Source organism: Chrysemys picta, chromosome 4, assembly GCF_011386835.1.
Source record: "Chrysemys picta bellii isolate R12L10 chromosome 4, ASM1138683v2, whole genome shotgun sequence".
Lineage (NCBI taxonomy): Eukaryota > Metazoa > Chordata > Testudines > Emydidae > Chrysemys > Chrysemys picta.
In genome coordinates this window covers 139453054-139722865 of record NC_088794.1, presented here as the reverse complement: position 1 = coordinate 139722865, position 269812 = coordinate 139453054, and the positions used below count along the sequence as shown (strand labels likewise).

The 269812-nt window shown below is 42.0% G+C and overlaps 2 protein-coding genes across 7 annotated transcripts; one reads left to right on the top strand and one right to left on the bottom strand.

Moving 5' to 3' along the window:
• The first annotated feature begins 26819 nt into the window (after positions 1-26819).
• Positions 26820-257916, top strand: BRF1 (BRF1 RNA polymerase III transcription initiation factor subunit). 4 transcript variants are annotated; one of them, XR_010600800.1, is made up of 19 exons: positions 26820-27141; positions 48190-48270; positions 80752-80925; positions 103914-103945; positions 118963-119035; positions 129256-129405; positions 131374-131467; positions 146030-146156; positions 149113-149152; positions 149242-149334; positions 150134-150412; positions 192609-192670; positions 195620-195701; positions 195795-195850; positions 198859-199115; positions 241110-241161; positions 248730-248898; positions 252891-253381; positions 253876-257916. XR_010600800.1 is itself a non-coding variant. In XM_005285854.4 (18 exons), exons 1-18 carry the CDS (start codon positions 26955-26957, stop codon positions 253911-253913), a joined length of 2046 nt encoding a protein of 681 aa, XP_005285911.1. In that variant the 5' UTR covers positions 26820-26954; the 3' UTR covers positions 253914-257916. The 4 variants fall into 4 exon arrangements, 2 of the variants coding, with proteins under 2 accessions (XP_005285911.1, XP_065449824.1); XR_010600799.1 differs by lacking the exon at positions 103914-103945 and having other exon boundaries at positions 80752-80975; XM_005285854.4 differs by lacking the exon at positions 252891-253381.
• Positions 119594-126152, bottom strand: BTBD6 (BTB domain containing 6). Of its 3 annotated transcripts, XM_065593754.1 has the most exons (6): positions 125840-126152; positions 124414-124629; positions 123897-124203; positions 123331-123421; positions 122952-123070; positions 119594-122721 (listed from the first exon to the last, which is right to left on the bottom strand). In XM_065593754.1, the coding sequence occupies exons 3-6, from the start codon at positions 124112-124114 to the stop codon at positions 121689-121691; spliced, it is 1461 nt and encodes a 486-aa protein (XP_065449826.1). In that variant the 5' UTR covers positions 124115-124203; positions 124414-124629; positions 125840-126152; the 3' UTR covers positions 119594-121688. The 3 variants fall into 3 exon arrangements, with proteins under 3 accessions (XP_065449826.1, XP_023960934.1, XP_065449825.1); XM_024105166.3 differs by lacking the exon at positions 124414-124629 and having other exon boundaries at positions 125840-125977; XM_065593753.1 differs by lacking the exon at positions 125840-126152 and having other exon boundaries at positions 123897-125016.
• Positions 257917-269812: the final 11896 nt, after the last annotated feature.

Here is a 269812-nt window from a genome sequence, read left to right as displayed (position 1 = left end):
AAAGGTTAAAAAGACTGGGCATGTTTAGCCTGGAGAAAAGAAGACTGAGCGGGGATCTGACAGCAGTCTTCAAATATGTTAAGGGCTGTTATAAAGCGGTGTGTGATCAGTTGCTCTCCATGTCCCCTGAAGGCAGGACAAGACATAATGGGCTTAATCTGCAGCAAGGGAGTGTCACAGGGTAGCTGATTCCTGTAGCTAGACTGAGCCCAGCTCTCCTGGACTAGAGCTGGGGAGTCCAATCCAGTCAATTAAAGAGAGCTGGGCTACACCCGGGCCTATGAAGGGCTGCTGGTGGGTGAGATTAGCTGTGCCCTGGGGAGGGAAAGCCACACTGGAGTGGTGCGAACCCCTGTGGTGGGTCCCCTGGAGCAAGGGGGCCAGTTGCTCAGGGGGACAACCCTGAAGCTGCTGCCCCAGAGAGGGAGCAGGACTGGTACCTGGCCAGACCTGGGAACCTGCCTGAGGCTCCTGAGGGGGGTGGAGCTAAAACCTGAAAGTAAGAACTGAGTTATGACTGTCTTTCTGCTTGCTTATGTGCTTTTATTAAGAAAATAAGCCTCCTTGAAAGAGACTGGGCACGGCAGTGGATACTTTGGAGCTAGGGAGAAGCCTGGCCCAGTGACAGGGAGATTTAGGTTAGATATTGGGAAAATTTCCTAACTATAAGGGTAGTTAAGATCTGGCATAGGATTCCAAGGAAGGTTGTGGCATCCCCAGCACTTTTAAGAACAGGTTGGACAAACACCAGTCATGGATGGTCTAGGTTTACTTGGTCCTGCCACAGCGCAAGGGGATGGACTAGTTAACCTCTTGAGTTTCCTTCCAGCCCTACATTTCTATGAGTCTCAAAATCAATTGATGTATCTGCTACTGAATTGTAGAGGTGAGAGAGGTTCTCTTACAGCTATTAACACACATAGCAGGTGCCAGGCAATCCCTTTGGCCTGTGTGGGAGAACCAGCTTCATCAATCAAGCCAGTGGTGAATAATCTCTGGCCATGGAGTACTGAGAAATAAGTGGCCATTCCAGCAAGTGCTTTCCGAAGGCAAAGGGAGGATCTGGAACAGTCATACTCAGTTAATTCTGCCTGTGAGGCCTCTCCCATTGAACTCACGGCTTCTTTCAGATCGAATTGTGTGGCACTCCTGGGAAACAAACTGTTGCAGGAACTCACAGGGTGAAATCTGTGGTTTGCAAATCAGGCTAAATGGTCCTGAGGCTCCCTTCTGGCCGAAAACCCTAGGAAAACATAAATCCAGCCCTTACAGAGGGATTTGGGCCTGATATTTTATGGTAATCTCTTAAACAATCTGGTGCTTTCTGGAATGGACTGAGAAATCCCAACACTCAGATTCTTTAGTCAGCAGGATGCTTACCAGAGCCTGCAGGTAGACTGAAAGCTTGCTCAGTCAGAGGAGACTCATATTATCTTGGAGGAAGCGGAGTTCGATGTGTCTTACACAGGCAATCCAAGCTTGTTTAAGCATGTCAGCAGGCCCCTGCGGCCTGCCCCACATGACAGTGAATCAGACTTCCAACAGGAGAGAGTGAGTCAGAAAGGGCACTTGAGAAGCTTAATTCATCAAGCCCTTTCTGTTCTGCCCAGGAGAATTTCACTCAGAAATATCCACCCTTGATAATGATATGGTAGAGCCAGGAGTCATGAAACATTGCTCCTGGCTTTCCGCACAGACTCTGCGTGTAGTTTGCATCAGGGAATTACAGCAGGTTGGTGGCTTCCATGAATGTGTTTTTAAAAAAGCGAACCCCAAACTAGTTATGTGTCTTGGAATAAAAACCACATGAGCCAGATTTCCTGTATGAAGTACAAGAACAAATGTCCATAGATGGTAAAAACAGACAGACGTGTTCATTATAACCACAGGGTTCGGTGCCATGACTTCTATTGTGTTACCACGTGCTTCACTTCCTCATGGCTGCTTTGTACATTCCTGTTATTTAGCATGGCTAGCTGCATGGCCCAGCGTCTTGACAGGCTTTTTACAAAGACTCTTCCATTCATCTGCACCATATAGGGGATGTCAGCCATTCCACTGTAAGCAGCTATTTTTAGACATTTATAACTGTGCTGTATAAATTCATGCCAGGCAGAAACTTGGCAGAAACAGTCTCAGCTCCGAAGCCAGTTTGTAAGAGAGAGAAAGTAATCTGGCCATTGGTTAGGTCTCAACTCCAACCCTCAGCGGTTAGTGGCTTCCATTGGGAGGCAGGTGGGAATGGTGGGGTTATCATAGTCAGTAGCTTGTGTGAATCAAGAGGTAGAAAGAAGTGAGGGAGTCTGAGGCCTTGCTAGCCACTGGGGGCCAATCCTGCCCACCCTCCTTTCACAGATGAGGACTACAGTCATGGATTTGGGGAGCCAGCACAGGAGGCCTGCACCCTCTTCATGCTGAGGATCAGAGGTCCACGTGGATCGGCACCTCGAAACGTAGGAACTGCCATATTGGATCAGAGTGTGGTCCATCTTGTCTAATCGCCTGTCTCTGACAGTGCCTAGCACCAGCTGCATCAGAGGAAGGTGTAGAGACTCTGGATCAACTGGCCATTTCACTGTGCAAGAGGAAGCCCCGCAGCAGGAAAAACACAGCAGGAAGCACTGCTATTTGCAATCCAGAGGTTGTAGCAGCCGCTGCAGATAGGCAGAAAAATTCACCAGCTCCAGACTCAAGGATTTCCCCAGCACCCAGCTTGAAGCAATATTGATTGTTTGTGGCTGAATCCTCAGGAAAAAGGCCCCCTGGAAATGAGCCTAAGATAGAATGAGCACTTCAGAAGAGTTGCAGCTGTGTTGTTCCCAGGATATCAGAGACAAGGTGGGTCAGGTAATATCTTTTATTGGACTAATTTCACCTGGAATGTCTTGCAACATGCATTCACTCCTTATCTGTTCCACCCTTGTATTTATCTGTTTACCTGAATACCTTTCCCAGCCTTGGAGAAGAGTTCCGTGCAGCTCGAAAACTCATGTCTTTCACCATCAGACGTTGGTCCAATAAAAGACATGATCTCACCCACCTTGTGTGTCTACTTCAGAAGAGCAATTTTTTGACTTTTGAACACTCCAATGGCACAAAACATCTTGTAGCAAAAGGCTTTCTGGTATTTTAGGGGACAAAAAGCCCACCCCTAGACTTGCTCAGAGATTTTTCATCCTCTGCAAAATCAGAAATCCTAGAATTTTCTTTTGTTACTATCTGTGTGAATTTAGTGCAGGTAAAATGTGCCAGTTCCTCTATTTCCCCACAGATTAGCTACACCATAGGCAGCAGCAGCAGCGTTCCCACACGCTGCCCAGACAGTGTGCCTTGACCTGACCTGGAGGGACCTTCCTAGGGCAAGAAAATATTGGGTAATCTCCATGTCCATTCAGTTCTTGCCCTTTCTTGCTGATAGTACCACCCAGGGGCAGGTGCCAGCTGAGGGGTGGTGGTCTCTCTGATGTGGACACCTGTCTGCTGGGAGCTGGAGTGAGACCACCAATTGGATTTCACACTTTTTTGACTTTTTGTGATTACCAAATCAGGTGGGAATTTAACTGGTGACCTAAGGCAGAGGGTCTCAACCAGGGTTCTGGGGACCTGGGTGACCATGAGCAGGCTTCAGGGGGTCAACCGAGCGCTAGACTCACTGGGGCCCAGAGTGGAAAGCTGAAGCCCCACTGCATGGGTCTGAAGCCCAGGGCCCTGAACTCTGTCACTCGGGGTTGAAGCTGAAGCCTGAGCAAAGTAGCTTCGTGGGGCCCCCTGTGGCGTGAGGCTCCAGGCAACTGCCCTGTTTGCTACCCCCAAACGCTGACCCTGGCTTTTATATGCAGAAAAACAGTTGTTGTGGCACAGGTGGGCTGTGGAGTTTTTATAGCATGTTAAGGGGGGGCCTCAGAGAGAAAAAGGTTGAGAACCCCTGGCCTGAGGGGTGAAAGCTGCTGAATGCCTTTGTCTTTCCCTGGACCAGCTAGTGCCTTACTCACCCCTCGTTGGAGGCTATTTGCTCACCAAATGTTTTTGTTTCACTCCCCTTTTCCCTTGCTTGGAAAAGGAAGCAGCCTCTGCATCCCTGCTGAAGCTCTGAAGATCCTTTCAGTTCCTCCTGTTTGCCTTTCTCTCCCCATTTCCATGCTGCCTTTCCACAGTCGAGGCTAACACTGCACCTACCATCCTACCACCCAAGGAGAACGGATGGTGGCTCCCCTTAATCATTGGGAATGGGCACTATTGAATGACATGAGCTGCTTCCTCTCTATTGCATGATGTGCTTGCTGCTTCTGTAGTCCTCCTGACTCAAAGTACAGTGAGAAATTCAACCCAGGAGCAGCTTGAGGCAGGAATAGGGTTGCCAGGTGCCTGGTTTTCGACCGGAATGCCTAGTCAAAAAGGGACCCTGGCGGCTCCAGTCAGCACTGCTGACCAGGCCATTAAAAGTCCGGTCGGCAGTGCAGTGGGAGCCCGGGGCTAAGGCAGGCTCCCTGCCTTCCCTAGCTTTGCGCGGCTCCCAGAAGCAGACACCAGGTCTCTGCAGCCCCTAGATGTATTGGTGGCCAGGGAGGCTCCGAGTGCTGCCCCTGCCCCGAGGGCCGGCTCCACAGCTCCCATTGGCCAGGAAACGTGACCAATAGGGGGCAGCACCTGCAGGTGTGAGGGCCGCATGTGGAGCCTACCTGGCCACCCATGCATCTAGGGGCTGCAAGGACCTGGCCTCCTCTTCCCGGTCCCATGGCAAGTGCTGTCGGGACCCCCCATCCCGAACCCTCTACCCTAGCCCGGAATTCCCTCCCGCACCTCCTCCAACATCATTGCTTGAGATCTAGGCAGATCTTAGAGGATCTGCTAGTTTTGGGTGCTGAATCCATTTATTCCATGTGTGTATGAAACTCATCTCCCTGCAGGAACAGTCCAGTGGAAACTCCAGGGGGGAATCTCATGACCTTTCTAGTATCAGAGGGGTAGCCGTGTTAGTCTGAATCTGTAAAAAGTAACAGAGGGTCCTGTGGCACCTTTAAGACTAACAGAAGTATTGGGAGCATGGCCTTTCTAGTCTCCTCTGTGGGTATTCCCATTTACAGATAGGTCTGGGCCATAGGTAAGAGCTGATATGAACAGCAACCTGAGGGAGTTCCTGGCAGGGCACAATAAGAAATTCTGTTGGTCCTAATGAACCCAGGAAATATGCTGCATATTCTGGAGCATCATCGTCTGGTGCTGCATTTATTAAATAACCGTTTACACATATGAATAGAGAGTGTTCCTCTAAGAAGAATGTGCCATATGCTACATTAGTACAATCCTCTGTAGTGCAAAGGCAGCTGCCACAGTGTGAGAGGAGCAGAATCTGACCCCTTTCGGGGTTTCATTAAAGGCTGTGTCTCTGGCACATTTGGTTATACGATTCTCAGATTGCTCTTACCTGACAAAGGAAGACCGAGAGGAGGGACGAGGAATAACACAAATAGGGTGAGCAGCACAGGCATCTCCACAAGGAGTAGATGGTTTTGCCAAGACAGCCCATCCCAATCCACCAATTAGGCACAGATCTTCCTAATCAGGACTACTCCAGAACAACTATGTGCTGCATCAGTGGCTGTTTCCCAGCACTCTGTCACAAAGCCCTTTGAGTCTTCTCGAAAAAGAGGCAAATTAGTAGAAGGCAGATTAAATATCCCCAATATAAAGACCCAGGCCAATAAAGCAGTTGTCCCTTGGCTGGCTTCTGAATCAAGGTGATAATCCTTTGAGCAAGTACTTCTAATGCCTTTTAAAGTAAAGGACTATTTGTTAATATAATATCAAAGCACACCGAACCTAAGCTGTGAGCTGTCCAAGTATGTTTGCCCAGTTAGAGGGCGGAGTGTTTCCTGGCCCTGCTAAGCATTGTGCTTCAGTATTTTTGAGGATTAGGCATTAGGTCCATGTGTTGTCCCAGAGAAGTGCTGACAGTTAACCTTTCCTGTGTTCCTCCTGTGAAATGCGTGTTGCTCCACTGACCGCAAATTAAAGTAAATGAAGCTATGGCAATTTAGGCCTTATCTGCACTAGAAAGGGCTTGCCGGTATAGCTCCTAGTGGAGACGCCGCTTATACCAGCTAAAGAGCTGTTGTGCTGGTATCATTTATACCAGCTCCCTGAATAAAATAAGTTGCATCAGCAAAAGTACGTTTTTGCTAATATAAGTGCTTCTACATTGAGGCTTTGACCAGCATAACCATGTCAGTTAGGGGTATGATTTTTACCACACTCCTGACATAGAATCATAGAATATCAGGGTTGGAAGGGACCTCAGGAGGTCATCTAGTCCATCCCCTGCTCAAAGCAGGGCCAATCCCCAACTAAATCATCCCAGTCAGGGCTTTGTCAAGCCTAACCTTAAAAACCTCTAAGGAAGGAGATTCCACCACCTCCCTAGGTAACCCATTCCAGTGCTTCACCACCCTCCTAGTGAAAAAGTTTTCCCTAATATCCAACCTAAACCTCCCCCACTGCAACATGAGACCATTACTCTTGTTCTGACATCTGGTACCATAGCTATGCCAGCAAAACTTTTAAGTGTAGAGCAAGCCTTATACCAGCTGAGGAGTTGGTCAAATATTTAAATATTGATGGACTATTGTTATTTTTAAACCACTGTCCTTATTTCTCTCTCACTGAAGGATATGTGCACACATAACAATATAGCTGTATTTTTCCTGGAAAGGTCTTGTACAGAACTCTCCCATTCAGTCCACTTTCACCTCTCTGTCTTTCCTTTTCCTTACACTGGAGGTCTTGCCACACTCAACATTGTGAAAGCCGAACATCTAATCTTTCCTCCAAAACAGAATCTTCCTCCTCCCTATTCCAGTGCTGTTGACAATTCTCCCAGCCTTCCCTGTGCCTCTTCCTCTCTTTCTCTCCTCATACCCAGGGTCTTGCTAAATCTTCTCTCTCTCCAATGTACAAACAAATCTGACCCTTCTAAAATGTTAGTCCAGGGGTCGGCAACCTTTCAGAAGTGATGTGCCGAGTCTTCATTTATTCACTCTAATTTAAGGTTTCGCGTGCCAGTAATACATTTTAACGTTTTTAGAAGGTCTCTTTCTAGAAGTCTATAATATATAACTAAACTAATGTTGTATGTAAAGTAAATAAGGTTTTTAAAATGTTTAAGAAGCTTCATTTAAAATTAAATTAAAATGCAGAGCCCCCCGGACCGGTGGCCAGGATCCAGGCAGTGTGAGTGCCGCTGAAAATCAGCTTGCGTGCCACCTTCGGCACGCGTGCCATAGGTTGCCTACCTCTATGCTAGTCCATGGCTTGGTTATCTCCTGCCTTGACTATTGGGACCTTCCCCTCATCTGGCCTCCTTGATTTCCATCTCATTCCCCTCAGTCCAACCAGAATGCAGTATGCAGAATGCATCTCCATTTCCTGCTTCTTAGATCACGTCACTCTCCTCTTTAAGTATGTCCTTCATGCTTCTCATCCTCCCCTTCAAAGTAATGGATATCTCTGTCCTTGTTTACATCCCCACTTTCATTTTTTACAGCACTTTACCACTCCCTTTGTTCCCTTATTATTATAGTGGAGCTGGTAGCAATCTGTATATTTAGGCTGCCTAACATATTCCATTCTTTATTATTTAGATTATAGTTAAGGCCTTGCTTAACTTGCGATATTGTGGAAATTGTGGATTCTGCAATATTGAGGCTTCCACTGCAATTTCGACAACAGCAGGAGCCCTGCCATGTGCAGGGCTGACAGTAGGAGCCCCAGTCGCCCCAGGGCTGAGAGTGGGAGCCCCCACCCGTCAGCCTCAGACCCCCGCTCTCAGCCCTGGGCAGCCAACAGCAGAAAGTCATGGAAAAAATAATAATGGACTTTATTACCGCAAATAATAAGGTCCATTATTACTTTCCCGCAATTTTCCATGGCTTGTCCACAATTCAGACACTATTTTTTGACAATCATCCCACAATTCAAGTAAGCCCTTTATTGTAGTAGCACCTAGAGGCTTTAATCCAGACCAGGGCCCCATTGTGCTAGGTGCTGCACAAACACATAAGAGACTGCCCCTGTCCCCAAGAGTTTACAGTCTAATTAGACAAGACAAAGGGTGGGGGGAAATTAAATAGCATTATCCCCATTTTACACATGAGGAACTGAGACCCTGCCAGATTGCGTGACTAACCCAAGGTCACACAGGAAGTCTGTGTCAATGCCCACAATTTGGCCTAGATATCTTGGGTCCCTGTCCAATGCTGCTTTAACCATGAGACCACCCATTCCCTCTTTCTCCTATACTCTTTGAGCTTACTAATTAATGTATTTCCTTGTGTTAGGTGATCTCCATCCTGAATTCTTCATTTGTCACCACAGGCCAGACTGACAAGCTGTGTTTTCCCTTTTCCAAAGCAGTGGAAGCAGAAAAATCAGATTTGGCCTTAGTTGCATATGGAACAGCAACAGCTTCTCCTAATGACTTTCCCTAAATTCTTGAAATGTGGCTAATGCAGGCACATTAATCATAACATTTATTTACTGATGAGCTGGAAGCATGAAACAGATTTGTTCACTGCCGCTCAAACATAACATTCTCTAGTTCAGAGCTTTGGAGAAAGCCAGAGAGAGTTTATGGAATTGGTGGTGGCTTTTGCAGACATTGCCTATTGTTCAAATGCAGGAATATTTATCAGTGACTCACTCACTAAACAGCACAGTGAAGCACTCCAAGGAAAGTTGAGTGTTTCTGTGCTTTTTAAATCCTGTGGGAAGGAGAGAAGAGGGTGCAATGGGTTAGGACACTAGTCTTTGCTCTTGGAGACCAAATGCAAAACCCAGCACAGATCACAACTAACATGGGATTTGGTGGTCTTGTCCTTGTCCCTGTTGATTAAGGAAATACGTGAAACTCCCTCCCCCAGTTTTCAACTGTTAAGTGTGTTTGATCCTTGTTCTGGCTGTTTTTCAGGCTTTCCGAAGTGCTGAGAAACTAGACACTTACTTGTTCCAGCCTGCAGGGCTGACAGAGCTGAAGAGCAGTTTCTTGCTTTTGTGAAATTCTTCCTTCTGAGCTGGCATGGCCTTTCCAAAACTGTGCGAGAAAATTCCGCTTTGAAGCTATTAAGCCAAAATCTTCTAAGCTCTGTAGCTAACACATGGAGAAGTGCTGCTTTTCCAGAGCTCATTTTGAACTTGCTAATTTTTGTGATGGCTGTTCTAAGCCATACTGTCTGCCATAGGCCATGAGGTGCCACTGTGGCAGCATTGTCCCAGCCATGTCCCCTTTCACATGGCCAAATCCTTTACACATGCTGCACGGAGGGGTGGCATAAGAGTCCCCTGCACCAGGATGATATACTCATGGCCAGTTACCTGAGCTTTGCACCCAGACACCAGCCACGGTGCAGTTCAAAAAGGCCTCTTCTCAACCCAGGATGTGGGCCATATAGTGTTTGAAGTTCATGGGATTTTCATTCATGAAAAGGCAACAGCCCGTGAATCTTTGTATTAGAGTTGGATGAAAAGCTGTATGGAAAAAACCTAAACCGGCAGGTTTGGATATTCAGATCTAGACTGGAAAGAGAACATTTGGGTTTAGGTCACCTACATCCAGCCATCTGCATTAACTCTGTGGACACCCTTAGATTTTTCATATCTGATTTTGAAAGTTAATTGTGGGATCTACTGTTTTAAAAAAATAACCTTAACTTACATTGTTTAGGATACACATACTGAGCTAAGTCAGAGTGCCTAGCAGTTAGTTGCTCGTTCATTCCCTGAGAATGTGAGAAGAAAATTTCTCGTTCCGTGCTATATGCCAGAACTGACAGCAATCTTACTTTTCAGTCATTAATTCTGAGCCAGCTTGCACAGTATATTATAGCATCAATGAAAGGCAGCGTTAGAGGGAGTGTCTACAAGACTCTTGTATTGTACAGTGACTGTTAGTCATGTTATTTATAAGGAAAGGCTTTTCACACTCTGCAGTTTAAAACATATATATTTTAAATAGGCTTGTTTTTGCTGTGAGCTCCGTGAATAGCTCGTTCCAGGGCCGGCTCTGGCTTTTTTGCCACCCCAAGCAAAAAAACCAAACAAACCTGCAGCGCGGCCGGAGCGGCAAAGCAGGAAAAAGAAAAACCTGCGGCGCGGCCGGAGCCAGGGTGCAGGGGGACTCCCTGCACTGCAGACGTGCCCCGGCTAGCGCGGGGGAGAGGGAGGGAGCGGGGGGAGAGAGAGAAGGGGGGCGGGCAGGGCTTCAGCAGGGCGCTAACCATGTGGCCCCGACCGCTGCGCCGCCTGCTGGGAGGGCTCTACGCAGCTCTGGTCGGCAGGGAGGGAAGGACACGGGCTGCCCTGCTGGGCTTGCTACAGACCTGGCACTGGCTGGGGCAGACGGAGCGCGCAGCCCACTCCCAGCAGGGCACTCCCCTCCTCCGCCCCGCCACCCCCTACAGGGTGGCCAGATCAGCGAACCCAAAAAAAACAAAAAAAAAAGCGTCCGTGCTGCTCTAGGATTAGGTGGAATGCCACCCCAAGTATGAGCTTGCTCGGCTGGTGCCTGGAGCCAGCCCTGGCTCTTTCAGCTAGATTTTTGTTGCAGCTTGTTTGATTACATAATCAGACCACTCTGGTTATATGTGTAGTGTCTTCAGCAGCATGAATTGGAAGTCGGTAGTGATTCAAAGCTGTGTTAGGCAAAGTTCTCTATGGTTACTATCTAGTACAGTGGAGGAGATGGCTCGGCCATTGCTTGGAAATGCCACAGGCTGTCACTTTATTCTTTTTTGTGCAGAGCTGATTGCTAATGTCACTTATCAAAATCCTTTCACTAGGATTATATATGCGGGGGACTTCACAGGCAAAATAGGAATAGTCTCAGTCTTCCAACTTTGTTGTTGAACCAAATCACATAAGTAAGTCTGAATTTCATTAAATGTCACATACATGTAGATACTGCAGTAAAGATGCATAGGATACCCTGAAGTACCTGCCATAGTGTTGATGCTATAGAAATTAATAACGAACGATAATCACACTTTTTGTTCTCTAGTGTACTCATTCAAAAAAAGATTTGACGTGCAGTTTTCAGCAATCTGATACAAAACATGCCACATGGAAAGAAATCTATACTTAGGACCAATTTTTCTGGTGTGATAAATGGACCATTGGCATTTTCATTGACATCAGAGGAGTTTGACCCATTATCAGCCACAGAAAATCTGGCTCTTAGATTGTAAACTCTTTGGGTCATTGGCCACATCTTCATATGAAGAAAACTGGATTAAGGCAGTAGGCAGATTGGGGCCATGCCTAGGACCCCAGCTCCAGGAGTTATGTGATTACATTGCTCTACAGCCAAAATGCTTCTGAAATAAATGTAGTCAAACTTTACTAATTCTGGGTCACTGAGAACGAAAATGATGCTTAAAATTGTTGATTGGCTCTAGTTTTCAAGATATGCTATTGGGTCAGTATATACGACCCTTGACTTGGGAATGGCGGAGGATAAGTGAGTTATAAAGGGAAGGGATCTCAATTTAAAAAAGAAATGACTAAAATACATCTTTGACTGGATCTATGAATAAATCTATGACTGGGTTTGGACAGTACTTGCTTTTTAGGCAAAACAATGAATGATGCAATCTGAAGCTGGTATTGCGTCATACATGATATGAATTGCATCATGTTATTCCTAGAAGTCATGGATGATGCAATCATAACGAAGCTTACATCACTCTGCTGAACAAATTGCCCTATATCAGCTCTAGAAATCATACAGTGCCGTGCTCTCTTATTTGTCAGTGTTTGATTTTGCAAAGGGACACATTTCTGTTTAGCCAAAGTGAGCAGAGATGCCTCGTACTTGTGTGAACAGTGCAGATAACTTCTGCTATGTTTGTGGTGAAGTGACTTTTGCATCCCAAAAGCGCAGTATAACCACTATGGTTAAGAAAGCCTATCACCTTTATTTTGGCTGCAAAATTGGAGATCAGGACAAGAGGTGGGCCCCACACATATGCTGCAACACTTGTGCAACAACTCTTCGCCAGTGGTTGAACAGGAAAAGGAAATCTATGCCTTTTGCAGTGCCAATGATTTGGAGAGAGCCAACAGATCATACCAGCAATTGTTACTTCTGCATGGTGCCTGCAGTTGGGAAAGGTGTGTCAAAGAAGAAAAAGTGGACTGTGCATTATCCAAACATTCCATCAGCTATGCGCCCAGTACCCCACGGAGAAGACTGCTGGTTCCTGATGCACCAGAATCATTCTCACTTGAGTCAGACGAGGAAGAGGAAGAGGATGAAACTTCTGGTCCTGAACCATCAATGTCAAAGGACCCACATTTTCTCCCATCCTCCTCCTCTGAACCACCCCTCATAACACAAGGTGAACTGAATGACCTTGTCAGGGATTTGGAACTACCCAAGAGTAAGTCTGGAGCTGTTGGGCTCCAGACTACAGCAGTGGAATCTCCTTGAAGTTGATGTTAGGGTTTCCATATTCCGTGACCGTCAAAAGGATCTTGTCCCATTCTTCTTCACGGAAGGTGATCTTGTAGCCTGCAACAACATCGATGGTGTGATGGCAGTCCTCAACATCGTTCACGATCCAGATGAGTGGAGACTGTTCATTGATTCATCGAAGACGAGTCTTAAAGCTGTTTTACTGCATAATGGCAATGTTTTGCCATCAATTCCAGTTGGTCATGCAGTCCATATGAAGGAAACCTATGACAACATGAAACAACTTTTGAGGTGCATAAACTATGACCAACATCAGTGGCAGCTTTGTGGCGATTTGAAGGTTGTTGCTCTCTTGCTTGGTCTGCAGACTGGATACACAAAGTACTGCTGTTTTCTCTGCGAATGGGATAGTCGTGCAAGAGATTCCCACTACATCAAGGAAGATTGGGCACTCCAACAGTCATTGGAGCCTGGGAGGAAAAGTGTTCAGCATCCACCACTTGTTGAATCAAGGAAGATTTTGTTACCACCCTTACACAACAAGCTGGGTCTGATGAAGAACTTTGTCAAGGCCATTGACAAAACACAAGCAGCTTTCAAGTACCTCCATGGAAAATTTCCAAGGTTAAGTGAAGCTAAGATAAAGGAAGGTGTCTTTATTGGTCCTCAGATTCATGAACTTCTTTGAGATGATGCATTTGACCATGCACTGCGTGGCAAGGAAAAGACGGCAGGGAAAGCCTTCCGGTCAGTGGCAATAAATTTTCTCGGAAACAACAAGGCAGACAACTACAGGTTGTTGGTGGAAAACCTCCTCAAGGCATACAAAAGCCTTGGTTGCAACATGTCACTAAAGATACATTTTTTGCACTCTAGATTTTTTTCCACCGAACTGCGGAGCAGTGAGCGACGAGCATGGCGAGTGATTCACCAGGACATTGCAACAATGGAGAATCACTATCAGGGCAAATGGAGCCCATCAATGCTTGCAGACTATTGCTGGACAGTGACAAGAGATGCTCCATTTAATGATACAAGAGACAAGCCAAGAAGCGCCGAGTAGACACTGAATAGGACTAAACTATGTACATAATAGTTTTTTGCCTTTTGTTTCATAATAAATTTTATTTATATAACCCTTTTGCTGATTTTTAAAGTGTTACATAAACAGGACAGGTGAAATATTATCATGTAAAGCAACCATAAACACATGAAAAGACCTAGGTTTACAATTTATGATTAAAACTCTACTATCTACACAATATACATAGACATAAAATGTAAAAACTTAAATATCTTAGAAACAGTAGCCAATCAATTGTTTTAATTGTCATATTTGAATTCAGCACATCAAAATACATAATAAATAGCACATTTTATCTCTGAAGCAGACTTCTCAAAAATTGTTGACCAGTGTTATAGCAGAGTTTCAGATTTCATTTATATAAAAAAAACCATTTCTAGCCCTTGAGATTGTGTAGAAAAAGCACAAAAATATGACCTGAGTGTAACCAAAGCAGTGATGCCTGCCTGAGTCTGCAGACAGCCTGAAACTATAGTTAGGCATTTCCTTATCTCAACTGAGTATCCATATACACAAATGGCTACTTATGTAGGCAATTACCTGTTTTGAGCAGGTTCTCTGCCTGCAAGAGATGTGTGTTCTAAGAGCTGCATAAATGGCCCGGAGTGTACAAAAACTGCATAGAAGCATAGTTGTATTTACACTGGGATGTCCACCGGTGCTTAGATACCATGGTGATAGCTGTCTTAGACCACACAGTACATAATACATCTGTAGCTTCATTAAAAAGATTTCCTGGTGAATGATCTGGCCATCTGTGACATAGTGGGAAAGATCTGTATTATTTTTTATGAATATGGTATATGCCTCTCGGTGCTTGCTATGGCATCAGATCAAAAGGATTGTTTAAAAGAACCAAGTAGGATAGATAGGTAATACAATGTCACAGATAAGACTCCTTGAAGAAACATACTGGAGAATACTCGCAATCTGGCTCTAGCTAGGCTGAGAATGGTTTATTCTTCCTAAGAATAAGCTGAGGGTCAAGAGAAGGATACGAACATTACAGGAGCCTGGGCCTAGAAAAGGGTGGAGGTTGAGTGAGTGGCCCGAGGCTGCCCATCAGTGAGAAATGACAAGCTGGCAAAGAGAGAGAGAAGCAGCAGCAGCTAGGGTATTGACTTCTGACAGTCCAGAGATGGAGATAACTGGCTAGCTGAAACGTACAAAAGCCCGAAGGAAAGATTATGGGTTAGGGAAATATGCATAGACACCCTTACTGTTTTTACTCTTTGCTCGACGTGCTTTGTACCTGTGGTGAATGAATAAATAATGCTTTGTTTTGAAAAAGCTATTGTTGAGTTGCATTAACCACCTCACTGGTCACAGGTCCTTGGGGTTTGCAGGTGCCAAACTGAACTGGGCCAGTTGCATTAACATGGTTGGGAAGGGGGGGGGGGGCTGAGGCCCAGCCCCAGAGTGGTTGAGCTGTGTGGTTCCACCCAGAGTGAGGGGCGGGAAGCCAGTGCTGTCACCTAAGGGGTGCACTTGAGAGGAGTAATGGACACACCATGAACACACAAGTGCTTTCCCATTTCAAACTGACTTTTTTAGGGCTATGCTAGCTTGTCTCCCAGTAGTGCTGATTTTCTGTGATTATTTTACTAAAAGTCCCACCTAACAGCTACTTGTAAATCCTTTTGGTCTTGTGAAACAGACAGAAGGAAAACAAGAAATGTTACCACATTTGCCAGTGAGCCCTTGAAAGATTTTAGATGCCTCAGTGCTCCTCCGGATGCCGCAAGATTTTGAAAAGCTATTTCTAAGTGCTAGGAAAATGCTATTAGTAGTGTTGCACCTTTGAAGTTACAAAATTTCTCTGCTATGTGACTGAGCCATTAGCAATCTGAGGGCCCAATCCTGAGAGCAGGTGAATGTTCTCAGCTTCTCAAATGGAGGTGAAGCCACTCAGCACTTTATGCATTAAGCTGCAACTGCTACAAGTAGACTGGGGCTCATTAACATGAAAAAAGACTGTGAGCAGAACATACAGGAACTTAAAAATTCCCATATCAAAGCAGACTAGACGCCAGCTTGTCCAGTATCCTCTCTCTTTCTCCATTGTGTCCTGGGATATCAGGTCACTGGCTAGGACTGTGGGCAACTATGGACTTTGGGCAAACTATCTAACCTCTGTGAGTCTCCATTTCTTTGTTAGTGAACTGGGGCTAATAATGCTCACTCATCTGGCAGGGTTGTTGGGATGTTCTTTTAGTGTATGCTTTTGAAGCATGTGGGTCTCCTCTGCTGGAAGGTGCTATGGAAGGGCAGAGTGGTGTCTAAAGGCAAGGAGATATTTAATTCAGAAGGATCAAAAGGTGATGAAGCTGTAAAGCCAAGGAGAAAGGGAGGAGCTGCTGGAGAATAGCCAAAGTTCGGCTAGGACAAAGAGAAGAGGAAAGGATAGGGCTGATCAGGGCCGGCTCTGGCTTTTTTGCCGCCCCAAGCAAAAAAAAAAAAAAAAGTGGCTAGCGGGACTCCCTGCGCTGCAGATGTGCCCCGGGCAGCAGAGTGCGCACCCCGGCTAGCGGGAGGGAGGGGGGGGGAGGGAGCAGGTGGGAGAGAGAGAAGGGGGGCGGCCAGGGCTTCCTTCAGCTGGGGCGCTCGCCACTCGGCCCCTCCTGCCGCGCCACCTGCTGGGAGGGCTCCACGCCGCTCCCGCCTGCAGGTGAATTGAAGGTCGGCGGGGAGGGAAGGACGCAGGCTGCTGGGCTTGCTGCAGACCTGGCACCAGCTGGGGCAGACGGAGTGTGCAGCCCGCTCCCAGGAGGGCGCTCCCCTCCTCCATGCCGCCGCCCCCTACAGGGCGGCCGGAGCGGCGAACCAAAAAAAAAAAGGAAAAAAAAAAGCGGCCATGCCACCCAAGGATTGGATGGAATGCCGCCCCTTAGAATCTGCCGCCCCAAGCACGAGCTTGCTCGGCTGGTGCCTGGAACCGGCCCTGGGGCTGGTGAAGACAGGAAAAGTGATTCTCCGAAAGGGAACATCCAAGGAGGTCTACGAACCCCGAGGAAGACTTAGCCTCCATGCCACAGCAGACACAGCGACCCCTTACTTACCAGCAATGTCTTATGTGAGGGGAGCCAATGCTAAGGCAAACCCTCCTTCCTATCCCAGCGGCAGCATGCGGGACCCTACTCCCCATCTCTGTCTTCAGGGGAGAGCATTGCTTCCGTATGCCTCATGGCAAACATCTTCATGGAAGTGGGAGGCTTCCTTTCTCCACTCTTGCTCCCATTCAGCAATAAGGAAGGCACCAGCTCCCATGGCTGTTGGTACTCCACTGAACCCTACTGTAGACCAGAGTCTCAGGGTATCCAGACTGCAATACACTAGGACTAGGGTCCAGACCCTCAGCAATGCCTATGGTTGGATGTAGTGGAGAGTGGCAGCTGTGGGGAGATGGTTGTGGCTGCCTCATTCAAGACTGCATGGCTCTGGTGGAAATTAGAAAAGGAGGGACCCTGCTTGAATTTACACTGCTAGTATAAGATCCTCTACACTAGCAGAGGTGCAAGAGAAGCAGAACTCAGCTCCACTACACACCATCCCCACGGGCAGCCTTGCTTCTCCTCCCACCCACACCAGGAGTGGGAAGGGGCTGCCAGAAGCCTCCAAATCTCTAGATGGCTTAAGTTCCTTCAGTGAGAACCCAAACAGACAGATGTAACACAACCCTAACCACAGCTGCCTTACATATTGTCTAGGACAAAATAAAACATCCTCCCCAAACTGCCAGATTCCATACTTCCCTGCTGTCATCACATTCTACATTCTCGCTGTAGTTACAGAATCCCTCAGCCTTCTGTTGCCAAGGTCCCTGCTAGAGCACAAGTATAGAAAATAAGTGAGCAAGGGAGGAGTGACTAGAGGATGGAAGCTGCTCTATTGAAGGGGTTTTTCATAAAGCCGGCCTTGTTTTCTTCAGTTAAAAATCACACAAGAAGACACAGCTCCTGAGCCCTGGTATTTAATGTGGAGGTCAAAGTGGGGATGCCATGCAGTTTCTTAGCCACTTACTTAAGATTCAAGGTATGCTTGTTTCTAAACAGTAGTAGACAAATTGGTAATTGCGCTCAAGTCACATTCAGGCTTTCTGTTAACACTATCAGCTACCACAGAGCTTAATGGTTGCCAAAATACTTACCAGTAGGCCTTCCCAAATGGAAGTATATTAGATACAAAAACATTAAAAATTGGTGCTGAATGCAAAGAATAGAAAGATAGGTAAATAAGTCAAAAAAGGTACAGGTTAAGAAAATGAAACCAATAAAAGAAATGATAAACTTCTTAACCCCACTCAGCATTATCTCTCCTGGTGTGACTTTATAGCTATTTCCTTTTCCTTTAGTGCCCCCTAGTGTTCATTACTAGTATATCACTAAAAAGCAACAGAGGGTCCCGTGGCACCTTTAAGACTAAGGCTACATCTACACTACAGGGGGGAGTCGATTTAAGATACGCAAATTCAGCTACGTGAATAGCGTAGCTGAATTCGACATATCGCAGCCGACTTACCCCGCTGTGAGGACCGCGGCAAAATCGACCTCCGCGGCTTCCTGTCGACGGCGCTTACTCCCACCTCCGCTGGTGGAGTAAGAGCGTCGATTAGGGGATCGATTGTCGGGACGCGATAAATCGATCCCCGAGAGGTCGATTTCTACCCGCCGATTCAGGCGGGTAGTGTAGACCTAGCCTAACAGAAGTATTGGGAGCCTCACTTCTTCACGAAAGCTTATGCTCCCAATACTTCTGTTAGTCTTAAAGGTGCCACAGGACCCTCTGTTGCTTTTTACAGATTCAGACTAACACGGCCACCCCTCTGATAGTATATCACTATTTACTCAAAAAAATTCTGACAGTCAAATATCTTTTCAATTGCTATCACCTTATAAGGTTAATCCATTTCAAAATTCTGTGTCCCTCTGTCTATCTTACTTATACGACCCCATTACCATAGAAGTTGTGTGTTAATTTACAGACTGACTGGATAATCTATGCCTTATTTTTGTACAACCCCAAACCAAACAATTTCCTTTAATCTCTGTATTTTGTATCAGAGTTAGTGAGTATGCAGAAAGAAAAAGCAACCATGATTTCTAGCCTTTTGTAGGATAGGGTGTAATTCCCATTGGCTGATTTACTTGCATCCTGTGGAGCCCGATCCTCAGCAGGTGTAAATTGGTGTAGGTCCCTGGTCCCTGTGTTCTCACAGCTATTCATATGTGCTTGAGTGCATATGACACCTACTTTATAGACAGAGGAATTCATGGAAAAGGTCTGAAGAGATTGATCAATATGGCCAGTCAAGGCTTTCCATGACAAAGACTTTAAGATCTTACACAACACAGCTTCTTTGAATTACTTTTCAACTGATGCTTCCTTGTAATAGGACTTGCCTAGATTGCTCCGCTGGGTTGTACTAAGGTATGAATTTTCAGTACCATTCAATAAATCCAGGAATCGAATTCAACCTAATCATAAGCAACTTCTGGGAAGTTCTCTTGTTTGTCAGGTGTTCATGAGAACCTGTCCAAACAATGGCCCTGTCCAAACAATGGCTAGTTTTCCCCTCCTTTTTTTTTTCTTTGCGGTGCTTTAAATTTGCCGTTAGGTGTATTGTGACCACAGCACAGAACTAAGCATCACGAGAACTGGGTTCTGTTCCCAGCTCTGCTATCGACTTTATGCGTGACTGTAACCAAGGTACTTATGGGTTGATTCTAAGCGGTACTGAGCAAAACTTCTGATGAAATAACTGGGAAGTGAGGATGCTCACAGAAGCTCTGAAAATCAGGACATTAACATCTCTGTGTCTTAGTTTTTTTATCTGTAAATATGTCCCTACCTCACATGGGTATTGTGAGGCTAAATTTATCAGCTAAAATACAATGGTTATACAGCATCTGGAGAATATGTTTTCCCATTGTCTGAATCCTAACTATCTTCTCCGCCAGCTCCTTACATTTACAAAAGGAAACAAATCTCTCGTGGGAATACTTTAATATGTCATTGACTCACCTACGCTTATTCCCCAGAGTGCTTTGTAGCATCTGCATTCTTTACTGGGAGGAGGGCCTGTACTTTCTGAATTCCCTTATAACTCCCATCTGGTCTTGTGAGAGCGTAAGACATCTACATTCCTTCAACACTAGCATAAGCAGTGGAACCCACTCTCTCATTTATGAGCAGCTGAAAACAATTCCTCTCAACTAACATCAGGAAGGAAATAGGTTGGCCTGTGCTAGCAGGCAACCTCATTCACCAGTTTATTGTACTTAGGAAAGACAATAGGGTGTATGAAATATGAAATAGATTACATGAAAAGCAGCTTAATTTTCTTTTTTTTTTCCTTTCTTTCTTTCTTTATTAGAAGGACTAAGTGGCTCAGGGAAGCGGTTCTTACCGCTAGCTTTTTTTTTTTTCATCTGTAGGTTGCTAGTTTGAATCCAGTTTAAGCCAGTTTACTAACAACTGTTATTTTATTGCTAGTTAGGAGCCTACATGAACTGCATGATGGCTTCAGTCCAGGTCTTACTGGGCAAAAAGAGACTACTTAGCTCAGCAGAAAGACCAAAGATTTTATGGGTGTGAAGAATAAACTATATTCTCAGGAAATCCTTGTGGAAAAGAGTTGAGGTACCTTGGCTGTGTGGTTGGTATAAGAAAGCTTGCAGCGCAAACACCAATGCTGTACAGCATTGTTCAGTATAGAAAGAATTTCAGTCTTCAGGGCTTTACAATGCAAAAATTAAAACTCCTCCTCTCATTTAGTATTACATTAAATGAAAATTTTTCTAAGCTTGCTGCTGTACTTCCACGTCTCACTAGCACCCTCTAGTGGTCCCAGAAGTGGGCTGTAGTCCACGAAAGCTTATGCTCTAATAAATTTGTTAGTCTCTAAGGTGCCACAAGTCCTCCTGTTCTTCTTTTTGCGGATACAGACTAACACGGCTGCTACTCTGAAACCAGTTATTATGTATATCAGTACAGTATCTAGCCTGCACAAGCAAGACAATTCTGAGGTTGTTTTAAAGAGAAGATGAATGAGTAGATCCATAGATTCTAGGAGTGCAAGGGACCTCGAGAGGTCATCAAGTCCAGTTCCCTGCCCTCATGGCAGGACGAAATACTGTCTAGACCATCCCTGATAGACATTTATCTAATCTACTCTTTAATATCTCTAGAGATGGAGATTCCACAACCTCCCTAGGCAATTTATTCCAGTGTTTAACCACCCTGACAGTTAGGAACTTTTTACTAATGTCCAACCTAAATCTTCCTTGCTGCAGTTTAAGCCCATTGCTTCTTGTTCTATTCTTAGAGACTAAGGTGAACAAGTTTTCTCCTTCCTCTTTATGACACCCTTTTAGATACCTGAAAACTGCTATCATGTCCCCTCTCAGTCTTCTCTTTTCCAAACTAAACAAACCCAATTCTTTCAGCCTTCCTTCATAGGTCATGTTCTCAAGATACATGATTGAGCGCACAAAATAATGAATGGTATACAGAAGGAAGAATTGGAATGTCTGTACACCCTTTCTTATAATACAAGAACCAAGGGGACATGCAATGAAACAATGCAGTGAAAGGCAGCAAATTTAAAACTGATAGAATAAAATACCTGTGCACACAATACACACTTAGTCTGTGGAACTCATTGCAATACATTAAAATGAAGGCGAAGTAAGGTTACCAAGATTCAAAAAAGGATTGTACATTTGTACACACTAGATGGAATTTCTAGTAAAGAGCAAAAAAATCTGAACAATCATAAACAAACAAATCATATCAGGTTTTTTTAAAGAAGGAATATAAATCTTAAATCCTCATGTTTCAGGGCTAGGCCAACTACTAACTGAAGCGGTTACAATGAAACTTTCTCTATAGGAAGGTTATTCTATAATTGCCTGATGCAGGGTTTCTTGCACTTTCCTCTGAAGCAGGTGGTTCTGTCCACGGTCAGAGACAGGATACTTATGTGTATGATCCCCTGGTCTGATCTGGTTTGGCGATTGCTATCTTTCTGTGAATTAAAGTCTTGTTGATACCTTACTGTAAACTTTGAGAAGATATTCTATTTACACTTTAGAGACAAATTGTCTATTTTATTGTATGAGTTCCATATTTCTCTTCCTGTGTTTCTTATTGCTAAAGACATTTATATACAAAAAGGATCGTTTTTTCCCCTGCTGCTTATTCCCTACCCAAAGTCATAATGCTCTCTTTGTGACATCACATTTGGCTGCTGTGGGAATGATTATATCACAAACAGAAGGTTATAACTTCAGGAGAAGAATAAGGAGGAGCAAATGGACTTTTAAGAAACGAAAAGATCCTCTTTTCATGCAAATTGCCTTAATAATAAAGTATAAAGGAAGGGGGAAAAAAAGAAGCAATAAAAATACATAATCTCACACGATCCAATATTATTGTTCTGTTATAGAGGGTCAGAACCTGCCAATATTTATGTGAGTAACTTTACCCACGGGGATCCTCAATTTCCTGTAACAGTGCAAAGTAGCCTTAGTGTGGCCCAAGATCTGGCCCTAAATGTGTTTCTTATTATGCTGTTTTTAATAGTGCCTCTTATTTTAGGATTCTGTCACACTTTGTGAGGTTATTGCCACACTTGTAGCCTAGACAACCGTAGGTTGCATTGCCTTCCAGTGATGCTCTGGCCTGGAATAATTAATCAGAGAGTGACACAGTGTATTTGCCCAGTGTGTCATGTGGCACAGTGTGAGAGTGGAGTTGCCCTGGGAGTGGGGCAGACTCAAGGTCCTGAATAAAAGGTTACTTCTGACACACTGCCACTCAATCTCAGTGCCCTCACTTGCTCAGTGTCAGGGAAAGACAGAAGACTGACATGGCATTCAATGTTGGCAAGTTGAGGAGAGCTGCATCAGATGTTTGGCTACATGTTGACCACTCAGTGGGAAACAGATTTTGAAAGTGAGTCTATAGGATTTCCGCTTCTGCACTAAGTCAGATAATTCTAGTGATTCAAATGCTGGTAGATAAAGCAGACTGAACAAACATCCTGCTACTATATATTTCCCATTCCCTTTCCTTCCCAACTATGGAACTGGTAGAATGGCACAGTGTCTTTATTACAGATTGGATGGGTGCTAATGCAAACAAAGGCTTACTGGGATAAGAACTGACTGAGCTCCTTGCCTTCAGGGGTGGGGTGGGGCCAGGGATGAGGGGTTCAGGATGCGGGAGGGGGCTCAGGGCTGAGGCAGAGGGTTGGGATGAGGGGGTAGGAGGAGGGCTCTGGTTGGGGGTGCAGGCTCTGGGGTAGGGCCGGGGATGAGGAGTTGGGATGCAGGCAGGCTACCCCTGCCGACAGCAGCTAGCTCCGGGGAAGGGGCCTCTCTTTCCCTGCCTGCAGACAGCACGGAGCTCCGGGGAAAGGGGTTCTCTCTCTCCCCTGCCGGCAGACAGCATGGAGCTCCGGCAGTGGGGCCCCTCTCTCCCCTCCGGCAGCAGGGAGCTCCTGGGTCGGGGGAGAGGCCCACAACAGCCCTGCAAGCCCCAACTTGCTCCCAGTTCCTGCACACCTCCGACCTCTCTCCTCTCCAGGTCTCTGCTTCATGGCCCTTTAGAGCTGCTGCACGGCTATTTATAGCCTGCTGTGCAGCCGCGCAGCTTAGAGGGAACTTAGCGAGCCGCACTTAGGGTATGTCTATACTTACCTCCGGGTCCGGCAGTAAGCAATCGATCTTCTGGGATCGATTTATCGCGTCTTGTCTAGACGTGATAAATTGATCCCGGAAGTGCTCGCCGTCGACGCCGGTACTCCTGCTCCGCGAGAGGAGTACGCGGAGTCAACGGGAGAGCCTGCCTGCCGCGTCTGGACCCGCGGTAAGTTCGAACTAAGATACTTCGACTTCAGCTATGTTATTCACGTAGCTGAAGTTGCGTATCTTAGTTCGAAGTGGGGGGTTAGTGTGGACCAGCCCTTAGGGTCAAGGGGAGCTGCCACTGGCTTGCGGGCCTTGCAATGAAGAACACTGTGCTAATACATCCCAGAATGATCACTTTTTTTGCAACAATGTTACACTGTTGATTCATATTTAGCTTGTGATCCACTATGACCCCCAAATCCCTTTCCGCAGTTCTCCTTCCTAGGCAATTTCCCATTTGTATGTGTGCAACTGATTGTTCCTTCCTAAATGAAGTACTTTGCATTTGTCCTTATTGAATTTCATCCTATTTACTTCAGACCATTTCTCCAGTTTGTCCAGCTCATTTTGAATTTGAATCCTATCCTCCAAAGCACTTGCAACTCCCCCCAGCTTGGTATCGTCTGCAACCTTGGTACATGTACTCTCTATGCCATTATTTAAATCAGTGGTTTTCAACCAGGGGTATGAAACCCCAGGGGCACACAGAGGACTTCCCAGGGGTACATCAGCTCATCTAGATATTTGCCTAGTTTTACAACATGCTACATAAAAAGCACTAGGTTTTTAAAAAAATTCATACAGATGACTTGTTTATACTGCTCTATATACTATATGCTGAAATGTAAGTACAATATTTATAGTCCACATTTTCAAAATATTCCAGTAATTTTGAGTATTCAATGTTATTATTTGAATTATGGTGGCATCTAGAGCCTCCTGGGATCAGACCCCCGTTGTACTAGCTGCTATACAGATATACATAGATAGAGACACTCGCTACTCCATAGAGTTTACAATCTGAAGTGGTAAGGCAAAGCATGAGAGAAAAGAAGCATTATCATTCCAGTTTTACAAATGGGAAACTGAGGTACAGAAACATTAAATGACATGCTTAAGGTTAGATAGTATATCTGGGGCAGAACTAGGACTCAAACCCCAATCTTCTGAATCCAACTCTAGTGCCTTAACCATAAGACCATCATTTTTCTTTTGTAGCTCACAACTTGAGATAGCTGGATCCTGATTCTGCAGAGGTGTGATCACCTGCAGCTCCTATGAACTTAAGTTGGAGTTGTGGTTGCCCAGCACTTCTGAAAATCAGGACCAAGGTGTCTTAAGTTGAGCATTCTAAAATGGAGACATCCAAAATCTGCAGCCACTTTTGAAAATGTGGGTCGCAAATACCCAAACAGACAATCAGTGGCCAAGACTGAACTAGAGCTTAGGGTTTCCTGAATTTCTTACCATGTACACAGTCCTTCATACCACACTGACTGTCATTAATCAGAGTGGTCAGGAGCTGGACACTGGCACCTACTTGGTTAAAGCATGAACTCAATATATCGGCACTTTTTTGACTACTTCACTGGAACAAAAAATAGACAATCAAAGATAGAATAGGAATTTTGAAATAGACACGGTGGTATGATAGAGTGAAGCAGTAAGAATGAATTATTTTAGAGCACATTTGGACCACTTTACATTGCTTTTACTTTGTCACTTTAAATGGTTAGGCTGTGCCCCAGAGTTCAGTAAATGGACTGTCATACATTGGAAAATATCTCTGAGTGCTAGGTACTATATTTAGTTTAATATTATTTATTCTGTTAGTGCTTGTGCATGATCAATACAAATAGCAAGATAATTTAATTGGCTCTTATGATACTGTGAGATCTGATGGTCTGGAGCAGGACCAAAAACACCCAGGGTCTAATTTTATCTCTGGTAGTGCCTCCATCCATGACGTTGGACAAGTCTCTTAACCTTCATCTCTCATTTTCCACTTCTGTAAAAGAGAGAGAATAATTCCTATCTATCTCACAGAGGTGTTGTGAAGATTAACTAGTTAATATATGTAAAGCACTATATACATTCTACATATTATATTTAAGATCCTAAGGACTAGCCCTTAAAATGTGCCACTTTATCTATCAACATGTCCATATTTTTCTGTAGTAATTTGTGTAATTGACTCTATATAGTGAAAAGTTTTTTTAAATCCCTGTAACCCTTGGAGAACTACACATATCTCTGGCTTGTAACAAATGGAACCCACATCATAAAACTGTGCTAAGAAGGGCATGTGTGCATATACTTAGTAGGCCTTGAGAATTTTAGTGACTACAGAAAATGTTCCTATTAAGACATTAAATAGTTCATATGGTTAGTAACAGCTAGATGGCAAATTATTTTACATTCACGCTATGCTCTTAGGGACACCTGGAAGGAGGGTTGAGGATGAATTATTTGTACTACACTTAGAAAGTGTAAAACACTATACTATAAATACCAAGTACGAGATAATTAGTACCTAATGGTGTATATGTAACTCAGACCTGATAAAATTATTGGGACCTGTTATTCAGTGGCACAGAGAGAGGATTTAAGTTTAAATACCACAGGCAGCACAGCAAGTGCTAGAAGTTGGTGCTTTCAGGAGTCATGGGTTCTGGGTTCTAGTCCCACTGCTTGCGCGTAGCTAGTGCTAGGAAGCAAATGATGCAATGACAGATGCACTATGGATCCAGATGTGAAGAGTGTGGGGCAGCAGCATGCCAAACAACAGAGACTCCTAGGGGCTATAGAGGGTACAGTGGTGTGCCTGGAAGGGGCTATAGGAAGGAGACAGAGGGGATCTGAGGGCCGGGGGGTCAGTGGAGACTTTGGTGGAAGGAAGGGGGTCAGTGAGGTGGTGATTGGGGGTGGGTTATGGGCAGTGGTGGAGGGGAAGGGGGGCTGTGGTGGGAGGTAATTAAGAGGGTGTGGGGAGGTGCAGGGCCCGTAGATGAAGATGAGACACTGATACAGGCAGCTTTAGTCTGCTGTGGGTACTGCGGGGGCCTCTGGGTGTTGCGGTTTGGGGGGGTCTCTGGGTGGTGGCAGGCAGAAGAGTTATGGGGGGCTGTGGGTGGTGCTGGGGAGCTGTAGGGGTTGGTGAGAGGGGCTATGGGTGGTGATGGGCTGGGGAGCTGTAGTAGGGGGTGGTGAGGCGGTGACAGGCTGGGGAGCTGTAGTAGGGGGTGGTGGTTGCTGAGAGGGTGACGGAGGGCTATGGGCTGTAGGGGGTGGTGGTTGCTGAGAGGGTGACGGAGGGCTATGGGCTGTAGGGGGTGGTGGTTGCTGAGAGGGTGACGGAGGGCTATCGGCTGTAGGGGGTGGTGGTTGGTGACGGAGGCTGTGGGCGGTGACTCTAGACCAGACGCTGATACACAGGCATCCCCGCCCCAATCTGGGCGGAGGTACGGGGGGGGGGGGGGGGGGAGGCGCGAGCAGGGTCCGGCCGCGCAGCGGGCGAGCTCTCGCGAGAGGAGGCGGGCCCGGGCGCTGCTAGCGTTGGGCTCCTCCCCAGCCGGCCCGGGCGAGGCCTGCCCCGTGCGCTGACCGGTGCAGCGGCCGCGGAAGGGGCCGGACGCTGAGCGGCGCCCGGCCCGGGGAGGTGGAGGAGACGGTTGCGGCGGCGGCGCGGGCAGAGCCCCGGCTCCCGCGGGGCACCATGCCGGGCGGGCGGGTGTGCGCCGTGTGCGGCGGCTCGGAGATCGAGGTGGACGCGGCGCGGGGGGACGCGGTGTGTACGGGCTGCGGCTCGGTGCTCGAGGACAACATCATCGTCTCCGAGGTGCAGTTCGTGGAGAACAGCGGCGGCGGCTCCTCGGCCGTGGGGCAGTTCGTGTCTTTGGACGGTGAGCGGGGGAAGGGGGGGCTGTGTGGGGGCACGGGGTGGGGTGCCCCCAGGCTTTCTATGGCTGGGGGCTCCAGGACGGGCAACGCTTTCCCTATAGCGGTGGGGCAGCCCTCCCTATTCACCCACCGGCCTGGGGTATCGTCCAGCACTGCTCCCCCCATCAGCACACTGCTCGAGGGACAGCATGCAGGGGAGAGCTCGCTCGTTATCCTGCGCAAGAGGCATCTGACAGGTTTTCTGACAGGTGAACAGGTCAGTAATTGTGTCTGAATTGTGACCCCTCCTCCCCCCGGGTCTGGTTTGTATTGGGTGAGATTTTGTGTTTGGTGCGTTTACTTTCAAGAGTAGAACTTGGGCTGGGGAACTCTTGAGCAGCTGGAGACAAGTGAATATCTCTTTTCCAGTCTTTGTTGTCCGTCCCTTGATATAACTGAAGGGTGGCTTTCAAATATTTTATCAAGCAGTGATGCAAACAGAGGTCCCGATCCTGCAATTGGAGCCATGTGGGCAGACCCCTGTGTCCACGTGGATTCAGTTGCAGGATTTGGGGTCTAAGGGCTAGATGCACAAAGGACATAGGTACCTAACTGATACTTTTAGTGCCACTGAGCTTCTCAAAACCCCAGCTCGGCTGCCACCTAACTCTGTAGGTTCCTACATTTCCCCCTTTAAAGTCTCTTAGGTGCCTAAGGGTTTGTCTTCACTACAACGGTTAGTTTACATTTGAAGGTCGGATGATGCAGATAACTTGAGCTAACTCTGCTGTGAAGATGCACCCAAAGTTTCCAAAAGTGAGCATGCATACAGCCCTCAGTTTAAGGACCTGTCTGATAGGCATTCTCAGAGCATTCCTAAACGCACACAAAATGGAAGGAGGTGTGTGTCCCACCCCTTTTAAACTTTACATACACCTCTACGTCGATAAAACGTGACCTGCTATAACATGAATTCTGATATAACGCGGTAAAGCAGTGCTCCGGGGCGGTGGGGCTGCACACTCCTGCGGATCAAAGCAAGTTCGATATAACGTGGTTTCACATATAACGCGGTAAGATTTTTTGGCTCCTGAGGACAGCGTTATAGCGAGGTAGAGGTGTACTTATGAAAGTGTGGGGTATTATTGTGGGGAAGCATCGTGGAAGAGGTGGGTTTTGCATTTAAGCTCTAAATTTAGCAAACTAAGGCTTTGTCTACACAAGCACTTTTATCTGCAAAACTTTTGTTGGTCGGGGCTGTGAAAAAACACCCCCCCCCCCCCCCCCCGACAACATAAGTTTCACCACCAAAAGCGCTGGTGTGGACAGCTCTCTGTCAGCAGGAGAGTGTCTCCTGCTGATATAGTTACCGATGTTTGTTGGGGGTGGTTTAATTATGCCAGTGGGAGAGTTCTTATAGGAGACCTTACAGCAGTGCTATTGCAGCGGTACAGCTGTGCTGCTGTATGGTGCTTAGTGTAGATGTAACCTTAGTCATTTTCTATTTCACTGGCATTGAGTTCCATTGTCTTGGTCTGCCTCTTATGAAAATTGTCTCAGGCAGTTATGAGATCCCCTTATTTTGAATCTGAATCCTTGCACTGTCAAATGTTATTTAGAGAACATATGGCACACCTGTCATATCAGGTGCTTTTTCTTCATACTTAACACATCACAGATATTTCCCTCTTGTGTGGATAACACTGGTGATAAGGATTTATCGTATCCCTTATTGATTAACAGTTCTGTTTTTTCCATTGGAGTATAGCACATGTGGGAGGTCATGGTCACAGACAGAGAGAGGACCGTGAACTCAGGTAGTTAGGTCTAACTCCATTCAGGGCTTTAAAGATCAACACAGCAAACATGAACTGGACTCTGTTCAGTGGGGAACCAGTATAGAGAGCATTGAGTCAAGGTAACGTGTTCCCAGCCACCTGTGTGGTGGTATTTGCTACATTGTCTGCCTTGGAATTGACCATGATCTGCAGGGCTGCTGGATACATTTGCAAATGTTATCTCAATCTTACTCCTTTTAAGGGCAAGTCTACACTTAAAATGCTGCAGTGCTTCAGTGAAGACCTTAGTGTGCTGACAGGAGAGCCTTGCCTATTGGCATAGTTAATCACCTTCCACGAAAGGTGGTAGCTGTGTTGACGAGAGAAGCCCTCCCGTCAACATTGCTGTCTACACTGGCAGTTAGGTCGGTATAACTGCATTGCTACGAGTTGTGGATTTTTCACCCCCCTGAGCGATGTAGTTATACCAGTGTAAGTTTATAATGTAGATCTGGCCTAAGTCTGGCATGAGATTGTTGCAGAATGCTTCCAAGGGTAAACCCTTAAAGCAAAAGCCTGTGTCTGCTACAAATGCTGATCCCTCTGACTTGGTGCCAGTGTGTCAGTATAGATCTGGCCGGTGAAGCCGAGAGCTGTGCCACACATCAGCTCCATGATGCATTCAGGGACTTGGTGCTTGAAGTCAGAGAGCTCTGGTTCATCAGGAAGCTGGTCTTGTGGTGCTTAGATTTGCATAGGGTTAGGAAATTTGGTGTTTCAAAGGTAGTTGAGTTCCGTTGAGGAGAACTCATTTGTGTTTCTATTCTGTTTAGGTCCAGTAAAGAATAGAGACAACTGTCCATTATTTTTATTCTTGAGTCTGAAATAACCCCCAGACATAAATAAATTATGATGATTTGGACCTGTATGTGTGCATGTTTATTTGTTTTTCCTAAAGTTAATTAAGTATTTTAGAAAAAATTGTCAGAATGGCCACCAGCAAGAGTTGGTGGCCGCACTCTGAGGCCACCAAAATTTTTTTGTGAGAACGCTTGGTTTAGACAGTTTCAAACACTTGATTGTGGGCATGCTGAGAATGAGGCTGGTAGACTATTAGTTGGATTTGAGTGAGTTGTAGAACTTTTCTGAGGCTAAAGTATTTTTCTACTAGAAAGAAGCACCAAGGCAGTGATTCTGCAGAGAAGGGCCCTACTTTTCCCACTTTTTTACAGAGGCTGTTCAATTGCTTCAACCAATCTTGAATTTAAACCGGTCCTGGAATCCAGTGGAGTCAAATTGCAAGGTGCCCATGTCAGGACCTCCTGGGTATTAAAGTTGCTGTGTTCTTGCACCCTATTTTGGGGGAGCTGAGGGAAATATGGCAGACCCTTCATGCAGCTGTCCTTGTCTTGAAGGTGATCAAGAAAAAAAAATACATCTTCCACTGAGGTTGCCACTGGCTAAGTCCCAACAAGAGCTTGTTGGTGGAGGCAATTGTGATCAGAGAGAAGACTAGCTAGACCTTTGGTACTGTGCCCCATCATTTTGAGCTGCAATGCAGAGATGCAGATGGATGATGGTTTTACCAGTTTGCATCTGCAACATGCTGTAATGTGGTCTACCAAATCTTCCCCAAAGGTAGTTCAAACAAACAAACAAAGAGGCCACTGTTTATATAAATAAGCAGGGAGGCACCAGGTCATACTTCCTCTGTTGGGAAGCCTTGTGGGATGGACGTGAGGTCTGTCCAATAGCAATAGTGATAATATTTTTAGTTGCCATGGACTTGGTAGAAGAGGAGAATAAGATTGCAGACTAAATTAATCCATAATAGATTCTTTTGAGTGATCTCTGGATCAGGGAGTCACAGATTAGCTCTTCCTACAGTGGAAGATACTAGAGGTGGATATTTTCACCACTCATCTGACAAGCAGCTACTTGTCTTCTGTTCCTGGTACTGAGAAAAGACTGCTAGGGATGCCTTTCCATTCACTTGAAAATGAGGCTATGTCATGTCCCTTTCTTCCGGTCCTTTTGGTAGCAAAGATCTTGGCAAGGCTCTGGAACAAGGAAGATTAGATGGTCCTAATAGCTGCTTGCTGGCACATAATTGCGGTTCTCCATTCTGTTGCAAATGGCCAAGGTTAATCTCATCAGGCTGAGAGTCTCTGGTCTTAGAGCACATCTAGAGCCAGGGAGTCCTGTCTTGGACAAGTTGCCTGACCTGGTGTCTCTGAGCAGATAGGTCATTGCGGACATAAAGGAAGAGGGAGGCGTGCGTCAGGACCCTAATTGGGCCCTGGGTGATCACTACTTCCCACCACCCAACACAGATGTAATGAGGTTGAGTGGTGCCCTTATAAGAAAAATTAAAACTACTGATTATTCCTCAAAAAAGGTTTTTAATGACTTTCGACTATAAAGGCAACACAGACAAAATAAGAAAAGCAAGATTAAAGACCAGCACTGAATAAGGATTAATATAAATGGCAAGTTATACCGAAGCACAAGTACATGTAAAGTTATTATTCATTAGCTATTTACTACTATTCTTAACTCAATAGTATCGATAGAACTTGAGATCAGTTCTGCCCGAGCAACCAGACTTCTTTACTCCATGACCTTACCCTGCATTTGCCCTAAAATATGTTACCCTTCAGTTGGCCGTTTTCTGCGCTGGCCAGGTACAGATGGTCGTGAAGTGCACGTCCTTTCGGTTCAGGGGGTGTGGGTCAGGTTTCTCTTATGACCGAAACATACACACAGTCCCGTGCCTTCGTACTTTTTATCTGATCTGTCCGCCATGTCTTAAAACAGACCGACCAATTAGGGTCAGCCAAATCTTTATTGTGGTTAGCGTTGTCGCCTTGGCTGTATAATTTATGCTTGCTTATCTCCTTGTGTTGCTTTAACCATATAATTTATACTTACTTATTTTCTTGTAGCCAATTGTTTTAATTGTGGGTTAGACAAGCTGTGCCTGGGGGCACAACTTATTTCCTTTTATAGGAGTTGCAGTGCGTTTTGATCACAAGTCTTAGCTTACTTCTGCAAAGCTTGGCCTCCTTCACCTCTGCAAAGCGTGTCCTTTTTACCTTTGCAAAGCGGAAGTGTGAGGCCTAACACCGACAATACCTTTGTTCATTTTAAGCTTGGCAATACTTTTGCTCAGAGATTAATCACAGTCATGTTCTCCTGACATCCCAGAAGCCATTTTTCCGGAAAGATATACAACTCTGAGTGATTGTCATGTCATGCGATAGGGTCCAAGAAGACCCTATTACTTGTCCTGCATAAAAATTACTTGAGTACCTTCTTTATCTAACTGAGTGTAATTTAAAGATTAACTCCATCCAGGTACATTTGGCAGCCATTTCAGTCTTTCATCAACTAACCAAAGGTAGACTGTGGTCTCTGTAGCTTCTTGTCGTTGCGTTCACGTGGGGTGTGCAAGAGAGAAGTGAGACTTTGCATTTCCTATTACATCTGGAAGGGAATCCCATAGTCTTGTGGTAGTTGCTGGGAGAAACTGTCCGCTTTCATAAGTATGACCCTTGAGTTTGACAGAAAAAATAAATATGAAACTAAGGGAAAAAGATAGCTGAGCTCTGATAGTTCAGAGTGTTAGTAACTGGGATGTGGGCAGTCATGCCTAATGGTTGAAACCATGGAGATGGCCAGGTTGGAGATTAGAGCAGAGCCAAGCTAGAGTCAAGAATCAGGACCACGGGACTCCCAGGGGCCTGGTCAGGAGCAGAGCTGAGGGTCAAAGCCATGAATCAAAAGACAATGCCAGAGCCCATATGTGTGCCAAAGATATGGTCAGAGGCATCAAGAACGGAGAAGGGCAGGAACAGGCTGGGCAGGCACAGGAAGTAGGACCAAGCACTGCTGCAGGCATGGAACACAGTGAGCAGCCAATGAGCTCTGGTTACTGCTAGGTCAAGTGGTAGCTAGCTCCTCCCCTCCACCAATCAGGAAGTGCAATCAGTCAGGCAGCTCCTTCCAGGATCAGCTGTGTCCATTGTGTTGCTAGGAGACTGACCCTTCTGCAGCTGGGCTCCCAGACCACGTTCTTCTTGCAAAGAGAACAAGACTAGGTGGTCTCTTCCTTTTATTGATCCTCTTTCTGTAATCCATCTCTGTTCTCAATGGGCTTACCCAATTGGTCTTACCCAAATTGTTCACCTACCTTTTTCTGAACCTTGATCTTTTTCTGTGTTTGCAGTTCACGGATCTTAAGTGGGAGTTAAGATGACCACTAAAGTTGCCTCTTCTCAAAATTCAGTTGTTTTCAGAACAATTAGAATTCTGAATTATTTTGGATGTCCTAACACAGACACAGGATCATAATAAAATTAATTTCTTTTGAGAAAAAATATGTAGCAACCCTGACTACATTTGAAGGATTTTATATTTGGGTGAGATTTTGGTCCATTGTGTGTACAATTTTTTTAGTTAAAAAAGAAGCTGTGATGTGAAGCTTTAGTTTAGTTACTAACCAAAGGAAAAGAAAAGAATTTCAGCTAAGAAGAGTACTGTTAAGCTAAAGAATCAGCATAAGCAGGTTTGAAAACATAACTGAGAAAACAAGGCATGAGAGGACAGCAAAACAAGCAATACTAAGTTTGTGTATTGTCTTGGATCCTAGAAGGGCATTTTAAAATTCTCTCTATTTGCAAGCAAGAGCAAGGAGATCTTTTACTCTCTGTCTTGCCCACATTCTCACCCACCCACCAGTTAAAGCTCATTTGAAATACTTGTTCTGTATTGAGAGAACGAGAAGCAGCAGCATGACCGCAGTCTGTACAGAGTTCTATCAGGGAGTGAACCATGTGAAAGGAGGCTGGAAATTTATCACGGACTTTAGAAAGTTCACTGGATATGCTGTAATCCAGTTTGGTAGGAGAAAGGAAGGTTAAGTGCTCTACTTTGGTGTTTAGAAAAGATGATCAGGAAGTTTGCAGTTAGCTCTGTAGTGAAAACCTAAATATAATTTGATACTTTGAACTTGACCGAAGCCTTGTCTAATTTTGCACAGTTACTGAAGATTTTAATGATTTATAGAAAGATGCTCATTTTTATTAGTTTATATTCTTTCCCTCTGATTCCCCAAAGAGAGCCAACCCTTTTCCAAGTTCTGTAAAAGCTTTATCTGGGCTTGACAAAATGAATTCACTTGGGGTGAGTAGGAAATTTACTGAGCAAGTGACTGTTATCTTCTGGATAATCTAAGTTTTCATTTTAAAGAGTAGTAAATTTCTAGCCCTAATGGTTACAGAAATAACCTTCCAAGTGGAAATTATGGTTAAACCAATACAATGCTGCTTTATAGGGTGCAGCAGAGTGAAAATGAAGTGACTGTTATCATTGCTTCTTTTCAGTTTCTGTGACTGGTACTGAAACTAACAAGAATCAAGACATTTTCATTCTGCAGCAGTTTGGGAAGCATGTGTGAACCTCAGCAGAGACAGGTGCTAGAGAGAATCACAGGAGAAGGGTTCAAAAATACTGGCGTAGAGTAATGGAGATACACATCCATCACAGCTGCCAGAAGACTCAGAAAGGTGTACAGTAGCAGAGAATCCTTGCGTCATAGCAGCCAGGAGGCTTTGGGGTGTGTCATGGCATTCTGGATGAAATCAAGACCAGTAAGGGGTTGTGTCACCACTTGCCCTGCAACCCTGAGTGCCTTACAATGCTTTGCTGCTGTCGCTCGCATGCAGGTCACGCCCTGAGTGTCTGTGTGCTAGACAGCCCTGCTTAAGCGGCTCTGACTCCAGCAGCCTGTCTGCAGCCCCACTCTGGCTTCCACCTCGATTACAGCCAGGAACATACTTCCAGTCCTGAATTTCCCCAAAACTGCATGCCCTGAAGTGTCCAGCCCACACCTGAACTACTTAGAGAAATAATAAGGTTTATTGCTCCTTTAGGGGACAAAAGCACATTGCAGCTTATTAACTTAACTGGCGGAAATACACCCTTCCGTCCAAACACGGCACTGAGTTTGGCTTATAGTAAAAACAAAACAAATTTGTTAACAAAATATACATAGGATTAAGTGAGCTCAAGTATAAGGAATGAAGATAGAAAGAGTTACAAGTAAAACAAAGCAAAATATGCTTTCTAGTGGCTGAGACTTAAGAGGCTACCATCTTTGTTCAAGGTAGATTTTCTTACCAATCTTTCTTCTTTTCAGCCATGGCTGACTTTCTCTCAGTCAAGACCTTCCCCAAAAGCACAAGGAGCTGATTTTCCCTTGTCTTCCTAGGTGAAAGGTCTTTGCCTGAGCAGGTTTCTCACCTATATTCAGTTTCCAGAGACTTCAGTTCCCCCTTAATTGAAGGAGCCATCTTTCTTGGTCTGTAGGAGTTTCCTTCCCTTGTGTCTATCTAGCAATGGATTCCAAAGATGGTTTCTGTCTTTGCTTATATCTTTCAAAGTTCAATGACTTTGTTTCAAGAGACAGGATGACCTCATGCTGTTTTTCCCTTCCTGTGGTCTTCCCGTCCACCTGTATGTAAATGGGGCTTCCATTGCTTTGATTCCACCGTGCTTAATTAACATAGAAGACAGGTAAATAGTTGTGACGTTCCCTTCTGTTTGGAGGAGACCTGTTCTTCCTTTGTATGGACACAGACCACAAAGTGTAATATTAATGAGTATCCATAATTCCTTCTATAGTCACAGAGGGGTAGCCGTGTTAGTCTGAATCTGTAAAAAGCAACAGAGGGTCCTGTGGCACCTTTGAGACTAACAGAAGTACTGGGAGCATAAGCTTTCGTGGGTAAGAACCTCACTTCTTCAGATGCAAGTCATCTGAATAAGTGAGGTTCTTACCCACGAAAGCTTATGCTCCCAGTACTTCTGTTAGTCTCAAAGGTGCCACAGGACCCTCTGTTCCTTCTATAGTGTTAATACATTGATTTTATGATATTAATGTGCTTTGAGCAGGGGGTTGGACTAGATGACCTCTTGAGGTCCCTTCCAACTCTGATATTCTATGATTCTATGATTCTATGATTAATCACCAGTGTGTCATAGGCTTTTATAAAATATCTCACTCAATAAACTTATAATACAGTAAAAATTAAGGCTCTGATCCTGCAAGTGTGTAACTTTATTCACACGAATGGTGAGTTTATAACTTTGATTGAGAAAGGTAAGTGTATTCTAAATATACCGCACCTTCTGTGAGCTGTTTGATTTACTGTCACACAACATTTTGAATAAAAAAATTGAATAAAATTTAATAAGGTATTTCTAGTTGGGTCCTGGAATGATTGGTTCTGGACCCTACTCTATTTAACATTTTATTAATGATATGGAAGAAAACATAAAACCATCGTGAGTTTGCAGATGACCAAAAATTGTTGGAGTAGTAAATAATGACGAGGACAGGTCACTGCTACAGAGCAATCTGGATTGCTTTGTAGGTTGGGCATACCCAAATAAGATCTGTGTTTTAATATGAGCAAATATAAATGTACATACATTAGGAACAAAGAATGTAGACCGTACTTATAGGATGGGGGGCTCTATCTACCACAACCCTCCAAATCTTTTTCAGAGTCATTTCTTCCCAGGATAATCAGATGAACATGAGCTCCCAGTGCCACTGTGTGGCCAAAGAGCCTAATGTGATCCTTGGATGCATAAACAGGGGAATCTCAAGTAGGAGTAGAAAAGTTATTTTATCTTTGTATTTGGCACTGGTGCAGTCACTGCTGGAATACTGTGTTCAGTTCTGGTGCCCACAATTCAAGAAAGATGTTGATAAAATGGAGAGGGTTCAGAGAAGAGTCTTACAGTGAGAGATTCAAGAAGCGATATCTATTTAGTTTAACAGAAAGAAGGTTAAGGGGTGACTTGACCAGTCAGTGAGGATCAGATATTTGATAAAGGTCTCTCGTCAGTCTTGCAGAGAGAGGTATAACAAGCTCTAATGGCTGGAAGATGAAGCTAGACAAATTCACACTGGAAATGCATACATTTTTAACAGTGGGGGTAATTGACAATTTTCCAAGGGTCATGGTGGATTCCCTATCACTGGCAATTTTTAAATCAGAACTGGATGTTTTTCTAAAAGATGTGCTTAGTTTAAATAGGAATTATTTGGGGGAATTATTTCTATGGTCTGTGTTATACAGAGGAGGTCATACTAGATGATCCCAGTGGTCCCTTCTGGCCTTGGAAGCTATGAGTTGTTCCATTGACTTCAGTAGGACTATAACGTGCAGAAGTGCCTGCAGCATCAGGAACTAAAATTGTTTTTAATTAAAAATTTAGTGACATAATCAAAATGAAACTGATTTAGTGTTAAACAATGTGAAGTTATTTAGACTCTCAGTAGATTAACAAAGTTGTGAACTTTTTATGCATTCCCCCCCCCCCCCCCCCCCCCCCCCCCCCCAAAAATTGGAGCCTTGAAAGTAGGTTCCTAAACTCATAAATAGGTATTTAGGTGGCTTAGGAACACAAGTCCCCTGCAAAACCTGATTGAAGAAATATAGCCTGGTCAAAGCATTTCAGCTTTCTTGACTTGTGAAAGTTCAATATATTGGAAGGTGAGGTTGGTTGCAAGTGTAGTTTTGACTATTTGTTTATAAATATTTTGTTTTTGAATTTGGAGTGTTCACACAGTAAATATCAACAAAGAGTCCTGTGGCACCTTATAGACTAACAGACGTATTGGAACATAAGCTTTTGTGGGTGAATACCCACTTCGTCAGATGCATGTAACAGTAAATACGTTAATTATGCCTTGGACTTTGTCTTTTATTTTGGGATAGAAAATCATTTTAAGTGTGAAACTTCTTAGTAGAAGTAGTCTGTGTGTAAAATCTGAAATTCTAACTAGAAAACTAATTAAAGAAATACATAAAAAATCCATGTTAGCAATTTAAGACTAGAAAATGGGGGGGAAAGTAAAGAACTAGCAATATGCAAATTAATAAATCTGCTTTAAATTATCAAGCAGTTTTATTTAAATTATTTTTATCTTAAAAAAAATCACGATTTTTATCCACCATGATAAGTAGGCAAAATGCAGAAGTACATTGCTCGCTATTGAGACAATTATGATAATTGGCAGAATAAAATGTTTTGTATTGATATTAACTTTATTTTTGTCCAGGGCAAATTACCCCACAAATGTTGCTAAAGGTTTGTGTTGTGTTACTATGTTTATAGAAGTCAAGAATCAGTGTTATTAATTTAAGCCATTAATTGTTCACAAGTTTTCCCATCTCCCAATGCACCTCAATCCTGACCTCTCACTCTTGAGTCGATTCTACAGCTTTTTTATTTTTATTTTACCTGATGTGCAAAACGGTGTACAAGGATAGTACTACCAAAATTGCTGTTCTTTGTGATCCGGGTCCCCAGAGGTGAAAGGCTAGTACACAGACTGACACCATGTAATATTAACTTTGAGCCATAAAAGCGGTGAGGCCACAGTTAAGGTTCCAAAACAGAGGGAGATGTGGGTTAGGAGTGTACTGGATTGTAGAGTTGCAAGGTGTCCGGTTTTCAATCAGAACACCCGGTCAAAAAGGGACCCCGGCAGCCCCAGTCAGTACTGCTGACTGGGCTGTTAAAAGTCTGGTCAACAGCGCAGCGCGGGTCTGGGGCTATGGCAGGCTCCCTGCCTGCCCTAGCTCCATGTGGTTCCCAGAAGCAGCCGCCAGATCCTTGTGGACCCTAGGCGCATGGGCGGCCAGGGAGGCTCCGCACGCTGCCCCCCGCCCAAGTGTCGATTCCGCAGCTCCCATTGGCTGGGAACCATGATCAATGGGAGCTGCAGGGCACTTGTGGGCACGAGGATAGCACGCAGAGCCTCCGTGGCTGCCCATGCGCCTAGGGTCTGAAGGGACCTAGCGGCCGCTTCTTGGGAACGTATAGCACGGTAAGTGCTGCTGGGACCCTGCACCTCAACTTCCTGCCCCTGTCCTGAGCTGCCTTCTGCACCGCAACCCCCTGCCCAAGCCTGTAGTCCCCTCCCACACCCAAACTCCCTCCTGGAGCCCACACTCCCACCCCAACCCCCTGCCCCAGCTTGGAGCTTCCCTCCCTTCACCCCAGAGCCTGCACCCTCAACCGGAGTCCGCACCCCGTCCCCCACTCTGAACCCCTTGGCCCCAGTCTGGAGCCCCCTCCTGCACCCCAAACCCCTCATTTCTGGCCCCACCCAGAGCCTGCACCCCCAACTCAGAGCCCATACTCCCCTCCTGCACCCAAGTCCCCTTCCCCAGCTTGGTGAAAGTGAGTGAGGGTGGGGGAGAGCGAGCCAGGGCGGGAGGGAGGAAGGAGTGAGCGGGGGCGTGGCCTCGGGAAAGGGGTTTTTGGTTTTGTGCTATTAGAAAGTTTGCAACCCTACTGGATTGGCAGACCCTTATTGGGCAGTTTGAACAACACATGCCCATATTTTGCCTGGCTTTAGCCAGATCTGTTAGTTTTTCACTTTCCTGAGTACCAAATTCATCCAGAGATATAATGGTGGTGATAGAAGGAGAGAGCAAAGACTCTATTTATTCTTATGGTATCGAGGTATTTGTCTGGGACATAAGTAAAAAATGCAAGTTTTAGAAACTTATGAATAATTTTCCCCTTATGCTTATCTCCTGGATTCCTCAAGGTGGCAATCTTGCATCAGACTTAGTGGGTGATTCTTCCTGGCAGCGCATGTCTTCCTGTATGTCCTGTCTTTATGACAGCAACAAATGCTTGCTTGAAGTACTGCAGAGTATATTGTTGGCAGCTATGAAAATGCTGAATCCTTCACATTGTGTTAGATCCACATTGATTTTTGTATGATGATCAGACTGGAAAATTGTGGAAAGAGGGCAGTATATTTATCCCTGTGGTGGGGTGGTTTTGAAAGTGAGCTGATCTTTTTGAGGGGTCGGATGCAGCTAGAGTGGTCTAGACTGGAAAACATGTCTCTGCTGAGTTTATTCATCGTAAGCATTTTGGTAGATTACAGTGTGTGAAGATCTGTTCACTTGTCTGTAAAATTGGCCGATGGGAGAATATAAGAACAGAAGTCTTTCATTTATAGATTTTGATTAAAGATTTCTGTGCAGTCAAAACTATTAAATCCTCAGCTGTTGCAGACGTGAATTGCAATGGAACATTGACCTACACTGCTTTTGGGTTTCATGGTCTAACTTTAATGGAAAGCTCATTAATTTTTTATATTAAGTCTCCCAGTCTCGTTAGTAAAAGCCCTGGGTTATGACACACTTGATTTGGTACATTCTGTATTCTTCACAAGTTTTATTCTGTATCTGCAGAGAGAGGATATTAAAATATAGCTTTTTTCCCTAGTTTTTAGTAGAGTGTTTTCTTTCATAAACGTACAGTGCTGGCCAGGTGTTAACTATAGTGGTCTCATCAAGCAACAGCTACTCTGTAGTTAAAGCTGCAAGAAAGCCTCCATTATAACCCCCTCTTTTCACTAACTCATTAATTTTGAAAAATGAATGTTTTGGCTGAAACTGTGTAGACTGTGCGTGGTCCTTCTTTGACCACACATGGGTGGAGAGATAGGCAAGAAACACTGCTTGCTCCCACCCCCATTTTTGTCCTCCTTGGGTTGCCATGCTGAGCCACTCTCAATAGCCCCAGAATGCATAGACTGCTTGCTCCTGTTGCTCCTTGGGGAGCATGATGCTGAAAAGGTGGGAGGGAAGAATTAGAGGCAAGGCTATCTGTGGAGTAAGGGCAGGTGTCTTGGGGTATTCTGGGCCATCCCAACAGCATGTGCAAAATGTGCCTCTGATTACATGCAGGGAGTGGCCTGAGGAAAGATTTTTGCCTGCAGTACAATTCCTAAATGCTTTTGGGACGCTGCATCTCCACACACCTCCCTTTACCTAGCATTCGTAGCTAACCATCACAGACTAACCCTGAACCTGGGAAGAGAGGAAGGTTTTGATTTAATAAAGCTGAGAGTTTGAATGGTACTGGGAATATTTTAGTAGATGACTTCATAGAGTTGTGAAGTGCTCATTTCAGAAGAGATGTGTTGCACAGAGTGATGGAAGTACTCACAGGGGACTTGCCCAGGCTGCAGCCCTCTCTTGTGGAGTTCCTAAGTTCTGCAGGGCTGCATCTGCACTCCATAGATCAAGGAACATAACAGGCTCTGCTTGTAAGCCCCGAAATAGCTCTGGGTTATATTTCTGGTAAATCTTGGAAATTAAAATTTTAAAACAAACAAAGAAAAGAGTTTGTTAGTTCATTGTTAAAGCTGCATAGTTAAAAATTGAAAAGAGTCAAGAAATATAAAAATTAGAATTAAAATAGAATGTTAATTTGGCCTTGTGTAGTGGCTGCTATTTTTATGAGCTTAATATTATTGTTTGTCTTTAAGTGTATACCATAAACATACAGCATTTGCAGTATGGCTGAGTTTACTGACTTTTTGTGGAGTTTTTAACTATCCAGCTGCAACACTGCATTATTTTTGTTATTTAGTCTATGAAGATGGTTAGTGAAACTTTATGCAGTTTAGTTGATAGTAAAATTAGACTTTACATTTAAACCGTATGAGCACATAACTATTTTTCTACCTATGTTCAGAGCCAAATTCTTCATTCAGATACGTGTGGTGTTCCCATTTCAGCTCAGTAGGAGCTGGGCATATCATCACATATAAAAGAAGTGACCTTTATATACAATGTGTATATCTTGATGTGTAACACAAGATGGGGAAGCTTTAAAGGAAGAGAAAGAGGTGACATTTCTGCATAACTGGTAGTAACTGGGGAAATATAATTACCCAGAATCGACTGGAAAAGTAATCTGGCAAAACACAAAATTTCCAATAAGTTCTTGGGACAGCTTTTTGTTTCAGAAAGTGGAAGAACCAGGGGGACTGTCATTTTAGACTTGATTCTGACCAGCATGGAGGAATTGGTTGTGAAGCTGAGAGTGGGAAGGCAGTTGAGGTGACAGTGACAATGGATTCATAGATTTAATGATTCTAAGGAAAGGAAAGCGTGAGAGCAACCGAATGAGGAAAATGGACTTCAAAAAAGCAGAGTTTAACAAATTCAGAGACCTGGCAGGTAAAGTCTCATGGGAAGTAAATCTAAGGGAGAAAGAAGCTCAGGAGATCTGACAGTTTCTCAGGGAGACAATATTAACGCACAACAGCCAACTATTCCAATATAAAGGAAAGATAGGAAAAGTGGTAAGAGCAATATGGCTCCATGCATAGGCGCTGACTCCGTGAGTGCTCCGGGGCTGAAGCACCCATGGGGAAAAATTATTGGTTGCTCTGCACCCACTGGCAGCCAAGCTCCCCTCCTCCTCCTCCCCTGAGCGTGCCATGTCCCTGCTCCTCCACCTTCCTCCCAGCGCTTCCCGCCTGGCCGCTTGGTGGCGTTCGCACGCTCCGGGGAGGCGGGGAGGGCGGAGTGGGAATGTGGCGCACTCAGGGGAGGAGGTGGGGATTTGGGAAAGGAGTTGGAATAGGGGCAGGGAGGGGGAAGAGTTGGGGAAGGGGTTGGAATGGGGGCGGGGCCTCATGGAAGGGGTTGGAATGGGGGCGGGGGCGAGGGCAGAGGTGGGATCGCGCACCCAGGGGAAAGAGGGGAAGTTGGCGCCTATGGCTCCATGAAGAGCTTTTTAATTACCTGAAAATCAAAAAGGAGTCCTACAAAAAATGGAAACATTAACAAATTGCTAAGGAGTTCAGAAGAATAGCACAAGCATGTAGGGACAGAATCAGAAAGGCTTCGGGACAAAATGAGTTAGTCCTAGCAAGGGACACAAATTGTCTTTTTAAATACACTAGAAGCAAGAGAAAGGTGGAGGAAGGTGAAGGTCTTCTACTTAGTGGGGAAGGAGAGCTAATAACTGATGGCATCAGGAAGAATGAATTTTGGGGTCCTTTTTGAGTTCTTTATTGTAGGTGGTGTCCAGAGACTTGTCTGTTTGCGTCATTGACAGTCATCATAATTAAGGACTACAATAGCGCCCCCTTTGTGAGCTAGTTTGATCACTATCTGGTGTTTGGATTTCAGGGACTGTATAGCTGTCCTCTCAGTGGTAGAGCGATTGTAGTGGAAGTATTCTTTATTGAGGATTTCAGCGTCTATTTTTTAACCTCCTGAAACAATCAATGTAATCATCCAATGTGTGGTTTCATCCACTGAGGCATGTCCCGTCAGATGATTCTTTTTTCTTATGGCTGTCGGTGGGATATGGTAGTTGTGGATTGTGTCATCTTTGTTGTGAAAAATTCTTTGAGGTGGAGTCGGTGGAAGAATTTTTCTAGGTTTCTACATGTTAGTATGATACCTGGTTCTGTGATGGGACAGAAGTTTGGTTCCTTGGAAAGTACAGACCCTTCAGTTCTTGTTTGGGGTAGTCTTGATGGATTGATGATGATGTGGTGTCATGTGATAGCCATGTGGCAGGTCATGGTGTAGTTGTTTCTCCTGGAGGTGGTGGTCTATTGGTTGTAGAGTTGTTTCAATTGGTTCCGCTTTGTTGTTTTTTTTGCCAGAGGTGCATATTTTTTAGCACCACTCTAATTTTATTTTCGTGAAAACTTTCTTAGCAACAAGGAATGAGAAGGTAGAAAAAGCATAAAACGTGAGAAGCATAATTGTTTCTATGCTGTTAGTCCTAATAGGTGAAGTGTTCCACATATGTTAGTGGATAGGAAGATCATCTTTTATGTCTAAATTACAAGTTCGAATCCCAGTTGATGTTGGTAGTAACTGAAAGTCCTTATCTACCTGCTGTGCCTGTTTGGCTTATGCAAAACGGGACCATTTCCTAGTAGATGGGTTTCAATGTCAAGGGGATTATAATACTCCTTTTTTTTCTGATCTTTTGTCTGGTATATTTAGACAGTAAGATTTTGGGGGAGGGACTGTCTCTTAGTGAGTGTGTGTGTGTATGTATACACATCCTAGCACATCTTGACTGGGGCCTCTAGGTATTATCATAATACAAATAATTAATATTAGAATATTTTCCATTACACATTATTTGGTCTAAGAATAACTTATTTTATTTTCAACTCTCCTAGGCTCTAGCTGTATCTCAAAACACTTATATATGTTCTTAACTTTACTCACCTGAATTGTTCAGTTGAATTCAACAGGACTACTCACCTACTTAATTTAAGCATTAGTGTAAGTGTTTGCAGGATCAGGGCCTTAGTTTTTTGCTGTACTTTAAAAGAGAAAAATGATAGTAATATATACTGACCAGCATGAGCCAATCTTGAAATGCATGTTGGTAGTTAGACCTCTTAATACTAAATGAAATCTTTGTGCACTTCTCTAGAACAGTGGTTCTCAACCAGGGGTATGCGTACCCCTAGAGGTACGCAAAAGTCTTCCACAGGGTACATCAACTCATCTAGATATTTGCCTCGTTTTATAACAGGCTACATAAAAAGCACTAGTGAAGTCAGTACAAACTAAAATTTCATACAGACAATGACTTGTTTATACTACTCTATGTACTTACATTTCAATGTATAGTATAATATTTATATTCCGATTGATTTATTTTATAATTATATGGTAACAATGAGAAAGTAAGCAATTTTTCAGTGATAATGTGCTGTGACACTTCTGTGTTTTTATGTCTGATTTTGTAAGCAAGTAGTTTTTAAGTGAGATGAAACTTGGGGGTATACAAGACAAATCAGACTCCTGAAAGGGGTACAGTGGTCTGAAAAGGTTCAGAACCACTGCTCTAGAACACTCTGCTTTGGAAAGCCCTGTCCTTTATAGCTAATCAGTTTGTCTTAGAGCATTTAAGGATTTGGCCATTTTGTATATATGGGAATGGAGAGATGATGTATTATCTTCCACAGCAGTCTGAGATGGAGGGAACAGTGAGGTTAGACACGCACACATTGGGAGTCAGAGGCCATGATGAGTGTTTTGGTTCCTTAATGAGGATTGTGAGCTGTAACATTTAAACTGTGGAGCCTCCACATCTAGAGCCTTTGAAGTATTTGGTTGAAAGGAGCTCCTTAAAGAAGGGGCCATTGAAGTTGGTTTGTCACCATGGTGAGTGGAGAGTATTGAAAACCTGACCAGATTCAAAGGGTTGTATACCCTTGTATGGAAAATCAAGCTTAAAAGTGTTGTCCAGAAAGCTTTCATAGGAATGTGTTGTCTAACTTTTTGTCTTCTCTTTTGTGCATCTTTCCAACTAATTTAATTTAAGCATTTAAGAGTGGGCACTATCCCAGCAAGTCAGTAGCAGTGCAGCATATTTCCATGTGGCTGGAACAATCTGGGATCCAAGTTCAGTTCTTCACTTCTTGAATTTACATTATTGTGGAGGTATCGTACTCAGCCCGTGTGTGGGAGAGAATGCCTGGAATTATTTCCAGATGATATGTAAAGGAGGGAAGTATCTCACTAGCTAGAGTCTCATTGTAGAGAGGTGTTTGGCTCTAGAGAGTGTCTTGTACAGCTGTACTCATATGGAAGAGTGTAGTTCCATTATTTTGGAGGAATGGAGGGGGAGGGTTGATAGGAACATGATATCTTCTCCTTTTCTTACCCTAAAGAGAGGACTATTGGAGTCCAAAATATTCTTCAGATAATTAACTACTTAACAGCCAACATACATATTCAGTACTACAGGTTTTAGCATTTTAGACTGATTTGCTGTTAAAGTTGGTATTTTCCAAGTTTTTTTGCTTGAGGTAACTGTGATGTGTCAGTCCATATTCTTTCTGAAAATATGCTTATGATATGAATATGACATAACTCAGATATATCTTGTGCAAGGTGGCTCACGTGAGAGATAATTAGAAAGGTTATGATTTCTTGAATGCGATTATCCAATCTGTATGCCTGCATCATTTCTGTATCTGAAGTTAGGAATATTGACTATGTATCTGTATTTCAACTATGCTGCTTTGGGTGGCGCCCACTGCGAACACTTCGGGTACAACAATGGAAAAGCCAGACAGGGCTCATGGCCCATCAATGAGGACAATGGTCTGTGAAAAGCTTGGCCTTCCTGTGGATGCTCCATACTGCCACTGACTCATGGACGCTGTGATCCTACAGAGTCAGGTAGTCTTGTCACCTGATGATACTAAAACATTGCCTGTGACTTCTTGTAACTTTCCACTGTAAGGGAAGGGTGGCCAAGTTTTGTGAAACAAAAGAATTCCTGCCTTATGTAAATCCTATTTAAGGGTGGAGAGGAAAGCAAACAAGACTCCTCCTCTCCATGGCCTATCTGCCCAAGTAGAAAAACTGCAAAAGGGAAGGCTAGAGGGGAGTCCAGACTGAGACAGGAGTTAGGTCTGAAAAGGAATATAACTGGAACTCTGAACCACAGAAATTTTGCAAATTGCTTGCAACAATATCTAGGGTGAGAAATACTGTTTGTAACCAATTTCTTTAGTGAAACTAGCGTACTTTGCGTGCTTGATTTCATTTGCTTAGTAATCTGCTTTATTCTGTTTGTTACCCCTTTTACCACTTAAAATCTGTCTTTTATAGTTAATAAAATTTGGTTTGTTTATTATTAAACCCAGTTTCTGTAATTTTAACTGGGGGGGGGGGGGGCAAGAAGTGTGCACACCTCTCTCCACATTGAGGGAGGGGGCGAATTTCATAGTATATTGTTGGTTCTGCACTCCAAGGGAGGTGGACATGGGAGTGCTGGAGCAAGTCCCTTAAACTGAGTCTTCCCAGAGCTGATCTGTAGCTGGGTGTGGCCCTGCTGGTGTGTGTGTGTTAGAGGAGGCTTTAAGAGCCTGGCTCAGCAAGACAGGTTAAAGGGGGCCCATGCTGGCGGAACAGGTAGATTCAGTGGTATCTCAGCACATCAGGTGGTTTCCCAAGGGGTCCAACTTGTCACATTAACCTTATGGTTATTTTTGAAAAAATCATCTTTTGTGAAACAATCCAATTGTTCATCACTAATAGTTTAGGGGCCAGTTGTGCAACCCTTACTCTTGTGAATATTCTTGTTGATTTCAAGTAGCCTGCTCACACTAAAGCCACTCAGTGAAGCAACTGTCCCTTAGGATATGCTAGTTTAGCAAGGTAAGAGTGAATCTGAGGGCATGTCTACACTTAGCTGGGATTGACGCTGCTGCGATTGAAGCACTGGGGGTCGATTTAGCGGGTCTAGTGAAGACCCGCTAAATCAGGGGTCGGCAGCCTTTCAGAAGTGGTGTGCCGAGTCTTCATTTATTCACTCTAATTTAAGGTTTCGCATGCCAGTAATAATTTTAACATTTTTAGAAGGTCTCTTTCTATAAGTCTATAATATATAACTAAACTATTGTATGTTAAGTAAATAAGGTTTTTAAAATATTTAAGAAGCTTCATTTAAAATTAAATTAAAATGCAGAGCCCCCCCACACTGGTGGCCAGGACCCAGGCAGTTTGAGTGCCATTGAAAATCAGCTCGTGTGCCGCCTTTGGCACACGTGCCGCAGGTTGCCTACCCCTGCGCTAAATCAACCGCAGATTGCTCTCCTGTCGACTCTGGTACTCTACCGGAATGAGAAGAGTAAGGTAAGTCAATCGGAGAGCATCTCCCATCGACGCAGCGCGATGTAGACACCTCAGTAAGTTGACCTAACCTACGTCGACTCCAGCTATGTTATTCATGTAGCTGGAGTTGCATAACTTAGGTCGACCTACCCCGGTAGTGTAGACAGGGACTCCAACTCTGCTGAGATTTGTTACTTTCTAACCTTCCCTCTCATTTTTTAATACTTGATTGCTTCATCGACTCTACATTTTAGACACACAATTCTGTAACCCAATCTACAGTATGTGTGCTTGACTTGTATTGCAGCTGTTTCAATGTACAAGGTGTGTATATACTAGCCTTAACACAGAACCTTTTGCACACTGACCACATTTTCTGTTCTGTAATGTAGATGTTTAGCTATTAAAATTCAATATTTAACATTTCTCAAACAAAATATAAATGAGCAATTGTTCTGTGGTTTACTGCGAGAAAGATTTTACAATTGAGGGCTAGATTATGACTTAATGTTCTTTCTGGAATAAGGGGCGGCACATTGTTACACTAGCTAACCTTGGAGTAGCCCAGGCGAGAGATTGTGGAGAAAAACTCAGTGCAATTTATTCTATGTGCTATGCCTTTCACCCCTCAAATACCTATGTTACCACCCTTACCAGACCATAATTTTGGCCCATCATACATTGTAAAGGTATTGAATGAAAGGGATGCATTGTAAGATCTATTTTAATGCTTTAGTTGTATCTGATAATTGTTACTTTTTGTTCCCTCCCCCCCACCCCATAGGTGCCGGTAAAACACCATCATTAGGAGGAGGATTCCATGTCAATTTGGGAAAGGAATCGCGAGCACAGACTCTCCAGAATGGTACTTGCAAACTTTAGTCTTGTTGTTGTATGATTTTTAGCTCAACATAAATGTGATTCCAAAGAAGATGGATCTAGACTGTTCTCAGTGGTAGCAGATGACCGAACAAGGAGTAATGGTCTCAAGTTGCAGTGGGGGAGGTTTAGGTTGGATATTAGGAAAAACTTTTTCACTAGGAGGGTGGTGAAGCACTGGAGTGGGTTACCTAGGGAGCTGGTGGAATCTCCTTCCTTAGAAGTTTTTAAGGTCAGATTTGACAATGCCCTGGCTGGGATGATTTAATTGGGGATTGGTCCTGCTTTGAGCAGGGGGTTGGACTAGATAACCTCCTGAGGTCCCTTCCAACCCTGATATTCTATGATTGATGTTTAATATTTAGTTTTGAAAGTGACCTCAAACCCTTGCATAAGTATTTTCAGTAGAGTAGACAAGTCTGTAATTCTCCCTACTGCTGATTTTACATTGTGCTCTTGTTGGATTATTATAAATCTGCCTTATGAGATCATATAGTTGTTGGATAAATGATAATGGCACTTGACAGTATTTTAAAAGGGCTTTTTCAAGGTTGGCAGGTCCACTGTACTTTTTATTAGCAGATAGCGTACTGTACCTTTTTATCATCTTATCAATTTGCAAAGTTCTTGAAGTGCTTTATGCACATTTATTTCGAAGCATAAGTGTTCCACTGCTTTTATTTTCATACAGTTTTAAATTAAGACTTATTCAGATATACCTACAATAAAAAACTGTAATTGGGGAGGTGAGGGAGAAGAAATTAATTTCAAGCTTCCAAAGAGGGTATAAATAAGGGAAAAGGTATTCAAGCCTAAAAACACAATGTTTGCATGGTATACATTTTAATGTCGTTTGTATAACTGAAAATTACCCTTTTGAATTTTTAATTAATGAAAAGATGTTGTTACTTTTTATCCACAGATATACATTGCCATTTGTTGGCTAATTAACAGTGTTGCCTTATGTTCTTGAAGTGACAGCTGATTGATTTTTGTCACATTAAAGACTCTCAAAAGGTGATATAGGTGGGCATCCATCAATATCTTACCAATCATCCTAATTTCTTACAGCATATTTTAAAATAAATGATGTTTTTCCTGAGTAGAGGCTTTCACACATACAAGTCTAGAAAAGGAAATCTTGGTTGCCAAAATTGTGCCTGATTACAAACAAGGAGGATAACACTGATCTGCACAAATAAATAATTGTAGAGTAATTTGATATTGGGCCAGATTACGTTACCCTTATTCATGTTGAATAGTACCATACACCATGTTAGTGGGGCTAAGAGTAGAGTAAAGTGCTACTCAATGTGAGCAACAATATCAGAATTTGGCCCAAAGTTACATGATCACCTCATGAGACTTTGAAAATTCTATCAATAAGTGAAGTTTAATTACATGAAGGAATGAACCTTAACTAAAAATTAATTTTGGACAGATATTTAAGTTTAAGTGGCTGTTATGTACGACTATCTACTTCACAATATCAGAGGGGTAGCCGTGTTAGTCTGGATCTGTAAAAGCAGCAGAGAGTCCTGTGGCACCTTATAGACTAACAAATGTATTGAAGCATGAGCTTTCGTGGGTGAATACCCACTTTGTCGGATGCACCCATGAAAGCTCATGCTCCAATACGTTTGTTAGTCTATAAGGTGCCACAGGACTCTTTGCTGCTACTTCACAATATTTGTAACGCTACCTTTAGAAAAGTAAAATATTGAAAAAAATATTATTATTTGAATATACTAGCCTCCTCTTTTTCGGGAGTCCTTAAAACCTAGAAAGTACCTTCTATTTTTCAGTTACTCTCTGAGGCTGTGTGTTGTGCTGAGCAGAACTGGATGTTGCTTTCTGGAATTTGACAATGTAGCTCCTGAATTGGATGAAAGGTTTGCTTGAGAATAATGCTGAGCTGTGTGTGTTTTGGCCACTTGTGTGATGCTCCTCTTCACTATGAGTCGGGCCCTACCAAATTCACTGTCCATTTTGGTCAATGTCACAGTCATAGGATTTTAAAAATAGTAAATTTAATGATTTCAGCTATTTAAATCTGAAATTTCACGGTGTTGTAATTGTAGGGGTCCTGATCCAAAAAGGAGTTGGGGGGGGGGGGGTAACAAGGTTATTATGGCGGAGGAGTTGCGGTACTGTTACCCTTACTTCTGCGCTGCTGCTGACGCTAGCGCTGCCTTCAGAGCTGGGCCGTTGGAGAGGGACGGCTCCTGGCCGGGAGCCCAGCTCTGAAGGCAGAGCCGCCGCCAGCAGCTGCACAGAAGTAAGGATGGAATGGTATGGTATTGTCACCGTCACTTCTGTGCTGCTGCCTTCAGTCAGCAGCTGCCACTGTCCGGCCACCCAGCTCTGAAGACAGCAGCTCAGAAATAAGGGTGGCATGGTATGGTATTTTGACACCCTCCCTTCTGCGCTGCTGCTGGCAGGGCGCAGCCTTAAGAGCTGGGCGTCCAGACAACAGCTGCCGCTTCCCTGCCGCCCAGCTCTGAAGGCAGCGCAGAAGTAAGGGTGGCAATACCGTGACCCCCATAAAATAACCTTGTGTCCCCCCTTTGGGTCCGGACCCCCAATTTGAGAAACACTAGTCTCCCTGTGCAATCTGTATCGTATAGGGTAAAAGCACACAAAAGACTAGATTTCACAGGGATGGGGGAGAGGGAGAGAGACCAGATTTCGCGGTCCGTGACTTGTTTTTCATGGCCGTGAATTTGGTAGGGCCGTAACTATGGTCCTCCCAGTTTTGTGCCAAGTAATTATAGGTTTCAGAGTAGCAGCCGTGTTAGTCTGTATCCGCAAAAAGAACAGGAGTACTTGTGGCACCTTAGAGACTAATAAATTTATTTGAGCATAAGCTTTCCGAAGAAGTGGGCTGTAGCCCAAGAAAGCTTATGCTCAAATAAATTTGTTAGTCTCTAAGGTGCCACAAGTACTCCTGTTCTTTTTTCAAGTAATTATAGTTACCTAAACTTTCTTTCAAATAGTTTTACAGCAGTCAATATTTTGCTGTGAGGTTATCCATGGTCTCCTTACCTCCACTCCATCACATGTATCCTCCTTTATTCAAGAAAAAGGAATTTGGACTCAATTCTCTGTAGCAAGCTTGCATCTGCCTAGTTGCCAATATGTCTGTGAGAAACTCCTTCTCGGTGTGCACAGCAGTGTGCTTGCTAAGACACTACAAGAACAGTCTGTAGTCCACATATAGCTATCCTGGTTGGTAAGGCCCTTCTTTTTGCTTCTGCATAAGGAGGAGGTTGGCTGGTGTATTTTAAGTTTTGCAGGGTCCATAATGACAAACTGAGCTATGGGAGCAAAGTTATAAAATCTCTCCCTGTCAGCATGTGCCCTTGGTCACAATTTTATCATTGCATCTACACGTGTAATAGAGTGGCCTAATTATTTACATTACCTTGCATCTTTTAAAGGAAAGTGTGGTGAATGTTCATTGCCTAGAAAATATGAAGTCATTGGTACATAACTTTTAAAAAAAGCAGTGTTCTTGTCGTTGGGTGCTATAGTTTGTTAATTTGAAGAAGAAATATTAAATAGATGTGCAGTAATTGAGTTGTGCACTCATCCCATAAAGTTTGCATTTGTGAAGTTTATCTAGTTGCAAATAGCCTGGTGAAATAAGCTGATGTTGAGATTGCTACAGAAGCAGGAATTTTTTCTTTAATTATTTCAAATACACTTCTACCCTGATATAATGCGACCCGATATAACACGAATTCAGATATAATGCGGTAAAGCAGTGCTCCGGGGGGGTGGGGCTGCGCACTCCGGTGGATCAAAGCAAGTTTGATATAATGCGGTTTCACCTATAACGCGGTAAGATTTTTTTTTTGGCTCCCAGGGACAGCGTTATATCGAGGTAGAGGTGTACCTCCTAGGAGATGGATTTGTTCCTACACACTGGTGTTTCTCCATTCATGGATGTGTACTTCTGTTTTTAATAGTGTAAATACTCAATTTTTTCTTTCTGGTTCTGCTCTGTAAGGCTTGGTCTACACTACCCCCCCTAATTCGAACTAAGGTACGCAACTTCAGCTACGTGAATAACGTAGCTGAAGTTCGAAGTACCTTAGTTCGAATTAGTTCAAACTTACCTTGGTCCACACTCGGCAGGCAGGCTCCCCCGTCGACTCCGCGGTACTCCTCTCGGCGAGCTGGAGTACCGCAGTCGACGGCGAGCACTTCCGGGTTCGACTTATCGCGTCCAGACTAGACGCGATAAGTCGAACCCAGAAGTTCGATTTCCAGCCGTCGAACTTGCGGGTAAGTGTAGCCAAGGCCTAAGAGTGCTGCCAGGGAGAAGATGAGTCCATGGGAAGCAGAGACAGGTTGTGGAACTCAAGGAATTCTAAAGGTTGTCACCTAATGTATTCTAGAGCAGCTAGGAAGAATGACGGAGGCTGTGTGTAGTCTGAGAATTCCGGCATGACTGCTCTGGCGAAAATACTGTATGTTCTACATAATGTAGGGAAAAATCCAGCAATAGGACAGCAGCCTGCTAAAAATAGAAACTGATGCTGGGCCAAATTCATCTTTGCTGTAAATACCTGTATGTGGTAACTGATGGCTCTTCAAAGCCCCCAAATGGAAGAACAAAGGAGTGAAATATCAAACACATGCTATTTAGCAGTTCTGGGCTTTTCCTGCAATATTTTTTGATTTGTTTGTTTTTATATAGCTTCCAAACAAAGGTCTCGGCCTGAAAAGTTTAGACTCAGTTGTATGTACAGTAGACAGAGTTAACTTCCCACAGTTCCTGCTGTGATATCCCCCAAGAACTCGGAAGGTATCTCTTGAGGACTCTCCCTCCCCCTCAACTGAAATCAAGGATAGCTCAGTCGTTTGAGCATTGGCCTGCTAAACCTAGGGTTGTTAGTTCAATTCTTGTGGGGGCCATTTAGGGATTTGGGGAAAAAAAAAAAACAACAAAAAAAATGTCAGGGACAGTACTTGGTCCTGCTAGTGAAGGCAGGGGGCTGGACTCAATGACCTTCAAGGTCCCTTCCAGTTCTATGAGATAGGTATATCTCCATGTATTATTATTATTGTGCCTTAGCTGCTTGTTTTCTTGCTATTTTTAACAGTAGTTCATGGTGGTTCATATCTTCTGGCTGTTTTTGATGAACCAAAAGATACTTGTGTTTATTTACTCAGGAAGTGGCTTTAGTTATAAAATTTCAGTCCTATTTAAATTTGCTAAAATATTAATCCAATGATAGATATGATATTCATTGCCTTTGTCAATATCTGCATACCAGAACTTCATTTATAATGTACTGTACTTTGCTAATGCACTTAATACCCAGTTACACAAGATCAACAAGTAAGATATATCCTTTCTTATTGGTACTCAGGACCTCAAAAGTGGTTTTTGTTCAAATCTGACATTTATTTTCCAAATCTGCACATCTGTGAGGCGAGAATTGTATCTCAGCATTCGATTAATGGATTTTACATTAGAAGAAATGAAGCCACTTAAATGATGCCATTACCCGCCAAACAGGAATAAGAGCTAGAAATAAAGCTAGAAAATAACAAATATAATTGCAGTCCAGTTAATTAAACTGGATCAAATGTATTCTACCTTGAGGGGGGCTCCATCAATAAGATTTTCTTTTTATAAAAAGACAGTGACTTCTTCATCTGCTGAACTTCTTGAAATCCCTTTTGTGTTGGATGGGCTTGACAGGTACTTACTTATTTACAATAATGAAATTCAGGACTCTTGTCTCTTTAAATCTCATTTTGCAACACTACACTAGATTATGTAATCTCTCTAAATAGCTGGTTTATTCTTGTTTCCTTGCAGGCAATCTGCTCTTGCTATATCCATATCAGATTCAAGAACAAATTACTTTCAACTATGTCTGTGAGCACTGATGCTTTCATACAGTCTTCAGTGGTCAGAAAGAAGGGGAAATGGGAAAGGTGGTCAATAGCATAATTATGTCTTTAGTTACTTTTAAGCTAGGGATAGATACTTGAGTTCCAGTAAACTGAAGTTTGAGGATTGTAGCTAGGTACACTTTTATATTTAATGTAACTTCTGGGCTACTGAAATGTATTTTTACTCCTGTCTTTAAGCCAATAGTTGTTCTGCTTATTCCTGTTATGAATATTAATGTAGGTAATGGATTTTTTTTATATTCATGGCTAAACAATAAGGAACTTTTGCAGAAGTTCTCTGAATGCATTTTTGTCTCTCTTCTTTTGTACTTGGAAACTTACTGTTTTGCCATCACTGGTCTTGGTGCACCTGGTTTATCTTAAGCATTTATAGAGAGCTCTGTCCTTTACCAGTATCACTGGTAGACTGCTGTGGATGAAGAAATGGGTTAAAAGGAATAGAAATAAAGGACACTTCTTTTATTTAACAAAAAAACAAGCAATGATAGCCCAAGATATGCCATCTCCCTCCCTTTTTTTCCTCCTGTCATTGACTTAGAGCTTTCTCATTTGATCTCCTCCTGTCTCTGTGGTCAGTCTTTTAGCCTCTCATTTGTTGGGTTGACCCATTCTTTCTCTTGGAGTGATCTTATCTTTTTACTGTTTCCCCAATCTGCTTTTCTCCAGTGAGTTACTGCTCCACTCCAGTCCTGCATCAGTGTCGCTATCTTTTGACCTCTCTATCTGGGTATCTCATCATTACATGGCCTAAACAGAATTGCTTAATAGCTCTGCTGGCTCTCCCTGTTTACTCTAGCAAACTTAGGCTCCCTTTCCTCTCCTTCCAGGCCCGTCACAACTCTTTCCTTTCTTGTTGTTGCCCTACTGTTCCTGCTAAACCAATGACACCATCCTTCACCAGCTTCTTGCACAAGTATATCTACACCTTCTTGTACGCTACCCCTTGTGCATGGAACTCACCTTGGTGAACTGACCGGAAGGGCCACTGCCCTTTCTTTCAGATCCTTCTTGAAGAATCACATTTGTCATTTTTTTTTAAGACTTTGAAGAACGGCATCTAAATACATTATTCCAAACTGTAGCTCTGTAGAATGGAGCTCCCAGTTTGATAGGAGAGCAGATAATGGGGGATGCACAATAACTGTGAACACTGAGGAAACTGTCACTGAAACAGATGGAGGAACACACTAAGGTAAGAAGGGTCAGAGGACTAAAGAGGGAATGGCATAGAGTAAAGAGGGAGTGGTGTATTAAAAAAGTACCCGTTCGATAAACCAGCATCTTCTCAGAATAATCTTAATGGAAATATTATTTCTATATTCTATTTTTTCTATATTCTAGAAATACTTTCCCCCCTGCTTTTATCATTGTCAAACTTATTTTAAAACTTTTTTTGTTGGATTAAATATTGGTTGGTTTGAATATTTTAAGAATCAAAAGGATGCTCAATTGGCACAACTACTCTAACTTCTATGAGATTTCTGCAATGATACTTGACTCAGACATACTTTCATATCATTCTGCACACTGATTGGTCCCATAACTTTTTAACGTGGAGGACTAGGATATCTTGATACGTTGAGTCAAAAAGATTTATGTCTGCTGTAGATAATTTGACCCCTTTGTTGTGCAAGGGGGAGGGATGACCCTCTCACTGGTATTCCCCTAAATTCTGCACACCGTCTCACCCACCTACTCTCTTGAGATCCCAAAATAAGATTTGCTTCATAATACATCTGGTGGCATGTGATATACAGTAGGTCAAATTGGATGATCTGGTGCTCCCTTCTGTCCTTAAATTCGGACATAATTTCTCCTCCTCCTCCCCCCGCCCCCCCAGCAGGGAAATAGTTAATTGAAATGGGGCAGTTCACATCTGGCAGAGTTATTGTTCAGGCTCTATGTAGACTCAAGCAGACATCTCTATTGGTTTACACTTTTTTCATATTTTGAAGATTCTTTGCTATTGTAAGGATTATACTTACTTAAAAAATAAAATCTGAAGACTGCGATGCAGTTTAAAAAATAAAATAAAATACTGATTTGCTGAGCCAATGTGAGCTGGCCCAGTTTTGACCTCTGAATTGAAGGAACTATTGACAATTCTTTCCTTTTACTCTTTCTTCTCTCCTATTACCTCTTTACTCTCTCTTAGTTCATTATTTAGCTAGAGTAAGAACAGTTGCCTCAGGGGAAACACCAATCTTAAGCTTCATTCTTGGGAGGCAAATGAAGGGTGAGTTGATTCTAAAGTACTTGCTTGTGAATGTTCTTACTTACAAACACCAAAGTTTAGGTTCCTTTAAAAAAAATCTTCTCTTTTAACTTACGAGATGTGTGTCTCCGTAAGATACAAAACTTAAACTAGAACAGTATGTATCACATTTTGAGGAATTCACTGACGGTGAATCTCTTTAAAAAAAAAAATAGCTTGTAGGTAACTGGAACTTGTGTCTCAAGAAGATCCTTTATATCAAGATAGTATACCTGGTGGGCTAACACTTTTTAAAAAAAAACAGCCATTTTATACAGTATCATCATTCAAATCAGATGAATTTAGTCTGGGTTATTCATAAGCCTGATTCTCTTCATAGTTTTATATCCTGCCGGAAAGTAGATAACTGCACATAATCCCTCTTCCCTTTCTCCCCCCCCAAAATAATCTCTTGTGTTTGTAATCTGTATTTTGTAACAAGCTCCTAAAAGGAAATAACTTTAGCTTTGAAGGGAAAGATTTGTTGAGTGAGTTCAAAAAATAACGGGTAACATACATTGCTATAATATAAGTTTTCTGTGTGTCTCCAGCTTGATTTTGTTATGAAAATAAAAATCCATGTTTAACACTATTCATATAATTCACTCTAATGTACTGTGGTTAGTAAGTTGTTTCTAGTCAATCAAATGTTTCAGCTCTATCATTTAGGTTTTATATCCAAGCTGAATGCAGTGGTACTTTCTTGTATAATGATAAAATCATTTCTACTTTAAACCATAAAGCAGTTTTTCAGACTAGCCAAACTCCCATTAAGTTGATAGCATTTTCCCTTTAGATTATTAGATGTGCACCATGTGTGTTGGCAAATTACTAATAGCAAATGGACTTGGATGAAACTGTACTTAAAAGAACAGTTAACATTAAACTACTCAGAGACTGTAAATGGGAAGTCATGTACTGCATGCAGAGTGCTTAAAATATCCACTTGTTTTATGCAGTGAACTATTATTCAGGGTGGCCATATTATAAGAGATCCTCTAACACATCCTAATGGTTTATGAGTAGACATAGCTAGTGAAGAAGAACTTGTTCAGGATAACGGTAATGTGCTGCATGGCATGATGACTATGATAAGCATTTCTTTAATATGTGTTTGAGATGTGACAGATGACTTTACAGGCAAAGTAACTCGTAATTTCTGAGAGAAAAATCTCATCTGTATGTATCACATTCCATAGCAGCCCCTACTTCCTCACTTGATACATTGAAAATGTACTCTCCGTTCACTTCACTGAATGAGCTTGAGGCACTTTAGCTAATGATATAAGGATGCTTTCACTGGGTTATATCCTGCCATGCCCATTGGCATGTATTGGCCAAAGGCCACTAATACAGGACTAGTGTGATTCTGCTGCATGGAGGAGGACATGGGGAGAGTACACAGTGGACTTCACATTTTACACACTTTAGAGGTATACTCTGTTGGACCCCTTTTGTGGCAACATGCAAAGGATTTCTGGAGAGGGATGGGGCCATAGATCTTTGACTATCCATGTCAAATACATGGGCCAAAATGTCTGCTGGATAGGGGTGATGCATCTGCTGCAGAAACTGCAGAGTGACTGATCCCTTTAAGGGGAGATGAGACCTGCCACACCTGTCCCATAATTAATTGCTTCCCAGCCTGAGTGGGTCGGACTAAATCGGGTCAGATGATAGCTTAGTGGTCGGCTGGGCCTTTGTCGGACTGAGATTTGTCTGGGGGTTGGAACCACAGCAACTAGGAACACTGCTGTGGAAGATCCTGAGTCTGAGTCTGAAGGAGGCCTGGTACTCCAGAGCAGCCATCCTGGTGCTTTGTACCGGAGCAAACTGGTGTGGCCAGGGCCGGGGGTCAGCGCTTGGGGTCTGCGCCTGCTGCCGCACAGTTGGGTAGGGGTCAGTGTCCAGGGCCAGCACCCACCGGAGCCTGCTCCTGTGTGACTGGAACTGGAAGGTGGCATCCAAGGCAAGCACTTGCTGGAGCCTGGGGTTGGTTCCCGCTGCTGTGTGACGAGGGCTGGGAATCTGCACCCGGGGCTTGCGTCTGAGGCTGAGGATTGGCGTCATGGTCAGCACCTGCCGGAACCCAGGGTTGACATCCAGGAGCAGTGCCCGGGGTCAGCGGCCAGGGCTGGGGGGGGGTTGGAGTGCGCGGCAGGGGGTTGGCCGCCACCGGGGTTTGGGGCTGGTGCTTTGGGTCTGCTCCTGCTGCCACACGGCCAGGGCTAGGGGTTGGCATCCAGAGCCAGCACCCGCCGGGCCCAAGGCCAGCGCCGGGGATCTGCACCCAGGTCCAGCAGCTGTTGGAGCTCAGGATCGTCACCTGGGGCTGGCACCTGGGGTCAGTGACTAAGGCTGGGGGTTGGAGCCACTGGGGCCAGTGGCCACTGGTGGGATTGGGGGTCTGCACCACACGGCCAGAGCCAGGGATTGGAGGCCCCTCTGTGCAGCCAGGGTTTGGAGGCTGGAGCACTAGTCTGCAGCCAGGCTCCTAATTCCCACCGCCCAACCACCCCAAGGCTGAAGTCCGAGCCCCACTAAGTCCTCCTGCCCCCCCGCCTCACGGTAGAGAACTCACCTTGCTCCTTCACCTGTCTCTGGAGACCTGCAGAGTGGCGCGTCCAGGAGCAACAAGGAGAGAGAGGAAGGGGCTGATACTTTTCTGTGTCCGCCTCTCCCCCCGTCCCCCATAACTCCCCAGGAAGCTGTTATGGCTGCAGGGAAATCCCCTGGTGGCCACATGCGAGAAACGGTGCTCTAGAATAAATTTGCTGGGATTCTACAAGCTGTGGGGAAAGATTCTGTGTCCCATGGAGTATTTATGGGCAAACAGTTTTCTTGATTTGGCTCAGGAGAATTTGACCCACTTCCATTTCTTTTCTATATTTGTTTTGTGGGTGAAGATTCTGATTTTGTGTGCTGTCAGTGCAATGTCTTTCAACAGTGTATCGCGATAGAAAAGCAATGAGCTGTATGCCCAAACTACAATATTTTCCCACAGATTGGAAAAACTTTTTCTTGTCTCTATTGGCAGCCTATGAAGTAAAATCTAATTTTTTTTGCAGTTTGTGAGCACCGTTGGTCTGAAAAGAATAAGTGTGTTCTCTCATTGACAGAGGTTTGCAGCTGAAATCAGCTCACCCTTTGATTCAACGGTGGGTTTTTTTACATGTATATTTATATACCACAGTCCTGGTACTTTCAAGCCTTTGCAGTCAGAGTGGAGGAAGGTGGTGGTGTGTATTTTTTTTTTGTTTTTTGTTCTAGTCTTTTGGCTTGACTGAACATGGGTGGGAGGCTTTTTAAAAATGTTCTGTTCATTGACTACTGCTAGCAGATGGACACATTGCTTGCAGTGCCTCAGGTCTATACACATCTCCCCTCCTTCCCCCAGCTGGGCTGACTGATAATTTAGCCACGCAATTTAAAAATGAGAAAGATGAGGAGAAATATCTTGTTCTAATAGGATTTTTGTCACTGCCTTTGTTTTAGATGGGCTGCAGCTTTAGGGAGCACTTTTCCATTTCAGGCTCTCTGAAGAATTTTCAATGTGATATTAAATGCTCTCTGACATTTCATCTTGAACAGCAATGGAGTTTAATAGCCTAACAATATTTCTAAAACAGTTGTTTAAACGTAGACACATTTCTTATACACTTTGAAATGGTTCATTCATTTTGCTTAACTCTTAACCACTTTAAAGGCTGTCACTTTAATAACCTGGGCTTGACTGCCACTAGTTCAGAGATGTCCTTTCTTCAGTACAGAACATAAAACTGTTCTTTAGACAAATGATAAATGAACATTGATATATTAAAGCATTCATAGGAATGCCTAAATTTCTTAAATTGGCTGTTGAGAGCCTTCCCCACTTACCAGCAGAAATTGACTAAACCTAGACTAAAAAGAATTGCTCTTTTTTAGTGGGGTCTCAAGCTGTTACTCTGTTTACTGAGGCGTGCATTTTGATTGACATTTTTCAGATTATTCATGACCAGAATTAAAATCAGCTCTTCTACTCAAATCCCACATTCGTAGAGATAATGCACAACAATGTTTTAAAATATTCTTATAGGAAAAGTCACAAGATAGTGCCGTTACACATATTTTTACAACGTTTTGCTAGCATATAAGCAAACATTTAGTCTTGGAAGAAAATGTTGTAGTGGTGCTGGTTCCCTGGTAGTTTATTTGGGAGCTGTGACAAGCAACAAGGGAATTTGCTCTCTCCTTAATCTCTAAGTCAGGAGTCGGCAACCTCTGGTACGCGCCTCACCAGGGTAAGCACCCTGGCGGGCCGGGCCAGTTTGTTTACCTGCCGCATCAGCAGGTTCGGCTGATCGCGGCCCCGCTGGCCGCAGTTCACCGCTCAAGGCCAATGGGGGCTGCAGGAAGCGGCGTGGACTGAGGGATGTGCTGAGCGCGGCTTCCCGCCGCCCCCATTGGCCTGGAGTGGCGAATCCCGGCTAGTGGAAGCTGTGATTGTCTGAACCTGCTGACGCGGCAGGTAAACTGGCCTGGCCTGCCAGGGTGCTTACCCTGGCGAGCCGCGTGCCAGAGGTTGCCAATCCCTGCTCTACGTCATTTCTTGAGGCAGAGCTGCTGCTCCCTGAGAACTGAGTGGTGGCATTTGATCGAGAGTTCTGAAAAGGATTGCCTGTATGCAGGGCTGGCTCCAGGCACCAGCCCAGCAAGCAGGTGCTTGGGGTGGCCCACGGAGAGGGGCGGCACGTCCGGCTCTTCGGTGGTGGGTCCCTCACTCACTCTCGGAGCGAAAGACCAGCCACCGAATTGCTGCCGAAGACTGAAGTGGGGGCGGTAGAGCTGATCGTGGCTTTTTTTTTTTTTTTTTTTTTCCTGCTGCTTGGGGCGGCAAAAACCCTGGAGCCGGCCCTGCCTGTATGCCATTATCTCTGTTCTAGGACTGATGTAATGTGTATTGCACTAGTACTATACCCATACTACACATCAGTGATTTCTTCATTATGAAGTTGATTTACAAGGCCCTTACTTCTTTGCTAAATAATAGCGGATATAACAGCTGCCTCATACATGTTTGATCAAAGGGACTCAGGCTGAAGGTGTATGTATAAATTGGAAGTAACTTTAGAATTATGTTTGCTGGATGGCATTTAGTTTAGGTACACAAGCGTCAGACTTTTGAAGGTAAGATAAATTCCAATTTGCTACAGGAGGAGGCGTCTATAGAAATTCTAAGTCACTATTGCCTGACTTTTTCTCCCTCTGTTGTACTGTGTTCAGTGAGCTTATGGCTGTTTCCCCTACTTAGGAAGTCTTTGGACCAGGTAGAAGGATCATACTTAGAAAAACCAAGTTCCGTTCAGTTTTCCCCAAAGCTATTCCCTACTTAGTATGAGTTGCCAGGTAGGATGATAGCTCCATTATATAGAGATCTGGGAGACAAGTTATCTGAGGAAACAAGCAGTAAGGGGCAGGCTCTGAGCATTGCATTAGGATGGGAAATCATGGGAGCTGTAAATACATTCTTATCAAATGGTGAGGTTTGTTGTTGTCCTTGTACTCAAACACCTGACCCACTTTTAAGCAAACGTGGAGGGAATGGACCATCAATGGACAGAGACTAAGCCTAGAACACTTCAGACAAATGGGTTTAAAAATACAGAAAGTTATGAGTAACTGAAAACAGGGTTATAACTGGTAATGCTCTTGAAAGCTTAAATATTGTCATTGTCATAACCACTCTGGATATGAGAGATTGTTTTAGATTTACACAAATAGAAGTGAGAGCGGTCTACATTTTTCTTTTAATCAAAAATGAATTAATCTGTTATACTTCTTTCTGTCATCAATTGAACATTGTAACCGTAGGATATGAAATAAAAATCAAATGCTGGCTTGCTTTGAGCGCTCTCTGATAATAAAACATGGATATATTTCATGTTGTTTCAGACTTTCTAGGGTTTTTTTTTTTTAAGGCATTTTTTGAAATGGAAAGTGCAGCATTACAAAAATTGATTTTGGTGTATTTTATAAACATGGATTCTCAAGTTTTTGCATTGGTGATTATTGGTTTAAACTGCAGACCAGACACCATAAATAACTAGGAATGATTTGCCCCTCTGTAGATCGGCTTAGTAACAAGGAGCTATTGCACATCTACAAATGGGGCTGAAATCTCTAACTTCTATGTGAGATGCAGTTGTTCAGCATCTTTGAAAAAGTCTCACATTTAGGAACCTAAATATGTATTTAGAAGCTTACTTTCAGGCACTCAAGTTTGAAAAGCTTGGCCTATAACTTACGAAAATAAAAAAGATAAAGGTGATTGATTTATATAATCATCACCAGTCAACTGGCAGCATTTTTTTTGGCTAACATTTTCAACCCAAAGAGGCTTCTTCTGAGTTGGAATATAAGAAAAGTGAAGCAATGAGAATCCTTAAAAGGAAAAAAAAATAATTAACAGAGAATACCACAAAGCAAGTTATATAATTATATTCAAATAGGTGATTCCCTAAAGTTCTATTATGTTAATAAGCCTGAATGATTTTCATGATTAATTTGGAGAAAAAGAAAAGGAAGGTTTATACAAATCCTCACATTAAATGCTTCCTTGAGACAATTACCCCGATTCCAGCCCACAAGGTCATAGAGCACAACCTTGGAGCCTCATAATGGTCCTTATAATGCTACCCCAATTCACCCCAGTAAATTGTCTTCCTATATCCCATCCGTTACACTAGACTTTAATAATGGCTATCTCCAATCTGACAATTGTATGAAGATGGGAGCTTTCTCTAATGATATCCAGTATTATATGTTTAATTCAGACAAATTGGTCTCACAACTATCATAGGATTTATTCCCAACGTAAATTCAGTAAAGGTTCTTCCTTCTGTCAAGCAAAGTCCAGACCTTAGGAGCACTTACAATCTCAGCGCAAAGGAGTCCTCATCTCTGCAATGAGCTCTGGTAGGCGACCACATGGCCATCAATATGTAAATTAACCAAATACTTCTACATATTGGTCATCCCATCTTTAGCTAGTACTATTTTCAGCAGAAGTCTTCTCCATGCCTTACAGCCCTGGGGAATATGGAGGATAAATAATTTAACTAATTCTGGATATCCATATTTAGAGGATGATCTTGTTCTTCGAGTGCTTGTTCATGTCGATTCCATTCTAGGTGTGTGCGTGCCCACATGCACATTTGTTGGGATTTCTGCCTTAGCGGTATCCGTAGGGTTGGCTGGGGCACCCCCTTGAGTGCCGCGCTCATGCGTCTGTATATTAGGCGCTACCAGCCCTATGCCCTCTCAGTTCCTTCTTATCGCCCGTGATGGTTGATTGGAGTGCCTTGTCTTGCAGATCGCAAGAGCATTAGTGGTTCTTTATAGCCTTTTGTTTTCTTATCTGTACATAGTTTGTAGGTAGTTAGTTAGCCTTTAGTAGAGTTAGGTTAGCATACTTAGAGTCCCGGCTGGGATTTCGTCCCCGAAAGTCATGCTCGACATGCAGCAGGTCGATGCCTATCAGTGATCCCCATGACAGCTGCCTGAAGTGTTTGGGGAATCCCATAGGAAAGATAAGTGTTGGATCTGTAAAAACTTTTGACCTCGAACACAGAAGGAGCGGGATATCTGATGGAGGGCCCTCCTCCTGGAGGCTGCACTTTGCCCTCCACTGTGGACCCTATGCCGAGTACTTCGCCTTTGATGCGGAGCACACCGCCTGCACCAGGCTCCGCCCAGCACCATTCCCCCTCACCGGTGCTGAAGAAATGGCAAAAGAAAAGGAGCCCCCTGGCACTGAAAAACAAGGGAACTTTGGGCAAAGGACCTATGTCAGGCCATGCACCCACTTTGGGGCTTCACGGGGGTACTGCTGAAGTCAGACCCCCAGCCCAGCAAGATCCGACTCCAGGAAATGGCAGGGGTCCCCAGCCTCTTCTAGGGCCATCAGTACCCGAAGCGGTCCCAGTGGCTAAAGACCAAGTGAGCCGACTGGCACCACAGGTGCCGCACCAGGTGGCGGACTCGGCTAAGACCCCGGCATCGATGGACAAGATGATCATGGTGCAGCCTCATAAGACAGTGGAGCACCCCCAGTCACTGGACCGCAAATCTCCATCTCTGCAACCTCGGACCCCAGCACTTTATCCTGGCTCTCCAAATAGAAGACCCAGGTTCTTGACGTGCTCCCCACCTACTAGGCATGGGACACAGGAGTCAAAGCACTGGTCTCTGTACCGCTGGTACCGGTGAGCTTCCGGCCGCAGGTCACCAAGGCCCTGGCTTCAGGCAGTCTCGCAGACATTGGTCCCCCCCAGGAGGGACCGTTAATTGTCATGGCACCAGTCCCAGTCCCCCCAGTACCGTTCCTCCAGCAGATGTCATTACTCGCCCTTGCCGGTCGTCAACCAGAGTCAGCTGGCAGACTCGGGCTTTAATGGCTCCACTGTGGTTGCCGGAAGGACAGTGGTCTGAGTTGGACCGAGAGTTCAGCCCTTCGCCTCAAAGGAGGGATTCACCACCAATGTGGGAGACTGGTGCAGCACCTGACACAGCTACATCACAGCAAGGGCAGTGGCCCTCTCAGTGGCCATTTTGGAACCCTTGGGGAGTGCCAGTGATGCTGGTCCCATACTTCCACCAGCCCTCCCTGGCTGCCTCGGACAAACCAGCCACGATACTGCAGTTGGAATGCGGTGCCGAATCCGTTGTGGGGGCAGCGCACCGGACCCTGGCATGTAGGGATCTCTCCCTGGACAAGGAAGGGGAACACGCTCCCCCCCAGGCGATGCAGTCATCATTGTAGTCTCCTGGACAACATTAAGGAGCACCAGGCCCTTCTTAAAAGGGTGGCTGCAAAGTTAAACTTACAGATCAAAGAGATCGTGGAGGAGGACGATGACCTCTTCAACGTTATTTTGGCCACCACCCCTGCCTGGGTCGCGTTGCCTGTCCACCCAGGGGTCCTCAAGATTGCCAAGTCATTGTGGCAAACCCTCTCTAATATTCTGCCGACTTCCAAGAAAGCAGAAAAGAAAGTGTCCCTGCGAAAGGGTTTAAATACCTGTATACGCACCCCTCGGGACATCACTGGTCATGTCCGTGGTGAATGAAAGGGACAGACAGGGCCAACTTAGTCGCACCCCCAAAAATAAGGATGCCAAAAGACTCGATTTATTTGGCAGAAAAGTTGGACGGCCAGCCTTCAATTTAGGGTGTCGAATCACCAGGCCCTGTTGGGCAGATATAATTTAAATCTGTGGGACTTGTTGAATAAGTTTATGGAGGTTCTCCCACAGGATCATGCCCAGGAGTTCATTGCTCTGGTGGATGAAGGCACGGTGGTGGCCAGGGGAGTCCTTCAAATGGCCTGGGATACTACTGATTCGGCGGCCAGGGTGGTCGCATCTGTGGGTGGCCATGAGACGCAGCTCATGGTAGCAGTCCTCCTGGTTGTCCCAAGAGATGGAGGCCACTATTCAGGATCTCCCATTTGAGGGGGCAGGGTTCTTTGAGCTCACGGATTTGAGACTCCATGGCCTTAAAGACGCCCAGAAACCAGGGAAGCCAGAAGGAGCCATTTTGAGGGTGCCCCCGAGGACGATGCCCCAGTCAATCTACTGGATCCATCCCTCTCCTTCCTCAACCACCTCCACTCTTTCCAGTCGGCCTGGTTCTGTATCACTTCGACACGATTTCTTCAGGCTATACCCTTCAGTCTGTAGCCAGCCCTCCCTCCCACCCCTTTTCCCAGTCCCTCTTCAGGGACCCTTCTCATGAGTAATTGCTGGTCCAGGACGTCGAAAACCTCCTGTGTCTGGGGGTAGAGAAGGAGGTCCCTCGGGACATGTCGGGGAAAGGATTCTACTCCCATTATTTCCTAATCCCAAAAGCAAAAGGAGGTCTCAGACCCATTTTATGCCTGCGTTGTCCCAACAAGTCTCTCAAGAAGTTGAAATTTCGCATGATCTCCCTGGCCTCCATCATTCCCTCCCTGCATCCAGGAGACTGGTACACTGCCCTTGATTAAAGGACACACACTTCCATTTTCCTGGGGCACTGGCGCTTTCTCCATTTCATGTTGGGTCAGCGCCGTTTCCAGTTCACGGTAATGCCTTCTGGTCTCTCGTCAGCCCCAAGAGTGTTCAAAGTGTATAGCGCCAGTGGCCACTTACCTGCAACATCGGGAGTCCGAATTTACCCGTACCTTGACAAATGGTTGATAAAGGGTCTGTCCCGAGATATGATGCATCTCGATCTTGTTTGTTCCACCTTTCGTGACCTGGGGCTGGTAATAAACGAGAAAAAATCAATCTTAACCCCAGTGCAGTGCAAAGAATTTATCGGGGCAGTCCTTGACTCCACTCGGGCTAGGGCCTTACTCCCTGAGACTTGATTCCAAGCCATGGTGGACCTCATCTCGTGTATGTGAGCCCATCCTCTCACCACCGTACATACCTGAGATTGTTGGGACACATGGCGGCCTGCACTTACATGGTCCTGCACACACAACTCCGCCTCAGACCTCTACAGGTGTGGCTGGCATCTATGTCCCCAACTGGCACAGCATGGACTGGGTGGTCAGATTCCGGACAGTATATTGTTGCCACATGTCTAGTGGCAAGATCTCGCATCGGTGCTGGAAAGAGTCCTGTTTGCGGCCCCAGTCTTGTCAGTGACTCTTGTATCCGACACTTTGGACCTGGGATTGGGAGCCCAATTGGGCAATCTCAGTACGCAAAGATCTTGGTCCAGTCACGATCAGTCCCTGCACATTGTCAGATAGCTCTGGGTGGTTCGCCTATCCTGCCAAGCCTTCCTTCCTCATTTACAGGGCATGTTGGTGCAGGTCCTGATGGATAACACGGTGACTGTCTTTTATATCAACAGGCAGGGCAGTGCCAGGTTGGTTGCCCTCTGCCAGGAAGCCCTCCGGCTGTGGGACTTCTGTCTGCAGCACGATATCCATCTCGTAGCTACTCACCTTTCAGGGACCAAGAACGCCTTGGCAGATCGCCTCAGCAGGACCTTGTCGTCTTGTCACAAGTGGTTCCCTCCATCTGGAGATGCTCAGTTACATCTTCCACAAGTGGGGAGCTCCCAAGGTGGACCTGTTCGCGTACAGGCAGAACAGGAAATGCCACTTTTTCTGTTCAATGCAGGATATGGACAGAGGAACCCAATCGGACATCTTTCTGCTTCTGTAGTCGGGGGCTCTGATGTATGCCTTCTGTCTGGTGCTGCTAATCTCCAGGTTCCTGATGATCAAGCAGGATAGGGCGAGAGTGATCCTCATAGCACTGTCTTGGCCGCGTCAGCACTGGTTCAGCACACTGCTGGACCTCTCGGTGGCTGCTCCATTACAGCTAGCACTTTGAGACTTGCTGTCCCAAAACCACAGCAGTCTTCTGCATCTGAACCTGCAGGTGCTGCACCTGACGGCTTGGCTGCTGCATGGTTGAATGAGCAGGAGCAGCAGTGCTCGGTCGATCTCCAACAGGTTCTGTTGGGCAGTAGAAAGCCCTCCACCAGAGCGATCTACCTGACCAAATGGAAGCGGTTAGTCTGCTGGACCTCGGTTAAAGACATTGCAGCGAGGTTTGCTCGGGTTGAATTAATCCTGGACTACCTTCTGCATCTCAGACTCCAAGGCCGGTCCCTTTCATCTATCAAGGTCCACTTGGCGACTATCTCGGCCTTCCATCTGCCGCTCGCGAGTAGGTCAGTTTTCGCCCAAGGCATGATGGCCAGGTTCCTCAAGGGTCTTGAGTGCCTCTCCTGCACATCAAGGACCCCATTCCTCTGTGGGACCTGAATCTGGTGCTGTTGCAGCTCACGGGTCCGTCCTTTGAGCCTCTGGCTTCCTGCTCTCTCCTCCTGTCTTAGAAGGTTGCATTCCTGGTTGCAATAACATCTGCCTGCCGGGTCTCAGAGGTTAGGGCACTCACCTCAGAACCACCCTATTCGGTCTTTTACAAGGACAAGGTTCAGCTGAGACCACACCTGACTTTCCTGCTTAAAGTGGTCTCTCAGTTTCATACAAACCAGGACATTTTCTTACCTGTCTTTTTTCCAAAGTCACATAAGTCGGAGGAGGGAGTGTAAGCTGCATTCCGTAGACGTCAGGAGGGCGCTAGCCTTCTACATTGAAAGGACTAAGCCGTTCCGCAAGTTGACGCAATTGTTCGTCACAGTGGCAGACAGGATGCGAGGTCTGCACAAATAATTTTGTCGTGGATCACTGCCTGCATTTGCTACTGCTATGATCAGGTGAAGGTGCAATCCCCGGCGATTGTAACTGTCCACTCGACCAGGGCACAGGCCCCTTTGTCAGCTTTTCTGGCCCAAGTGCCTATCCATGACATCTGCAGAGTGGCCACCTGGTCGTCGGTCCATAAGTTCATGTCCCATTACGCGTTTACTCAGCAGGTCCGGGGCGATGCTGGCTTCAGTAGGGCACTACTACAAGCCTTCAGATTGTGAACTCCGAGCCTGCCTCCAAGGACACTGCTCATGTTGATTCCATTCTAGGTGACTCTCACAAGCAAGCATTCAAAGAAGAAAAAATGGTTATCTATCTATCCTAATGTTGTTCTTCGAGATGTGTTGCTCATGTCCATTCCATTACCCACCCTCCTATCCCTCTGTCGGAGTTGCTGGCAAGAAGGAACTGAGGGCATAGAGTCGGTGGCGTCTAATATACTGACACATGAACATGACACTCAAGGGGGCGCCACAGCCGACCCTACGGATACCACTAAGGCAGAAATCTCTGACAACTGTGCACGTGGGCGCGCACACACACCTAGAATGGAATTGACATGCGCAACATATCTTGAAGAACAGCAGTTATGAAAAGGTAGGTAGCCGTTTTTTCCCACATTGGAGGCACACTGCTGTAATGGAGCTGTGTACCTTTGTATAACGAATAGGAAAATGTATCTTTGTTTACTTGAAAGGAAATGTTCTTTGATTAATAAGGTCCATATATCTGGCCCACTCTGAAGACAAATAATTTCCATCTCTGTTCTAGATGATCTGACATCCAAAGATTTGGGTTTATTTCATTAGGGAAAATTATCCCCATGGCCTGCAGTAACAGAAATCATTGTGCTTTTTCTTCCAAGTATAATTAATGTAATATGTAATTTTAGGAAAATAGAATGGAAGTTGGAATTCCCAACTGGAGGGAATTTCATTGGGTGGGGCATTCCCCTGCTTCCAGTGACCGATAGACCTTGTTCCACTATCAATCTGAAAGCAGGCTGAAATACTGTACCCATTGTAATGGATCTGTGGACCTTACTACTCAAAGAAAGGAAATTTTCACATAACCTGATAAATTTTCCTATTCTGTATGTATCAGTCATACAGAATACTTTAAATACACCTCTAGCTCGATAGAACGCTGTCCTCGGGAGCCAAAAATCTTACCACGTTATAGGTGAAACCGCGTTATATCGAACTTGCTTTGATCCGCTGTAGTGCGCAGCCTCCCCCCCCGGAGCGCTGCTTTACCGCGTTATATCCGAATTTGTGTTATATCAGGTCGCGTTATATCGGGGTAGAGGTGCAGTTGGAGACTGTCTAGCATTTATAGATGTTAAGGTTTGTTGAAATATTTAAAATTTCATAACATCATAGGAGTTTAACAAATGGAGCCATCTAGCCTGCCAATATCAAATTCTTCCCCATTGCATCTTTTTTTCATGTGGTGTTATGTTAGGATTCAGATGTCCCAAGCAATGGGGGGTTTCCACCACTTTCCTTGGGAGATTATTATGCTGTCCATTAGGTTTTATTGTAAAGGAAGGTTTTCCTAATATTGTGCTTGCTTATTCCTTTAATTTTACATCATCAATCCCTAGTCATACACTCACGTTTATACTTTCTTATAGCTTGTTTCATTATCCCCTAAAAATTCAGGGATTTTTTTTCTCCTTTTCTTAATGTTCCATATTTTACTGAGGTAAAAAGTTGAACTTATAGGGCTTAATTCAGGGGTGAGCAAACTTTTTGGCCCAAGGGCCACATCTGGGTATGGAAATTGTATGGCGGGCCACGAATGCTCACAAAATTTGCGGTTGGGGCGTGGGAGGGGGTGAGGGCTCCAGCTGGGGGTATGGGCTCTGGGGTGGGGCTGGGGATGAGGGGTTGGGGGTGCAGGAGAGTGGGCTGGGGCCAAGGGGTTTGGAGGACAGGAAGGGGGTAGGGGGTTGGGGTGCAAGAGGGGGTCAGGTGTGCAGGCTCCGGGTGGCACTTACCTCAAGCAGCTCCCAGAAGCAGCGGCATGTCCCCCCTCCGGCTCCTACGTGGAGGCGCAGCCAGGCAGCTCTGCATGCTGCCCTGTCCTCAGGTGCCACCTCTGCAGCTCCCATTGGTCATGGTTCCCAGCCAAAAGGAGCTGCGGGGGCTGTGCTTGGGGTGGGGGCAGCGTGCGAAGCCCCCTGGCTGCACCTATCCATAGGAGCTGGAGGGGGGACATGCCGCTGCTTCCGGGAGCTGTGTGGAGCCATAGCATGTGTGGAGTGGGGCAAGTCCCCAGCTGGAGCACCGGAGCAGGGCAAGCCCCGGACCCCGCTCCCTGGCAGCAGCTTGAGGATGTGGCCCCCGGGCCGTAGTTTGCCCACCCCTGGCCTAATTTGTTCTTGTTTTGCAGTTGATACTAAACTACTCAAGACAGTTAAGTCCAAAGCAGACTGCGAAGCGCTACAAAGGGATCTCTCAAAACTGGGTGACTGGGCAACAAAATGGCAGTTGAAATTCAATGTTGATAAATGCAAAGTAATGCACATTGGAAAACATAATCCCAACGATACACATAAAATGATGGGTCTAAATTTGCTGTTACCACTCGAGAGAGATTTTGGAGTCATTGTGGATAGTTCTCTGACAACATCAGAGGCAATGGCAGTCAAAAAAGCTAACAATGTTGGGAATCATTAAGAAAGGGATAGATAATAAGACAGAAAATACCATGGATTTATATAAAGGCAATATCCTATGCCCACATCTTGAATACTCTGTGCAGATGTGGTTGCCCCATATCAAAAAAGATATATTGGAATTGGAAAAGGTTCAGAAAAGGGCAACCAGAATGATTAGGGGTATAGAACAGCTTCTGTATGAAGAGAGATTAATAAGATTGGGACTTTTCAGCTTGGAAAAGAGACTACTACAGGGGGATAGCATAGAGGTCTATAAAATCATGGCTGGTGTGGAGAAAGTAAATAAGGAAGTGTTATTTACTCCTTTTCATAACACAAGAACTTGGGGTCACCAAATGATATTAATAGGCAGCAGGTTTAAAACAAAGGGGGGAAGGGATAGCTCAGTGGTTTGAGCATTGGCCTGCTAAACCCAGGGTTGTGAGTTCAATTCTTGAGGGGGCCACTTAAGGATCTGGGGCAAAATCAGTACTTGGTCCTGCTAGTGAAGGCGGGGGGCTGGACTCGATGACCTTTCGAGGTCCCTTCCAGTTCTAGGAGATGGGATATCTCCATTCTCTCTCTCTCTCTCAAACAAAAGAAGTATTTCTTCACACGACGCACAGTCAGCCTGTGGAACTCTTTGTCAGAGGATGTTGTGAAGGCCAAGACTATAACAGGGTTCAAAAAACTAGATAAGTTCATGGAGGATAGGTCCATCAATGGCTATTAGCCAGGATGGGAGGGCTGGTGTCCAGAAGCTGGGAATGGGCGTCAGGGGATGGATCACTTGATTACTTGTTCTGTTCATTCCCTCTGGGATACCTGGCATTGGCCACTGTCGGAAGACAAGATACTGGGCTAGATGGCCCTTTGGTCTAACCCAGTATGGCTGTTTTTTATGTTCTTATGTTTGTTTTTCTGTTTTTGTTAGCTAGATTAGGACTGTAAGGGAAGAATAAAGAAACCCTTCCTCCCAGAGTAGATTCAAATGAATGGCAAGGATTAAATGTATTTTCATATTCAGACAGACATTACCCATATAAATGTGCTAACACTATTTTCTGTCAGGAGCACACCAGCCATGTTGAAGTACATAGGTTTCATATTACATTTTAAGAAATCTTTACTTGGGCAGTCAGAAAATCTGAAGAAATTTTGGAATGGTAATTCTGCTGAAATATGTGACACACACACATTTCTTTAAGCACAAATTTTCATTTCAAAGCAGCAACAGATAGCATTCAAGACTGGTTTGATAAATAACCTCACCGATTCACATCATTTTACAGCCAAGACTCATTGCAATTTAGCCTGAATTTATTTTTAATCTAAGATTAACAATTAAAAGAAAGGAAATTTAAATGTGGAGGCTGAAGCTCAGTCGTTAACTTTTTCCATTGTCTACATGTATTAAAATTTATATGTAACTCTGTAACTGCAATATCCAGTTGGAAGGTGATTAATTAAGGACAGAGTTTAATTCTTTAATTAGGACTTCAAGAAAAATTACCTGACGCCTCCTACCTTCAGGACCAAGTTTTGTGCTACCAGCCCTCTTCTGTGTGAAAGAATAGAACAGCTGGGCACTGCTGTCATCGTTTATATATAAAATGTTTTAAATCTGATTTAAACTTTAGACATCTTACTTTTGTTATACCTCCTTTTCCTTCCTGGCTTCCCTTCACTTTTCTTTCTTTTTCTTTCCATTGTAGATAATGTTTATCTCGTCTTGTGTAGTTTTCAGTAACTGTCTTTTCTTCTTCTCAACAACTTATCTCCCCTCCCCATCCCACCCCCATATCATGTTTTCTGCCTCCTCACCCATCTTATCTTAGAATCATAGAATTGTAGGTCTGGAAGGAGCCTCTCAGTCATTATGTCTAGCCCTCTGCACTGAAGCAGGACCAAGTAAACCTAGACCCATCCCTAACAGGTGTTTGTCTAACTTGTTCTTAAGAACCTCCAATGATTGGGATTCCACAACCTCTTTTGGAAACCTATTCCAGAGCTTTACTATCGTTAGAAAGCTTTTCCTAATATCTAACATAGATCACCCTTGCTGCAGATAAAGCCCACTACTACTTGTCCTACCTTCAGTGGACATGGAGGATAACATCCTCTTTATAACAGCCCTTAACATATTTGAAGACTATCAGATTCCCCCTCAGTTTTCTTTTCCTAAGATTTAAACATGCTCACTTTTTAAACCTTTCCTAGTAGGTCAGATTTTCTAAAAATGTTATTATTTTTGTTGCTTTTCTCTGGACTCCCTCCAATTTGTCCACATCTTTCTTAAAGTGTGGCACCTAGAATTGGACACAGTACTCCAGCTCAAACCTCACCGTGCCGAGTAGAGTGGGACCATTACCTCCTGTGCCTTACGTATGACACTCCTGTTAATACACCCCAGAATGATATTAACCTTTTTTGCAAGTGCATCACATTGACTCTCATTCAAAAAGAATTATATCAGTTCGTGGAGGATAGACACATCAGTGGATATTAACCAAGATGGTCAGGGATGCAACCCTATGCCCTGGGCATCCCTACACCTCTGACTGCCAGAAGCTGGGACTGGATGATGGGATGGATCACTTGATAATTGCCTTGTTCTGTTAATTCACTCTGAAGTGTCTGGCACTTGCCACTGTCAGAAGACAGGATACTGGGCTAGATGCCCTGTTCTGTTCATTCTCTCTGAAGTACTGTCCACTGTCCAAGACAAGATACTGGACCGTTGGTCTGATCCAGTATGGCCATTCTTATGTGCCAGGGTGTCGTTCCCTGGACCCTGCTCAGAGACTTCTTCATCTTTCATATCAGCCTCGATCTAGTAAGCATCTGATAAATCTGAAAACCCATGGTTTCTGTGAGCTTGATTGGGGGGGTATCTGTTACTCTTTTTCCTCTAGGCTCATGGCTGCTGAGATATGGAGTGTATATCTCTCTGTCTCAGCTATATAGCTGCTGCAATGGGGGATGTTTTTGTTGCTCTATCCCTTCTCCAGCATCAGTTTGTAGTTCCTCATTGCATAACTCCAATGCCTGGCTCCTCTGCTACTGTTCCTGGTTTCCCAAGCTGCTGCAGAATGTAATTAACAGGATTCTTTTCAGTTTCACTGATGCCCACAGGATTCTGAAGAACATTGAAAGCTGACAAGGCTCTTGTTTGTTTTCACTCTGCCGCAGTTTAGAAAACCTCTTACCATCTGCAGAGTCACTGGAGCTGACTGCTAGCAGACAGACGCCACTGCATCAATTTGTACTCCGTTTATATTGAAAGGTTTTACATAACATAGAAACGTAGCTTTTAGTGTTTAATATGAAACAGAAGTTCAGATTCTGCAGAAGTTGATGGCACTTGCCTGGGAAAATTATCTATGGGCAATGAACTGTAACTTTGAATTTTCTTCAGTTTGCTGATTTATGAAATTTATTTTTTGTTAACTGCAATGTGGTTTATAACTTCTGTAGAGCAAGTTCTGACATTTTTGGTATGGCTGAAAAATATCTTTTAAAATCATGGGAAAAAGCAATCCTTTCTAAAACTGTCAGATCACTAGTCAGAAGCAAATCTCTGCCTAGAACAATCTAGAAGTGACGTAGATGGGTAATAGAGTAAGTGCGCAGATCAGCAGTAATGTGCCATCTGTTGTGGGAAGGGTAACAACTGACTTAAAAATAGTAGACATGCATTGTAGAAATCACTAAGAATAATTATGCCATTTAAAAATGTGAATATAAATGTGATTTGATGTAAAAACACTGTCCAAACAAAACAGAGAGATTAAAACCGAGCATAAATAAGCTTTGATAGTAGTGAAGAACAATGAACTGTTATGATCAATAGCTCTGTCTTGAAGTGCTTGTAATGATTTTTTTCTTTTTAATCCTTTAATGCCAGATAGCTAAGGAATACCTTTCATTAAAGATAAATGTGTGTTCACACTTCTCACGAGCAAGACAGCCTTTCAACTGTTTAAGGATTAAACATGTATTAATTTTATCTCAGCAGTAGAATCTTCTTGGGTGAAAAAATAACAGACAACACAACTTCTGTTAAAAATGTGCTTTCAAAATTAATCATGAACAACCTACATTAGTTTGAATTACAGAGCAATCAATCAACCTTGTACCGATGAGTTTACAAATTCTGATTAACGCAGCTTAGTTTGAGTAAACAGCATCAGCAGAGCATCAAGACATAGAAGTAGCAAGGATTTCCCCACCAAGGTCTGGGAGCTGCAGCAGTGGAGCAGGAAGAAGCCCAGGGATGGGGGTCTCTCTCTCTCTCTCTCTCTCCCTTTGCAGCACTTAGATGTCCGTGTTAGGCTGCTTTTTACTGTTTGACCTCTGGATGTTCTTTTCCATCTACTTATTGATTGTATCATCCAACCCCCTCCCTCTTTTCCCCACAGTCCACACACTATGCACCACTCCATCCTTTCCTTTCTCTCCCTCCCTTTCAGTGTCCTCTTTCTCTCCCTTTATTTTTTCCTCACCTCTGTCTGGATATAAACTGGCCGTGGGGAAGTTTAGGCTTGAAATTAGACGAAGGTTTCTGACAGTCAGAGGGGTGAAATATTGGAACAGCCTTCCGAGGGAAACGGTGGGGGCAAAGGACCTGTCTGGTTTTAAGATTAAGCTAGATAAGTTTATGGAGGGAATGGTTTAATGGGATAATGTGATTTTAGTTGAATAAATAGTGTGCCATCGCTGGTAAATAGTATCAATGGCCAATGAGGGTCTGGCTGGAGAATCTTGCCTACATGCTCGGGGTTCTACTGATCGCCATATTTGGGGTCGGGAAGGAATTTTCCTCCAGGGTAGATTGGCAGAGGCCCTGGAGGTTTTTCGCCTTCCTCCGCAGCATGGGGCGGGGGTCGCTAGCTGGAGGATTCTCTGCTATTTGAAGTCTCTAAACCACAGGATTTGGGGACTTCAACAGCAGAGTCAAGGGAAAGGGTTGGGACGGCTTTGTGGCCTGCATCATGCGGGAGGTCAGACTAGATGATCATAATGGTCCCTTCTGACCTTAAAGTCTATGAGTCTGAGTCTGAATAAATTAATGACTATTAAAAAAAAAAAAAATGGAGCTAACAAATTCTGTTAAATCTTGATGTGACCAAAATCAAACTGCTTTTCTACCCTCACCATCAACCACCTTCCTCCCCAGCACTCAAATTCATATCCTGGGAGTTGTCTTTGACTCCTCCCCCTTCCTTGCCCCACATACCCAGGCAGCGTCTTAAGTCCTGCCACTTCTCTACATCATTTCTACAGTCTGTCCTTTTATTTCTAATGCTGAAAATTCTTGTGCCAGGTCCTCCTCTCATCATCTGCTTTAATTACTCCTCTTAAGGCCTTCTGGACATCCATATTTTCCACCTCCAGTCCATAGAAAATGATGCCAGTAGCATCTTTGCCTGTCATTCAGAACATCTCCGCCCCCTCTTTGAATCCACTAGCTCCTGCTTCAACTTTGCATCAAGCTCAGATTTTTTGTAACCACCTTCATAGGCCAGCTTATGGGGTTTAAACTGTGCATTTACCAGTCCTACAAAGAACTGAGTACATTGTCCTTATAAAATTGTAACCCACTCCACTTGAGCTGTAGCAACATCTTTGGGTAAGGAGAACAACCAGGAGGTGTCTGCATATTTTTACAAAGCATTATAGCCAGTTTATGACTTGTACTCAGCCTTCGGGCAGCGAGTCCTCAAGGAGGTAGTGTATTTATCCTCCTTTCTCCAACCAATTATTTACTGTGGCATTAAGTACTGAGTTTAGTTTATTGTTGAAGGTCTAGAAAGTATTTATTTTGGCTTCATTGGATGTGTTTTCGAGTCTTCCCCTCCATATATATTTATCCACTGAAGAATTGCTACTCATACTTCATTTGTTTGTGCTTGTGGCAATGAGGGCATGGAATAGAAAATTTATTACCAGGAAATTCTTTTTTTATGCACCTAGTTAGGTGGCTACAGGCACCTGCCCTTCAGAAGTGAAAAGTTAGAATTGCTATAGTATTAGTAACCAATCAAATTCAGAGTTACATGTTACAGCCTTGGAAGTTATCAGACTGGTGAGGTAGGCAGAATGGAATGGAAGATAGGCAAAACACGTTAGTCTGCACTGGTGTGTTAGGGCAACAACAAGATTTAGTAGTTAAGGTTTGTTCTTGATAGTTATCTTTAAGTGAAGATGTTTCAGTCTTGGCATATAGGAAGGAGCTAAAAGGAATACAAGATGCTTTGTCTTCCCTTATAAGAATCTAGAAGCCTAATTGCCGACTGTTGTGCCCCATCTTAACTGAAACTGAAGTTTAAAATGGGCACAACCTGTACAGAAAGCGAGGGAAAGAACTGCATTGATCAATGTGATTGTCGTGATTAAAGACTTATGTAGAGAATGGGCACAATTTCTGTGTGATTTTAATTTACTTTCCTACCATTAAAGCTGTTGGATTTGGCAGTTAGTATTTTGGGAAATACTGTCCAAAGAGGTGGCATTAAAGGGCAGGGGTGAACTAACTTATTGCATAAGTTGGCAGAGTCCTTGCATGTAAATAGCAAGGCCAAGAAAACATCAAGCCACCTCTTTGAAATGAAGAGCAAGTTAGATGGAGAGTCTGAAATTTTTTACCTGCTTGGTGGTAACTGTGAACTTCTCGCTGTTGATAAATCAACCAGAAACACTCATGTTCCCAAACTGCTTTAAATTATATCAGCCTCATACGATGTTTACCAGGGAAATGGAATTTTCTAGTTTTCTGGGTATATGGTGTTTTGTTTTTCATTGAAGATGACTTAGCTCTCGTTTTCTATAATGAAATAGGAAACTGATTGCAAAATGTTAATACACATGTTTGAGGGCTTGATCACAATGTAAACAGATGAACACTTCCACCTCCAGTGCTATAGGTGGGGGCAAGGGCATCTCCAGCATAAAGAGTTGTAGCCACTCTCCAAGATTCTCCTCCTTGTTCTAGGTTTTCTACATTGAGTGAAATCTGTCCTTTTGATGGTGGATTGCCAGGCTGCAATATCCTTGCTCTAGCATGTTACTTTCCTATGTCGTGGACTACCAACAAAATGTGCAAAAGCAATCTGAAGAAATGCTAGCACATAGAATTAAATCTTCCACTAGACCCACAAAAATTATTGAATAGAGTGCTCTGTGAAAGATCACCTTTCCCAAATGGGTTGTCTTTCCAGATCAGTGTCTTGTGCACACTCCAAACACTCTCTTGTACAGTTGCTGCATTTCCTTATTTAACGATATTAATATTAATATTATTTGAAAATTAGTTGGGTCTCTAATATATTTTTATTTCTTAATTGCCCCAGTATCAACCTGGGCATGGAGCTCCATAGAGGCTCCTGGGGAAGAGGAGCACCTAAGTAATTGTCTCTTGGGACTACTTCAGGCATCAGTGTTTTTCAGAAGGAGTCGTATACGATTCTTAGACGCAAGCAAGCTTGTTGATATGATGGACTTGTAGAATGGGAGGCATTTAAAGCAGATCCCTGAATAAAAGGGCAAGATGGAAACAAGGAGGAATGAGAAGTCTCTGGTAGAAATAGAGGATGTTTTGTTGGAAGGGTGCAGGCTATGGAGAAAAAAAACAATGGAGGGGAAGAGAGGAGATGTAAGCCAGTAGATTAATTTGGGAGAAGACTATATTTGAAATTTTTTGGCTACCAAGGACCTGAAATTCTTGGAAAAACTCCCATTAATTTCAGTGGGCTTTGGATCATCCCCAAATAGCTTATTTAATAGATATCTGAAAAAACTTTGGAGATGAAACTTGTCCTCCCTCCCCTTCAAAACTTTTATCTCCCTTGTTTGAAAGTTGTGTGCATGATGTCTTGCTTCCTGTCTAATACACAAATGGGATGAGGCATAATTGCCCAGAGCAGCTATGGGTTGATGAGTGCACATAACTCCTATTTGTGCAGAGGTGAGGTTGACCGAGTTCTGTGGTTCTCTATTTGTGTGCAACTTTCTGCTTGGGATGAGTTACACTGAACTGTAGTTAGATTTCTGGGAGTGTCTTTACAGGAACCAAGTCAGAATTTTCTTGCTGACTTGAAGGTTTTTCAGATACTGTGCACGTCCCTTAACATATTGTTAGTGGTGCTTATGTAGGAAGGGCCTGATTAGTAGGTGCCACAAAGTAAAGAATTACAGATATGTTATTTTTGTGACAATTATTATGTTGTCACTGTTCTGTTGCCTTAACTGAAAAACTGTGGATAAGCCACATGGCAAATTTTATACTCACCTCATCAAATATGCTTACAAGTTTGTAACATTTCTGTGAAATTAATGGATGCATGTTTCCTGTAAGAACATGTAGTGGAAACATCTCTCTGGTGTATTGAACTAAAGTGTTGTGTTGTGTGTTTTGTTTTTGGACCCATTGATTATGTTAGTGAACCCAATACTTTTCATCATGACTTCTCCCATCTTTTCCACGAAGTCAGCCTCACATTCCCTTCTTGGCACGGTTTCCGATAGCTAGAGCTTTGAGAGAGGGCTGGACCTTGCTTTCCATGTCTGTCTTAGCAGCTGTACCACTTCCTATCATGACTCATCTAAAGTGCCTTCACCTTAGAAGACATGTACATTTGTTTTCCTGAATCAACATAGTCTGGCAGCTAAACCTTAAATGAAGCCTCTTTTCTGTATATGTTCAGAGGAAGGAAGTTCTGCCCTATCAGTGACAACCATGAATAAGCTTTGAGATAAGCTCCATAAGCTCCTTTCCTTGTGGTTTTGGTGTGTTGTTAAGGGAACCACATACTTCATCAGTTTTGGGCAAATTGCCACAAAATGTATAATTTGTTTGCAATTGAAGTGGTGTTTGGAAAAGGGTATAGTACACTTAGGATGCTATCTCATCCAAACGAAGAAGGATGGATCTACGTTTTTGATGTTTACTAATGTGGTTGCCTCAGTTCTGCCCAAATTGAGAACTTAGACCCTGATTTTTTTTTTCCCAGAGGTGCTGAGCACCAAAATTCTCTGGTTGACTTCAGTGGGATGCTGGGCCCCCTCTGAAAATCAGTCTCACTGTCTCAAATTGAGTGCCCAAAAAGAGTGGACACATTTGAAAATGTAGGGGATAATCTCCATGGAGCTACATGATCTAAGAAATTGTTCTATGTTGAAAATAACTTACTGTATTATATGCTTTCTTAGTCTTTCTGTGTTTTATTAAAAGAAAGACATTCTTCTGCAACAAAATGCCAAGTAATTTGAATTCCTAAGCAAAGTTTGGTCCTTTGTTTAAAAAGTGGATTAATTACAAAATTGTTTAAAGAGTTTTCTCTCTCTCTTTTCTTAGGGAAACGTCAAATTCATCACTTGGGAAACCAGTTGCAACTCAACCAGCATTGTCTTGATACTGCCTTTAACTTTTTCAAGATGGCGGTGAGCAAGCACTTAACCCGTGGGAGAAAGATGACCCATGTAATTGCTGCATGTCTCTACTTGGTGTGTAGAACAGAAGGAACGCCTCGTATCCTTTCGCTTTTGAGCAAAACAAAGGTCGTTATTTTTTTTGGATCGGTAGGTAAAACACATCAGATGTTCGAAAACTTGAAAAATCACTGTTCCTGTGGTGATGATAAAATTCCACTTTCAGAAAGTTAAACGTCCTGTTAGACTTAGGTTAGTTAAAAAACCCTAAACTTGATTCAGTACTATCACTTTAAATCCAGCATTCATTAAAATGTTGCAAGTGTTGTCTCAGCCTTTTCTGACATTTGAAAAAGTGATATTTTACAGTTGTGAAGTGAAACTACCTAATGATGATGCTAACATTTTTCTTGATGGTAGTGTGGTATCTTAAAAAGTACAAAATATTGTTAATAGTATGGCTGCGATAAACAAGCAAGCATGTTGTAGTGCTGTAATTGTCTGTGTAACAAATTGTTGATGATTGCACTTGAAAACAAAGCAGAAAATAGCTAAGTATAAAACATCCATCTTGAAAGTGTTTCCATTTGTGATATGAAGTTGTATGCAAAATATACTGCAGTAATTGACACTTCACAAATACCTACATTTATCTCTGTTTTTTCTTTAAATTAAGATAACTTCCTAGGTGTTAGTCCACTATAAAACACTAGGGTGAATAAGCCCCTACAGACAAACTCAAGTCTTTTTACTTCAGCATCAAAAGCTACTCTTTCCTCTTGTGGTTACCGTGACATCTGGATCCTCAGAGGTGGTAGTGTGTGCGGCCATATGGCTCAATTATCCATGTGGTTTTTTTTTTTTTCAATCTGTTACATAAACATTCATTCAGTAACTAAAGGGATACTAAGAGTTCAACAGTACTGAAAAGCTCTACAGATCAGAACGGTCTGCTTTAAAAGGGTGAGTTCAGATTCTGGTGTATAAAATGTCTGCCTTTTGCCAAGCCATTAGCTTCTTTTGTTTCAAAACTAGCAACTCGCAGTTGAGAAAAAAGTCTGGTACCGGACATAAAATTAACCATTTCTCTCCTCTCCCACCCTCCCTCCCCTGTCCATATCTAACCTTTTGTTTTGAAACTTGAATATTTGAAAGTTTGTAATGCAACTTGGAAAAGGCATAAATACATATATTGCCAATTCTGAGATTACGTCCATTTAAGGGTGGTGTAGATTATTCTTGGTCTGTTATATCTGTGGTCCCAGTTTAGATCAGGGGCACACTGTGTCTGGCACTGTATAAATGCATAATAAGAGGCAGCCATGTCCCCAAAAGCTTTACTCTAGGAGGACCAAGAAGCTGATGAAGGGAGCAGGAAAGAGCAATGTACTAACAAAGTAAAGATATACACTCGGGGGCGAAAAACACACAGTCCCACACAGACAGACAAAGTGTGAGGGATGAGGGGTACCATCAAAATGTGCAATATTTATATACCTTTTTAGATTTTTTTTTTTTTCCCCCCGGACAGATTGTTGGTTTCAAATTGTATTCTGTCCATTGTCAAATTGCCAATTTTGTATAGTCATCATAGAAGAAGAGATTTATTCAGGATTAATTTGGAGGAGAAGGTTTTAGGGATCAGTTCAGGGAGGGCAGTCTATTGATATGAGCGGCATGGAAGAAGGCACCCAGGCAAGATTTTCAAAAGTGGTGGATGACTGGGTGCCTCAATTTTTGTCTGCCCAACTTCAGACACCTTAAAGAGGTATGTTTGAAAGAAATTGTTTGGCACCCAAAATCATCAGTCATCCTTGACTATCTTGGTTGAAGACCATGGACAAATGGGCAGATGGGGCTGTTGTCATTAGCGGTGCCTAGAGGGCAGGAGGTGAGAGGATAGAAAGGATATAATAGGAAGTAAAAAAGCTGCTAATGGTTCAGAAGGTAAGGCCGAGAAGCTTGAATTTCATATGTAGAAGTGGAGGGATTGTGGGAGGGCTAGATAGAATAGATGGTAGCAAGTTACAATGTTAGACGTGAAGGGGTGGCAAAGTTGCCACCTCAACACTCCCCTTCCTGGCTGGCTGTGGTGCTGCAGCAACCTTTGCCTCAGTTTCCCTTTCTGTCCTTTGGCCTACTCCAGCCATAGGAGTGTCCTGGCTTTCCAGAGAGACCACTTTGCAGAGTCCTGTCCCACAGAGTCATTTACAGAAATGGATACTAACCAAACCTTCATTCCAGATGGGTTCAGTGAGCAACCATCTCATCATAGGCATGCCTCTGCTACTGTATACTGTCTTCCTACCGAAGTAGAGGCTTCTGTGCCTCAATCAATCCCATAGCCCAGGGCCTGGAGTCCCCCTTCCCTTACTCAGGGGTACAGGCAGGCTACAGTGCCTCAGGGCCCCTGGCTCCACTTAAGCTTGCAGCTTACCTGGGCAATAGCCTGTTAGCTCTGTTGTACTATCCTTCTCAGTCTTCTTACATACTGCTTCCCAGAGAAGGGGAACTCTCTACCTCGTCTCCTCCCGGTCTCCTTTCCTCAATTGGGTTCACTCAGCTTTTTATGGAAACAAGCCCTGGGCTTTATTTCTAATTAGGCTTGCCCCATCCGCCAGACTTTGCAGACGGGTTAATTGGCCTCATGTTAACCCTTTCCCAGCATGAGTGAGTGGAACACTCCCCTCACAAGGAAGGTGGTGTCTTAGAAATACTGTATTAGGAGGAAGAAACAAAGATTTGAACAAAGCCTGGATGTGATGGTCAGGGGAGATGGAGTCTGGACCAAATTATGGGTCTGGGTGGCAGGGCACATGCTGGTGTTGTCAACAGTGACAGGATTGAGTGAGTGGGGTCAGTTTGGAAGGAAAGGAAGAGGCAGTTTTGGACATGTTAGGTTTAACTTGATGGAAGAGAGAGTCTCTCTCTCTTATGGCCTGCTTATTAGCTTACATTTTCTATAATATACCTGTCCTCTATGTACAAATATGTGATCAGCCAGGCTATGGGATGACCTTTTAGGAAAATTCAGGCCAGATCTAATGGTACAATATGAGTTATAGATGACTAGATTCCAGTTCTCCTTGCTATGCCACACATTTAATTTTCCTTTATTATTTAGTTAATTAATAAGAGTAACTTTTAGATTCACGTAGTATGATGCAGTTTTTAAGTAACAATTTAGCAAACAAATCTAGAACACTTGAAATAATCCAAACTAAAACTATTCTGTGTAGCTCCTGGGTGAATTTATCAAAGTGGGTAAGATTTGATCCCAGATCACTTTGATTCATTGTTCCATTTTTCAGTGTTTGAATTTCTTTTTTCACTGGATATATAAAGCTTCAATACAGTGATTATGGCCCTTTTTAAAATATTTTTTTAACATTATTCCTTCTCCATACTAATATTTGTAAAGGAAAAGTGGCTTGCTAGTTATTAGTTAAACCTGGGAACTGTACTTCAGAAGCATTCAGATGAACTGCTTGCAGGAACTTGTATTATAATATCCCTCTAAAATGTATTTATATTATTGCTGTGAGCTATAAAAACATAACCTAACAAATAGACACAAAGGCGGTAATGGTTTTAAAAGTTCCAAAGCAGCGAATTCTGGAAAAACGGGTTATCCTACCATTAGAGCCAAATCCTGAGGGGCGCTGAGCACAGCCAGCATCCTCTGACTTTAATGGAAGTTGCGGGTGCTTGACAGTCTCAGAATTTAGACCTTAATTTGCTTCTTGGAACGGTAACAGACCTCACTTGTTTCTCTTCAATGTTTTGAAAAGCTTTTCCACCCCTACATATTGGGTTGAATGGAAACAAAGAGCTTTTTAACTGTTGCTAGAGTTCCCGAGAGAGAGCTTTGGAAGAGTCAGACTTGGTTTTCGATTGACTTACTGGTTAGTCTGTGATCTGTACTTGGCCCAGAGGTCATTCAAAAACAAAGAGGCTTGCGTAGTATTTTCCAGGTGGAATATTAATTTGTTTTAACGAAGGGATATTTCATTTCATCAGTAATCCTTTTTGTTGTACATGAAAGCTTTTGCAAATGATGCAATATTTTGTTTACTATTTCCCAACCTACTATCCATCCTCCTGTTTTTTGAATAACTTTTGTAGGGTGGATGATGCATAAAGTGGGGGGTGTTCTCTTTTTTTGTTTTTAAAATGTCTCTTCCAATTTTTAAAATTAAATTTAGTTTTCTTGAGAAAAACATGTCCTTTGTTACAGACAAATCCCAGTCTATTATAGAATAGTAAATATGGCCCACATTATCTCTTCCTGCAGCTTTTAACCATATGAGGTGACTTAATGGGGAATCTCTGCAAGAATTCTCTTGTGGAGATGCCTGTGTTGTCCTGTTGATGTGGCTTGGGGGTGGGATTTTCCCCACTGTGGTAAAGTTGACCCCAAGCCTATCCTTATGGAGGTCCCATATTTCAATTGTAGCTCTGGCCCCCAATGAGCTTGCTGGTAGTGTAGCTCTATAGGAGAGGGAGGGTTCTGCATCTTCTGTTTCTGTTCACTTTTTCTGTTAAGTTCCATGAGACCAGATGGGACAATGTCTGCCCTGCCCCAGTTCTGGCTGCGTGTAGTGAGAACTCTGACACAGGGCTGAATTACACTGGGAACTTACAGTGGTATGGCTGTATCTCTCGGTGTGAAAAATCCCTACTTATAAGAGATGTAGCTATGCCAACCTAACCCCAGGTGGACAGCACTGAGTCAACGGAAAAATTCTTCTGTTGACCTAGCTACCGCTTCTCAGGGAGGTGGATTACCTATGCCTATGGGAAAACCCTTCCCGTCAGCGTAGGTAGTATCTATACCAAAGCACTACTGTGGTGCCACCATTGTGGTATAAGTGTAGACATACTGTGGCAGTTTGGACCCCCTCTTCTGCGGTGCCACCTGATATATTGGGGTCCCACTGAGCCCGCCCATTCCACCAGCCTAGACTCCCTCACCCTGGCCTGCTGCGCGTGCGCGCGCGCATGCACACACACACACACACACACACACACACAGCTGTAGAATCACACAGTGTCTGCAGTCAGCTCTGTGTGGGAAGATTCAGCTCAGGGAATTGCCCAGCACTCAGGTGCACACACCTTCCGGAGTGTAAACCCAAAATTGTATTGTCTTGTGTTGTATAGAGATTGATACAGCGTAAGCTCATTAAATTTGCTCCCTCCCTCAATGTGGAGGAAGATATGCACAGCTTCCCCCCGCCCCGAGTTATGAATTGCACAAACTGGGTTTTAGAATAAACAAAAAATAAGTTTATTAACTACAAAAGGTAGATTTTAAGTGATTATAGGAAACAGATTAAAGCAGATTACTGAGCAAATAAAACAAACGCAAACCAGGTTTACCACATTAAAGAAGTTGGCAACAAATAGTAGTTTCTCACCCTAAATGTTGTTTTATGTAAGTTGCGGAGTTTCTTGACAGTAAACTGCACTGCTTGTGGCTTAAATCTCCAGGTATTCCTTTCACAGGCTGACCTTTCTTGCCTGGGCTCAGTTCCTGCTGCGCGCGCCCCCCCCCATCCCCCTTCGCTTAGTTCCTTTGTTTCTTCAGGTGTTTTCAGCAGTCTTTCTTCTTGGGTAGGGAGGCAGTGGAGAAGAGCCAAGATGAACTCACTTCCCAGCCTTAAATAGGATTTGTCTATGGCGGGAATCCTTTGTTTCCCAGTTTGACCCCCACCCCCTTCAGTTGGAAAAATACCAGAAGTCCAAAATGATGTCCAGTACCAGGTGACATGATCACCTGACCCTGTGTTAAAGCAGCATCCCAGGAAACTTCTTAGGAAAGAGGGAGATTATATCTTCAAAGTCCTTTTGTCCTTCCTAATGGCCCATCCAGGCTGATTGCCTATTGTCTGGTGGGCGTTCCCCAGGTGCAAGCTCTTTTGTAATTGATACATAGTCCATATTCCTAACTTCAGATATAGAAATGATACATGCATACAAATAGGATAATCACATTCAGTAAATCATAACCTTTCCAATGATATCTCACATGACTCATCTTGCATAAAATACATCTTAGTTATGCCATATTCATATCATAAGCATATTTCTATGAAGAATGTGGGGCATAATGTCACAATACCCATAGTAAGTCATATAGGGAAGGAGCAGAAAGAAGCGGGAAAGCACTGAGATAGATGATGAAACCAGATTCTAGTGTCACTGGCAGACGTGCATATTCTGGTGAATCTTAGATTATTTCCAGCGCCTTTTTAATTTCCCTTCTAAAAAGAAAATTACCACAGATGAACCTGAATGAACAGAAGTGTTCAGCACCTGGGAGGTTGTGGCCCTCGAGTCCTCTACTTAAGTGATTTGTCCCTTGAAATTTTTTCTCCTTGTGGATTATTATGCTACAGCAGGACAATAATTCCTACAGGGTGTGCTGTTTCAGGGGTTGTTCCAGCTTTCCGTTATTTTAGGTCATAAATTTATTACATTTCTGTGCATTAAAAAAATTAAAGGGGAAACAACAGTTTGTCATAGGCTATAATGTCAGATTGCGATCTCCCTGTTTAAAGCCTTGTGCTAACTGCCAATTATGGATGATGTTCTGGTGTCATTGGTCAAATCATAAGGGGAGGGAAAAGCTGCTGCAATTGTAATACTAGTAACTGACCAATTTAGGATGTGTGGTACAGCATCTTGGACATTCACATAAGGATGCTGATCTCTAGAGTTAATAGTTTTCCAAGAAGCAGGAAAAATTGTTTTTAAAAAGTACTAATATTTTGTTTAAAAATTATACATATCAGAAGGCTGTTGCACTCCTTAAATTACTGGCACTGGCAATATAAGATTCAAATTATGGGCTGGGTCCTGCTTCCATCCTAATGGCAAAATTGTCCTTGATCCAGTGGCACAGAATTGGGCCAAGGTTTTTTTTGGCAGTATGGTGGCATCTGGGTGGTTGAAAATGTGAACTTTCCATCATGTGGTATTGAACAAAATATCTGCAGCAAATTAAGGGAAAACAATAGTGGTGAATGCCTTGTCAGAGAGATCAGATTTATCTGGTTTCAGTGTTTTGGTTTTTGCTTTCCCCCACTCGTTGAAGATACTGGGGAGAGAAGGTCAAATTAATCCTCTCTTGTAACTTTATTCCAGAACTGTTTTTCATTTTATGGGTGCAGGATGCAGTTTTAGGGTTTTTGGTCTATGAACCATTCTTTTCCTAGTACAGTATTGGTGTTTACTGGCCTGACTATTGCTGAGAATCATAGGCTTTGTTACCAAGGGATTCGGTGTACATAAGTCTCATCAATGGTTAGTCTTTTTTCTGCCAGCAAAGAACAAAATAACTCTACAGTCCCTGGATTGAGAAAGAGGAAACACTACAAACAAAGGAGCAGATTGTGCTCTCTGGTGCACCACGGGAAATCTAGAGTAGCTTCACTGAAGTCTCTTTAGTTGCTGTGGATTCACACCACAGCGCAACTGAGGTATTATTATTTATTTGTATTGTGTTGGTGTGTAGTTAAACAGAGTTCAAGTAACTGTTGTGCTGGGCACTATACAAACAACAAAAAATGGTCCCTTCCTGGAAGAGCTTACATTCCAAGAATGTGACACAGCAGGTCCCTTGCAGGTTAATTAAAAGCGTGATTTTCAGGATTGCTGAGTACCCACAACACGCTGAATTCAATGGCTGCTCAGCACGCCTGATAATTAGGCTCTAGATCTATTTTAAATATCTGTAGGCTTTAAATAGATCCTTGCCAGGGTGTTCAAATGTAGTTAAATATACTCTTTAATATTTAGAAATCTTAAATTTTATGTAAAAAAGTAAATGATTAGGTTGGTCTTATTGTTAGCAAGAGCTAAATCTCTGACTCCCAGGGCTATCTCGGGAATAACAGTACTTAATAACAGGCAGTGTACTGAGCTGATGTGAGAAAATACCATTAATCTCTTTAATAGAGAATTAATTCTAAAGTCAAATTCATACTGTTAACTGTTTTATAAAATATGAAATCATATAGAACAGGAGCAGTAAAATCCATTGTAGTAGCACCCATAAACATATTTAAATATTGTACCATAGTTGTAATTGGTGGCTCCAGAAACACAAAGCACTTCTACGTTAATCAGCAATGCTATTTTAGCTAGTCATCTTCTAAAAGAATGCTTCTACTTTCATTGTTTTCCTAAGTCTTATCTGAAGACTTTTTTTTTTCCAGCACATTTTCATATTCCTCATAAAATACAACAACGTAGCATGGGAGCAATATTATCCAACTTTCAGATTTGTTTAGGAAAATCGGAGTACTACATGTCATTGATGTACCTGCAATTCAGAACCATTCCATATTAATAATGAAGAAATCAGACTGGAATGCAATAGGAACATTATTTAAGTTTCCGATTTAATAAAAGAAAAATATTGTATTTATTACAGCAGTTAACTAAGACTTAAGCTAAAAAGTTGCAAACACCTTCAGCAAAGCTTGAAAGTGGTCTAAATATTGACTTTTTTATATCCAAATGGTTTCCTTTAAGTAATATATTTTTATGAAGTATAAAGTCTAGAAGATTTGCCAGAGTACCTTTCTGACAGCAATCTGATTTCTTCAGAGGATTGTTACTAGGAACTGTTTGCATAACAGACTGCATCCAGAAATTCTGTTGGCAACACTATTAAATTTATTATTTTAGTGTTTCTGAAATTTCATGCCAAGTATTCTTGCAAGTGGAGCCTTTTCACTATCTGTTTATCTTCTTTGCACATCTGCGTCCTTCTTAGAAGACAAATAGAAACTCTCCTTTGAATCTTACAGTCAGTTTAGTTACAGTAAGCACAGATGATGGGAGAAAAATATGGCAAGTGACCCTCTTTTGTGGAGAGCAAAGGAATGACCTCTGCATTGGGTCTAGTTTCAACAGTCGGGAAATGAGTTGAAAAAATTACCCAAATTTTGATTTCCTACGCAACAGAGCTTTTGCAGCAGACTGTTTCTATAGCCTTTTCTATTTTGACTTGCTGATTGGAATAATATATGTAAACATTTAACCAAAGTAATATGTGCTTTGAATTTTGTGTATTACGCGTATTATTCAAGCTTGTAAACCTTTTAAACACCTTGAGATAACATATGAATTGTAGAACTTTCACCTTCCTAGGTCAGTCATAAGTGAATTCATTAAATTTAAAATATATTTCCCGTTTGGGAGCTACACATAGAATTACTCTGATGCATGAAAGTATCAAAACATTACTGAGAATAAAGTTTAATCTAAGCAGCTACTAATTAAAATTGAGATTTATTCTGCTTTTTCTCTGTCCTGTCATCCTTTTAAATACAATTTTAAGCCTATTATGCACAAACATTGATGAAAAATCAGAGTGGCTCTGAGCTGCACTTTGGATTAAGGAAGGTGTGGTGCAGAGAAGAATAACTTTCAGCAAGTTGACATGGGAATGTAGGAGATTGTAACTGAAACATGTAAGCCTTTTATCATGTACAAAACATAAATCCAAACATTGACTCTATCTCATCTTCTGGAACTTGACAGGAAACTTTCTCTCCCTCACCCATTTTATACCGTTTTCCTTTTCATAACTGTCTTTTTTTTTTCTTCTGTGCCCATGGGCAGTAGTTTTGACCTTGTCACTGAGGAAAAAAAGAAAACATTCTTAACTTGTTAACCAATGTGGTAAAATCCTAGAGAAGACAGGGCAGTTTGTAGTTTTCATACAGGTAGGCTGTTTGAGTTAAAAACTATGGAGGAGCTTACGGCTACCCTGACATGCTAACTTGTGTAAGAACTACAGACTGCCTTGTCTTCATTAGGATTTTACCTCATGTTAGCTATCTCGAGGTTAGAACACATCTTTTTTTCTTGGAGTTTTGGTCTGCAGCCCTGCAGCCAGCTGCTAGTGTTGTGAAATGATGGTGCTTTCTATGCTTTTCTGTTGGACTCCTATGATGCAGTGTTGGTTTTCTGAGACTTGGTCTTCACTTAAAATTTAGGTTGACATAGATACAATGCTCAAGGGTGTGAAAAATCTACAACCCATAGCGATGTAGCTATGCTGACCTAATCTCCAGTGGAGATGCAGCTAGGTCAATGGAAGAGTGCTTTTATTGACCTACTTACTGTCACTCGGGCTGCTGGTGTTCCTACACAGACGGAAAACCCCCTTCGGTCAGCATAGGTGGTGTCTGCGCTATGGGGTTATCCTTGCATACTTACAGCACCATAGCTATGCCAGTATTGCCCCTGTAGCGTTGACACGGCCTGTCTTAAACAGAGGGATCCATGTCTCAGCTGCTGTTTGTTGTCTTTCCAAGATGAAGCAGAGTGAAACTATCTAGTCTGTCTCAGTTTAGACTACTGCTATTGGAAACCCTGTGGGCATCAACGAAATTGAGTATCTGGTCAAGTTTGCTCTGCTGCAACTTTGAAAAGCTGAGAAGGGAATCGGGCAATGAAGCAAATCGCTGGAGAGGAGGACCCTAAAATAGAGGTTGGAGTAAAGGTGGATTAGAGAAACCTGTTCCCCCACTAATTGCCATTCACAAAGAAGACAGTAGGTTCTAGTGTGGAAGAAGCAAAGCATACAGAGTGCTGCTGCTTCTTTCAGGAGTCAGAGGAGATGGAATGTGCATGAGGAGGCCACAAAATATGGAGCCCTCAAACAGGGTTCAGGAACAGCAGCCTGACTGGAATCCCAGCTCTGTTGTCCTAGCACTGGTGGGGCAGTTAGATTTTCAGCTCTTGACTTTGTTATTCCTTCTGTTTATTCATCTGGCTATTCGGTGTCTCTCCTAAATCTATCTCTCTCTCTCTCTCAGATAGAGATGAGAGATTTGAGAGAGGTAGAAAAGAGAGAGGAGGTAAAGCAGGAAATGTAAAGAATGAAAGAGGGAGAGAATGTAGAGGAAACAGACATAGAACACAGTGCAAGAAAATATAAGCCATGGTTTATATATTATAGGAAAGAAGAGGGAGAAGGAAGTGGAGAGTAAAGGGATAAACATCAAGAAAGACATAATAAGTTACATATTAAAATGTTATTAAACAGAAAATGAGCAATATAGTACAACTTATACCTTGCACAACTGCATAGTCTTTAAAATAAAAGGAAGGAATGTGTGGGTTTGGAGTGTGTGGCAGGATAGGTGTTCCATCCTGGCTTGTAGGCTTAGCCTCAGGGCTACCAAATATCAGGTAAATGTTTTGAACCCTTGTTAATAGGAATGTGGTGGAGAGCAAGCAGTGCAACTTTGTGTTATAACTCAGAACTTTTGTTTGTGATAGGCAAAGGTCTAAGAGTAAATCCTATCTAAAACTGAAAATCCTGATGCAGCCTTGCTATGCCCTATGGTCTTGTGACTGTTCCACCATTATAAATATTTCAGATACTTTTTGGTAAAGGAGTTTGTGGTAGGTGGATTCCATCTTTGTATAGGAATTTGTCCGTACCTTTGTAATGAGCTGCCATTTCATTGTTTGTAAAATCAGCCTCTTCCCTCTCTCTTCATTTAGCATCAGTGTACAGTGCACTAACTCTGTCTTGCAGAAGATAATTAACTTACATAGGAGATATAATCCTGCTATCCACTAAACAAGAGTAGTCATTTGCTAAGAAGATTCAAGCCTCAGCCAGATACAAGAATCCTGTTTTTCATCTTGATTTTTCTGGTGCAGCTGCACGTTAAATCAGTTGATCCAATCATGCCCTTTGGGCACACCTGTGCACCCCACCTAAAGCTAATGTGTGCGCTGATATAACTTGCATATATAACTTGCGTCTGAATCATTTTTATTGTTGATGCATGTGTAGGAAAGAGCCCAACAGTCTCGCATCTCAGACTGAGTTTATAGGGCTGGCAATTAGGGAAAAAAAAAAGGGAGTGGGCATTTTATTTGTAAGCTGAGCAAATATGACATAGGATCAGTGAGATGCTGTAAACATGAATCTACAGTGCTGTTAGTCACTTTTCAGTGTACAGCTGTATTTTAACAGATTGCAATCAGTGTACTTTAGAGAGCTATTTGAAATTACAGTACCTGGTCACAATAAAAGTACTGCAACACTGTAAAAGGTGCCTGACTAGATCTTTCCCACTTATCACTGGCAGCTTTATTTCCACAGTGGCAGATATGTACATTGTTCCTGATTTTTCTCATGAAGAATTTCAGCAGCTGAGGTAAGTTTACAGCGCCTTAAAAACTGATTGTGAAACAGCTGTTTCTGTGCTGTAAGAGAGACATAAGTGTTTGACATCTTTAGAGGATTAAAAAAGATAATTTAGGGATAAAAGTTTAAAATGACACTTCAAGAAGATAGTCTTTATCTTCCATCTTGATTAAAACCATTTAATGGAAGCTGTTGCTCTTTAAAAACTTGACAAATACTATTTGCAAGTAGATTTTATTGTGCTGTTCACCAACCGATGCCATGCTGCATTATATTGGAATGCTTTGTGCTTTCCCATTGAAGTTTAGTAAATATTGACAATAATATCAACAGAATAGTAAAGTCTGTGACAAGCGTAAAAGAATTGCAACAAATTACTTAATGAAAGCTTTTATATTTTCAGTGGGATGTGTACACACTCTTGTAATAAAACAATGAGTGGCATTCCATTACTCATTTCAGAATAGTTCCCTGAAGATGAGTCACTGATAAATGTGGTAGCATCTGAAATTAACACTCTGAATCTTTTCAAACACTGGTCATTGTAGAACAAATAGGAGCAAAATTGAATTCAGTCCACCACCGAATAAAGAAATTAAAGTTTGTTACACTGCCTTCTTAGTCAGGCATTTTGGATAACTGGGGGTAAAAACTAGGACTGATTTACTTTAAATGAGAGGTCCCACATACAGTGTGGATTTCTTCCATTTGCGGTGTTGCTCTTGACCCAGCCTTGCATTTTTTTCGACAACTGGGCAAAATTCTGTACTGAGTTACATGACATTATAACCACATGGACTATTATAGAGTTTCTTTTTAGTTTCTTTCAGACCTGTGCAGTTGGACTCATGGTAATTAAAACACATGGCTTAAAAGGCAAAAGATAAAAAAAATAATCAAATACATTTAAAAAAAAAAAACCAAACAAGTCCTCTCTCTAAAATATTCCTAACATTTTCTCTATAACACATGGCATATTCAAAATACATTATGCTTCAGCATGGTAAAGATCTTAGTAGCACACATTTGAGATCACCTTTAACTTCCACTTGTGATTTTGCCATTTGTGAGTAATGTGAGCACAACAAACTCATGCACCATAATGTATTTTCAATATAGATAATATAACTATATAAAGTAATAAAATAAAAATATTAATATGTATGCCTGTGTGTGTGTGAAATATATATACTCTGTATATATTTTACTATGTATATTTTGCACATGCACATCTTAATATTTTTATAAATATATTAACTAATTTCGGTACATTTCTGCAAAAAGATAGATGTGGCATTAGACACTAATTATGTGGTCACCAGGAGCAATGCTTTCACATTCATTTTCTTAATGAACATCAATTGTTTCTAAAACATTAATGGACATCCTCATTTTTTTTCAAAGGGTATTATTACAGGTATTGCCAACAAAGGTTCTTGGGAATTTTTCTCATGCTTTCGTTATGTTTGAATTACTTTTGCTACCTCGGTACATCACACTTGGTTTTAGTAGCTGTTGTAAAGTTTTACTCCAAATAGTTGATGACACTGAACGCCTTGAATGTATGAAGCTGGGGGAGTTGTGACACTATAGTAAGTGAGGGAATGTCACAGTTAATTTTCATGCATTAGTGCAGAATATGACTGTTCTTGCGTAGAATAAAATTTTATATTTAGTGTAAGCACTTCTGAACCGTTGGGCATGGGCTGAGATTTTCTAAGCAGTGCAGGAATTTAGCCACACATGCGTGAATTTTGATGAAAGATATGACTAAATCCTTTGGGCTGCTTTGAAAATCTCAACAAGGGTAAAAATGGCATATTGTATTAAGTTATGAGTGTTGCTAATATACAGTTTTTAAGCCACCAACTTTTCAGCACCATGCTATTTCCATAAGAAAGAATGATAGATAATTGTGGGATTGGTATTGTTATAATGGAGCCTTTAACCAGAACACCTGTTTTGATTATGACAGAAGAGAGTGGTAACTAAAAGTTTGGTTACCTGTATTGAAAGGGTTGATCATTCCAGCTTCTAGTGGAGTGTTGTTGGCCATGTTATTCAAACCACTCTGGTTGGCAGTTTCAATCTCAACAGAGGTTTCTCAGATTTGATTGAACATGGAGACTAAACTCTTACCCCAGGAGATGGGATCTTCAGGTCAATTTGAAATATGTTGGTGGAATGTTGTGCCCTTCTACTACCCATCCTCTGGATAAAGGACTTCCTTTTGGCACTTCTTGACAATTACCAAATTCAAATAATTAAAAAGGTGTGTGCTTATACATCTCTAACCAGATATAATGCAACCTGATATAACACGAATTTGGATATAACACGATAAAGCAGTGCTCCGGGGGGGCAGGGCTGTGCACTCCCGCGGATCAAAGCAAGTTTGATATAACACAGTTTCACGTATAACGCCATATACCGCTATAACGCGGTAAGATTTTTTTGGCTCCCGAGGACAGCGTTATATCAGGATAGAGATGTATGTACATACATGCATTTAATATAGAGATGCTTGTAACAGGGTGACTGACAATTTTCATCTTCTCATTGTGCTAGACTCTGGAAATTTGTTGATGCAATCACTATGGGCCTTTTAATACAGGAAAATCTCAATTTTGAATGTTGTTTTGTCCAACAAAAATCACCACAAAGCCATCAATCTAGCAATAACAAAAATGACATAAATTTCTTCAGTGACACTGTCATTTTTGGGAATGAGGCCTCCAGTATGGGGAAATTTCTGTAGTGTTGCATTATTGATTTTAGTAAAGCTTTTAACACATCCCCACCTGACATTTTCATAAGCAAACTAGGGGAATGTGGTCTAGATGAATTCAAAGGATCTTGACAAATTAGAGAAATGGTCTGGAATAAACGAGATGAAATTCACTAAAACAAGTGCAAAGTACTAGGAAGGAAAACTCAAATGCACAATTAAAAATAGGGAACATCTGGCTATGTAGTAGTACTGCTGAAAAGGGTCTGGGGTTATAGTGGGTCACAAACTGAATATGAGCTAACAATGAGATGTAGTTGTGAAAATGGCTAATATTCTGGGGTGTATTTCGACTCGGGATAATTGTTCTATTCTATTTGGGACTGGTGAGGCCTGCGCTGGAGAATTGTGTTCAGTTTTGGGTGCCACACTTTAGGAAAAATGTGTCAAATTGTAGAGTCCAGAGGAGAGCAACAAAATGATAAAAGATTTAGAAAACCTGACCTGTGAGGAAAGGTTAAAAAACTGGGCATGTTTAGTCTTGAGAAAAGACGACTGAGGGGGACCTGATAAATCTTCAGATATGTTAAAGGCTGTTATAAAGAGGACGGTGATCACTTGTTCTTGTCCTACCTTCAGTGGACATGGAGAAGTAAATGGGCTTAATCTGCAGCAGGGGAGGTTAGATATTAGGAGAAGCTTTCTAACTGTAAGGCTAGTTAAGCATTGGAACAGGTTATTAAGGGAGGTTGTAGAATCCCCTTTATTGGAAGTTTTAAAGAACAAGTTAGACAAACACCTGTTGGGTATGGTCTTGGTGTGCAGGGGGCTGGTCTAGATGACCTCAGAGGTCCCTTCCAGGCCTACATTTCTATGAAGATAGATAATACATGCACATACATATGTTTGATGTTGTGTACATATATGTGTAGACTGAGTTCCAAGTTAATAGCACTAAAACACTACTGAGCAAATATATAGCAGTGTAGCCACCCAACAACAGAAACTTTCCTCCAAACAAGAGTATCTGTTGAGATGTCCCACTGCCATCCCAAAATAATTAACCTCCACACCCAAGCTTCTTACCTTTCCTCCTCATCTTTCTTCTCTACCACTGTTGACAGCTCCCTCATCCTTCCTTTTCCCAGGTTCACAATTTTTGTGTAATCTTTGGGTACAGGGAGAAAGGGACCCTTCTTTGCTTCACTTCCTTTTCCTCTTTCTCCTCCAATCTATCGAGAACTCTGCTGCTATAATGCTCTTCTGGCTCGTCACATGTCTTTCTCACCACTTTCTTGAATCTCTTCATTAATTTCTTGTCCTTTGCCCATTATTTGCAAATTTTTTATCCTCGCCTTGAAGACTGCATAATTTCATACCTGCTTACAAGTTTGAACTCCCATCCTTCTCCTTCCCCCTCACTCTTTACACTTCTCCCACTCTTCATGCTGTATTGCTTTTTGTGTCTCCTGCATCCTTGGCTTCACTCCTTCCATACTTCTGCTCCCTGTGAGTGGAACAATGCCCCACTACTTGTCTGCCAACCCCTCTTTTATATCCCTCCTTAAAGCTGACCTGGGAATAATTCCTTGGTTTTTTTCACCAATTACTTTTCCTCTTTCCCTTTCCTGAACTGCAGCCTTTTGTTTTGGTTGGACTTTCTCATCTGTGGTAAACACAAGCTTTTTGGGACAGGGAATATATGTTGTTTTGTAAACAGTAGTATGAATTGACTGTGTTATATAATAGTCTGTACTATCGTGATAGTAGGAGTAAGGCCTTCTAGATTCTGGTCTGTTGATGACTTCTTCTCTAAGGGTATTGTTTTCAAAGTACCGAAGTCTCATTGAAAGCAAACGGGACTAGGGTCCTTTGAAAATTTTACCCTAAATGATGAATGAATGTGAAGATGATTAAGAAAAGCTTACAGTATTAACTTTGTAAAGTCTGAATTTTAGTATGTTGTTTTGTGTATTCCCATCACATACATTTGGGTGGCTGGTGTATTAATGCAGACTGGAATGGGCCTTTTTAATGGGCCTAATTAAATGCTTGTATAATTTTGAATTAACTCTACTAACTTAATGTTAATTACTGAAACAAAGGATGCAGTGTTGTGAACAAGGATCACCAGCAGAAGACATGCCAGATCATTAGGGATGTTGTTCAGGAAATGTGTTTCCTGCCTTGTCTTTCTTATGTTCATTATATATTTAGGAAAAAATGCTGGCAGCAAATCTGTTGAGATCAGTGGAATTACTTCAGCTAAATGGTTAACCTAGACAGGAGTTTGTTTAATGGTGCTTTTTGCCCTTTAATAGTTAAGCATTTCAGCATATAACCATATGAAATAAAGGATTTTAATTGGAGACTAAAAACCATTAGGTTCTGTTTTTCATGGGCATTTGCCTACACAGACATAAAGTTAGGGTTTGTGCAAATGACATTCATGTTCACAAGTTGAGTAGTTAGCCATCAAGTTGATTTTCATGCTCAAGGATAACCCCTGTGCGCAGACTTCCTTTTTGCATATGGAAAATTGCAAATGTGGAGGCTGTATTTGAAAACTTGCCTCCCAGAATTTCAGGGTCAGGACTAATCTCTTTGCTAAATCTTTAAAAAACTGTTATTTTCCAAAAATATTTTGAATTGTTTGGATTAAGTTGCATTTTTGTAATCCTGCAGTTTAGTGTAAGGGGGAAGGGGAATGTGTATATTTTGACAATTATTGCTGTCAGTGAATTTTAACTAAAAGCTAATTAAAATTTGACAATTTGTAAAGCACCAGAGCTTTAATTCAAACAAATCACAACTAGAAATTCACCGGATACCCTAAAATACTGGAAGGCAGTATTGTCAGGTAGGTAGCTTCCTGAACTGGAAGCTGAGGGATCTGGGTTTTAGTTCCAGCTCTGCCCCTAAATTGCTGTACTACCTGTGGCAGGTCACTTCACCTCTCTGACTTTCTTAATCCCCTCCCATCCTTGGTCTGTCATGCCTGTTCAGACTGGAAACTCTTAAAGGTAGGGACTGTCTCCACACTGTGCTTGTACGGTGCCTATCACAATGCCTCTTGACACTAACTTAATATAAATAATAATCTTCTATGTTGATTGAAATTTGGGAGGGGGGGAAATCAGTTTAGTTTTCATCAATTTTTCTGTTAGTTTATTGCATTTCATCCAGTTTTTCTAGTCAGTGTAACTTTTTTCTTTTGCATTAACACAATGCTGAAGTGTTTCATGATAAATGATTTCATATTTACATTTTACAGAGTTAAATAGTGTTAATGTAACTATTTGTGCTATTGCTGTATGTAAAAATAAATATTCCCCATCTTTTCAAAGAACCTAAGATACAACGAGTGTAGTCGCGCCGCCAGCACTGCAAGAGCTCTCTCGCAGCGCTCTAAGTACTCCACCTCTCGAAGGGGAATAGCTTGCAGCGCTGTGAGCGAGCGTGCAGCACTGCAGGCGCTGATCACACTGGCACTTTACAGCGCTGCACTCGCTGCGCTCGGGGCGGGGGGGCGTTTTCACACCCCTGAGCGCAGCAAGTTGCAGTGCTGTACAGCGCTAGTGTGGCTAAGGCCTAAGGGTATGCCTCATTCTTTCAGTAAGATATGTTGCAATCTCGACTGAGGGATCTGACACTAAAAAATACAGTTCTGTGTAAAAAAAGAAAAATGCCAATAAAAATTATTAAAATCTTAATGTTTTGAGAAAAACTTACAAAATCCAGAAAATTCAAGTAACAAACCGCTAACTCTGTTCTTACCATCATATATGGTTCCTAATTTTTCACATTGCATAAGCACTGAGGGCAATGTGCTGCAAAAGACTTTAGATACAATAGCATGAGATAATTTACATGAAAGTTTCCTGGCTTTTGTAGATTTAGTCGGACCATTTTAACTAGGATTTTTGTGTGTGTGTGTGGACTGCATTATGTTTAGTGGTTCTTCCTTAAAATAGATTTTCTGTGATCATTCCTGATTGTATGTCTATAAATAACTTTGCCAAATGGCAGTCTTGCTTCCTGGTAAAAGCTAACATTAAATGTTACCTGTATGGTATTGCCACCTTTACTTCTGCGCTGCTGCTGGCGGGGCAATGCCTTCAGAGCTGGGCACCCAATCAATAGCCGGCACTGTCCGGCTGCCCAGCTCTGAAGGCAGCACAGAAGTAAGGGTGGCAATACCACAATCCTCTCTAAAATAACCTTGCGACCCTGCTGCAACCCTCTTTTGGGTCAGGACCCCCAATTTGAGAAACTTTGGTCTCCCCTGTGAAATTGGTATAGTATGGGGAAAAGCACACAAAAGACCAGATTTCATGGGGGGACCCCAGATTTCATTGTTCGTGATGCGTTTTGGCTGGGAATTTGGTAGGGCACAAGTTATCTTCTATTTTATGAGTATCCCTGCTATTAACAGCTTTCTTTCCTATTGAGAACTTTTTCATGTGCTAGCTTTGTACTTGCATGAAAGTGCTATTGTTTTCTGTCAGCTTTAACGAGGCAAACATTTATATTGTTTATTAAAAACATATTATCTGGCTTTTTCAGTTGTATTTCACAGTCCCAAACTTTTCCACCCTCTAAAAATGAGCTTAAAAACAACAGCATGTTTTTACATCTACTTCCTGTCGATAATTGCTCTCACAGTATGCATAACATAGGCCAACCCATTGGAACTGAATGACTCAAATATCCCATTCCCTCTCCCTTCATTGTGGCAAACACACATCTAATCACTGAGGCCTTGGCCACACTTGGCAAGTCACAGCGCTGCCGCGGCAGCGCTGTGAAGCGCGAGTGTAGTCGCGCCGCCAGCGCTGCGAGAGCGCTCTCGCAGCGCTGTAAGTACTCCACCTCTCCGAGGGGATTAGCTTGCAGCGCTGCGAGCGAGCGTGCAGTGCTGCAGGCGCTGATTACACTGGCACTTTACAGCACTGCACTTGCTGCGCTCGGGGTGTGTGTGTGTGTTTTCACACCCCTGAGCGCAGCAAGTTGCAGCGCTGTACAGCGCCAGTGTAGCCAAGGCCTGAGAGAGATTGCTGCAGGCTAACTTATATGAGATCCAGGAACTCTACCTTTTTACTGTGATCTCTTCTTAAATTTCAGTGAACACTTGAACCAACTTCACCAAGGAGCAAAGTGATAGTGCATTAAAACAGCTGTATTATTGTGCTAAATTGCCTCACTCTAGTGAAAGTGAATTTCTCAACATATATCAAGTATTCTAAATGCATGCAGTGTTTTAAATATTTTTCTCTAGTACTGGACAAGTTTTTTTTAAAGTAATGAAACTTGTGATTAATTTTTTATTTTACATTCAAAATAAAATCTCAAACTAGAGTAAGTTATAAGTAGATATATTGAGGGGGAGAGGCAGTCTAGGTAGTTTAGTGTATTTGAACAATAGCCTTTTATCTCTAAATAATCAAGAATGGCTAGTAATTTTAAGTGCTTCAGTTTTGGGGGTATTCAACTTCTGAGGCACCATAAAGGGACTGGTTTTAATAGGATGGATGCTCAGCACTTTGACAACTAGACCCTCCAAGGTGTGTCAAATTGGACACCCAGTAACTGAGGCACTCAAAACCATGTGTCACTTTTGAAAGCTTCGATCTGAAACATTTGTGTCCCAAATAAATCAAGTTTTGGAGTCTCTTCCTACTTCCTGTTTGCAAACAAAATCACCATACAATTTGGATTGATAGGCAGCTTCCACTCAGGAAGATTACTTTGGCAGCAAAACTTTTAAAACCAGCTCTGTGTCTACTGAGTGGGGGTGGGCGGGGCAAAGAAAGAGTAAAATGCTAGTCTGGCTATGTTGAAGAGTTGTCGGTGGTTATGGCTTCTCTGCACTTCCATTTTTCAAGTATTTTTTTTTACAGTTTTCCTTTTTTTGATTGATGGAGGATAGGTCCATCCGTGGCTATTAGCTAGGATGGTCGGGAATGGTGTCCCTAGCCTCTGTTTGCCAGAAGCTGGGAATGGGCAACAGGGGATGGATCACTTGATGATTACCTGGTCTGTTCATTCCCTCTGGGGAACTTAGCACTGTCCGAAGACAGGATATTGGGTTTGATGGACCTCTGGTCTGACCCAGTATGGCCATTCTCATGTTCTCCCTGCTTACACCAGTCCAATTGTGAACATTTCAGTAGTGCTTTGCTTGGACTTCTGTCTTTCACTAAAAAAACTGCAAAAAATTAGAGCTGTCTTTTCTGTCAGCAGTCTCTTGGCTGATTTGAATTTTGCTGACTTCTAATTGTATATGAGTATTTTGTATAGTGAATTTCTGATTTTAGTTCAGAGACTTACTGGGATCTTAGCTAATTGAATGCCCAGGCATACTATTCTCCCACATTATTGAAGCTTAGCTTGTGCTAAGAACATTAACACAATAAGAGGTGTAGAATTTTATATTGAATTTGGCAAATGCCTGTAGAACAAATATGGAATGTTGAATCTGTATAGTTTTAATATGCTGGGTGTAAGTGGTACAAATGTTTATGCATAAACTGATCGTTACCGGAATTCTCCCCCTTTGCCCCCCCCGGGGGGCAAAAAAAAGCGGATGTTATATAGAAAAATGTCTGTACTGAAGAAGAGCTTTGCGTAAGCTTGGAAGCTTGTCTTTCTCACCAACAGAAGTTGGCCAATAAAAGATATGACCTCACCCCCCATGTGTCTCTAATATTCAGTATTAGTTTAATATACTTTATAAAAACAGGCTAAAACCTACATTACTACAATGTACTGAACTATAGTGAGTTTATTTACAGTTGTTGTTTTTACCATAGTCATTGATTTGTTATGCATGTTGCTTTTTCTATGAAATTGTTTGTTTACTCTAAAATAGAACAGTTTTACAATAGTTAAACTAAAACCAGCTAGCTAAGATCATATTTAGTCTGTTATTCAGTTAAAAGAGAAACGTAATTAAGGAAAAAACAGCCTTGGTAAAAGAATCAAAGTCTTTAAAGCAGACACAACATTTGGCACTTGTTAGGATGAAATTGCCTAAAATTATCAAAGGAAATTAAAGTTCTTAAAATATTTGTATAAAGAAACTGTTATTAAATAGAGTTTTTGGTAGACTTGTGGTTATTGTTTTGGTGGTTCTGAATAGTGTTTTATCTTTGTTTTTGCAGCTATTATTTCTTTTCTTTTATTTAAGTACTGTAAGAATAGTAAACATTTGTACATTTACTCAACAGTTTCAGTAAAATCTTCAGTAAATGCTCTCTAGTAGCTTTCTGTTTTATTCTCAGTGTGGTTTTTTTCTTAAATAAATTACAATCATTAAGTTGCTGTAGTCATTCTTAATACAACTAGTATTTTCAAACTAACATTTTGGGCCCAAACTCCCCTCCACTGTATGGTGTGAGGATGAAAGGAATGAAAATTCCCATGTACTGACCCTAAACTGTTAGAGGGAGAAGAGTGGTGTCAACATGACATTCTCTTCCTGCATCCATATTCCTTTCCCATGGAAAGTCCTCCTTGCATGTCAGGGTGGAAGCAGACTGAGTGAGTGGATATACATTCCAGCAAAATTAGTTAGTTTCCTGTTATATATTTTGTATCTTGCTCAGAGATGAGGAGGCAGGGTCTGTATAGTCAAGGAACTGATGGCAGCATGGCTCTTAAGTGAGCTCTGCCTATGGGGGAGGGCTCATACAACAACATAGAGGGGCTGCCCATCTGTGTAGATGTCCTGAAATTAGAAGAGTTTCCTAGTCCTTTCCAACGGTTTTTTTCTGCACAATGAGAGATCAGGTCCTAAATTGGCATAGAAAAAAGTGACAAATTAGATTTTCAAAAATGAAGTCTCTATTTTGTAGCACTTGATGATGTCCAGAATACAATATACAGTATATGTAGTCAGCTCATTCCTCAAAGGATTTCTTGGGTTTTTTTAGAGACACTTTTCGTATATATAAACTTTGTTTGTAATGGCACCTTGTGTCCCATAGTGAGAGTAGGTAGGGCTTACTCAGGAACTGAAACCAATGTGATTCTTTAGCAGGAATGCGGGATCAGACTACTTAATCCATATTCCTGCACTGCCAGATGTAAATGATTTTATTTCTCCTTTTATAAAGTTGCTAAACAAATTGTCAAATTTTACATGCATTTATATTCCTTGACTTTTTCACAGACATGTTACTTGACCTCAGTGACCTTCTTCAGGTATTGTATCTATTGTTGTTTAACTCTTTTGTTAAAATATTAAACCTTAAAAATGAATACAAGCAAAGAACTACTAATGTGTGCTATTTAGGAAACCTTAGTGATCTGTTTCTTTAAAAAAAAGAAGAACAGGAGGACTTGTGGCACCTTAGAGACTAACAAATTTATTAGAGCATAAGCTTTCGTGGACTACAGCCCACTTCTTCGAAGAAGTGGGCTGAAGTGGGCTGTAGTCCACGAAAGCTTATGCTCTAATAAATTTGTTAGTCTCTAAGGTGCCACAAGTCCTCCTGTTCTTCTTTTTGCGGATATAGACTAACACGGCTGCTACTCTGAAACCTGTTTCTTTAAAGATTCTGGGCAGGGAAATCATAGGGCTTGTAAATCAGAGTAATTATTCAGTGAAATTAAAGATCAAGTGCTTGGGTTTTTTTACCCTCACAAATAACAAATCAGCAGTTTAGTATAATCTTTCCTCAGTGATCACAAAGTCACTGCAGTGGCACAAGGTCAGATTTCATACATTTTTAAAACAGCTGGTAAAGACAGAAATAACTTGTTAAGTAATACTGTATACATGGATCTGTAAAATACTGGGATATTTTTGTAAAATCTATTTTGAGTTGTGTGTACTTAAAGCACTTGTGGATATAGAGCTCTAAATGAGTGTGTGTGTGTGTGTGTACACATTCTCTCTCTCTCTCTCTCTCTCTCCATATCATAAACATCTATTTTACATACAGTACAAGTAGGATGGTATAGTTTATTTTTGTCCTTTCAGCTGTCTTTGTAAATGGCATCCCTCTGAAGGTTATTTATTGCTTAAAGGAATCTGATGGAATTACAATAATCTAATGAATCTTTAATTCTTAAAATAATGAACAGTCTTCTAATCTGCTACAAACTGAATGGGTTAAATGTGCTTAGTTATAACGAGAGAGAGAGAGTGTGCGCGCAGGGGGAGGGAGTGGGAGGTTTATTTAATTTCAAACCTAGAGATCTAGTGATTTCTTTTATAGATGACTATTAAATAGAAAGAGTAAGATGATGAAACATGGAACAAATTGTATTGTATCTGCAAAAGATGCAGCAAATAGAACAGGGTTGGCTTTCTAACGGCAGTAGAGCAGATTTGTTTTCAGATTTTGTTTCTATATAATCTAATGAGAAAAAGGAGGAAGAAGGGACATTTGAGGACTTCAAGCCATTCATTGAGGAAGCTGAAGGTACAGATGATCCAAAAATAACTGAGGGTTGGAGATAAGTCATTTTTGGGAAGAAGATGTAGCAGTTAGTACCTTGAACTCGTAACTACAACAGAATGGATTTATAGCAGTAGGAATATACTGCCAACCACCAGGATGGTGATGGTGATTGTGAAATGTTCAGTGAGATTAGATAGGCTATGAAAATAGAAAACTCAGTAATAATGGGGGGTTTCAACTATCCCTGTATTGACTGAGTACGTCACCTCAGGATGAGATGCAGAGTTAAAGTTTCAACACCTCATAAATGACTGCTTCTTGGAGCAGCTAGTCATGGGACCCACAAGGGGAGAAGCAATTCTTGACTTAGTCCTAAATGATACACAGAATGTGGTCCAAGGGGTGAGTATAACTGAATCGCTCGGTTATAATGACGATGCTATAAATAAATTTATCAGCCTTATGGGGTGGATGTGGGGAATCCCAAAATAGCCCATCACAGTGGCATTTAACTAAAGAAATGGGAACCACACAAAAATGAGGAAGCTAGTTAAACGGAAATGAAAAGGTACTGTCACAAAACTGAAATGCCTGCAAGTTGCATGGAAACTTTTAAAAAACACCACAATAGAGGCTCAATTTAAATGTATACTCCAAATTAAAAAAACACAGTAAGAGAACCAAAAAGGTGCCACCATGGCTAAATAACAAAGTGAAAAAAGCAGTTAGAGGCAAAAAAAGGCATCCTTAAATTGGAAGTTAAATCCTACGGAGAAAAATAGAAAAGAGCATAAAATCTGGCAAGTCAAGTGTAAAATTAGACAAACCAAAAAAGAATCTGAAGAGCAGCTAGCCAAAGACTCAAAAGCTAACAGCAAAAAATGTAAGTACATCGGAAGCAGGAAGCCTGCCAAACAAGCCATGGGGCCACTGAATGATCACAGTGCGAAAGGAGCACTCAAGCAAGATAAGGCCATTGCGGAGAAGCAAAATGAATTCTATGCATTGGTCATCAGAAGATGTGAGGGAGGTTCCCACATCTGAGCCGTTCTTTTTAGATGACAAATCTGAGGAACTGTCCCAGATTGAGATGTCAGTAGAGGAGGTTTTGGAACACTATTTAATTTTATCAATTTAAGTCACCAGGACCAGATGGTATTCACCCAAGAGTTCTGAAGGAATTCAAATATGAAATTGCAGAACTAACAACTGTGGTATATAACTTATCACTTAAATTAGGTTCTGTACCAGATGACTGGAGGATAGTTAACGTGATACATATTTTTAAAAAGGCTCAAGGGGCGATCCTGGCAATTATAGGCCAGTAAGTCTAACTTCAGTACCAGGCAAATTGGTTGAAACTATAGTAAAGAACAGAATTATCAGTCATATAGATGAACACGATTTGTTGGGGAAGAGTCAACGTTGCTTTTGCAAAGGGAAATCATAACTCATCAATCTGTTAGAATTCTTTGAGGGGACCAACAAACGTGTACTTGGACTTTCAAAAAGCCTTTGACAAGGTCCCTCACCAAAGGCTCTTAAAGTAAGCAGTCATGGGATAAGGGGGAAGGGTCCTTCCATGGATCAGTAACTGGTTAAAAGTAGGGCTGTCACTCGCAGCTACTGCTTGCGATTAACACAAAACAAATGAACTAGATTTTAAAAAGTTACAATTAATCACAGTTTTAATACTGTTAAACAATAATAGAATACCAATTTAAATTTATTTTAAATATATTTTGATGTTTTTCTACATTTCCATATATATCGATTTCAATTACACACAGATTACAAAGTGTACAGGGCTCAATTTATATTTATTACAAATATTTGCACTGTAAAAAGATAAACAAAAGTAATAGTATTTTTCAATTCACCTCATACAAGTCCACTCAGCCCTACTTCTTGTTCAGCCAGTTGTTAAGACAAACAAGTTTTTCGTTTACGGGTGATAATGCTGCCTGCTTCTTATTTACAATGTCACCGGAAAGTGAGAACAGGCGTTCTCATGGTACTGTTGTAGCCAGCATTGCAAGGTATTTATGTGCCAGATATGCTAAAAATTTGTATGCCCCTTCATGCTCCGACTTACAGGCTCTAAAGTTTTACATTGTCTTGTTTATGAGTGCAGTTAAAAAACCTTCTACATTTGAAAGTTGCACTTTCATGATAGATACTGTACTACAGTACAGTGTTACATATTACAGTATGAGGTGAATTGAGAAATACTATTTCTTTTGTTTATCTTTTTTACAGTATAAGTATTTGTAATCAAAAATAATGTAAGGTGAGTGCTGTACACTTTGTAATTGAAATCAATATATTTGAAAATGTAGAATTTTAATACATTTCAATTGGTATTCTGTTATTAACAGTGTGATTAAAACTGTGAGTAATCGTGACTATTTTTTAATCTCGTGATTAATTGCAATGATTTTTTAAATCATTTGGCAGCCCTAGTTAAGACAAGAATCAAAGGGTAGGAATAAATGGTCCTTTTTCAGAATGGAGAGTGGTAAATTGTGGTGTTCCGCAGGGATATGTACTGAGACCAGTGCTATTTAATATATTCATAAATGATCTGGAAAAAAGGGTAAACAGTGAGGTCCCAAAGTTTGCAGACGATCCAAAATTACTCAAAATAGTTTAAGTCCAAAGCTGACTGTGAACAGTTAGCAAGGGATCTCACAAAACTAGGTGATTGGCAGCAAAATGGCAGATGAAATTCAGTGTTGATAAATGCAAAGTAATGCACATTGGAAATCATAATCCCAACTATACGTACAACATGATTGCATCTAAATTAGCTGTTACCACTCAAGAAAGAGAGCTTGGAGTCATTGTGGATAGTTCACTGTAAACATCTGCTCAATGTGCTGTAGCAATCAAAAAAGCTAAGAGAATGTTAGGAACCATTAGGAAAGGGATAGATAAGAAGATAGAAAATATCATAATGCCACTATATAAATCCATGGTGCACCCATACCATGAACACTGCGTGCAGTACTGGCTGCTCCATCTTAAAAAAGATGTATAAGAATTGAAAAAGGTACCGAGAAGGGTAACAAAAATTATTAGGGGTATGGAACAGCTTTCATTATGAGGAAAGATTAAAAAGACTGGGACTTTTTAGCTTGGAAAAGAGACAATTGAGGGGGGGATATATGAGAGGCCTATAAAACCATGAATAGGTGAAGAAAGTGAATACTGAAGTGTTGTTTACCTCTTCACATAATAAGAACCTGGGGTCACCCAATGAAATTAATAGGCAGCAGATTTAAAAGAAACATAAGGAAGTACTTCACACAGCATACAGTCTGTCTGTAGAACTCGTTGCCAGGGAATACTGTGAAGGCTAAAACTATAATGGGGTTCAAAAAAGAATTAAATATGTTCTTGGAAGATAGGACCATCTGTAGCTATTAGCCAGGATGGTCAGGGATGCAACTTCATGTTCTGGATGTCCCTAGCCTCTGATTGCCAGAAGCTGGGAGTGGATGACAGAGGTGGATCACTTGATGATTGCCTGTTCTGTTCATTCCCTCTGAAGCACCTGCCATTGGCTACTGTCAGAAGACAGGCTACTGGGCTAGATGGACCATTGGTCTGACCCAGTATGGACATTCTTATGTTGATTTCTAATGTATACCAACTTCTAGGTTCCCTGTGTTTAGTTGAAACAACAGATCTGTTACACAAAAGTATATACAACTACTTGATTCCTCTCCTGTTTTGATTATTTTTGGAACTTATTTTTTAAAAATTAAACATTTTTAACTCGGGTCATACTACTTACTGGATTAAAATAAAATCAACAAGTGTATGAAAAAATTCCTTGGTTGGTGCAGAAGAATGTGCCGAAGCTAAGAGCCTGTTCTCACTCTCACAGAAGTCCATGGCAAAACTCTCATTGACCTCCCAAAAGGCAGGTTGACGCCCCACATTTCCTAGTAGATAGAAGCTGTCTTTACAACCTATCTGAGATCAGCCTCTTTAGTCCAAGATTGATAAACTGTATCCAGGGAAAAAAGGGAAATTCATGTACTTTGCCATGGCTTTGAAGTTTTTTCCTTTCAAAGGACACCTTTGCTAAAATTCCCAAGTATTGAGACACTGATGACATTAAAGTATGAGAATTTCATTTATTACATTCCCAAGGCAGAAAGTGTCAACCTGTATAGTTAAGCCATTTTTTAGATTGTATATACTGATCTGGTAAAAAAAGGTAAGTCAGTTTTTCTTGATGAAACAAAATTGCTGTTTTTGTGCATCAAAGAAAACAACAATTTGAAAGGCTCAAAAATGAGTTATTGCAAGACCTTATGAACTATATTAATTTCTTTTATAAAACCATTGGACCAGCTCTTGAGGACATGCCAGTGGCAGATCTTAAGTGGATGGCATCTTGGATGCTCCCATAGAATTTTCTTCTTGAGTTTTCTCTGATAATTCCTAGTGGTACAATGGACCTGTGGAATTCCTGCAGGTGGAATGGCGTCTGGATTCTCTCTGAAGAATGTTGCCAAGCAAAATATCTTATAGGGTGTCTTCATATGAGTTATTGAGTAAATTACTTAATACTTTAGGATGGACAGTCCATCCATCCATCTATTTAATATATCTATCATTGTCCATCTCTTCATCCGACAGAAATCAATAAAGTAACCATTATGCCTCTGACTACTAGGAAAAGGGAAGATAAATTACATCAACCAAAAATCAAGGAAGGAGCCCCATCCACTTCTACCTTAATCTTTTGTTTTTTCAACAGGGAGCATAAAGTGCAGCCTCATTCTTCCATCCCCTTAATGTAACTTATTTCATCATTTTTTTTCTTCTTCTCTAGATCCTTCTTGGAAGATAAGATCCAAGAGGAAAAACAAAAGCACTTGGGAAGAGTGAAGATATTAAGGTGGGGGTGGAGGAAGGGAGGGAAGCAGAAGATCGGTCTGCTTTGAGGCCTGCAAAGCCTGTGATTACATTCCATTTTGCGGGAGAGGGCTGTAGATTGTTGCATCCTTTCAAGCTTCAGTCCCTGGCTCTGGATCTATGTCTTTTTGAAGGTGGATGAGTTTTTCCCTGACTCAGCTCTGCCTCCCTAAACTGTTGCCCATTCTCTCTCTTGGGTTCACCCTTTTAAAAGGCTATGTGGATGTAAGTTTGGGGCTCGTAGATCACTTTTTGTTCTTTGGGAAACCATAGATTCCAAGGCCAGAAGGGATCATTGTGATCATCTAGTCTGACCTCCTGTATAACACAGGCCACAGAACTTCCCCCAAATAATTCCTAGCGCAGATCTTTCAGAAAAACATCCATATCTTGATTTAAAAATGGCCAGTGATGTTCCAATGGTTAATTATACTCACTTAAAAATGTATACCTTATTTCTAATGTGAATTTGTCTAGCTTTAACTTCCAGCCAGTGGATCACGTTATACCTTTCTGTGGCAGACTGAAGAGCCCATTATCGAGTATTTCCCCCCCATGTAGGTACTGATAAACTGTAATCAAATCACCCCTTAACCTTCTTTGTATTAAGCTAAATAGATTGATCATCTTGAGTTTATCATGATAAGGTATGTTTTCTTCTCCTTTAATCATTCTCGTTGCTCTTCTCTGAACCCTCTCCCATTTATCAGCAGCTTTTTAAAATTGTGGACACCTGAACTGGACACAGCATTCCAGAAGTGGTCACATCAGTGCCAAATACAGAGGTAAAATAACTTCTACTTTTGGCCATAGAGTTGCAGTGAGCACTCTGATTATGTAACTCCCCTCCCCCAATCTTTTATAGATTCACTGCATCCTGTACGTATGGCCTGCATTCTCTGCTATCCTGCACCCAACTTGCCAAGCCATCCAGATCGCTCTGTATCAGTGACCTGTCACCTTGATTATGTACCATTCCCTCAATTTGTGTCCCCTCTAAACTTTATCTATGATGGTTTTATGTTTTCTTCAGTCCATTGATAAAAAGGTTAAATAGCATAGGACCAAAAACCAATCGGTGTGGGATTCCCTAGAAACCTACCCCCTTAATGATATTTCCCTGTTACATTTACATTTTGAGACCTACGAGTTATCCAGTTTTTAATCCATTTAATATGGATTAAAATTAAAAGATGGTTAACTTAATATCATTCTAGGTTTTTCTGATCAAGATGATGTACGCTGTACAGAAATATAAGCATATTATAACAACACTATAATCTTTATCAACCAAACTTGTAATCTCATTTAAAAAAAGATATCAAGTTAGTTGTACAGGATCTATTTTCCATAAATCCATGTTGATTGGCATTAGTAATTACCTTTCTTTAATTCTTTATTAATCGAGTCCCATATCAGCTGCTCCATTATCTTGCCTGGGATTGATGTCAGACTGACAGGCCTATAATTATCCAGGTCATCCTCTTTGCTCTTTTTAAATATTGGTACAACATTATCTCTCTTCCAGTCTTCTTGAACTTCCCCAGTGGTCCAAGACTTATTAAAATTCAACATTCATGGTCTAGTGAGCTCTTCAGCCAGCTTCTTGGATGCAAGTTATCTGGACCTGCTGATTTAAAAATGCCTAACTTTAGTAGCTGCTGTTTAATATCCTCCTGAGATACTAGTGGAATGGAACGAGTGTTATCATCATCATATGATATGACTACACCATCTGCTTTTTGAAGTCCAAGTTCTTAGCACAAAGGGTTGTACTACTTGCCCATAAGGACACAATGCCTTCTGATGCCTTTATAGGACTACCAGTGGATATGGTGCCACTTCACTTAAAAATCAAAGAAACTGCACTTTTAGTAGTGTACCGTCCTCTGGCATAAGGTCTGTTACAGACCTCATGCTGGTGGTGTAAGTAAGTTATAGCTGGAGGGATCTACTTTAACTTCTTCCGAAGCTGGGCAACCCAGGAACAGGGAGCCACAACTGCCCCCTGTGGCATGTACTCGTACGTAGCTGGAGAACTCGGGCTGTTTTCTTTATTTGATTACTAAGCAGAGATGGATGGAGAATAACAATTCCATTTCATAACAACTTTCAGACATTTGAAATTTGTTTTTTGTTTTGCATTGGAACCAAACCTATTGATCATTTTTGCTAAGTGGAATTGTCTAAATATCTGTTTTCAGATGAGAGAAGTCACATTTTCAATTCAGGCTGGGATCTTCTGTGACCAGAATCCAACTGAAAAGCTTCCTTTCCACAACTTCATAAAAATCTATGTATCTCCGCAACATGTTTTTGCTTTGACAGAACAGCATATTTTGACACTAAAATGTTTAATCACAAATGTTCTGACCAGCTCTTCTTCTAGAGTGAGGCTATTCTTTCTTCTCCTCCTCTTTAATCACTTGATCAACCAGCAACAGGGTTACATATTCATTAACTGGTAAAGTGGATAAGTCAGGGGTCTTTGATTGGGAATCTTCTCTGCTTGTATTTTCACTTAGTGAATTTTGGTTCTCTTCTTGTTTTGTTTGCAAGTACAGTTTTCTTTTGAGGTAGCCTTGCTGGCTTTTGTTTCCTTTTCCATTGTTCCCATCTAGATTACATTGTCTAGCTGTTTAAAGGGTTGAGAAACTTGTCTAGCTTTGACCTAACTTTTTGTACAGTTTGGGTTTGCCCATAAGTTTCAGGATCCTCTCCTCCCTTTCATCCAGAGAGAACTACTCAGCTAGATTTCTGATCTCACAATGTGTCAAAAGGCTGTCCCTTTAATCATGGGAAATGCCAGTCTGTTCCTGGGTCCCCCTCTTTTATATTGTAGCATCATGATCTTGAGATGTGGTTGCAACAGTCTTCAGACAGAGTAGGTATTGGCAGTTCTCTGCCTTACCTTTGATTTCTGATTTTATGTAGTGAAAATCTCCTCTTTAATATGGCTATATTGGTGCTTCTCATTATATGTCTCCTCTGTGTTACTGCCTACTGTACAGATATGTTGTCAGATGGGGAAAGAGTATATATACAAGAAGGGAAAATTAGTACAGTAACTGGTAATTCTGTTTGTTGCAGTCTTCTGCTTCCACCTTCAAAAAAAATCTTGTTCCTTTTCCTGAAGGTTGTTCTCTGAAGTGATATTTTCCTTCTTATGTGGATCTTTATTACTACTTACTATTTCCTCTAGAAGTTTGTTTACTTATATAAAAGTGGACTGGCTGATTCCTTTATACAGGCCTTAAATGATTATTTTTTATCTCCTTGCTTAGGTGGCATTATATATCTTACCATATGGTTTTGTTGTAGGATGGGAGAATAATAGTAATACAGCAATCAGAATTACTCAGAAGTAGATTCTTCCTTTTGAAGACCTAGGATGAGGAAGTGCTTTTCAGCACAAGATGAAAAAAAGGCACTCCATTAAGTGAATTTTGATTTGACTGATTGAAAGAGAAGTGGATTCATGTCTGTCATTCTTTGAATCAGAAACTAGCAAGCTTTCATTGGTGTAAGATTGTGATCTTGTGGATCTTTTTTCTTCTTGGGTTAAATACAGTATTCTGGCTGTGATGGTCCAAAGAATGAAAAGCTTCAGCCTATTGAACTGGATAACAAAACATTTAATATTAAGTCTTGAAACCTTTGGAGAGAATATTTAGTTGCTGGCTTCCTATAGTAATACTTTTTACTCATTTCATGATACGTCCAGGTTGACTGAATTTGCTTCCATTACCTCAGTACATATTTGTATATTGATCTATTTAATTTAGACATCCTGGATGTGGTCTTTAGGCCCACTGTACAATAAATGTTAATAGTAATGAACCAAATAACTTCAGGTACATCTTCCCCAAACAATAGACATTGTCCTTAAATAGTCATTTGCTTTTTATGCTTCCTTTGTTATTTAGGCAAGCATCCATAGATGCTTTGAATTCTGACCGTCCAGTTCTTGGTCCTTCTGAAAAGAAGGTAACCTAGGCCACTGTCAGTATACTCAATATTGATCGTTGAACGTTGATCTTGACGAGCCTCTCTGAAAATTAACCATTGTTAAATACATTTATCTAATTTATTGGATCAAAGATTAGGCACCTTTTGTCTTAGGCACTCTGGTCAGCTGTTATCATCTTCAAGGGGGTGGAGTGAATCTAACAACTTGGTGAATTTCAGATTACAAATATCTTTCTGTGGAGATTTTTCAAACTGTAGCATGCTTTTAGATTGATGACCTGTTCAACTCACTTGTCAGTGGTAAGTAGACCACTGTTCTTGTCCACAAAAGCTGAAGTATATATGTGGACTGTTATGAACGTGGACATTCAGACATGATGTGAAAAAGGAAATAATGAAAAGAACATTGAAGGGTGAGAAGGTTTCCTTTCTCCTATGGAGGGGTCACTTTAAAACATCGGAGGTCTGAAGAATGAGAACTGATTAAGTCCACACCTTTGCAGAAGTATAGAATCTGAAATGTAGAGTATATTTAACTAGACCTTCCACAGGTAGGAGGATCCCCTACAAAGGTGAAACTAAATCTTTGGAGGCCATCTAGCTACAGCAGAGTGGGCATATGCAAATACCATATTGTAAGGAATAATTCAGCAGGTTGTTAAGGAAGAACATCTTGATAAGATACGATCCTTGTTAAGAAAACAAGGATCAAAAGGATTAGTTCATAGAGGCTTGGCAAGCAGATAGTTTCTATCTGAAAGATGCCTTTTTTTGTATTGTAGAATCTATGATTTCACTTTTTAAAAATGTAGAGTCTGGTCTGTATGGTTGTAAAGAGAACCTTGTAAATGTGAACTGAGTGTGAACTGTTGCAGTGATGTCTTAGGTCTGCAGATGCCCTGAAACAACATCTCTGAGAGAGGGATTAGGTGCTGCTGCTCATCTGACTGGGACAGTGACTCTGAAGCCTAATGATAATTTAAACAGCTATTTTATGACTGATCAAAGCATACAAACATGAACAATCATTTTGTGAAGCTCTGCAGAATCTACTGTGAATGGCATCTTGTTTGGGGTCTTTGAGTGGGCAGAATTTAGGAGAATACCATTTATTTTTTTCCAGTTCAGCCTTAAAGTTGTCTGACAAATGGGAGCAGTACAAGACCATTGAAACCCACACTAGATGCATCTTTTTTTAATGGATAATCTTCTTCTATTACCATAATTAAGATGCTTGTAAAATAAGAGGTTTAGACATACAAATGCTATCATAGTTTCTAAACTTGGGGAATTTAGCTAGGGTGGGGATTGGAGAAAAGGGATTTAAACCTTTCCCGGTAAGGTTGTAGACCCTTACAAAAATTTTTACTAGTGCAGGAGAACCAGAAAGTGAAACACACCTATAAATGAATTGTTTTAATTTTCTAAGTTCAGTGAAATCTAAAAATTATAAATGAATGCAAATGGTGAATGTGAAACTAGACTTTAAAAATTATTTCAGCTGTAATATTACCACCTTGGATTAATAATAGAGATTAAAAAGATGCAGAAGAGCCCTCTTAAATTATCACTACCAAAGGTCCTTAAATGACATATCTTTTATTGATTGCTGGGTTAGCCTTGTGGACTCTTTAATTTCCAATATATATAAAGGAACAAATGCCCCAGTACCTGTGAATATTTGATCATTCCGAAAGTATCTGTACTGGCTTGCCGAGAAAGAAAGCAATTTTTTATTGCTTATTCTTTCTGTGACTTTTACACTAGCATTAAAAATGTATGAGCGCTGTGAAAAAAACGAATATCACACACAATCCACTGGATAGCATACGTGCTTTCTGACTTCCTCTCTGAATCAATGGTAACCAAACATTGCAAGCGATTGCACTTAGGATCTTAGAGCAGAAATTCCCTGAAGTACAATTTCTACTTTGAGTTTAGTAAGTGTTTTGTGTGGACAAGCTTTCTGCACCTTGAGATCAGTCATTATACTGTACGTGATGTGGGTGAAGTAAGAAGCAGGTTAGATTTAGATTTGTTTCAGGTAGGTCCTAGATCTGGAGACTTTAGCTAGACCCAGGAATGGATGATAGAATCAGTGATATGGCAATTTGACTATGCACTTGATTCTGCTCATGCTTCAATACATCTGTTAGTCTATAAGGTGCCACAGGACTCTCTGTTGCTTTTGGCTCTGCTGAAAACTTAATGTGACCCCCCCCCCCCCCACCCCGCAACCCTTGACTATTAGGACTTCACCATGGGAAACTGTGTCTTTATGCCTATTGGTACTTATTTACTCTGTAATTGATGTTTTTATGGAAAATTCGCTGGGGAGGAGTGTTAATTGTATTGTCTGCAATTATATGGTAAGATGGGGACAAGAAGGAGGTATTTGAGCCTTCTGCCAAAAAAAAGAAGAAAAAAACGGGAGAAGATGAATATTTTCATCTGTTGGTTTGTATTTTTCTAGACTAAATGAAAGAACTGGGTGAGTCAGTGAGGCCTGGGATGGAAAAATATGTGGTTGGCTCTAATGGAGTAACTTTATTGACTTGTATAATAAATCCTTCTTGTGGGTCAGATTTCTAAATGATGAGGTTTAAGATTTATAATCCCAGGTCGGCCAACTAAGAGGCTCAAACTACAATGTGGAAAAAATCTCTTAAATCTTCTTAGTAGTTTGTCAAAACAAACTGCAGTGCATTGAGAGAACCAAAATCAATGGAAGCGAGACCCCCTTGGAAACATTGTATAGTTTTGCTTTAGTAAAAATTGTTCTATCTTCATAGCTCACAAAAAAGAAATAAACCATGCCGTGTCAAATTCTACAGGAAATGCTAGATATTGGGTATCTATATATATTTTTATACCATGATATCCATCAAGCCTAATCTTGATTCAGGGGACACATTTCAATTTTGGTCACTTCCTCTCTGGGATTAAGTTGTACCATCCTTTCTCTATAGTCCTACAGATAACACTACAGTTATCTACCTGCTAGTCCTGTCTCACTGTTGGTCATATATGGAGGTTGTGTAAGAGAGAGATTCAATACATTCCACTAAATATACTAAGTGAAATAGTACCCATCTACATTTGAGTGATAGATTGAATGATCTCTTTGAAGATGACTGACAGCTTTGGAGATTCTTGTAATGGTTTTAAATTAAAAAAAATATATATCAAAATTAAAGTACAGAAAAATCTCTTATCACTTCCCCATCCTGAACAAGGGGAGAAGACTACGTGAAAATACTTTGATGAAGAAAGTTAACTTCAAATTGGATGACTTTATTAAAAAAAAAAAAAAAAAAAGCTTTTGATGCAGAATGAGTATATTTATTAACAGGAGGCCTGCATCCTCATCATGCTTTCCGCAAAAAGAAGAACAGGAGTACTTGTGGCACCTTAGAGACTAACAAATTTATTAGAGCATAAGCTTTCGTGGACTACAGCCGAAGAAGTGGGCTGTAGTCCACGAAAGCTTATGCTCTAATAAATTTGTTAGTCTCTAAGGTGCCACAAGTACTCCTGTTCTTCTTTTTGCGGATACAGACTAACACGGCTGTTACTCTGAAACCTATCATGCTTTCCGTAAGCTTGTTCGATGTGTTTCAGTAGCTCAGGTGTATACTTCGCTCTCTACTAACCAGCTTCACTTTGCATGGAGGAGGGACACTTCTGCTGCATAAAACCACTAAAACATAGACTACTTAAATTTTAAAAAAGGACTGTTTTTTCAGTATCGTGTCAGATGCCTGAGTTTGAGTCTATTATCTTTGACCTGTATCTATGCCTTGGGGCTGCAGCGTGCTCATGTAGGAACACCCACAGTCAATTTGGAACTGAAGCATAGCAACATCCAGCCCTCTCCTAAGGCCAGAAAGGCGCGACTTAATACATTATTTTATTTCATTTCTTCAAACTTTTGGAATATGACTAAGTGCCTAGTCCATAAACTAAAAATCATTATAGGAATATAAACAAAGGGCTGCCCATAAATATCTCCTGAGCCTACAGTCTCCTCAGTGGCTTAGAGAAGAAGGGAAAAAAAGATGAGCTTTTACAGTGTGCATGGAAAGTGAACAAATTGGAGGTCTGGTGGACTCGGGTTGGGGTGTCTGTTCCAAAACTGAGAACCCCTCACATAAAATGCCACACTAGCAGCTCCCCCTCATTTATATTAAGGGAGCCTCAGCTCGCGCACCTTTGTTGAGCTCAACTGTGGCAGTTTAATCACTGTGAGAGAGGCAGTCTTTCTGGTAACCAGGTCTCCTAATCACTGAGAGCTTTATAGGTTAAAAAAAACAGTATGTTGAACTGAGGATAGTAACTGAAAAATGAGGGAAGGCAAAAATCCTTGGCGCACTGAGTGCCACTCCCTCCCTGGGTGGAAAAGTAGTTTTGTTTGTGCTTGTAATTCTAATTATACGACTTTACATGATTAAACAAAGCTAAAATTGCACTAACTTGCAGGTTTTGTTATGTGAAGAGAGTGCCACTGCTGTTATAGTTTAATGTAACAATAATGTATGAATACATAAAACGTCAAGGTTTTGAGCTACAAACTGGGAATTGTCCAAGTACTCCAGGACAAAATGGGGCCCGCTGAAAAGCATAACAGGCAACCTGTTGCAAAGTAGTGCAGTGTTTTTAATGTTTTCTGTTTTGGCTTGTGTCACAGCTTTAACTTTTCCTATATCTTTTAATGAGAATTTCGCTTATCTCCGTGATTTATAAATCCGATTGCATCAAATGATTACTTTCACTTTAAAATATCTGGGTGATTTTTTTTTAACAAAAGCAATTTGCTTGATGTTTCAGAGGTGGATTTTCATCTCTGTATAATGGAGTACTTTTTTAATGTTTGCTATTTAAGATTCAAATGATGTTTTCTGTCTTTAATAGGTGAATGTCTATGTGCTGGGAAAAACTTTCCTTCTGCTGGCCAGAGAGCTCTGCATAAATGCTCCAGCTATAGGTATTTTTTTAAGAGTTGGCTTTCAGTACTTGGGTATACTTTTACCATAGTTTCACGATTGCTCTTAGAAGGCAAAAAATTTGCAGAGTACAGTATTAAAGGGGCACTTTAAAATGAAATTCGGAGTAGTCTAGGGATAAAATTTGACTAACTGAGAGGCAGAAGTCATCTTAAAATAGAAAACACAATAGTGGGACTGCTGTTGAATGCATGTAAGCTTGACACTATTTTCTTTTCCAGTTAAATATGTCATTCTCTACCTCTTAGTATATGAATAATGTAAGCATTAATGAGAGTATGGACTGATCTGAGAGAGATGCTTATCTACAAGCTTGTACAGACCTGTCATATTTCAGTTCAACCAACTAAGACACTGTTAGGTAAAGTATTCGCTAAAATTTACTGTGTGTTCAGCACCTGAAGCTGCTGCTGTCAGCACTTGAAATACAAGAGGATTTATGGAAAATGAGGAGCTTTATTTTGAGAGAATGTTAGTAATCAGTTTGCTTAAACTATTATGTTTTTAAAAAGTGGCGGTTGAAATAAGCACAGGTTATGTTGTATGAAAACAGTTTTTAATCTAACATATATTAAGATCTGCTTTTAGTAGTAGCAGCTCCAGACAGCGGTGTATGCATTTCAGTACTTTTTCAAGCCTGGCAGACTGAGAGCCACAGAAAACCTTACTAACTGCAGTTAAAGGGATTGGTTCATAAGGGCATCACGTGACTGTTACCCGCCTCTTTAGTCTAGTATTTCTCCTGTATTTCTTCAAACTCTTAATAGCTTTTACTCTGCATTGACTGACTGACAGAGATTTTTTGTCATCAATGAACAGGCTACTTACAGCTAGCCATTGAGAAGCACTTGAGAACATTGCTCTCCCTAGAAACTAAGCATCACCTGTCCAATTATTGAGTTCAGTGATCATGGAGTCCAGGTATCATGTGACAATACACAGCTATCAGCCAAGTCACAGGGCCAGTTCACTCTGCATATCTTAATACTTGATGAAAAGAATATTCTCCCTCCGATTTTTGCAGTGGAAATCCAGCACCCTCAGAATTTTCACTGCAGTTTCTAAAGACAGAACAGGAAGTCCTGTATTCTAGTTTGTATTTGAATTGAATTGTCTTACAGCAGCCAGTAAATACTTGTCTGGAAAACAAGCAAGCTTTTAAACTAAATGTTACTGGTACTTTTTACACCAGGAAAAAAAAAAAACTCTAATCCCTGTTGTGTACTTTTTCCAAGGTCACTGCTAAAAGGATGAGAAAAGGGTACTGCTTATAGTACACAGTAAATATTTTCAACTGCCTAATCTCTAATGCTAGAAAAAGCTACTTCAGTCATTTTTGTAGTTTGTATCCTCGAATTTGCTCAGCAGGTGTAAATAAGTGATGAAGTACATTTGAGAGATTATTTCACCCGTTAGCTGTATAAAAAAAGCAGAGGGTGCTCTGGGTGTGCAGCCTGTTTAGATGGCTTCCTCCCTCATCATCAGGAATTTTAAATGTACTACTTAAGATTATTTTTACCAGACTATATCTCTCTCTCAAGCTAGCGCCTGAATTTGGGCAGTTTAATTATTGATATATTTCAGTTCTTTGCTCCTTCAGTGGGTTTTTGTAGAGTGTTTTTTTTTTTAAATAGATATATAAAAACCCTACAAATTTAAGCTGCATTTAAATGTGGCTTAGTACTGTAACTTTTACCAAATCTATATAAAACTGAGTCAAAGTTCTTACTTCATACATTGGTTTCTAATTATCCTAGTCCACACACAGTTTCTGTACCAATTTAACAAATCTGTTTTTAACTATGTGTAGACAAGGGCCAAGACATTAGGCCAGTCTGTTGCAACTTACTTGAAAATGGGACAGATGTCAGTTTAATCTAAAGCTTCCCTAACTCCACAAAGAGCAAATGCAGTAGCTGTAGAGAACTTAATCTGAATGAAAGCTTGTAAGGTTTCAAATAAAAGCTTAGGATATGTTTTTAAATCAGCTTTACAGTCGCTCAAACCTTTCTGCTTTGTCACGGAAGTTTAAGAAAACGGTGCTTCCTTATACATTACCTCAGAGGAGGGAAGAAACTGTATAGTCTGCCTGTTTGTGGAGAGCTTTAGTTACCTTGCAAAGCTATCTCTATATTTGTGCTGATAGTTATGCCTTTTATAGACACACACAGTAATCTGAATGTTCGGTTTATCATTTTCATAGGAATCCCACCACTAAACTGTACTACAGAGATATTAACATGGTCACTAGCCATAAAATCAGCAATGATCAAGTACACAGGTTTTAGGGCAAGTAAAAATGTTTTATATTTCACAGATTCATAAACTGCTCTAGTTTAGAACATCCTGCTTGCGTCAGCTGCAGTCTGCAAGTTAGTTATCTATATACAAAATAAATGCACATTACGTGCAGAATTTAACATTTTTCTGCATGTTGCAGTTTTAATTAAGTCAAATATCTTATGAATAAATAAAATAAGATTAAATTCAAGAGCATTCCTTCACTTATTTTGATAGCCTGATGTAGTAGATAAGTAAGTAGTGTAACATTCCACACTGCTGTAGAGGTTTGTAGTAATCAAAACATCCTTTAGTGTGAATAGCAGTACTGGAATACAATCAAAGTGAAATGCATCATGCATAGAAAATGAGTTCAGGTATTTGTCCTCCTTGTACTCCAGTTCCATTGGTACTGTCTGAGGAGCACTGGAATTGGAATGTTACTTTTCCACATTGTACTTCAGTCATTCCCTCTTGCCCAAAATAACTAAGTTCATTGCCATCAAGAATGGCACTTACGTTGTAAAATGTGTCTTGCTCAACCTGCACAGGGTGTTCAAACCACACAGAGAAAGTATTACTGGATCCATCAGAGGTAAACTTTGTCAGATTTTGAGCAAGAACAATTCCTAGACGCTTAAGTTCAATTTTGACGCTGTATTCAGCTTTACCACAGCTTGATCCATACAAGCCTAGTCCGGCTATGAATATCCTTTTATCTACAGCAAATTGGATACTGTCACAGCGACCTCTGTACCTCCATTGGTTACTACGATATGCGGAGGATTGAAATCGATGGCATCTTTGAGGTACAAGTCCTTTTCTTTTTGTCAGTGGAAATTCTAGCTTGGGTTTATTTGCAGCTGTATACCATAAGAATATATTATGCGTTTCCTCAAGGGTAAGGATGTCAGATTGAGCAGCTCCATTGGCAAACTCCTCCAAAGTCATAGTTGGAATCCGCACCAAATATAAAGCTTTTCCTAATACATTCCTCTTGTTCCTTGGTGTAATTGGTAGGCCTTGTCTTTTGCATTCAGCCTCTGCCCAATTAAGAACAGCCTCAAAAACTACCACCTCCTTAGTGTTTAGTGCTTCCCTGGTTACAATGATCTCTAGTGTTTGTTGATCAATTTCACAGAAGCCTTCTGACTTCAATGCCATTTCTGCTTGAGCATCAATTACCTCCCAGCAGCGCTGCGTCAATTCTGGCTCCTCAAAGAGTCTGCTCTGAGACAGCAGAACACAAGCATTTTTAGCCTCTAAACTAGTCTCCAGAAAATTGACGCAAGCCTTTGCTAAGGCTGGGACGATATATTTCTTGGCAGCATACAGAGTAGCAAGCACTGTGTCAGCTTCCAGGTCAATTTCATCACTATACATATACCTAAACAGAATAAAAAACAAGTACTTTTAAAAGCGACATAAACCGTGAGAGATTAAGCTACCATTGTCATAACTGACAAGTAGCAATTTGACATCATTCAACATTTGTCAGCACATTTAATAAAGCGTAATAGCTGCATGTTCCTAGGTGCCATTTAAAAGATTTTAAAGATGTTTATAAACCACTTTTAGTCTCACCACAGGATGTGTAGACTTGTAATGACCACTTACTTTAATAAGATTAGAAAGGCTGCAGGTTCCACATCTGGTATATGGATTTCAGATCTGACCTCTGCAAGATCACCATAAAACATAGCATAGAAGACAGAGCTACCAACTGCCAAAACATACTGTTAAAAAAAAAAAACATGTATGTCTTTAGTATGTATCTGTGGTAATTAAACATACTAGCTGACAGAAGAGATACTGGGGAAAACTTAAAAGCTTCAATTCAAACAGAAATCCCTTAAACTGTCCCATTATAATTAAGATATATAAAGTTATTTCTTTACTTTGGAGATCAGACAAAATATCATAATTAGACAAGTGTAACTCCAGGACCCTAGCAGAAGAGGGAAGAAGGAAAAAAAAAAAAATCAACTGCACAAACCTTATGGGCAGGAACTTTCTTTGATGCCCCCAGGGGGCCTACGATAAAATGTACATCAGCCATAAGTTCGTTATTGAACATCAATGCGTTCCTGAAAGTAACAGGAAAGGAGAAACCAAATTAGATTTGCCAAGTTTATCACCTGATACCACAATGCAACCTAATGCTACGGTACATAAATCGAGTCCTGGTTTCAGTACGTGTCTACTCCATCCCTTTGCTACAGCTTGTAAAGTGGGATACTTTCTTTCACTGTGGAGTCGGTGGTTGCACAAGTGAGTTGAGGGCAGAATGTGGCCAATATGCAGATACAATACTTAAACTCCTTTTAGGCTGCAGGGGGCCTGTGACTGCCACAACTCGCTGTCTTTTGGCTTAGGGAGCTGTACTTTCTCCTCCCACCCAATCTGGGTTGGCAGGGCTGCTCATTGCTAAACAGCCCACGTTTCCTGCTTTTGCCACAGAAGGGGGATGGCCATGGGACTGGCTCCTGCCCTGTAGTTCTCTGGGTGGTGGGGGGCAAGGGCTGCCCAAATTCTGTGCACTCTGGCCGGGCTGGCTCTTACCTCTCCCGCAGGGTGGGGTGGAAGGACTGCCAGTTGGAGCTCTCCAAATTGTTGTTGTTCAGGTTTTGCAGTTGTGGTGGTGGCGGCGGCTGGGCACTCTGCTGAAGCTGAAGGGCGTTTTTCTTGCTATTGGCAGCAGCAGCGACAGTGGCAGCAGCAGCGTTATTACTGTTTGCAATATTGGTGTTAGCGCTGGCAGGGTAAAGCTCTGCAGCCATCTTCTTCTTCAGGGACAGGGGCACTATCTCATAGCATGCTGGCCCCTTGCCGTTTGACCTCACACTCTTTTTAGACTTCTTTAAGGTCTCTGGAAGCAGAAGAAAGAAAGTCAAACACTTCATGATCCTGCCATTGAGGCAGCCATGGGGCAGTGGCATGAGCAAGAGGACAGCTATTCTAAAGTCAAGTCCCACTACCTGGATACTTAAAATTTTAAACTGCAGCTTTTGCTCAAAAGCCCCCAGCACCTTTTCTGGGGAGCAGAATGATGCAGTAGTGCATGAGTGCCAGTGCTCACCTTTGCTTGAAGATCCCAGCCTCAAGACCACAGGCAGGGTTGCAAAGGAAGACCCCAGGAGGGATACAGGCAAAGAGTTTCCCCAAAAGGAGGAGCAGCAGAGTCAATCCAGAAAGCCTCCAAGAGTTAAAGCCCAGCCCGCGCTGAGCTGCTGCCAACCATTGGATCCTCTTTGAAAGGCGACTCGGATCCTTCTTCCGGGCAAGGGTTAAACATCTGCAGAGAGACCAGCAAGTTCCCAGCCCCAGTATTTAAACAAGGGCCGAAAAACCCCTGCCCGCGGTGTCCAGTCCCCACCGTGTAATTCCTCCGCACGGGAGGGGGCGGCTGCTGTAAATCCCGCCGCGCTGCCTGCGGAACAAAACTTTCCCAGATTCAGTCCTGCTCTGAGCAGATGCCCACGGGGCCGGGGTGAGGGTCCGCGTCCCGCGCAGCTGAAAGGCCAGGGCCGCTCGGCCCGTCTCCCCGGCGATCAGCGGGCGCTGCCCTTGGGGCCGCCTCCCTGCGCGGTTGTGGTTCTGCAGCCCGGCGGCTTCAGCCAGCAGCGGGGCCGGGCGCCCGTGTCCTCACGCGTGTGCGCTGCCCCCACCGTGTGTGTGTGTCGGCTTCCCTCCGCCTCCTGCCTCAAATAGCCAGCCGCGGCCCCGCGCGTCACGCCCGCCTGCTCCAATGGGGAGCGCCGGGGCCCGGGCCCCGGGGAGGCCGGGCTCCCTCCCTTCCCAGACAATATGTCATTCTTCTCCGCTCCCTCCTACCCACCAGCTCGCCCTCCTCCCCCGCCACCCCCCCCCCCCAGCCGCTTGGGAAAATTACAGGGAGCCAAACTCCACCGCCCAGGAAAGGCTGCAATGGAGCCCAAATGTACCGATGCCCCAAATTCACCCCCAGAGGCGGGGGGAGCCTTACTCGAGCAACCCCCCACCCCCGGTGCAGTGGGGACCTACCCCGCCAACTTCCCTCCAGCCCTCTGCAAAAGTAAACCCAGCCCCACGGGCGATCCGCAGCCTGCCTTCAACTTCCCCGGGAGAGCCCCCAGCTGCAGCGTCTCCCCCTGCCGAGAGCAGCTCTCGGCTTGGCTTGACTCGGGCTCTGATGCTGAGCCAAGGTGAATCAGGAAGGCAGTAAACAGATGGGGGCAGAGCTGGCGATCGGAGCGACTTTTCTTCCTGAAAGCCTCCCTTCTCCCGCCAAGCCCGCGCACATAGAGCCGGCGAGGCTTTTGTTTTCTTCCCGATCCCGGGCATTACTTGCCGCAGCCGAGCAAGTCTGACATGTTGCAGAGAGGGAGCCCTAGCAGGCAAGGCAGAAGTGCCACGCAGAGGCACAGCACCACTGCAGTTTGGGACTCGGCTGCTGCCCAGCAGCGGGGGAGCTCTACAGAGACCCAGCCTGCCCCAGACCACCCAAAAAGTCGGAGTCACTGTACCTGCTGCCCTCACCAGGCGTCCTTCCGCCCGCACCGAGCTGGGAAAGTTTGCACGGCAGGCTGCTCCGCGGAGTCAGAAGCCATGATTATGGAAATGGTTGGGAAGACGGGAGGGGGCTGGGTCTGAGTCTGAGATCCTGTTTCTGTGCAGCCAGTCGTTCCCAGCCGGACCGAGCGAGGGCGCCCCAAGGCTTTCTGCAGCCGCCTTGCGCGCAAAGCTGCTTGCTGTCAGGCCCTTTCTCCCTCCAGGGTTTGAACTTTTCGGAGCAACAAGAGCACAGACAAAACATGAAGTTGCCCCGGTGGTAAAAGCAGTGAGGGATATTCAGAATGCAAGTCAGCACTGCAGCAGACACTTGGGCTACATTCCGGGTGCGTGGAAGCTGGAGTATCCTGCACACAGCCAGACAGTGTAAGGGTGGGGTTGGAGCAGGAAAGGCAACTGTGGGGCTTTATCTTAAACGCCAAATCTGTTGGTTGTTTCCCCAGCTACACCCCCACCCATCATCCTTCTGCACCTGGGGTATTACACTCCTGCTCCTGAGGAGTCTCTGTTTACCGGTGTGTAACTTGCACCACTATTACCATCACCTCTGAGTTTGATTTCTAGTGCTTCGCTGGATTATAGTTTTGCCATATTTTCTGTGGGGTTTTTTTGGGGGGTGGAGTGGGGGGTGATAGAGCAGCAGTCATTTCTGAACAAGGCCTGTTATTAACCTCCAGAAGCACACTGTATTACAGTAACTGTTCACACACCACACATTTATGCCCTCTCTGTTTTTGTATGATCCAGCGATTCTTGCTTTCTTGCTCGTAATGATGATTTTGAAATTTTGTGGCCACTTCGTTTTTCACCCTGACATTTCTGTTATCTATTTTGATGGGTACTATTGAAAGCAGAGGTGTCATGACAAAGGTAGGATAGGAAGGAAGGATACGGGAAACTTTCTGAAGAGTATGAAGTTCTTTCTGAGTGCACATTGAGTAGTAGAATAAATAAACATAACTACTAGCTTTCGCCCTGATCCTGCAAGCTGTTCGGCTCAGAATGGCCCCTGCAAATGCATGGAATTTCCCTGAAGTCAATAGGGCTCTGTATGGGAGCAGAGTTCTGCCGGCCTGGAGCAGTCTGCAGTATCAATGCATTTATTTAGAATGAGTGAAAGAACCGCAGTATTCTACTTTTAACTTAACTTTTTAAAAAATGTCGGCTTGTTTGCATCCAATTAAGAAGTTGGTTTTACATTCATCCTAGACCTACGTTTAATTCTTATACTCTTAATATTGCATTGCAGCCATTTACAGTCTGCCAGTTGGTGGAGAGCTTCTTTTCAGTTTTTAGTTTTGTTTAAGTCATTTGCATTTACTACTTTTCAAGACTCCGATTGTTTTGCTAGTTTAAAGATGTAAATTAATAATGTGTAGCACAAACTAGTTTCTGTCAAATGATCTGTGGGCATGAATGCCAGCAGAATTTCCTGAAAAGCTACAATGCAAATGTTTGTCAGTTCATAGAAATTATAGTGAAAAAATGCTTTGAAAAATTTAAAGTAATAATAAATTCCTCCTCTCATTTGAGGCCTTGATTTTCTGAGGTGCTGAGTGGCTTCAGCATCCATTGAAGTTGAGCCCTTTTGTATGAACCCTGCCAAGTGAACTTGAGAAGATTTTGAAATTGTCAGCTCATTACCGTAACGTCTTTGGTGTTTTGGAATAATGTAAAATGGAAATTGGAAAATGTAAAAAGCTAGAGAAATGAGTTTTAACTTTAAAGGGTCATTATGTTTTGTTGAATTATGAGTTAAACAGTTTTTTGTTAAATATGGCGTTTTTTTTAAAAATGAGACCATAGTTTTGAAAGAACTTTATAGTGCTGGTGGTGTTTTTTTTTTAACTGAAGGATTTGAAGGTAGATTTCCCTGGTGTATTCTTTCAGACAGGCCAGTTACTTTTTGGTGATAGACAGTTTAAAATACATTAAGTTAAATAGGCATCCCTGATGTTAGATGTGATTTGGATGATGATTGGAGAACAGTGGGAATGATTCTGTTTCCTTACTAATTGCCTTTAGGGAGTTAATATTTCTATTGTTTTAGTTATAATCATGTTTACTAGTTGATTCCATTTTGTAATTTTAAAATTCTTTGGGAGAAATACTTATGTCTGGAAGTTTTTGCTTTAAAGTAAAATATGCAGTCTTTTAAATGGAAAGGCTGCGAGTCTGTTGGTGTGTAGTACAATCCTGGTAATTGGAAATGGCAACAGGATATCCATTGTTTGAACTTAGTAGTAAAATGTAACTGGTTTGATTAATTGCAAATCTGTAAGACTAATTAAATCTGTAAGATTAATGTTTTCAGCAGAAATACCATCTTTATCAGTTAAAGTGTCCAAATGGGGAATCCGCTAAGGAAATTGAGTTGAGTGTAATAGTTAACAATTTACCATACCCCATAGATTTTGGGTCAAGTGATAAGAGGCTTCCAGGAAATGAGAAATTGATACCCCGGAAAAAGAGAGTAAACAAGTATAAAGCATAGCTTTTAAAAGATTCTATTTGATAAACTAGAAGTTGGTTTAGGTAAAGCAACCACCCATACAGAGAGCTTTTTGCTGTTCTATTAGTCTATAGCTGATAACACCAAAATTTGAAATTATCTTATACATAGAGGGGCAGATACTCATTTGGTGTAAATTATCTTAGCTCCATTGAAGTCAATGACATTTAAACCAGCTGAAGATCTGCTCCAGTGTGCCTGATAAACAGCTTTTTGTATTGCTGGAGTATGAATCTGTGAATATGGAATTTTGATTAAGGAACTGCAGCTGGTTAAATTTGGAGATATGTGTAGACTTTTGGTAGTAATAGTTTATTTTTAAACAGATTAATTGTGTTTCAAAGAGTAATTTATAGTCAGGTACAGACGCACATAAGTTAGTATATATGTTGCTATACCGGTGAATGTTAAAAAGTTTGGATCTAAATTATCCCCCCAATCCTGCAAATACGTTTGCAGATGCTTGAGTTAACGCATGTGTGGAGTCACCCATTAATGTTCATCATATGCATAAAGTTAGGCACATACACAAGTCATTGCAGAACTGTGGCCTAAAAGTACTGTATATGTGGAATACACTATGGTGATACTTTAAAAATGTTTAACTGTAAAGAAAAAAGGATTAGAGTTTTAGCTGCTAATTGGTACAGAGATTAAAAAGGTGGTTCTAAAGAATAACCAGGTCAAATGATCCAGTCTCCCCCCCCACCCCCCCCAAAAAGAGTATTTTAAGAGTTTTTTGTTACTGAGAAACATAGCAAATCAACTATGGAATGATGTCTGTGGTACACTTGTTCAAGGTGCACGTTTCAAAAGTTAAGTCATGTTTAGAAATAATTGTATTTTATTGTGTTGCAGATCCATGTTTATATATTCCTCGTTTTGCGCACATGCTAGAATTTGGAGATAAGAACCAGAAGGTATCAATGACAGCTCTAAGATTATTACAGAGGATGAAAAGAGACTGGATGCACACAGGACGCCGACCATCGGGGCTCTGTGGAGCAGGTATCTAAAATCTGGTGTAAATTGTTTAGCACATAAAGTGCCAATCTGATTTGCTATATAAAAAGGCTCTGTTTTGGGTTTAGCCATCAGATGGTGACTTTTTTTCTCTTAGCTGAGATGTTATTAGATACCCTTTGCTCTTATACTCTAAACGTGCAGAGCCATGTTCAAATCCAGCAACTTCTTCATCCAAAGCATTTCCAAAATTCAACCTTTTATTTCTGTCCATGGTGCTAAGACTTTTGTTCCAGGCCCTCATGTTCTTGTAGTTTGTTTACTCTACCCTTCTCTCTGGTATCCATATCACTCACTCTAATACACCTCTACCCCAATATAACGCGACTTGATATAACACGAATTCGGATATAACGTGGTAAAGCAGCACTCCGGGAGGGCAGGGCTGCGCGCTCTGGAGGATCAAAGCAAGTTCGATATGCGGTTTCACCTATAACACGATAAGATTTTTTGACTTCCGAGGACAGTGTTATATCGGGGTAGAGGTATATCTGCAAAATACAGTTGCTAAGATCGTCTTCCTTGCCTGTTGCTCTGCCCATGTCACTCCTTCTTCTCATTTGAAATCCCTCTACTGACTCTGCAAATTCAAGCTTTTTGTCCTCACCTTTGAAACCATTCATTAACCTGCCCCTGCTTTCTTAATTACCTTTATTCCCCATTGCATAGTCCCAGTCCCCTCTAACTTGCCAGTGATACTAACTTTGACCTCCCTTTTCTCCTCTTTTCCACAAATATCTACATGCATTTTTTTTATGCTGCCCCACATGCATGAAGTGCCCTCCCTGAACTAATCCATAAGAATGCTACCTTTTCCTTCTTCACACTTCTTTGCAAGAAACCCATTTATGCTCTAATATAGGGGTAGGCAACCTATGGCACGCATGCCAAAAGCAGCATGCGAGCTGATTTTCAGTGGCACTCACACTGCCCGGGTCCTGGCCTCCAGTCCCGGAGGCTTTGCATTTTAATTTAGTTTTAAATGAAGCTTCTTAAACATTTTAAAAACCTTATTTACTTTACATACAAGAAAAGTTTAGTTATATATTATAGACTTATAGAAAGAGACTTTCTAAAAACGTTCAAATGTATTACTGGCACACGAAACCTTAAATTAGAATGACTAAATGAAGACTTGGCACACCACTTCTGAAAGGTTGTCGACCCCTGCTCTAATACTTACAAAAAACCCAGCAACTTAGGTTGCATAGGTTATCTGAACACTTTGCATTATTTGCAAATTTTAAGTGTGTACATATGTAAAAGAAAAGTTTTTTTGGCAATAATGCAGAACACACAGATAACCCATGTGACCACACAGTCTTCTTGGTACCCTCACCCTCTCTTTTACTGTCTGTGACACTTAGTTTTGTGTCGTGTTTCAAATCAGAGTGTAAACTTTTTAGGACTGGGACCATGTCTTCCTCTGCATTGGTATATCATTTAATACCATGGAGTCCCGATTCCATGAGCCGTTGGGTACTACCAAAATACAAATAGTAATAATAGGAAATAATCTTTTACTGGTACTGACAACTACCTAGATGGAATCTATATCTTATTTTTGGCTTCTGGTAAAGGTTCTAGGAGAGCAATTTATTGATGAAGACCAGATTGCTACTGAAAAAAAAATACATTCTTTTATGTGTGGAACAATTCTATATTCTTGTGTTGTATTTGAGTAGCTCACTTTGGCTGCCAAACCCAACTAAAGCATAGAATTTTACGGAACACATTTTGCCAGCTTAATTTTATTGAATGGGAAGCAAAGTTTGTACAATTCAACGTAATCACCTGAATTCAAGTATACAGCTGAACTTTAGCATTTGCTGTTCTTTAACTGAAGTTGAGAACAGAGATAGAGTACACTTGTATGGCTCAGTGTTTTCTTCTTTCTTTTTCTTTGCTTTGCTTAAATACCTTTGTCACTGACTTTCTCTGCTCATTCTCTAGCTCTTCTAGTGGCAGCAAGAATGCATGATTTCCGACGTACTGTTAAAGAGGTTATCAGAGTGGTCAAGGTTTGTGAATCAACGTTAAGGAAAAGGTCAGTGGAGTTTTACTATTTTAATCTTTTACTTAAGATACTGAAGAGTAGTAAGTTCATGCAGGTGAGAGAGAAATTTGATTATTTTTCTTTTTAGAAATTCCAGGAACTATGAAAGTAAAAACTTGGTTTGCAGGTCAACTTTAAGTAACATTTGTTGCTATTTATATAGCATTTTTCAATTCCAAGTCCGCAGAAATGCTTTACAAAGGTGGGTAAGAAGCATTATCCCCATTTTACGGTTGGGGAAATTGAGGCAGAGTTAAGTGACTTGTGTAACATCACACAGGATTTATGTGGCTGAAATGTCAGTAGTGTTCTTAACTGTGCAGGTGGAGTAAATGGTTGATCTGCAAAGCTGTGAATGCTGTGGGTTTACTGCATTATTTAGTCCCTAGTATATTGTGTTTTTGTAACGGATTATACATACCACTTTACAAAATTTTCTGTGGAGTCATGCGTTTTTAGTAGTACAGTGATGATGATGAAATAGAACTATGGCCTCAGCATAATAAAAACGAAGCTTGTAAAACAGGATGACAATTTAATTTAAGGTTGCAAGTGGTTGTGACCAGAACCTGAACGTGAACATTTTCCATGTACCTTTTTGTCTTTTAATTTTGAAGACATTATTCTTTAAAAATATTTTTGGACTCTTCATATCAAGGTAAATAATTGGAAATCAAAATACTAAAAGAAGGACATACACTAAAGAAGACCTAGTAATTGCTTGCATTTTTCATTAATGAGTGGGGCTGTTGATTAATCTCAATTAACTTACGTGATTAACACACAAAATTAATTGTGATTGTGATTAATTGCGATTAATTTTTTTAGTTTTAATCACACTGTTAAACAATAGAATACCAATTGAAATGTATTAAATATTTTGGATGCTTTTCCTATATTTTCATATGTATTGTATTCTGTGTTGTAATTGAAATCAAAGTGTATATTATTTTTTGATTACAAATATTGGCACTGTAAAAATGATAAAAGAAATTGCATTTTTCAGTTCATCTCATACAAGTACTGTAGTGCAATCTTTGTCATGGAAGTGCAACTCGCAAATGTAGATTTTTTTTTTTGTTACATAACTGCACTTAGAAACAAAACAATGTAAAACTTCTGAGCCTGCAAGTCTACTCAGTCCTACTTCTTGTTCAGCCAATTGCTAAGACAAACAAGTTTGTTTACATTTACAGGAGATAATGCTGCCCTCTTCTTATTTATAACATCACCTGAAAGTGAGAGCAGGCATTTGCATTGCACTTTTGTAGTTGCCATTGCAAGCTATTTACGTTCCACATATGGTAAGCATTCGTATATCCCTTCATGCTTTGGCCACCATTCCAGAGGACATCTTCCATGCTGATGACATTCATTAAAAAAGGTAATGCGTTAATTAAATTTGTAATTGAACTCCTTGGGGAGAGAATTGTATGTCCCCTGCTTTGTTTTACCCACATTCTGGCACATATTTCATGTTCTAGCAGTCTCGGATGATGACCCAGCATATATTATTCATTTTAAGAACACTTTCACTGCAGATTTAACAAAATGCAAAGAAAGCACAAATGTGAGATTTCTAAAGATAGCTATTGTACTTGACCCAAGCTTTAAGAATCTGAAGTGCCTTCCAAAAATCTCAGAGGGACGAGGTGTGGAGCATGCTTTCAGAAGTCTTAAAAGAGCAACACTCTGATGCAGAAACTACGGAACCTGAACCACCAAAAAAGAAAATCAACATTCTGCTGGTGGCATCTGACTCAGATAATGAAAATGAACATGTGTCAGTCTGCACTGCTTTGGATTGTTATCGAGCAGAACCAGTCATCAGAATGGACGCATGTCGCCTGGAATGGTGGTTGAAGCATGAAGGAACATATGAATCTTTAGCGCATCTGGCACGTAAATATCTTGCAACGCCCACTACAACAGTGCCATGAGAATGCCTGTTCTCACTTTCAGGTGACATTGTAAACAAGAAGCAGGCAGCATTATGTCCTGCAAATTTAAACAAACTTCTTTGAGTGATTGGCTGAACAAGGAATAGGACTGAGTGGACTTGTAGGTGCTAAAGTTTTACATTGTTTTATTTTTGAATGCAGTTATTTTTTGTACATAATTCTACATTTGTAAATTCAATCTTCATGATAAAGAGATTGCACTACAGTATGTGTATTAGGTGAATTGAAAAATACTATTTCTTTGTTTTTTTTACAGTGCAAATACTTGTAATCAAAAATAAATATAAAGTAAGCACTGTACACTCTGTATTCTGTGTTGTAATTGAAATCAATATATATGAAAATGTAGAAAACATCCCAAATATTTAAATAAATGGTATTCTATTATTGTTTAACAGCACGATTAATTATTAATGAGAAAAAAATGAGTACAACTGGAAGACTACTAGAGAGTTCTAAGTTTTTCCCCATGAATTCAGTAAAAAGTAACCAAACTGTGAAATATTCACCCATTATTCTTTGAGTAGTGTACCTATGGGTGCTCCGTGTTTGGATATGCCTCTGCCTGTGAGCTCTTGATTGGAGATTCTCGTCAGCAGTGTCTGTGGGTCCGTGCCTGTGTCCTGGTTGCCCATGTGCTCTGACATAAGGGAAGATAAAGAGGGGTGGACCCACCGCCACTCCAGTTCCTTCTCAACTGCCTGGGGCTTGAGATGGAGCGTCGCAGTATCCGCTTTTGGTAGTCACATGGCTGGCTACTCTTCTTGCTTACATTTTATTTTTTCTTAGTATTTTCTTTTTGTCTTCATTTGCAGTTAATTTAGCACAGTCAGCACTTTTGGGGGGGCATGGCCCCCCCCCTTTTTTTTGTCACCCACTTTGGGCCTTCTTGGACCTTGATCCCTAGCCTTGAGTACGGGTTATTCCCAAGACCTCAGACTCCAAATCCTGTCAGACCTGCCACATTCCCACCAAATGTAAGATCTGCTCAGGGTTTAAGAGCAGACCTGGGAAATTGAGGGAGGACAGAATTAAATCCCTGTACATTGGAGTGGCCTCCTGCCTTCGATTCTTTGATAAGCAAAGATTCTGGGGGCCTTATGGGACTGTCAGAACCTTCGAAGAGGCAAAGACTTCCCAGAATGGGACAAGAAAAGGGGAAAGTCATGCCTGCAGTCTGGATCTCAGGCAACCTAATGTCCTGGTAAGAATACTGCTGATGCTCCTGTTCCTTCCAGTACTAACTGCGGGACCGACCAAGAAGTTGCACACTGAGAAATCCTACAGAGTGGTGCTGTCTTTGGCATTGGACTCAGTGTCTTCGAAGCATAGAGACTAGAACCAAGCCAAGAATCTCTCTACAGTTCAGAGTAGCCAATTACCAAGCCCTTATGGCAAAGTATGACTTCACAAACTTTTCTAAACTTACATCTTTTATTGATCACCTGCCTCAGGATTAGAGGGAGCAATTTCAGGCCCTTATTACAGGTGTCAGACAGTTGCCAAAGCATCTCTTCAACCGTTGCTCGATGTCACCAACAAGGCCACACACTCCATGGCTACAGATGGGAATAGTCTTTTCCCTAGCTGGATGATTGGCACCTGAAAGGACATTTGTTCCTCAAGGTTCAGACAGCAACCATGAAAGCCCTGAGTCTCCGCTTAAAATGGAAAAGTCTACCCTCTCATCCATTCAATATAGAGACTTCATCGAGGCCACTCTGCACTCCTTCACTGCCAGAACCTATTTACCCAGGGATTTGTCACCATGTCCAACCTTGTTATAAAAATACAATAGAGCCCACAAACCACAGCAAATGCTTGCCTACAACTTCTGGGTCACATGGTATCCTGTACATTTGTGACACCCAATGCAAGACTACATTCTCTGTGTCTCTAAGCCTAGTTCAAAACAGTCTGCATCCCCAACAGTCTATCCAAATGGGTTTCTGTATGCCAGTGGGCCTCAGAGTCTCTCATTGGACTTTCATCATTGAGAAGGACCTGGAGTGGTGGTGGGTTCTCCTCTCTCCCCCTTCCCCCCCCCCCCAATATTACCCTCATGTCAGAACATGCAGGCGCAGACCTGCAGACACTGCTGTTGAAAATCTCCAAGCAAGAGCACACGGGCGTGTGTGCATCCTGACATGGAGCACCCATAGGGGGACACATCTTGAAGAACCCCAGTTACTGTACAAGTTAAGTAACCTCTCCTTTTTTTTTCTTTCAGTAGGTAAATTTGTCCATCTCCAATATTACCCAAATTTTGTTAAATTTTGTCTTTGGAGGAAATTTTTTACCCAGTGATCAGCAATAGAGCATCTAGGTGCAACTAATTAATTAGATATTAAGTACTAGTTTCAAATGTTGTTCACTTTTCAGTTGTGAAAAATAGTTGTGATACAATTCCTAATCTTTAAAATGGGAATGATATTTCCGTAACTTACGGGGTTGTTATGAGGATAAATTCGTTGTTTGTGAGATGCTTGTATGCTATGATGATGGGGATATATCCATATTAACGTCACTTTGCTGTCTGATCAATGGGCATGTTCTTTAATACACATTTTATAATTCATGATTTCTGCACTTCATAATGCACTTTTAAGATAAAATGTTTAAGTGTTAATTTTTATTAGGAGTAATAATAAGCATAGTAAATTGCAGTTGGAAGTAAATTTACTTTTGACCAGTTGTTTAAGTGAAGAAATTTTGTTGTAAAATTCATGCTTTGAAATGTTTACTCAAGTCACACACATCAGCTAAAATGACAGCGTTATTTACTTTGACAAGGTAAATGTGACAGCTGAATATTTTCAGGGAGCTATAATTACAACTGTATTTATCACGAATCTATAAAACTTGATTGATGTTTTTGAAATAAGAGCACATTATATGGTATTTAGCAAAGGCAAATAAAAATTCCCTTTGAATAAGTGTTTCTGTAGCCAAGGGTTTTTTCATTCCTTTCAAGAATTAGAATCTTGAAATATCATTAAATGGAAGTTGTCTGAATTAATAAGTACTTGCTTCACATGCTTAAATATCCCTCTTCTCATATGAAGTACACTTTTATTTATCTTTAATTATTACTGTTTCTGTGCTGTATTGTGTTAAGAACTGTTATCGCTTTGTGTAGATGGGAATGGGACTAGTTGTAGGTACTAATAGACAATGTTAAAATATCATCTATACTGCTGAGTACTTTTCCCTGAAAATTCTTAAACCAAACTACAAATTTTAGTCAAAGTTATTAAAAATAATATTGGTATTTCTGAGCCTCCTGATTGTGCCTTACTATTTGATTTATTCTTCCAATTTGTTAAATTGCTGCTGACGGGTGGATTTGCTCCTGGATTATGCCAGTGTCTGTGGCAGAAAATGTGCCTTGGAGGGGTTGGATCATGACAATGTGCTCTCAACTCCATCACTGCGGTTGGTGTTGTATGGTCATAAAAGTAGACAGTGCGGTTTGGGGAGATGATGTGGTCAAGGCACCTGGGGGAGATGCCCATTTAGTGTAATCCATGGCAGCATTCTACCTGTGGAGCCACTGCTATAGGTTATAGTTGTCCTCCTTCCCTGGGAGATTAATCCTAATCCTCTGTAGCACAACTGCCTCTGACAATTTACCCTCTTCTCTGGGGACTGGGGTGAATTGAGCCCTACTTATTAGCCTTTGGGCCAATAATCTGCCAGTGCCATTTATCAGAACAGTAGTCTCAGCAGGAGGCTCACAGATATGTGACATTAATGGGTATTAAGTAATTCAGCTTCTCATCTTGCAGAATTGTTCACCTGATCATAAAAAGATACCCCTTTTGCAAGGTAAAAGCAACAAAACATAATGGTGACACAACAGATCCTGTCACTTGCATTTAAAACAACAGATCTTAATTACTTTCAACTTGTATGTTTGGTTTAAAACCATTTTCTTTTTCTTTTGGCAGAGTAGCAGCAAATAACCTTAACAATCACGTCACAAGGCTTTGTAGCTTTGTAATTTGAGGCACACAATTCAAATGTACATCTCATCCGAATTGTTGAAACAAAATGTATTAAATATTTATAAATGCACTGAAAATTCTATCTGTTTCATCGCCAATCTAATTGGAATAATATTGATTTATATATTACTTCATAGGTTCAAAGCACTGTACAAATATTAACTAATCAGTCAAGTTTTTATTTCTCTGTATCAGTTTTGATGATACATATGAATTGGCTTTTAAATTCCTTAATATTTTTATTAGTTTATCCCTTACATTTATATCTTTATATAATGCACCTGTCTCCACTATCACCTTTTTTCCTTCAGTCAATATTCTCCCCCTTGTTTTCCCATTTATTCACCTGTTGCATATTGCTAAATGGTAACTTGTAATCTCTTTGGAGCAGGGACATAGTGTTTGTCCAGTATCTAGTACAACAGGGCCCTGATCCCTGTTTGAAGATCTGAGGCGTTTCTTCAATGGAAATAAATACATCTTATTTTTAAACACTTGTAAATAAAAATGAAATACTTTTAAGGTTTTTTAATAAACTTTTTATATATGGAATTTCTAAAAAAGGATTATTTTTTTAAAATACATTTCATAATGGAACCTGCTGATGGTTAACTTCAGTACATTAGTGAAACTTCACTTAGAGGAAAGTGGAATGTTAGACGAGAATTGCTTCAAAGCATTGCAGTGTATGAATTTTAGTTTCAGTTAGTGAGAACCTCTCTGCTTACAGCAAAATTCTTCTGTTGACCAACACCAAAAAAAAAAAACCCACAAAAAAACCCCCAAGCCATTATTACCAAAAGGTTCCTCTGTTATAGATCTGGGTGAAATCATTGCAAGAAAAAATTGATAAATTGGCCCCTATGTTTACACTATGGGCTCTGAAACTTTCTCCAACCCAGGGCTCCATGGGTAACTTTCTGGAAAAGAAGTAATCCATACATATTTTTTGCAGTATAAACATATCCATAGAGTTTAATGCTAGAGGGGGCCACCAGATCATCTAGTCTGACCTTTATATCACAAGCCACTGAACACCCCCCAGCCAATCCTCACCAAACCCCAAGTATTTCAGCTGTCTGGAGATTAAGGGTATGTCTACACAACAGTTGGGAGAGCAATTCTCAGCATGGGGTGACAGACACATGCTAGCTCTGCTCTAGCTAGTGCACTTAAAAATAGCACTGTGGCTGCTGTGGCACAGCAGTGGCTAAACACGCAGTGGGTCAGGTGGGTGTGTACTTGGGTGGCCAGCCCCTGCTGCTGCCTGTGGTGCTGTGGCCATCCTGCTATGTGGAGCACACTAACTTGAGCAGAGCCAGCATGTGTCTGTCTACCCATGGTGGGAAGCATGTTCCTAGCTGCTGTGTAGACATACCCTAAACTATTGTGTGCCACATGAATCAAGGTGCACCAATGCCCAAAGCCTCTGTAAAGCCAAGGAATTGATTTTAGTGAGATATACCTAGATGCTTCCTTATGCAACTAGCAGTACATCACTACGTTTGCTGTCTTTGATATCTTCTGTGCAATCATTACAATTAATAAATACTGTCTTGGGCCCTGATGCTGCAACAGTTCCCTAAGCGCTTGACTTTTTGCATCTGAGTAGTTCCTTTAATGTAAGGTTAGGCAGTATTTCTTTTCTTGTAAATCATATAACATACTCAAGGGACAACCATTAAATTTCATTGGCCTTTTTTAAATTTCCAATATTAACAAAGCAATCTGTGTAATAAGGTTCCAGGATTGTCACTCTGAAGTCTAGAATGTCTGTTGAGTCAGCGCGAAGTGATGGAAATAGCTGCAAACATGGCTGAGCGCTCTTTCTGTTTAGAATGTCACCAGGTTCAATCATCATTGGGGTTTGCAGTCTGTTTAATTTTTAAGTTCTGAGATACTTTTATTTTATGAAATACACTTGTGCCGTGGCACGGCTTTCAGCTACTAGTGTTTTATAAAGTACTAGAAATATTTCAGTTCTTGAAGTAACAAATTCCTTTTTAAAATAAAGTTTGTTGGCGCCTTTAAATTGAAATTCCAAGAATCCAAAGGATAACTTGTGAAGTCAATGGGATTACCACGTGTATTAAGTTAAGCACCAGTGTAAGTGTTTGCAGGGCTTTAAAGTTTGATTAACAACTCAGTATAAGCACATGTACAGGCATATACCTTTTCAAGGTGCTAATTCTTTAATACTTACTAATGATGTATTCACAAATATATATTTTAAAAAATACACTTATCATCATAGTCTCAAGCCTGTGAAATATTAGACAATTATCTTCTTTAATAATAATAATAAAATATAGTATATTGGTTTATAACATAAGTAGTAGCGTGTAAAGTGTGTAACCATTTCTCTGATATATCTATATTCAGTGCCTCTACAAAGTGGGGTGTATGTATGATATCGATGCATATATTGTGTGTGCATTTAAAAAAAAAAAGATAATGTAAAAATAGACTGATTTATTTAGCAAACACTGTGTAACCATGTCTACCCAATCTATCGTATCACCTCTGTGCCAACATGAAGTCTGAACTTGCCTCATGCTAATGAATACAATACTATGGGTCAACAATTCCAAAGAAAGCTCAGACAATAAATGATGGGGAACATATATAAATATGCTTAGACTTTACTAAAAGGCAAATCAATTAACTAAGGGTACGTCTACAGTATGAAATTAATTTGAACTTATTCTATTCGAATTTTCGGAAGCGATTTTATACGTTCAGTGTTGTGTGTCCCCACTAAAGCGCGTGAATTTGGCGGAGTGCGTCCACAGTACTGAGGCTAGCATCGGATGTCGGAACGGTGCACTGTGGGAAGCTTTCCTGCAGTCCCCACTGCCCATTGGAATTGTGGGTTAAGCTCCCAGTGCGTGATGAGGCAAAAACATTCTTGTGGGTGTTTCTGGATATGTGCCGTCACTCGTGCCACTCTCTGTGAAAGCTACAGCAGATGCCATACTGCTAGCAGACGGTGCAGTACGGTGCACCGCCTGTCTCCTGGTACTAGGAATTCACCTCGCATGTCCTCTCGTCTTTCTATCTACTCTTTTATCTAACCATTTCCTGCCTTTTTTTGGCTACCGTGAACCGAGCAGCACAGCTTCTGCCACAAACTCTGCTCTCCCGCTCTTGCATTGCTCTCTAATTTTTCCATGTTGTATGTCCTGGGCTCGCGTGCAAACTAGAGAAGGCAACAATTCCCCACCGTTTTTCGGCCATCGTGAACTGAGCCACTCAGCTTCCGCTGCAAACTCTGCTCTCCTGCTTTTGCAGCTCTAGCGAGCTTCCCGACTCTGTGAAAGCTACAGAAGACAACCATTTACCGTCTTTTATTGGCCATCTTGAACCGAACAGCTCTCCTACGTTTCACGCCCTTTTTCCAGGATTACCCGTGCAGGCGCCATAGCGTGGCAAGCATGGAGCAGGCTCAGATCTCCGTTGCAGTTTTGACCATTGTAAATACCTCGCGCATTATCCAGCAGTACCTGCAAAACCGGGCGAGGAAGCAACGACAGTGCTTTTACTATACTGATGAGGACATGGACACAGATGTTCCTAGAAGTACGGCATGTGGCGATTGGGAGATCATGGTGGCATTGGGCCAGATTCATGCCGTGGAATGCCGATTCTGGACCCGGGAAACAAGCACAGACTGTTGGGACCACATAGTGTTGCAGGTCTGGGATGATTCCCAGTGGCTGCGAAACTTTCGTATGCATAGGGCCACTTTCATGGAACTTTGTGACTTGCTGTTCCCTGCGCAAAGACACCAAAATGAGAGCAGCCCTCACAGTTGAGAAGCGAGTGGCCATAGCACTGTGGAAGCTTGCAACGCCTGACAGCTACCGGTCAGTCGGGAATCAGTTTGGAGTGGGCAAATCTACTGTAGGGGCTGCTGTGCTGCAAGTAGCCCACGCAATCATTGACCAGCTGCTATCAAGGGAAATGTGGGAAATGTGCAGACCATTGTGGATGGCTTTAATGAGCTGGGGTTCCCTAACTGCGGCGGAGCGGTAGACGGAACGCATATCCCTATCTTGGCCCTGGCACACCGGGGTGGCCAGTACATAAACTGCAAGGGGTACTTTTCCATGGTGCTACAACCACTGGTGGATCACAAGGGACGTTTCACCGACATCAGCTGGGAAAGGTGCATGATGCTCACATCTTCAGGAACTCTGGTCTGTTTGTACAGCTGCAGGAAGGGACTTACTTCCCAGACCAGAAAATTACTGTTGGGGATGTTGAAATGCCTATAGTTACCCTTGGGGACCCAGCCTACCCCTTAATGCCATGGCTCATGAAGCCGTACACAGGCACCCTGGACAGTAGTAAGGAGCAGTTCAACAATAGGTTGAGCAAGTGCAGAATGGTGGTAGAATGTGCTTTTGGACGTTTGAAAGCACGCTGGCGCAGTTTAATGACTCGGTTAGATCTCAGCACAACCAATATTCCAATTGTAATTGCTGCTTGTTGTGTGCTCCACAATATCTGTGAGAGTAAGGGGGAGACGTTTATGGAGGGGTGGGAGGTTGAGGCAACCCGCCTGGTGGCCAATTTCGCACAGCCAGACAACAGGGTGTTGACAGTTGTTTGTTTCTCTTGAAGTTACCCGCCCCCTATATGTATGAAAGGAAATAAAGTCAAAATTGTTTAAAAACTGTTCTTTATTATTTGTTGCTCTGGGGAGCAGGTGAAAGGAGTCTCATGGCCTTTCCTACCCTGTACACTCTATCCCTCTCAGATTTTACGTTTCCTGGAACTCTCAAAAGTGTTTGTAGTCTGTACTTTAAAAGCCCTTCAAAATTTGGTTTTCAGTGAGGGAGTAGAAAAACTGAATTGCTAAGTCAGCAGCACTTGAGCATCCCCATCCTTCCTAGCTGTAGGTTGGGCTAAGAAATCCCCTGTGGAAGGTGTGCATGGGTGAAAAAATGTCAGTGCTCATAGCTGCGTGATGGCTGCCCTAGTTTCCTTCAAACTTGCCTTGTTTCTTAGACTCCAGTAAGATCCACAAACCAAACCAAGTCTCAATAATAATTCCACTGTTATTGAGCTGTGTGCACAACGTTTCTCAACTGAACACACAGGAAAAGTATATTTTTGTACATATATGGTTTGAACAAAAACAGTGGAACAGACTTTGCTGTATCTTTTCCAGGGGAAAAGAAAGTGTATGTGGGGGATGCCTCTTGGCACAGACCAAACTCTGGAAAATTTTGGCCCCAAAGGAATTTGTTTTGAGAGAGTTTGTCAGAAACCGTTAAAAGGGGGAGGGGAGAGGGTTATATTGGAAGTTGCATTTCAGCCTTAACTCTAGTGGTTGCTACCACTTCTGCTATAAATAGAAAATAGTTGACTGCCAAATTTCAGTTTTTAATGCCTTTTTTGACTTGGTGTCAAGCCAAATAATATCTTAATTTGTACATCTACTTATTTTCCCTTTACACATATCTTAAAACTGGCCACTCTGATTTAATTTTTCTTTAGATAAAAAGTACAAAATGAAAGTGAGAGATAGTTTTATGTAGAATTTCATCGAGGAAATAATTTCAGGGGTGTATGAAATTCTGTCATAATAAAATTTAACATGCAACAGTTAAAGTTGCATCAGTATTTCTTAACTGCAAAACTAATGTCGTGTTTAGCAATTTGTCGTCTTGATGGCATATTTCAAACACCGACAAATTTGATGAAAGGCTGATATCTTGTACATAATTTAAACAATGTATAATGGCTAGATATTTCAGGCAGGTTGTTAAGGAAAGTAGTTATTTATTTATGTATCGCTAAAAAGTAGTGTATGTGCACATGCATATGTGTGTGATATATAATAACTCTCTCTCTCTCACACTACACATTCTCCGAGGACCTGATGCTGCAAGATCCATACAGGTTCAGGGTGCACCCATGTGGAACTGCTTGCAAGATTGAGGCCTCAGGCAGTAGCCAAATTTGGGGCAGGAACCAGGTGTATCTGTGTTTTGCATAGTACTTCGTTCAGTAGGGGGTCTGGTCCTTATTGTGGCGTCTGAACACTAATACAATAAGTATTTAGTATATGAATTTATGAACACTGTTCAGGCTGTGATAGAAAGGGTCATGTAGAAGTGTTACCTACAAGAGGATGGCTGGCCTAGTGGTTAAGGCACTGGACTAAGACTTGGGAGGTATGGGATCAGTTTCCGTGCTACCATCTGTGGTCCTGGGCAATCATTTAATTTCTCTGTGTCTGTTCCCCATCTGTCAAATGGGGGTAATAATACTTCCTTTTTACCACCCTTTGCCTCTTTCCTACTTAGATTGTTAGCTCTTTGGCACAGGGACTCTCTCTTATTCTTTGTACAGTACCTAGAACAGAGGTGGGCAAACTATGGGGCCCGCGGGGCCCGCGGGACCCTCCTGCCCGGCTCTTGAGCTCTTGGCCCAGGAGGCTACCCCCGGCCTTCTCCCCTGCTGTTCCCCCTCCCCCGCAGCCTCAGCTCACTCCACCGCTGGCGCAGTGCTCTGGGTGGTGGGGCTGTGAGCTCCTGGGGCAGCGCAGCTGCAAAGCCCGGCCTGACCCGGTCTCTGTGCTGCAGGGTGGCGACGGCGTGGCTGGCTCCAGCTGCGCCACCAGCCACCGGTGCTCCAGGCAGCGCGGTAAGGGGAAGGGAGGGGGATAGAGGGCTGGGAAGTTCGGGATGGGGGTGTAGATAGGTGTCAGGGTGGTCAGAGGGTGGAGAACAGGGGGGTTGAATAGGGGTGAGGGTGCTGGGGGGGGCAGTCAGGAAGGATTGGGGTTTGGATGGGGCAGTGGGGGGCAGTCGGGCAGGGGTTCCGGAGGTAGTCAGGGGACAGGGAGAAGGGGTGGTTGGATGGTGCAGGGGTCCCCGGGGGGCAGTCAGGAAGGGGGGGGTTGGATGGGGCAGCGGGGGGCAGTCAGGGGCCAGCGGTTCCGGGGTCTGGGGACAGGGAGAAGGGGTGGTTGGATGTGGCAGGGGTTCCCGGGGGGGGGGGGGGGGGCGTCAGGAATGAGAGGAGGGGTTGGATGGGGTGGCAGGGGCAGTCAAGGGCGGTCAGGGGACAGGGAGCGGGGGTGTATGTGTGTTTGGGGCAGCGGTCCCGGGGGGGGACCATCAGGAGTCCCATGGACAATTTCAATTTTGTGAAAAGGGCATGTTCTGTCAAAAAAAAAAAAAAACATTCCAATGGAACTCTCCCACCACCTTTACACTTTACTGCTCTGTCTCATTTTCTCCATTTGCAGAATGGATGTAGTAGTACTTAACCACCAAATGTTGAGATTGATGGATGAAAATGCAACAAATAGGTCCTACTTAATTTTCTTTTCTTTTGAAAGAATTCAGAGATTCTGTATTCTTAACATAGTAACTTTTAAAATGCAACCACTGAACAAGTGCTAATTATATTATTACTGTTTACTGTATATATTTTACAAGTATTCATATATGTCATGTATTCAATGCACAAATAACCCTTTTTTCTCCATTGCAGTCCATTGTCTTCTGTTTGGGAAGATGGGTTGTTTCAAAAACTGTTGAAATTATATTATTTGTAGACCTGCTTTGTGTAAATTAATGTTAATACACTAAGAATAATTTTAAACTTTTTCCTATGGTATAATGATAAATACATATTTTAGTTTGGAAATTTGGTGAATTTTTGTTTGTTAGGATTGATGACCCTGATTTAAGTCAGCTAGAAAGTAGACATTTATTTCTCCATGTGGTTTTTCCAGTTTATCACCTAGAGTGATTGTGCTGTTCCAGTCCAGAGCAATGTTCCCTCAAATTTTTTATGTCCATGTGCGGAATGAATTTTGTTATGTGCACTAATATGGAGGTGATGTGTGGTGGAGGTGGGGCTGAGGGGTTTGGAGTGTTGGAGGGGGCTTAGGGCTGTGGCAGAGGGTTGAGGTGTGGGGGGATGAGGGCTCTGGTTGGGGGTGTGGGCTCTGGGGTGGGGCTGGGAATGTGGGGTTTGGGGTGCGGGAGGGTGCTCAGGACTGGGACAGAGTTGGAGTGTGCGGGATACGGGCTCTGGGGTGGGGCTGGGAATGAGGGGTTTGGGGTGCAGGCTGTCCCAGGGCTGCAGCGGGGAGAGAGGATTCTTCCCAGCCCTCTCGTCACAGCAGCCCGCGACCAGGTAAGAGATCTCTCTTCCTGCAGGGGCAGTTCTGGAGCTGGGGCTGGGGGAGAGGTGCCTCTCCCCACCTGTGTGGCCCTTGATAGCCTGCTGCGCCGCCACGCAGCTTAGAGGGAACTTAGGTCCAGAGTCTCTCGTTGACAAAAAACTTACCGTGCCTCAGTTTCACTATCTGTAGAATGGGGATAATTATATTTATCTCATTTGAAAAGTGCTGTATAAGAGCTGGGTATTATTATTATGATTATTATTTTATTTATATTATCTATTTATTTGTTTGAGCCGCAGTCTCTCAGGATGACATGCTTATTCCTTAATTTCGCAGTTTGTCAACTTTTGTAAAACTGCTTGATTAAAAAAGAATGTTCTAAAAGATACTACAATAAAATATTATGTATTTTAATTTTATGTATATATGTTAGGCTTACAGAATTTGAAGATACACCAACAAGTCAGCTAACGATAGATGAATTTATGAAGATTGACTTGGAAGAGGAGTGCGATCCTCCTTCATTTACTGCTGGTCAAAGAAAATTAAAGATACAGGAGGTGAATTCTATCAATACTTTGTTTTTGGAGCTGCTTATGGTTCTGTCTTTTTAACTTTGGACTTGATAGTGTGCCATGCCATGACTGACCAATTTAGCCTTAGCTATTGCTGTTTCTACCACCATATTCTCATGGGGAGGCTGGGAGGCATAGGTGGTAGTGTCCACAGACAAAATTATATTTTTTTCCTGTACTGGCTGGGAGATAGCCACACATTAAAATCAGCCACATGTTAAAAGGTGCAGTGAGATTTCTTCCTCGCCATTTTCACTAACTCCTCCAGAGAATCAGACTCATTCAGATTCCTGTCAATAGTAGCCGTAAAATCTCCTGTTGAGGCCCAAAACCAAATCTGCAGTCTTAGCCAACCACTGCAAGAACAGGGAAAAGGACAAAGTCACTGCTTAGCCCAATACAAATCCAGGGAAGTTGGTGATCAAGTAGCATGGCAACAGCTGTACTCCTGTTCTTAGTAAAAGTACTTATTTTCGCAAGGCATTTACTGCTGAGCACCTAATTTTTATATTGTGGATTCAGGGTTCAGTACCCCAGGACCAGTCTTCATTCCCATTGGGAAGGCGATGCTGTGCCCATTGGGTGCCAGATCTCCATTCTGAGCATGGTTCTCTCTTAACTACCTTTTTTGTAGTTGCTTCCTGTCTCCCTGCTCTGCATGAGTCTTTCCACTATGCTCGGCCCTCATACAAGTGTCAAGACTCTTTTTCCTTATGAAATTGGGGCCTCTTATATGACCGGCTAAGCTGATTTTGTTGCATGTGAACCTTGAGGAGCTGCCTGATATTTTTGCTCCTCTCATATGTGCTACATTCACTCTTCTATCCTACTTAACAAAGGTCACAGCTGGAAAAGTAGTTGCTTGTTAATTGAATCAAAAAAATCTTGCAAATGTTGTTCTTGCTGGAGACACCCTTGGTTAGGAAATGTGGCATTACTTAAAATGTTGTGTCTAACTTGTTATTATACAAAAATAAATACTGGTGTTAACAGTAATCAGATTGCATAACATTTGTTTTGTGATACAGCATGCAGTACTTGAAAGACTGGTTTTATGTGTGGCTTAATTCATTTGAGGAACACTGGCTTGACAATTATTTTATATGAAAATATTCTGTAACAGTCCTAATGTGCTTTCAAGTTATTTGTTGTTGAAAGTGAACATCCTTAATATTGATAATGTTATGATGTCCTCTGAAGATTTTACTCAGAAGCCTGGTAGACATTGTGGGTCATATTTTTAGACCTCAGTCTTCACTTATGTTCTTGCCCATGCACATCTGTGGGTGGTTGTTTTCTGCCATAGCTTCTGCATGCAGTGGTGGTAGGTTCTAACTTTTGCAGCCATGTGGGCTTTGTGTGTGCAGATTCTGTTACTTGTGTGCACTATTGTTAGCTTTGAAATAGTGTGCATGTTCAGGGGAGGGATGTGTTTACTCACATGTGGAGACCAAGAGGAGGTCCCACTAAAAGTCTGTCAACAGATAAACGTTGCCATGAAATAGAGCATGTCTTTTTGAGAAATAGGCAGTTCGTAATCCTAAATACCAGATTGTTTTTATTAGTATAGTTACATAAAGGAGTATGTAGTTACATAAAGGAGTATCTGTTCTAGATGATTTTTAAAAATATCAATTATGTATGGAGATGCTAGAATACAGTTGACAGCGAATGTTAATAAGGTCGACAGTTGAAAGCGAGTGCTCCAAAATTTTGAAATCATTGGGATTTTTTGGTTTTCATTTATTTTTAATTTATAACGTTTGAATGAAATAAATTTGTAATCTGAACACTACATTCTTCAAAGTTCTTGAGTACTCACAGCTCCCGTTTATGCTGTGCGTGTTGTGTACCTCTGAGAATCACCCAAAACAGGTTTTGCCCTCTATTATAAAATATTTTAGTATTTGTTGCCACTATCAGATAGAGCATACATGTAACTAGGTAATTTGCAATAAACAAGAAAGAGAGGGTCAAATTCTCTTCACTTACGTGAGTGTAGACAATGAAGTTACTTCAGGTTTACACAGATCTGAGTTAGTTGAAATGGGGCTTGCTTCTTAGCACATCTTTTTGCCTAATCTTGAATTTATGACTTAGTCTGTTGGAGTGAAATTAATATACTGTTACCAACACAGGATTATTAGTTAACCGCAGAATCAATTAGTATAAAATACTATATTTAGTGTTAAAATACAGTTTGTACAAAACATGACAGCATCCTGTTTTAACATGCGATGGTCTGGACCACAATGTTAGAATTCGGAAGTATTTTCATAAGAGAAACAAGCTGGACTGTGAGGGAGAGAGCGCTCCTGTTTAAACACAGGTATCTGAAATACTAGTTCAAGAAATACTAGAATGACTGTTAAAATTGGATTGTTTCTCATAGGCTGGATTTTTTTTGGTCCACCATATTCACTTTGAGCTGCTTATGGCCACAGATTCTCCCAGGAGAATTCTCCTTGTGTAGGGGAAATCTCTTCCAATGCAGTTGAGCTCCCCTATAGCTGATCTTCTGCTAAGGTTAACTTCATTATGGACTTTATGATGGTGATGGAAGTTAGAGTAGGCACCCAGCTTCTCCAACTTCTCCTGGGGCTGGTGGCCAAGAATCAGGGAGCTGCAACTGCAGCTGCTATTCTCCACTGTGTCTGAGGGGATAGAGGGGAGAGTCGGTGCCTCATTTTAGGTGAGCTGGTGTGAAAGTTCCTCTCTGTCAGGTTGAGATATAGGTTTAATCAGTACTTTATTTCAAACGGTATTTTGATACTTGTCTTTTGTCTGTCTCGTCTGTCCTAGATCACAAACTCTTTAAGGAAGAAATGTACATTACCATCTTTCTATAGTACCATGTGTATTTAAATAGAGGAACCAATATTAAAAGTATTTAATCGTAGCATATTCATATTTCATTCTGTTACTCATTTTTTCTTTTCAGCTTGAGAAAGCGCTGTCAAAAAAGCTTGAAGATGTTGAAGGTACAAGTCCCATTCAATACACTATATCACTTGGTTACACCAAATAACATTCATGATTTCTGAGCTTTATTTTTATTTAATTGCCACAGGTGAAATATCAATTTACCAAGATGAAATAGAGAATGAATTAGAAAATAGTAGGCCAAAGGCAAAAGGAGTATTTGCCAATTTGACTAAAGATGGTAAGTCTATAAAAGATCATGAATATTTTAAAAGTAGCAATGGGGGTCAAATCCTACTCACGTTATTTTGTATGATCTTTTATTATGCTATATACGGCTCCATTTCTTTGTTGTGTATTATTTATATATATGCAGCTACATACGTTATGCAGTGAAATGTTGAGTGCAACAAAACATTTAAGTCTTGAGTTACACTGGAATTCTCTGAGGAATGGAATGCATAGTGCCAGCCCACAAAATACCATGCTTCAAATATCAAACATCAACTTGAGTAGTACTGGAATTCACCAAAATTGTATACATTTTTAAAAAATACAACTATTGTAATGGCATGAAGGGCTGTAACAAATTACTTCCAAGTGCAATTTAGCAGAGGTAGTGTTGGTACTTCCTGGTTAACATGAAAATTACCCCAAACCATTGGGCATGTACCTTTGTGCCTCTCTGTTCCCACACTGAAGGTATTCACAGTACTGTTTATAGGTTGAATATTAGTCTTAATTATCATTACAAGTATTTAGCTCATATTACTAGAACTACTTACTTGCAGTATTTTGATAACACAATACAAGCAATTTTAAATTATTACTATTTTCAGAAGACATTTTAAAAGCTAAGGCAATGATTTTAAAGCACATCTGGAAATTGTATATATTTATAAAATATACTGAAATACTCTGTTTTTCTGCAGATTGTTCTCTAATGGTTTTTATTCTTTTAAGTGAGCTGCTTTTCATTTATTTAGTTTCTATAACAGATGGTATGAAGTTATTTGATTTTTTCCCCCCCACCATTACAGAATCTATAGAAGATAATACGGCTAGTGTATTTGGAGAGGAGGAGGCAGAAGATGAAGAACTGGAAGCAGCTGCTAATCATTTAAACAAGGACTTTTATAATGAACTTCTCGATAAAGATAGATTAAAGAAAAATGAAGGGAGAGAATGCAAAAATGGAAATGAAACTCCTGTATGGCCACCTGCACTAGAATCTCTGCTTGGCCCACTCCCTACTGCTGCCAGCCTTGGGATAACAGAATCTATACAAGACTGTATATCCACTAAGGATCGAGACCACAGTAAGTACAAGATTAATGTAAGCTGAAATTTAAAATAGAAAAGTCAGACATATGAAAACTGTTGTGGTTTCACTGTTTAATTTCCAGTTACCTACATGGTTGCTGACATAGGAATTCTATGAAATGTGATTGTTATAGGAGTGTAAAGACCTAGGGATTGACCATCTTGATCAGACCAGTGGTTCAACTGGTCAAATATTTTGTATTTGACACTGGCCAGTACCAGAAGTTGCTCAGAAAGGTTCAGGATTTATATCCCTTAAACTTAGTAAAATAGATTTACCTTGTTATGATAGTTGATATGGATATTTCAAACATTGCAGTCATTATGTTGTTTTACTTGATACTTCCAATTAGCAATGTGTAACAAGTAGATTTTTTTCTTTATAAGTATAATTGGAAATGAAAATCTTAAGTACCCGTGTTCTAGGTAACTTTTTTTTTTTAGTTCAAAAGAGATGCAACATTTTTCAGGAAATACTTTATTGGAGTCAAACAAGGAGGCTGTCTCCTTTTGCTCTTAGTCAAGAATCAGTCTATTATATTTAATTAATTCTTCAGTGGTTTGTAAAGTTGCAAATGTTCAAGATACTTGGTATACAAAATAGCGTATGCTTTTCCGCCCCTTGATATGTGTTTTTGTTAATACCTTGTTTGGCATGTTCCATTCCTTTTTCTCTGATCCCTGAAACCTTTTTATAGCATGGCACTGGAATGGACAGCATTAGCTGCATTGATAAATTGAAAATTTCAATTTTGCATGAGTCACAGAAGGCTACTCCACACAGCCAATGACTCAAGGAGGTGTGTTTGCCTTTTTATATGTAAGCTGAAACTCTGTGGACCTTTTTTTCCCCCCTTCATGAATCTCAGATCTGAACATATTTGGTGAGAACCTCATTCTTTTCTATATTACAGTACATTTTCTGTTCCATAAAGCTTATCTGTCTTTGAATCTGTTTAGTCAGAAGATTCAATGAGAAGATCCAACTAAATGGACTGTGTCTGAATTTAGCTCTTCTAACAATTTGAGTTATTCAAGATAGATGATGCTACCCTACTCCACGTCTAGACTGAAGGACCACACAAAATCAACCTCATACCATGTTACTGCTCATGTCACAGAACTGCAGCTGATCAGTAGCATTATTTATTTTCCTATATTATGCACAAGCTAAATGATGCAGAAAAAATTGATTGTTTAATTAAAATTAATGGTGGGAGGAATAGATGGCTCACACTATTGGGATATGCATCATTTCACCTCAAAATCAATGGTTCAGCTCTAACAGAGGTCAGTAGTAGCTGATAATTGTTGCTGTCTGATGGTTGTTCAATGACCTCTGAAAAACAAGTTGGTGGTTTCAGTCCAGTTCCCAGTGAACATGTCCGTATAATGAAAACCTCAGTTGGCACCGTCATTCGCCATTTCAATGGAGGGTCCAAGGACTGAATGAATTTAAAGATGGAACTAATCTGTCACTCCCAGATATGTTCCTCCAAGTCAGGCTTGAGGTTTGTGGGCAAAGAAATGTATGGCAGCTTAATCTGTGATTGCCTGTGTTGTACCAGTTCTATGGAAAAATAGAGGTCTTTGGTGGTCTTGGGGGCTGCCAGATTCATTTAATTATTACAAATTATCAGCTGGGTTTTTATTTTTAAAAAATATCCCTCTGGAAATAAAATAAATATTTTTATTAAAAAAAAAAAATCCTTCTGGAAAATCCCAACTCCATTGTGATGGGGATTCAAATTTCCTTTATGTCGTATATCCAGAATGAACTAAAAGATTAAATTTAGCAGCAGGTTATTGTTTTGGTTATAGCCTTTAGTCCTTCCCAGAGCTGAATCTTTTGGGTTGCTGGTGCCATATGTAAATTTCTAGCTTCATGGGAAGGATATCTCCCCTCCTCCTCGCCCCAGTTACCTTACTTCTCCAAAAATCTCTGGTATAGGTCCCCTTAAAGTCCTTTTACTTGACATATCACATGCAAAAGCCAACTTATGATTGTGTCTGTTTCAGCTGTTTGAGGAAATCTCTCACCTTGCACTATCACCGATGCAACAGCAGTAGAAGACTCCCCAGAAACTGCTATTATAGACCAGACTTAAATGCAATGCTTAGATATTGAAGGACATTTAGGGTTATTCCCCAAGCCGCAATTGTCAATGCAATATGTGTGTGACTTTTTTATGGAAAGCACAGTATTTGAGTGAATTTGCATCACAAAGAGAGCACACTAGGGTACTGCATTAATGCAGTTACGAGGCAGTATAAGGTTCAGTAGAAGCAATACATTAGATTGTATTGTCTCTAAAAATACTTTAATTAGGAGGGACGTTTCAGTTGGGTTTCTTTTTGAGTGTTTACAGTTGCTTCTATCTTGGTGTTTTTTTTTTTTTTTTTTTTTTACTATACAAGAGATTAATCATAGAATCCTGCCCAAGGCTGATTCTTTTGCTTTGGATCTGACAATTTTAATTATTTTAAAAGTTTCTTAGGAAACCAGATTCTCTTTGTTGAATATCTTATCATTAGCAATGAAGTACATGCTCCTGCGTACTAATTGAAAACATGAATTTACCCAGGATGAGGCTTTGTGTAGATCCTGTTTGTATATTTTAGTGAAACATTTATAATTTGTAAAAGGAAGGGGATGCTATATTCTGTGAAGGCTGATCATGCTGTTCTATACCGTAAAGACGAGTTTACTGCAGAACTCATGAGCACTGAAGTCCTGAGTGAATTGTGTTGTATCATAGCTACCCAACAGATGCTGGGAAATGGAGAAGATCTAGTAGGTCAGCCAGTACATTTCTCTGCCAAGGCAGGATTTTCACTTGCAACATATTTTCTAGACTTTTGTTCATTCTAGTTTTACATGTCCCAAATAATAGGGCTTCCACTATTCTCCGGGAGATTGTCATAGTCAAATACCAAAGACTTTATTCTCAAAGCATTTTTTCTGGTATTATATATAAAATTTCTCTTTGTAATTTATTTTCCAATACTCCTATTTACACCCCTTTGTACCACCCTAAATAACCCCTCATCTTCCTTAGTATTTACAGCCTTCATACATTTGTAGGCTATTATCCTGTCCTCCCATTGTTGTCATTTAGCACAAGTTGTGCTTGTCTCAAAATATATTGGCCAAGATGGAAAGTGAGAAAGGATGGAAACTAACTGAGGTAGAGGGAAAATGCAGGGCTTAAGTTGTATGCCAAATTCAGACAAATTATCTTTGGTATGCTAGTTGGTATATAGTAAATTCATGTGCAGTCATTGTAGGGCTACATTAGCAAACAGTGTAGTGTGAGCAGGTGGTAACGTGCAGCTGCACCTCCTCATAAAAGTAAACATCTTTTATAATCAAAAATAACTTTTGCAAGTACCATCTTGTGCCTACCCTAGTGAAGTGACTGTAAAGTACAGATTAAAAAAAAAAAATCCATGGCAAAGTTTTTGTGCTTCCTGTTACTGACAACCAATTGTTTGCTCATTTACATACATTTCTCTTATATTTGTGCTTTCATTTGTACTGTGGATCTCATCCAGTACCCACTGAAGTCAGAGAATCTTTCCATTGACATCAGTGGGTGTTGAATAAGGCCCTGTGTAAACAGCTTTCCCAAACAATGGCCTTTGTAACAAAAAAAAGAACTAATATTAACTCTATTTTGTTTTTGTCTTATTTTGTCATCTTTTTGTCTGTCTCTTACATTTTGTATAAACGTCATACAAAAGAAACTCTCTAACGACTTAAAAATTAATAGATTAGTAATTCAAGGGAATGAAACATTAAAAACATTGGGTTTGTTTAGTCTGGAGAAAAGAAGACTGAGAGGGGACATAACAATCTTTTATATACCTGAAAACTGTTACAAGGAGGAGGTAGGAAAATTGTTCTCCTTAACCATTGAGGTTAGGACAAGAAGCAATGGGTTTAAATTGCAGCAAGGGCAGTTTAGGTTGGACATTAGGAAAAACTTCCTAACTGTCAGGGTGATTAAGCATTGGAATAAATTGCCTTGGGAGGCTGTAGGTTCTTCATTTTTGGAGATTTTTAGGAGCAGGTTAGACAAACACCTGTCAGGGATGGTCTAGATCAGTAGTACTCAACCCACGACCCAATTAGCACACAGCTGGGGCCCAGCTTTATGCTAAAGGTCGCTGGGCCTGTGGAGTCCAGGAGTGTGGGTTGCCCCACCTGCCCTGCCCTGTACAGTGGAGTTCACGCTCGGGGCTGCTGGGCCGCCCTGCCCCACGCAGCGGGGTCTGGGCTCAGGGTTGTGCTGCCCTGCTGCCAGGCTGCACCTGACATGTCCGGGGTTTGGGCTGCTGCATGGCGGGGTCAGGGTAGGGGCTGCGACTCCATGCCAGCTCCCCATAGCTGCTTGCAGAGCTCTTCCTGACCTGGTTCTGGTGGGGGTGGGCAGGCCCGGCCTTGGAGCCGCAACCTGGCCATGGTAGAAGCTGCACGGGAAGCTGTGAGGAGTCATGGGCCATCCACAGGTGGGTGGGGAGCCTGGGGACATGGGGCAGGGGCTGCTTGGCCCCCCACACCGCGGGCAGGTAGAGGGTCTGCTGCGGCTCCCCAGAGCTGCCCACCCGGCTCTTATCATGGCAGGGCTGCGGCTCCGAGGCGCTCCCTCCCCTCCTTCCCCCCCAGCTGGAGCTGGGTCGGGGAGAGCTGCACTGGCAGCTGTGGGGAGCCTGGATCCCTCCACCTGCCCTGGGTGGGGGATCTGGGATATGGGCAGGGGGCTGCTTTCGCCTCCACCTTGGGTGCCCCCCCCACTTTTGGGAGGACTTCGGCGCCCTGGCCTCAGGCTGAGGCTACTGGGGGCCGGTCTGCAGTCAGGGACTCTGGGCAGCTGGAACCGGTGCTCGCACAGGCGGCTGGAGCTGGTGTTCGTGCCGTGTTGCCTTCCCGCCCGCCCAACGGGTGGGGGGAGCTCAGGCGTCCCTGGGCTGGTGTGGGGGCTGTAGAACTCCTCCTTCCCTCACTGATGCTGCAGCTCAGATTGGAGAAGAATCTGTTACAAATGGGGACCTCAGCTCAGTCCCCACCAAGCACACAAGAGGTATGTGCTTCAGAGGCTGTGCATCCCCACACCAGCCTGCATCCGTACAGCTTCCAGGAGGTGGGAAGAAGCAGCCAGTTCAGCTGGTGCCATGCTGCTATTCCTTTGCAGGAGGAGGAGAGGACGTACAGAGCTGCCACTGCTTTAATGATTAATTAGGGAGAGGTGTGCAAGAGAATAGAGAGGAGCACTAAGAGGGCAAGGGGAGGGACACACAGACCTGGAATCAAGAGAAGGGTTAGGGGGAAAAAAAAGTGGAATAGCTCAGCTTTCATGTATAGATTATGTACTATCCCCTGCCCCCACTCCCACCTTTTGCGTGCATGTATATTTCTGCCTTACCATCCCACCCCCAATAAAACCCTGTCTCGCAAAAAAAACAACCCAAAAGCAATTAAAACTGAAATTGTTCATTAGAGAATTGTAGAAAATGTATAGACACTACATGGAAGTTTCATTGAATTCATATGAAAATATAACTGGTTAGAAGAATGTTATTTGAACAATTCATCATGTTATCTGAAATGTCAAGATTATGCCCCCCAGTTCAGTTCAGTTGCTATTGTGAATAAAGACTTATTAGCCTAGGTCAAGAAGCCACAAAACTTGCCCTTGGAAGAAGGTAATATAAGAGTGCAAGCAGTATTTTGCAGAGGTTAGCTACTGGGGTGAAGTATGATGAATGATAAATCAATGTGCAGCGTTAGAAAGTATCTTGGGTATTTTGAATCTGCCTTATGTATTATGAAAAGGTTAAAATAATCCCCGGTTAAGGTAGTTTACTTTGGAATGGTATATGTTCATTCCCTCTTTAACTGCTGAGGGAAATTGCTGCATAATCAGGAGCCTCAGAAACAGCCAATTTAAGTGAGTAGCCAGTTATATTTGAATATTTTGGTGTGCTTTTATTTGATTTATCAGTTTTATTTTGTTCAGTAAACTTGGATTTTGTTAGCATAATTACTGCATAAATTAGACCTTAATAGAGAATTCTTCTTCGAGTGATTGCTCATATCGATTCCAATTAGGTGTGTGCATGCCACGTGCACAATTGTTGGAAAGTTTTTCCCTTAGCAGCACCCATAGGGTTGGCTGTGGAGCCCCCTGGAGTGAAGCCTTCATGACGCTCAATATATGACCCTGCCAACCCGGTGCCTTCTCAGTTCCTTCTTACTGCTAGTGATGGTTGTTGGAACTATGGCATCTTGCTTTGCAAGCTCTCCACGTTTCCCTAGCTTCTCTTTCAAACTGTTGGTATTTTGTAGTTGTTTAGTTCTTAGTTATTGTAGTTAGTTAGTTAGCTGTTGGACTGGGGGGTTACCCTCCACCCCGACTGTGTTCTCTCTTTGAGGGATTTACATGCTTAAGTCCCAGGGGTTCAAGTCCTGCAACAAGCCCATACTAACAGGCGACCCTCATGACGCTTGTTTAAAGTGTCTGGGGAAAGCACATCAGTTCGAAAAGTGCATGATTTGTTTGGGCTTTCGCCCCCAAACCAAGAAGGAGCAGGACTTTAGATTGAAGCAGCTCCTTATGGAGGCGGCACTTAGACCGCAACCTGCATTGGCGCGGCAGGGTCCGGTGCCGAGTTCCTCGGTGCACAGTGCCCTGCCGGCAGTGGCGGAGGCGGCACCGTGAAAGGACTCCGGTAGAGACCCGCGACACCGTCACTCCCCGGCCCAAGGTTCAGCAAATTCTGCAAGACCTACCCTTTGACGGGTGGGCCTGTTTGCCGAACAAACTGACTCCAGACTGCATAGCCTCAAAGACTCCAGGATGACAATGAAATCTTTGGGTAATGAAAGCCGTTTAAGCCCTAACGGCAGCAACAGCATTCGTATCCTCCTTGTCCGAGGCAGGATTTTTACAGGCGCAGGGTTAGGAATGACAGGCATAAGCCTTCCCATCCCCCGTCCGGACAGGGCCAAATAACTAAGCCTTCATCAGGCTCAAAACAGACATTTTGAAGGTGCACCCGAGGACGGAGCACCTGTCTCTACACCAGAGCCTTCCCTGTGTTTTTTGAGCAGTCTATCCCACTTCTACCATGCGTGGTCCCAAATAACATCAGACTGCTGGGTTCTTCGCATGGTGGAAATGGGATATTCTCTCCAATTCTGCTCCTACCCTCCCTCCCACCCACCCCCCTTTCCCAGTGACCCTTCTCACAAGCAACTCCTAATCCAGGAGGTGCAGGCGCTCCTTGCCATAAGAGTGGTGGAGAAGGTTCCTCAGGATCTCAGGGGCAAGGGATTCTATTCCCGCTACTTCCTAATCCTCAAAGCCAAAGGGGGTCTCAGACCCATTCTAGACCTGTGAGGACTCAACAAGTTCATGGTGAAGCTGAAGTTCCGCATGGTTTCCCTCAATACAATTATCTCTTCTCTGGATCCAGGAAACTGGTTCACCACCCTTGACATGAAAGATGCGTAGTTTCACATAGCGGTTCACCCAGCTCACAGATGCTTCTTAAGGTTTGTGATCAACCAAAAACATTATCAGTTCACAGTCCTACCCTTCAGCCTGTCGACAACCCCACGAGTGTTCACCAAGTGAATGTCAGTGGTAGTAGTCTTCCTCTGAAGGAGGCAGGTGCAGGTATACCCTTACCTCAACGATTGGCTGCTCAGGGGGCGCACCAGAGAACAGGTGGCGTCGCAGGTCCATCTGGTCACATCCACGATGGAGAGACTGGGTCTCCTCCTCAGCATGAACAAGTCCACCTTGTCTCCGACCCAGAGGACAGAGTTTATCGGAGCAGTGTTGGACTCTGGTCCAGGCAAGAGCAAGCCTGCCAGAGTCCCGATTCAAAGCCATGGCAAGCATCATTCGATGCATGAGAGAGTACCCGACCACTACAGCAAGGAATTGCCTCAGTCTCCTCGGTCACATGGCGGCCTGCAGGTTCGTGGTCTGACACACCAGACTGAGACTCAGGCCTCTACAGACGTGGCTCACTTCGACATACTGCCCAGGGCGTGACAGCCTGGGACCAGTTAGCACCTGCTGTGGCATCGTGACTGAGTCGCTCCAGTGGTGGCTTGATGCTTGAATAGTCTGCGAAGAAGTCCCTTCAACAGCCCTCAGCTGTCCTTGTCTCTAGTTACGGACACGTCAGCTCTAGGTTGGGGCACACATCTGGGAGATCTCTGAATGCAGGGCCTCTGATCACAGGACGAGCTCTCTCAATATCAAGGAGCCCAGAGCAGTGCAACTTGCATGCCAGGCCTTTCAGTCTCATCTGCAAGCCCAGCACGTGGCAGTCATGACGGACAACACCACTGCAATGTTTTACATCAACAAGCAGGGTGGAACCTGGTCCTAGCTCCTCTGTCAGGAGGCTCTCAGGCTCTGGGAATTCTGTATAACCCACTCCATTCACCTGGAAGTATCATATCTGCCAGGAGTCCAGAACATCCTGGCAGACGACCTCAGCAGGTCCTTCCACAGCCACGAGTGGTCCATCCGGCTGGACGTCATTCACTCCATTTTCCAGAGGTGGGAGTTTCTGCCTAAGGTGGTATAACATTTCCATACCAGCCAAGACATATTCCTGCCTGTTTTTTATCCAAAGCCTCATACCAGTAGCTGTGAACAGAGGTTGCACTCCTTGGATGTTCGGCAAGCATTAGCCTTCTATATCGAACACACCAAGCCATTCAGGAAATCAAACCAGTTGTTCATAGCAGTGGTTGACTGCATGAAAGGCCTACCGGTCTCATCGCAAAGGATATCTTCCTGGATCACATCCTGCATCCCGCACGTGCTATGAGGTGGCCAAGACACCAGCCCTGGCACTTGAGGCCTGTGCCCTTGTGGAGTGTGCCATATCGTCTGCATTCCTGGCCCAAGTCCCGAAACAAGAAATCTTCAGGGCAGCAGCTTGGTCCTCGGTGCATACGTTCACCTCTCATTTCACCATCGTCCAGCATGCCAGAGATGATGCAGCTTTTGGCAGAGCAGTGCTCCAGTCTGCGATTCCATAACTCAGACCCCACTGCCTAGGTAAGGCTTAGGAGTCACCTAATTGGAATCTATATGAGCAATCACTTGAAGAAGAAAAAATGGTTACTTACCTTCTCGTAAATATTGTTCTTTGAGATGTGTTGCTCATATCCATTCCAAACCCACCTGCCTTCCCCTCTGTCAGAGTAACCGGCAAGAAGGAACTGAGGAGACACTGGGTCGGCAGGGTCATATATTGAGTGCCATGAAGGCACCACTCCAGGGGGCTCCACAGCCGACCTCCCGGGTGCTGCGAAAGGAAAAACTTTCTGACGACTGTGCACGTGGGTGCGCACACAACTAATTGGAATGGACATGAGCAACACATCTCGAAGAACAACAGTTACGAGAAGATGAGTAACCGTTTTTTATTTATGCACATGCTTAACTTTATTGCCACATGTATTTCAATGGGGCCAACACGGTAGTAAATTTAAGCATGTGTATAAGTAGGGACTGCTCCTATAACTATGGTTGGCAGGATTAAGCCCTAGACTATTGGCAAAAATAGCCAGCAGTTACATTGTGTGATAATAGTCAGGTATTTTTAGTTTGCAAAGTGCATTTAAAAAAAATCTTTTCCTATTAGACCTGTGTTGTTAATGTTGACACTTTGTTGACAATTAAAAATACTTTGGGAAAACTTAATTTTATTGCTGTGGTTTGTTTGGGTGTGGTAGTATAGAAAATCACTTGATAATTTATACTTTCAGCAATTAAAATCAGAGTATGTAAAACCAGAGCTATGCTTTGACCTGGATTCAGAGTGGCCGGGCAACTTGAGGTTACTGTAGTCTTCGTATTTTTTATTTAATTTTTGTTTTAACGTACTTGTCCGTTACTCATAGAATCATAGGGTTGGAAGGGACCTTAGGAGGTCATTTAATCGAACCCCCTGCTCAAAGTAGGACCAATCCCCAACTAAATCCCCAAATGGCCCCCTCAAGGATTGAACTCACAACCCTGGGTTTAGCAGGCCAATACTCAAACCACTGAGCTATAGTTATTGGAAAGCATTTAGTAATACTGAAATCTTAGCATTTAGAAATATTCCTAGGTTCATTAATTGCAGTGGTGCAAAGCAGTGGAAACTGTAGATTGACTGATAAAACCCGCTTTTAGGTTGGCTAAGATTAGAGTAATAATAATTAGGTTCTTTTGTTGTGGACTACTTGCATGGAATGTAGAATTGTATTAGGTCAGAGTTCCCCAACTGTGGTTTGTGGAAGACTTGCCAGTGGTCCACAGAGAGCTGGTTGGTCACATGGAGTTTGTTCCTCTCATGTCTTGCTGCTAAATTTAATTAAAAAACAGCTAAGAATACATTGTTATTTAGGATTACCATTAGTCCGGATTTTCCCGGACATGTCCGGCTTTTTGGGTTAAAAATAGCGTCCGGGGGGAATTTGTAAATAGCTACAAATGTCCAGGATTGCCCCCCCCGCAGAGCGCGGCAGGGCTGCAGGAAATTCAGCCGCTCGCATGGGGCTCCGGTAGCCAGAGCCTTCCACTGCAGCTTCAGATCAGCTGCCGGAGTCCAGCCCGGCCAATGTAGAGCTACTCCCCTCCCCTTCCTCCCTGCAGTCTCAGATCGCCAGCTGGCTGGGCCGTTTGCATTGGGTCTCGGCAGCTCCTCCTCCTCCCCTGCTCCTCCTCCCCTGCTGCCCAGCGCCCCGCTCCGGCAGCACTGTGCGGGGGCAGGGACTGGGTTGTGTGTTGCGCTGGGGAGCGCAGCCATGTGTCGGGCACCGCGTGGAGCCCGACATGCTGTTCTGAGCGGCAGGGTAAGGGGGCCAGGGGGCTGGAGAAGGGGCAGGGGGGTTCTGGAGGGGGCAGTCGAGGGACAGAGAGTAGGGGGGGATTAGATGGGTCACAGGTTTGGGGAGGGGCTGTCGGGGCGGGGGTGTGGAGAGGGGTCGAGGCAGGCAGAGAGCAGAGGGGGTTGGATGGGTCAGGAGTTCTGGGGGTCCTGTCAGGAGGCGGTAAGCGGTTGGATAAGGCGTGGGAGTCCTGGGGGTCTGTCTGGGGGAGGGGGTGTGAATATGGGGTGGGAGTGTGGATAAGGGTCGGGGCAGTCAGGGGACAGGTAGGGTCTTAGGGGAGCAGTTAGGGTGGGGGGTTCTCAGGAGGGGGCAGTCAGGGGACAAGGAGCAGGGAGGGGGTTGGGAGTTCTGAGGGGGGCAGTCAGGGGGTGGGAAGTGGGAGGGAGTGGATAGGGGCGGGGCAGGGGCGGGGCTAGAGCGGGGCTCCCCCCCATCCCTGTCCTCTTTTTTGATTGTGGAAATATGGTAACCCTATTACTTTTTCATGTAAGCTATTGCTGTAGTGATTGTGACATTTGATTGAAATTCCTGTAACTGCTAGGCTAATTAAGATAAGGTTTCAGTTTCCAAGTAAAAACATGTATATACATAGTATTCAAGAGGTTGTTTTCTATGATGAAAGATCTATATATTTACAGGTTCAGTAGTGAAAATAAGAGAATGAATATGAAACAAGGAAGTAGAAACAATACTGTTAGGTGGTGCCAGCAAGAACATTTGGAGCAATATACAAGGCTTATAAGGAAGTAGCTGGATGATACAATGTTTCAGCCTATTTACTATTCCTTAATTGCTGTTTGATGTAGTGATTGTGATACGGTTACTATGGGCTCACAGATGGACTAAAGGAAGCAAAAGAATTCTGTGTCCAAACCACTGCAGTTACATAGCAACAAGTGAATAATTGATTGTGATGGTTCTATTTTTTATATTCCGTTATGTTCTTACCATGCCAATGTTGGCACACAAGATGGAAACCAGTTTCTTCCATTCCTCTGTCATTTGCTGCTGACTCCATCTGCTCTCAGGTATCGAGATAGATTGTTCTGCTCTCCCTGCTAAGGGTGGTTCTTTTGGTTTCTCTTGGGGCACGCTTGTTTCTTCACACCAGTTGGTTTCCACTTGACAGCTTTAAGTGGGAGTCCGTATGTTGGCAAATATGTCCAGTGCTTCCTTCGTATATACATGGTAATTATATACATGTTTCTTATTAATTTATTGTTATAGGCAAAAATACAACTCTGTGTTACTATATAACTTCTATATGAATAAGTAGTTATACCCTATGAAAATGGAATACTGGCTTCATTGTCAGTATTGGCTTCATTGTCAGTGTTTTCATTAAGTACAATATGCATAACATGTTTGCATAATATGTGTAACTTGGCGATTGCTTCTCTATGAAGTTCACTTTCTCACCTTAGTTTCAAACTGTGGCTTATTACATTTGATGTTAAAAGAAATGAGTGTTGTTACTGCTGCCTCCATAATGAAGTTCAATTCTATAGATACAGTTGCACTGAGATTTGCCCCTAGAGCAGGAATAAAATCCCTCTGTTTCACACTTTAATGATTGAATTTAGTCTTTAAGTTTAGCACAATAACTTTTCAGAGGACAGTTGAATTTTCCCTGTAATTTTTTTAAGTGAAAGATTTACTAACTTTTGCAAAGGATATATTCTAAAATGTTCCCTTTTGGAATTTTGGATTATGTTTCTCCCATATCTTTGGATTCTGTTAGTGAACCAACCATATAGATCAAAATCCATACTTTCTGCTTTCGTTCCCTATGTGTCACCCCACATGCATTGCAAATGCACACATTCTGATAATATCTCAGTCATAGGCTCCTCTTTATGGGTTTACAATTAAACCCGTAAAGAGTTATTCTCTGTATTCATAATAGCTGTTTTGAACCATGCAAAGACTGGCTGTTGAGATTGCTTAGATCCATCAGCTGCATCTGCTTTTTGATGCTGTCAGCTTGCTTCCCTGACTTGTCGTCTCTGGTGAGCCAGAGGTAGCCGGGGCAGCTGGCTTCTAGAGATTATGGAGCGAGTGGGAGTGTTGAACAGTAGGCAGAGTGGGCAGGGCTTTGTGAGAAAGGAGGGATTGAACAGGGCTTTGGGGTTGCAGGTGGGGAGGAGGAATTGAAAGGGTTGGGCCTGGTGGAGGAAGAGGGACAGGGCTGTGAGTGGGGTCTTGGGTGGAAGGAGGAGCCCACTGTCTGTGCCAAGGTATTGATGCTTTTGTGCACTGGGCAGCTACAACAGGGGACCCAGTTCCCTCTGCTGAGGCATCAGTGCATCATGGGCTTCCCACAGCAGTGTTATCTTGGTGCAGCAAGGAGTGCAGGCAGAAGGGCTGTTGGGAGCCCTTGACATGCTGCTGCCTCATCTAAGGCCTCCCAACGTGGTCCAGTCCCCTCACTCCAGACACCAAAATCCTCCATATGACCACTCATCTCTCCTGGAGTTCTGCTAGTCCCCTTATCCCGTGAGGGAAGACAGTTTTCCCCACTGAAGTATGGGTGTTTGAAAGACTCCCCAGTGCACCGAGGTAGTGATGCCGTTAGGAGCCCTTGACCCAGGTGCCTCAGGATACCTACAGAGCGATGTAAGGTTTCTACCTTCATAGCTTTTCCAAAACAGAGAGTAAGGATTGGTATTTGAAATCCAGGTCTGGTCTTTGCATTATAATATGGAGTGTGAGCACCCCAGAACAAAGGGAAACTTTGGTTTAACAAACTGAACATACACTTTTTTTTTTTCTTCTTAACATGAAATGTACTGCATAATTACACTTCATAGATCTGGCATGTAACCTTCTGATCTTTGAAAACTTGACATTGGGTACTTCAAATATCTTCATTGAAAGAGAAAACTGAACATTGATAACCTGGCCACAAATTTTTCTGGGTTCAAAACTCCTCAAACAGTACTGTATTTGCAATCCATACACACAAGTCGTGTAAAATATCACTGGGACTAGGGAGCTATAAAGGTCTAGAAAGTCATCATTTCACTTTTATTACAAACAAATTTTATAGTATGGCATAAGCAGTAATTGAAATGCAGAAAGCTGGCACATTACTAGCACTAGATCTATAATTCCTCATGCCGTTACAGCTTATTCTCTATACAGATGTTCCTGTTCTTTCTTTCAGTCACATTAAAGTTTCTTGACTATTTCAGTTTCATGCCTGCCTCATAAAGTGTTTGGTTGAAATTGTTGTTCTACTTTTTTTGCCCCCTTTTTAAAATGAATAATGTGAAATCTAGCTACTGGTATTTAACAAATTACTTACATATAAACTTATGATAGTCGAATTTTTAAAGTACCACCTCCTCTGACAAAGCATTTGGGGTGATATATCCGTAAATATGTGATGATAAAGCAACTGTGCAAAAATATGCATCTTCTTACTGAACTGATGAGTTTGCAGTGTATATTTGGTGACAAAAATAAGTGTTTTTTACATTTTTACTACTTTTGGTCCTGTAGAATGAGTACATCTATTGATTATGAGCTGCATTATTTTCTGGCCGATGCATTGTCAAAAAAGTTTCAATGTTTTTATATCTTTCCTGGTCCAATGTTGGTGCACGGAATGGAAACGAGTCTTTTATTCCTCTGCCATTTGTTGCAGCTTCCATTTGTTCTGTGGTAGTGAGAGAGACTGTGCTGCCCCTCCCAGCTAAGGGTGGTTATTAAGGTTTCTCTGGGGTGCCCTCGTTTCCTCACACCACTTTAATATCTTCATGTGGGAATCAATAGGTTGGCACACACAGGACACACTCCAAATATGTCCAGTGTTTCCCTCCAATTCTGATGGAAACAAGTTGCTGGTTGGTGATTTCCTGGATCTCTTGTTGGTGATGAAATCTGTCCAACCGATGCCCAGAATCTTTTGTAGGTACTTATTTTCACAGATGTCCAGTTTTCTGTCTAATGTAGCAGATCTCCAGCTCCTGAACTGTATCTTAGCATAGAGATTACAGTTGAACTGAAAATTCTGTTTTGTTCTGGTGCCTTATATCTTTGATTTCCATACGTTGTTGAGTTTAGTAAATGTTGCGGATGCCTTTCCTATCGTTGGTGTCATTTCCACTTGATGTCTCCATTGGCTAATATGGTGCTGCCCAGATAGATGAACTGTTCTTCTTACTTAATATTTTTGCCTTCTAATGTGATGTTACTGCTTGATGTCTTGGTTTCAAGGACATTTATTTTAGCATAACAAATTTTGAGCCCTATTTTTGCCAAGTTGTTTGTCTTTGTAACTTTTCGTGGATGTCTCTCAGTAGTGCAACATCATCAGCAAAGTCTAGGCCTTTTAGGCATTTGGGGCATGTCTACACAGGGATAAAAGCCCTGTAGCGTGGCTGTGGCTGGCCCGGGTCAGCTCACTCTGGCTCTCAGGGCTCAGGCTACGAGGCTAAAAATTGCTGTGTAGACAGGGCTTGGGCTGGAGCCCAAGCTGTGGGACCCTCCACCCTCTCAGGGTCCCAGAGCTCAGGCGCCAATCCAAGCCCAAACATCTACATAGCCACTTTTCAGTCCCTGGGTCTGAGTCCGCTGGCCTGGGTCAGCTGCAGGTTTTTTATCCCTGTGTAGACATACCCGTGAAGATCATTTGATTTTGAAGTTCTAGTTGCAGGATGTTTATTGCTGGTGAGAATCTCACAGTCCAGAAAGAACCTAGGTTGATTTTCAAACAGCAGGGTGAAGTTTGCAGTACTGGCAATTTAAAAAGAAATAAACACTCTTTAAAAATGTCTCTACTGAACAGATCTGATGTGAAATCATTGGGACACAATACACATAGACCCCAACTGTGTCGTTTTTAGAATATGATTCAATTTAAATGCTGTTAAATCAAACTATATTAATTATTAATTTCAAACGTAAGAAAATAAGAATGACCATACTGGGTCAGACAAATGGTCCATCTAACCTAGTATCCTGTCTTCCCACAGCAGCTGGTGCTAAATGCTTCAAGGGGAATGAATAGAATGCCAGTTATTGAGTGATCCATGCCCTGTCATCCAGTTCCAGCTTCTGGCAGTCAGTGGTTTAGCGTACACCAAGAGCATCTTGGCTAATAGCTTACTTTGCTTAAGAGCCTTTGGTGTGGGACCTTGTCAAAGGCTTTCTGAAATTCCAAGTAAACTGAATCAACTGGATCACCCTTTAGCACATGCTTGCTGACACCAATCTCTAATAGGTTCCTGAGGGTCTGATAATTCTGTTCTTTACTATAGTTTCAACCAGTTTGCCTGGTACTGAAGTTACGTTTAATGGCCTGTAATTGCCAGGATCACCTCTGGAGCTTTTTTCCAAAAATGGTCCTCACGTTAGCTGTCCTCCAGTCATCTGCCACAGAGGCTGATTTAAGCAATAGGTTACAGAACACAGTTCTTATTCTGCAATTTATATTTGAAGTTCCTGCAGAACTCTTGGGTAATACCATCTGATCTTGGTAACTTATTACTGTTTAACTTATCAGTTTGTTCCAAAACCATCTCTGTTGACACCTCAATCTGGGACAGTTACTTAAATTTATCACCTAAAATGAGTGACTCAGGTGTCAGAATCCTAACATCCTCTGCAGTAAAGACCAATACAAAGAATTAATTTAGCTTTCCTGCAACAGCCTTGAGTTCTCCTTTAGCACTTCAGTCATCCAGTGGCCTACTGATCGTTTGGCAGGCTTCCTGCTTCTGATGTACTTAAAAATGTTTGCTGTTAGTTTTTGTGTCTTTTGCTAGTTGCTCTTCAAATTCTTTTTTGGCCTGCCTTCTTATACTTTTACATTTTGACTTGCCAGAGTTTATGCTCTTTTCTTTTGTCTCCAGTAGGATTTGACTTCCAATTTTTAAAGGATGTCTTTTTGCCTCTAACTGCCTCTTTTGCTCTGTTGTTTAGCCTTGGAGACATTTTTTTGTCCTCTTACCGTTTTTATTTGGGGTTTACATTTAGTTTGAGCCTCCATTGTGGTGTTTTTAAATAGTCTCTGTGCAGCTTGTCAGCATTTCACTCTTGACTGTTCCTTTTAATTTCCATTTAATTAGCTTCCTCATTTTTGTGTAGTTCCCCTTTTCGAAGTTAAATGCTATTGTGGTGGGTTTCTTTGACAATTTCTCCCCTACAAGGATGTGAAATTTAATTACATTATGGTTGCTATTACCGAGCGGTTCAGATATATTTACCTCTTGGACCATATCCGGTGGGCCAGTTAGGACTAAATCAAGAATTCTCTCTCCCCAGTAGGTTCCAGGACTAGCTGATTCAAGAAGCAGTCATTAATGGTGTCTAGAAATATTCTGTCTGAATCTCATCCTGAGGTGACATGTTCCCAGTCCACCTATTGACCCATTATTACTGGGTTTTCTGTTTTTGTTGCCTCTCTAATCTCCCATAGCATTTCACATCCATTATCATTCCTATATATTTTGTACCCTGCTATTACTCTGTCCCATTGATTATCATCGATTCCACCAGGTCTGAGATATCTATTATATCAATATCTTCATTTAATGCCAGACACTGTTTCATCCATCTTAGTATTTAGACTTCTAGCATTTATATAAAAGCCCTTATAAAATTTGTCAATATTTAGTTGTCTGCCTTCATGTGATGTAATTGAGTGCAATTCTTTTTAGTTTGACTGTTTTTCTTCAGTTTCTGCCTGTAGTTTATCAACTTCTATCCTCTCCTCTTTGCTAGGTTATAGTGTATTCCCTCTAATAAATCCTCCCCTAAAGGATATATATCTGTCCAAACCATGTGCTCCTTCACATCTGTTGGCTTTCCCCCAGTTTTGGCAAGCTTCCTCAGTCTCCTTGTTTAATTCAGATATACAACCATTTTTTTCAGTCAGGCCTTGACATTCTGAATGATTCAGGCTTTACTTTTGGTGCCCATGTCACTGCATTGATGAAGTCAGTTTTATAGCACTTGAGAAATATTTCCAGAATTAAATTTTTGTGCATGCAGAGATTCTGGCCTCACCAATAGATCCTTGTCATGCTTTGTTTATTGGCATTCTACTTGTTTTATTTATTGGCACAGATATGTGCCCCCAATCTTGGCCCACTTGCACTGGCTACCTGTCAAGTTTGGTATTAGTGATAAGGTGCTTATGTGTTGACTTATAGTACCCTTGTGGAACAACAGCCAAATACCCCTCTGAGTCACTGATTCCTTATTCTCAGTGCCAGAAAAGGTCACCTGATTTGGTCCTTCTTGAATCTGCTATGCCTATTTGCTATCACTGTGAGTTAGTGATAATGTGCTCCTACTCCCAGGAGAATGGCAGCTCCATATTTACCCCCACATCTCCTAGCCAAGGCTGATACAAAGATGAGGGCAATGCAGCAGATGAAGGGTCAGTGTCCTGTTGGAAAATCTAGTGTCTTCTCTCAGTAGACAGGAGATGAGGGGCTATTTCAGATGCCTGCTGGCTTGCCCAATCTTTAATCTGTGTGAGAGCTTCTGTCTAGTATGTTGTTGGCAAATATTTTGAACTCAGATTATCCATTTCATTTGACCAGCGTATTTTAAGTGGTATTGATAAGCTAAAATTTCTGTTAATATTCAGATTTATACATTGATTTTTGTTGCAATATGGAAAACTTCCTCATTTTTTAAAGTGCCAGTAAAATTAATACTGTGTTTTAATTGGCATGTAGTACTTTAATCCGTGATGCTGTATTGGAGCAGACATATAACTTTTTAAGTTGTACCTTACTTTGGCCCTCTTTCCAACCATGTTTAGCCAATAATCACAGGTTGTCAAAATCTCATCTTTTCATTCTTTTAAAATGCTGGATTTATACTGGTATATCTTGTATCAAATTGCTCACAGTATCCTCTTCTGACCATCTTAACCAGCTTTCAGACTTGCTTGTTTCAGTGGACTGCAAATGATAATTGACCACTTAACCCACACAGAAAAAGTTTGCCTAATCGAAATTAACATAACAATCTGTTCTTTCTTCATATAAGAAGGATCTGTTCCTTATAGGAAACCAGGTCCATGCTGAATAGAGGCTCAAAAGTTCTGTTGTTTTCAGTTTTGTTTCCTAAGTGTGGGTTTGTCTACACTGGCAAGTTTCTGCTCAGTAAAGCAGCTTTTTATTCTGAAACTGCAGAGGTGTACACGCTGCCAAGCCACTTTGTGTGCAGAAACAGTTGCAGTGCTGCAAAAAAACCCACCTCGACGAGAGTTGTAAGGCTAATTGCATAGAGGCTGCAGCGCTTTGTTGCCAGCAGGGCTGGCTTTAGCCGGTGTGGGGCCCCAAGCCGGGCTGAGAATTGTCTCGCGCCCCGCCCCAACTCCGCCCCCTCCCTTCCCCATTGGATCCTTCCCCAAATCCCTGCCCTGGCCCCGCCTCTTCCCCAAGCACGCCGCATTCCTCCTCCTCCTCACCCCTCCCTCCTAGGCTTGTGCTGATCAGCTGTATGGCGGCGCAAGTGCTGGAGGGACGGGGGAGAAGCAGGATGCAGCTTTTTTTTTTTTTTTTTTTTTTTTTCGCTCCGCCATCAGCCCAGGACGTTGCCAGGCCCTCTTAGGCACGGGGCCCCATTCCGGGGAATCGGCCAAATTGGCTTAAAGCCGGCCCTGGTTGCCAGTGTAGACACTTGATTGCTTTCTGCGCTGTAATTGGCCTCCAGAGCTGTCCCATAATGCCTCAAGTGACCGCTCTGCTCATTGTTTTGAACTCAGCTGCCCTGGAGACATGCGCCCCTCCCCTTTCAAAGCACCGTTTCTGACAGCTGATGTGTGCTGTGCTGATCTGCTCCCGGACATAAAGCAAACCATTAATGTGAGTGCTGTTGAACATACAGGCAGGTGTGTGTGTGAGAGAGAGAGAGTGCTGTACAGAGAGCCCAGGGAGGGAGGCGAGGGCTGATGTCTGGGTTTCCCCCTGCCTCAGGACTGGTTGCTTCCTGCTGCTGTCTGAACTTACAAGACAGCATGTTGACACACTCTCTGTCCCCCAAAACACAGTGTCTCTCTCCCGGCTTTCTCTCCCCCCCCCCCCCCACTCACTCCCTGTCACACATCTCTCTCCCCTCCCCCCCACTTCACTTGAAAAGCAGCTGGCAGTGTAGTAGGATGCCCATGGAACAATAGGATTAGGAAACCTGCCTCATGTGATGCTGTGCCTGCCCCATAAGGCGTTGCAAACCCTTCCCAAAGCACCCTATGGCCAGTTGCACAGTGTTATAGCTATCACAGTGCACTGCTGTCTTTGCTGTTTTAAGAGCTGCTAATGTGGATGCGCTCCGGCGTCACAAGGAGCACAGTGTGGACATGCAACAGCAGTTTAATTCCAGCGTTTTAATAAAAGTGGTATAGCTTGTGGTGCAGAAACTTGCCAGTGTAGACATACCCTAAGTAATATTGAAGGTGTACCCATATTTATCTGAGCACAACTGCTTTTTTGTTTATTTTGAAATTTCTTTCTCATTGTAAAGAAATCAACTGAGGATGAAACACCAAATACATTAAAATCAATCAGATATGTGAAACAAATATTTAAAGCATTCAGGAAATGTTTTAAAACGCATAGCCATATTTCTGAGGCTACATCTTCACTACCCGCCTGAATCGGCGGGTAGAAATCGATCTCTCGGGGATTGAATTATCGTGTCTCGTCGGGACGCGACAATCGATGCCCGAATCAACGCTTGTACTCCACCAGTGCAGGTAGGAGTAAGCGCCGTCGACGGGGGAGCCGCGGAGGTCAATTTGCCGCCGTCCTCACAGCGGGGTAATTCAGCTCGGATACGTCGAATTCAGCTACGCTATTCGCGTAGCTGAATTTGCGTATCTTAAATCGACTCCCCACCCCCAGTGAAGACGTAGCCTGAGAATTGTTGCCATAATAAAGTGTTCTATCTGGTACAGCTTACATTGATAGTAATAAGCCCAGTGGGAGAGAGTCTTTATCCAATTAAAAAAAGAAAAACAACTTTAATTCTGCAGTATACATTTCCGAATAAAATGGATGCATGGCACAGAAGTATTAGTAAGTCTGATGAATCTTATTTTCTCACTACACAAGAGATGAGTCATAGTTTTTGACCTTCTAGCAGCCTTTGTAACACTGGTGTTAAATAGGTGATGAGAACATCTGAATAGAATTAAGAATTAATTACATTCAGTGTCATACAGGGTTTAAATTGAGAAAAACAAACTGAATAGAATGTAACCTCTTGATTTATGATTTTAAAGGTCTCAACTGTTTTCTAAATATGTGAACTACAAAATGAGTGTTGTAGGAAAAGCCTCTTGGGAGGGCCAACTGTCATTTGGGACAGGGCGTGTGAATCTTGAGGATAATGCGTTGTCGATTTGTCATATGTATTGGATGAAATTCTGGCCCCATTGACGTTAATGGGAGTTATGCCACTGATTTCATTGGAGTTATGATTTCACCCCAGCTTTATAAACTTTTCATGATCCTCTTGATGGTATATCTATATATCTATATCTCTATATATCTATATCTATATAGGACATCAAGAGGATATATATATATGTGTGTGTGTATTTATAGGTATCTAAATCTTTTATAGTGTTAGTAGGAGAATTTCCTGGAGATTTATTGAATTGGTTAAGTAGAAAGAAATGGATGACTATATAAGCCGAATAATTTCCTTTTACTTGCATTTATAGTTTGACAGTAGAAGATTTTATTTAAAACAGCAGTTTATTTTTCTGTTGCACAGCTTCTCTCCTCATTCATCACTCCACACCCATAGATTTTGAAGGTGCTCCATTGTTGTTGCTGGAAGCTCCAGGACTAAGTCTCCCTTTTCAGCCAAGGCCACTGGATTTTCTGCTTCTGACAGTGGAACAAGTTGGCTCTTTGGTTTCTCCCAAATATTTTGTTTTGTAACTTTTATTTTTATTCATCTTTGTGCAATAGTGACTTATTAATCAGCCCTCCTCACCCTTCCCTGGATTGGATATCTGGCAGCATGCTGGTTGTAACCACCCGGACCCGCTGCTGCAGCAACTCCTCAGGGACTCCTCTGCCCCCACTCAGGCATGGCATAGCTGTCCCACGTGACTAAGTCAAGTGGTGTTCCCTGTGTGAGGCATTTACTGGCTCCACAGAGTGTGAATTATGTCCTCGCCTGTTCACAGACAGCTGACCCGCACGCTGCGCAGGGCTCTGAGTTGTCCCAGCATATTGCCCCCTCACCTCCATCCTGCTCCAAGCAACCATGCAGAAAAACTCAATCTGGAAATTCTGAGCATTTTTGTGGAGGGTCTAAGAATGAAGTGGACACTATTTGGCCAGCTCAGTGGGTAAGTCCCGCAACAGTCTTGGGCTGGGGGGGGAAACCCCCAAGGAAGTATCTAAAGTTGCCCCTCCTCCCCAGATACTTAAGTGGGTTCTCTGCTCCCTAGGAAAAGCAATGGGGCTCCTACACTGCTGCTCCTCTTTTTCTGCTGTGAATTGGGGGATTCTCACAATGCTCAAGGGTGAGTCTGGGTGAGACTCTAACAGTGCTCTGTTGTATTCGGCTCACAGCCCCTTCTTTCAGTAGCATGTCTGGGTATGCGGAGAAGTCTGTCACTCCTGTGCAGCCCTGACTCAGGCTTCAGTGTAATGGGGATTGTGCCTGTCTGGCTTTCAGCCCAAGGACCCTCGCTCTGCCAGGCAAAGGGGCTCAGATTTCAGGCAGCATCAGAGTGGGAATTGTGTAGGGTTACCATATTTCCTCATTAAAAAAAGAGGACACCCCACGGGGTCCTGGCCCCGCCCCTTCCCCGCTCCGGGCCCCGCGCCAACTCCGCCCCCTCCCCTGAGCGCCCCGCATTCCCCCTCCTCCCTCCCAGCCGCGAAACAGCTGCCCAAGTGCTACCGGCTTCATGGTTTGCCGGGCAGCCTCCAGACCCTGCACCCCCGGCTGGGCGCTTCCCCTCCCGGGCTCCGGCTGGCCGGCTGCAAATGCAGGGAGGGGGAGGGAGGGAGAGAGAGGAGGGGAGTGATCTCAGCTGCAGGAGAGAGGAGGGGGAAGCGGAGGAGGAGCTCTCTCTGGCTGCCGGAGCCCAGTGCAAGTGGCACCATCCGGCCGGCAGCCTTGTCAGCCACGTGCGCTCTGCATGGGGGGGAAGTCCGGACATTTACAAATTTCCACCGGACGCTATTTTTAACTGAGAAAAGCCGGACATGTCCGGGGGAAGCCGGACGAATGGTAACCCTAGAATTGTGCCAGAGAAAGGGGCTCAGTGTCTGAAAGTAGAACTGGTCAGGAATTTCTTGACTAAATGGTTTTTGTCTGAAAATGCTGATTTGTCAAAACTGAAACTTTTCGCAGCTGATTAAACTTTTTTGAGAAGGTTTCTTAGGTCCAGGATGATGGAATTTCTTCTCAGAGCAAGACATACATTCACCTTCAGTAGCCAACAGCTCAGTAGTTAGGACTCTCACCTATTATGTTTGAAACCCAGGTACAAGATCTGAACTGGATAGATCAGGGATTTATTAGATATTCACTGGGCCAGAGAGAGCATCATGTAGAGCTGGGACTTGAATCCGGGTTTCCCAAATGTCAGGTGGATAACCTAACCAGAGGGCTACAGAGACACAGGTTGCAAGTTGCACTCTTATACCCATGGATAGACAACATGCCAATCAGAGCCGTGCCCAGATTCATACATACTCATTTCATAACCGGATGGCTGCTGGAAAGGATTCATAACACCAGTTCTTCAAAATCAAGAAGAGCTTTTTCACCCAGTGTAGAGAATGGCTTTGGCCATAATTTTACCATCCCAGTAAAGATGTGCAAAGATCCAAAAATTCATTGCATGAGTCACTTACTGAGGGGTCCTCCATAGCCAATTACCTCCAATGGATAGAATTGCTGTTGCCATGCATCAGCTTCATCCCCTCAGTGGGTTTCTCAAAATGCATCTGAAGAAATTATTTCTGAGAACATAGAACCATGTACCTGATATGATTAAAAATTGCCATTTACTGGTCACATCTGCATGTCCCTTCGTAGGCAGGTGAGTACAAACGGCATGTTGAAAGCCAATCCAGTTTTCACACTAGACCCCTGCACACTCGGTGTGGGGAACATACTTGGAAAACAAATTCCCAAAATCTCAGCATACACATCCTTCAAGTTCACTTCAAAAGCCCACATGCATGGTCACATTGGATTGGCCCATTGGTCCATCAAGTCCAGTATCCTATCTATGGGTGTGGCCAGTATCAGCTGCCATCAGTAGAAGGTTTGTACAGTGTAGGTAGTCACATAGTTGGCAGTTATGGTGCATGCAGGGGAAATCGCCTTGCACTGTTAGAGGTTGACTTCAATTGAAATCTGAGTGTTTATAACCCTCCCAAAAGCAGGGAGTAGTCAGAGGTCAAAGCTTCTCCACAACAATAGAAGAAATATCCTGGGCAGAGAGGAAACTGCTGCTTTTCTAAACTCTTCACATAAAGCACACAGTTAAGAGGAAAAGGAAAAATTGAAGTCCTACTGCTAGTCCTGAGAAGGCATTTTGGATTTACTATAGAGCCAAGAACCACGCATTGTACTTGCACAAAAGACCAGACTTCTTGAAGTAGGGATTCCTTCTTCTGGACTTGAAGCACCTTCAGTTAAAAGCCTGGCTATCAGAAGAGAAGTGCAGTTCAATATGGATTCTCCATTTGCTTCCAATGCAGTTTGGTATCCAGACAGAACTCAACCAGAAAATTTCATTCAGTGATTTGGTCACATTTTCTGATGATCTCCGCTACACTAGAGTTGATTGGAGTCCAACAATCAAGCACCATAGAAACCTGGGTACCAGCCTCTTAGCAGTGTTCTGTAGGAAGGCTCTCCTTTCTTCCTTGTGTCAGGATCCTGAACTCGACCATCTCATGGTCACTGCCTCCCAGGTTCCCATCCACTTTTGCTTCCCCTACTAATTCTTCCCGGTTTGTGAGCAGCAGGTCTAGAAGAGCTCTGCCCCTAGTTGGTTCCTCCAGCACTTGCACCAGGAAATTGTCCCCTACACTTTCCAAAAACTTCCTGGATTGTCTGTGCACCGCTGTATTGCTCTCCCAGCAGATATCAGGGTGATTAAAGTCTCCCATGAGAATCAGGGCCTGTGATCTAGTAACTTCTGCTAGTTGCCGTAAGAAAGCCTTGTCCACCTCATCCCCCTGGTCTTATGTGTGGAGACATTAACCCATTAGTGATGAATGAGGGGGGAAGCTGATAAACAGACAATTTTCAGATAAGAAATCTCTCATTCCTCTTTCTCCTGTCCTCTTTTCTTAAATTAATGACTTTTATAGCTTTATAGTTGGATTTTTCTTATTACCTTATAAAGTAGCATTTTGGAGTCATTCGTGGTCACTATGCCAAGAAGTCAGTGGAAGAAACAAAGTATGTAATTATTTCATAAGCGTTTGTGTGACTATGTATAGTCACAGTAGCGCTGCTATGAGAAGGTTGTGTTCTGTTTTGAACTTAAAGCAGGAGTTCAACCTCTTTAATTTATATGAAAAACAGTGCATCTGCCCCAAATTTTCAGCCCATAATCTGAGTAAAGCTTGAATTTTCTGTGGTGTCTCAAGAAAATTGGCTAATTAGTTTTTGAGTTCCAGTCAGCCAAAAATTGGCCCCCCGAAAAGTTCTCATTCCGACTCTCATGATTTTTCACATCCCTCTGCTTTGAAAACTACAAACTGTAAAAGTTCAAAAACATGGCTAGAGAGAGTTCAGTGAGCTCTGTGAGGTTATGCAAGTACTTTGTTAAGAAACAAAAAGAAAAAAATATTAGCATTCTTTGCCATAGCTTGATCCTTATTGTGGTTAGTCAATGGAGAAAAAGATTTATGATGACCAGGATCCTTTTATAAAGTAGCAGCCACCGGTTTGATGAAGACAAAGACCTCTGTGAAACAGTTCAATTTTACAGTGACCAGGATCTTCAACGTAGTAGCTATTGCTTTGTTGAAGCTGAAGAGCTGTTCAGTCTGTGTCATAACCAGGTCTCGAACCTGGGTCCACAGGAGTTATAGGAGTGGCCACACTCTAGCCCTCCACCTGAGAGCCTTCTGACACTCTTTTTACATGGGACCCATGAAGCCTCGCCCCTGTTTGAGGCTCCGTCTCTGAGGTTCTATTGGCAGAGACCTGAAGCAGCTGATTGGTCCGCTGGCCCTGTTGAAACCAGCAGCAAGAATAGGAAGCTGTCTGAACAACTGGGCTCCACCTCTTCAGGACTGTGTGCTTCCTGCTCCAACTCCCCTGACTTGATTTCCTGGCATCTGTTTTGTGGTTCTGATCTCTAGTTTGTCTCCTGCCTCTGACTCCCTGATATGTTGCCCTGGCCTGACTCTGGTTTCTGATTCGTGGTTCTGATCTCCAGTTTGTCTCCTGCCTCTGATCTCCCAGTATCCAGTATCCTGACCCGGCCTGACTCCTGTCTTGTGACAGTGGACTCTTGTTCCAACTACTAGGTCTGGCTGCCCATAACCTGGCCATGACAGCCTGTTTAGGAGTTGCTGGTTTGTTGAATACTAGGAACTCTATGCATTTGTTCAGCTGCTTCAGCAGTGAAGTGTCAAGGATCCTCTTCTTTGTGAAACTGTTCATCCAGCCCAGGAGTTTCTTGAGCTTAGGGAAAGAAATGGCTAGCAATGTTGGAAATTGTTGTTTAAGCTCTTCAGCCAGTTCAGGTGCAGAGTTCTTGAGCCAGCTCAACAGTTTTTTGAAGAATAAGAACTGTGAGCAAGCAACAGCAATTTTGATGAATATCAGGTTCTTTGTGCAAGGGCCCAGATGGCTCAGAAGCAGATCCGGTCCTTCATGAAAGGATCTCTAGCACCGTAATGGCTCCTTTCTTCATTGATGATCATTATGTGTCATAACTGAACCCTTATGCACAGTGATCATCAGCTAGTGGAGAACATGAAAAATCTTCATTTTTGCGAAGGAAAGCAAAAAACATAGTGTCTGCAATATTTTGACTAGCTCTACTGTTGAATGCTGTAGGAGAGCAGTATAATTTTTTCCTACTATCACATGCCCCAAATAATGTGCTCTCCGTCCAAAATTGGGGCTGATATGGTGGAGGAGGAGGAGTTTTCCTAGTCCAGCAGCATTTGTTTTGCAATAGAGATTATCTTTGACAAAGCAGCAGCTACTTTCACAAAGTAAAGTAACTTTGTGACAGTGGTACTCCTGAGCCAGTGTTAGTTTCCCAAAGATTCTGCTCTTTGTAAAAGGAGCAGTTCCAGGGATGAGGTGTGTTTCTGGGGGGAGAGTAGAAGGTTTGTATTGTTAGATGTCTTAACTTTTAATATCCTTTCTTTTGTGGTTTTATATTAAGTATGTTACTTAAGCAACCTTACCTAATACACAATGTAGTGATTTTGTGTATTAATATACCTTATATACTCAACCATAAGCCAGTTCGTTTAGAAGCCCAAGATGGATAAGTAAAAATGGAAAATGTGTATAACCCGTTCATAAGCCGACCATATAATTCAGAGGTCAGCAAACTTTGGCTCCTGGGCCATCAGGATAAGCCACTGGTGGTCTGAGATGGTTTGTTTACCTTGAGCATCTGCAGGCACGGAGGTAAACCTAAGTAAACAAAGTGTCCCGGCGTGCCAGCTGCTTACCTTGATGGGCCGGGACAGCAACTAGTGGGGAAATTTTGGGGGGGGAGAAGCTGGGAGTCAGAGGAGTAACCCCTGTGACCACCCCCCACATGACCCCACCCCTAGCCCGGGACCCCCACACTCTCCCCATCTCATCCCTTCCCACCTTAGCTGGGGGGGGTGGGGGCAGGGGAGGATGTCTCTGACCTGGCTGGAGCTGCTCCGGCGGGCCAGACCGGGTGGCGCGGCTGCAGCGTGCTCCGGCGGGTCAGACTGGGCGGCGCGGCTGCAGCCTGCTCTGGGGGGTGGGGCCAAGTGGTATGGCTACAGCCTGCCAGCCCCAGAGCTGCAGCTGCTTTGGAGGCTGGGGGGACAGCAGCGTGGCCAGAAGTGGAGAGATTCTGGTCCCGCCTCTTCCCTTCTCTCTCTGCTGGCTGTGCTGCAGCTCTCCTTGCCCCCTCTGTTGGGGGGAGGGGCTGTGTCCCACCTCTCCCTCTCTATACCCGTTCATAAGCCGACCCCCGTCTCTGGTGCTTCCCTTTTTTACTAAAAAAATTCAGCTTATGAACGAATATATACGGTATATGTATTTTCCTTTGTGGGTCTGAAGTTTGTTCATAATTAAAAAGAAGAACAGGAGTACTTGCTCTAATAAATTTGTTAGTCTCTAAGGTGCCACAAGTACTCCTGTTCTTCTTTTTGCGGATACAGACTAACACGGCTGCTACTCTGAAATCTTTCATAATTAAAATAATATCAAAGGAAGATTCAGCGTCTTAAGTTCTCAAAACAGAGGTGGTGAGCTTGGAAATACAGATCCCATCTTGGCACCTTGGAGGAATAGACATAGTTCTAAAATTTCTAAATAATACAGATGCTCTCCTGCTCAGATGGCTGAGTGCCTGCCAAGAGACAACCCTGAGCTACTGTGGTGGACAGCAGAACACTTAGTATCCACAGCAAGACCTGGCTACTCCACCTGCTAGCAGCAACAGCAGAAACAGTGCTTCAGCACTTTAAACATAGAGCCAGCTGTTCCCTTTGCAGCTAGCTCTTGTGTAAAGTGCTTGCTGTTTTACATAATGATCTGTCAGCAAAGAGAAACTGACGGGGATTGTGTGATCTTAGTCAGTTTTCCTTTGCTGTCTACTCTCCAGAGCATGATACAGCCACAGTCCTCGATATCAAATGTAGAAGCACTTTGCACTTAGAAGGTCTGAAGAGGGGAACTGATTAAGCTGCTAGTCAGTTACTCTCCTCAGAGCTTCCCTTTCTAAAGGGCTACTATTTGCTACTCCTGCAGAGATTCGTAAAATATTCAGAAAATAGGCCCCAAAAGGTGGAGAGGGAGAAGGGAGGAAAGATGACAAAAAGGCATAAAAAGGAGTGGGAGGGCAAAGATCAAAGGGAATCAGTGATGAAGTTCCAAATTAAAAGAAAAAGACCAAAAGTGGGGGGGAGGGGGAAATTCTCATTATTGCCCCAATTTTTAAAATTCCCTTACTTTTAAGATTTTCATCCTTATGGTTGGAGGAGGGAGAGAAAGGAGAAGGGGCTTAATGTGTGGAGAATGACTAACTACCTGGATCCTTGTGGCTGTCAGGATTCTTTCGTATCTTGAACAACTGTTATATTTGTTATCATAGATCTAAAAATCACAAGTTGGAGAAGACTCCTGTCTGTCTTACACAGCTAGTGCTGTCTCTCTGTTGGCGCTGAAGAATGTCATTTGTGATAGCTAATTAGTATCTTTGTGGATGATCATTTGTCAGGCTAGCCATTGATGAGCATGGGCTTCAGCAGCAAAAAATAGCTTTTGTCACGTTGAGAGCAGCCATCTTAACACAGTAGACAAGGCCGTGACAGCAGAGCTTTGGTCTTGGAAAAGAAAGAAGGGTAATTTCAAGTAGTTTACGTAAGCAGGCTTTTTTCCCAATAATTTTTAAGGGGGTGGGGTGAGGGTAGGAATACAAATAGAGCAGAAAAAAAATCTGCTGTTGTTTTTCGTGACCATGTTAAGATGTTCTTTAGTTGAGAGAGTTTAACTTGAAACTGTTTATTTTGGGAACATAAAGAAGGATTTGTTCTGTAGGGATTTTGTGTGTGTGTGTGTGTGTGTGTGTGTGTAAAAACAATGTACTTCAATAGGCATGGCTTCTCCTTTCTAGAGAACTGCAGAGTCAAAATGACATCAGAATGGCATTTTTTATTAGAGGCTGATTTCAGAGCAATAAGACAGTAAGAATCTAAGAGAACTATTTTTCTTGAGGGGAGAAAATGAAGGCGAGGAATTCTCACTCAAGAGACAACTTTTTTCTGAGGCCCCAGTCTTGCAGGCTCAGGAATCTGCTCACATTTAACTTAGAATTGGGCCCTAAGCTTTTAATCTGATACATAAAATTGCATTTTGACTAGATTCCCTGTGAACGGTGAATCAAAACAACACAAATAGTATTTTTTTTAATTTATTGTTTGCATGGGCAGAGGCAGTCCAAATAATTCTTTTTTCAGCAGCTTGTAACTTATTCGCAAAACAAAATTCTTATGATCTACAGATGCAAGCACCCTTAGGGCAGGGTAAATGTCGACTTTAGTAAAAATTTCAATAGAGGAGACTAAATGCAGGTAAAGCATTTCCACTTACCCATTAGTTCACAGTAATACCGTTAAATATGTACTTTTAAAATCATAATCTCTTGATGGGAGAATTTTTGTATGACCACTGTGTGAAAGTGGCTAATGCAGTAGTCAGAGATGTCAATCAGCTGTTGCAGAAGCAGCATGCTACCTGGAACTTGAATGTTGGTGTGAGGAATTGATTTTCAGATACTTGATTGTAAAAATGTATTTGTAATTCCGCACTAGCATGCGCTTAATTCGGAATTCTAAACAGCTGTACTGTACTGTAACATGACAATAAGGTGAGTCTAAAGCAGTGAATGCAAACCAACCGGTAAGGCTCATTTTCCAACGTTCTTGTACGCCATTCCTCAGAACTCATGCTCTGACCACTGGCTTGTCTCCTGCCCACGACTCCGGTCCTGCCTGTTGATTCTGTTCTGGTTCCTGACTCTTGGCACCGATCATTGGCTTGCCTCTTGACCATGCCTCTGGTTCTGCCCTACTACTAGGCCAGACTCTTGTTCCAACCACAAGGTCACATCGGCTACACCCCAGTGTGTGACACCTGGGAGATTGAGATGGGAAGAAAGCAAAACTCTTGTGATATTGCTCCTTTGTAGAGAGAGGTCTTGCAGGCTTACCCTGCTCAGCTGTTCTCTTGTCTTCTAGAAGGTGGAGGGTGCTCCGGTTTGTTAGACTAGACCTTTTTTAAAATTTAAAATGCCCCATTTAAGGCATTTTCCAGAGACGTCTCCTTTCAGTCCAAATGTAAGGTGTTTGGTCTGAGATATTAATGTTTGCTCTCCTTGCACTAGTGGGAACATTCTGCAAGCAGGTGATCCTGTAGCTGTGCGATATTCTGCCATCTGTAGTTAGCAGGAACGGTCCTGCGAGGAGGTGGCACTCCATTTGTGGTGTGGTGTAGTGCATGTTTTCTTTCCCTTGGACAGCTAGCTATGAGGCTGGAGTCTCGGTGAACAGGACTCCTTAGCTCTGATTAGGCATCAGTAAGTTACACGTGTAATTTATGTTTAAATTGTGTGCATAGCCTCATGTTGTTTGTGGCCAGTTGGGCCTAAATTCTAGCATTGAATTGGCACTCAGCTGCAGTAAACTGGAATTTGTTACGTAGTTTGAGGCATAGTCAAAAATAAACCGTTTCATTTAAAATATGGAAACAAAATCAGTAATGTATTTCTTGTGATGTTTGTTTTGCTCTATTCCTACATTTCTGCATTTCAGTTTGTGACAGACTTTTGTGTTGACAATAAATAACTTAGTTTAAATTGACTGGGAGAAGATGGAGGTTTTGGCAACTGGCTAGGGGACAGTTGGGCCTTTCTGGCAAGCACAGACATGTGGGAAGTGGATTGGGATTGCGGGAGAAGCACATTATCTGGATGTTTCGTGTAAAATGATCAGCACTGAAATCATTGACAGTGCAAATCTGCCTTGTAAAATTATCAAGAAAAGTTGCCAGCCTGTTCAAAAACCAACTAGCCCACCTTTATTATAAACAGCAACATACTCCTGTTCATCCAGACCGACAGACTGCACACACGTATCTTGTTTTGATTTGGGCTTATTCTCAGACATCCCTACCTTAGGATTTCCTCAGATGCACTCTTTACACCATACTGACTTTTGTACTTCAGAGCTTTCTGTTCCAAACTGGATAGCTACACCCACTCTGTCATCCACGCACTGTTCAACCCCCAAGCTTAATCACTGTTCTATTCACATGCACACACCCATCATCCGGTCTCTTTCCCCATCCTAAATTCCCTTCCCCTCCAAATGGCTTCTCACCCCACATCAACACTCTTTTTCACAGCAATTCATCGGTTCCTTTTTTCTTTCCCCCTTTCCTTCCAGATCCAGCAGTTGTCATCCCTGCTCTAAGCTATTCTCTCGACAGCGGCTCTTTAAAGCTCTAGAAGTTGCCTTAGCACCTCTACCCCGGTTTGGCCACAAGCCTTCCCATGCTGATGGGTTCTTCAGTTCTCTTGCAGGGTGCTTCACTTGCTACTGTGATGTTTGATCCCTCTCTGGAAGGAGTTATCCGATATTTTAGTTTATGTTGGTGTTTGTTCCCCAATTACTTCGTTTGGTATTTATCTAGTTTTCATGAAAATGCCTATTATGAGTAAGTGCATTGTTTTTGCCATATTGCACACACAGTATTTCTAATGCATTGAGAGCCTGATCACTAATGCCATGTTGCATGAATTAAGTTTTTTGTGCTAAAGTGCTTTAATTCTATGACTGCTATGAAACCATGTGACTGAGGATGTATTTTACAGTATAGTACAAGAGAATCAAGTTGCCTTCCACTCTAGAAGCTTCAGAGGATTTCCTGAGAACCACTCAGTCTTCATTGCTGTCAGTAAGGAAATCCTCTTATCTGGACAGTGCAGAATAGTTTGCCTCCTTCACTAGAAACAGAAAAAAAGCTCTTAACCTTTGTCTTTTTACTGTAGTTTTTTGTATATCAAATAATTGTATTCTTGGCTAATAAAAAATCGCCTACAAAGGTGCTGTATGACTTTTTTAATAAGTGGTTTGCTGTGCATTTATTATTTGCAGGTAACAGTAAACAATCCTAAAGATTTACAAACATAATCCGGTATGTCTGTATTTACAACACTCATGTCTATTAAAGTAGGTCGGAGGGACCATAAAGGCTGTTGACAAAGCTTTTTTATGTTCTGGGAACTGGGTGGGTAACTGGCAGTTTCAAGTTGCAGAACAGTAATTGATTCAGAGCCATGATTGAAAGCTGTGGAAGTAGTGATCTTCCTTCCGGTTGCACTAGACCTGGGGTCGGCAACGTTCGACATGTGGCTCGCCAGGGTAAGCACCCTGGCGGGCCGGCCAGTTTATTTACCTGCTGACGTGGCAGGTTCGGCCGATCGCAGCCCCCACTGGCCGCGGTTCGCCGTCCCGGGCCAATGGGGGCGGCAGGAAGCCGCGGCCAGCACATCCCTCGCACGCGCCGCTTCCCACCACCCCCATTGGCCCGGGATGGCGAACCACAGCGAGTGGGGGCCGCGATCGGCTGAACCTGCCGCATCAGCAGGTAAATAAACTGGCCCGGCCTGCCAGGGTGCTTACCCTGGCGAGCTGCGTGCCGAACATTGCCGACCCCTGCAGTAGACATTAGGCAGGGAGAGGAAGACTGCTGCTTGTCCTGTTTTCCTGTTTACTGTAAAGTCAGACTTTCTGTAGCTTAAAAAATAATAAACTGATTTTTTTTAAAACTTAGAACTCTGTTTTTACCTGTACCCTGCAGTGTTTTCCTTTAAAAGAAGAAATCTCAAATTTGTAAGAACCACATCAAATCACATCATTGCTTTTAACTCACTTCTGAAGATCTGGGACCAGATGTTGCTCACATCTGCGTTTACAAAAAAAAAAATCATTTCAACCATTTTTATTAAAGGAGAAAATGATCATTTAGAGCTTCGTTTTGAATAGTTCAGCATCGGAGAAAAATCTTTCCTGGCATTTAAAAAAAAAAAAAAAAAAAAGAGGGAAGGGGCAAACAACTTTCTGTGCCCTAAAGCAAGTAGCGTAATACACAACAGATGAATGTTTACAGCTGTTAAGATCTCACTGGTTTATAGAGGATTGCCATGGAATTTTTGTATCATAATAGCAGTTCTTTGTTTTGAAGTTAAGGTTAATATTGGTAGTTTGTAACAAAAGACTTTATTTAAGGAGAATGTAAAGCTGGGAATTTGAATGTACCTCCTATTCTGAATAATTCTTTGCATTTAATGAATGCCTACTAAATTGGCAGAAGAGGGACTATTGGTAGGCAGAGCGGGTAAGATAACTTGCTTCCAGAGTCTTCTCTGCAATTTACCAGTTGGTGAATGAGTTTTCTGTCGCTGTCACTAATTGAACTAATGAAAACAACTGGCATCTACTTCTGTAACAAGTTTATATTGAAAATGACAACACAATTTCAAGCACCATGTACAAATTCATATCATTTTCAGTCTGGTGAATTAGGACTCTGTAAGGAAATGGATACCAACTGTGCTGTGACTCACTAGATTTCTAAGGGCTTGTCTACACATACAGCACTGCAGCGGCACCAATGCAGCTGCGCCGCTGTAGCGCTTAGTGAAGATGCTATCTATGCTGACAGGAGAGCATCTCCCACCGGCGTAGGTACTCCACCTCCCCAAGAGGCATATCGACGGGAGAAGCCCTCCTGTTGACATAGCATTATCTATACCAGGGATTTGGTCTGTATAACTGCGTTGCTCAGGAGTGTGGATTTTCCATACCCCTGAGCGACGTAGTTACACTGACATAAGTCTGTAGTGTAGACCAGATCTCGGGCAGCACTATGTCAATGAGAGGGCTTCTCTCATTGACATAGCTTCTGCCTCTTGGGGAGATAGAATACAGTAACTCCTCACTTAACGTCATCCCGGTTAATGTTATTTTGTTGTTTATTATATTTATATTTAAAAAGGGCTCTAGAGGTGATCCCGGCAATTACAGACCTTTAAGTCTAACGTCAGTACTGGGCAAATTAGTCGAAACAATAGTTAAGAATAAAATTGTCTGACACATAGAAAAACATCAACTGTTGAGCAATAGTCAACATGGTTTCTGTAAAGGGAAATCGTGTTTTACTAATCTATTAGAGTTCTTTGAAGGGGTCAACAAACATGTGGACAAGGGGGATCCAGTGGACATAGTGTACTTAGATTTCCAGAAAGCCTTTATTCATAGATTCATAGATTCTAGGACTGGAAGGGACCTCGAGAGGTCATCGAGTCCAGTCCCCTGCCCACATGGCAGGACCAAATACCGTCTAGACCATCCCTGATAGACATTTATCTAACCTACTCTTAAAACTTATCTAACCTACTCTTTGACAAGGTCCCTCACCAAAGGCTCTTATGTAAATTAAGCTGCCATGGGATAAAAGGGAAGGTCCTTTCATGGACTGAGAACTGGTTAAAAGACAGGGAACAAAGGGTAGGAATTAATGGTAAATTCTCAGAATGGAGAGGGGTAACTAGTGGTGTTCCCCAAGGGTCAGTCCTCGGACCGATCCTATTCAACTTATTCATAAATGATCTGGAGGAAAGGGTAAACAGTGTGGAGGCAAAGTTTGCAGATGATACTAAACTGCTAAAGATAGTTAAATCCAAAGCAGACTGTGAAGAACTTCAAAAAGATCTCACAAAACTAAGTGATTGGGCAACAAAATGGCAAATGAAATTTAATGTGGATAAATGTAAAGTAATGCACATTGGAAAAAATAACCCCAACTATACATACAATATGATGGGGGCTAATTTAGCTACAACAAGTTAGGAAAAAGATCTTGGAGTCACTGTGGATAGTTCTCTGAAAATGTCCGCGCAGTGTGCAGAGGCGGTCAAAAAAGCAAACAGGATGTTAGGAATCATTAAAAAGGGGATAGAGAATAAGACTGAGAATGTATTATTGCCCTTATATAAATCGATGGTACGCCCTCATCTCGAATACTGCGTACAGATGTGGTCTCCTCATCTCAAAAAAGATATACTGGCACTAGAAAAGGTTCAGAAAAGGGCAACTAAAATGATTAAGGGTTTGGAATGGGTCCCATATGAGGAGAGATTAAAGAGGCTAGGACTCTTCAGCTTGGAAAAGAGGAGACTAAGGGGGGATATGATAGAGGTATATAAAATCATGAGTGATGTGGAGAAAGTGGATAAGGAAAAATTATTTACTTATTCCCATAATACAAGAACTAGGGGTCATCAAATGAAATTAATAGCAGGTTTAAAACAAATAAAAGGAAGAAGTCCTTCATTCAGCGCACAGTCAACTTGTGGAACTCCTTATCTGAGGAGGTTGTGAAGGCTAGGACTATAACAGCATTTAAAAGAGAACTGGATAAATTCATGGTGGTTAAGTCCATCAATGGCTATTAGCCGGGACGGGTAAGGAATGGTGTTCCTAGGGTGGAGATGAATGGCAGGAGAGAGATCACTTGATCATTGCCTGTTAGGTTCACTCACTTTGGGGCACCTGGCATTGGCCACTGTCGGAAGACAGGATACTGGGCTAGATGGACCTTTGGTCTGACCCGGTACGGCCTTTCTTATGTTATGTTATGTTGTTACGCCGCTGATCAATTAGAGAACATGCTCGTTTAAAGTGGCGCAATGCTCCCTTATAACGTTGTTTGGCAGCCGCCTGCTTTGTCCACTGCTTGCAGGAAGAACAACCCATTGGAGCTAGCAGTGGTGGCTTGGAACCAGGGTGGACCGGCAGCCCCCACATAAGCTCCCCTAAGTTCCCTGTGTGGCAACTGCCCAGCAGGCTATCAGTTGCTGGACTGTTCAGCTGTCCTTCCTCACAGTGCTGTGTGCTGCTCCTGCCCTCTACCTTGGAGCTGCTCCCGAGCACCTCCTACTTGCTGTGCGTGGAGGGTGGGGTGCTAATGTCAGGGTGTCCCCCTCGCTCTTGCCCCCCGCTCCTTTACCCCTCTCAACAGAGCGGGGTGGGGGGACAGGACAGGACTCAGTATGGAGAGAGCTTGCTGGCAGTAGCTGCTGTCTCAACTTGCTGATCTACTTAAAAAGGCAGAGTGCTTAGAGTGGGGGTCAGCATACTTAAAGGGGCAATGCGTGTCTCTCTCACACACACATGGTGTCTGTCTCTCTTTCTCTCTCTCTCTCACACACACTCTCTCTCATGGTGCGTCTCTCTCTCTCTCTCTCTTACTCAAACTCACTCACTCTGTATGTCTGCCTCTCTCTGCCGTGCTCTCTCCCCTCCCTCCATTTGTGCTGCCTTGTAGAGTGCGAGGCTACATTAACAACAATGTGTTAACCCTTGAGGGCTCATCCGAGTGCTAGCTCATCATTTAGCAGTAAGGCATTCCCTGGAAAATATCCCACCCCCTGATTTCACCACCTCAGCCAAGCTTCACAATCATCATTGCTGTGTACAGTATTCAATTGTTTGTTTAAAACTTATATACACACACACACACACACACACACACACACACAGAGTATATCTATCTATCTATCTATCTATCTATCTATCTATATATGAAAAGATATAAATATAAAATAAATATAGTCTTTTGTCTGGCGAAAAACAATTCCCTGGAACCTAACCCCCCCATTTACATTAATTCTTATGGAGAAATTGGATTTGCTTAACATTATTTTGCTTAAAGTAGCATTTTTCAGGAACATAACTACAAAGTTAAGCGAGGAGTTCCTGTACCTATACCAACAGGAGAATCTCTCCCAGCAGCATAGGTAGCATCTTCAATAAGTGCTACAGTGGTGCAGCTGCGCCGCTGCAGTGCTGTGTGTGTAGACAAGCTCCAAATCTCTGATCCAAAAATGTGGCAGAATTTAGGGAAGCTGAAGTATTTAAAAACCAGTTGCATTCTGGTTTCCATGTGCATTTATTTACTGGTTCTGAGCTGCTATGACAGTTTTTGTAATGCACAGAATTTTATGTAAGTTGGGCTGTGAGTTGGCACCATAGAAACAGTCTAATTTTATTGGCCAAGATTTTGGGTACTTCAGTTCTGGGTCCTAATTTGAGCTACCTTAAAGGGGCCTAGACGTTCAGAGACTGGGAGTTCAGCACTTTCTAAAAGTCACGCCTCTTTAATATAACTTAAGTTGCACACCCAGAGTACTAGTTACTTGAAAATATTGGCTATTCACTTTATTTTCATAAAAAAAGATGACCCTCTCATACTGGATTGTTTTGGTATGTGCGGGGTGGTGGTGGTGGAGTATAAAATATCCAAACCTGCTTTTGTAGGTTACTTTTAAAAAAAAAGTAATTAAAATGTAGCATTTTCTTCAAACGCTCATCACGAATATGCCAGCATCACGAATGTTGTGAAAAGGTTGCAACAGAACAATTTTTCTTTTCTGGTTAGTGTGGGATGGTTCTGTATTGTCGTCCTCTCTACCCTTTGATGTCATATTAGGGAGTAGGGATAAAAGGTTGATAAAATTGGAGGGAGTGCCCGGTATGGTTAAAGAAGTGATGTGGCTCTATAGTAGACACTATAGTAGATTTTGCCCTCAATGAATCAAACTCCTACTGACTTGCGTGGGAATTGCTCTGAGGGCAGAATTGGGCCCACATTATTATGAATAAGGATTTTAATGACATTGTAGGCAGGATAGCTATAAATACATAGGGAACAAGAGAAAGTCAAAGGAAAGTCTTGGTCCTCTACTTAGGGGTGGAAGAAGAGCTAATAACAGATGATGTCAAGAAAGCTAAGGTGTTTAATGCTCATTTTGCTTCAGTGTTCTCTAAAAAGGTGAATTATGACCACATTCTTAGCACAATTAATATTAACAACAAGGCGGAAGGAACACAAGCCAAAATAGAAAAATAATAGATTAAAATATTTAGATAAGTTAGATGTATTCGGTTAGGAAATTAATCCTATAGTACTTAAGAAACAAGCTGAAGTAATGTCAGAACTGTTAGTAATTATCTTCAAGAACTCATGGAGGATGGTGAGGTCCTAGAGGACTGGAAAAGAACAATCATAGCACCTATCTTTAAAAATGGGAACAGCGAGGGCCCAGGAAATTGTAGACCAGTCGGTCTAATTTTGCTGCCTGGAAAGATACTGGAACAAACTATTACATAATTTATAAGTACCTGATGGAGAATAGGGTTATAAGGAATAGCTTGCATGGATTTATCAAGAGCAAATTATACCAAAGCAACCTAATTTCCTTCTTTTACAGGGTAACTGGCTTAGTGGTTGGGGGGAAGCTGTAGACGTTATACATCTTAATTTTAGTAGGGCTTTTGACACAGTCCCACGTGACATTCTCATAAACAGATTGTGGTCTAGATGAAATTACTCTGAGTACAGTCTTTCAACCAACTCTGCACCCACCTTGCAGTAGTCATCAATGATTTGCTGTCAAATTGGGAGAGCATATCTACTGGCATTAGTTTGTAGTGGGTCAGTCTTGGATCCGGCACTGTTCAATGTTTTACTTCATGATTTAGATAATGCAGTGGATAGTGTGCTTGTAAAATCTGCAGATAGTACCAAGCTGGGAGGAGTTGCAAACACTTTGGAGGACGAGGTTAGAATTCAAAATGACCTTGACAAATTGGAGAATAGGTCTGAATTCAACAAGATGAAATTCAATAAAAACAAATGCAAAGTACTTCACTTAGGAAGGAAAAATCAAATGCTCAACTACAAAATGGGGAATAACTGGCTAGATGATAGTGCTGCTGAAGAGAATCTGGGGGTTATAGTGGATCACAATTTGAATATAAGTCAACAATCTGATGCATTTGCAAAAAAGGCAAATATCATTCTGGGGTGTATTACCAGGAGTGTGGTATGTAAGACATGGGAGGTAATTGTTCCACTCTGCTTAGCACCGGTGAGGCCTCAGCTGGAGTACTCTGTTTAGTTCTAGGACATCTTTAAGAAAGCTGTGGACACATTGGAGAGAGAATATAGATGAGAGCACCAAAAATGATAAAAGGTTTAGCAAACCTGACCTATGAGGAAAGGTTTAAAAAAACCTGGGCATGTATAGTCTTGAGAAAAGAAGACTGAGGGGGGAACTTGCTAAGTCTTCAAATATGTTAAGGGCCATTATAAAGATGACTCTGATCAATTGTTTTCCACTGAAGGTAGGACAACAAGTAATGGGCTTAATCTCTATCCTAAATCTCCCTTGCTACAGATTAAGGAAAACTTCCTAACTCTAAGGGTAGTTAAGCTCTGGAATAGGAGATTAGAATCCCTGTCATTGGAGATTTTTGAGAACAGTTTAGACAAACACCTGTCAAGGATTGTCTAGGCTTAGGTGGTCCTGCCTCAGTACAGAGGGCTGGACTAGATGATCTCTTAACGTCCCTTCCATCCCTACATTTCTGTGATTCTACAGCTGAAATTTCACTCTTGTACTATGATGCAGCGAACTGACGAAAAGCAGGTTCATACATGTTAGTATGGAATAATTAAAAATATTGTTTTAAAATGTTTTTATTAAAGTTGTGGTGTAAAACTTTCACATGTTGAGACCTAAGACCTTTGTAGCATTTGCTGAATTTATCATAACGTTCAAAGCCACAATATTATAGTGGTAAGAAACCTGTCTTGAGGCATTTTCAGCCACTGTATTTACATAACATCTGCAGCAGCATAATGTTTTCATTTATGAGGCTGTCTCAGAAGAAAGTTAGAGAAAGTTATGAGATTGCTTGGGATAGCAACAATTTCCAAATCACTATTATTAATTGGGGGGAAACTGACTTCATATATAGTTTAAATGAAGGAGGGAACACCTGATTTTGGTTATTTAGGATAATATTTTCCAATAAGCATAAAAGTGTTAAGGGCCCAACTTATTTTGAAAGTCTATGGGAGTTGGGCATGCAGCTCCCATATACCAATTTGAAAACCCCACCCTTCATCAATTTACAATTGTCCACTTGTTTTGGGCTCCTGTCACTGATTTCATGTAGTACAAGTGGCCAGTTTAGGTTTTTTTTTTTTTTTTTTATTCAGGGGATTCTTTGTCTCTTTCTGGAACACTGATGATTCCTACCCTTGTTTGTTTTAACCGTTTTGTTCCCCACAACTCTCAAGGCCCTGTATTGTGATAACCTACCATCTCACCAAAGGGAACTGACTGGAACTTTCATCAAAACCCATCAGCCATATGAGAATTCCTTTCCTTCTAGTACTGATGTTCATTCTCTGCACTTTTCAATACCCAGATGTCTGGGAGTACGAGATCAGTCTAGGGAGTCAAACTCAAGTGTCTTGAAAATTATTAGGGAGTTGTAACCACAAAGACACCAGACTGGCCCTCAACATTTTATTTTATATTTTGCTGCTGTAAGCTGTCTCTCAGGAAGAATATGGAAAGGAGTGAATGTCTCTCTGATTTTCCACACAGTACATTGGAAACTAGTCAAATTAGCAGTTGCCCATAGTTGATTAACTTGCGGGGATGATCTTCCTTCTCCAGCATAATCCTTGAGCACATGATAACATTCCACTTTCTCTCTGCAAAGTGTTTTATAATGATCTAGGAAGATCAGTTTCTGCCCCTGCAAATTCTGTCATTCCTAGTTTAGGCATCTATTTTGTCTAGTTATTCTGGTTAATGGATATAATAAAAGTGTAGTTATGTTTTCAAAAGATGTCAATTAAAAATAAGAGCCTAAGCAAAAGTACAAATGAATTTGTGCACACTCTAGTACTTTATAGTGGAGACCTGATAATATTGACACTTAATTAGTTCTTTCTATTCATAGATCTCAAAGTGCTTTCCAAAGGTGGGTAAACTCTATAATCCCCATTTAACATATGGGAAAACGAATGCACCTAAGTTTACATGTCACACATGGTTATATGGTGGGTGAGTTAGTGCCAGGAATAAAACCCTAGTGTGGCTCCCAGCCTGGTGCCCTATTCACTAGACCACACTGCCTCTTTGATAACAGAAAATATTTTCTTAATCATAACTTTCAGAGGATTCATGGCCCATTTGACTGTGATGGAGAAATTCCTGTGATGACAAGAGAAAAATCAAATCATCTTACTCTAGTGATTTCACCAACTTAATAGCAAACATCTGTTGCTGCTGCAAATTAAAAAAAAAAAAAAAGCCTACTGAAAATTACTGTAATATTTTTAGCTCTCCTCTGTGAAGCAATTAGTAGAGAAATGGCTGGATTGGAGCGTATAGTCAGAATTCATTAACTGTGGTGACAATTTACACACACACACACACACACACACACATATACACACACACACACAATGAAAACACTAGGAAAGTGCAGTACATCTCCTCTGTAAAGTTGGCGGGGTGTAATCCTCTGAAAGGTGATTATTTGTTAACAAACCAATATAACCAATACTATACTTCAGATACAATTAAAAGCAGAACTTGAATTGGAGTGGACGTTCAATGAATATGCATCTTAATTAAAATTTATATTGCTTTTATTTAGATGAAAATACAGGAGATGGTGAACTGGATCTTAGTGGAATTGACGACACTGAAATAGATAGGGTAAGATATATTTTTATTCTATCTACAGTCTGATCTTAGAAGAAAAATATTGTCTTATGTGGTTTATCTTCCCAGGCCCCAACCTCCCACTTTGATGGAACTTGGTTATAATGCATATAGATGGTCAGGAGTTAATGCCCATGATTATGGGAATCTGGTACCAAAACTAATGCACGTGGCCAATCTGTTACACTCTAGCTCATTCGCTGCAAGATATTATAAAATCGTAGTATGTTGTTATTGCTGCCATTTCTCATCATGTTGGAGTAATTGTTATTGGAAATGTATTTTATTTTAGAGAGGAAGGACCTTAAGTTTCATTTAGTATGAAATGCATCACGTAGTTACTTTTTGAAGATATGTTCAAGGTGTGGTGCTGCCCTGGAAAGAGACTGTAAAATGGCATTCTGGGCTCCTGTGTTGTCTCAATGATTTCCATAACCCTTACTCAGTTTATTTTATTTGCCTGTGTGACAGTAAAGTGTAGTAGAGCTGGACGAGTAACTGATTTTTTGGTTAGCTGTTAGTTCCAGAAAACTTGGGGGGGGTTAAATCGAAGCCTTTTTTTAATTTTTTTTAATTTTTGACTAGTCAGAACATTCAGAAATATTTTGTTTTGGGTCAAACAAAACATTTTGTTTTGATTTTTGGCATTGTAAACATTTTAAAAATAAAAGCAAAGGAAATGAACTAAAGGAGGGGTGATGGTATCCCCACCCCCTTTTAAAGCCAGTAGCCCAGTGAGTAGGGTGTCCACATGAGGGTCAAGAGACCTGGCTACCAGTCTCTGCTCCTAAGTGGGGATTCAAACCTGGGTCTGCTGCAAAGATATAGTGTATTCTGGGCTGGGAGGGGGTCTCTCCTATTGGAGCTGTTCCACTTTGTATAAACAATTAAATATTCATTAGAGCAGGGCCTTGTACCCAGATCTCTCCTCTCCCAGGAGAGTGCCCTGGTTACTGAGCTATAGAGTCTCTCACATGCTCTCTGGCCCAGACTAGTCAAGTATTTCATACAAAGTGAAACAGCTTCAGCAGGAAAGATTGAGCCCCATCCTACAATTGCTAATAACATGGTGGAGAGGGCACTCACCTGGGAGTAGGGAGGCCTGGGTTCAAATCCCTACTCTAGAGCAGGAATTCAAAATGGGTCTCCCCCATCCCAGATGAGTGCTCTAACCTCTGGGCTATTGGGCATAAAGGGCGCATGACCACCTCCTCAGTTTTGTGAATGGTGCCTAACTCGCCTTGTGAATCTTGCCTGAAAAACCAAAATAGTTCATTTTGATAATGTGAAAAAGGAGCTGTTTTGACATTTCTGAATTTTTTCTTTTTTCATTTTCACCAAAACACTTTGCCAGTATTGACATGAATTCATGAAATGTTTCAGGCGACCCAAATCTGCCTTTTTTTTTGGGGGGGGGGGGAGGGGAGGTAGAGTTTGGGCCAAAAATTTTCTCCGAGTTTTAGGCCCAGGCTAGGATGCCCTTGTGCGAGGTGCTGTGCAAACAGTGAAAGAGTTCCTGCCTCACAGCCTAAACATACAAGATAGACAAATGGTGGCTGAAAGGGAAACAAAGGCACTGAAGTGAAGTGACGTGCTCAAGGTCACGCAGCAGGTCAGTGCCTGAATCCAGGTCTCCTGACTCCCAGGCTGGTGCCCTCTCCACTAGACCATGCTAAGCTTACAAATAAAAAGTGCAGTTAAAAACCAAACAAAACCCGGTGCTATAAATTCCTCTTCGTGTCCTGAAATAACTGAAAACAATGGGGTTGCATACATGTAACTGAGAATATAATTTGATCTGCAGAATCTTTTATTTTTGGTGATGGATGAGCAGGAGAGAGCCCCGCTTGACTTTCAGCACCTAGGCTGAGTCTGCCAAGCAGGCAGTTAGGAAGAATATGGAAAGGAGTGAATGTGCTATGGAAGTAACAGAAACAGTAAATACAAAACCCCTCCATGCCAATTTCAGTTACTCATCAGAATAGATCCATAATTTAAACAGATGCTGGGAAGGAACAAACCCATCTTCTCTTCCTGCTAGACTCTGCAGTGAAGCCATAACTCTGATGCAAGCAGGGTGAATAGTTGAGCTATGAGTGAGTGTGTTTTCATTATTATGACCCAAATTTAATACACAGAGATGAAACTGAGAAAATATTGGCCAGGTAAACTGGTATTAGAACAAATGTTTTTTCCCCAAGTTTGTTCCAATGTGAAAGACGATTCTTGGATCAGTTTCATTAGAGTTGAATTATTTTTCTCATAAACTACTTGAGTGTATATTTTATTTTGAAAAAAATCTGAAATGGTAAAAGGAATAAATTGCTAGAGAATCAAGCTGTTTTATTAGCACTTAAAACTAGTATCGCTTACATTACTTGGCTCTACTCTTTTAATGCATCCACAAAATAATTTTTTTTTTAAATTTCATAAAAAGATGAATAGTAATAGCTTGATCCAGTTTCTCCTCACATCTTTACCAATGTTCCTCATTCCCAACCTGCAATCAGGAACCAGTGTTACACAAAGACTAGTTGTGCTGAATCTAATATTGGATTGGTATTGTAATCTGCATAACTGAAAGCTAGGATGAGATTCATCATGCCACTTTAATATTGCAATTTCTGGACCACATTTAGGTCTGTTCCCCTGCCCCACACAACTCCAGTGACTTGAGTGAAACTGAATGAGTAGAACTGAAAATATAATTTGAATGAACTCAGATCTCCAAAGTGGAAGGACTAAAACTTATTGTGCTAGCTAGTATTTGTCGCTTCTTTCTTTCCTATCCCATTATTTCCCCTTGAACAAAGTTTCCTTCATTAATCTAGTTCTAAAAATAAGGTTGAATGTGAATTGCTTTTACCTGTATTTTTTCACTGTATTTTGCCCACCATTTTCAGGTTAGTAGCTGAAAAGAAATGAATTTTATTTTGTTTTTAGTATATACTTGATGAAACAGAAGCTCAAATAAAAGCAGAACTGTGGATGAAAGAAAATGCGGATTATTTGAAGGAACAAAAGGGTAAGAAGCATAATAACTGAAATGCTGTCTCTGGTTACATGTCACAAAAAGCAATCTGATACCTGTCCTTCATGCTGGCTACCTTTCTTTCAGAGAAAGAAGCAAGAATAGCAAAAGAGAAGGAGCTTGGGATTTATAAGGAACACAAGGTATATGACTTAAATATTCCAATTGTGCTTAACAGTGTCCATTTGCAAATTTACTGGAAACTCATTACATTTCTTGGTCAAACTCCTCTTACAGTGGTTTAGAATAAGTTGGGGGCAATCCAAGCAATAATTCAGTTCTCCACTAGCCTAACAATAGCTTTTTATCACCCTAAACGTTAATGAAACTGTGCTGCAGCACAGCTTTTCAGATGGTGAGTGTAACATTTTCCTGCCTGAGCATTGTTGACATCTCTAGCCCAAGACTATACTTTAAAGTCCCCCTGAACTCTGTTAGGTAGGGAACTTCTGTACATTGCGGTTGTGGCAATTTTTTTTTTTTTTTTTGCATGGAACGGTCAGTTGCATTTATGATTGCTATCCTCGGTGATTACTTTGTTTAAAAATTATTCTTAAAACATTCCTGATTTTTTTGAAAAGACATTCATGTTGTATTTGTTCTGCGTTTGCTACCACTGCAGCACTTTTGTATGTTCTTGCAGTAATGGTTTCTGTATGAAGAGGTGAACAAATCTCCATTACAGCAACTTGAAGGGATATTATTGTTCTACCTTTCATAAAGCATGTGACATTTATGTTAACAAGTGGCTTGTCCTCTCCGAGTTTAGCAGTTTAAAGCAGTCTAATTGGCCACATAGTCACAATTTACGGCATTAATATTTTGTGTAATTGACCAAGTGACAAGGCAGTCTGTGCATAATTTTCCCCATGCGGCTAAAATCTACATTAGTTTTTGGTGTGTGTTTTCCATCAGTCTTTTTTTAACAGACCAATGAAAGACACCATTTTCCAAGATATTTAAACAATAAAAAGTAAACCCGACCATGAAAGACTGTTTGTTGCTTGAGAATTTCTCATTCAGGCTACATTCATACAGATGGCATTGCACAAGTAATTTTCAAAACTCTGCATAACCCTCTGGCACAGAAACAGCCCAAACACCTGCCTTTTTGTTCTGACAACATTGAGTTTTTCTCGAACTCCCTACTGTTGCTGACAACTTTAGGCTAGAACTTGATTAGCGTAGCGCCTGCGATTTTCAAGGTAGCATTTGACCCATGGAGATAAATAGAACAGCTGTTATGTATTCAAAAATAATTCACCTGCAGATTTAGATGTTAAACCTTCTTTTGAGAAGGAAAATGTTGGGCAACACATCAGTTATTCCCTACTCTTTTAGAATGGGGACATGGGACCTTTCTTCACCTGAACAGTTGCAAGATACACTCAAAGATCTTTTTTCAGGGTAGCAGCCGTGTTAGTCTGTATCCTCAAAAAGAACAGGAGTACTTGTGGCATCTTAGAGACTAACAAATTTATTAGAGCATAAGCTTTCGTGGGCTACAACCCACTTCTTCGGATGCATATAGAGTGAAACATATATTGAGGAGAAATATATACACACATACAGAGAGCATGAACAGGTGGGAGTTGTCTTACCAACTCTGAGAGGCCAATTAAGTAAGAGAAAAAAACGTACATGTTTTTTTCTCTTACTTAATTGGCCTCTCAGAGTTGGTAAGACAACTCCCACCTGTTCATGCTCTCTGTATGTGTGTATATATTTTTCCTCAATATATGTTTCACTCTATATGCATCCGAAGAAGTGGGTTGTAGCCCACGAAAGCTTATGCTCTAATAAATTTGTTAGTCTCTAAGATGCCACAAGTACTCCTGTTCTTTTTCAAAGATCTTTCTGTCTGTAACATCTCATCCTCTGGTTCTGGGTTGCAGTGTGTCTGGAAGTGTGGGGGAGACAAGGCCCTGCACCCCCCACTTCCTGTGATTCACCATGACTCTCAGCCAGCCAGTAAAACAGAAGGTTTATTAGCTGTTAGGAACACAGTCCAAAACAGGTCTTGCAGGTACAGACAACAGGACCCCCTGAGTCAGGTCCATATTGGGGGGCAGGGAGCTTGTACCCTGGGTCTCCCTCCGTTTCCCCAGCTCCAAACTGAAACCTCCTCCAGCCATCTCACTCAGCCTCCCCCCGGCTCCTCCTCCAGCCTTTGTCCAGTTTCCCTGGCAGAAGGTGTCACCTGGCCCCATCCCCCTCCTGTGCTCAGGTTACATGCTCAGGTATCATCCCTCAAGTGAAGTCACACCCTGATATCCCCATCACCAATGCAGACAGTCCCAGTAACACTCCCATGCAACATGCCCAGGTCAATCCACCCCATTCCCTACTCCGTCACACAGTGTCAGTCAAAAACTTTGACTTGTAACTTTTTGATCTACACAAGACTACCTCCAACTGAACATCACTGACATCACTGCAATGCCTAGCATCTAACTGAAACGTGGAATTGCTCATAGGCCAGCATTAATGCCAATCCATTTACCCACTGATTGCCAGCTCTGTAATACAGTTGGCCTTCTTCACTGAATCATGCAGCAAGAGTTCTATGGTGCTCCCCAAAATAGTATTGCTGTAATTTTGATCCTCACTTTGCCGAAATTAACTATAGGGAGAGTTATAACCCAATATGGGTCTAGTTTTAAACAAGTATTTTGCGGGAAATGTATATTTACTTTTTGGTTAATTTTATAAAATGTATTGGGAGCCCGTCTCTTGTCACTGGAACAGCCCCACCCCCCTGTAGATGACCTTTGGGAAAGAGGCTGTTTCTCTTTGGCAACAATGCAGCAACTATGGGATTAATTTAATAGAGCAATCATAATGACGTGTGGCGGCATTTGGCAAAAGATACAAAACCTAACACCTTATCTCTTGAAAAAGTCACATGGGCTCTACAATGTCCTCAGATGGCCAGAATCTCAATTTTACAGCTGATACCAGTCCTGGCACCTGCAGTAGTACAATACCCTGAAACACCATACTGGGGCATTGGCTTGGTACTGACTCCAAGTGAATCGTGCCGCCTACTGCGTCATCTAACACCAGTGTCAGCAGCACTGCAGATCACCCTTCTGTTCTGATAAAATTATTTTGATTGTATCTAAATCACTAATTTTATATTTTAATTAAGCCAAAGAAGTCTGCAAAAAAGCGGGAGCCAATTCAAGCTAGCACAGCAGGAGAGGCAATTGAAAAGATGTTGGAACAGAAGAAAATCTCAAGTAAAATTAATTATAATGTGCTAAAGGACCTGAACAGCAAAGGAAGTAGCACACCAAAGAAAGAGGATGACAGCACCGATGACAGCAGCAACACCAAGAAGCTGTCAAGAAGAAAATCCACTGCCAGTAGGAATATAGCCAACACTGTAAACAGTATGGGAAAAAGGTATTGCAGTTGTTCATTTATCTCTCTGTGAGGCTGTCTATGCATCTTTCTGGACAGACAGCCTAGATAGTGTAACGCTTGTTTGAGACTAAAGTAACATTAGGGCTCTGATTTTTATTTATTTTTCATGCAATGCCACAATGAAACTTTATTTGCAGACCACATATCAGCTGACAGCTTCTGTGTGGATTAACCATCATAGTGTGAAAGAATCAATGAGAATTCACATGTGAATCTTTCAGCCATAGATGTCTATTCTTAATGTAATTCTGACATTTCTTGTCCTTGCTTTCTAAGTTGGCTTCTTCATAGTTACAGACATGACACTAAAATGCTGAAGTTTTGGCTTTTCCACTTGATATGAAAAAATAGATAGTATCCATCTGTTATGACAGCTAGCCGTTTTGATTAGCTTTTATTTCAGTTTTATTCCAAGCTTTTGTTAATTGATGACACAAATATAAAGCTTCACAGTAAATACGCATGTCAGTTTTCTGGTCTGCACTTGCAAATGTTTAAGGCTGTGATGAAAACTTCTATTTTAATGAGTAAAATAATCAAACTTGTTGGATAGATTTGGAGTATGCGGTAAAGTATACAGGGAAATTGGTGTGTGCTGTCTGCAATATTCAACTGTTTTATTAGTCTGCTTCAGATAATCATTTGAACTGCTTCTATGCATAGTCATTTCTCATTTATCTATTATATATTTCTATGGTTCCTACCTGCAAAGAACCTAGTCTAAGTTTAGGCATACCATTACAATTGATAACAGACAAAGTGTGGAGGGTAGGGGAAACAAAGATTGTGAATGAGCTACTAGGGTGTTTTTGTTTGTTCGTTTGTGTGTTGTTGGTGAAGACAAGCTCAAAGGTGTGAGGTGAATGAGGGAGTTGATCCCTGGTGGCAGGTTCAACCAGGAGGAGTGAGAAGGAAGCATCAGCGCAGTCATCAGTATGGAGGATGAAGTCCCCCAGAGTTGAGGGTAGGAGATAGCCAGGAATTAAAGCCCTGGCAGAACGAGTTGGGCTAGAGATGTACCACGGTAATACAGGGGAAAGAGAAGAGTCTCATGCATGTACTTTGGAGGAGGAGAAAGAATGTGTGTTTGATGAGAAATTGGGGGGAGCCAGGGAGTAAGGGAATCAGCCACCCTATGAGAGGGTGTCAGCAGAGGGAGGAGGAAAGCCAGGTAACTGCCCGTTCAAGATGGGAAACGGGGCGAGACTGAACTGGTGAGGAGAGGAGAGAAGATAGATGGAGAAGCTAAATAGAGAAAGCACAGTGCGAGTCTATAGCGTTCAGATACTTATTCTGGCCCTTGGTTTAAAAGCCAAAATTTAAGAATAAATGTGTAAATAGAGAGATCTGGCTTGTTTAAATTTCTCAATATTCCTAGGAGACTTGATTCTGCGAGAGACATTTGTAATAGTAAAGATTTTCTCCCTTGTCTGCTATTTTTTCCTTGTTTGTTTTTTGTTATTTACCATGATTGCTCCATGCTTATACAATGTTTCCCTGGAAAGATAATAGAAATACCCTTAATAACAACATTCTTACTTCCTCGTCTCCCTTCTGACCCTTTTAGCAAGAATATTGTAAGTCTCCTATTTAGTTGATGATAATGGTGAGGTCTAAAAACCCACAAGCAGTGTTTTTTCTGTTAGCAAAGTGAAGTGTCAAAAAGTATTCAAGATTAATTTTTAGCATTTCACACACGTTACCTTGAAGATATTTAGGTTTAACAAATTTTTGATGAGACTTAAACCAGGAGTTACATTTTCTAATTAAATAATGCTCTGATTCTGTTGTCAGAAGGTGAATGCTGATATGAAAAGTAGGTGCCTTGCATTGTGGTGGTATTATTGATTTTGAAACAATTGCATATCAGAGCTGAGCATTTAGCACTAGGGGTATGTCTGCACAGCAGCTAGACACCCATAACTGGCCTGTGCCAGCTAACTTGGGCTCATGGGGCTTGGGGCTGTTTCACTGCTGTGTAGACATCTGGACTCGGGCTGGAGCCTGGGCTCTAGAACCATCCGAGGTGGGAAGGTTCCAGAGCTATGACTCCAGCCTGAGTCCAGATGTCTACACAGCAATGAGCCCGAGTCAGCTGGCACCGGCCATCCGTGGGTGTCTAGTTGCTGTGTAGACATACTCTGGCAGTTTTTGACGGCTTTTCCACATCTTCATGTCACCATTTTCAGGGCCTGTTTCTCAGAAATGCTGAGCCCTTGTAGCTCCAGTTGAAGTCAGTAGGCCCTTCAGCTGCTAAGCATTTTTTTTTTAAATGCCCTAAATTAAACAATAAGGCAGTATGGAAAACTATCTAGATAAATACAAATAATTATTTTCCAAAAGTAGGTAATAAAACCATGTTTATTTTTCCCTTTTAAGTACTCAAAGCACATCCTGAGGGTGCTTGCAGAGTTCTCTGTCACTGATTAGCAATTTTCAAATGTGGTTAATTTTGCAGCAAACCTGTGGGAGTTGTGTGGGGTGGGATGGGTGCACATACAGATATGTATATTAAGGAGAGCTTGCACTTCCAAAGTAATGGTCCTGCTAAAACGATACTGAGAACTTGGCAAGCAAATAGATTATTTTGATTTCCTACAATTAAAGATTTATGATATTCCTTTTGATTTTCTTCCATTACTCTAAGTGCCAAACATCTTATATGGCATCCAGAAATTCCTTTGTTCAGCATTGTTATGTGTCATGCATAAATTCCTTTATTCAGCATTGTTCCTCTGAGAGGTGAATGGATAAATACTTCTCCTGTGATACAGTAATCATGGTAATTTGTATGCAATTAATAATAAAAACCCTTCACATTTCTCATTAGAAAATGACTGAAGTATATATGCCAGTATCCAGAAGACATTTGCAGAGATTCTGCTAGCTATTTATTTTTCAGTGATTTATAATCCTGCTAGTTTATCTTTAGAGGTTTTAAATATTTAGTAATCTATCTGCAGCAGCAGCTTGCATCACAAGCATCTATGAGATCAGCATGCTTTAATCCAATACTTCAATTAGTCTGAGTGATAGTTAAGTCTTAAAGACGTACTGATTCAATTCTTTGGCCTAATTGAAAAGTACTGAGACCAAGCTACTGGGAACTTGACAAGTGAGGAAAGGAATATTGGTGGTAGGTGATTAAAGCAGAATTCTTGTATGGAAAGCAGAGTTTCAATATGGAACAGTCTTCCTTGCTCCCCATTCTCAAATGAAAATGTTTTTCGTGCTTACTTGACTTCTATGATTAGCAGAGGTCATCATAGTATAGGAAGGGTCATCTTACTGTATGTAGTGCAAGGAAGGACGTGGTCATCTTCAACTCTCTACCCTTCTAAATCTTTCACACTATAAAATACAATGGATTATCATAGGACTTCTCTTTATAGTTATACCTTATAGTTACAAGAGAATCCCCCCAATCTTATTTAAAAGTGAGTCATTTACTTGCAAGTATAAATCCGTATTTCCTTATGCCTTTTAGGCTACATGTTTGTAAGAACAGATTCAGACTAAAGCCCTTTGAATGGAAACTTTTTATATATATAAACACAGAATAAGGATAGACAGAGTATTAAAGAAAGATCTTCCAGGTTTTGTTCAGTGTTTTCACAGCTAAGTAAACAAATGCTATAATGTTGTAAAATTATTGATTCCCAACAAATATTTAAGTAGGTGGAGTGTTAAGAAAGTTTCATAGAAACAAGCTAAAATCTTATTTCCTTGGTAAACTATCTTTTTAATAGAGCTTCATTGGTGATATAATAATTACTGTTAAACTAATAGGAAAATTAAATTCCAAAGAGCATTTACTTTATCTACCCTTTTACACTTTTCTAAACTGCAAACATACCCTGATTTGAAAGCTGGGTTTGTAGTTACTGGATTTTTGATGGGCTAGTGATGTCAAAGAACAGTTTTTAAGAACCAAGCAAACATCTTGCTCTTCAGTAAAGAAGTATCATCAAATATACCAATATTTTCAAAAGCTAGCTGGATTTTTGAGTGTTTTGCTTTACCACAAACTGGATGAATTATATGCTTTTTAGAAAACAACATACTTTATTTGAATGCATTTCCAAGAAATATGCTGGAGTTGTACTTAATATGCCCATCAACATTAGTACTGAACTCAATGAAGAAAGAATTTGAGGGTTTATTTATAAAAATAAGATTAATTAAATTTCTCATTGCATATAATTTTTTGTCTCCAGTGAGTACCAAGACTACTGTCTGGTTGGAGAGTCAAGTAATTTTATTTTTGACATACTGAATGAGGCAATAACCTACTCCTATTTAGTATGTCTGGGTTTTTAGGATCTAGTGCATGAATAATTGTTTGATTTATACTGAATACTATCAAAATAGTTGCCACAGCTTAATTTTAATTACCCAGTTGCACAGTTGATCTTCAGTCATGTTTTTTTAATGTGAAACAGGATTCATAATTATATAGGGATAGCATGTTAATTCTTTTTTTTTTTTTTTTAAGGCTAATCAAATAACTTCCATTTTATATATGCTAAACTTCCAATTTTGAATTGAGTTATATCCTGGAATTCTTGAATTGTGATAGAGGAGGGGATCTAGGTCTGGTGGAAGCTTTAATACTTTACATTTACTTGAACTGAAATGTTACTACATTACTTGCGAAGTGAAATCTGTTGTAACAAGAAAGTATGGGAACTGAAGGGCCTTTCAAGTCATTACTTTTAAAAAATTTAAGCCTATTTATTGCTATGTACTTGAAATTGGCAGTGATATCTGAGAGGACAGGATATATTATCAAGGGAATAAATTGTCAAATTAATCTCACAAAAAACTTGTGGAAGAAATGAAGCAGGATTGTAAAGCACAGCTAAATCTCTTTTAATAAAAGAAGGTTGTTCTGAACAAAAGGATGTGCATATACAATAGAAAACTAACTCATGTTTATTACAAAGATAGCAAAAGCCCTCAGTGGCGTTTTCAGGAATGAGTGTATTTGAAATTTACTTCCAAAAATTGTTTATTGCCTCACTCCTTTCTTGTAGTTATTGATCCTATTAGTAGATGGCTAACCAATGCCAATATGGCTGAGTTGTTAGCAGTCGTGCCACTGAGTCAGAAGATTCATGGCCTACATATTGCTGACATTGCAATGCAGTATTAGGGATGTGCTGCAATGTTAGAGCCTTGGGGTGGCTTGTTAAATTAGCATCTGTTCTGTTCCCATTTCTGTTGGGTATCCCAAGTCTGTCTCATGGCCCAGCATCCTAGCCAACATTTCCCTTCTTGCAAAGAGGTTGCAATTCCCAGGTAGTATGTAGTACTATTACATAGTACTCAGCACACAACAGCTGCTCCATTGCCTGGACAGTGATTTTGCTACTTGTATTTGTCGTTATTCTGTCATGTGCTTATCTTGAGTATGACAGTTGCCTTCCGATCTGATTAGTTTAAATATTTCAGTTCTAGATTATTTTTGATCAAAATATCTCCAAAAATGCTGGACATGTGTTTCACGGGTCCCTTTCATTTCAGTGGATCTTTTGAAATGTGACACATGCAAAAATTCGCAAGGAATGAGCAGGTCTTAAAAGCTGCTCATCTGCTTTTAATCAGGAAACTTGCCTCTTCAGATGCATTTTGGGAACTGTGGTTGATTAGTAGAATATGTAGGTGCTTTTACTGGAAAAAAAACTATTTCCCACACATTCAGGACCATAGATAGTATGGAACAAATTATGCTGTGCACTGTATTTTTAGTTACAGGACTGGAATTGACATAAAACTAGAACACTAAGTAGCATACCATTTCAGTGCTGGAAATGCCCTAGGCTCAGCTAAGTAAATATGCTCAGCGTGGATGTCCATTATTGCTTATCTTGCTATCGTCATGACTTGTGATTTATTTCTCTATACTCAAAACAACCAGCAGCTGCTTTGTTGTGGATGTATAACATGTTCAGTGTACAATATTTAGCTTTGTAAGGTATTGGTATTGTGGGCGGAGCTTAAGTTTTCCAAATCAAGGAACTTTCGGCTCAGTTACCTGGATTGTACAGAATAGAGTTTCCGTTTAGTAATCCAAGATATTTCTGGGTGATTGAAAAATTAGAATTGGCTAACCTGTCTTGTTTTCACTTAGATGGTGAATCAGCTAGACTTGGGAAGCCAAGGTCAGATGATACATATGGGTATGCCTACTCTGCAACTAGACACCCGTGGCTGGCCCATGCCAGCTGATGGGCTCACGGGGCTTGGGCTAAGGTCTGTTTAATTGCGCTGTAGGTGTTCAGGCTCGGGCTGCAGCCTGAGCTTTGGAACCCTCCCACCTTGAGAGCCCTAGAGCCTGGGTTCCAGCCCGAGTTCGAATGTCTGTCTGCACCTCGGTTAAACAGCCTCCCGAGTCAGCTGGCATAGGCCAGCAATGGCCTTTTAATTGCAGGGTAGACATACTCTGTGTGTGAGAGAACCAAGGCTGTATTTCTACATACAGTACTGTTAATTTGCCTCATGAACCATGCTAATAGCGAGTAATGTAATTCTTAAGGTAACAAAGCACTCTGTTAATTTACATTATCAAGGAAAGAGTCGGCCTTTTAGGGCTATGGTCCTGGTGCTAGGAAAAAATAGTATTTAAAACATCATAGAATCATAGAATATCAGGGTTGGAAGGGACCTCAGGAGGTCATCTAGTCCAACCCCCTGCTCAAAGCAGGACCAATCCCCCACTAAATCATCCCAGCCAGGGCTTTGTCAAGCCTGACCTTAAAAACTCCCAAGGAAGGAGATTCCACCACTTTCCTAAGTAACCTATTCCAGTGCTTCACCACCCTCCTAGTGAAAACGTTTTTCCTAATATCCACCCTAAACCTTCCCCACTGCAACTTGAGACCATTACTCCTTGTTCTGTCATCTGCTACCACTGAGAACAATCTAGATCCATCCTCTTTGGAACCCCCTTTCAGGTAGTTGAAAGAAGCTATCAAATCCGCCCTCATTCTTCTCTTCTGCAGACTAAATAATCCCAGTTCCCTCAGCCACTCCTCGTAAGTCATGTGCTCCAGCCCACTAATCATTTTTGTTGCCCTCCTCTGGACTCTTTCCAATTTTTCCACATCCTTCTTGTAGTGTGGGGCCCAAAAAAGGACACAGTACTCTAAATGAGGCCTCACCAATGCCGAATAGAGGGGAATGATCACGTCCCTCGATCTGCTGGCAATACTCCTACTTATACAGCCCAAAATGCCGTTAGCCTTCTTGGCAACAAGGACATACTGTTGACTCATATCCAGCTTCTAGTCCACTGTAACCCCTTGGTCCTTTTCTGCAGAACTGCTGCCTAGCCACTCGGTCCCTGGTCTGTAGCAGTGCCTGGGATTCTTCCGTCTTAAGTGCAGGACTCTGCACTTGTCCTTGTTGAACTTCATCAGATTTCTTTTGGCCCAATTCAGTTTGAAAGTTTGAAGTTCATGGTTTAGCTAAAAGGACAGTAGGTAGATGTATTTCTTCAGGAATTCCCTGAAGGTCAAAGATTTTGTGTGAGCGCAAAGTTTGTAGAGATACAATCCCATGTGTTTGACAGATTTGAAGCACTTGTGAGTCTTTTCCATGTGCTTTAATTTTCCCACCATTTATTTTTATTTTTCAAAACTGTCTTCAGCTCTTCGTGTAAGTTACTTTTGATATCCCCACTCTCACTTTGAGGTCTGCTACATGGCTTGGAATTCATAAGTATTACTGAAAATGAGATATTAAGTTTTACTTCTGGTCTTCTGCTGTGCTACAGGCTTTACTTCTGTGTGGTGACTAGCAGAGGGTCACTGGCATGAAATTCACTTTTGGAAGAACTCCCTTTTAGAAGAGAGGCTGGCGCTGACAGCACCTTGTTCAGATTGTAGTTCCAAGATCTTTCTCTCAGTCAGCTGGCTTATTTTTATGTTATATTTGTTAAGTATGCCCTTTAACAGGGATGTGTTCTCTTTTAAAGCATGCTAGTAATGGTTATTTGGTTGTTTGCCTAAACTCAAATTGTTGTTGCCCACTTAAAATGGGGATTTTTCTGCATGTCTTCACATGTGAATGTGGTGTATAGTATAGGCTTTTGGTTCGGATATTAGCTAATTGGTAAATAGATCCCCTGGAATGTTTTCATGAGGTGCCCTGTGAAGGGCAGCTAAACTCTTAGTCGTCTGTACTCTATACACCTCTACCTCGCTGTAACGCTGTCCTCGGGAGCCAAAAAATTGTACCGCGTTATAGGTGAAACCGCGTTAATTGAACTTGCTTTGATCCACCGGAGTGCGCAGCCCCTCCCTCCTCCCCCCCCCCCCCCGGAGCACTGCTTTACCATGTTATATCGGGTCACGTTATATAGGGGTAGAGGTGTACTTTGTGAGTTTGTAGCGTAATGTGTACATGTTTGAGTTTTGCTTCTGTATTTTATAATTTAGATCCAAGTAAAAGGATAGTGTAATAAAAATGACTGATGCTTTTTATTTGTAAAACTGTAGCATTTACCAAGCGCCTGCATTTAAAATAAATCTTACCGATATCTAACTTGGTAACCTTTAGTGGGGCACATTTATGTAAATTGGTTTCATCTTGTTTTCATTTACAAAAAACAAACCTGAGAGAAATGGTTGCTTAACCAAAGAGGTAGGTGTTTGCCACTTGTCAGTATTTGCCCTGCTGCCTTATTAAAGCTATTAAAGATAGTTACATGGGGGAGGTCTTTACAGAGGGCCTTGAAAAGAGCCGATGCACAAACTCACTCTCTCACAGTACCTTCCAGTATCTGCCAGGTGTGTGTGTTGAGACTTCAGGGTTGGATTTGAACTCATATTGCGTATGTGCTGCTCAGGTGAGATGGCCACAACATTCTCCCTTGAGCTGTTCAAGGCCTGTGAGTTATAGCTACTTATCAACTCCTTTACCTTCTCCCTGCAGATGTGCAGTGTAATCCATTTGGTGCAAGAACCTTAGAACTGCTGCAGCTCACCTAACTGGAGAACCAAACTCTTTGTAATTTGATTTCCCCCAAAGAGGTAGTGGGTGGCATGCACTCTGTTGGGGTGACTCTCAAACATTTGAGACCTTGGTGCAGTGATCTCAGCCCTCGTTTGATTTCTATCTGTGTGGAAAAAATTGTTGCCAACACATCAATTTTAAGAAAAGCTGTTTTTGTGGGAGCTGTATCTTGGGAATCCCGTGGTCAAATGGACCGAAATTTGGTTCAGTAACTGAACCTCATGCCCCCATGAGGCACACCAAATTTCAAGGCTAGATTTTAGTGCTCTCAGAAGAGTTGGTGTTAAATGGAAAACTGGTCATAACCTTGCTGGCACTCTGCTATAATCTCATTTATTATCCAGAGGCTGATTTGAAAAATGGAACCCCTAAGCACAGTCTGAGGACAGCCTACTGTTAAGAATACAGCACCTCTCCTTTCCCATCAGATGGGATTGAGGGCTGGCCTTGTCAGACACCCACTATAATACAGTTATCCTAAAATTTTGGTAGCAACTCCACACCATCACGTGTAAGTATTCTATAAACTTCCGAAAATTAGCCCCTTTCCAGCTACTGTACTACAGATTTCAGGAGTGGTTTTGGTTCTCCTTTGAGTATTGCTTCCACTGATCTCCATTCTTGAAGAGACTGTGCCTTTGCACCACAGACTGCAGAACCATTTGCAGATAGTAATTGTCGAGGCAGTGCATTTTTCTGTCACACACAATCAGACATTCAGAGTGAGGTTACCAAAGAGCGTCCATACTGCCCTCCGTTCTTTTTCATACGCTGTAGATCTCAGAATCTTTTCCACCTTTTGATGCCTTTTCTCCTAGTTAGTTAATGGTGTTAAGTTTAGTTGTTTCATGTTTGGGGCTTTTTGTTTTTGGTAGGTAAAAGGATCTTGGAATCACTGATAGTGAATATATTGGGTTTAAAAGAATAAAATTCCGTGACACATCCTCTCTATCTCTCCTACATAACAAATTATCTGAGTGAGCAGAAGTCCCCTTAAATATCCTAATTTAAAAAATGGCTATATGCAAGCTGTTTGTGAAATGCAAATCTGTTTATGAGATATAAAAATAACCCCTTCAAAGCTGGGGAAAGAAACTTCTGGGAATATGTGGAAGTGTGAGCCCTTCCACATAGCGGGTTCCAAAGATCCAAAATAATTCAAACATTTTTAATTTAAAAATTAAAAAATAAATGGATCTGGGTTGACCTCTGAGTCTAGACTTGGGTCAAGTCTACTTAATTCTACAGCATCCTTATTGTTTAATATAAACTGGATATCACTCTTTCCCCTTCCATTCAAGGAAATATTCTCCTTCTATGGTCCAGTTTGAGGTCATGTGGGCAGCTCAAAAATGCAGAATGAATGTTCATGACTATCTATAAAATAATTTCTTCCTGAATTGAAGACTATGTATGAGCAATTCTAGCCCACAGGGTAACTTTGTATGATGATCGTGTTAAGTGCCCCTCAATTCATATTTTTATGGATTAGTCTCACTTTCAGTTTGTGTTAGAAAATGCTCAGTGTTGCCTTGTGATTTTTCTGTTTCAGATTTCACTCAATCTGCTGAGGAGTTTTTTCTTTGAGAAACTGGGGGACAAACAAACAAAACCAAACCCTAGAAAATATTTCATATACTAGTTATTAGAACTTGAAGGTGCATATCATACTGTGACAGTGGGGAGCAGGAGGGAGAGGGGGACTCAAGCTGATAATGACTAGATTTCTGTGGAATTGCATTCGTGAATTGGCTTCCCCTTGGCCCCACTCCAGCAAAGCCCATTTGTTGACCTTTAGAATACAACGCTTGTATATTTGCTCAGTTTTCTTAATGAAGGGGAAGGTCTGTGCGCATGCGCGTGTGTTCCTGCACAGTTTGATGTTGGATGTTTTCAGCTGATGTTGGTTAACTTGCATTTTATTAGAAATTGGACATAAATGTGGTTGAAGTATTTTTAGCTGGCACATTATTTAAGATGGGGGGGGGGGAATAAACATACTGGATCAGGGAATAAAACATACAAAATGTTAAGCTTTGCTAACTGCCATATCATATTCATTACCCCCCCGCCCCAAAGATTAATACTCAAATGAGACAGGAAATCCCACAAAGGGTTTTGTTTCGTGATACTGCATACAGTTCCAGTCCAGAGAATTACTAATAATTACATAACAGTGACTGCAGTTCTTAAACTGAAGCTCATGTGGTGGTGGAAATTATAAAGATCTGCTACAAAACTCAAGAGCATATGTGGCTGGTTCACATAATATTTCATAGCATCCAGATAATTAGTTGTAAATTGGCTAGTGTACTGTAGCTCAGTCATCATTATATAAGTGCTATTCCATTACCAAGTAATGATCCCCATGCACTTGTGGTAACTAATTTCTGCCTTACCTTGCTGTGTTTGTTACTAAATATAGAACAAAACGTTGTGAAATAGTTATTAGAATATGACTTGGGAAGATTTATGCAGAAAGTGTAGCTGTGCTTCTCTTTTTAGTTCATTTTTTTCCCCGTAAGTCATCAAACTCTGAACTATATTTTGCCCTTCCTATGCAGTAGCTGAACAACCCAGATGCCATGCTAGGGGATTGTGTGGGCCACAAAGAGGTAGTTTCAGTGCATTGCTACACCTCTCTCTTTACCTCTTCCCTGATGGAGCCCACTTTCTTATGGCCCTGAGAAAAGGGGAAGGAGTCTGTTAGGAATTACAATGCTTAAAACATTGATTTCGTCTAGGTACAGTATTTTCTCTCCCTCCATGTTCTTTCTACACTGCAGAGCTGGTCACATGTGAAGCGTACCAGAAGCCCATGTTGGAGAACAGGGGTAGAGATGGAGAGGCACATAAGCAGGGTCTGGTGCACGACCCTGAAATTGGTTTGCCAGTGATCTGTCTCCCAAAGGGGTGATACTGCAGCAGCCTCGGAGTCTTAGATCTGGTCTACACTGGGGGGGTGAGAGATCGATCTAAGTTATGCAACTTCAGCTACGTGAATAATGTAGTTGAAGTCGATGTACTTAGACCTACTCACCGCGGTGTCTTCACTGCAGTGAGTTGACTGCTGGCACTCTCCCGTTGACTCCGCCTGCACCTGTCACTCCGGTGGAGTACCAGAGTCAACAGGAGAGCGCTCGGCAGTCAATTTATCGCGTCTATACTAGACGTGATAAATCAAACCCTGCTGGATCAATCGCTGCCCATCGATCCAGCAGGTAATGTAGACAAGCCCTTAGAGTTTTTGCTCTTGTTTGTGCTCTCAGATGGCATCAGTCATACCACCAACTGCACCAAAGTAAAAGTTTTGATGTAAAACTATGGGGATAATAATTTAATACAGTAGCATTACTGCAGCCTCCAGAGGGACATAACTTGGTTGCTTTCAAACATGTGATCAGTGTTAGTTGTGTTGCTTTAATACACTACTGTAAGATGCCCAGATATTACAGTGATGAGTGTGGAATAAACCGTATAAAATTACTCTGTATACCAGTATGTCTGTTTACTCTTGCTCACAAACCGGTGATACTGATGTAAAAGAAGCATATACAACTTTGTGTAGTGTTTATTAAAGAAAAAAAGCACACCAGAATATTTAATGATCTCAGTATTTTTGAAATACAGGGAGAAAATATTTTAAATATGCACAACTTACCATTTTTAAAGAGTACATTTAGAAGTTCTGTGTTCACATATCTTTTCCAATGAGTCTCACTTTTGGTGTAAATAGAATATACTGTACAACATTACTAGTACTTATTTAAATATTCCACAGTGTGCTATTTAAACATCATGACAATTTTTTATATGGGAGAAGTTAGGGTGTCACTTTTGGCCCCATTTGAGATTTCTTTACAAATTCTCCCTTCTAAATTCTTCTGACAAGCCAACATAGTACATATTTAAAGAAAAAGTGATGTTTTTGTAAATCAATATTTTATAAAACATAGACTCCTATAAACTGTGCACTGAATGTCATGAAAATATTTCTAAACAATTTTTTTTATGCAGAGACACAGGCTGTAGTGTTTGGAATTTTATTCCATTTTTAAAAAAAGGACTGATTTAAAGCTACTAATATCTTCCCCATTGCCACACTAGTCCAAAAGTACCCAATATAAACTGAGGAGTAGGCAATCTGTAACACATCTCAAAATTTGTACAATGCAAGATATCTGAGGAAGCTAAAAATGTGTCCAATGACTTACTAGCTGGAGGGGCTTAGCTGGAAGGCGCTTATTTGTTTAAAAATAAACCTCCTCTCGCTGACCTTTGAAGACCCTGACTGTGTCTGGCTCAGTCTAACCTGGACAGATTAGGAAAGTCCTTAACATCAAAAGAAATTGCAGACAGACTCTTGTCTCGGAGAGTCCCATTGTATTTTGGAGTGATTTATCAGGACATGGCATTCTCCCTGCTCGGGAGCCTTCACCCGCTGGCACAAACAATACAGCAGCAGCCATGTTGCTGTAGGTCAGTCTTGCAGACTACACACTTTGCATTGTGAAAACAAACAGGGTCTCTGATTCTATAGATTAATAACCTGCCTCTTTATTTCATTAGTCTGAAAATGTTTTGAGGAATTGCTGGCTTGATTGAATCAAGGTTTTCATTTAAAATCAAAGTGGCTTCCTGTCTACCATCTCCAAGAGTGGATTACTAACTTTTTGTTCAAATATATTAAATATTAATATAATGAAGTCACATGAAATATCTGTCTTTGAGCACATCACAGTATGCAAAAATCTGGTTTAGTATTTTTTTATAATAAAAATTCTTAAAATTGCTATTTGGAAAGCATGGTTGTTTTATGGATAGTCTGTTTTTTACTAGAATTGGGTTACAATTTGGAATTTGCTCTTTAAAATAGAAACAGTTCCTGAAGTGTGGAACACTTAGGGGAAATTCTGAGATTCAAAGACTTCAGTGCGCTCATAGAAGTAGCCATAGCTTGTACTGATAATTGTATTCCTGTTTCAGTCGTTCACCATGAGAAGCGGAAAGAGAATTTTAATTTTCTTGTGTGTGTTTTCTTAACTAGTTAATCCTTTAGGGCTCAATTGTAAGCCTTGTTATAGGCCAGCTGAGGGGAGTAAGGGGTGTGAGGAGACCCCTTTCTCCTGTGATAGCTGCCTAAATCCTGAGACCCTGCAAGGGGGTGGGGGAGCAGCTGTTTCTTTCTTCTCCTGCAGGTGTGTGGGAACAGGGCAGAACTCTGGCTTCATGTCCGTCTGTCCCCTTCCCAGGAACTCCTGTAAGTGCATTGAGACCCCAGCGCAGAAGGGGAGATGATCTGTGACATCAAAAGGGCAGATGCTGATTATGCACCCCAGCAAGGGTAAAGCAGGGACCAGACTCTGACTGAATCCCAGCCTGGTTCCTCCCGTTTCTGATGAAATGCAGCCATGTGCTTGCTTACTTACTTAGTAAGGCTGGATTGTAAGGTTCCAGCTCTTGGGTGGAATTCACTTACAACCTGCCCCAAGTCCAGATAGGCCAGTGATGCTCTGACTCTTCCGCTGAGATAGATCCAGTGGCCCCAAACCCTCTGTAACCATTGATCTTATAACCCTGCCCCAATCCCTCTTTTTATGCTGGAGTATTTTGGAGTGGGGTGGTGCACACAAGTGCAGACACTCCTGTGCACAGCTGTTCCACCTGAGCACTCCAGTTCTGGAAAGCCCCTCTTGTCACTCACTCCCCCAGGGAATAGGTACGGTGCTGCCAGAGGGGCGTCTGCGTCAGTTCTACTCACTTCAGTGACTAAAATAACTTTTCTCCTGTTAGCACTGCGGAGCCAGCACGACTAAGACAGAGCAAGCTGGAGTTATTTCTGGCTCTCACCCCGTCAACAGAATTATTGAGGGCTTTTCTACCTGGAACATTACTGTGCGGCAAGCCAGAGTGGGAATCTTCAGCGCAGTAGCTTGCTGTGCTGTGATGTTCTGCACTATGAAACTTCAGAGCATTGTAGCAGTGTCCACACCGGATGTTACTGCGCAGCAAGGTAGTGTGCTCTAGATTCACACCCTGGCTTGCCGCATAGTAACATCGGGCGCAGACAAGTCCTTTGTGAGTTCTGTATGGTAGCCTTGCTCTTTCAACTGAGGGCATAACTAGAATCCCTCGGTCATGGACCAGGGCGTGGGCCATCAGGCCTAGTGGTCAGAGCCAGGAACCAAGCAAGGCAGGAGCAAGGCGGAAAACAAGACAGGCACAAGAGCCATCACAGCTGTGTGAGCATAAGCATTGAGCAGCCAGTGACCTGCTGCTGCTGAGTTTAAATGCAGACCTGTAGGCTCCTTGCAGCCAATTAGGGGGCTGGCCAATTAGGTGATTGTGCTGCAGCCCAGCTGGGCTCATTACATGAGGGCTGAGCCAGCTAGCCACAGGCGTAGTTGAGGGAACTGGGGTCCATAGTTCCCGACACTGTCTGTCTGGTACACAAGTGAAACCGAAGACACAATTATCTTGCAGAACCTTTTACGGATGGTGATGCATGACAAGGGAAGAACCTGATGTGACAATTGAATCACAAGCTGCAGGTCTGGCAACTAGAAAAAACATGTTTTTATTTGTCAGCGGAGCACATTTTTTTCTTTGTTTATTGAGAAACAAACATGGAAGTTGACTGATTTTTGTGATCATTCATTCCTAGCAGTAATAACAAAATAAAATAGAATTTCACTTTGACGTTTTAATTAACTTAAGAATTATGGCCAGATCCTGTTTGCCTTGCTCTCACAAGCACCTCTTGACGTCAGTGGAATTCCTCACACGGCACGGCAATCTGCATTTGGCCCTTAAATAGCTTTTATATAATAACACATCCACATGCACGTGTTAAGTGCAGAAACTTTGGCGCAACCTGTTATCAAGCAGTTGACTGTACAAAATTGCTGGAAGGCTCCATTGAACAATCGATAGCGTTCACTTTCTTCATGCATAGGGAGAGGCAATGCAATACAATGGACAGCCATGATGGTGTCACGACTGACCCCTCCCCCAGCCAGCATGAGAGTTTTGGCACTTCCCAGTACAGCAGAAGTTTTCAAACTGTGGAGCGCACCCACCTAGGTGGGTGTGGAGGAACATTTGGGGGGGCTAAGGGGAAGCAGCGATGTCAGTGGCTCAGCCTGGTGCAGCGGCGCTTGGTGAGGGAGTGCCACCTCCATCCCCTGACTCCCCTCTTTTTGTCTGGGTTTGGGAAGGGGCACAACCAAAAATTGCAACTCAAGGTGGGAGGGGCTCAGCTCAAAAAGATATACATAATTTTAATATTGCCCTTACTGTTTGGCAGCTGTAGTTTTTTTTAAACTGCTTAAGCCCTTAAGCAAACTAACTAACTATCTGTATAATAGCAATTGCTTGATGACCATGAACAGAATTTTATGAAGAAAATATGCAAGGGGTAGGTTTTAATATTTTCTTCATTGAATTTTGTCAGTGTAAATACAGAATGAGCAACCAGAAATACCGTTTCACAGACCTGCATTAAGTAGTTTGCTAAGCTCTTTTGGTCATGGACTGAGACGTGTGTGTATGCAGCATTAAGCGTGTTGTCATATTGTAAAGACCAGAGACTGGGGAACCCAACTGATGGTCAAAATACTGTGGGACCTGTGATTAATGGAAACCCTGAACAAAGACATGCATTTTTTTAGACTGCTATCAGTGAGGCCAGCATCTGTTTCAGATGTATTTCTTGATTACTTGCAGTCTCCTTTCAGTTGCTGTTGATTTCCAGAGCTGATATAATTTTACTGTATCTGACAGTGTGCTTTCCTCTCCATACCTGTACCCACTAAAGGTTTGGCTTGAGCTAGCTGCCTTTCTTGCTTATTACTTTTAGGCACTGGTGCACCTGGGTGTGTGTGATTGTATTGTGTGCTCCAGATCAGAAAGAAATATATAGTGTATTGTTGATATTTTGTTTGTCTTGTAGCTGCCAGTAGTCGGCCATGCATGTTAAATAGTAGAGGGCACTGGACTGTGTTTCTGCACAATTTAGCTTTTGAGGAGGGCAAAGGTTTTGAGATGGGCATTTAGGGTTAAGTGGGTCAATGGAAGTAGGTAGTGATTGTAGCCTTTAATCAGGTTGCCTTTGGACAGGGTCTCTGGTTATGCAGTGTTCATTAACAGCATTTTGAAAATTTACTTCATACATAAGTTTTCAGAAGCATCCAGGTTGGATATTTCCCGGATGACAGAATGGCATGTTGTCACTAGACAGTCTCTTTATTGTCTAAATAAGATAAGTAAAAAAACCAGAGAGACCTCCAAGTCCCATTTTCATGTTCATTGATTTTAAAATGGAATTAAGTAAGGCTTTTGCAATGGAGGCAACCAAAATCTTGAATTTCCCCCTGCCTCATGAGGCCATAGTCTGCCTGGCTGCTGTACTCAGCATTGCTTCTTGAGCAGTACTGGCTTCTCTCAGACTTTAAACTAAATTGGGATTTACAGTAAGCCCAGCTTAGTTTTTAATTAATAAGTGACACTTAAAGCAGCACAACCACCCAAAGCATGCTGCTGAGTATAGTGGTGGGAGCTCAGGGGAGGCGTGGCTATTTCCTGAAGTGCTGCCTGCTCATTTTTGCTTCTCGCGCATCGGAACCATGACGAACACCATGTTTCTCCATTAGTCCAGCTACTGTTCTCATCAGTTCTTCAGAGGTGTCAGGCCTGCTTTCAGTTTTACTTTTCTTTGATAGGGTAATTAGGAGTGATTTTAAATATTCTCAGTTTATCACCGTTAAGAAAAGGGTCAAAGCACACCTGGCTTTTGAAGCACCAATTTTCAAGAGAGTTCTTAAAGAATAATTTAAACCTTGTAGGGTGACCAGAGAGTAAGCGTGAAAAATTGGGACAGGAGGTGGGGGTAATAGGTGCCCATATAAGACAAAGCCCTGAATATCGGGACTATCCCTATAAAATCAGGACATCTGGTCACCCTAAAACCTAATTGCATTGGAATGGCATTAAGACATGACAGGGTGTATTTCAGATGTCTTTTCCAACCACCTGCGACGTAGGTATATTAATGGACCAGCAAATGATTCCCTTTTAGGTCTTCATGTTGCATCATGTCCAGAACTAGGCTTCCCCTCCTATTCAGAGTTGAAGTGACATTCCAGGGGACCTGCAGATTGTAACAAAAGATGTAGAATGAGGAGCAGATGGAAAAGACTAGCTTAATGGAAATGACAGGTAAGAAAGCTGCAAATGAAGATGAGGAACATGGTTACCCAAATGGTGCGTGCGCAATAAAGCTAGTGCTCATACCAATGTATATGGTTACAACTGTTTAAAAAGAGAAAGATATCTGCAATTTGGTCTCCTGCTGCCTGCAGCTAAACATTAGGAGCCTGATTCAAATACTACTTAAGTCAGTGAGAGTTTTTCCCATTAACTTCAAAGCCCTTAGCGATAGCTCAGCGGTTTGAGCATTGGCCTGCTAAACCCAGGGTTGTGAGTTCGATCCTTGAGGGGGCCCTTTAGGGAACTGGGGTAAAAATCTATCTGGGGATTGGTCCTGCTTTGAGCAGGAGGTTGGACTAGATGACTGCCTGAGGTCCCTTCCAACCCTGATATTCTATGATCTATGACTTAGCATTACACCCTTAGAAGGCTGAATGATGTATGTTGAATTGAAATTCACCACTCAGCAGATCCCGGTAACAGACCTGTATTAAGACAAAACACTAGCAAGCAATCAAGCGGGAAGTACATCAAGATGGTGTCACCACACATACACCTCCAGCACCAGACAATACACAGCTTCAGCTTCTCTTTATTAGGCTAACTATAACTTCTGTTATCTTTTTTTATACATACGTGTTAGTTTATCGTTTTCATATGAACTCTCCTCTCCTATCAGTACAGGTTTTACTGTTTTCTTAAACCAGTTTCTTCTAGCTTTGCGGTTACTTTATCCTTGGTTTTCCTCACAAATACGATTACTCTGAATCTTTGTTACCCATGCAGAGCTCTACTTATGCAGAGGTGTTAAATATTATCAGAACAGACTTGTTGAGGCCTGAATATGCCTTTGCTCCCAACAATGTATATTTAAATTTGTATTGAAGCACCACAAAGTAATACCGAAGTATTGCAGGGAACTCAGCAGATTCTTGAATGAAAGTGTGTCCTACTACTTTGTACATATTGTACTTGTTCGGGAGCAAATACTACAACCACCTACTTGAAAACATCTGGATTTTTGTCAATTTTTGTTAGCTTACGTTTCAGCAAAATTTGTAACATGCTGTCCTTAACTCTTGCCATTGTTCTTTTTTTCTTCTTTCACCCCAGTGGAGTGATTTTTAAAGGTAAAGTGTCAGCCTTGTATTTGAATTTTTTAGCTTTCGGTTGTCTCTACTCACAGCGAGTCTTAATATTATTTATTATTTATGTTTAATGCAGGTCCTAGATGTTGTTTTGACTACAATATTTCTTTAAAGCTAGAAACTATTTTCATTCTACATGGAAAGGAAAATAAGTATTTTTTCTACTCACAGATTCACAGCAAAAAAAGGATTTTTAAAAGGGAAAATCATTCAGAAACACACTAAAATATACACTGATTAAACAGTGTGGAACATTCACATATCTGCCACGTGGTCTCATGAAAATCAGTACTTTGAGGCTAATCTATGGTGCCATAGCAGTCTATAATAACTGTAAGTTATTATCTCTCCAAATATTATTACTGGAATAAAAATGCAGCCCTTAAAATTTCAGTAGATCATGACACTCATCTCAGCATTCATCATTTCATAAAATGGATCAACAGTGTTCTACCCATGCATGCACACAGTTCAGTATTCTTTAAAATGATCTCCGGGGTGGGGGGTGGGGGGGGCTGATCGAGCTGTTCTGATTCAAACAAAACTCCCCAATGAAGTCACACTTGGACAGATGCTATCAAGTTAAATGCAGAACAAGAATAAATAACATTAAGGATTGACTTGGACAAGTTCAAGTCTGTACTTTGTTCTTTGCAAATGTTTCAGTCCTGTTAGGATAAAGGCAGTGCGGGCAAAAGAATATCTTTTGTCAAAATATTTTTACATGATAGGAGCCATGAAATTCAGTGAGGTGCTTTTCATTTATAACTTAGGTTATGGGGAGTTTATAATTTGGGTAATAGGGAGAAGTAGAGTCTAGTAGTAGAGGAGTTTCTGCTACATTATATTGCATGTAGACATAGTAACAAATTTGGTTTTAGGGCCCAATCCTGTGATTGAATCCATACGAACAGACTCTCGGGGACCCTCGGCAGTCAATGAAGCTCACGTGGGTGGATCTTTGGAGCTATCTTTGTCTTCAGTGGGATTCCGTACATAAGTCTGGTTGCAGGATCGGGGCCTTTGTTTGAAAACTTGTTAAAGACAGAGGGTCTTGTGAACTTTGATTATTTTCAACTCTTGCAGTGAAATCCTATGCATGTAATTGCAAATGTATATAAATTGTTTTTCTATCTAGTGGGTTTCAGAGAGACTCACGAAATCACTGGTGAATGAATGGTGTTTAATCCTCAAAAATGCCTTCATTAAATTTATATGATACTGACAATAAATATGGAGGCATTACATTTTATCAGCTTTTTGCTTATAACTAACCAAAAGCAGCTTGTCATAACATGAGCAGTTCATCGATGACACGGTTGCCTGTGATTGATTAAAAGTGGCAGATTTATTTCAGCTTCAATCTTTCCATTAGCACTCCTATCGACCATCTGGCAGAGAGAAACCTGACTTGTGAGATGGGCTAGGATCCTGTTAGAAAAATTACAAGGTTTCTTGGGGGCTTTTTGCCAATGTCCAGATGAGCCAGAAATTTGTCACTTTCAGTTCCTTTTTGACTGGTTATTGTAATATGAATTTATGAAGATTACTGCTGAGTCTGTCTGTAATTTGTTTTTAATATTTGTTAATATTTTTAATGTTTTTAATTGTTCACTGTACATCTACTGCAAATAGTTATATAAGTGTCGTATTTAGGTTTCTGTCTCTTTAATAGCATTTATGTTTTGGCTAGAAGGAGTAGAAGCTTGTTGCTTGTAAAATGGAAAAGCCTTATAAAATGGTAGCTATGCAACAAAATCTACGGCTTTAGCTGAAAAAGTTGGTTAGCGTTTGAGTTTAACCTGAAAATCATGTGCAAGTAAGTTATCAAGGAGGAAAGTGTAAGTGACATGAAATAAATACAGATTATTAGCCATGTCTCAAGCTAGGGAGGTCTGAATGTCCATTAAATGGTAGATGACATGAAAGAAGTATGAAGCTTGCTTTCAAAGAACAGTGAAAGCTCAGGGCATAAAAGAGAGTTTCTGCTGACAGCACTGAGAATTACATCATCATCTGAACCAGAGCAGCTGCTCTGTTCCCAGCATCCCCTGATGAATAACAGTGTATCAGGGCTATCTTTAGTAAACAGCTTAATATGGCCTGTCTGCTGCAGAATACAGCACCCAAGAGTCTAACGCTGCTGAGACCATCTAAAGCAACATCCCTTGCTCCCCCGCCCCTCCCCCAAAGTAGGCAATTCAAGACAAAGGTTTAACATACACTTCTTAATTCCCCTCTCATATCTAGATTTTGCAGTGGTCCTTGTAATGATCGATCTTATCTATGTGCTGCAGACAGGTGAATTAAGGACATGTGATCAGCATTAGATATAAATTTCCTTGTATTTGGGGGTCTAAATTATATTAGTGGTATGTTAGGCCTTAATTAAACATAATGGTACTGGTCTGTTATTTTAAAAAAAATAAGCCATAAAATATACATTTAAATTCTCAGTGTGATAGATTCATATCTGTAAGGCTTTGAAGTGTTTGGGTGCATATATGAAACAGTCTCCACTGAGATACCAGCTTAGTTCCTTAAACACAGTATAGTATTAATAGAATGATAATGATTTCCTCATAAATACCTTTAACATCACTATCACACCACCAGACTTAGACCGCCCACTCAAATGTAACATTGCGTCCTAAAAAAATTAGCGAAAATATACATAAAGGTCAAGGTAACAAATTACTAGGAGATCACCGAAAATAGTTCCCTTGAAGAATAATCTCCTAGTAATTTATTTTCAATTCAGAGTACATTTTTGCAAATGATATTAGGAAGCAATGTTAAGTGTGTATGGGTGATGGTAAGTGTCAGTCTGTAGCATTGGTAACTGTCTGGATCCCTTAACTGTTCGTTTTTAAAGGTATAGAACTTTTGTAAATGAAATGCAATTTTTGGATTTTAGCTGTACTCCACTGAAACATTCTTTCAGTCTTAACTCTCTAAAAAAGGCTTTGTTTACATATCCAACTCATATGGATAATATGTAAAGTCCCTGATTTGCAAGTCTCGTACATCACCTTTTTTTGTTTTGGGTAGTATCATACTGGAGGAAAAAATCCAGATCACATTTAATTGGCCTGAAATTAAAACCTGAAAACCTGAAAGTATTGCATAGAGGATTAGGATGTGTTTGTACTCTTGAGCACTGTCATCTCAATTTTAGTACCCCTTTTCCATTTTTTGAGGTGTACCACGAGATGTTAAAAGATCTACTGCTCTGTTTTTGTGTGTATATGTCAAAGTATCGTTCACCCACTTTATCTAATGTTGAAAGGTCCAGTGACTATTTGATACATCCACTGTGAAGATGGACTCACTTGGGACAAAGTGTGATTATTCTACAGTCAAGTTTCTCTTTGTCCTAAAATGTCTTGCCCACAGGTTTCTCTTTGTCCTACTTACATTTCCTTTTTGAAACAAAGGCTTTTTGGGCAGCTGCATTCCTATTCATACCATATTTGGATAACTGACCAGACTTCCACACATCATCTCAGTGCTGTCTTCTAGATCATTTGCCAGTTGTCTGCTTGAACACCATCTGTTCCTGGCAAAAGTTACCTTCAAATACCTAACAAAGCAGGTCATGAGAAAAAACAAAAGCTTTCAGGATCTAATGTTGTTAACAGATATAGTTTTTTCACTTTCTTTAATGTTTTCTTGACGGCACTTGAGGAAACAGAACGTTCAGGCACTTTCTCTCACTCAAGTCCTTTCTCCCCCCCACCCACCCAGTGCTACAGTCTTTGCCCAAACAAACAGTAAGCAGCGGTGTTAAGTTGCACAAAGGTGTTTGAAACAGTGTAGTGATTTGTGAAATCCAGTCTTCAAAAATTATTTGGAAAAAGGGGTGAAACAATGTGTTAATGAAATTAGCAGAAGACAATAAATTGAGTGTGGTTCTGAACATCATTGGGGAATAAGATGTAAAACAACAGCACCTGGAGAGCTTAGAAACAAGGGCAGGAAATAAAGTGAGATTCATTTTGGAAAAATTTGATCTAATGCACCCCAAAAAAATCAAAATATGAAATGCACATAAATGGGAATGAAACCTGTAAAAACCATAATACTGGAAGATACGGGGACAGGGGGGAGATAGTGGTCAGCAAATTAGATATGAGCCTATAATAAAGGCTAAATTTGAGCCATATGTGCAAGAAACATCACATCATGGATTAGGGAGGAGAATAGTTCTTCCCAGTAGAACTTTGAGTCTGGAATGTTGTGTTCAGTAGTGTGATTGTCCACTCCAGAAAGATACAGAGAAATGAGAGGAAGCTCAGAGGAGAACAATAATGGTGTCTGGAGATGGTGACTTATAAGCACATATAGCTGTCAGGTCTGACTTTGCCAGAGTATGTATAGTTTGGTTCAGGAGTGACTAAGGGATGATATAAACATCTATAAATACTTGAAACAAACAAACAGCAAAGGTGGAGAACAATGATATAGGGTAGTATGGGAGGGTAGAACTAATAGTAAAAGGATGAACCTTAGAAAAGGAAAATTTCACTGGAATAGCAGAAAAGCGTGTCTTGAGAGTGCATCCTATATTAGACTGTGGTATAGTCTCCAAAGGCAGGTTGAAGCCCCATTATTTGTGACAAAGAACAAGAAACCTGACTACGTGTACTGGCTAGATGATATGAGTGATGGTCGCCTCTAATTTCTCTGACTAGTATGATGCCCTTCATTATTGAGAGTGAGGAGAAAGCAGAAGCCGAAGGACCCAGGTAGAAACTAGCAGGAAGGAAGAACAGCAGCTCCTTGTCCCTCCAGCCTGTGCTGGGGCATGGGGCCTTTGGGGTTAGGACTCTTCTTGGGTAGGGAGGAGTTGTGCTTGTTGTAAGGCTAAGAGAGCAGCCACACGCCGCTCTCTGCTTCCTTCTGACTGGGTGGATAACTTTGCAGAAGTTATCGCTGCTCTAATCAGTATTGGCTCTGATGCTACACCTGCTTCCCTTTCACAAGCCTGGCAGACAGGCCCTCTCAGAGAGGGCCGGGCCACTTCCAGGCTTTTGAGGCCCCTAGCCATAATAAACAAGGCAGTTGTTAAAAATAAAAAATGACGACACATGCGAACAAAATAAGGCAACAAAAAAGAGCGAGACATAATTTGAATTTTTTTTTATTTAACGAATGCTTTTCTAGCCTTTTTCTGTGCAAAAAAAATTCTTTTACCAAATCACATCTCTTCTTTGCCAAAAAATTTACAAGTGTCTAAATTTGAGGCCCCCTTTGAGCTTGAGGCCCAGGCCAAATGGCCTTTCTGCCCCTCTCCCCGATTGGCCCTGCTAGCAGAGGTACCAGAAGTAGCACAGCTCCACAATGTTATTTCAGAATCAAGAGGCTCCCATTTTTGTAACGATTTGCTCTTCTATAATGTGACATGCATTTTTGGTAGATTTTTTTGTTGCCATTTAAAATTTGATTATGTGATGCAGAATCTGGGTATATAATGTCTTAATGTTACTTCCTCTCAAACTGAATAACTACCTTATTCTGGACTTTTGGCTGTAGAGTTTATTCCAGTCCAGGATTGGTTATTAGCTGATCAACAAGACGCATCCTCCGATTACTGTAATATTTAATACAGGAGTGTGTAATTGACAGTGGGAGAAGGTAGGTTTTGCCTGGGTTGTACAGCAGGTTTGGAGGTGACTATACCAGAATAAAGCCTGTGTATTTAAGCTGTATTTTGGTAGAGGAGTTCTGAAGGTGAAATCCACCTCCCCAGCCTGGAGTCAGGATCCAAGGACTGGATCTAGTGTTTGAAGCCCACTGGCACCAGTTTTATGAGGTATTGGTACCATTGGATTCATGTATGTACCAATCCATACCCCCTTCTGTAGTCTGTTCCCAGTGTGATCTTCCATGCAGCTTATGTGGGGCCAACACAGGGAACATTTTTGTAATGTGTTGGGAATGCAAAGGCACCCTGTGCAGCTGCTTGTCCCTGCATAGCCCCGTGCAAAGTTTAAATGGAGGTGAGGGGCTTTGTACTGGCCCTGTGCCCCATGAGTGAATTTCACTCTTAATGAGTAAATAGAGGTCTCTGGAGAAAATGAAGGCTGACTGGATGGGCCTTTATATTTTACTGCTGCTGATGGAGTTTATCTTGGGCCAAATACAGATCTGGTGTAAAAGGATTTGTTATTTGGGGGGTGGGGGGGCTTGTATGTTAGTAATTTGAAAAGAATTGAAAGCATGGTTTAAAAGTTTGTAGATAGGATGCTGATTTTCCCATGAGCATTTGGCTCTCATACACTACTTCAGGTATTAAGACTGCAGTAATCTCTCTCCTCTCTTAACAACAAAGAAAAACTACTGTGAATTGCAACAGCTGTCCCTAGTGTGAAAGAGAATTGTCTTGACCTTTTTCTGACATTGCTTCTGTTGACCCATTTGAAATTGTTTGTCTTACAGAAACAAATCTAAGACTAATTATTTTGCAACTCTAATTACTGTTCTCATGGACATTTTTCTATTTTAAATAGAAATAGTTACCTTAAAGTTTTTCTTTCGTGATTTCTTACTTTAGCAAGCACTAGAGGAAAGTAAAACCTGTTTTGCTGGTCTTTGATTCCGTTCGCTTACTCATGTGAAAAGGTTATATGGAAACAACTTGTGTGTACGATAATTTTGAAAGATATGCAGCTTCTTGCTCAGCAAAACTTCACTTCATCACAGAGTCTAAATGTGAAAATGCCATTTTTTAAAATGTTCATATTCGTTCATATAGGTGCTTTATAAAGCAGCTCATTTTTTTGATCCTTTAATATATACAAGAATATCCCTAAGCATAATAGACAAACTGCATCAACTCAGCAGCAATAAACTCCTTGCTAGTAATTCATATCTGGCAAACGAGCCCCTGCAACCTGGCGAGTTTACTGCCGCTGGGTCTTTTTAGGCTCTCTTTTTATCAGGAGCATGAAAGTGCCTGTTAAAATCATAATGAGGAAAGAACCTCAAAGTACACAAACTCCCTCCTCCCACAAAGTCACATCACCCAAACCAGCAAGAATTTCAGACTGCCAGCACCATCAAAGCTGCTCAAGTTGCAGGTGTCTTTGGATTTGGGTCCCTGTGCAGTGATATTCTAAACATGATTTTGCATGTGTGTGTGAAGTGCACCTCAGGCATAATTCATGACATTGTCAAAGATGGGATGGAAAAGCCTCCAAAACAGCACTTCTAATTGTGTGACTTTTTTCCTTTAAAATGTTTGTTTTATTTTATCTGGCACCAGTGAAGACTCCCAGAACCCTAATGCAAATAAAACAGCACTGCTTTTAAAAAATTTCTCTGTTGACTTCCCTCAGGCTGATGAGCCTAACAGAACTGAAGAGCTTAAAAATAAAATTGCTTATTAGATTTTTTCTTAATTTGTTCTGCTTTATCAATCCAATTGAAGTATGATTCTTGTTTAGAAAAAAAAATCATAGCTGTAAATCCATTTATCTGTCTATTTATCCATCCCCTTAAGACGTTAAAATGTTGTTTTTTATTTTTATACTGTTACTGAAAATCATTTGTGACATTTTCTGTTTAGGCTGCTAAAGGTTTTGGCAGCTAGAACATGGATTTTGTCTTTTGATGGTGAATTCAATTCAGTGTTTATTGCAAAGTCCTCAGGTGTTTAAATGTGCAGTGATAGACAACTAAAACTCCTGCTGTGCTAGAGTTGGCTAGGTCTCTACAGTAGTTCTAGCATTCGTAAAGAATTGGAACTTGTTTAATCTGTTTCTAATAAACGTAAGGCTTTTTTTTTTGCTATTTATATGAGTAGCTAGAGCCAACTTAGTGTTTGTCTGACAGATACCGTACACCTAGCTTCTCGGTTCTTATTTCTGAAGACTCCCGTACAATTTATGATGCTGTCATCCTGAGAAAATAGCTTGTGAATCATGGTTTATAAATTTCAGTACTAAAATTAGCGTAAGAAAAGAAAAATGGATCTACAAAGGTGCTGATGATGTAAAATCAACCTGTACATAGCTTGTTCATTGGCCAAGGTGGCTAGTAGGTAAATTTAGAGGTGATCAACTTTTTCACTTTGTTACTAATGAAAATTTTGCCAATGAAGGGAGGCTGATTGAAATGTCATTAATATAAGGCTATATTAGATCATTTCTTTTGTTCAGGGAAGCACAGAGGCAGCAGAGGAAGAGGATGGATAGTTCGGTGATTAGAGTGCTTGCCTGGGGCATCCTCTGTGACCTTTGGCAAGTCATTTAGTCTCTTTGCCTCAATTCCCCATCTGCAAAATGGAGATAAAAAGCACCTCCCTACCTCCCAAAGGTGTCGTGCGGATAAATACACTAACGATTGTCAGGTGCTCAGATACTATGGTAATGGGGGCCACAGAAGTGCCATAGGTATGTAGGAGGGGAACATTGGGATGTAATTGTTGCCGAACTCAGTTTGTAGTATGCATGTCAACCCTGGCTGAAGCCCCGGAGAAGGAATATTGGGGCAAGGTCATGGGACACGGTCAGTGTGATTTACTCTGCATTCTTTCTGACCCAGCCACCCTTTGTTGTCACATATTACTCTTGCCTCTGGCACGAGTGATCCTCACAGGGGTTCTCTGTATAGGGCTGCAGTTGGCAAAAATACCATCCCACATTCATGCTGCTTTTGCAATGTTAATTTTGCATTTATATCCTGGGAAGTGAGTGGGGAGTCGGGATTTGGCCTACCACATGCTGTGCAGCATGGGTATTAGAATTCACATGGAATATATCTTTGATATGAATTTGATAAATCAGTTTAGGGAATATATTCGATAGATCAATCTTTACCTTTTAAAGGCTTTTTAATGCTTTTCTGTTGGTGGGTATAGCTTGCTTTGTGAGGTATCTGGGTGACTTACATTTCAAGTCAGTGGTTTTAAATTTTGTTCACTGGGAGACCTTGGGCTTATGATCTTTTCTTGTTTAATTATAAACAGATACCTGTAACCTCCTATTATGTTTTCAAATAAGATGTTCAAAAATTGTGAAACTTAGAAGTAACAGTGAAAGTTTATTTGTGACTTTACCACTTTTCTTTTCTATTAATACTGGGCAAACTTTATACTTCTAGGCTAATAAAGTCTTGATCTAATGTGCTTTAGTTTACTTCAAAGCAAAGGGTCATAAACTGCTACTGAACTAATTCCTAAATTTAAGTCTGCCATGTATATGGTTGAATTTGATTCAGTGGCATTAAAATGGTTTATTCGGAGAGACGTAAGCTTCCATGAAAATATGCACACTATGCCCAAAGAGTTCACGCTATATTTTTTAAACAAATACTTCCTCCATCTCTTCATTTACTTTAATACGCCAATAAACAACCAAGGAAAGTACAGATTTGTATAGTCATCCTAAAAGCTAAATGTAGCGTTGCCAAGTATTAATGTTCCCACGGTATGCTACAGATGCAAAAATTAAGGCAACTGGAATGATTCTGCAATGCCGATAAAGGAAAATACAGTGTGTGGCAATTAAAACAACTGGAAAGGGAAACTTTTATTACAAGTTGGTCCAAAACTGACTGTTGTCTCATTGGTCTAAACTCTTCTAAAACATTTGTTGCATTCTTTGCCCATATACAGAATGCAGCAGATCTAAACTTAAGATTCAGGACATATGTTGTTGTTTTTTGTTTTTTTAAAAAAGGCGATTCCATCCTTTTAATTTAGCATTTTTTGTTGGCTGACTCTTCAAAACTTGTTTTTCAAATCTACAGAACAAAATGAGCACAATGACAACAAGAAACAAACAAACAAAAATAGCAACTTACACTGACTTAAAACTTAATTTGATGATAACGGATAAAGGTTTTCCTTGTTTTCCTAATATGACACAATTCCAACAGTTTTATTTTGCATGCTGTAATGTATGCATTTATTGATGCTTTTGGTTTAGTTGACATTTGTTCTAATGGAAAAACAAATTGGCAAAATTATTACTAGTGGACTTTGAAGAAGTGATTTCAGGCTGGGCTTAATCTTCTGTTTGTGTTCAATACAATCTTTTTGGTTTGGAGATGGATGTATACAGCACAAAAGGTTAAAAAGACTCTCCACGTATGTAGCCTCCCTATTAAACACTCTGCCTCTTCCTTTAAGTAGCTGAGGTCTTTTAGGAATATCAGTTTTTCTCTTTTCACTGTGAATTTTTAGTTTAGAGTTCCTGGGGGGGGGAAGTTCAAAATAAAAAATGCAGTAGGATTAACCGAAAAGGATCATTGTATTGATCTTCAAACATAGCTCAGAATGTAGAAGGATTTAAACCACATTGGGGAATTTACAGTCTGCACTGTTTTGTACAGTACCTGTTTCAAGTAACTAAAATAGCTGTGGTGAAAAATTCTTTGAGGTACAAAAGAAGAAGGAGGGATTTACTTGAGATGATTAGCATTTATTTCATGTTTTACACATATTCTAGTTCCATTAATATCTGTTGTGTATCATAAATATGATGAAAAACTTCTTGACACTGCAGAGTAATCTGCTAACAAAAATGATTTTCATGGGGAAAAAAACCTTTTTATATAAATGAAGCAGCATAGAGGCACCTATTTAAAATATCCTTCACAAATTTCACCATGCCTAGTCAGTCAACTAAACCTTTTCCCCCCCACTTTCCTTGCTCCATATCCCAGTAATCAGTAGGAAGATAGCTTGCACTGTATGTATTCTCAAGTGAAATGAATGCATCTCTAGCTTTACAATTCCAGATGTATAGAAGTTCCCAGTCATGCAAATGCTTGTGCATATGTTTAACTTTTAAGCATTTGAGTAGTTGCATTAACTTCAGTGGGACGCCTCATGTATTTAAAGTCATTGATATACATGGGCTTTTTTGAGGGTCAGGGCATAAGATTGTATTATTACACCAGAAGTGTTAGCAGTCTTTATTAATAATTCTGTTAAAGGTGACCTGGGAAGAGGGGAAAAAATGGGCTCTTGACTGTTTTGCTTTTTCATGATAAAGATGGCATGATTTATGTTTTTTTTGTTTTTTTTTTAATAGACTTGTTTTTTACGTTCACAATTCAGATCCTTTGTAGGCTGGAAGATGTCTGTGATGACGGGAGAATTAGTTCAGTGACATTACAAGAGCTAAAGGAAGGTTAAGCAATTAGGAGGGAAAAGGATTTTTAGTCACTCTTTTGTTTGTTTGATGTTCATGCTTATTTAACTTCAGTGACTAATATTTTATACAAAGGAAGCCTTTCTTAAAGGTTCAACACCTAGTTGCACTGGTTTAACTTAAGATGTGATTTTTAACGGATTTTATTTGAACCAATGCAACAGGCTGTATTGGACATGCTTGTTTTGGTTTCAACCAGGTTTATACTGGTTTAGCTTACACTACAAAGTGAGGTTGACGTAAGCCACCTTGCGTTAATCTACCTGTGCATGTATCTACACGTAAATTTGTCTTCCACTGATGTAAGCACCCCATTATGGTGATGCAGTAACACCACCTCTCTGAGTGGCGTTGAGCCATGGTCGATGTACTGAAGTTGATGCAGCATGAATGTAGACACTGCATTACCTATGTTGACCCTAACAGTCCTCCAGCAGCTTTCACAATGCCCAACTCTGACCTCTCTGATCACAGTTGTGAACTCCACTGCCCAGGTGTCATGGAGACCCAACAGTCCCCATCCCACCACCACCACCTTTTAAAACCCAGCACATTATTGAAATGCTTTTTCCTGATTGTCCAGCTTGGCAAGCACACCTAGCAGATCTCGATTGTTGTGTGCGGCTGCCCAGCCAACCTGGAGTAGACAGGAGATACTGGATCTCCTGGGGGAGTGGGGAGAAGAGGCTATGTAGGCACAGCTATGGACCAGCCATAGGAATGTGGCCATCTACAAGCAGATTGCATGGTGGATGCAGGAGAAGGCGTATGACAGGATCAGTAGCAGTGCCAAATGAAAGCAAAGGAGCTGCAGCAGGCATACCAGAAGGTCAGGGAGGTCAACAGTCCATCTGGTGCTGAACCACAGACCTGCTACTTTTACAAAGAGTTGCATGCCATACTTGGCAGAGCCCCCATCACCACCTTACAGCCACCGTTGATATTTCCTAGAAGCCCAAGGCACAGATCCCTTTTGTGAACAGCGAGGGTGAGGAGAGGAGGAGGATGGGGACATATGATAGAGTGGTCAAGCTATGTCGCACACCAGAACCTGTTTGAGACTCCACTGAAGTCCAGTCAAGTCGAGCATGGGTGAGCCTGATGCAGGAAGAAGAACCTCGGGTAAATGTGTATTTGTATTTGCCATTACAATGGTGTACTGCTGGCACCCCCGACTTAGCAAGACACAGCTATTGACTTTTCATTAATTTATTCATTCTAGAAGAGGTAGTGGTACAACAAAGAGAGGTAGAGTTGTCATCTGTTTTTACATTCCCATGTAGAGTTAGGCAGGGGGCACTTTGGGGAGCAGTTTGCTTATGTACACAGTATATCCCTTGAATCCTGCTTAGAGATCTCAGTGAAACTTTCCTGGAGGTGATCTGCAATCCTCTCTCAAAGCTTTCTAGGAATCGCAGCCTTATTTCTTCCTCCACGGGAGGACACTTTCCCATGCCAGTTGGTGATAATCTCATCAGGAACCATTGCAGTAAACAGGCTAGTAGCATATGGGCCGAGCAGGAAAAGGAGAGGGAGATGCACCAGGACATAATGGGGCTTCTCCGTCAACAAACACAGATGCTGCAGACTGTTGTGAACCTACAGGTTGAACAATCCCAAGCTTGCCTGCCTTTGCACTCCATGGAGAACTCCATTGCAGCATCTCCCTACACCTCCCCTCTACATTCCATGTGGCATATGAGGCCGCATTCCTACCCCTACTACTCTACACCAGGGGACAGTAAGGACAACCACAGCTCCACATACACTGGCCTGGGAGAACCACAGTTGCTGTACGTGTAGCCAAAATGGACATGAATGTTTCCCCTTGCTAAGTTCTGTTTCATTAATTTGTTAAGTTTTTAATGTATTTGCTTTTACATCATACAGATTTTTTTGTAGTGGTTTTGTTATTCAATAACATTCTATTTTTTGGAAAATAATTAATCTTTATTCTCATTCTCAATATATGCTGCAGAATGCCTAGCTGTACTGAAAGCACCCACTGACTTGTTACAGTCCAGGGACACAACTCCTAGGATCAGTGACAAACACAGTTCAATAATCATAAATGTACAGCAAGCACCACAAAATTAATTGGTGCATTGACAGTGTTATTCATATGTACACAAAGCACCACACAATTCTTAACAGGCCCCAAAACAGCAGGGCGAGTTAGCGTTTGCTGCTGTAGCCTCCAGCCTGGACTGCTCACAAACGGCCCCCAGCATGTAAGTCACTCCCAGGTATGTCTGTGTGTGGACTGCAGCCAGCCAGCCATACCTTGGCTCTAACTAGCCTTGATTATGCTGCAGGGTGACCTCAACATACCCAGTCCCAGATCATCCCCCAGAAATGTGTATCCTGTGCTGCCCAGCCCTCTCCTGGACAGTACAAGTGTATATAAAGTGTATTCTTTCTTTAATAGAAATAATATGCACATAACTTGTCACCGTAAATGGCGTTTCCAGACACTTCAGTTCAAGCACACTAGGTTAGATAAAACCAATTTATTAATTACAGAGAGAGAGATTTTAAGTGAGTACAAGTAATGAGGCATAAAAGTCAGAAACGTTTACAAGAAAAATAAAGATAAAAGTTAGGTAATTGGTGCCTAACTTAACAAATTATGTTCAATTCAAAACAGAGGACCCCGTCTCCCAGAATCCAATGAATGCTTCCTTTGTCGCTTCAGGTGCCTTGAACGCAATTAGGAGGAGGTGCCTTGCAGGGTTTGCCCTTCTTTTTTATAGTTTCAGTCCCCTTCTTATAAAACATTTCCAACTGGGTACCAGGAGAGGAAAAAGTCTGTGGGGAAGGATGTTTCCTGCTGCTTTTTCCTCACCTGCTTCAGCTTCCTTTGTTTCCCTTCCTACTTTGACTCTGTTCACTGCTTACATGCAAATTAAGTAGAGCACACATTCCTTTATTTGAGACAGAACTGTTTGCCAACCTCAGTTTCGAATATTTGTTAATAATACCATACAGTGGAATCTTATAACTTCGCATAAAGTATTGCCACACACATTTTATCAGGACAATAATGACCAGCAAATTATGAGTTTTCAAATGATAGCTCACAAGTATGGCTATGATTTAGTCACGGGTATTTTTCGTAAAAGTCATGGACAGGTCATGGGCAATAAACAAAAATTCACGGCCTCTGATCTGTCCAAGACTTTTACGAAAAATACCTGTGATTAAATCTTGGGTGTGTGAGAGTGGGCTGCTGCTGAGGGGCATCCGAGGGTGGGGCGCTATTGGGTGAGACCGGGGGCTGCTGCTGAGGGGCATCCAAGGGTGGGGTGCTATTGGGTGAGACCGGGGGCTGCTGCTGGGTGGGGCGCCTGGGGCCAATGGCCCCAGCTACCGGGGGCCGCAGACCGCGACTGCTCTGGCCAGCCAGGGACCGCTGCCGGAGCAGCGGCTGGTGTGGCTGTCCCCGGGGCCGCTCCAGCAACAGCTGGTGTGGCTGTCCTGGGGACCACCTGAGCAGCTGGCCCCTACTCACAAGGCATACTTTGTACATAGATTATTAGCATAGTGTGTAGGGTGTGAATACCGGGGTACATTCTGTCACAGACTTCCCATGTGAAAGTTAAAGCTGTCTTGACTCAACTTTAACTCATGTAGCTGTATTTTAAAAAATGAATTAGCTTGTTAACAGACTGCTCTGCGACTTCTTCTACCGGCCCACTTCTTCCTTTTAATGCAATTCCTGCTAGGGAGGTCATGACTCGAAAGTTACCTCAGATACACACTCTTCCATGGATGGCAACATACCAATCTCATCTAAGTTAAATTAGTCATGTAACACTGATCTCTGAAATTGCACAAAGTCCTGAGATACGCAAGTCAGGAGAGTGCAGAGTATGGTGTTTGCCTTTGTATGTGCTTCTGTAGTACCTGCCAAAGCAGCGCTGTACCACCATACCACCATTAGGCTGTTTGATTAGATATATTCAGTGTGTACCTCAAAATATGTGATAATTTAAAGATATACTTGCTATTTAAATGAGATTTCCCCTAATTGACTGTTATAAATTAGAGGCAAGAAGAAATGATTTATTGCTTATAATTGGAAATGAGTTACGAAGACGAATGTTGGTAATCATGAAATAAAATTTGGAATACATTGATTTCCAGATGGTTGGCAATGGAATTGCTCTTTAATGTATAATATACCAGACACGGGGGACGGGGAGGTTTCTACTGTATGCCCTTGTGCTTTGATGAGTTACCTGTATGAAATTAGTTACCTGAATCTTAAATTATTGTGTTCCACTGCATATACCTGCAAGAGGCACCTCGTTTAAACAGTGCTGTATTATCTGAGATAGTGGAGGAGGAAGAAGTAATTTAATGTTATGTCTAGTATGATTTTTGTCCTTGTAATGTCACATACTTTAAACAGGAAAGATCTAACAATAAATCTTGCATCACCTTTGGGTATAACAATCTCTGTGGATTGTTCTCCGAGACTGCACGTTACTAGATGTTTTTCTTTTCATCTTTGGCCTCATTATCTGTTTTTATGAGGTTGAGATTGAGCAAAAACACCTGTCCAAAAGCAAATACTTGTAGACCTCATCGGCTACATCTGGTATAATACATTTGTACCAGAATTAAAGGCAAAAACACTACTGTTAAGAACTTTGCCATTGGAAATACACATCTTCACAATGTAATTTAGCTCTAATCAGATTATACAAGTGTTTGTGTGACTTGTTAATTTAGAAAGATTTGTCTATCCGTAGCTGTAAGCACAGGATGTAAAAATGATTGGTATTTAGATTGCCTTATATAATTTCCATAAATTTTCTGCCTTTTCACAACCATTTCGGGCCTCAGTTCAGCAAGGCAGTTAAGCACTTAAAGTGGGACTACTTGCATAATTAAAGTGAGGCACAGGTTTGTGTGTCTTACTGATTCGGAACCATAGTGTGGTTAGTTACATACTTTTCAGAATAAAGTTGTAACCCAGCTTTATAGCTTCCTCTGTTTCAAGAAGTTTTTCCTGTAAGATGCAAATCTGCCTTTCTGCCACCATTTCATTTGGGCAGGCAGAAAAGGCTCAAGCTGCTGTAGTGAAAGCGATGCATCTTTTGGATAGTGGTTTCTTCTCTTTTGATCAAGTCTAGATTTTTTTTTTAATTGCAAATACTTTCCTCTGTTGTCAGCTCTCAAGAGGTGAGTTCATCAGCATCCATATTGACAAATCCAGTAAAGTGTTCCACTGGGTGGGGAGGGATAGCTCAGTGGTTTGAGCATTGGCCTCCTAAACCCAGGGTTGTGAGTTCAATCCTTGAGGGGGCCACTTAGGGATCTGGGGCAAAATTAGTACTTGGTCCTGCTAGTGAAGGCAGGGGGCTGGACTCAATGACCTTTCAAGGTACCTTCTACTTCTAGGAGATAGGATATCTCCATTAATTTTTTTTTTTTTAGGGTTGCCACCCATCCGGGTTTTACCTTCTGTGTCCAGGTGCCATTTAGGGTTGCCAGGCGCCTGGTTTTTGGGGACCTGGCAACCCTAAATGGCACCTAAACCAAAAGCCCGATTAGTGCTGGGTGGGGGGAGGAACCAGTTCATTAACCTGTGCTAGCCCCAGCTCAGGTGGGGCCTGCCTGCAAGTAGCCGGCAAACTCCTTGAGATGATCCAGTTAGTGGCCGGGGGAGGGAGGGGGGGCAGAGTAGTGAGTTGGCGTCTTGGAGGAAGAGGCAGATCAGAGGCAGAGCCTTGGGGGAAGAGGTGGAGCTGGGGCTGGGGCCTTGGGGTTGTGGTTACCAGCAATTAGAAAAGTGGCAACCCTATCTTCCACTTTTATAATGTCAGGAAGTAGGTGCATTGGCCAAGGCAGTAGAGTTACCACAGCCAGCCTTTCTTGACCTGGAGCAATTGCAATTTCCCATGGTCTGCAGTAATTTCCTAGAGTGAGAGACATATAGAGGGTCTCCTTAGATCTGTTGTTTGGTTTACTTTAGACAGTGATGTGGCTTTATATTTGAACTCCCTCCATTTTTGTAGTTGAAAATTTCTTGTTATGGTCAGTAAGAAAAACATCATGTGATGTTTTACAGCATTTATTTGAGGTCTTGGATCAGTGAGTGCTGCAGTTACACAGAAAAATATTCAGTCTTGTCTTTCATCCATATTCACTCCTCCCTTCTCACTCCCAAGAACAGATATGGAAAATGTGTCCAGGCACCTGTATATTAGCAGAGTGCTTGTCTGTTCTGAAGAAGATGCAACAGTCTGTAGGAAAACAGCACAGATGCCTGACTTTATTCTTCACCAGTAGATGTTTCTCTTGAGGTATGTCTTCACTCCAGAGCTAGCCCTGGTGATCAGCACATGGCTCTGATCTGCCTAGTCCAGGTGAGATCATCCCCACTGCAAAGCCTACCCCCTTTACTGTTTCCTTACTGGCTATGTCTTCATGGCACATTTAACCGGGGCTCTTTACCCAGGTTTTAGCCTTCCCTCGCCCCCTTGTCCACACAGTAAAACCTCTGACCTGTGTCTGAATGTGCTTTAAACCTGCGCTAGTTTACACAGCTAAGGGTCTGGGTTAGAGCCAGGTGCCAGTTTCACTCAAACTGCAGTTTCACTCAGACTTAGCAGTAGTTGCACTGACTCCAAGCTACCAGAGAAATGTTTTGTTCTGTCCTGAGAATATAGGATTTTCAATCCCTCGCCTTCTGCAAAATTACCACCACGGGCCTGAGGCTTAGGATGGTCAACTATTCAGGCTGGAACCAATGGCAGGCTTAAAGTTTGCTTCTAGCAGGAGCTTTATGCTATCGAAAAGAGGAGATTCCCAACTTTCCAGTAAGGGACACACCATTAAATCCTTGACCTGGAAAGCTATTTAAGGTCACCATTAGAGATGTTTACAATTGTTGTTTTTCCCTTCTGCAGATATCTAGTCAGTTGGTCCTGGTACAAAGACAGCTTGGCTTTACAAGTGGGAGGGATGCCGAAACAGCACCAATAGAACTCTCTAGAGCACTTCACAGTAGATTTTCTGCAACACATGTCGTGTATATAGAATGCATGATGGAGTGGCATGGTTATCTAGGTTTTATTGACACTTGTCTCGGATGACCTGCATCATTTTACTCAAGGTTTCTCCACTCATGATTAACACAGCCATCACAGACTCATGATGATAAACCCATTATATCACATCATGCCATCATGTATTCGTTGTCTGTCTGTCCTTCTGTCTGTAACATTAGTATGGGTGGTAAGCAGCAGTAAGAGGTTTCCTACGTGGATGGATTAAATTAAAATTCAGCAGTAAGAGAGCTTTGGGTGACGTTCTAAAGCTGCTATTTCCAGAATTACATTGAGGAGATTGTTATGGTATAATAATCCCCTGGGTGGGTGAATTGCCTAATATAAATTACACACTTTATTGCCCCATAACTTCCTCTCTGTTTTTTGTACTGTATTATATAATCTTTGTTTATTAAGTAATAAGCAAAATAAAAAGTTTGTCACAGCCAGCTTGTTTTTCAAAGCATTTGTTCACTTTGAAAGTTCAATTTGTGATCTTCAGCCCTGTCAGATTCTATTCTACTGAATCTTCTTTTAAATTGTTAAGCTGGAGGACAAACCTAGATGCTAGCTTGTATGTCTTAACTGAAGCTGGAGCAGGAGCTAAGCAGATTCTATAGTGAGCAGACACTAACGACAAGTACTGTGCCATTACTTTCTGACAAGACAATGTCAAGAGTATCAACGTCACGTGTTATGTATGTTGGTTGTCTGGAACATATGAATAATTTTCAAAATTGTCTTGAAACCTGTATGTTGCACTTGTGGTTTGTACATCTTTTTCCTTTTGTAGGTTTGCTTTACCATTCACAACATTGCTTCTGTTGTGGTTTATTTGTTTTATTTTTAATGTATTTAATTCTGTCAGTTTCATAGTTCATAATGCAAATGCATAAAACCAGACGATACAGTAAATGGGGAATGATTACAGAAGCATTTAGAAAGATCATGAGAGCCATTTCATTTTTGTCAAAGTGTTATATTTTAAACAGAAACATGCTGTATATCACCATGTGTCTTAACCCAGGAAATGATACCAAACATATGAGACAAAGCAGCTCCTAATTCCGAGTATTTCTTCTGCTCAGCAAAAGCCCAGTTTTCAGCAAGTCCGATGAGCTGGGATAGATGGGGAGGTAGTCGTGTTGATGGGGGGTACATGCATGTTGAAAGTGGCATAAAAGACTTTGGCTGTCCTCTTTTTGTGAAGCTGCTCATTTGAGCATTAATGCCCCATCCCACTCAAGCCTCAGAAACAGCTGTGTTCTTCAGTGATGGCACACTACAATATTCTAGCCTTCCCTGGTTAAATCAGACTGCAGAAGGAGCCAGTATCTGTAGCCATGGCAGCCAGTAATGTATTGTTCCATATGGTTGGTGTGGCAGCAGCTGCTCTGTTTTAAGAAGGTCAGGGCATCAGGGCATTTAAAAAAAAAACACTGTAAAATCTTTCTTCAGTGCTCTGTACAGTACAGTAATAGCGAGGGGTCTCTGTGGAGATAATGACATCACCAGCCAAGAGACATAAATTACTTTTTTTTTTTTAATCAAAGACATTATTCTCTTAGGAAAATAAGTTGACACAATGTATCTCTGTGTGTGATGGTTTTAGTTCTCCAGTTTTCACTGCTGGTGTTTGGTGATAGTACATATTAATTAATGAGCCTGATCCTCCTGCTTAAATTGGGATTAACTCTGCTGAAGCCTGTGGAGTCCCACTAAGATCAGTGGAAGGAAGAGGAGAATCAGGCCCAGTGTCTTTCCAGTACATCATATATATGTTTTTTCTGTATTATTTTTGGCTTGCTCTGAGAACTGCAGTACTCTTACTACTGAGAAATAAACATGCTTTATGAACACGAACATAGTACAGGAATACAGCCTGTGGAGTACTCAGTCTCTCATTATTGTAAAGTGCAATAGAATGACTTCCTTATGTTTAGGGTTGCAGTTTACAATTAGGGGTTCCACAAGTTAGAATCCTTTTTTTCTTCATTATGGGAACATTTGTAATTAAAATGACACTGGGATATTTACTGTGTACTTAGTGTAGCAGTGATTGTATTGTTCAGTGTGAGCGCATGCATTATTGCCTCTAAAACAAAGGCCAGTACATTCTGAGTGCCTTCTGGGCTTATTTTATAGCTTGATTCTAACTGGGGAGGGGCAAGGCTTCAGGGTATTCTTGGGGGGGAGCATGGTGTCAATCAGTAACATACGGCAACAAGTCTCATTTTTTGATAGTGTTAATTGCAATAATCACACTGTTTTCAAATAGATCTACTGCTTTTCAAGTATGTGAATACAGGATAACAGATATTTTACCAGCAACCTTCATTTATCTAACCTATTGATATTGTTACTGCATTCTCATGTCTGTGTGCATCTAAATACGCATATTCAGATATCAGGAAGGTTGTATAACTCAGGTGGGGCAGCATAAAGGGGAAGTCGGACACAGAGTAAGATTTGCATCAGTGTCTTCAAATGTTTTCTCTGTCGAAGGATCCTTTAGGACTTCTAGGGAGTAAATACATTCTCTGGGTTAACGGTACCGTCTTCTGCCATCATGATAATCATGAAGTGCAACAGACAATAGTTGTAAAAGAATACCGTTGTATTCCAAATCACTCTGTAGGTGCAAGCGCATAGACTCTGCCTTTGAAATGTTGCCCGGACATCAGCTTGGTTAGATGCACTGAAAACAGGTTCACTTTGGACTGCCCCAGATGTTCAAGTATCCTGAAAATGTTCTGAAACTCTGCAAAGAAGATTCTCAGCTGAACGCCTGTCTCTTGAATTTTAATATTTTCTTCTCTGTCAGATAATGAAGACTAAAACTCTTGACTCGTTCTCTGGGGTTTCACTTCCTACTGTAGAATAGTCAGATTTAGTGTCCTTTTAAAATTGGAGAACAACTTCTTTGTTTGTACGCTAAATAATGCGAGAATCAATGGATGAATAGAGGGAAAGAAGCATCTTACTCTACATGTACACCTCCAGAGCTAAGCATTCATCTCTATTAATGAAACTTAGACTCCATTCAGAGATATGCCAGGGAACCTCTGTGAGCAGAATTTAGGTACCAGGCAAGTCATTCTCTCTATAGCTGGGTATATCTGGATGAGAAGAGGGGACACAAAGCAGCCAAAACTAGGTTAAAACAATTGAGAACAGTGTTCATAGCAATAAGGAAACAGGATTTCAAATGACTAACAAGGTCAACACTTAGCACTTGAGTGGCAAAATAATACAGACTCCTCTCTGATCTTCAAATGTGTGTCTGCAGTCCTTTCCCCCGCTATGCTCAAGTTCAGCTTCCAGCATTTCTTACTTTCAGCTCATAGAATATCAGGGTTGGAAGGGACCTCAGGAGGTCATCTAGTCCAACCCCCTGCTCAAAGCAGGACCAATCCCCAGACAGATTTTTGCCCCAGATCCCTAAATGGCCCCCCTCAAGGATTGAACTCACAACCCTGGGTTTAGCAGACCAATGCTCAAACCACTGAGCTATCCCTCCCTCCTCATGTAGGATCCTTTTGGTTTTTGATGTTGTTGTCTAGTTCAAGATTAGATATAAAATGTTAAAATCATACTGATGTAATCTCGGTACATCAATGTAAATCTGGAATCACCTCACTGAAATAAAGTGATTCCAGATTTACACTGGTGTAATTAGGAACAGAATCTGGCTCACTGAATCTGTCCCTCTCACTATAACAGAAAAGAGGGAGGGGCCAGCAGTGAGTAGAAATTTTTTGGCCTTCAGAGCATGTGGCAAAGGTAATCTATAGGGCCTCTGGGGAGAGCTAAGAAGGGCATTGAGAGGAGTATGGGATGGAGTTTTGCTATTGTGCTTATTAGCTTGCCTTTTTTCTAAGGGCTTGTCTACATGGGGAGTTATTCTGATTAGCTGTTCCTAAATTAATTATTCCTGATTAATTGTATTCCAAATAAGCTTAATCCACTTTGGAAATGGATTACATTTATTCAAAATAAGACACTATTATTTTGGGATAAGAGCATTCACACATGGAGTTAATCAGGAATAGTTAAACCTCTTTAAAAACACACCCTACCTTATTCCAAATCAACTTTCATGTCTAGACAATCCTTTATTGTATTGAGCTGCTAGGTGATAGTTTTACTGCATGTAAATGTTAATTGCTGTTAAACTGTGTGTAGGGCTTGGGCATAGACTTTCTTTTATATTTTTAAATTTAAAGGATAAAATAAATACATAGTGTGATAACATTAGCAAACTTGTTCTCTTGGCTAGAGAACAAGTGAATGTAGCCTGTGTCAAGCTGACCTTGTGTTTTACATTTACAATATAACTTTCCTAATAATCACCAACATCTTTTTTCTTCTTTCCAGATTAAGACCCTTGATTTCTACACAACTAGCTAAAAAGGCTGCAACTGAAGAGGTATGTGAAGTTTACCACCTCTCCCAGAACCCTTCTACACAACTGCAATCTGAAAATTGACTTAACTCATAATACGATACTTAACACTTGATTATGGCAACTACCACAAACCTCAGTGGACTGGTGTGACGTTCCCTTCTGGTATTGTCTGGACAATTTGCTAGGCCACTCCAATCCTTGACTCTGGGAACCAGCCTTTAACCTGCTCTGCTGTGAGAACCCCCACTCCTGGGCTGTTCACGCACAGCCTCTGGCATGTAAGCTGCTCCCAGCTACTTGCAAGCGAATGACACTAGCCAGTATCTCCAGTCCCAGATACTTCCAGCCCCCTAGGAACCTCCGTCTTGCAGTCTCCAGTTATGCCCACTGGACACTGCAAGCTTATATGAGTTTGTCAATTTAAGAAAGAAATTGATATGTACGAGGCTTGTTCTCCCAACGGGAGTCTCTGACACACTGCAAACCAAATGCACTGCTTCAGGTAGAATAAACAAACAGATTTATTAACTATGGGTAGATTTAAGTGATTATAAGTCAAAGCATAACAAGTCAGATTTGGTCAAACGAAATAAAAGCAAAACACATTCTAAGATGATCTTAACACTTTTAATGTCCTTAAAAACCTAGATGCTTCTCACCACAGGCTGGCTCTTCAGCCAGGCTCTCCCCTTTGATCAGTGGTTCAGTCACTTGGTGGTGGTGGTGTCTGTAGATGTGGGTGGGAGAGAGAGAGCGTGGCAAAATGTCTCCCTTTTATCATGTTCTTTCTTTCCTCTTGGCTTTGCCCCTTCTCTCCCCTTCAGAGTCAGGTGAGCGTTACCTCATTGCAGTCTCAAACTGCCTAAAGGAAGGGGGTGACTCCCTCGAGGGTCTAACAGATTCTTTTGTTGCTGCCTAAGCCAGTGTCCATTGTTCCTGTGAGGCTGGGCTGGATTTGTCCCATCCATGCCCCGACGAGGTGTGAACTGCCTCTCTCTTCCTGGAGAGTTTTTGCATGGGCTTGCTTTAAGCCATGAGGCTACATCTTCAGCCTCATAACTATATACATGAAATTATAACCTGTACCCTTACTATAACATTACTGTAACAATTACTATAACAACCATGCGCAGTGCTTTATGATCCTTTCGAAGACATCCAACATGACAAACTTTGCATTGGATACCACACAACCATTTTATAAAGATGAACATGGGGGTGTCGGGTGTTTCCCCGAGGTACAGAGCATCACAACCAGATTCTGATCTCTGTTATGGGAATGTAAATTCCGAGTCAAAGAGTTAAGGATTGGTCCCTCTTATCAGGCCAGTGGAATCATTGCAAAGATGATGCTCTCTGTTTTCCAGTTGGAATTATTTGCTTTTACAAAAATAGGGATTCAGAATGGAAGGGTGAGTGAAACTGTGAACACAAACTTCTCAGTAAACCAGGTAAATATTAATATTTAATATATTCAAGAGGAATTCCAGTTTGGGGAGGGGGAAATAACACCTATATGCTTTTAAAAAACAAACAAATTGAGTAAGAGAGCAGTGGTGGGGAGTAAGCAGAGTTTGTCCCTACTCCCTCACTGTATTATCCAGCAGAGCTGAACTGCCACACAGGAGGAAGTAATCAACTCCTGTTGAGGACCAGTGGTAGATGACTTCCCCCAGGGAGCAAGCAGGTAGCCAGGGAGAGAATTGTGATTCTGGTGTCATGTTTCCCTCCCTTGTCTGCTCCTGGGGCAGAAGAAAAAGTGACAGCTCACCCTAAATAATGAAACTTAATATTTATGTATTTTGGTTTGAGATTGTAATATTGCAGAGGAGGAGTTGTTAATAATTATGTGACCATATTCACGATACTCATTTTGGTAGTTCTCTCTCTCCCCCAAAATGTGAGTCATGACTCCTGTCACTAACTCCTCCAAAGCTCTAATAATAAGAATATAGCAGTAGGGATATATTAGCGACCACCTGACCAGGATGGTGATAGTGACTGTGAAATGCTCGGGAGATTAGAGAGACTATAAAAATAAAAAACTCAATAATAATGGGGGATGTCAACTATCCCCAGATTGACTGGGTACATGTCACCTTAGGACGGGATGCAGAGAGAAAGTTTCGTGACACCTTAAATGACTGTTTCTTGGAGCAGCTAGTCCTGGAACCCAAAAGAGGAGAGGCAATTCCTGATTTAGTCCAAAGTGGAGCACAGGATCTGGTCCAAGAGGTGAATATAGATGGACCCCTTGGTAATAGTGACCATAATATAATTAAATTTAACATCACTGTGGTGGGGAAAACACCACAGCAGCCCAACACAGAAGCATTTAATTTCAGAAAGGGGAGCTACACAAAAATGAGGAGGTTAGTGAAACAGAAATTAAAAGGTACTGCGCAAAAAGTGAAATCCCTGTAAGCTACATGGAAACTTTTTAAAGACACCATAATAGAGGCTCAACTTAAATGTATACCCCAAATTAAAAAACATAGTGTGAGAACCAAAAAAGTGCCACTGTGGCTAAACAACAAAGTAAATAAAGCAATGAGAGGCAAAAAGGCATCCTTTAAAAAGTGGAAGTTAAATCCTAGTGAGGAAAATAGAAAGGAGCATAAACTGCCAAATGAAGTGTAAAAATATAATTAGGAAGGCCAAAAAAGAATTTGAAGAGCAAAAATTTTGTAAGTACATCAGAAGCAGGAAGCCTGCTAAACAACTAGTGGGGCCACTAGACAATTGAGATGCTAAAGGAGCACTCAAAGACGATAAGGCCATTGTGGAGAAACTAAATAAATTATTTGCATCGGTCTTCACGGCTGAGGATGTGAGAGAGATTCCCAAACCTAAGCCATTCTTTTTTGGTGACAAATCTGAGGAACTGTCCCAGATTGAGGTGTCATTAGAGGAGATTTTGGAACAAATTGGTAAACTAAACAGTAATAAGTCATCAGGACCAGATGGTATTCACCCAAGAGTTCTGAAGGAACTCAAATGGGAAATTGCAGAACTACTAACTGTAGTCTGTAACCTATCATTTAAATCAATGTCTGCACCAAATGACTGGAGGACAGCTAATGTGATGCCAATTTTTAAAAAGGGCTCCAGAGGTGATCCTGGCAATTACAGGCCGGTAAACCTGACTTCAGTACTGAGCAAACTGGTTGAAACTATAGTAAAGAACAAAATTGTCAGACACATAGATGAACATAATTTGTTGGGGAAGAGTCAACATGTTTTTTGTAAAGGGAAATCATGCCTCACCACTCTGCTAGAATTCTTTGAGTGAACAAGCATGTGGACAAGGGGTGTCCGGTGGCTATAGTGTACTTAGATTTTCAGAAAGCCTTTGACAAGGTCCCTCACCAAAGGCTCTTAAGCAAAGTAAGCTGTCATGGGATAAGAGGGAAGGTCCTTTCATGGATTGGTAACTGGTTAAAAGATAAGAAACAAAGGGTAGGAATAAATGGTCAGTTTTCAGAATAGAGAGAGGTAAATAGTGGTGTTCCCCAGGGGTCTGTACTGGGACCAGTCCCATTCAACATATTCATAAATCATCTGGAAAAAGGGATAAACAGTGAGGAGGTAAAATTTGCAGAGGATACTAAAATTTGCAGATGATACTAAACTACTCAAGATAGTTAAATCCCAGACAGACTGCAAAGAGCTACAAAAGTATCTCACAAAACTGGGTGACTGGGCAACAAAATGGCAGATGAAATTCAATGTTGATAAATGCAAAGTAATGCACATTTGGAAAACATAATCCCAACTATACATCTAAAATGATGGGGTCAGAGGGGTGAAATATTGGAACGGCCTTCCGAGGGAAACGGTGGGGGCGAGGGACCTGTCTGGTTTTAAGATTAAGTTAGATAAGTTTATGGAGGGAATGGTTTAATGGTAAAACATATTAGCCAAGGAATACCAAGCAATGGCAGGTAAATAGTATAATGGCTAACGAGGGTCAGGCTGGAGACTCTTGCCTACATGCTCGGGGTCTTACTGATCGCCATATTTGGGGTCGGGAAGGAATTTTCCGCCAGGGTAGATTGGCTGAGGCCCTGGAGGTTTTTCGCCTTCCTCCGCAGCATGGGGCAGGGATCGCTAGCAGGAGGGTTCTCTGCCAATTGAAGTCACTAAAACACAGGATTTGGGGACTTCAACAGCAGAGTCAAGGGAAAGGGTAGGGACGGTTTTGTGGCCTGCAGCATGCAGGGGGTCAGACCAGATGATCATAATGGTCCCTTCTGACCTTAAGTCTATGAGTCTATGAGTCTATGAGGTTTAAAACAAACAAAAGGAAGTATTTCTTCACACAGTGCACAGTCAACCTGTGGAACGCCTTGCCAGAGGATGTTGTGAAAGCCAAGACTATAACAGGGTTCAAAAAAGAACTAGAAAAATTCATGGAGGATAGGACCATCAATGGCTATTAGCCAAGATGGGCAGGGATGGTTTCCTTAGCCTCTGTTTGCCAGAAGCTCGGAATGAGCAACAGGGAATGGATCACTTGATGATTACCAGTTCATTCCCTCTGGGGCACCTGGCATGTGCCACTGTCGGAAGACAGGATACTGGGCTAGATGGACCTTTGGTATGACCCAGTATGGCCGTTCTTATGTTCTCCTCCTTCACACTCTGTCTCTGTGAAAGACGTTTACATGTGTGTATACACATACAGTAAATTAAAATTGTTGTTCATATTCAGATACTAAACTGTTACATAACAATGTAGCATCTATATTGCTAATTTACAAACTGAGTCAGCCATTCATCTTTTTTTATATAAATGTGTGAAATCTGACACCATTTTGAAAACGTTCTAGTTAACTTTGATCATTTAACATGTTTACACAACCATTCATGCCCCCATAAAAAAAATAAAAAAAAAAAAGGTGAGAGTTTAAAAGCCATACTAAAGTTCAAATTTTCTGGAGACTGATTCAGGAAGTTTGGTGAAAGGAATTGTTTGACACCTTTGTTTAAAAATGGTTAAAACATTAATTTTCAGAAACAGTTTGATATAATGCCTGGGGAAATACATTTTCACTTTTTATGCTGTGCTCATTAGAAAAACCTGCACATTTTTAGAGCTGTAACAGCCTGGAAATGGACATGATAATTAGAAGAAGGTCATATTTTAATTAGGATGGTGCAATTTTAATAAACAATGAATCAGTTGTAGCTCCTTTATATTCATCCATTCTTTAGTGAAAATTTTTAGAGCAGATGGAAACTTTTAGCATAAAAATTAAGCATAAATTAAGATGATGTTTTTCCTGAAACTGTTGTCTATTACTTCTTGTGCCTAAAACCCCTGGAGTTGTCAGTTTGATAATTCTATATGGGAAAAGTGGTGATGGGTGAAACATGATAAACTGAAAGGAATTCAAATCTAAATAACAGTAAGATTTATTTCTACATAGAGATTGTTTTCTATGTGCACCCAGTCCCTGTTAAAATTAATGGGTATGCAGTACCCAATCAATGAGCTATTGGTGGAATCTCCTTGGTGACTTTGCCCTGGTCTACACTACAAACGTACGTCAGTCTAATGAAATGTATATAATCCACAGCCCTGAGCGATGCAGTTACACCGACCAAACTCCTGGTGCACAGTGTGCTATGTTGACTGGAGGGCTTATTGGGGAGGAGGAGTACCTACGCTAATAGATCTCCTATTGGCATAGGGCGCATCTTCACTAAGCGCCAGAGCAGTGCAGCTGCACTGCTGTAAGTGTATACAAGCCCTTAGAAAATCTAAGATGGAATCCTTTGTTTGCCTGTGTGATCAGCTTGATTTCTCACAGGTTTGGGTGGAATTTGATATTTGAGTAATTAGCCAGTGAGCTTTTTGGGATAGGGGCTTTCCGTTACAATGTGTTCATACAATGTCTAGGACAATGGGGCCCTGATTTTGATTGGGGCCTCTAAGAGTTACTGTAGCACAAATAAGTAAGATACTGAATCAGATCCTGTCTTCAGGAGCGGCCTGCACTGGATAATTCAGAAGGTGCAAAAAACCTTCCTCCTAACCTCTACTTTGGCTTAAGCCTCATGCTTAATATCCCTTCCAAAGTGGTTTAACATTAACTATTATAACTGTGGATATTCTTGTTTTCATATAAATAGCTAATGCCTTTCTGAATCTTGCTACGGTTTTGGCTTTAATGGCCTGATGTGGCAATAAGTTCCACAGTTTAATTGCACATTGTGTGAAGGAGTGTTTCCTTTTATCAGTTTTGAATGTGCTGCCTTTTAATTAATTTGAGTGTCCCCTTCTGGTTTAAAGAGACAGGAAGAATAGAAGTTCCCAGTCTCACTTCTCTATACCATACACCATTTTACGTACTTCTAACATGTCCCCTCTTATTCATCTTCTGTTGAATGTAAACAGTCCCGATCTTTTCAGTCTTTCCTGGTGATGACTAGTGGCAAGTAACATATACATTCTCAGTTAATGTGATGTGGGAGACCCAGGTTCAAGTCCCTGCTCCAATTCCTATAGAATTATTGATGCAAAGTGGAACAGCTCCAACAAGAGAGATTGAGAGCCTGACCTCAGAATAGCCAGTAAGCCTGGTGGTCAGGGTACTCACCTGAAATGTGGGAAACTTGAGTTCAAGTCCCTACTCCAAAACTGGCAGAGCAGGGACTTGAAACTGAATTACCCATATCCCAGGTGAGTGCCCTGACCACCAGGCAATTAGCTGCTCTGGCATGGGTCCCTCTCTGTTTTGGATTCATCCCAGTGCTGAATGGGAAAAATGTTGAAAATCTCAAAATTCTTCACTGGCTGAGGAAACCACTTCCTGCTGAGCTCTTCTTAGCACATTGCTGAATTGGGGCCTTAGCAGCAATAAGACAGACTCCTCATCTCTGAAAAAGTTTAGACAGCTCTGGCAACAGAGAGGACAGACCAGCACCGTGTGAACAGTCAGCTCTCTGTTAGCATGTGCTCTCGGAGCCACCAGTTCCCAACCCACTGTTCTGATAACCTAGAGGTACCAGTTCGTGTAGCCAATGTGTTATTCTATTACACTATTAACAGTGTTGTCTAATGAGAATTATTGTCACGCTCTTGATTCTGCTCCAAGAAAATCCAGCCTGATCTGTCAAAACTAATACACATCAGTTTTTTCTGATATCAGAGTACATTTTGCTCTCATTAAAGTGATAATAGTGTTGCCATTGTGTAATAGCCCTTATTTGAACCAAACATAATGAAGGAAAACACTGCAAGCTTCCCCACAGAGCTCTGCCAAAGCACCTTAAGCTAGTTTTACCTAGCAGTTGTGAGAGGGTTGTGTTTTTCTTTCACTCTGTTTGGCTGTTTCACTTTGAGTGTTTGCCTGGCTTTGAAATACTTGAAATCTGAACATTTCTCTCTCATGCACATTCACAGTACTTTCCACTGTGGACATTGAATGTTCCCCAGAAGATTTAAGCTTCTTAGGCTGGGCTTTGGCTTTGTTAGAGGACAATAGTGCCAGCTGCTCTGGCCCTTTCATTTGGAGGTTTTAAGGGGGAAGAGTTGGCTACAAGGAATGGTATACTTTAGTGTCCCCCTGTCTTGTTCACAGGTAACCTTTCCAGATTCACAGACAGAAGGGCCAGAGCTTGAAAAACCAGAGAATGTTCTGGTAGAGAGTGGACCGGTATCATATAACCATGATGAAGAAGCTGAAGAAGAAGAAATAGAAGAAGAGGATGATCACTGCATGAGTGCACTTCAGTTAATGGGAGGAAATGGTAAGTCTTGATTTTAGATAGTGGGACCTATTGACTGTGCACAACTGTAAAAACGCAGAAATTACCAGACCAACTTCTGTTCTTTGTAAAGGGCTCTTTATTCCAGGAGTTCTCAAACTTCATTGCACCATGACCCCTTTCTGACAACAAAAATTACTACACGACCCCAGGAGTGGGGACCAAAGCCGGAGCCCACCCTGGGGCCAAAGCCATAGTCCAAGGTCTTCAGCCCCAGGCGAGAGGCCTGTAACCCTTAGCCCCGCCACCAAGGGCTGAAGTCCTCAGGCTTGGGCTTTGGCTCTGGGCCCCAGTAAGTCTAATGCCAGCCCTGGCGTTAGACCCACTTTGGGGTCCTGACCCACAGTTTGAGAATCGCTGCTTTATTCTTAAGGAGCTATTGGAGAAATAAAAAATATTAGCTATTTTTGAAAAAAAAAGCCCACAGCAGTGTTAGTTTGAGATACCAGATGAAATGTGAACACCCAAGTGGTGATGGATATGATTAGAACAGTGCTAATCGGTGTGATGCTGGACTGTGCAGGGCTGGTATGGAGATCTTTTCCACAGGGTATCTGGGGTAGGGGTGAATAGGTATCCCTGCGCAGTGTCTCGCCCATCCATCCCCTGCACAGCCCCTGGGTGAGACTCAGGTGGTGCAGTGAGCCTTGCACAGGCCCCTCCTCCTCGCTGCTGGGGGCTTTAACCCCACATGCAGTATAATTCAGCATACATTTAAAAATGCTTTCTCCTCTTTACTAATGAAAAGGTAACTTTAGCAAACAGCTAAACATAATGTCAGACACCAAGAGCAAGGCTTTGGCTCACGGTGATCCTTACTTCAGTAAATACTTTTTTTTTTTAATTTGCTTTCAGTAAAAACTTGATATCCAAATTACATTTTTCTTTAACAGTTCTGGCTGGTGATCTGTGTCACCGCAGCGCTCTGGATGTGCAGATCCCTCTGCTCCGTCTCTTCACCCCTGCCCCCTAATTCCTCCCATGCAGCAGTCCTCCTAGAGGCTCCTGTACTCCTGCAGCAAGAAGCAGGATTTACCTCTTAATGCCACAGTGCAACTTCCTGGAGGGCTTCCCATAATAAAATCCTGGGACCCTAGCTGTAGGATACTGGCTTGTCTACACCTGGGTTATTCCTGAATAGCTACTCCACTTTCAATTCACGTCCTGCCTTATTCTGGAATAATTCTCAGGTGTAGTAGACAAGCCCTAAGAACTTGGTGCTCCAGCTCAGTATTAGATGAGTCTTCAGACATCATCTCTGGGTTAAATGTCATGAGAAGTGAGGACTTTACCAAACATATTGTGATACGGGAATCACAGCCAGTGTATTCTACTCACTAACCCACATGTGTATTAAGGTCTATGGGCAGGATTCACAAAGAGGACTTAGGCTGAGCATCAGTGCCTACGTTTACGTATCCTGCTACCAAGTGGAATTCTCGACCCAGAGTTAGGCACCTAGACTCCCTGTATGATGCACAGGGACAGTGAGGGGCCTAAAAAAGGGGCTTCACAGAATCCAGCACCTTGAACAGGGAGCTCTCTAAGCTAGCCAGCAGGAAATGCTGATGAGAAGGGTAGGGCCTAAGCCAGAGGTGGGCAAACTACGGCCCGTGGGACCGTCCTGCCCGGCCCCTGAGCTCCTGGCCAGGGAGGCTAGCCCCTGGCCCCTCCCCTGCTGTCCCTCCTCCCCCATAGCCATGCAGGCAGTGCTCTGGGTGGCGGGGCTGCGCGCTCATGCAGGGCAGTGCAGCAGCATGTCTGGCACCGGCCAGGAGGTGCAGCTCCAGACATGCTGCTCTGAGCGGCATGGTAAGGGGGCTGGGGTCGGGGGGTTGGGTATGGGGCAGGGAGTCCTGAGAGGCAGTCAGGGGACAGGGAGCAGGGGGCGGTTGGGGGAGGCAGGGGACAGGGAACAGGGGGGATTGGATAGAAGGTGGGGTCCTGGGGGCGGTTAGGGGCGGGGGTCCCAGGAGGGGGCGGTCAGGGGACAAGGGGGGGTTGAGGCAGATAGGGAGCGAGGCACAGCCTTCCCTATCCAGCCCTCCATACAGTTTCACACCCCGATGTGACCCTCGAGCCAAAAAGTTTGCCCATCCCTGGCCTAAGCCCTGCCCCTCAAAGGGACATGAACGCCTACCTCCACTCTGGATTCACAGCCGTGAACCCTGGCCTGGAGTTATGGACATGTAAGCTAGGTTAGTCCTTTCTTCAAGTAAAAATGACGAGGGTGTGATGTTGCTTATTACCCCCGATAGCCTCATGTTAGAGCGTGGACCCGAGATGTGGAAAACCTGTGTTCAGATCCCCATGCTGCCTTATTTGGAACAGGGACTTGAACGTGGGTTTCCTACATCCCAGGTGTTTGCCCCAACCACTGGGTTATGAGATATTCTGGAGTGGGTGTGTCTCAATCTCAAGCTGTTCCACTTTGTATAAATAATTATATATTCATTGTACCAGAGAAGGTGTGTGTGGCTCTATAAACCAGTGGTTAGGGCACTAACCTGGGAGGTGCAAAACCTGCATTCAGATCCCTGCTCCACATCAGGCAGGGTGGGGATTTGAACCTGCATCTCCCACATGCTGCGTGAGTGCTGTAACTGCTGGGTTATTACATAAAAGGGGGGGAGGGGGCATCACTACCGACTTCTCTGGCTGTGGTTTGCATGGGGCCCAAGCTGGTAGATGTACTCCAAGGCAGCCTCTGAGCACATCTACCAAACTGGCCCCGCAACATAAGTGGTGAACGCCTAGTTTGTGAATCCTGCTGGAGCTTAGGCATCAAGTTGCTCAGTGGTGTCAAGAATGAGGTGGCTGTGTGCATGCAGAAATGTAGGTGTCTAGGGGACTTAACCAGTGGAAACCTAGGCCCCTACAGGGTAAGGCAGCAGCTTGAGCCGGGTTTTTGAGAATGTAAATATTGGACTTGCATGCCTAAATGGCAGTTAGGTGCCTAAACCCCCCTTGTGACTCCCAACTTTTATGTTAACCAGAAGCCATCATTTTAAGCAGGTTTCTGTATTGACAGGAAACATTGATACCCTCTCTGCAGTGGTATTTCATAGTTAGACATGGCTGGATTGATCCTTTATTTGAAACTTCCTGTTAAATTTTAAACTTCGGATGTATGCAAAAATTATCTTAAAATAGATTGATGCAATATGCTAAAGCAAAGTGGGAAGAAGGTTTGTGCTGGAGCGTTGATTTATTGTTCTAGCCTCCCCATCACTATTAATTCAGCTGCAGACTTTGATGAAGTTTTTTTGTAATATCTGTGGATTGATCATAAAGGAATGTGTTGTTTTTAGATTGATTTCTGACTGGAAAAACACTTTGTCACTAGTGTTTATTATTAGGATTATGTTCCCAAGAAAGTGCACTCACGTGGGTGGGTGGATCCGTGTTTAAAAATAGTAGTAATAAAGCCCGCAAAGTAGTTTAAAGGTCACTGAGCTTTTTTTCTCCTTTGTGTTACTATTTTTAAACCATTCTGAGAACATTGAACTACCCTCTGTCTGGTTCTGTACTGCAGCTGAAAGAGCTGAGTATTTGTATTAAGAAAAATAAGTTAGGAATGTTGCCAGAATTAAAATTGAGGTGTTCAAAATGTACTGTCAGCAAAAGAACTGCTTTGTGTGTCCACTCGTGGGTCTTAGACCTCCCTGATAAATGGAGGGGAACTGCAGGAGATTCAGGTGATGAACTTCGCCCTTTCTGTACAAATCACCCTGGATTACATTTGTTTCTTCTGCAGAGCATTCACTGGCTTGTCCCTGCATGAAACCCTGCACTATGTCTCCCCACATTGATGGTGGAATATAAAGATTAAATTTACTAAACAGTCACATGTAATAGTAAAAGTTAGGGTCCATTTTGCAACAAAGAGATTTTTGTCTGGTTAATTTGTGAAATACGCAGAAAAGAAACTGGTATATCCCGAAGCACGTACAAACTTTTTGTTTTTTCCCTAGACCTCAGCAATCCACACTGCTCTGAAATAGCTGTACACAGAAAGGATTCTGGGTAATGATTGGTAAAGAGACACAACTGGCCATTTAGGGTATGTCTACACTGCAGTTAAGACACCTGCAGCTGACTTGGGTTCAGGCTGCTGGGCTATTTAATTGTGGTGTAGACGTTCTGGCTCAGGCTGCAACCTGAGCTCTGCAACCCTCCCATCTCACAGGGTCCTAGAGCCTGGGCGCCAGCCCAAGCCCAGAAGTCTACACTGCAATTAAACATCCCCATTGCCCCTGCCTTGTGAGCCTGAGTCAGCTGACATGGGCCTGCCAGGGGTTTTAATTCCAGTGTAGACATACACGTAGAGTTTCTGCTTGTAATGGTTCTGGATTCGGGATTTCTGAAGCCAGATGTCCTAGTTGAAGTTCATTGTTGGGTGACATTTTGCTTCTTGGGAATCTTCGGACACAGAAGGGTGTTCTGGAGCTGCCTTTGAGCCTGGGTAGGTTCCATTTACAAATCCTTGAATGATTTAAACAAATAATTTTTTTTCTTGGCGCTCATGTTTAGTTAATCGTACCCCCTTGTAATGCACGTTGCTATTTATCTACCATGTTCCAATTTACTTTTGACAATCAAGTTTGATCTTGTTAGCCTCTAAACTAAACTGAATATTTCGCATGTCCATGTGCCAAGTCTCCTTGAAATTAGGGTCCTAAGGCTCCATATAGAGCCTTTCTTAATAAGTGCAGCGATAAACATATACATGTAGGTTCACAAGTATTTTTGAGTTCATTAAGGAGAGCATAAAGCAGATTTTCTCCTTAGTCTTAAGAAAATGTATGGGTTTGTTTGGTTATTAAAAACGTACCAACTCGTTACGCAGCACACAGACTGCTTGAATTTATAGTTTGACAGCTGTAATATTTTCATTGCACTTTTCTTATTCTCTGGAACATTTTCTTTTCTATAAACCTTTTTCTCTATATGTTTCAGATTACGGCTGTGACATGGACGATGATGACGGTTATTAGTCCTGTTTGCTTCCAAAGGAGATGTAGTAATTTTGTGATTCCAATGACTTTATGAATGGTGAAAGAAGCTGTCTGTGATCGGCAGACATAACTGAACAATCCTGACTTTTGTAAAGAGAATTTTAGTTGAGTGTTGATTCTGGTCAGTTTACATTGACCTATAACCCAGCAATAAAGTTTGGGTTTATCGTACTTGAAATTTTTTTTGGATCATGTTTTGAGGAAGGAATTAATGTTTCCAGAGAACAAAGAAAAATAGAAAAATAGCCTGTATGCAGAGTATGTTGTGGTTAGAAACTACACGTCTCATATTTGATCCTGCTTCAGGCATGCTACTGAAAAGGAAAGTATAGAGGAGGAATAAATTATAAAGTAAGTAAAACCTCCACATAAATCTTTGAACTATACCAGGGTTAATTCTCTCATAATGCTATAATGAGAAAAATGGATAATTTATCTTTATTATTAATGTGACTCTGCCATTGCATACAAGCTTCCCTACTTGATACTCTCCCAAAAGTAAATAAATTAAGGAAAAAGAGAGAATTCTATGGCAATATCTCTTTAAATTGAATTAATCCTCAGAAGCTAAATATAAATTAATCCTCAGAAGCTAAATAGGTGCTACGTACATTAATAATAGAATTGTGTGTTCCTCAAGAGATGCTGACAGTAGAAGAGAACATGGTCACAGAAGGGTGGTTTCTACTGCTCTGTAAATGCTGAAGAAGTATTTGTGGGGAAAAAAGTGGTCAGATAAAGGCAAAGCATCTATGGGGAAAGCAGGAGACACTGCTTTGGCCAAGTTCATTGCAGTGACTATACATGACTATACTGCTGTGGTATGATGGTGGAGGTGGGTGCAGTAGGGTGACTATTGCTACCGTTACTGACCTGCTGCATTCTGGCTGGGTTTGGGAACAGACCTGCTCTGTGATGCAGCCACACAGAGAACAGCCTGTCTCTAAAGGTCTAGGGGTTTTTAAATAAAAAAGAGAAGAAAAAAAGCTGAGCTTTTTGGATACATAAGCTAGTTTGTGGTTTGACTGAAGTTTAATTTAATTTATTTTACTTTTTTATTGGTAAATTAAAGGTCACCCATTGGGCAACCTGATTGGCTCAGCTTGACTTTCATTTTGTACAGTAACTAACAGTGTTATTGCCAGGACTTAAGCCTCTGAGATCCTACACTTCAATGCACTAGTCTTTCTGATCCCAAACTCAATAGAACAACTCATCTGAATTCTAGCTCTGTGGGTTAAAATCAGGCCTGGTGTTGGCAGATTTAGCTCCATTGACTCTTACCTCCCTCTGCCCCCACCTTTAGGGCCTGATCCAAAGCTCACTGAAGTCTGTGGAAAGACTCCAGTTGACATTAATATGCTTTGGATCAAGACCTTAATGATGTTGGGCGCCACAGGAGTTCTGACATTTTCGTCTTTCTCACCTGGCTGTTGATGGTCAAGGAAGCTGCACCATCTGCCAGAACCAGCCCAGCTGAGGGAAGGTTAGTTATACATCTCTTAGCAAAACAGGCTTCCCTGAGCAGGGCTGCTACAGGTCAGAGTCTGAATCTACTCTCTACTCACACTGGTGAGGAGCACCCCATTTATTATTAGGCAGAGAACTCATCACAGAAACACCATCTTGTTCTTTCCTCAACTCTGGGGAGCTGAAAAAATGTGCCTCACACACAGAAAGGGAAGTTGGATATTGGTGCTTCTCCCAGGAGCCCGGGGAGAAGGAGATTGGGCAGCTCCTTTGATCACCACCAGCTGGGCTGACAGAGAAGGAAATGGTGCTGTCCAGACTTCCAGAGACATTAAGAGGGCAGAGGCACTTGACCTTCCCTTCTGACAGCCAGTAAAGGGGGGTGAAGGGAGAGGAGAGGTAAGATGAGCAGCAGGTCCTTGACCCACACAAGGCTTCATTGGGACACAGTTTTAATATTGGCTTGACTAGTCAATGTAATGCATTGGCTAGTATATGTCTGCTAGATATTTTTGAGCCCTGTTTCTGCAATGACTATGAGACTGCATGTGCTGTTGCAGAGTTTGGGTAACAAAATGAATTGTCTAGCAAGTGGAAAGCCAAAACCCTTTTTGAAGCAGGCTTTGGATTACTTGTCTGTAGAGTTTGGGCTTTGGAAAGATTTTGGGGGTTGGAAAGAGGAGATTCAGTGTAATTCTTACGGGAAAAGCTGGTACTCTATAAGAAAAGCTACAGATGTTTTCTGGCTGCTTTGGTAGCTACACAAATGCTGCTCTGAGAATTAAATTATGGAGTTAAACCTTTCTATCTGCACCAGCATGCAAAATCACGCTGTTATATCATCATAATTTTAAAAATACCAACCAGGTGCATTAGGCCTCTGCAAATCTATGGTATAACCTACCTAGGCCAGTTAGGTTGAATTTGAATATTGCAGCACTCTGCCCAAGAGCAGTATTGTAAGTACCCACGTTCCCAGTATATTCTCAAAATCTGGATTTTACTCTAAGGTACAAATTATTTTATACACAGGAAATAAACATGCATATTGACTCCTGGAGGGTAGAATACCCTCCTGTCTCAAAGGTGTAGTGTCGGCTCTTGAAGAAGCCACTAAGATGAATTCTTTATTGCTGAGATTCTCTCTCACATTTTTCGGTGTACATTTTCATAGTTTTTTACCCCACCCAGCGGAATACTAAACCGGCTGCCAGGGCCGTGTCTCATTAGACTGGGGATCTGGGGCGCACAGTGGAGTCCACTACACTCGAAACAGACAAATAGGAAACGATAATTTCAGTAATGGGTTTGATTTCTGGAAGCTGTGTTTTCCAAACTGGAGGCAAGGGGTGCTTCTCCATTTAGGAGGGGAAAATACTTGTAGGGGTTTTGAGTGCTCTCATAAGATTCAATCAGAACATGCTATCTCACAGTTTACCATAAAGGCACTTAGAGAGGACAAAAAGACCAACAGTTCCATAGCATCCCAGCATTGCTAGTGAATTTAATTCTATATGCCCTTGTATAGGAGCCTAAATGAAAAGGGAAGGGCCGTGGTGTCAAATAGGGAGAATATAAAGATTTTCAAACCAGTTGCATACATTTTTAATTTGCTGGTGACTAGCTGGGATTTTTGTAATTTTCCTTCCTTTTGTGATTTAACTAAGCTCAGGAAATGTAAACAGATTAGAAGATGTTAGTTTCTGTTTTTATAACCACTTATGAAAATGTAAAAAGGTTAACGTAGCATTAACTCTGTTTACTACTGTTAATGTATCATAGTGACCTTGCAGAAAACGTTTTGCTGTATTGTAGCCTGGATTCCCTTGGAGTAATTTGGACCCTGCTTTATTCAGGATTCTAATTATAATGAAGAGAGATTATAAGGCTTCAGCATTTGTTGTTCTTAGATCTTTGTACTAGAACCCACGTGAGCTACATATCTGTATAAAGCATAAATGTCTCTTGCTGCAAGTCACTTTATTTGACAGGCAAAACCCTCCAGCTGTTGCATTGTGTTTGTCTGCCATGAAGCCTCTTTAACACACATTACTATTGTGGGAATAAAATATGAAAGAGGAATAATGAAAGTAACAAGATCGTTCACCATGATAATTGCATTTTCTGTGTCTTAATCTTGTATGACGTTCTTTTAAAGTCACTGCATTCAATACAGCAGATCTTAAATGGTGCCAGACAGCCTTATGTTGTGGGTTACATGTTCATCTAAAAAGTTCTTACCATACTGATGGCTTGTCTGTATTCTCTTTGGATTGTATCGAAATTCTCATCCACAGATGTATGCTGTTAACGTGTCCTTTGCCCAATAAGTGTACTACTTTTTATTTTTGTATTGAGTCTACACATTTGATGCAGTTAGTGCCAAGAGAATTACAACTGTTCAATGTAAGCATATGTATCTTCTTTACACAACCACAATATGAGCCATGTTCAGCTTTTTTATTGTAATATATTTGCTGTAAATAAATAAATAAAAAACCCTTGCATATCACATCTTTTATGATGCATTCGTGCAAATTTCTGATTCCTTCATCTCTCGATTCTTATGAATGTTTGCTTTTGATTGCTTTTTTGTGTGATTGGTTGTAGTGGACAAAATCTGTAATTTAGAGCCTTCTTTTGTTTCTAAAATGGAGAGCATTTCTAATCAGGCAAATGTGTTTTAGATAGTATTGTTCCACTGATTATCTATAAGTGTAGATAGCTTCTGTAAACTGCATAATATTAACAAGAACTTTCTATTAAATCATGTAATTTTAGTGCAAATAGGAACAATATGATATGTTTGCTCAATAGGAGTGTTATTCTCATGCTCATTTTTGAAGAGTTGTATCTTGACAAACAAGATGTGCATTGACTTCAAAATCATTCTTTTGTATCAACATCTGGATACCACAGTTTGGGGGTAAAATCCACATCTACCCTCCTACTCTTATTTGCTGAGTTTAGACTGTAGAGGCTAAGGTTGGACCCAGAGGAACATCTGCTACTGAGGTAGAGTGAAACGTATTAAGGTGCCCAGTAATATGAAAAGCAATGCTTTAAAAGTGCATTAAGCACGCATTGTCTCATTCCAAAATGAGCAAACATACCTATAGTGAATTAGATGCAAGGGGCTTTTACACACTGGTTACTGCAGTGCTCCAGCAACTTGCTCTAGGTGAACTTCACCTTCCACATTTGCAAAACCTTTTTTCATATAGGTTACTTCTCAGCTGGAACAACTTTCTCCCAGCAGTAAAAGTTGGTTCCTCTGGTGAGTAACCCCTCTTCATTTCCTGTCATTAACTTTCTTTTGCCATCCGCATGAAATTTAAGCTCCTTTTTCTTGCCATGGGAACCTGTACAACTGAGCTCCTGCAAAACTCTGCTCACTTTTGCTCACTTTTCTACTTTCCCCAAGCTGTACAGTTTACCAGTGTTGGTGTTGTCCAATTCTTGCCTCTGGGCCTACTTCCCTAGAATCCTCCCTATCTTTTCCACTAGGTTCCTCCTTAATACATCTCCTCCAAAAGGTCTGCAAACCGCTTCTGCCTCTGCTCCCCCCCCCAAGCATGCAAGGTGTAGCAAATGCAAACAACAAATATGGTTTTAAAACTGCAAATGCTCAACTTCACAATAATCACATTACATCCATTCCTTCTGTACATGGTCTGTTTAGGTTGTAAGGTCTTGTCTTTAAAATATGATAATGTTTACAAGCTCTTCTCCCTACATCTCCTAAATTAGAGGGTATTTCCCATTCCTGTTACTTAAAACAAAATCCCACAAATGGGTAAAAAAAGTTGTTCTCCCATCAGGAAGTTAACCTCTGCTGAGTTCTTTGCAAACTTTTATAAAACTTTGAGTTGCAGCTGTGAGGCCATTGAACATTTGCTTATAGATTCATGTATTTTAAGGACAGAATGGACCATTATGAGCATCTAATTTGACCTCCTGTATAACAGAGGCCATACAATTTCACCCAGAAATTCCTTCATTAGGCCCAACATCTTGCTTTCCTTACAGAGCATCACTGGAAACAGTGCTCCTTGTCAAGCAATAACTAGTATTGCCAAATCCAAACATTCACAAACCATGAACGAGCTCCTCCGCACCAAAAAATCATGAGATTAGCTTAAAAACCATAAGACATCCTGGTGTTAGACATGATACTGTGTTGCCAACTCTCATGATTTTATCATGAATCTCATAGTATCTGGTATTTTTAAAGCCCCAGCTCCTGGAGTCATGTGATTAGATGAGAATCTCAACTTTCATTTTTATTAAAAAAAAAGTTTCTAGCCCCTCTTGACTGCAGAAAAAAAGCTTGAAAATATGAAACCTAAGAAGCTTAGGGTATGTCTACACTACAGGATTAATCCGAATGTACAGAATTCGAATTTTGGAAACAGATTGTATAAAGTTGAATGTATGCGGCCACACTAAGCACATTAATTTGGCGGTGTGCGTCCATGTACCAGGGCTAGCGTCGATTTCCGGAGCATTGCAATGTGGGTAGTTATCCCATAGCTATCCCATAGTTCCCGCAGTCTCCCCCGCCCATTGGAATTCTGGGTTGAGATCCCAGTGCCTGATGGGGCAAAAAACATTGTCGCAGGTGGTTCTGGGTACAGCCTCACCCTTCCCTCCATGAAAGCAACGGCAGACAACCATTTCGCGCCTTTTTTCCTGGGTGAACACAGCAGACACCATACCACAGCAAGCATGGAGCCCGCTCAGTTCAAGACAGTTCAGTTCATGAACATTCAGACAAAGACAATAAAAAAAAATAGCACCAAACTTTGTGCTTGCCAAACAAGTGATCTTCACTGTTCTGTGAGGACGGTAAGTAGCATGGTACTTTATTTTACAGGTGAGAAATACAAAGGAGAGAGGTTACAACTTAACATAAAACACAGATGAGAAACATTGTTAGTTTTCTAATTTAGGAATTTCTGTCTCCTAGTACTGTATTAAGACCAGTATCATGCATCTCCTTCAAAATGAAAAGATTGAAGGGCCTGTTCATGGGGAGAGATTAAAATAATATTATAGCTTCACTGAACAGCTAAGTAGGGGAAGATGATGAGATCTACATGTATTTGACTAGAAAAAACACCAAGCAGGGAAAAGAGTTGTTTAGGTGGTCTGACAGACTGTAATTAGGAGTAAAGGAGTAAAACTGATCAAAGAAATTCAGGCTAAAGATCAGGAAACGTTTCAGAACAGTGAATTCCACTAGGCTATGGAAGAGTCAGAGCCTAATGGACTAGTCCTACTTTCCATTGTTCAGTCACAACTCAGCTGGACAAAGCACTCAACATACAGCCTGGGTGCAGGACAGGAATGGACCCAGTAGGCTGGTAGCCTATCTGTGAAATCCAGTTCGTTTTTATTGCAATCTTGAAATGGAAATACTCAGCCGTACCAACTTTTAGGATATCTTTTAATCAGGCTGCAGCAGGGTTTCTAACTTTACCCTTAGGCTTCCTACCGTTTTGTTCAACTAAATTGTTTCAAGCATTTCCAGTTATGTGTTTTTGGCATGGCTTTGTGTACCAATCTCTCTCTTCCTTCCCCACTCCCTATTTAAATTCCTTTTTTCCCCCTTGAACAGGAATGAAATCTGCTAGACTTTCAGAAGAACAACGCTTTAATTTCTCAATCGCTTGGATTTTTATAACCAATCTGACTGGTTAAAAAGTTGGGCACATGACCAAGCCTAGGGTTGTGATATCATCCTCCCAAAGAGCAGTAGCACACAATGGAGGATAATTCTCTACCTCTATCATGGATGGCTGATGCAAACCTCCTCAAGCAGTCTAGCATATATTGTAATTGTCAGGTTCCCCTCAAAATACCACCCTGGAGACAGGAGCATCCTCCTTGATGTAGATCCCCTCTTCAGTCTCAGGCTTGGTCTAGACCTAAAACTTAGGTCGACCTAGCTACATTGCTGAGGGCGGTGAACAATTTTGTGCCCTGTCCAATGAAGTTAGGTAGACCTAATCCTCACTGTAGATGCAGCTAGGCTGCCGGAAGAATTCTTCCATCAACCTAGCTATTGCCTCTCAAAGGGATGGATTTCCTACAGTGGCAGAAAAACCCTTCCATCACTGTGGGAAGTGTCTACACCACAGCGGCATAGCTGGAGCACCACAGCTGTGCCATTACAGTGCTTGTAGCGCAGACGTGCTCTAAAAACCAAGGCAGACTGGCTGGCTTTTCTTGCATAGGTGATAATGGAAACGGTGGAGCTAGAATTATTATCCGCTAAACTCTCCTTATGAGCATAAAGGAGTCAGTATAACACTTTCTGAGTAAGTCCCTGTATTCAGACAGATTTCCTTGCACAAAGATTGCAAAGCAGATGTCTTTATGTGGTGAAGACCTTATAACTCATCGGTTGCAATGCATAAAAATATAGAGGAATAATAAAACACATGGGACTATATGAATTATCCAAGGTCGATATCCTCAGCTAGCATAAATTGGCATCACTCCATTGACTTCATTTAAGTCAACGGAGTTAGGTTGTGTTACATCAGCTGAGCATCTGGCCTGCAATGACGGTCCCAAGAGGTGATAGCAGTAGGTGGAAAAAAAATTGCCCTCCAGTAACAATAGTTCTTGACATTGTGGTATATTGCCCCAAGCCAAAGCTTAGTGCTGCTTGCTCTGTTTGTACAGCACGTCATACTGTCTTTCCTAATTAATTAGCAGCGGGGAGTTACCTATTCTGCTGATGTTAAAGTAAATTAGAGAATCAACGTTTGCAGTGACACAGCTCTAGTGCATAATGCATTCTTCTTTAACTCTGAGCATGGAAATGGCCCTGGCTGTCAAAATTTTCTCTCTCTAGGTAGTAATAGACTACTCTGATGCACGTCTGTAATTGAATAATGAGTCTTCGGAGCATTGTCATGTCTGGGGAACATGCTTAGTCCTCGTCTCTGCTCTTATGTCTCACCTACACACCAAAACAATTCAGATAAGCTTTACAGGATGACCTCAGGAAAGAGAGCTGAAGCAAATGCTTTCAAAACTCTAGTCACTATTGTCAGACAGACTCCTGTGTGAAGCCACTGGGAAATTGTTTGCAACTTCAGACTGCTGCACTAATTCAGTCGGACCTGCCGACTGCAAATTCCTGCAACCTCTGTCATTGTGTTGCCTTCCTGTACTATACCACAGCAACAGGAAACTTCTTAGTCGCCTTTGCCATAGGCAGGTATCTTTCATCTTGCAGCGCTCCACAATAGGTTTTCTGACAGCATGTAGGAGCTGACTGCATCAAATACGCCACCTGAAACACGAAGTCAGGTACCGCTATCTGAAAGAGCTATAGCTAGCCCCCAGACAGGTGTCAATTACCAACCCAGGAAATCCCATTCGGAGTATTTGGCAGGGCTATGCAAAGGATGATATTGAGCCCTGCGCACCAGGCACAAACAAAGCTGTTACCGGCTATTGTTTGTATTACAGGAACACAAAGAGGCCTCACCCCTGATTGGGCCCCATTGTGCTAGTTGCTGTACAAACATAGTAAGAAAACTCTTTGTGCAAAGAGTTTACAATCTGGCAGACAAAGGGCAGGAGACAAGAAGTCGTGTTCGTGTGATCTTACAGATGGGCAAGCGAGGCACAGAGAGACTAAAGAATTTGCCCAAGCTTACATAAGAAATCTGTGGCCTTATTCCCAAGACCACCCTTTCCCAATAAGGCATCAGTGGGCTGGAAGCCAGGCATAGAGCTTGGAATGACCATCTGTCCAGGCGTGAATTTCACCCCAAGCGAGCCCCCCATTCTAGTTATTTGCTCCCTCGGTATTACTGCCTACAAGTACAGGGGCTACATACATCACAGCTTCATTTGTAGGGCATTGTTCATAGCCCAAAACACTTTGCAGCGATAAATAAAATACTACCCGAGGGGGAGAGAAGTTAAATGACACAAGCAGGGAGAAGAGATGTGTCCTGATGAGATTTGAAATGAGATGTTGGGAGGGGGTAGGGGCGGAAGATTCAGGGAGGCTGCTTCTGATGACAGAGGAGAGGCCAGTCACATTGGATGTGGTGGGACATAGAGCTGATGTTATCTGAATGGAAGGAGAAAGTAACCCCTCTAATCTGTGTACTGACATTCTCCCTTGTTTGATTGCAACAGTAAGGAGCACATGTGGGTTTTGAATTGGCTGATTTCACAACAAATGATGGTTAAATCAGTTTCCTGTCACCTCGTGTCCGGTTGCACAGGTATGGAACTCAGCCAGATTCCTTCCAGCTAAGAATCTGATGCACCCACTGCAGAACAGATGCCAGCCCAGATCCAAGGCCCAGCTAGAGTTTGACAACATCGCAGAGGAAACTACTGTCCCTGGAGAGAGATTATACGATGTTCTCAGCTCTCAAACCAGGGTAAATCTTCAGGAACTGATGTTTCAGGTTCACTTTGGGCCGCTCAGTGGAGTTACTCCTGATTTACACCAATGTAACTGAATTTGGTCCAGCACATCAGTGTTGCTTCCTGCTTTCATGTGTCATATGATTGATAGGTCTTTTCCCATTTAATTTCTAGCAAATAACTAATTGAAACAGCAAGGGAGTTATGAGATCCTAGAACTGCAAAGGTCTTTATAGCAAGTAGAGAGAAGGCTGCTATACTAGCCCACAAATCCCCTATGGGTCTCTCCTCCTGCCTAAGTCCATATAATGTGCCAATCACTATGGTATTTAGTCTTGCCCTTGAGAGCTCACAAATGAATGTACACAGAACGCAACAGGTGAATGAAACCAATGAGTGGGATGGAGGTGGGTTGGGAGGATGTGGTAGCCTTAAAGCAAACACAGTGTAGCCAAAAAGCGGAAGTCACAGTTCAGCACTTGCCTAACCAGTGGCGGACGGGAGTGATTTGAAGTTTTTGCAGCTTGTTACTTCTGGGATGTTGGTTTTAAACGCAGAAGGCCACATCCTGAGCTGATGTAAATAGAGTTCCAATAAAGTAAATGGGGCACTGCTGATTTAGACTGCTTGAGGATCTGCAACATAGTCTTCCTTAGGTTAGGTGGAAGTCCCATCTCTTGATCACTTTCAGGCCCCATCTCCCAGTCCCATCTTTTGGTCAGTAAGCGCTTCCAGAGGAAGCATACTTGACACTGATGTGTTGGAATCCCTAGAATTTAGAATAAATATTTGAGTTGTAAAATGTTAACAAAATGGATTGGCATTATACATGAAAGTGAAATCCTTCCTTTTTAACTTGAAAACCTTGTGATAATGGCAATGCTACAGTCGACGAGCATTATGAATAAAAATGTAGATGCATTTAGGAGTTATAAGATTTGTACAGAAATGTTCAAAGGACTGAAGTCTTGAGTCTCTTTAATTAGTGTTGGGAGTGAACAGCATCGAGTTTAAGTGAAAGAATAGCAGATTGTTGCTATGCTCTCTGTTTAAATACATGGCCTGTTTTTCCCTTAGTACATTTCATTATGGAATACAATATTAAAGCTAAAGAAAAGTCTTTATTAGCTAGCAGATGGTTTTGCAAGTCTTTTTAATGAGATGATGAAGGAAACTTTGATGGCAGGCTTTTTACATTACACTTCAGCGGACTATTGCCATCACAACATTGAAGGGTCTTCTTTTATTCCCCTTGTTTTGGCAGAGCTTGGTTTGCTTTGAAGCCAGAAGATTAAATATAAAGAAATAGAACCAATAGATTTATGTAGGCCAAGTTCTCCTCTTCCAGGGGTTTTACATCACTGATTTCAGTAGTCACTTCATGATTTACACTGCTGTGGAAGGAGACTTGAGTGTCATCATCGCTGAGCAATTCAGGGGCTATGTTACATTTCTCATGTACTCGCATCATTTCGTTTTCATTTTTTAGACGGCACATACAGCACTTTTGCGGGCAGGTCAGCAGCGCAGCTGAACTTCCCAGTACTTTGTTTCTAGACATACGAATTGCAGGATCAAAATTAGCCTTGGATATTGGCTCTGTCCTGCCACCTTGCAAAGCCTGGTCATACCCCTACAGTGACTGCAGACACAGCTTTGACCACAGTGTGGCGCTCTCAGGTGTGCCGTGTTAGCCTATCAAACCAGCAAAGCAAACAAGGGCGTGTAACTGGCCTCTGTTGACTGTGCTGGCGGCAGAGTGAGTAACTCATGCAGTGGCAAGCGCTAGGCCTGTTGTTTTAGTGACAAATGGATAAAATCTGTTCCAGACTTCAGCTCATGCAAAAAGCCAACACCAGTATTCTTAGAGCGACCTGTTCTTCCGATATCATGGGCTTTGCCATGGCTTCTCAACCAATTTTGTATTATGCACACAGTTGCTTTGTCTGTCCTGTGTCTCCCACTGGCCAGCTGATTCACTGCTCCGGATGCTGGGCTCCAGTAATCCAGGCCATTGGGGGTCTCTGAGCTAAAATTTGAAGTCCTAAATATTTATACTGCTCTGAACAACATGGAATCCAGGTGCCCTGCTTCAGCTATTAACCCCCAAACAGTCATTTCATATGCCGTGAAACAGTAGAAACGATCTTTTAAATATGTAACCGCGCTGACTTACATGGTGCCTTGTAAATAATTCCATCATAAATATCTTAGATTAACAATTTGGTTGCGTGTTTGCCACTTTACAGCGTGACTGGTTCTGAGGCCATTTAGCAATGCTCACCGAGGCTAAACTTGGTATTTAAAAATGGCCTTGTGAGGCAGGCAGCCCAGAAACTTTGAGAAAAATGGAGCTAATTTAAAACATCTGACATGCAGGCTGAATAAACTGCAGCTGGTTTGTTTGCACTGCACACAAATTGCTACTGCTGGCAGTTTTCTTTAAGTCTCCAAAGCGGCAACTTCTAGATACTCAATGCTAAAGTCCAGGCTCTGAGTAAAGCTACAGTGGGAAATTCCCTGGGAACCTACTACAGGGCTAGAAAGAGCGTTCCTTGCAAACTCCCAGCAGCAGAAGAGTATGGTTTGTCAGCCTTAAACTGGAATTTCCTGGAATTTGTCCGTTTATTACAATTGCACTTTTATTAAACAGAAAGGGTTCTGCCCTTTCCCTTTGCAATTGCTATATGCCATGAATCAGGGAGCAGTCTGAGCAGTTATCTTGCTCAAATGTAATTTGATTCTTCTCCTCTCTTAGTATTTGATGAGAAACCTTTGTATTTTCATGCTTTAATACAATCTGGCACATAATTACAAATGACTCATAGGTAATCTCGGTCATGGAGCTCTCTGAAATTAGATGATAATTTTGCCTGGAATTTGTATAGCAAGAACTAAGGAAAAGACAATTATAATTATTCTAATCAAGATATCTTTTTCTTTTCCTGGGGTATTGCTCTGTGAACTGCTAGAAGCCTGAAAGTATTTAGACCATTTCTGCCACTCACTGTCTTCCGGACAAACGCTACTGATCACTGTGTATTTTCATCACTGTAACATCTCCTGGTAAGTGCTACTGACAAAGAAAAGGCTGTAAGAGATGAAAGTAGAGCAGTAAAAGTATTTGCTGATGGTGGTTGTGAGCCCAGTAGCTGCAGGATGACAACCTCCTCAGAGCTTCATTCCAAGGTATATAGATTCCCAAGATGACAGAAGGGAATGAGCTGTTCGGTTCCAACCAGGGCAGACAGGGACAAATTGCCTGGTGCAAAGACGTCATTCGTTGGCCTGGAGCTTGGTGGTAGGGTGATACCACCAGCAAGGCTGCACATTGTCAGCTTTCCTGGACGCATATATAGTTCCAGATTCCAGGGTCTCAGAATTTGCCACAGATTCTACTCCTCCCTGCAAAATTGTGGCCCAGAACTCATGTATTCATTTAAAAATAAATTGCTTTTATCCCTTATGGTTGCAAAGAAAACCTTGAAAGTATGAGCTGAGTGTAACCCACTACGGCGCTTTTCTGCCTGCGTCTTCAGCCAGCCAGCCAGAAACAATAGCGCTGGCAGGTGCAAAGTGCCCTATTTGCCCCAATAGTTAAATCTGAAACCTAATGACCTAACAGTTTCAGTGCCAACATTATTAACTGTCTCACTGCTGATCGTGCTGGCAGAAGCGTCCTACTAACATGCTTATGAATACGGCCAAACTGCCACCTGCACCTCCACACTTGCCAGAGTCTCCACCATCCCCTGCATGGCAGCCTAAACCTCTAACCTCCCTGCCCGACAATTTCTCTGACAGGGTCAGGCATTGTTGATACAAAAATCTTTGTCATGTTAGTAAAACAGAAATGCAGGGCCAGCCCAAAGCATATTAAATTGAATATAAAAATGATGCAGGGGCTACTGCATTAATTGCATTGCCTGTGCTCATAGGTAATTGAATAAAAACCTATTTTATTTTTAAATGAAATGAGGCTGATGCAGAATTCCCAGTCGGCTGCCCCACGGTGCGACAGAATCCAGGCTGCTTTCTGCAGGATTTAGGCCCAGCTTGCTGTGGGGCATCCCTCCCCCCCATGCTCCTTAGGCCTTTGACAAGGAATTTGTGCTCTGCCCTTTCACAAACATGGATCTGCTTCTGCTCCCTTATGCCCAGAGGAAACGTGTACTACGACATTACATGAGAGAAGCCTCATTACCGGGTTCTGCTGCCGTGCTGTTGTACTTACTTATCATGCTCTTGCTGCTGTTCAAAGGAAGCCCAGGAGTATAAACTCCTCTCTTGTTTAAGTGACAGTAGAGGCAGCAGCACAGGGAAAGAAAACCCCAGTGTGCCCTCCAGGGACTTAAATCCTGGTGCAAGATAACAGGGCCCCAGGGACAGGACTACATCAGAGAGGGATAATGTTTTGGCTCTGTTAGCATGTCACACAGCTCAGATGCATATAACGGATCAACACGTTGAGTTCAGCCGCTATCTTGAAAATGGAAACTTTCAAGCGAGAGAGATTTATCCAGCCCCCAAGAATGTAGGCGGGGGAACGCTTCTGGCACTGGAGTAATGGTCCTTCTGCTAGGTTTGCGTCTGAGTTTTAGCGTGTGCCTAGGCAGAGTGATATCCTGCCAGAGGAATAAGGCCTTTTCAAGTGACCTGTAAATGGAATTAACACGTTTCCATCATCTCTCACAGTATGTGCTGAATGCTGCTCCCATGGATGAGGTTACACCTTACCAACGGAAAGCTCACCTCCCCCACCCCCTTTTCGGTCCGTGACATTTATTCTCTCCCCAGCAAGCCACTCTCCCACTTGACGTGATTTCCTAGCATGCATCACACTGCCAGGTCATATCGACCGTGGATCTCGGGGATCAGAGCCAGCCCTGGAGGGATCGGGCAAGTGTCTTTTTAAAGTGTGCGTGCCCACTTTTGCACAATTTTTAGTATCCCACTCACCTGCCCCATGTCCCCATGGGTCACCACCATCCAGGATTCTGCCCGGTTCCATAGCAACAGTGATATTTTCAGCATGATGCCTTCTGGGATGTCATACCCGTGTAGCAGGCATACAAGGGCTGAGCTGGATGTCACGGCCAGGCAAAAAAAAAGGCAAGTTTTCAGCTGCTAATGTGCTGTGCAATCCAGTCTGAGGCTAGGAAAGGTGATAACGTTTAGTTAATTCCTTTTGCCAGGTCACCCTCAGCTCTACCAGAAATGGCCTCGGCTTTATTTCAAACACTGCCAACAGCTACATCCTGGCTGATCCACGTTTTCAGCTGCATGCTGGCAAAGGGCAAGTGAGAGAGGAGCAAAGGTGGGTTCTGAGGACGTTAGAAATGAGCCCTGACTGAACAGTCCCATTCCTGCCGGGGACTCCCCTCCTGGCTCAGAACCACGTCAGACTTTAGCTTGTGGTAGGGAGTTGCTTGATGACTCCAACTAAGCAAGTGGGGCGAGTTTAATTGGTGGAATCCTTTGGGGTCCCTGTTGCTGGCATTTCACAGGGACTAATTCTCATGAGGTGAGAGGGGGATGACTGGCATCACTAGTCAGTGTGGGCCCAGTTCGGGAGAGAGGTTTGGTCCAAGCTCTATTGGACTGATCATGGGACTAGGAGTCAGGACCTCCTATGTTCTGGCGCTGGGTCTGCTACTGAATTCCTCAGAGACGAGTCATTTAATTTCTCTGCCTTGGTTTGCCCATTGTGAAATGGGAATAGTAACGCCCACCTCCCAGGGATGCTGGGAGGACTCTGGCTAATGTTTATAAGGAGAGTTGATGATTAAGAGTAAGTTGTACAGTAAGTGGTTTATCATCTAATTAATCAGGCAGGCTGGCTACCTTGACTGAGTTCACCCATTCTCTGGCATGTAAGGGGAGACCAAAGACAAGAGCAATACCGGGAGGGGACTGCATCATTTCCTTTATGCATCGCCAGTGTGTACTCCCTTCTACTTCTACGGTGTCTGCGTCTGTGGAGAAGTGGGAGGCCCTGGAAA

Excerpts from the sequence above, each read along its gene's own strand:
- BRF1 (XM_065593752.1), top strand. The coding sequence starts at position 26,955 with ATGCCGGGCGGGCGGGTGTGCGCCGTGTGCGGCGGCTCGGAGATCGAG. Across the intron at positions 27,142-48,189 it reads GCAGTTCGTGTCTTTGGACG|GTGCCGGTAAAACACCATCA; the intron begins GTGAGCGGGGGA and ends CCCACCCCATAG. Across the intron at positions 48,271-80,751 it reads AGCACAGACTCTCCAGAATG|GGAAACGTCAAATTCATCAC; the intron begins GTACTTGCAAAC and ends CTCTTTTCTTAG.
- BTBD6 (XM_065593753.1), bottom strand. The coding sequence starts at position 124,273 with ATGCCACTGCCCCATGGCTGCCTCAATGGCAGGATCATGAAGTGTTTG. Across the intron at positions 123,422-123,896 it reads CACCCCACCCTGCGGGAGAG|GAACGCATTGATGTTCAATA; the intron begins GTAAGAGCCAGC and ends TGTTACTTTCAG. Across the intron at positions 122,722-122,951 it reads GCCTTTCTAATCTTATTAAA|GTATATGTATAGTGATGAAA; the intron begins GTAAGTGGTCAT and ends TATTCTGTTTAG.